We start from the raw sequence: 288,358 nt of genomic DNA, 5'->3' as shown, positions 1-288,358 counted from the left end.
ACTTACGTCACAGCTGTGCCATCGAGCCTGTCACATAGCGCTCAGATATCAGTGGGCCTCACACAATCCAAAAGTGTCCAGTGTCCAAAAGTGTGTGCAGAGATTCAAAATCTCACTTATCCTCTAGTCACTTACGTCACAGCTGTGCCATCGAGCCTGTCACATAGCGCTCAGATATCAGTGGGCCTCACACAATCCAAAAGTGTCCAGTGTCCAAAAGTGTGTGCAGAGATTCAAAATCTCCCTTATCCTCTAGTCACTTATGTCACAGCTGTGCCATCGAGCCTGTCACATAGCGTTCAGATATCAGTGGGCCTCACACAATCCAAAAGTTTCCAGTGTCCAAAAGTGTGTGCAGAGATTCGAAATCTCACTTATCCTCTAGTCACTTAGGTCACAGCTGTGCCATCGAGCCTGTCACATAGCGCTCAGATATTCATTGGGCCTCACACAATCCAAAAGTGTCCAGTGTCCAAAATTGTGTGCAGAGATTCAAAATCTCCCTTATCCTCTAGTCACTTTTGTCACAGCTGTGCCATCGAGCCTGTCACATAGCGCTCAGATATTCATTGGACCTCACACAATCCAAAAGTGTCCAGTGTCCAAAAATGTGTGCAGAGATTCAAAATCTCCCTTATCCTCTAGTCACTTAGGTGACAGCTGTGCCATCGAGCCTGTCACATAGCGCTCAGATATCAGTGGGCCTCACACAATCCAAAAGTGTCCAGTGTCCAAAAGTGTGTGCTGAGATTCAAAATCTCCCTTATCCTCTAGTCACTTAGGTCACAGCTGTGCCATCGAGCCTGTCACATAGCGCTCAGATATCAGTGGGCCTCACACAATCCAAAAGTGTCCAGTGTCCAAAAGTGTGTGCAAAGATTCAAAATCTCCCTTATCCTCTAGTCACTTAGGTCACAGCTGTGCCATCGAGCCTGTCACATAGCACTCAGATATCAATGGGCCTCACACAATCCAAAAGTGTCCAGTGTCCAAAAGTGTGTGCAGAGATTCAAAATCTCACTTATTCTCTAGTCACTTAGGTCACAGCTGTGCCATCTAGCCTGTCACATAGCGCTCAGATATTCATTGGGCCTCACACAATCCAAAAGTGTCCAGTGTCCAAAAGTGTGTGCAGAGATTCAAAATCTCCCTTATCCTCTAGTCACTTTTGTCACAGCTGTGCCATCGAGCCTGTCACATAGCGCTCAGATATTCATTGCGCCTCACACAATCCAAAAGTGTCCAGTTTCCAAAAATGTGTGCAGAGATTCAAAATCTCCCTTATCCTCTAGTCACTTTTGTCACAGCTGTGCCATCGAGCCTGTCACATAGCGCTCAGATATTCATTGGGCCTCACACAATCCAAAAGTGTCCAGTGTCCAAAAGTGTGTGCAGAGATTCAAAATCTCCCTTATCCTCTAGTCACTTAGGTCACAGCTGTGCCATCGAGCCTGTCACATAGCGCTCAGATATCAGTGGGCCTCACACAATCCAAAAGTGTCCAGTGTCCAAAAGTGTGTGCAGAGATACAAAATCTCCCTTATCCTCTAGTCACTTAGGTCACAGCTGTGCCATCGAGCCTGTCACATAGCGCTCAGATATCAGTGGGCCTCACACAATCCAAAAGTGTCCCGTGTCCAAAAGTGTGTGCAGAGATTCAAAATCTCCCTTATCCTCTAGTCACTTAGGTCACAGCTGTGCCATCGAGCCTGTCACATAGCACTCAGATATCAGTGGGCCTCACACAATCCAAAAGTGTCCAGTGTCCAAAAGTGTGTGCAGAGATTCAAAATCTCACTTATTCTCTAGTCACTTAGGTCACACCTGTGCCATCGAGCCTGTCACATAGCGCTCAGATATTCATTGGGCCTCACACAATCCAAAAGTGTCCAGTGTCCAAAAGTGTGTGCAGAGTTTCAAAATCTCCCTTATCCTCTAGTCACTTTTGTCACAGCTGTGCCATCGAGCCTGTCACATAGCGCTCAGATATTCATTGGGCCTCACACAATCCAAAAGTGTCCAGTGTCCAAAAATGTGTGCATAGATTCAAAATCTCCCTTATCCTCTAGTCACTTTTGTCATAGCTGTGCCATCGAGCCTGTCACATAGCGCTCAGATATTCATTGGGCCTCACACAATCCAAAAGTGTCCAGTGTCCAAAAGTGTGTGCAGAGATTCAAAATCTCCCTTATCCTCTAGTCACTTAGGTCACAGCTGTGCCATCGAACCTGTCACATAGCGCTCAGATATCAGTGGGCCTCACACAATCCAAAAGTGTCCAGTGTCCAAAAGTGTGTGCAGAGATTCAAAATCTCACTTATCCTCTAGTCACTTAGGTCACAGCTGTGCCATCGAGCCTGTCACATAGCGCTCAGATATCAGTGGGCCTCACACAATCCAAAAGTGTTCAGTGTCCAAAAGTGTGTGCAGAGATTCAAAATCTCCCTTATCCTCTAGTCACTTTTGTCACAGCTGTGCCATCGAGCCTGTCACATAGCGCTCAGATATTCATTGGGCCTCACACAATCCAAAAGTGTCCAGTGTCCAAAAGTGTGTGCTGAGATTCAAAATCTCCCTTATCCTCTAGTCACTTAGGTCACAGCTGTGCCATCGAGCCTGTCACATAGCGCTCAGATATCAGTGGGCCTCACACAATCCAAAAGTGTCCAGTGTCCAAAAGTGTGTGCAAAGATTCAAAATCTCCCTTATCCTCTAGTCACTTAGGTCACAGCTGTGCCATCGAGCCTGTCACATAGCACTCAGATATCAATGGGCCTCACACAATCCAAAAGTGTCCAGTGTCCAAAAGTGTGTGCAGAGATTCAAAATCTCACTTATTCTCTAGTCACTTAGGTCACAGCTGTGCCATCTAGCCTGTCACATAGCGCTCAGATATTCATTGGGCCTCACACAATCCAAAAGTGTCCAGTGTCCAAAAGTGTGTGCAGAGATTCAAAATCTCCCTTATCCTCTAGTCACTTTTGTCACAGCTGTGCCATCGAGCCTGTCACATAGCGCTCAGATTTTCATTGCGCCTCACACAATCCAAAAGTGTCCAGTTTCCAAAAATGTGTGCAGAGATTCAAAATCTCCCTTATCCTCTAGTCACTTTTGTCACAGCTGTGCCATCGAGCCTGTCACATAGCGCTCAGATATTCATTGGGCCTCACACAATCCAAAAGTGTCCAGTGTCCAAAAGTGTGTGCAGAGATTCAAAATCTCCCTTATCCTCTAGTCACTTAGGTCACAGCTGTGCCATCGAGCCTGTCACATAGCGCTCAGATATCAGTGGGCCTCACACAATCCAAAAGTGTCCAGTGTCCAAAAGTGTGTGCAGAGATACAAAATCTCCCTTATCCTCTAGTCACTTAGGTCACAGCTGTGCCATCGAGCCTGTCACATAGCGCTCAGATATCAGTGGGCCTCACACAATCCAAAAGTGTCCCGTGTCCAAAAGTGTGTGCAGAGATTCAAAATCTCCCTTATCCTCTAGTCACTTAGGTCACAGCTGTGCCATCGAGCCTGTCACATAGCACTCAGATATCAGTGGGCCTCACACAATCCAAAAGTGTCCAGTGTCCAAAAGTGTGTGCAGAGATTCAAAATCTCACTTATTCTCTAGTCACTTAGGTCACACCTGTGCCATCGAGCCTGTCACATAGCGCTCAGATATTCATTGGGCCTCACACAATCCAAAAGTGTCCAGTGTCCAAAAGTGTGTGCAGAGTTTCAAAATCTCCCTTATCCTCTAGTCACTTTTGTCACAGCTGTGCCATCGAGCCTGTCACATAGCGCTCAGATATTCATTGGGCCTCACACAATCCAAAAGTGTCCAGTGTCCAAAAATGTGTGCATAGATTCAAAATCTCCCTTATCCTCTAGTCACTTTTGTCATAGCTGTGCCATCGAGCCTGTCACATAGCGCTCAGATATTCATTGGGCCTCACACAATCCAAAAGTGTCCAGTGTCCAAAAGTGTGTGCAGAGATTCAAAATCTCCCTTATCCTCTATTCACTTAGGTCACAGCTGTGCCATCGAACCTGTCACATAGCGCTCAGATATCAGTGGGCCTCACACAATCCAAAAGTGTCCAGTGTCCAAAAGTGTGTGCAGAGATTCAAAATCTCACTTATCCTCTAGTCACTTAGGTCACAGCTGTGCCATCGAGCCTGTCACATAGCGCTCAGATATCAGTGGGCCTCACACAATTCAAAAGTGTTCAGTGTCCAAAAGTGTGTGCAGAGATTCAAAATCTCCCTTATCCTCTAGTCACTTTTGTCACAGCTGTGCCATCGAGCCTGTCACATAGCGCTCAGATATTCATTGGGCCTCACACAATCCAAAAGTGTCCAGTGTCCAAAAGTGTGTGCAGAGATTCAAAATCTCACTTATCCTCTAGTCACTTAGGTCACAGCTGTGCCATCGAGCCTGTCACATAGCGCTCAGATATCAGTGGGCCTCACACAATCCAAAAGTGTCCAGTGTCCAAAAGTGTGTGCAGAGATTCAAAATCTCCCTTATCCTCTAGTCACTTAGGTCACAGCTGTGCCATCGAGACTGTCACATAGCGCTCAGATATCAGTGGGCCTCACACAATCCAAAAGTGTCCAGTGTCCAAAAGTGTGTGCAGAGATTCAAAATCTCACTTATCCTCTAGTCACTTAGGTCACAGCTGTGCCATCGAGCCTGTCACATAACGCTCAGATATTCATTGGGCCTCACACAATCCAAAAGTGTCCAGTGTCCAAAAGTGTGTGCAGAGATTCAAAATCTCCCTTATCCTCTAGTCACTTTTGTCACAGCTGTGCCATCGAGCCTGTCACATAGCGCTCAGATATTCATTGGGCCTCACACAATCCAAAAGTGTCCAGTGTCCAAAAATGTGTGCAGAGATTCAAAATCTCCCTTATCCTCTAGTCACTTTTGTCACAGCTGTGCCATCGAGCCTGTCACATAGCGCTCAGATATTCATTGGGCCTCACACAATCCAAAAGTGTCCAATGTCCTAAAGTGTGTGCAGAGATTCAAAATCTCCCTTATCCTCTAGTCACTTAGGTCACAGCTGTGCCATCGAGCCTGTCACATAGCGCTCAGATATCAGTGGGCCTCACACAATCCAAAAGTGTCCAGTGTCCAAAAGTGTGTGCAGAGATTCAAAATCTCACTTATCCTCTAGTCACTTAGGTCACAGCTGTGCCATCGAGCCTGTCACATAGCGCTCAGATATCAGTGGGCCTCACACAATCCAAAAGTGTCCAGTGTCCAAAAGTGTGTGCAGAGATTCAAAATCTCCCTTATCCTCTAGTCACTTTTGTCACAGCTGTGCCATCGAGCCTGTCACATGGCGCTCAGATATTCATTGGGCCTCACACAATCCAAAAGTGTCCAGTGTCCAAAAGTGTGTGCAGAGATTCAAAATCTTCCTTATCCTCTAGTCACTTAGGTCACAGCTGTGCCATCGAGCCTGTCACATAGCGCTCAGATATCAGTGGGCCTCACACAATCCAAAAGTGTCCAGTGTCCAAAAGTGTGTGCAGAGATTCAAAATCTCACTTATCCTCTAGTCACTTAGGTCACAACTGTGCCATCGAGCCTGTCACATAGCGCTCAGATATCAGTGGGCCTCACACAATCCAAAAGTGTCCAGTGTCCAAAAGTGTGTGCAGAGATTAAAAATCTCACTTATCCTCTAGTCACTTAGGTCACAGCTGTGCCATCGAGCCTGTCACATAGCGCTCAGATATCAGTGGGCCTCACACAATCCAAAAGTGTCCAGTGTCCAAAAGTGTGTGCAGAGATTCAAAATCTCCCTTATCCTCTAGTCACTTAGGTCACAGCTGTGCCATCGAGCCTGTCACATAGCGCTCAGATATCAGTGGGCCTCACACAATCCAAAAGTGTCCAGTGTCTAAAAGTGTGTGCAGAGATTCAAAATCTCCCTTATCCTCTAGTCACTTTTGTCACAGCTGTGCCATCGAGCCTGTCACATAGCGCTCAGATATTCATTGGGCCTCACACAATCCAAAAGTGTCCAGTGTCCAAAATTGTATGTAGAGATTAAAATCTCCCTTATCCTCTAGTCACTTAGGTCATAGCTGTGCCATCGAGCCTGTCACATAGCGCTCAGATATCAGTGGGCCTCACACAATCCAAAAGTGTCCATTGTCCAAAAGTGTGTGCAGAGATTCAAAATCTCACTTATCCTCTAGTCACTTAGGTCACAGCTGTGCCATCGAGCCTGTCACATAGCGCTCAGATATCAGTGGGCCTCACACAATCCAAAAGTGTCCAGTGTCCAAAAGTGTGTGCAGAGATTCAAAATCTCCCTTATCCTCTAGTCACTTTTGTCACAGCTGTGACATCGAGCCTGTCACATAGCGCTCAGATATTCATTGGGCCTCACACAATCCAAAAGTGTCCAGTGTCCAAAAGTGTGTGCAGAGATTCAAAATCTCCCTTATCATCTAGTCACTTAGGTCACAGCTGTGCCAACGAGCCTGTCACATAGCGCTCAGATATCAGTGGGCCTCACACAATCCAAAAGTGTCCAGTGTCCAAAAGTGTGTGCAGAGATTCAAAATCTCACTTATCCTCTAGTCACTTAGGTCACAGCTGTGCCATCGAGCCTGTCACATAGCGCTCAGATATCAGTGGGCCTCACACAATCCAAAAGTGTCCAGTGTCCAAAAGTGTGTGCAGAGATTCAAAATCTCACTTATCCTCTAGTCACTTAGGTCACAGCTGTGCCATCGAGCCTGTCACATAGCGCTCAGATATCAGTGGGCCTCACACTATCCAAAAGTGTCCAGTGTCCAAAAGTGTGTGCAGAGATTCAAAATCTCCCTTATCCTCTAGTCACTTAGGTCACAGCTGTGCCATCGAGCCTGTCACATAGCGCTCAGATATCAGTGGGCCTCACACAATCCAAAAGTGTCCAGTGTCCAAAAGTGTGTGCAGAGATTCAAAATCTCACTTATCCTCTAGTCACTTAGGTCACAGCTGTGCCATCGAGCCTGTCACATAGCGCTCAGATATCAGTGGGCCTCACACAATCCAAAAGTGTCCAGTGTCCAAAAGTGTGTGCAGAGATTCAAAATCTCCCTTATCCTCTAGTCACTTAGGACACAGCTGTGCCATCGAGCCTGTCACATAGCGCTCAGATATCAGTGGGCCTCACACAATCCAAAAGTGTCCAGTGTCCAAAAGTGTGTGCAGAGATTCAAAATCTCCCTTATCCTCTAGTCACTTTTGTCACAGCTGTGCCATCGAGCCTGTCACATAGCGCTCAGAAATTCATTGGGCCTCACACAATCCAAAAGTGTCCAGTGTCCAAAAGTGTGTGCAGAGATTCGAAATCTCACTTATCCTCTAGTCACTTAGGTCACAGCTGTGCCATCGAGCCTGTCACATAGCGCTCAGATATTCATTGGGCCTCACACAATCCAAAAGTGTCCAGTGTCCAAAAGTGTGTGCAGAGATTCAAAATCTCCCTTATCCTCTAGTCACTTAGGTCACAGCTGTGCCATCGAGCCTGTCACATAGCGCTCAGATATCAGTGGGCCTCACACAATCCAAAAGTGTCCAGTTTCCAAAAGTGTGTGCAGAGATTCAAAATCTCACTTATCCTCTAGTAACTTAGGTCACAGCTGTGCCATCGATCCTGTCACATAGCGCTCAGATATCAGTGGGCCTCACACAATCCAAAAGTGTCCAGTGTCCAAAAGTGTGTGCAGAAATTCAAAATCTCACTTATCCTCTAGTCACTTAGGTCACAGCTGTGCCATCGAGCCTGTCACATAGCGCTCAGATATCAGTGGGCCTCACACAATCCAAAAGTGTCCAGTGTCCAAAATTGTGTGCTGAGATTCAAAATCTCCATTATCCTCTAGTCACTTAGGTCACAGCTGTGCCATCGAGCCTGTCACATAGCGTTCAGATATCAGTGGGCCTCACACAATCCAAAAGTGTCCAGTGTCCAAAAGTGTGTGCAGAGATTCAAAATCTCACTTATCCTCTAGTCAGTTAGGTCACAGCTGTGCCATCGAGCCTGTCACATAGCGCTCAGATATCAGTGGGCCTCACACAATCCAAAAGTATCCAGTGTCCAAAAGTGTGTGCAGAGATTCAAAATCTCACTTATCCTCTAGTCACTTAGGTCACAGCTGTGCCATCGAGCCTGTCACATAGCGCTCAGATATCAGTGGGCCTCACACAATCCAAAAGTGTCCAGTGTCCAAAAGTGTGTGCAGAGATTCAAAATCTCCCTTATCCTCTAGTCATTTAGGTCACAGCTGTGCCATCGAGCCTGTCACATAGCGCTCAGATATCAGTGGGCCTCACACAATACAAAAGTGTCTAGTGTCCAAAAGTGTGTGCAGAGATTCAAAATCTCACTTATCCTCTAGTCACTTAGGTCACAGCTGTGCCATCGAGCCTGTCACATAGCGCTCAGATATCAGTGGGCCTCACACAATCCAAAAGTGTCCAGTGTCCAAAAGTGTGTGCAGACATTCAAAATCTCACTTATCCTCTAGTCACTTACGTCACAGCTGTGCCATCGAGCCTGTCACATAGCGCTCAGATATCAGTGGGCCTCACACAATCCAAAAGTGTCCAGTGTCCAAAAGTGTGTGCAGAGATTCAAAATCTCCCTTATCCTCTAGTCACTTATGTCACAGCTGTGCCATCGAGCCTGTCACATAGCGCTCAGATATCAGTGGGCCTCACACAATCCAAAAGTGTCCAGTGTCCAAAAGTGTGTGCAGAGATTCGAAATCTCACTTATCCTCTAGTCACTTAGGTCACAGCTGTGCCATCGAGCCTGTCACATAGCGCCCAGATATTCATTGGGCCTCACACAATCCAAAAGTGTCCAGTGTCCAAAAGTGTGTGCAGAGATTCAAAATCTCACTTATCCTCTAGTCACTTTTGTCACAGCTGTGCCATCGAGCCTGTCACATAGCGCTCAGATATTCATTGGGCCTCACACAATCCAAAAGTGTCCAGTGTCCAAAAATGTGTGCAGAGATTCAAAATCTCCCTTATCCTCTAGTCACTTAGGTGACAGCTGTGCCATCGAGCCTGTCACATAACGCTCAGATATCAGTGGGCCTCACACAATCCAAAAGTGTCCAGTGTCCAAAAGTGTGTGCAGAGATTCAAAATCTCCCTTATCCTCTAGTCACTTTTGTCACAGCTGTGCCATCGAGCCTGTCACATAGCGCTCAGATATCAGTGGGCCTCACACAATCCAAAAGTGTCCAGTGTCCAAAAGTGTGTGCAGAAATTCAAAATCTCGCTTATCCTCTAGTCACTTAGGTCACAGCTGTGCCATCGAGCCTGTCACATAGCGCTCAGATATCAGTGGGCCTCACACAATCCAAAAGTGTCCAGTGTCCAAAAGTGTGTGCTGAGATTCAAAATCTCCCTTATCCTCTAGTCACTTAGGTCACAGCTGTGCCATCGAGCCTGTCACATAGCGTTCAGATATCAGTGGGCCTCACACAATCCAAAAGTGTCCAGTGTCCAAAAGTGTGTGCAGAGATTCAAAATCTCACTTATCCTCTAGTCACTTTTGTCAAAGCTGTGCCATCGAGCCTGTCACATAGAGCTCAGATATCAGTGGGCCTCACACAATCCAAAAGTGTCCAGTGTCCAAAAGTGTGTGCAGAGATTCAAAATCTCACTTATCCTCTAGTCACTTAGGTCACAGCTGTGCCATCGAGCCTGTCACATAGCGCTCAGATATCAGTGGGCCTCACACAATCCAAAAGTGTCCAGTGTCCAAAAGTGTGTGCAGAGATTCAAAATCTCCCTTATCCTCTAGTCACTTAGGTCACAGCTGTGCCATCGAGCCTGTCACATAGCGCTCAGATATCAGTGGGCCTCACACAATCCAAAAGTGTCCAGTGTCCAAAAGTGTGTGCAGAGATTCAAAATCTCACTTATCCTCTAATCACTTAGGTCACAGCTGTGCCATCGAGCCTGTCACATAGCGCTCAGATATCAGTGGGCCTCACACAATCCAAAAGTGTCCAGTGTCCAAAAGTGTGTGCAGAGATTCAAAATCTCACTTATCCTCTAGTCACTTACGTCACAGCTGTGCCATCGAGCCTGTCACATAGCGCTCAGATATCAGTGGGCCTCACACAATCCAAAAGTGTCCAGTGTCCAAAAGTGTGTGCAGAGATTCAAAATCTCCCTTATCCTCTAGTCACTTATGTCACAGCTGTGCCATCGAGCCTGTCACATAGCGCTCAGATATCAGTGGGCCTCACACAATCCAAAAGTGTCCAGTGTCCAAAAGTGTGTGCAGAGATTCAAAATCTCCCTTATCCTCCAGTCACTTTTGTCACAGCTGTGCCATCGAGCCTGTCACATAGCGCTCAGATATTCATTGGGCCTCACACAATCCAAAAGTGTCCAGTGTCCAAAAGTGTGTGCAGAGATTCAAAATCTCACTTATCCTCTAGTCACTTGGGTCACAGCTGTGCCATCGAGCCTGCCACATAGCGCTCAGATATCAGTGGGCCTCACACAATCCAAAAGTGTCCAGTGTCCAAAAGTGTGTGCAGAGATTCAAAATCTCACTTATCCTCTAGTCACTTAGGTCACAGCTGTGCCATCGAGCCTGTCACATAGCGCTCAGATATTCATTGGGCCTCACACAATCCAAAAGTGTCCAGTGTCCAAAAGTGTGTGCAGAGATTCAAAATCTCCCTTATCCTCTAGTCACTTAGGTCACAGCTGTGCCATCGAGCCTGTCACATAACGCTCAGATATTCATTGGGCCTCACACAATCCAAAAGTGTCCAGTGTCCAAAAGTGTGTGCAGAGATTCAAAATCTCCCTTATCCTCTAGTCACTTTTGTCACAGCTGTGCCATCGAGCCTGTCACATAGCGCTCAGATATTCATTGGGCCTCACACAATCCAAAAGTGTCCAGTGTCCAAAAATGTGTGCAGAGATTCAAAATCTCCCTTATCCTCTAGTCACTTTTGTCACAGCTGTGCCATCGAGCCTGTCACATAGCGCTCAGATATTCATTGGGCCTCACACAATCCAAAAGTGTCCAATGTCCTAAAGTGTGTGCAGAGATTCAAAATCTCCCTTATCCTCTAGTCACTTAGGTCACAGCTGTGCCATCGAGCCTGTCACATAGCGCTCAGATATCAGTGGGCCTCACACAATCCAAAAGTGTCCAGTGTCCAAAAGTGTGTGCAGAGATTCAAAATCTCACTTATCCTCTAGTCACTTAGGTCACAGCTGTGCCATCGAGCCTGTCACATAGCGCTCAGATATCAGTGGGCCTCACACAATCCAAAAGTGTCCAGTGTCCAAAAGTGTGTGCAGAGATTCAAAATCTCCCTTATCCTCTAGTCACTTTTGTCACAGCTGTGCCATCGAGCCTGTCACATGGCGCTCAGATATTCATTGGGCCTCACACAATCCAAAAGTGTCCAGTGTCCAAAAGTGTGTGCAGAGATTCAAAATCTTCCTTATCCTCTAGTCACTTAGGTCACAGCTGTGCCATCGAGCCTGTCACATAGCGCTCAGATATCAGTGGGCCTCACACAATCCAAAAGTGTCCAGTGTCCAAAAGTGTGTGCAGAGATTCAAAATCTCACTTATCCTCTAGTCACTTAGGTCACAACTGTGCCATCGAGCCTGTCACATAGCGCTCAGATATCAGTGGGCCTCACACAATCCAAAAGTGTCCAGTGTCCAAAAGTGTGTGCAGAGATTAAAAATCTCACTTATCCTCTAGTCACTTAGGTCACAGCTGTGCCATCGAGCCTGTCACATAGCGCTCAGATATCAGTGGGCCTCACACAATCCAAAAGTGTCCAGTGTCCAAAAGTGTGTGCAGAGATTCAAAATCTCCCTTATCCTCTAGTCACTTAGGTCACAGCTGTGCCATCGAGCCTGTCACATAGCGCTCAGATATCAGTGGGCCTCACACAATCCAAAAGTGTCCAGTGTCTAAAAGTGTGTGCAGAGATTCAAAATCTCCCTTATCCTCTAGTCACTTTTGTCACAGCTGTGCCATCGAGCCTGTCACATAGCGCTCAGATATTCATTGGGCCTCACACAATCCAAAAGTGTCCAGTGTCCAAAATTGTATGTAGAGATTAAAATCTCCCTTATCCTCTAGTCACTTAGGTCATAGCTGTGCCATCGAGCCTGTCACATAGCGCTCAGATATCAGTGGGCCTCACACAATCCAAAAGTGTCCATTGTCCAAAAGTGTGTGCAGAGATTCAAAATCTCACTTATCCTCTAGTCACTTAGGTCACAGCTGTGCCATCGAGCCTGTCACATAGCGCTCAGATATCAGTGGGCCTCACACAATCCAAAAGTGTCCAGTGTCCAAAAGTGTGTGCAGAGATTCAAAATCTCCCTTATCCTCTAGTCACTTTTGTCACAGCTGTGACATCGAGCCTGTCACATAGCGCTCAGATATTCATTGGGCCTCACACAATCCAAAAGTGTCCAGTGTCCAAAAGTGTGTGCAGAGATTCAAAATCTCCCTTATCATCTAGTCACTTAGGTCACAGCTGTGCCAACGAGCCTGTCACATAGCGCTCAGATATCAGTGGGCCTCACACAATCCAAAAGTGTCCAGTGTCCAAAAGTGTGTGCAGAGATTCAAAATCTCACTTATCCTCTAGTCACTTAGGTCACAGCTGTGCCATCGAGCCTGTCACATAGCGCTCAGATATCAGTGGGCCTCACACAATCCAAAAGTGTCCAGTGTCCAAAAGTGTGTGCAGAGATTCAAAATCTCACTTATCCTCTAGTCACTTAGGTCACAGCTGTGCCATCGAGCCTGTCACATAGCGCTCAGATATCAGTGGGCCTCACACTATCCAAAAGTGTCCAGTGTCCAAAAGTGTGTGCAGAGATTCAAAATCTCCCTTATCCTCTAGTCACTTAGGTCACAGCTGTGCCATCGAGCCTGTCACATAGCGCTCAGATATCAGTGGGCCTCACACAATCCAAAAGTGTCCAGTGTCCAAAAGTGTGTGCAGAGATTCAAAATCTCACTTATCCTCTAGTCACTTAGGTCACAGCTGTGCCATCGAGCCTGTCACATAGCGCTCAGATATCAGTGGGCCTCACACAATCCAAAAGTGTCCAGTGTCCAAAAGTGTGTGCAGAGATTCAAAATCTCCCTTATCCTCTAGTCACTTAGGACACAGCTGTGCCATCGAGCCTGTCACATAGCGCTCAGATATCAGTGGGCCTCACACAATCCAAAAGTGTCCAGTGTCCAAAAGTGTGTGCAGAGATTCAAAATCTCCCTTATCCTCTAGTCACTTTTGTCACAGCTGTGCCATCGAGCCTGTCACATAGCGCTCAGAAATTCATTGGGCCTCACACAATCCAAAAGTGTCCAGTGTCCAAAAGTGTGTGCAGAGATTCGAAATCTCACTTATCCTCTAGTCACTTAGGTCACAGCTGTGCCATCGAGCCTGTCACATAGCGCTCAGATATTCATTGGGCCTCACACAATCCAAAAGTGTCCAGTGTCCAAAAGTGTGTGCAGAGATTCAAAATCTCCCTTATCCTCTAGTCACTTAGGTCACAGCTGTGCCATCGAGCCTGTCACATAGCGCTCAGATATCAGTGGGCCTCACACAATCCAAAAGTGTCCAGTTTCCAAAAGTGTGTGCAGAGATTCAAAATCTCACTTATCCTCTAGTAACTTAGGTCACAGCTGTGCCATCGATCCTGTCACATAGCGCTCAGATATCAGTGGGCCTCACACAATCCAAAAGTGTCCAGTGTCCAAAAGTGTGTGCAGAAATTCAAAATCTCACTTATCCTCTAGTCACTTAGGTCACAGCTGTGCCATCGAGCCTGTCACATAGCGTTCAGATATCAGTGGGCCTCACACAATCCAAAAGTGTCCAGTGTCCAAAAGTGTGTGCAGAGATTCAAAATCTCACTTATCCTCTAGTCAGTTAGGTCACAGCTGTGCCATCGAGCCTGTCACATAGCGCTCAGATATCAGTGGGCCTCACACAATCCAAAAGTATCCAGTGTCCAAAAGTGTGTGCAGAGATTCAAAATCTCACTTATCCTCTAGTCACTTAGGTCACAGCTGTGCCATCGAGCCTGTCACATAGCGCTCAGATATCAGTGGGCCTCACACAATCCAAAAGTGTCCAGTGTCCAAAAGTGTGTGCAGAGATTCAAAATCTCCCTTATCCTCTAGTCATTTAGGTCACAGCTGTGCCATCGAGCCTGTCACATAGCGCTCAGATATCAGTGGGCCTCACACAATACAAAAGTGTCTAGTGTCCAAAAGTGTGTGCAGAGATTCAAAATCTCACTTATCCTCTAGTCACTTAGGTCACAGCTGTGCCATCGAGCCTGTCACATAGCGCTCAGATATCAGTGGGCCTCACACAATCCAAAAGTGTCCAGTGTCCAAAAGTGTGTGCAGACATTCAAAATCTCACTTATCCTCTAGTCACTTACGTCACAGCTGTGCCATCGAGCCTGTCACATAGCGCTCAGATATCAGTGGGCCTCACACAATCCAAAAGTGTCCAGTGTCCAAAAGTGTGTGCAGAGATTCAAAATCTCCCTTATCCTCTAGTCACTTATGTCACAGCTGTGCCATCGAGCCTGTCACATAGCGCTCAGATATCAGTGGGCCTCACACAATCCAAAAGTGTCCAGTGTCCAAAAGTGTGTGCAGAGATTCGAAATCTCACTTATCCTCTAGTCACTTAGGTCACAGCTGTGCCATCGAGCCTGTCACATAGCGCCCAGATATTCATTGGGCCTCACACAATCCAAAAGTGTCCAGTGTCCAAAAGTGTGTGCAGAGATTCAAAATCTCACTTATCCTCTAGTCACTTTTGTCACAGCTGTGCCATCGAGCCTGTCACATAGCGCTCAGATATTCATTGGGCCTCACACAATCCAAAAGTGTCCAGTGTCCAAAAATGTGTGCAGAGATTCAAAATCTCCCTTATCCTCTAGTCACTTAGGTGACAGCTGTGCCATCGAGCCTGTCACATAACGCTCAGATATCAGTGGGCCTCACACAATCCAAAAGTGTCCAGTGTCCAAAAGTGTGTGCAGAGATTCAAAATCTCCCTTATCCTCTAGTCACTTTTGTCACAGCTGTGCCATCGAGCCTGTCACATAGCGCTCAGATATCAGTGGGCCTCACACAATCCAAAAGTGTCCAGTGTCCAAAAGTGTGTGCAGAAATTCAAAATCTCACTTATCCTCTAGTCACTTAGGTCACAGCTGTGCCATCGAGCCTGTCACATAGCGCTCAGATATCAGTGGGCCTCACACAATCCAAAAGTGTCCAGTGTCCAAAAGTGTGTGCTGAGATTCAAAATCTCCCTTATCCTCTAGTCACTTAGGTCACAGCTGTGCCATCGAGCCTGTCACATAGCGTTCAGATATCAGTGGGCCTCACACAATCCAAAAGTGTCCAGTGTCCAAAAGTGTGTGCAGAGATTCAAAATCTCACTTATCCTCTAGTCACTTTTGTCAAAGCTGTGCCATCGAGCCTGTCACATAGAGCTCAGATATCAGTGGGCCTCACACAATCCAAAAGTGTCCAGTGTCCAAAAGTGTGTGCAGAGATTCAAAATCTCACTTATCCTCTAGTCACTTAGGTCACAGCTGTGCCATCGAGCCTGTCACATAGCGCTCAGATATCAGTGGGCCTCACACAATCCAAAAGTGTCCAGTGTCCAAAAGTGTGTGCAGAGATTCAAAATCTCCCTTATCCTCTAGTCACTTAGGTCACAGCTGTGCCATCGAGCCTGTCACATAGCGCTCAGATATCAGTGGGCCTCACACAATCCAAAAGTGTCCAGTGTCCAAAAGTGTGTGCAGAGATTCAAAATCTCACTTATCCTCTAATCACTTAGGTCACAGCTGTGCCATCGAGCCTGTCACATAGCGCTCAGATATCAGTGGGCCTCACACAATCCAAAAGTGTCCAGTGTCCAAAAGTGTGTGCAGAGATTCAAAATCTCACTTATCCTCTAGTCACTTACGTCACAGCTGTGCCATCGAGCCTGTCACATAGCGCTCAGATATCAGTGGGCCTCACACAATCCAAAAGTGTCCAGTGTCCAAAAGTGTGTGCAGAGATTCAAAATCTCCCTTATCCTCTAGTCACTTATGTCACAGCTGTGCCATCGAGCCTGTCACATAGCGCTCAGATATCAGTGGGCCTCACACAATCCAAAAGTGTCCAGTGTCCAAAAGTGTGTGCAGAGATTCAAAATCTCCCTTATCCTCCAGTCACTTTTGTCACAGCTGTGCCATCGAGCCTGTCACATAGCGCTCAGATATTCATTGGGCCTCACACAATCCAAAAGTGTCCAGTGTCCAAAAGTGTGTGCAGAGATTCAAAATCTCACTTATCCTCTAGTCACTTGGGTCACAGCTGTGCCATCGAGCCTGCCACATAGCGCTCAGATATCAGTGGGCCTCACACAATCCAAAAGTGTCCAGTGTCCAAAAGTGTGTGCAGAGATTCAAAATCTCACTTATCCTCTAGTCACTTAGGTCACAGCTGTGCCATCGAGCCTGTCACATAGCGCTCAGATATTCATTGGGCCTCACACAATCCAAAAGTGTCCAGTGTCCAAAAGTGTGTGCAGAGATTCAAAATCTCCCTTATCCTCTAGTCACTTTTGTCACAGCTGTGCCATCGAGCCTGTCACATAGCGCTCAGATATTCATTGGGCCTCACACAATCCAAAAGTGTCCAGTGTCCAAAAGTGTGTGCAGAGATTCAAAATCTCCCTTATCCTCTAGTCACTTAGGTCACAGCTGTGCCATCGAGCCTGTCACATAGCGCTCAGATATCAGTGGGCCTCACACAATCCAAAAGTGTCCAGTGTCCAAAAGTGTGTGCAGAGATTCAAAATCTCACTTATCCTCTAGTCACTTAGGTCACAGCTGTGCCATCGAGCCTGTCACATAGCGCTCAGATATCAGTGGGCCTCTCACAATCCAAAAGTGTCCAGTGTCCAAAAGTGTGTGCAGAAATTCAAAATCTCACTTATCCTCTAGTCACTTAGGTCACAGCTGTGCCATCGAGCCTGTCACATAGCGCTCAGATATCAGTGGGCCTCACACAATCCAAAAGTGTCCAGTGTCCAAAAGTGTGTGCAGAGATTCAAAATCTCCCTTATCCTCTAGTCACTTAGGTCACAGCTGTGCCATTGAGCCTGTCACATAGCGCTCAGATATCAGTGGGCCTCACACAATCGAAAAGTGTCCAGTGTCCAAAAGTGTGTGCAGAGATTCAAAATCTCACTTATCCTCTAGTCACTTAGGTCACAGCTGTGCCATCGAGCCTGTCACATAGCGCTCAGATATCAGTGGGCCTCACACAATCCAAAAGTGTCCAGTGTCCAAAAGTGTGTGCAGAAATTCAAAATCTCACTTATCCTCTAGTCACTTAGGTCACAGCTGTGCCATCGAGCCTGTCACATAGCACTCAGATATCAGTGGGCCTCACACAATCCAAAAGTGTCCAGTGTCCAAAAGTGTGTGCAGAGATTCAAAATCTCCCTTATCCTCTATTCACTTTTGTCACAGCTGTGCCATCGAGCCTGTCACATAGCGCTCAGATATTCATTGAGCCTCACACAATCCAAAAGTGTCCAATGTCCAAAAGTGTGTGCAGAGATTCAAAATCTCACTTATCCTCTAGTCACTTAGGTCACAGCTGTGCCATCGAGCCTGTCACATAGCGCTCAGATATCAGTGGGCCTCACACAATCCAAAAGTGTCCAGTGTCCAAAAGTGTGTGCAGAAATTCAAAATCTCACTTATCCTCTAGTCACTTAGGTCACAGCTGTGCCATCGAGCCTGTCACATAGCACTCAGATATCAGTGGGCCTCACACAATCCAAAAGTGTCCAGTGTCCAAAAGTGTGTGCAGAGATTCAAAATCTCCCTTATCCTCTATTCACTTTTGTCACAGCTGTGCCATCGAGCCTGTCACATAGCGCTCAGATATTCATTGAGCCTCACACAATCCAAAAGTGTCCAATGTCCAAAAGTGTGTGCAGAGATTCAAAATCTCACTTATCCTCTAGTCACTTAGGTCACAGCTGTGCCATCGAGCCTGTCACATAGCGCCCAGATATTCATTGGGCCTCACACAATCCAAAAGTGTCCAGTGTCCAAAAGTGTGTGCAGAGATTCAAAATCTCACTTATCCTCTAGTCACTTTTGTCACAGCTGTGCCATCGAGCCTGTCACATAGCGCTCAGATATTCATTGGGCCTCACACAATCCAAAAGTGTCCAGTGTCCAAAAATGTGTGCAGAGATTCAAAATCTCCCTTATCCTCTAGTCACTTAGGTGACAGCTGTGCCATCGAGCCTGTCACATAACGCTCAGATATCAGTGGGCCTCACACAATCCAAAAGTGTCCAGTGTCCAAAAGTGTGTGCAGAGATTCAAAATCTCCCTTATCCTCTAGTCACTTTTGTCACAGCTGTGCCATCGAGCCTTTCACATAGCGCTCAGATATCAGTGGGCCTCACACAATCCAAAAGTGTCCAGTGTCCAAAAGTGTGTGCAGAAATTCAAAATCTCACTTATCCTCTAGTCACTTAGGTCACAGCTGTGCCATCGAGCCTGTCACATAGCGCTCAGATATCAGTGGGCCTCACACAATCCAAAAGTGTCCAGTGTCCAAAAGTGTGTGCTGAGATTCAAAATCTCCCTTATCCTCTAGTCACTTAGGTCACAGCTGTGCCATCGAGCCTGTCACATAGCGTTCAGATATCAGTGGGCCTCACACAATCCAAAAGTGTCCAGTGTCCAAAAGTGTGTGCAGAGATTCAAAATCTCACTTATCCTCTAGTCACTTTTGTCAAAGCTGTGCCATCGAGCCTGTCACATAGAGCTCAGATATCAGTGGGCCTCACACAATCCAAAAGTGTCCAGTGTCCAAAAGTGTGTGCAGAGATTCAAAATCTCACTTATCCTCTAGTCACTTAGGTCACAGCTGTGCCATCGAGCCTGTCACATAGCGCTCAGATATCAGTGGGCCTCACACAATCCAAAAGTGTCCAGTGTCCAAAAGTGTGTGCAGAGATTCAAAATCTCCCTTATCCTCTAGTCACTTAGGTCACAGCTGTGCCATCGAGCCTGTCACATAGCGCTCAGATATCAGTGGGCCTCACACAATCCAAAAGTGTCCAGTGTCCAAAAGTGTGTGCAGAGATTCAAAATCTCACTTATCCTCTAATCACTTAGGTCACAGCTGTGCCATCGAGCCTGTCACATAGCGCTCAGATATCAGTGGGCCTCACACAATCCAAAAGTGTCCAGTGTCCAAAAGTGTGTGCAGAGATTCAAAATCTCACTTATCCTCTAGTCACTTACGTCACAGCTGTGCCATCGAGCCTGTCACATAGCGCTCAGATATCAGTGGGCCTCACACAATCCAAAAGTGTCCAGTGTCCAAAAGTGTGTGCAGAGATTCAAAATCTCCCTTATCCTCTAGTCACTTATGTCACAGCTGTGCCATCGAGCCTGTCACATAGCGCTCAGATATCAGTGGGCCTCACACAATCCAAAAGTGTCCAGTGTCCAAAAGTGTGTGCAGAGATTCAAAATCTCCCTTATCCTCCAGTCACTTTTGTCACAGCTGTGCCATCGAGCCTGTCACATAGCGCTCAGATATTCATTGGGCCTCACACAATCCAAAAGTGTCCAGTGTCCAAAAGTGTGTGCAGAGATTCAAAATCTCACTTATCCTCTAGTCACTTGGGTCACAGCTGTGCCATCGAGCCTGCCACATAGCGCTCAGATATCAGTGGGCCTCACACAATCCAAAAGTGTCCAGTGTCCAAAAGTGTGTGCAGAGATTCAAAATCTCACTTATCCTCTAGTCACTTAGGTCACAGCTGTGCCATCGAGCCTGTCACATAGCGCTCAGATATTCATTGGGCCTCACACAATCCAAAAGTGTCCAGTGTCCAAAAGTGTGTGCAGAGATTCAAAATCTCCCTTATCCTCTAGTCACTTTTGTCACAGCTGTGCCATCGAGCCTGTCACATAGCGCTCAGATATTCATTGGGCCTCACACAATCCAAAAGTGTCCAGTGTCCAAAAGTGTGTGCAGAGATTCAAAATCTCCCTTATCCTCTAGTCACTTAGGTCACAGCTGTGCCATCGAGCCTGTCACATAGCGCTCAGATATCAGTGGGCCTCACACAATCCAAAAGTGTCCAGTGTCCAAAAGTGTGTGCAGAGATTCAAAATCTCACTTATCCTCTAGTCACTTAGGTCACAGCTGTGCCATCGAGCCTGTCACATAGCGCTCAGATATCAGTGGGCCTCTCACAATCCAAAAGTGTCCAGTGTCCAAAAGTGTGTGCAGAAATTCAAAATCTCACTTATCCTCTAGTCACTTAGGTCACAGCTGTGCCATCGAGCCTGTCACATAGCGCTCAGATATCAGTGGGCCTCACACAATCCAAAAGTGTCCAGTGTCCAAAAGTGTGTGCAGAGATTCAAAATCTCCCTTATCCTCTAGTCACTTAGGTCACAGCTGTGCCATTGAGCCTGTCACATAGCGCTCAGATATCAGTGGGCCTCACACAATCGAAAAGTGTCCAGTGTCCAAAAGTGTGTGCAGAGATTCAAAATCTCACTTATCCTCTAGTCACTTAGGTCACAGCTGTGCCATCGAGCCTGTCACATAGCGCTCAGATATCAGTGGGCCTCACACAATCCAAAAGTGTCCAGTGTCCAAAAGTGTGTGCAGAAATTCAAAATCTCACTTATCCTCTAGTCACTTAGGTCACAGCTGTGCCATCGAGCCTGTCACATAGCACTCAGATATCAGTGGGCCTCACACAATCCAAAAGTGTCCAGTGTCCAAAAGTGTGTGCAGAGATTCAAAATCTCCCTTATCCTCTATTCACTTTTGTCACAGCTGTGCCATCGAGCCTGTCACATAGCGCTCAGATATTCATTGAGCCTCACACAATCCAAAAGTGTCCAATGTCCAAAAGTGTGTGCAGAGATTCAAAATCTCACTTATCCTCTAGTCACTTAGGTCACAGCTGTGCCATCGAGCCTGTCACATAGCGCTCAGATATCAGTGGGCCTCACACAATCCAAAAGTGTCCAGTGTCCAAAAGTGTGTGCAGAAATTCAAAATCTCACTTATCCTCTAGTCACTTAGGTCACAGCTGTGCCATCGAGCCTGTCACATAGCACTCAGATATCAGTGGGCCTCACACAATCCAAAAGTGTCCAGTGTCCAAAAGTGTGTGCAGAGATTCAAAATCTCCCTTATCCTCTATTCACTTTTGTCACAGCTGTGCCATCGAGCCTGTCACATAGCGCTCAGATATTCATTGAGCCTCACACAATCCAAAAGTGTCCAATGTCCAAAAGTGTGTGCAGAGATTCAAAATCTCACTTATCCTCTAGTCACTTAGGTCACAGCTGTGCCATCGAGCCTGTCACATAGCGCTCAGATATCAGTGGGCCTCAAACAATCCAAAAGTGTCCAGTGTCCAAAAGTGTGTGCAGAGATTCAAAATCTCCCTTATCCTCTAGTCACTTAGGTCACAGCTGTGCCATCGAGCCTGTCACATAGCGCTCAGATATCAGTGGGCCTCACACAATCCAAAAGTGTCCAGTGTCCAAAAGTGTGTGCAGAGATTCAAAATCTCACTTATCCTCTAGTCACTTAGGTCACAGCTGTGCCATCGAGCCTGTCACATAGCGCTCAGATATCAGTGGGCCTCACACAATCCAAAAGTGTCCAGTGTCCAAAAGTGTGTGCAGAGATTCAAAATCTCACTTATCCTCTAGTCACTTAGGTCACAGCTGTGCCATCGAGCCTGTCACATAGCGCTCAGATATCAGTGGGCCTCACACAATCCAAAAGTGTCCAGTGTCCAAAAGTGTGTGCAGAGATTCAAAATCTCACTTATCCTCTAGTCAGTTAGGTCACAGCTGTGCCATCGAGCCTGTCACATAGCGCTCAGATATCAGTGGGCCTCACACAATCCAAAAGTGTCCAGTGTCCAAAAGTGTGTGCAGAGATTCAAAACCTCCCTTATCCTCTAGTCACTTAGGTCACAGCTGTGCCATCGAGCCTGTCACATAGCGCTCAGATATCAGTGGGCCTCACACAATCCAAAAGTGTCCAGTGTCCAAAAGTGTGTGCAGAGATTCAAAATCTCACTTATCCTCTAGTCACTTAGGTCACAGCTGTGCCATCGAGCCTGTCACATAGCGCTCAGATATCAGTGGGCCTCACACAATCCAAAAGTGTCCAGTGTCCAAAAGTGTGTGCAGAGATTCAAAATCTCCCTTATCCTCTAGTCACTTAGGTCACAGCTGTGCCATCGAGCCTGTCACATAGTGCTCAGATATCAGTGGGCCTCACACAATCCAAAAGTGTCCAGTGTCCAAAAGTGTGTGCAGAGATTCAAAATCTCACTTTTCCTCTAGTCACTTGGGTCACAGCTGCGCCATCGAGCCTGTCACATAGCGCTCAGATATCAGTGGGCCTCACACAATGCAAAAGTGTCCAGTGTCCAAAAGTGTGTGCAGAGATTCAAAATCTCACTTATCCTCTAGTCACTTAGGTCACAGCTGTGCCATCGAGCCTGTCACATAGCGCTCAGATATCAGTGGGCCTCACACAATCCAAAAGTGTCCAGTGTCCAAAAGTGTGTGCAGAGATTCAAAATCTCCCTTATCCTCTAGTCACTTAGGTCACAGCTGTGCCATCGAGCCTGTCACATAGCGCTCAGATATTCATTGGGCCTCACACAATCCAAAAGTGTCCAGTGTCCAAAAGTGTGTGCAGAGATTCAAAATCTCCCTTATCCTCTAGTCACTTACGTCACAGCTGTGCCATCGAGCCTGTCACATAGCGCTCAGATATCAGTGGGCCTCACACAATCCAAAAGTGTCCAGTGTCCAAAAGTGTGTGCAGAGATTCAAAATCTCACTTATCCTCTAGTCACTTAGGTCACAGCTGTGCCATCGATCCTGACACATAGCGCTCAGATATCAGTGGGCCTCACACAATCCAAAAGTGTCCAGTGTCCAAAAGTGTGTGCAGAGATTCAAAATCTCCCTTATCCTCTAGTCACTTAGGTCACAGCTGTGCCATCGAGCCTGTCACATAGCGCTCAGATATCAGTGGGCCTCACACAATCCAAAAGTGTCCAGTGTCCAAAAGTGTGTGCAGAGATTCAAAATCTCCCTTATCCTCTAGTCACTTTTGTCACAGCTGTGCCATCGAGCCTATCACATAGCGCTCAGATATTCATTGGGCCTCGCACAATCCAAAAGTGTCCAGTGTCCAAAAGTGTGTGCAGAGATTCAAAATCTCCCTTATCCTCTAGTCACTTAGGTCACAGCTGTGCCATCGAGCCTGTCACATAGCGCTCAGATATCAGTGGGCCTCACACAATCCAAAAGTGTCCAGTGTCCAAAAGTGTGTGCAGAGATTCAAAATCTCACTTATCCTCTAGTCACTTAGGTCACAGCTGTGCCATCGAGCCTGTCACATAGCGCTCAGATATTAATTGGGCCTCACACAATCCAAAAGTGTCCAGTGTCCAAAAGTGTGTGCAGAGATTCAAAATCTCCCTTATCCTCTAGTCACTTTTGTCACAGCTGTGCCATCGAGCCTGTCACATAGCGCTCAGATATTCATTGGGCCTCACACAATCCAAAAGTGTCCAGTGTCCAAAAGTGTGTGCAGAGATTCAAAATCTCCCTTATCCTCTAGTCACTTAGGTCACAGCTGTGCCATCGAGCCTGTCACATAGCGCTCAGATATCAGTGGGCCTCACACAATCCAAAAGTGTCCAGTGTCCAAAAGTGTGTGCAGAGATTCAAAATCTCACTTATCCTCTAGTCACTTAGGTCATAGCTGTGCCATTGAGCCTGTCACATAGCGCTCAGATATCAGTGGGCCTCACACAATCCAAAAGTGTCCAGTGTCCAAAAGTGTGTGCAGAGATTCAAAATCTCCCTTATCCTCTAGTCACTTTTGTCACAGCTGTGCCATCGAGCCTGTCACATAGCGCTCAGATATTCATCGGGCCTCACACAATCCAAAAGTGTCCAGTGTCCAAAAGTGTGTGCAGAGATTCAAAATCTCCCTTATCCTCTAGTCACTTAGGTCACAGCTGTGCCATCGAGCCTGTCACATAGCGCTCAGATATCAGTGGGCCTCACACAATCCAAAAGTGTCCAGTGTCCAAAAGTGTGTGCAGAGATTCAAAATCTCACTTATCCTCTAGTCACTTAGGTCACAGCTGTGCCATTGAGCCTGTCACATAGCGCTCAGATATCAGTGGGCCTCACACAAGCCAAAAGTGTCCAGTGTCCAAAAGTGTGTGCAGAAATTCAAAATCTCACTTATCCTCTAGTCACTTAGGTCACAGCTGTGCCATCGAGCCTGTCACATAGCGCTCAGATATCAGTGGGCCTCACACAATCCAAAAGTGTCCAGTGTCCAAAAGTGTGTGCAGAGATTCAAAATCTCCCTTATCCTCTAGTCACTTAGGTCACAGCTGTGCCATCGAGCCTGTCACATAGCGCTCAGATATCAGTGGGCCTCACACAATCCAAAAGTGTCCAGTGTCCAAAAGTGTGTGCAGAGATTCAAAATCTCACTTATCCTCTAGTCACTTAGGTCACAGCTGTGCCATCGAGCCTGTCACATAGCGCTCAGATATCAGTGGGCCTCACACAATCCAAAAGTGTCCAGTGTCCAAAAGTGTGTGCAGAGATTCAAAATCTCCCTTATCCTCTAGTCACTTAGGTCACAGCTGTGCCATCGAGCCTGTCACATAGCGCTCAGATATCAGTGGGCCTCACACAATCCAAAAGTGCCCAGTGTCTAAAAGTGTGTGCAGAGATTCAAAATCTCACTTATCCTCTAGTCACTTAGGTCACAGCTGTGCCATCGAGCCTGTCACATAGCGCTCAGATATCAGTGGGCCTCACACAATCCAAAAGTGTCCAGTGTCCAAAAGTGTGTGCAGAGATTCAAAATCTCCCTTATCCTCTAGTCACTTAGGTCACAGCTGTGCCATCGAGCCTATCACATAGCGCTCAGATATCAGTGGGCCTCACACAATCCAAAAGTGTCCAGTGTCCAAAAGTGTGTGCAGAAATTCAAAATCTCCCCTGTCCTATAGACACCTTGTACCTTGTTTTACATACTATATAGTTTGTTGGATTTTGTCTACATTTCTACCAAAAATGAAGAAGGCTGTTGGAAGAGGCCGTGTAATTGGGCGGGGGTTGGCAGCTGGTAATGATGGTGTTGGTGGTGGATCTGATGGTAGTGGCAAGAGCAAAATAGGACCGAATGCAGGAGGTGTTGAGCCTGCGTCATCGTCTGGCTACATAAGGCCTCGAACGCTTAGTTTTCTAGGAGTTGGCAAACCGCTTTTAAAGCCAGAGCATCGGAAAAAAGTTTTGTGTTACATTGCTGACTCCAGCTCTATCGCCTCCTCTTCTTCAGTTGTAAAAAGTAAAAGCACTGAGTCGTCATTGGAGGCTCATGTTCATGAACCACACCTTTCCTTGTGTCCTTCACCCCAACCAAGATTGAAGGATGACGCAGGCCATACTACTGATTACTCCATGGAGCTGTTTTCACATACCATGCCTGGATTATCAAGTGAAATGGTGAATTACTCAGGCCAAGATGAATCTGACATGGAGTGCACTGATGCACAGCCGCTGATGGATGATTCTGCTGGTACATTCACTCAGAGCACTACATTGTCCTCGCAGTGTACAGAGCCAGATTCTGACCCTGATGAGACTCAGGTGCCCCTTCCCGCACACTATACCACCATACACGGTGACACAGAGGAAGGTGCACATGACATAGAAGAGGAGGTGATGGATGACCCAGTTGTTGACCCAGATTGGCATCCATTGGGGGAAGAGGGTGCTGCTTCCAATAGCTCAGATGAGGAGCATCCACAGCAGACATCGACATCGCAACAGCTGTTATCTGGCAGGCCCGGAGCACTCCAAAGACAGGTTCCAAACATCAAAAGAGTTGCTGGACAGCTTGTCCAGAGGGTCAAAATATCACAGCGTGCTAGGCTGCAAAATGTCTGCCAAAGTAGGAAGAGTGCAGTGTGGCACTTTTTTGAACAAAATCCTCATGATCAGGCCAAGGTTATATGTAAGAAGTGCGCAAAGACCTTTAGCCGAGGGAAAAATCTGAAAAATTTGAATACCAGTTGCATGCTTAGACATTTAACCAGCATGCACTTGCAAGCGTGGACACAACACCAAACCTCAAGTGCCACATGTGCAACTGATCACAACGAAGGTAGTCAGCAACGCTACATTGTTTCCACCACTGTAAGCCCACCGGTTAGCACAGCAGCAAATGTTGAGGTGTCGTTGCAAGGCCACAGCAGTCAGGGAATCCCACTGTTATATCAACGAAATACTGATTCTAGGCCATCAGAAAGAACACCAACTCCATCACCATCATCAACCCTCTCTCAGTCCGCCCTGTCCACCGCTACTTCCACCATATGCAGCTCTCAAGTCCAGCTCACCCTCCCAGACACTATGAGTAGGTCAAGAAAGTACTCAGTCTCTCATACGCGTACACTGGGTTTGAACGCCCACATTGCCAAACTAATCTCGTTTGAGATGATGCCCTTTCGGTTGGTGGAAAGCACAGCTTTCCGCGAACTCATGGCCTATGCAGTACCACGCTATGACCTACCCAGTCGCCACTTCTTCTCTCGCAAAGCCATCCCAGCCCTCCACCATCATGTGAAAGACCGCATTGTCCATGCACTCAAGCAGTCAGTGAGCGGAAAGGTGCACCTCACAACTGATGCATGGTCCAGTCGGCATGGCCAGGGCCGTTACGTGTCCATCACTGCGCACTGGGTTAATGTGGTGGATGCAGGGTCCACAGGGGACAGCGGTGGTGGGACAGTGCTGCCTAGCCCACGGTATAGGAAACAGTTGGCTGTAGGCGTTCCACCCTCCTCCTCCTCCTCCTCCTCCAGAAGCGAAAGCTCGTCCACAGAGCGCAGTCGTACGAGCACTCCATCTGCAGCTGCCACTGTTGCACACGATGTGTCCCCCTATCGAGCAGCTAGTGGAAAGCGTCAGCAGGCTGTGTTGCAGATGATGTGTTTGGGCGACAGACACACCGCCGAGGTACTGGCCGAGTACTTGAAGCGACAAACTGAGTCATGGCTGGGCAGTGTACATCTTGAGGCAGGCAAGGTAGTTAGTGATAACGGCCGTAATTTTGTGGCAGCCATAGCCCTTTCAAAACTCAGCCACATACCTTGCTTGGCTCACACCTTGAACCTGGTGGTGCAGTGCTTCCTCAAAAATTATGCGGAGTTAACAGCCCTGCTCCATAAGGTGCGAAGACTGTGCACGCACATCCGCCGGTCGCCTGTACACTCCGTTCGTATGCAGAAGCTGCAGCGATTTCTCCACCTTCCCAACCACCGCCTCATTATCGACATTGCAACAAGGTGGAACTCCACCCTGCACATGGTGGAGCGGCTGTGCGAGCAGAGGCAGGCCATAATGCATTTGTGGGAGGATACACGGCCAGGCACTTTGAGAGCAGACATGGAGTTGACAGGTGTGCAGTGGTCGAAGCTGAAAGACCTCTGTAAAGTCCTTCAGTGTTTTGAGGAATGCACACGGCTGGTAAGCGCAGACGACGCCATCCTAAGCATGAGCATCCCACTTATGCGTCTGCTCATGCAAACTTTGACGCACCTTAAGGAGCAGGCGTCTGCAGCCAATGTTGATGAGGAGGAAGAGGAGGAGGGAATCCTTGATGACATTCAGCCATTGTCTGCTCAGGGACCTCTCCTGGACGAGGTGGAGGAAGAAGAGGAGGAGGAGGATGATGATGGGGATGATTACTTAGGGGAGGAGGATGCATCTCGTGGGGCAAGTGAAAATGTTGGAGTGACAAGGTCTGGTACAGGGTTTGTGCGTGACTGGAGGGATGTGGATTTGCCAGAAAGTGCTCCTCCAACCAGCACTCGCAGTGCATCATTGACACCGGGAACATTGGCCCACATGTCAGATTATGCCTTGCGGATCCTAAAAAGGGACCCCCGCATTGCCAAAATGATGAACGATGACGACTACTGGTTGGCCAGCATCCTGGATCCACGCTATAAAGGCAAATTACAAAACATCATGCCACAGGAGAACCTTGACCTAATATTGGCTAATAAACAAGCAACTCTGGTAAATCGGTTGCTTGAGGCATTCCCAGCACACAGCAGCGGTGATGGTTCTCACACGAGCCGTACGGGCCGGGGGCAGCTTGGCAGAGGTGTTGGTGGTGCACACAGCAGAAGTGGCGTTGGAGACAGGGGTTTCATGACAATGTTGTGGACTGATTTTTCAAATACCGCTCACACAACTGGTAATACTGCATCGATGGAAAGTGACAGGAGACAGCAGTTGTCAACTATGGTTACAAACTACTTTTCCTCCCATATCGATGTTCTCCCACACAGGTCATTCCCCTTTGACTATTGGGCCGCTAAACTGGACACCTGGCCTGAATTGGCCCAATATGCCTTATAGGAGCTCGCTTGCCCAGCTGCAAGTGTGCTATCGGAAAGAGTCTTCAGTGCAGCTGGATCAATCCTGACAGAAAAAAGGACCCGTCTGTCAATCCAAAATGTGGATGATCTAACCTTCATTAAAATGAACCATGCATGGGTTTCCAAGGATTTTGTCCCACCTTCCCCTGATGACACATAGGGTGACAGAAAAATGGCTTGCTTTGGTCCACCTCTTCCTGGGACTTCACCTATTTCACCTTTTTCATCAGCTGAATGTCCAACATCAACATGCCACTTTCTAAAACTCCCTAACTGTGCTGCCTCGCCCCCCATGGCCGGGGTCACCACCTAGCGCACGACATCGTGCGAGTGCCGTTGCCCTGGACAGGTGGGTAGGCCGACTCTTGGGCGCGGGCACTGGCACAGGGTCCCTCATAGTGCAATCAAGTGTCTCTGACGGTGGTGGTGTACACCCGCCGTCAGACACACCGCTGTACTATGAGGGGCCCAGTGCCAGTACCGACGCCCATGAGTGGGCCCCCCTTGCTTGGGCAGGGCCCCAGCATTTGCAATCTTTACCTCTCCCTGCTCCTCCGCTGTGTAATCTGGGCCGTCAAATCCATACTGTGCCTGACACCGTCTGAGCCTGCCTCCTGAGACATATATTTTGAATGTGTACGCTATCCATACATGTTATCTGGGGATACGGTACCCTTTCTAACCTTTGTGCAATCACGTGCAATCCATACTGTGCCTAACACCGTCTGAGCCTGCCTCCTGATGTATAGACATATATTTTGAATGTGTACGCTATCCATACATGTTATCTGGGGATACGGTACCCTTTCTAACCTTTGTGCAATCACATGCAATCCATACTGGGCCTAACACCGTCTGAGCCTGCCTCCTGATGTATAGACATATATTTTGAATGTGTACACTATCCATACATGTTATCCGGGGATACGGTACCCTTTCTAACCTTTGTGCAATCACGTGCAATCCATACTGGGCCTAACACCGTCTGAGCCTGCCTCCTGATGTATAGACATATATTTTGAATGTGTACGCTATCCATACATGTTATCCGGGGATACGGTACCCTTTCTAACCTTTGTGCAATCACGTGCAATCCATACTGGGCCTAACACCGTCTGAGCCTGCCTCCTGATGTATAGACATATATTTTGAATGTGTACGCTATCCATACATGTTATCTGGGGATACGGTACCCTTTCTAACCTTTGTGCAATCACGTGCAATCCATACTGGGGCTAACACCGTCTGAGCCTGCCTCCTGAGACATATATTTTGAATGTGTACGCTATCCATACATGTTATCTGGGGATACGGTACCCTTTCTAACCTTTGTGCAATCACATGCAATCCATACTGGGCCTAACACCGTCTGAGCCTGCCTCCTGATGTATAGACATATATTTTGAATGTGTATGCTATCCATACATGTTATCCGGGGATACGGTACCCTTTCTAACCTTTGTGCAATCACGTGCAATCCATACTGGGCCTAACACCGTCTGAGCCTGCCTCCTGAGACATATATTTTGAATGTGTACGCTATCCATACATGTTATCTGGGGATACGGTACCCTTTCTCACCTTTGTGCAATCACGTGTAATCCATACTGGGCGTGAGAACGGCTGGCGAGCTGTTAAGCAAGCTACAGCACCTGTGGTTTGCACACGTAAGTTTTTCATTTTTTCTGGAATGACGGTTAGGCCTAATTTCGGAACTGCAGTTGACCTGCACTTACTGGGAAATCATTGTTCGCGGGTAATAATTGTAATCAGTGATCCCCATCACTAACGTTGTTCAGCGGTTTATCTGCACCTGTAAGCGGCAAACGCTGGCCTTTTCAGTGTAGCGCACATGCAGCCACGGACATGTAAGGGCATGACACACCAGTTATTGTCCAATCTCATGTGCCAGAGCCTCACGTGTCCCTCTAGTAAGCCGGACTCGGACCGCGGGGCATGACGGAGTCTCGTTCGTTAACGGAATTAAGCTTGCAATGTGTGCATCTGTTCTGTAGCTGGCATGGTTGAGGTTTCCCAGGTGGAGTCGAATTTAACCGTAGGCTCCACTCCTGGTGGTGCCCTTCTGGACATTCCTTTAAGGTTCAGCTTTGCAACCATACTGCTCACGTAAAACAAACACTTTGCCTTCATGAACGCTGTTTGGAGGGTCATGACTCGTGGGAATAACGCCGCCCAATCAGTTAACCTGCTAGAGAGATCGTTCGTTGCTCCCAAGCATGACATCACACTCCCTAGGAAGAAGGTAATGCCACTGTGGCGACCGTACTCCTGGGGGCGACACAAGTGCACTGATGCCCAGCCACTGCTCGATGAATCTGCTGGTACATTGACCAAGACCACTACATTCCCCTCGCACACTACACGGCCTGAATCTGACCCTGATGAAACTCAGGTTACCCTTCCCATATACAGTTCCATCTTATACGGTGACAAAGAGGAAGCTGCAGATGAAAGTGCAGGTTCGGCCCACCCGCCATCAGACACACCACCGCACTCTCAGAGGCCCTGTGCCAGTGCCGTCGCCAACGAGTGGGCCCCCTGCTTGCTCAGGATCACAGCACTTGCAAGGTTGAAATACTGTGCAGTGAGATGGAAGATGGGGACGACGAGGAATCCAGACTAGTACAGGGATTCCCTAGCGAGGAGACTTATTTGATTGTTTTCAATGTTGGGACAGCAATTTTTGGGGAGCACTATACTCTGGAGAATGATAGATGGGGCCCACCATACACTGGAACATTCCAAAGGTGGACATCAGACACTGGAGCAGCATTTACAGGGCCCATTATACACTAGAGCATTAGAAATGGGGCCCATTATGTTTGGAGCATTATTTGGGCCCATAAGACAGTGGATCTTCATCCATGGGGACCAACATATACTGTAGCATTATGTGGAGCTCATCATATACTGTTTCAAACATTATATGGGACCAATGATTCTGTATGGAGAAATAGATGGGCCTCGTCATGAGATGTAAAAAGTGAAGTATTTTTCATTGTACTATACCGCTATTTCTCTGCCGTATCGGAGCATGATGAGTTGTGGTATGTGTTAAAGGGGCGCTCTTTCGCCCAGGGCACATGAAAACCTGTAGCCAGCCCTCCCCCCCACAACTGTAGCCAAATAACCCCCATTTTTCAGTGCGTAACTTGTATTATGAAGTTAATTAAGGTTGACAAGCTTAAGTAAGAAGAATTGATGCTTTTGGCATTCAAATGGGCACTGTAGGTGTGTTTCCTGTCCTCCTCTCACTGCCGACTTTTATTCCCCATTGACTTACATTAGGTTTCGTGTTTCGGGACGACCCCGACTTTTCCCTATAATCGGACGATCTTGCTCGACCCGGCTTTTGGAAAAGTCGGGTTTCACGAAACGAAACGCGACCCTAAAAAACCAAAAGTCGCTCAACTCTAGTCTACACAGCAGGGGAACAGCTGGAATTACTGAACCCCACAGACACAGTAGCGAGTGTGTTTTTCTCTGTGAAGACGGCACTTCTGAACACCAACTGGCATTGTTGGAGCCCAGGATGAGGCATGGAGCAGGCTGAGGCCTGATGGTGTTGGCACGTGGAGGCAGCACTAGACTTTGCCGTCTACACAGCAGGGGAACAGCTGGCATTACTGAACCCCACTAACACAGGAGCTAGTGTGTTTTTCTCTGCGAAGACGGCACTTCTGAACACCAACTGGCATTGTTGGAGCCCAGGATCAAGCATGGAGCAGGCTGAGGGCTGATGGTGTTGGCATGTGGAGGCAGCAGGAGACTTTGCCGCCTACACAGCAGGGGAACAGCTGGCATTACTGAACCCCACTGACACTGTAGCTAGTGTGTGTTTCTCTGCGAAAACGGCACTTTTGAACACCAACTGACGTTGTTGGAGCCCAGGATGAGGCATGGAGCTGGCTGAGGCCAACTTGCAGCACGTTTTATAGAGGTAGTAGACTACAACTGATTGTAACCGTGCTCCACTATGGCCTCCGGCTCCACTGTCTCTAGTATTTCCCCTGGCCTCCAACCCCACCAGTGACAGCTCTGAAGTGGCGTCAGCACAATTCACACTTGTTCCTGTGTTACTTGGGCTCAGTCCCGTCAGTTGATCCCCTGATGTGTGTCCGGCAAGGTCCCCTGCTCTGTCCTCATTCACACTACTAGTAATGGGAATGTGGACAGAGCAGGAGACCTTGCCGGACACACATCAGGGGATCAACTGACGTCACTGAGGCCAAGTAACACTGGAACAAGTGTTTATTATGCAGACGCGACTTAAGAGCTGTCACTGGCGGGGTTGGAGGCCAGGGGAAATACTAGAGAGTGGAGCCAGAGGCCTAAGTGGAGCAAGGTTAAAAATCAGTATTAGTTTGAATGTGGATGGAGCAGGAGACTTTGCTGTCCACACAGCAGGGGAGCAGCTGGCATTACTGAACCCCACTAACACAGGAGCTAGTTTTTTTCTCTGTGCAGATGACACATCTGAGCGACAACTGGCTGTGTTGAAGCCCAGGGATTATAGTTCAGGTGGTAGAAACATGAACACAACAGGAGACCTGGATACAGTTGCCAACCAATTATTTAGTCGGGAAGAGGAATGGCAAATTCTGGGGAGATCCAGGCCTTGTTCATTTTCAGAAAAGTAAGCCAGTCGACGTTATCGGAAGAAAGTCGCGTGCGACGGTCTGTTAGTACACCACCTGCGGCACTAAAGACGCGTTCCGATAATACACTGGCAGCAGGGCAAGCCAGCACCTCCAATGCATACTGGCTAAGCTCTGGCCATGTATCCAGCTTAGAGACCCAAAACTTGAAGGGGGAAGAGCCATCTGGGAGTACACTCACAGGGCAAGACATGTAGTCTGTCACCATCTGACGGAAACGTTGCCTCCTGCTGACTGGAGCCGTCAGTGATGGTGTAGACAATTGTGGCGGACACACAAAACTTTGCCACATTTGGGCCATAGTGATCTTGCCTTGTGCTGAGGCGCTGCCTCTGCTCCCTCTTTGTGCCGAGTTTCCTCCACTGGCTCGATGCACAGAGGTGCTTTGTAAAGCACTAGCACCACTGCTGTCAGGTGGAATGGAAAACATGATGGACTGCACCAGTGTGTCTTGGTACTCCCGCAGTTTACTCTCCCGGTTCAACGTTGGTATGAGGGTTTGCAAGTTGTCCCGGTAGCGAGGATCTAGGAGGGTGTACACCCAATAATCTGCCGTGTAGAGAATGTGGGCGATGCGGCGGTCGTTTCTCAGGCACTGCAGCATGAAGTCAACCATGTGCTGCAGACTCCCAACTGCCAAAGAACCGCTGTCCCCTGCTTGAGGCGTGATCTCTGCCTGCTCTGCATCACCCCACCCTCGCTGTACATACTGACTACAGCTTTGTGTACCTCCCTCCTGTGGAGAGATGTCTTCCTCCTCCATTGACTCCTCCTCATCCTCCTCACAAAGTGTCCCCTGCCTAGGCCTTTGTGAGGAAGCACGAAGCGCAGACTGTCCAGAAGCAGATGGCATTTGGGACTCCTCATCCTCCACCTCTTCCAAAACCTCATCCCTTAGTGCTTGCAGTGTTTTTTGAAGCATGCAGATAATGGGGACAGTCATGCTGACTAGTGCATCATCTGCACTCGCCATCCGCGTGGAATCATCGAAGGCACGCAAAACGAAGCAGATGTCCTTCATAGAGGCCCAACTCAGTGGTGCTGAAGTGTGACCGGCGCACATTGCGACTTGTTTGCGCCTGATGCAGCTGGTACTCCATGACTGCTGCCTGCTGCTCACACAACCGCTCCAACATATGTAACGTTGAATTCCACGTGGTGGGTAGGTCACATATGATGCGATGTTCCGGAAGGCGTAATCGGCGCTGCAGAGCAGCAAGGCGCGATCTTGCCGTGTTGGAACGACGCAAGTGAGCGCACTCTATGAGGACCTTGTGCAGCAGTGCATCAAGATCCAGATAGTCCCTCAGAAAGCTCTGCACGACCAAGTTGAGCACATGTGCCAGACATGGGATGTGAGTGAGGTTGCCTAGGCCAAGAGCTGCCACCAGATTTCGGCCATTGTCACACACTACCAAGCCCGGCTGGAGATTCGCTGGCACAAACCACACGTCACTCTCCTGCTTGATGGCATTCCAGAGCTCCTGCGCTGTGTGGCTTCGATTCCCCAATGAAATTAATTTCAGTACGGCCTGTTGACGTTTGGCCACGGCTGTGCTCATATCGGTCGTAACAGGCTCCTGCTGCGTTGTTTCAGAGGAACTGGAGTAGGAGGAGGAGTCAATATGTACAGACTGGATTCCTGCAATCCGTGGAGTTGGCAGAACACGTAGAGCGCCACTCTCCAGATCTGTACCCGGCTCCACAACATTGACCCAATGGGCAGTGAGGGAAAGGTATCGTCCCTGTCCATGGTTACTGGTCCATGCATCAGTGGTCAGGTGGACCTTGCTACTGACGGCGTTTAGTAGCGCATTTTTTATGTTTGCCTCCACATGTTTCTGCAGGGCAGGGACGGCTCGCCTGCTGAAATAAAAGCGGCTGGGCACGGTGTATTGTGGGACTGCCAATGCCATGAAGTCCCGGAAGGTGTCAGTCTCCACCAGCCTGAATGACAGCATTTCAAGGGCCAGTAGTTTGGCAATGCCAGAATTCAGTGCCTGTGCTTGGGGATGGTTTGCCGAGTATGGCCGCCTTTTCTCCCATGCCTGTGCTACCGATGGCTGCCGAGTGGCCTGGGAGTGTGAGGAAGACTTGGAACGTGGTGCTGTGGGTGGAATGTCACAGGGTCTCCGGACAACAGTGCCAGAGGTTCTTCCTTGGCGATCCTATGAGGAAGCCGAACCAGCTGTGTGTGAGCTGGAGGAAGAGGCCCCAACATGAGCTGAAGAGGTGGTAGGTGGTGCTGTACGTTGGCCTACGTCTTCAGTGTGTCTGTGTAACTCCAGCTCGTGCTTGGTCCGTACATGTTTCCACATATTAGTGGTATTGAGGTTGCTGACATTTTTCCCTCTTTTGACTCTCTGATGACACAGCTTGCTTTTGACAAAGCAAATGTCATTTGCAACTGTGTCAAAAAAGGACCACACACTGCAAGTCTTGAGAGCGCCCGTTTTGCCTTTTGAAAGTGGAATGCTCCTAATGGGTGCCGAAGTGGAGGCTACAGGCAACCATAGGCACTGGCCCACCCGCCTCTTCAGATTCAGAGGGAGAAAGAAGTTGCGCATCACTGCATACTCCCTCTTCTTCACATTCTGGAATGCTGCTTGGCTGTCCCCCTCTTTCCAAACCAACAGATTCCGAGAACAGAAGTAGAGACTGTGATGGCTCCTGTCCAGGGCTCTCTCACTGCCTGGGCACTTTGGCAGGTGGTGAAGAGACAGATGGTTGCTCTTCGGTGCTCTGGCCCTGAGAGGATGTGGAAGTAATTGAAGTCGATGCGTTAGCTGCCATCCATCCGACAACGGCTTCAATTTGTTTCTCCCGCAGCAGTGGGGTACGGTGAGGTCCTACAAAGCTGCGCATAAAGGACTGTTGCCTGCTAAAACTGGGGGATGCTGACTCACTGGTGCCAACAGCAGGCACAGAATCCCCACGTCCTCTCCCTGCAGAATCCCCACGTCCTCTCCCTGCAGAATCCCCATGTCCTCTCCCTGCTGAAACTCCACGCCCACGGCCACGTGCCTTACTCCCAGCCATCTTCATCTTGCTAGACTGAGAAAGATAGGCAGAAAAGTACAAAGGGGGCCTTAGTTTGCTTATACCTGAACAGCTGGTTACAGGTATAAGAAACACTAATTTTATGAAGTGTGTGTGTCGACCACACTTTAATGGGAGCTAATGTGGCCTACACAACTTTCAAATGTAGTGTTTGGTGAACTTTGTTGTTTTTTTTGGGGGAAAAAAAACTAAAAGGATGTGACCAAAGATTTGAAAGTCAGAGTATCACCAACTTTCTGGAGCAATTACAATGCAGGCAGGTAACCTACAATGCAAAAGATGAGGCTCCAAAAAAATTGGGTAGTACTAATCTGGCTGCAGCTGAAGGGCACAAGCCAGAAAAAAGGCTCCTCTATCTACTCCTATATAGTGTTTGCAACCAACCAATGTAGATGGATAGGGATGGATGCACACTAAAAGGAGAAGAAAAATGAGCTGCAATTAAAGAAAAATGTGTGAGGCAGTGACGCACGCTGAGCGGCCTACAACCAGACGTAGCTGCAGGACACACTACTCAGCATGAGCTGCACTCACACACAGTCAGAGACCTCTCAGACAGCCGTGAACAGTGCAGCTAAGTGGGCACTAGCACTGACAGGCTGCAGAAAGGCTCCGCTGTGTACTCCTAGAGTGTTTGCAACCACCGTATATGGATATGGATGGATGCACACTAATAGGAGAAAAAATGAGCTGCAATAAAAGAAAAATGTGTGAGGCAGTGACACGCTGAGCGGCCTACAACCAGACGTAGCTGCAGGACACACTACTCAGCGTGAGCTGCACTCACACAGTCAGAGACCTCAGACAGCCGTAAACAGTGCAGATAAGTGGGCACTAGCACTGAAAGGCTGCAGAAAGGCTCCGCTGTCTACTACTAGTGTTTGCAACCAACGTATATGGATACGGATGGAAGCACACTAGATATAATTTTTGAAAAATAAGCAGCTCAAAAAGAAAAATATGTATGAGGCAACAGTGAGGCACTCTGGGAGGCCTACAACCAGACGTGGCTGCAGGACCCACTCCACAGTGTGAGCTGCACTTACACAGCCCTTGCAGACAGCTGTGAACACTGCTGCTAGGGAAGAGCAAGCTACAGTGGTGGTTTATGTAGCCTGGGTAAAGCACAATATTGTTTTTAGAATCGCTATTTCTAACTGTCCCTCACAGTCTTCAACAGCAGCCTGTCCCTAACTGAATTCACAGCAGAGTGACCAGAAATGGCGGCGGCGGTGGCTTTTATAGTGCATCATGACATTTCAGCAGCCAATCACAGCCATGCCAATAGTTAACATGCCTACATGCCTAACAGGATGTGCCCACACTTCTGAGGATTCCCATTGGCTGAATCAAAGCGAGCAGGCTGATAGCATTATGGGAACTTCCGATTCCGGTATCCGATATGAAAAAAGTATCGGAAGTCAGTATCGGAATTCCGATACAGCTAATTTCGGCTGATACCCGATACTTGCGGTATCGGAAAGCTCAACACTAGTAAATGTACATCTGGTATAAGTGGAAAACAAATGAATAATACTTGGTGTGCCCATAAACCTATGTCAGGACTTTTGAGTTTATACCAATGTATACAGACCCCTGGTCACGTTTGTGTTCTCCCCGAAGGAGTATTCTTGGTTTGCGGACATCGTGCCTACAGGTGGGTGAGCCCAGACATAAGAGGAGTTTGCATTCTTGCCAAACTGACACCAGCCACTTTCATAGTTCCTCATAGTAGACACAGCAGCAGTTCCAATTCATACTTTGTATAGAAGGGCTGCAGACAATAAGCCCTGGCCAAATGGTAGGCCGCATCTAGTAGAAATGGGAATAACTAATAAAATATTCAGTAGTATGCTAGTATACCCCTTCATAACACAAATGTGGGATAAATTAGTGGAAGCTACCGACTACCTGGATGATCAGATTTTCCAGATTCTTGAAGTTCTTAATGAAACTAACACAATACAGAGACAATTAGTCATAGTTACTAACCAACATACTATAGTACTAGATAACCTGACAGCAAAAGAAGGAGGAATGTGTCAGATAATTGGTCCCACCTGTTGTAATTATATCGACCCTGCTGGCAATCTCAAGATCAGGGCCAGTAGGGACAAAATAGGTGAACTTAGAGACCAATGGTTAAAACAACACAGTGCAAACAGAGACTCCTGGTGGGGTAACACATTCTCTTTTCTAAATCCAGCAAATTGGTTTAATGGCCTTGCAGGATGGATTTTTTTTTGCACTGTACAGACTTGTATGCAAATTTTGTTGTTTTGCTTATTGCTTTATGTAGCCGTAAAAGTGCTAATATATGTATTCCTTAAGCTACTGGATAATGTATACATAAAAAAGAATCTAAGGCTGAACCTTCTGTAGTGTATCATAGACCCCAGGTAGCCATTGCTGATGGGGAAAGTGAGTGTCCACACTGAGTGTGGATGGGCGAAGCAGGTAGGAAGCCCCCTTATGGGTACTAGACCCATGAGACAGTAGCTCCTTTGTGGACATCAGCTGACCCTGTGGCAAAGGTTATACCATTTACAAAAGGGGGAAATTGATATAGAATAGTTAATGGTTTGCTTTATATCCCTTTAATTACCTTTAATACTTCAAATGCCTTTTGCCTATTATTGCTATGTGTTATTCTTATGTAGACTATTAGTCTCTGTCTTCAAGGAAACTATACTTGTTATCATATTTGTTCTCAACAACATGTTCTGGGTACATTGTAAGCAAGGTACGACCCTGAGGTGATGGTGGGGGCCAAATGAGCTCCATAGAGTCACATATTGTTGTAAATGGTATAAAAGTTTCCTTGTATTTCATTACGTCAGATAAAGTGATTTGACCACGGCTTGTGTGTTGAGTCTCTTTGTCTCCAAGCGCTTGCAACAGAAGGGTGGAAAACCTCACAATCTGCACTCACTGGTGATCTGGCATACCTGACACTGGGTCAGAACAAAAAGCAGCCACGACACTATGAATAAGGATATTAGAGATTTTGTGTTTGCTTGTGAAACTTGTACACGCACCAAGGTACAGCATTGCCAGCCGGCCGGGGAATTGGCTCCTTTGCCCTTTCCCGAAAGACTATGGACTCATTTGTCCATAGATATAATTTCAAATTTACCATGGTCTGGGGGGGATGACTGCTAATGGGATGGTAGTCGATCGCTTCAGCAAACAAGCTCACTTCGTCCCATTATCTGGATTACTCAATACAAAAAACACAGAAAAATGTTTTCAGCTCACCAGACGTTCATCCAATTGAGGTCACTCTGGAGTAAGTTAAGTGCGGTGCAGGGACATCGAGATTAATAAACCATAAAGGTTTTTAATATCATAGCCTAATTTTCCTCTATCTAATACTCCATTTTGTTGGTGACTGGACTTCCCTCTGCTTGTGTATCTGGATTAACCAATGCTGAAACTCTCTCCAAACTGTTTATTATTCATGTGGCACAATTGCATGGGATTCCTCTAAATATTGTATCTGATAGGGCTGTACAATTGATCTCTAGATTTTGGAGGGCTTTTTGCAGTAAACTGGGGATTGATTTGTCATTTTCTTCTGCTTATCCAGAGACTAATGGTCAGACAGAGAGGACAAATCAGTCTTTGGAGCAAATTTTAAGATGTTTTGTCACCGATCAACAGGAGAGTTTGTTCTTCGTTTCTTCTACTGGCTGAGTTTGCCTTTAACAGTCGGGTTTATCAGTCCACGGGGACTTCGCCGAATTTCTGTAATTACGGGTTTCATCCTCATTTTGGTGAGTTCTCCAGGATAAGTTCTGGGTGTCCTGAGGTGGATGTCACCATTCAAGAGTTTGGGGATGTTTGGAGGAGGGTTAAAAAGGACATTGGGGTGGCTTAGTTTTGGCAGAAACGGAAGGCCGATAGAAGGTGCTCGTTAGGGGTCACCTTCAAAGTCGAAGATAAGGCATGGATTTCCTCTAAGAATATTAAGTTGAAGGTGCCCTCGCTAAATTTGGATCCTAGATTCAATGGTCCATATAAAATTCTGGAGGTGGTCAATCCAGTTGCCTTCCGGTTAAAGCTCCCTCGGTCTTTTCGTATTTCTATTGTGTTCCACAAGTCATTGTTGAAGGAATTTATTCCCCATTGTTCTGTCGTCTTTGCCCCTGCCTCCTCTGGTTTCTATTGAGGGAGGCTTGGAGTATGATGTACAGAGGATCATTGATTCCTAAATGGTCCAGAATTCCCTTCAGTATCTGGTACATTGGAAGGGGTATAGACCTGAGGAACGATCCTGGGTTCCAGCTCATTTTGTAAGGGCTGATCGGTTGGTCCAGGCCTTTCATTTGAGATTTTCTGGGAAATATGGGGGTCTGGTGGCCCCCCTTGAAGAGGAGGTACTGTTATGATTTCCACTCTGTTTCTGTCTTTTTGTTACTATGTGCCGCGGCTGTCAGTCTGTGCTGGGTATGTGCTGCAATCACCTGTGTTCATTTTCCTTAATCAGGATTCTATTTAAGCATGCTAGTTCCTCCCCCCAGTGTCAATCGTACACTTGCTGTTGCCTGTGGAATATTGATCTCTCTGCGGTTTGTGCCTGACCCTGCTCGGCTTGATTTGCTTCCCGGACTCTGACCCTTTGCTTGTGCCTGCTCCCGGTAACTGTTTTGGTGTCTCTGGCTTTTCTGACCTCGGCTCGTGTTTTGGACTTCATCTCTGACTTCCCTTTGTCATACTGTGCCATTTCCTTGACTTGACCTCGGATTGTTTGACCTCCCATTACTTATAGTAAGTAGTATACATATTTACTGCCGTGACTCATGTCACAACTTGTAAGTCAAAACCAGGAATGGGTCAAAAATGCAGAAGTAGTGACTTGTTTCTATTTTCCATTTTTCTGATTGTTCCTCACCTGTAGAGATGAGCGACTTTGCCTTTTTTCGGGTCGAGTCGGGTTTTATGAAACCCGACTTTCGCAAAAGTCTGGTCGAACGAAATCGGCCGACTATAGGGAAAAGTTGGAGGCCGACTGAAACACGAAACCCAATGCAAGTCAATGGGGAACTAAAGTCGGCAGGGAGTGGAAGACAGTAAGCACACCTACAGTGCCCATTTCAATGCCAAAAACATCAATTCTTATAACTGAAGCTTGTCATCCTTAACCTTCCTCTAGTGTTAGCTTTCTGTTACTCTTTCTTATGTTAACGGGTTGGTTTTGACCCGTGTCTTAAATCACCCCTAGGATACCCTAAAAACAGTTATTTATGATCCAATTTGTTTCTTACCTCTTAGTTACCTTGTTAGGGTTTCTCATCCATGGAAGGATTGATTTTTATATTTTTGTTGTTGTCCCCTGGGCCTTTCATTTGAGAGCATACCCTTCATTTTCAATATAAAAATATTGTCAAATGAACCTCAAGAGAATAATATAAACTTAAAAAAGTTTGTTATATTACCTGACTATTACTGAAGGGTTTTAGAACACATTTCTTAAATGTAAAGAAAATATACATATATATATTTTATATTATTAACTCTAGTAACTTCTATGGTGTTACGGGTCAATTTTGACCCATATCTAACTACTTTATGAAAAAGGCAAAAAACAGATTTTTTTTTTATAGAACTTTAATACAAATAAAAGATGAAAATTATATTAACATTAATAGCAATAATAATAAAAAGTAGCTTTTCTAGGTCAAACAAATAAACAACAATCAATCAAGCAAATCAAATCAACAGAAATCAAGTACTAGTTTTTAGATGCATTAGTATTTAGATGCATGTGTGGCAAAAAGTGACACTTTTTGTGTGTTCTTTGCAGAGGTATTTTTTGCAGGCGAAGCACGATGTGTTTGTCTTTCTGTCCTTATTGCTAGGGCAGACCTGACACCTCTTTCTTTTAGAATCAGGTGGTCTCACTGGGGTTGTGGCTGTTGTGGTTGATGTTGAGGCAAGCCTGGTTGAGGAGGATGCTGGTGATGATGCTCTTTGTGTTGCTGTGGGTGTGGACGAAGCACTTGTTGAGCTCTGGAGTTGTCGGACCAAGGCTGCAGCGGCTGGGTCTCGGGGCACTCGTTCCCTTTGGTCAATGTGCGCCTTGACAAGGGATCTTCCTATTTCCTCAAGAAACATCCTCCGCTTTTTTTTTTTCTTTGAATTCCATCCTTGGTGAATGTGGGTCCACAACAAAAATGAATTGCATGCTGACACATCAAGGATGTTGTAAAATACAACCATTGGCCATCTCCTAGTCATTCGCTGGCAAGTGTAGGTGGCAGTTAGCTTGTCCAGGTTGTCCACTCCTCCTTTGTTTTTGTTATAGTCCAGGATGATTCTGGGCTTTTTGTCACTTCCTGATGACACAGCTGCATCTTTGTGAAGCGTGGACATCAGTACCACATTCCGTCGTTTTTTGGGGCAGTATGAAACAGCAGTGCTGGTGTCTGTAAAAACAAACTTTGAGGAAAGTGGAGCCCTGTCCTTCATCTGCAACAATTCAGCGGGCAGCTCAGGTTTGTTTTTTTTCACTGTGCCCACCATGGTGATTTTCCTCCTGAGAAGTTCTTGTCCAAGGTCACAGCTGGTAAACAAATTGTCACAAGTAATGTTGTGACCCTGCAGTCCAGTAGTCATATCGAGGACTACACGTTTTCCTTGATTTTTTTCAGGGATGCCGCTTGCAGACTTGCCAGTGTAAATCTGTAGATTCCATGCATAGCTAGTTTTTGCATCACAGGCTGCCCAGATTTTTATGCAATATTTGCCTGGCTTACTTGGCATGTATTGCCGGAAGGGGCATTTTCCACGGAAAGGGAGAAAATGTTCGTCTACTGTCACCTCTGGCCCTGCGTTGAACATCAGTGGAAGGAGCTGCACCCATTTCTCCCAAACATCCCTGTTGGGAGCAAGTTTGTCAGATTTTGTTCTGGTATCTCTGTTGTCAAATCTGAGGACTCTTGATATCATTTGAAACTTTTGAAGTGACATTGTTACCCGTAAAATATCCCTGCCTGTCGATGCGTCCCAGAGACTATCAGTGGCCTCATTGCAGGATTTGTACACTCCAGCAAGGAGAAGAACACCAATGTAGGCATCCAGGACATCATTATGAAGGTCATTCCACATGTTGCCGTGGACTTTTTTTCCTTCAAGGTTTGTCATAGCAATAATGACTTTTTTTATTGACAATGGCATAAACAGATCAAAACATGTCTTGATGTCGCTTACTCTTGTCACAGCAAACCTTGTGATCCCAGGGGTCATTTTTATGACATTTGCAGCATCTGCCCTGCCATGTACATCTGGAGGTACTGAGCTCCAACTGATCTTGCCACTTTTGGATTTGAATCTTTCAGCGGGAGCAGCTTCAGCACCAGTGACCTCCTCATCAGACTGATCAGAACTGTCTGTGTCTTCCGGTTGATACTCCACATCATCTTCCTCCTCATAAACCTGTTCATCTGTATCAGTTTGCTGCTGTGTGTCCTCTGATTCATTATCATCTAAGATATAATCCAGAATTTGGCTTACATCAAATCTTCTCCTCATTGTTGCATGTGTAAACTGGAGATGTATACTCTGCAAAGTACCAACTCTAAGCTGATTTGGCCATACATGCCTGGACATGTCCCTAACTCAAGTTGTTGGAGGTAGAGCTGGCTGTGGACTGTTGGTTTATATTGTGTTTATGAGTTCAGTTTTGGGACTTATTATTGTTTTTTTTTACTCTTATATTAGACCTGGGTCGAAATTGACCCCAACAACACAAATGTTATAATTTTAATAAGAGCATTTTACAATTTAGTAAAATAGTTTTATTTTATTGTATTTTGTTTAAAAATAAGTTCCTGAAAAAGTCAAAAAGTCTTGATGCAATAAACAAATGTATGTAGAATTTGTATGCATTTAAAACCTAAAACGGGTCGGTCACGACCCTAAGGCTACTTTCACACATCAGGTTTTCGGCGTCAGGCGCGATCCGGCGTCGTGCCGGAATGCCGGATCCGGCAAATGTTTTGTAAAACCTGATGTGCCGGATCCGGTTTTCTGCCGGATCCGTCTTTTTCTTAACAGACAAAACCGGATCCGTCTCATCCGGTTCATCCGTTTTTCTATCCGTTTTTCGACGGATTACGCCGGATCCGGTTTTTAAAATTGACACTTGTGGCCTTCCGAACGGGATTGGCTACTGGAAAACCCTTGTGCCCTTAACCAAACTTGTGTACCTTCTGTACCAACAGTATATACCTTTGCCAACCAAAGTTGGCTATCTTGTCATGGTCTCTATTTTTAGCTTTAGGCCATAGGTGTGTACCTGGTTGTGTTTTATGCAAAGTATTTCACCTTTTAACAAAAGTTGTGTACATTGTTAGGAAATCACCAACAATAAACACAACTTTTCAGGTGAAATACTTTGCTTCAAACACAACCAGGAACACAACTGTGGCAAAAAGCTAAAATTTACCCACAGTTATATACCTGGTTTTGAATACCTTTTTACCTTTTAAATACCCTGTATTTAACCTTTTTTTTAAGCATATTTCGCCGCAGAAAGAAATGACAGACAACCAGTGTAAACAATAATTTAACTTTTATTTAAAATATTTTTTTTGTGTAAACTGTTTTTAAAGTTAAAAAAACTTTTTTAATAAAGGTTTGAAACCAACCAAATGGGCATTTTTATTACAAAAAAAACATTATAACTCGGTGTAGTGTGGGGTGGAAATACTGCTGGAGGGGCTGCGGGACACTTCGACAATGGGAGTGTGGAGAGAGGACTGGGATCGTGGTGGGGAAGGAACAGTTAGAGGTGATGGTGTGGAAAAAGCTACAGAATGGGTGGACATGTGGGAGGCAGAAGAGGTGGTGGGCGGTGGAGTGGAGGGTTGGGCAGGGACTGTAGGAGCAGATGATGTTGATGGAAAGTTGTATGAGGAAGGAGTTTGGTATGGGGAAGGAGTTTGGTACGGGGAAGGAGTTTGGTATGGGGAAGGAGTTTGGTACGGGGAAGGAGTTTGGTACGGGGCAGGTTGCTGGAAGTGGGGAGATGTCTGGTACTGGGGCGGTTGCTGGTACTGGGGAGGTTGCTGGTACTGGTGAGGTTGCTGGTATGTAATAGGAGGGGGAGGATGGAAAGTGGCTGGAGGGGGTGCAGATGTAATAGGAGGGGGAGGATGGAAAGTGGCTGGAGGGGGTGCAGATGTAGGAGGGGGAGGATGGAAAGTGGCTGGAGGGGGTGCAGGTGGAGGAACTACAGTGGTGGAAGGTGGAGGTTGGGAGGTAACCTGCTGTAGAGCACCGTGGCACGAATGCATTACATGCATCTGCTGGGTAGGAGATAGTGTTGCCATGCGCTCCACAACAGACCTGAAAAAGGTGTGGTTTGGCGAAGATCTTGCTTCTGAATGCATGGTTTGCAGAAGTGTCTTCACCACCAGAATGCTGGAGTTGATCTGCTGAAAGCCTGCGGAGATTTGCTCTGACAAGACTTTTAGACAGTTCTGGAAAGATGCATTCAGATGCAAGAACTCTGGCGCATAACTCTTTTCCTGACCCCTCTGCTGCTGCCGCCCAGTACCCGCAGGTGTACTAGAGGTGGCAGGGGCAGAAGGGTGGGGTAAAGGGAAAGCGATCTCCTCACCAGCAGCTTCATGTAATGTAGGCGGCCACGATGCTCCTGTGCTGGTGGATGGGACAGATGGGTCGAATGTGTGGGAAGGCTGTGTCGGGATCCCTCAGATATCTCTTTCATCTGAAGGACCGATGTTCTTGGGTGTAAGGCACCATATGTCTCTAATTGATTGCTCCGTCGAGAAGAATAACACAGACACAAGCTGTATAATACAACTCGGGATGCCTGCTGCGCGCCTCTCCCCCAGCCAGGCTTTTCCCTTCTTTTATAGTAAAAGAATTTAGATATCTACAGACATGCGCAATAAAGAAAAGAAAAATAGTTAAACAACTTGTCCTCCCACCACACAAATCACATAAGCAGGAAATATTTAACCTTGGTTAACAAGGGAGATGTCTGAGACATCTCCGCAAGAGAAAAGATAAAGTTCAGCATAAATTCATTTAACTCATTCAGTTCTTATCATTCCCCCCTTTGACATCTTCATTTTCCACAATCTGGAACACTGGATCCTGCAACAACAGCGGATAGTGGCTCGTTCACCAGGTACTATCCCAGGCCGACGGGTTGCCCGAGGGAGACAGGTCTTCTACCTTCTCCATCCCCCAGATACTGAAGCCACGTCCATCATTGCAAGAGTACGCTCCTTCATGCCAGAAATGAGATGTCAACCTAGGATTTAAAGGAATAATAGTTCAATTCTTGTTGTTTACAGTCAAACTTCCTTATCTATTTCTGCATCTTTTCTTGCATATAGAGATACACCAAAAAACAAGTTTCAGTAGCACATACACTCACTGGCCACTTTATTAGGTACACCATGCTAGTAACGGGTTGGACCCCCTTTTGCCTTCAGAACTGCCTCAATTCTTCGTGGCAGAGATTCAACAAGCTGCTGGAAGCATTCCTCAGAGATTTTGGACCATATTGACATGATGGCATCACACAGTTGGCGCAGATTTGTCGGCTGCACATCCCTGATGCGAATCTCCCGTTCCACCACATCCCAAAGATGCTCTATTGGATTGAGATCTGGTGACTGAGGAGGCCATTTGAGTACAGTGAACTCATTGTCATGTTCAAGAAACCAATCTGAGATGATTCGAGCTTTATGACATGGCGCATTATCCTGCTGAAAGTAGCCATCAGATGTTGGGTACATTGTGGTCATAAAGGGATGGACATGGTCAGCAACAATACTCAGGTAGGCTGTGGCGTTGCAACGATGCTCAATTGGTACCAAGGGGCCCAAAGAGTGCCAAGAAAAAATTCCCCACACCATGACACCACCACCACCAGCCTGAACCGTTGATACAAGGCAGGATGGATCCATGCTTTCATGTTGTTTACGCCAAATTCTGACCCGAATGTCGCAGCAGAAATCGAGACTCATCAGACCAGGCAATGTTTTTCCAATCTTCTACTGTCCAATTTCGATGAGCTTGTGCAAATTGTAGCCTCAGTTTCCTGTTCTTAGCTGAGAGGAGTGGTACCCAGTGTGGTCTTCTGCTGCTGTAGCCCATCTGCCTCAAAGTTCGACGCACTGTGCGTTCAGAGATGCTCTTCTGCCTACCTTGGTTGTAACGGGTGGCAATTTGAGTCACTGTTGCCTTTCTATCAGCTCGAACCAGTCTGCCCATTCTCCTCTGACCTCTGGCATCAACATGGCATTTCCGGCCACAGAACTGCCGCTCACTGGATTTTTTTTCTTTTTCGGACCATTCTCTGTAAACCCTAGAGATGGTTGTGCGTGAAAATCCCAGTAGATCAGCAGTTTCTGAAATACTCAGACCAGCCCTTCTGGCACCAACAATCATGCCACGTTCAAAGGCACTCAAATCACCTTTCTTCCCCATACTGATGCTCGGTTTGAACTGCAGGAGATTGTCTTGACCATGTCTACATGCCTAAATGCACTGAGTTGCCGCCATGTGATTGGCAGATTAGAAATTAAGTCTTAACACACAGTTGGACAGGTGTACCTAATAAAGTGGCCAGTGAGTGTATATTACAAGGAGACAAACAGCAATACGTAATAAACTTAGTATAATCCCAGCTATCCAGCCTCCAATACCCTTAAACCAATTAGCTGGATTAAGAAAAGAGAAGGTGTCTGACCACCAACTGTCCTTAGTACGATTATTGTCTTTATCGTACTGATCTCTAAGTCTTTGAACATCCTCTATTTTTTATCTTAACTTTAAACTACTGTTGGGATCTATATAATGACAGCAAGCGGGTCCGATGACTTGACACATACCTCCTTGCGCTGCAGTTAAATAATCTAGTACTATGGTATGCTGATTAGTGACTATGATAAGCTGATTTTGGACAGCAACAGTGGTGTTCAATATATCCAATATATCCCATATTTGGTCATCTAAGTGATCTGTAGCCCTGACTAATTTATCCCACATTTGAGTAATCATAGGATAAATAAAAATAGAGCTGACAATTTTATTAGCCACACTCATCTGCACTATATGTGGTCTCCCAGAGAGGCGAGGTGTATTGTCAGCAGCTCTTTTGTACAACGTGTGTTTAGGTATGCTCTGAGTATTCACCTGGTCTTTCGGAATAACAAAGGTAGCTGGAGTCAAACGACCCAGAGTACAAGCACCTTTTACCCCTACTGGCAACCATTTATATGCATTGTATCCACATACCCAGTACATGTCACTAGGTAGGTCCCATAGGGCTGAATGTTGTAGTACCAGTCTATGAACTAAATCTATGAACGCAGATGCATTCTGGAGCATGCACCAAGGTGAAAATTGTCCTAAAGGACTACAATAACCTGCATCAGGGTTTCCACAAGGGGAGGTTCCCTTCTTATATTCCGAGGACTCGTTACAAGGCATATTACCAGGAATATTAATACAAGTTTCGTTAGTGCCCTGGGGAAATAAATTGGAGTACTCCCATGACATATTATGCAACTTTCTTTCTAGCAACATTGGTTTGAAGGCATCAGTAGAATGAGAAGTTACATCAAAGCTAACTTGTAAACCATACGTTGGAACTTGCCCCAAGTAGGTTAGCCGAGTCCTTTTCCTGGGTACCCAAGCCCCCCCTTTATATGCCAGATATTGAAGGTGTGTATTACTTCCTGAAAGGTTACCCTGCCACCAAGGGTATCCTACCCATCCCACAATAGGTATTCCAACAGTTGTGTTCCATAACTTCACATTATTTGTGGCATTATTAGCAAGTGTATCAGAACAACTGGTCCAGGCAAATAATTCCTCGGGTGGCACAGGAATAACAAGGAATGGAATACTAGTGGCTGATACTGGTGAATGTGTGCAGATCCAGCAGTCTGCTGGAGACTGAGTGTCATTTGACCAATCATTCAGTAATTTTTCATGATGTTGTATAAACTTATTATTCAAGGACATTGGAGAATTTAGACTGTCCCACGCAGCTACCATTATTACAGATAATGCAACAAAACCAAACCAAAACATTATGCACTCTTATGCTTTGTTAATTCCTGTGGCTAGTTTGCAATGCGATGCGTGGATCCAGGTTGGTCGTCCTTCCAACTTAACAGAAGTAGGCGTCGTTAGGAGTACTTGGTAAGGTCCTTGGTATCGGGGTCCAAGGGTCTTTCTGGAGTGTTTCTTGACATATACGTAATCACCAGGTTGTAGGCAGTGAGTTCCTTCCACACTGTCTGGATCTGGAATGGAAGAGAAAACTAGAGAATGCATTTGAGTTAAATGCTTTTGCAACTGGATTACATAACTTGTCAAATTATCCACATTAAGTGTTAAGACCTGTGGGTAGTACAACCCTGTGTTTGGTGGTCTTCCAAACAGTATCTCGAAGGGTGACAGTTTAGTTTTCCCCGTGGGTGTGTACCTTACTGAGAATAATGCTAATGGGAGACACTCTGGCCATGGTCTATGGGTCTGCTCCATGGTTTTCTGTATTTTTAATTTTAGTGTCCCGTTCATTCTTTCTACCTTCCCTGAACTCTGTGGGTGGTAGGGTGTATGAAATGCTTGTTCTACACCTATCATTTGCATTACATTTTGCATTACCTCAGCAGTAAAGTGTGTACCTCTGTCTGATTCAATTGTTTCAGGGACACCGAATCGTGGTACTAGTTCCATCACTAGTTTCTTTGCAGTGGCTCGAGCTGTAGCCGTTTTCACCGGGTAGGCTTCTGGCCATCCAGAGAACATGTCAACACACACCAGAACATATTCATATGGTCCACTTCTGGGGAGTTGAATGTAGTCGATCTGTAGTCTCTGGAAGGGATATAACGGCCTAGGACTGTGTTTCCGTGGAGTTTTCACTACCTGTCCGGGATTGTGTGCTAGGCATATGGGACAGGAGGTACAGTGTAGCTGCGCCACCTTCCCAAACCCAGGAGCAATCCAAACCTTCGTGACTAGGCGTGTCATTCCATTGGCGGACATGTGAGTTGGAAGATGAACTACTTCTGCCATCCTTGCGTACAAAACCCTAGGCAAGCAGTACTTCTGATCTTTCTTCCACATTCCGTTCGTCTTCTCAGCTCCCATCTTTTCCCAAGTTTCCTTGTCCGTCTGAGCGGAGTCTTCTTGGAACTTTTGTAAGTCTGTAAACAATTCTGATGCATCCTTGTGCACTATGTTTACTTTTTCTGGAGTCCCCAAGGCAGCTTGCTTCGCCGCCTGGTCTGCTTTTTCGTTGCCTTTTGCTTCCATGTTGTCTTTTCTGGTGTGTGCTGGCACCCTCATAACGGCCAACCCCTGTGTCTGGGCCACATTCTCGAGGATTTCTCTGATCAGTGTGGCATGTTTTATGGGTGTTCCTGCTGCTGTCATGAAACCCCTTGTGCGCCACAAGACCCCAAAATCATGTACTATCCCAAAGGCATATCTCGAGTCAGTGTAGATATTTGCTGTTTTTCCTTTGGAAAGTTTTAATGCCTCATTCAGAGCTGTCAGCTCAGCCTCTTGTGCGGACTTGTGGGGTGGAAGTGCCTTTGCCACAATAGTCTCATGTGGTGATACCACAGCATATCCTGTGTGGAATTTTCCACTTTCATCGGCATATCTGCTGCCATCCACAAAAAATACAAAGTCTGGATTTGACAATGGTGTGTCTGTGACATTGGGCAAGCCAACAACTTCTTGCTGCATCAGTTCTATGCAATCATGTTCAACCTCGTGTGGGGGCTCAAAAGAAAGCGATAATGTGTTCTCATCTATATCCCCCCCTTCAGAATCTGCAATTGGCAACAATGTAGCCAGATTCAGATTCTGAGTTTTGGTAAACGTAACATTAGGAGGCATGAGCAAGGCACATTGCAATCTGAGTTGTCTGGCCATAGAAATATGTTTAGAAGAAACCTGATTCAGGATACCGTATATATCATGTGTGGTACAGACAGTTAGTGGGTTATCCAGTACAATATCAGAAACTTTGTCAAGTAGCAATGCGATTGCAGAGACTGCTCTAACACAGGATGGTGTTCCCTGTGCTACAGAGTCTAATTTGGCAGAATAGTATGCAAGGGGTCTATTCTTTTTGTCATGTTTCTGTGTCAAAATGCCAGTAGCATGCCCTCTAATTTCAGCGGCCATCAGTTGAAAGGGTATATCATAGTTAGGTATACCTAATGCTGGGGCTGACACTATGGCCTTCTTCAGATACTGAAATGAGTCTCGTGCAATGTCAGTCAGTTGGAAAGGTATTGTGTTGATGCAATCATACAGTGGCTGCATGTGTTCACTAGCATGTATGACCCATTGGCGGCAAGACGAAACTAAACCCAAAAATGCTCTCAACTGCTTATGGGTTGTCGGTTCCTTCATTTGTTGTACAATTGTGATTCTGTCATTGGTTAAGTGTCGGGTACCATGTGATAGACAATGTCCTAAGAATATGACTTTTGGTTGGCAAAACTGTAATTTTTCTCTGTTGACCTTACATCCATTATCTGATAAAATCATTAATAGTGACAATGTATGGATTTTACAGTTAGTCTCATCAGGTGCACAAAGCAACAGGTCATCCACATATTGTAAGAGCACAATATCAGGTGGGTGTGGCCAGCCGGCCAACACAGACTGTAATGCTTGCGTGTACAATGTAGGTGAATGCTGCATGCCCTGTGGCAGTCTGGTCCAAGCATATTGTTTGCCCTTAAATGTAAAAGCGAACAGATGCCAACAGCTTTTGTGGAGGGGCACTGAGAAAAATGCGTTCGACAAATCAATCACTGAAAAACATTTCGATTGACTAGGGATTTTTGCCAATAGCGTGTGTGGGTTAGGTACTACTGGTGTCAAAGGAACAAGGACCTTATTTATCTCTCTCAGATCATGTACCATGCGATATTTCGGGGCATCACCTGGTCCTCCTTTCTTTTTGACAGGAAACAATGGCGTATTAGCTTGTGATTTAATTGACACCAATGCTCCATTGTTTACAAGATCAGTGACTTGTGCCTCAATAGCAGCCTCTTGTTGGGCACTGATAGGGTACTGCCGCAGCTGTGGCAACCTTGTGTCTGCGGGCACCTCCACCACAACTGGGGATACGGGAAGTAAGCCAATATCCGTATTCCCTTTTGCCCATAAGGTATCAGGTAATTTGTCTAGGGCTGGGTCCCATGGTTGTGATGTGGTGTCATCAGGATTTTGTGACTCGAGAGATTGAATTATCATGCAAGCCTCAAGAGCATCCTCATCCTCATCTGGGATAGTAAGATGTACTGTACCATCTTCAGCAAATTTGATATCTGCCTGCAGTTTCTTTAGTACATCTACTCCCAATAGGCAAATTGGTGCTCTTTTGACAAACAAAAATTTATTCAGAAACATTTTAGGTCCTATCTTAACTGGTAAAGGTTTGCTAAAAGGAATTAGGCTAGATTGTCCACTGAATCCTGAGACAAAAGTCGAATACTCTGAAAGGAGGTCTGGAGTTATTACTTTGTCATTGACCACCGAAGAGGTTGCTCCGGTATCTAATAGAAAGGGTACCTTTTTACCATTCACCTGAATTTTAATTACTGGCTCCCTAGAATCGAGTGTCATTCTAGTGGCATTTAGTCAGTCGGTTGTGTCCTCCTTTCTAGATTGATGTTCCCTATCTGCTTTTCTCTTTCGGCAATCTCTTTGAAAGTGACCAGGTTTCTTATAGTAATGGCAAGTAAAAGTCTTTCTCCTTGGTCTCCCTACCAGGTCTTCCAAATCTAGTGTAAGAAACACTTTCCCTTTTTCTCTTTTGTTTTCCCTTAAGTCCATCTCAATTCCCATGGCTCTCTGCTTTAGACCATGGGCATTGTCTGCTGACCTCCAATCGGGAGTACAATTTTTCAACTTCAATTTCATTTCTGGCGTTAACCCATCTATGAAGGACTTAGCAAGCAGTCTCTGTACCCCCGGGTTGGTAAGGTCTAGTCCCTCATTGCTAAATCCCATCTCTAATGTCTGGTAAAAATCAGCTACTGTGTGTCCAGGTTGTTGTGAAACAGCTGTCTGTGAACCTCGCTGTCTCTGTTTGTCTCCCATGAACGTGTCAAGGACTTCTAGGAATATTCCCGCTGATGCCTGTGTGCAAGGGTTGTCTGCTGCATCCTCCGCTGGCTTTCTAATTGTCAAAGCCTGCCAGAGCTCGTGTTGGAGTGGCAGAGGTAGTTTTAATCTGAGCATATCTTCCCCGTCATTCCAGGTACCTCTGTGTACCATCAACACCTGTCTTAAGTAAGCAGCAAATCGGGCTGGATTGATAATTGGGTCAGGGGCGTTAGACAACAAAGCCATACATTCAGTTGCAGTCCAAGGCTGGTAATGATTAGTAATTATATGTCTAGTGACGTAATCCCCCTGTGCTGTAATCTCCCTGAAGGGTCTGCTTTGTGATCTGACAGGGGCTAATAGGTTGGGCGCATGGTATCGGGGTGCACCACAGGCAAGACAATTCTCCCTCCAATTGGGGTTTTGTTGACCACAATTACTGCAGACCCATCCAGGTTCATCACTGCCACTAGGTGGCTTAACAGCTATTTGCGTCTCTGGGTACAGCTTAGCCGGTGGTGGAGGTGAACTGGGAGTTGTGGCAGGAGCCATAGGTACTGGTGGTGGCACTGACAAAGGGGTTGGATAGGGTGGAGGCTCATGCATTTTCTCCACTGGGTCATCTGTCATTCTGACCTTCTTTGGACGTATCCATTTCCCTGTCTTCTCGTTATATGCCCACTTTTCCCTCTGAGCAACTTGTGAACATTTTAAACATGCTTCAACCTGTTCTCCCCATCCCGCATCTGCAATTTTTCCTGACTTCGTGTCTTTTATCTCCTTCCATTTGTCCTCATTTATAGCCTCTTTCCCTTCTACCTTGAATTTTTTTAATACCTTTTCTAGGTCTCTTGCTGCACTTTTTCCATATCTATCTTCAATTATATCACATAACCAATTTCCCTCCTCAGGTGTCTTTCCCTGACTGTTCCCCATTTCTTTATCCTGTTTCTCTTGTTCCTTCCTGTTAATCCTCCCTTCCTTAGGTGGTGTATTGGGTAAGCTCAAGACTAGGCTCTACTATACCTCGTTACCTTCTTCCTAAGATGCTAACAGGCTAAATGGGGTGTCTGTTCCTCGTTGTACTACGTGTTTCGTGTACTTATATGCTATGTAACATCCGAACAGAAACACTCCCACAACACACAGGATTGTAAACAAAGTATCCATCTATCGGGGTTCTTCAGTCATATCTTGTCACAGGCTCATTTCACGGTCCTGTGCTCATTCGATCACACTCTTATCTGTCACAAGGTTTATTCATAAAGGGTGTTGATTTAAGCTTAGGCGGTGACCTCCCCGAAAGGACGCTGTCACATAACCCATTTAGGCAATATCACCACTCTTTGAACGAATACCTACTGTGCAGCTTATTTTTCTACTTTCCACAACCTTTCAAATCAAAGTAGCCATTCAACAACCTCCCTGATTCCTAACACGGAATCTTCTATTGTGGAGAACTTGTCCGTCGGGGCTTTGCAGCATGAACTGTTCACCCAGCCTTATATTCCGTAATGTCAGACCTCTCCCATTTCGATTTGCATCAGCTCTTTTTCTAAAAATAGCTGTGCACAGACAGAACCTACAGTAACCTCTCATTCGAGCAGAAATTACATATGCGTGTCACACCCGATTTCCTCAGAGTTCTTATATGGACCTGATCTTACGGCCCCCTCCTCTACTAGATTCCCCTTTATACGGACCTTAGTTATAATGATACATTATGAAGAGCAGAGAAGAGAAAAATTGATCTCTTACCTGGCCAGGTGTTTAGGTCTGCTGTTCACAATTTCATCAGTAACTGGAGTGGTCTGTAGATCGGGTAGTCTTGGAGAGGTGCCTATATCAGGTCCCTGTTTCGGGCGCCAGGAAACTGTCGGGATCCCTCAGATATCTCTTTCATCTGAAGGACCGATGTTCTTGGGTGTAAGGCACCATATGTCTCTAATTGATTGCTCCGTCGAGAAGAATAACACAGACACAAGCTGTATAATACAACTCGGGATGCCTGCTGCGTGCCTCTCCCCCAGCCAGGCTTTTCCCTTCTTTTATAGTAAAAGAATTTAGATATCTACAGACATGCGCAATAAAGAAAAGAAAAATAGTTAAACAACTTGTCCTCCCACCACACAAATCACATAAGCAGGAAATATTTAACCTTGGTTAACAAGGGAGATGTCTGAGACATCTCCGCAAGAGAAAAGATAAAGTTCAGCATTAATTCATTTAACTCATTCAGTTCTTATCAGCTGGGAAGGTGCAGATGTACCGGGGCGGTCGAAGTGTCCCTCGGTGCCGGTCTCCTCAGGGATCGCCTCAGAAGGGTCCAATCGTGCAGGCTCCCGAGTGCTGCTCACCGTGCTGTGGAATAAAGAGAAAAAAAAAACAATTAAAATACTGACATGGTATGGCCCTGGCTGAAAAAAAAAAGTTACATCTAACATTTTTTTTCACATGTGGTGTGTAATATTTACCTTCTAGTGACCATTGTTTCCCGGAGGAACGACAGGGCTTGTGCGTACTTGTACTTGCTCCTGCGTCCTCCAGATCCACTCGGGGCCCGCATCTCTTTATTGAACTCCTTCTTGAAACGATCCCTCACAGACCGCCACCGATTCACAATTCTGTTCCCTGAAACGAGAAAGGAGTGGTTAGTATACAACATCAGTGTTTCCCAAACTCCAGTCCTCATGGTCCCCAGGGGTCATGTTTTCAGGATTTCCATAGTAAATAGAAATCCTGAACACATGATCCGTGGGGACCACGAGGACTGGAGTTCGGGAAACACTGGTTTACATCAAGCAACCGGTACTGTATATACTTATGCTCTTTAATCTGGGCCCGAGCATCGAGGTCCTCCCAGCGGCCCACAAGGAGCGAACAGATTTCCTCCCAGAGTCGTCGGGTAACGATAAGGTCAGCATGGCGGCGGTCAGCCATATTCCAGAGCGGCTCCCTTTCTCTGACGAGATCGATGAGGTGGTCCACATCGAGTCCTCCATCCTCACCGTCAGAGTCGGGAGCACGCTGTGAAGGCTGTTAAAGAAAAAGACAAAAATAACATAATTAGCCTCCACAAAAGAAATGAAATAAAAAGTGCAAAAAAACAAAGCAAAAATATTTATACTTACACGCTGGTGACCGCCGTGTTGCTGTCGCCGATGACCCTGGGAGGCACTGCGAGGACCTCTTGGCCGAGCACCAGATTGGGAAGACTAGAGAAGAAAACAAAAAATGTTATGTCTTTGGATGTAGGCATTTGTTTGCTGTGTGTGGTCTGCAGAACATTGTTTTCTATGTGTTGTGTGTAGTGTGATGTTGTGTTTCTGCGTTTGATGCAAAAAACTTACCAATTGTGAGCCCACTCCAAGTGTCTGTCCACCCCTTCCTTCTTCTTCTGGGAGCTCCTCTTCATCTTGTGAATCCTGTTTTGAAATAAAAGGCAATGAATAGACATATATTTACAGAGATGATGGATTTTGGAAATAAAAACTTACCGTCAAACGCTGACGATGCGAGGGAGGGCTCCCAGAAGATGATGTGCTGTCTTCCTGGTGGCCACACTCCATGCCTGTGGGTGGTGTTCCAGCTGCTGGCATTGCTGCTGCTGCTGCATCTATTGGGCGGCTGTTGAATAAAGAGAAACAAAGGGCCAATGAATATCTTGATATTCAATAGCCCTAGTTTGGAGGAATGGGGGATTTGATAATTACCGTCTCTCATCTGCTGCTGGCCTCCCCTCCTCAGCATGTTCCATTTGCTGCTCCATTTGGGGTGGTGGTGGTGCTGATGGTGCTGCAGTGGTCTCCTGCCTTATCCTGCGCTTGGTTGCTTTCTTGGGTGGCATGTTGGGTGTGGCTGTGGGTCCCACTGTCTTGCTTTTATATATGTCTTGTGGGCAGAGCTACTGAGCATGCTCAGACCAAAAAAAACGGATCCGGCCACCGGATCCGGCTTTCGCCGGATCAGGCGCATTGCGGCGCTCATAGGCTTTCATTGTGTGAAAAAGCCGGACGCGCCGGATCCGGTGTGTCCGGCTTTTTCGCCGGAGACAAAAAACGTTACAGTAGCCGTTTTTTCCAGATGCCGGATCGCGACACATTGCCGGATCCGGCGAAAACCGGATGAAACGCATGGCCATCCGGCGCGATCCGGCGCAAATGCAAGTCAATGGGGGGGAAACCGGATCCGGCATTGCATTTCGCCGGATCCGGTTTTTGTCAAAAGCGCCGGATCGCGCCTGACGGCGAAAACCTGATGTGTGAAAGAGGCCTAACACTTAACTTCCTAATAATAGTTACACATTGAAAACTGGGGGTTATTTGGCTAAAGTTGTGGGGGGTTGGGCTGGCTCCAGGTTTTCATGTGCCCTGGGCCAAAAAGTGTCAGTGCGCCCCTTTAACACATACCACAACCCATGATGCTCCGATACGCCACAGAAATATAGGTATAGTACAATGACACATACTTCACTGCTTACATGACTGATCTATTTTAAATTGTACAATAGCTCAAAAACAGGACAGTATATTACTCCATACAGTGTTATGGCCACCACATTGTGTGCCATACAGAATAATGAGCCCCATATATTTCTCCATACCAAATAATTAGTCACATATAATGTCCCATACAGTATATGATGAGCTCCACATAATGCTCCATATATATTGGGCCCCATTTGTAATGCTCCAGTGTATAATGTGCCCCTTAGATGCTGCTCCAATGTCTGATCTGCCCCATTTACATTGCTCCAGTACATGATGAGCCTCATGGATGATGCTCCAGTGTATGATGGGCTCCAATAATGCTCCATATATAATGGGCCCCATTTGTAATGCTCCAGTGTATAATGTGTCCCTTAGATGCTGCTCCAGTGTCTGATCTGCCCCATTTACAATGCTCCTGTACATGATGGGCCTCATGGATGATGCTCCAGTGCACTACCAGCAGGTGCACCACCACCACCATCAGTACCAGGTGGCCCTCCACGCCCACATCCACGTCCTCTTCCACCATACTTCCTCATGTTTTGGAAAATGGACCCAAAATATCAGCAGATATTTGTTACTGTATCAAAAGCGTACAGCTCTATACAGTCTATGGATAACAATAAATCTCCGTATATATTTCATGAGGCATACACAGATGCTAACAGGCTCAGTATGGAATACCCAATAAAATAACAAGTTGAAAAAGGGTACAGTATCACCAGATACAAGGTACTGTATATATAGTATAGTGTAAACTGTTAGGGACGGTGGAACGCACTAAATAAATAAAAAATAATAACTGCGTTCGCCGCCCGGAGTCCACCGTGCAGTAGGTGTTACACCGCTGCTAACTAATGGCAGACGCGCTATATGGCGGTATAACGCACGCGGGTTGAACATCACCCGTTGTGCACGGAGCGTACCCTGTTGACTCACAGAGACGCTATAAACATAGCCATGAATACCGAGCCTGTTGACCTCACAGGACTCGACAGCGTGCACACACGGTAATCGGTCACAGGACTAGGCCCTAGACTCTGGGTCAAAGTCCGTCTTGACCTACCGTGTGTGCGGCGTCGCTACCGCGAACGCCCCAACTGCTGCTGACTGCAGGGCGGTGACTAAACTAGCCGCAATACGACAATGCCCGGACAGGCGCACCGTCGGACGCTAGCACTGTGAAGATGGAGACCGTGGCCTGTAACGTGCCACTGACTGGCGCTGACTCTGACACTAGTTCCCTGTCCACATACGTAATATCAGAGGGAGGGGAATCATAATGAGTCATTTGCAAGTCCATATATCCATCATCATACACACACTTAGCATCTAGTGTCTATACTAGCGCATGGCCGAGCGGCCATGCAGACTTTTTATAGCCGTGCGCTTCCAGGACCTTCCAGATCTCTTGGATGGACCAATCAAATCAGGAGAAGGAACTGAGCACGTGACTCCCGATCTCCACTGGGAGATCGTCTTGTGAGCATGCCCAGTAGCGCGGCGAGAGGACTTAGCCTCTGGAGTGGCTTGCTGCAGAGGTGGCAGCAACAACCAGACCCAGAGAACTGGTCTGAGCAGGGCGTCTGGATCACCGAGATTGCTGTGCAGGTCCCTGAGAGGTCGGAGGAGAATGGGAGACCGCTGGCTGCATGGCTCTGGATTCCTGCTGTGCAGCCGCAGGAACCCGACGCCTAACAGTAAACATTCTGATTCTCCGTATACACTTCAGGAGGCAGACACAAATGCTCTCAGGCCCAGTATGGATTACACAAGAATATGAAAAGCTGTAAATGGGTTATGTAACACGAGCATACAGCTGTATACGGTGTTGGGGTAATCTTAAAGTTCCAAATATATTGCCGGAGTTACAGACAGACGTTTACAGGCTCATTATGGATTACACCAGAATCTACATAGCTAAAAAGGTTACTGTATCAGAAGCGTTCTGCTGCATACAGTGTTGGCCAAATTGAAAATATCGGTATATATTTCCGTAGTCACCCTCAGACGGTCACTCAGTTTGGTTTTGACCATAATAAAAAATGTTGTAGAAAAGGTCCTAGATAGCAAGTATATATTTTTTAGGGTACAATTGAAATCTCCGTATAAATAGTCCCGTAGTCACTCTCAGACGCTTACACAGTATGGATTTGACCGTAATGCTAAATGTCGAACAAAGGTACTGTATAACAAGATGCAAGCTGTATAGTGTAAAAATTTGTTTCTCTGATTCACCGTATAAATAGAAGGTGTAACCCACATACGCTCACTCACTATGGATGATGTAGGGAAGGTGGACTGACAGACAAACCAGCCTGTAGGCAGAAGCAGAGGTGTAGCGCAGTGTAGGTGTGAAACCGCTAAGATAAAGAGAAAGGGTGCAGTGTTTTAGCTTGCCCATTGGAGGGCAGTGGAGAGTGTAGGAGTGGGACTGAATAACTGCCATTGGTCAGAGAAACTGTTAGGTGATGGTGGGCGGAGTTACCAGAACTGGAAGTATAAAAGGCTGAGGGAAGGTTCTGGAAGAGTCAGTCAGTGAAGGGAGCACAGTAAAGAGGAAGTTCTGCTGAGGAAATAGAGACAGTGGAAAGGCTCCAGAGAGGACTGACAGTTGAGGCGGTCACGGGGGGGTGGCCCAGAGGACGGTAGCCACAGACGAAGATGGCCTGGGGCTATCATACGGACGGTGTGCTCAGACTGGTGCAGCGCTGTGGTGGTTGGGCCTAAGCCAGCCACAGTGGAAGAGCCACAGAGGACGCCACGATTATAGTTACGAAGGAAGTAAAGGTACCGGGGCCTGTGTACAGAGAAATGTGAAATGGCTGTGGTGAATTGCTGTTGTCGACAGAAGGATGGGCACTAAAAACGGACCTGTTCAATACAAACTCTGTCTCAGTCTCGTGTTTGTCTGCGGCAAGAAGAGAGTCCCCCCCCCACAGTTCGTTATCCTACAGATGATACCTTAATACAAATTTTTGAAACAAGGTACTGTATCAGCACATACCAGGTGTGTCCAGTCTAGGGTTAAATTTCCATCTATACTTCTGGAGTCAGACACAGACACTCACAGGCTCACTATGTATTACACCAGAATTAAAAAAGTAGAAAAAGGGAAAGGTATTCATAGCGTACACCAGTATACAGTGTTGTGGTACTTTTAAATCTTTGTATATATTTCAATCTCAGTAAGCCAGTCCAGAATCTCCGCTACTGGAAACTACATGGATACAAGTAGAGATGCAAAGTCGAGTGTTAGCAGAAATTTTGGAATTACTCATCGCGGGAAAACCTCCCGGTAGATGTTGCAGAGGCAATGCAGACCCTCAATTACTGTGTCTGTGGAGAAAGCGAAAAAGGTTCTTTGTGAAGAAAGGATTGCTTTATCGCAGTAGCATGGATCACATCACCGTTACTCGTCTCCATCAAATTGTGATCACAGGGAGAGATGTACCCATGGTCTTCACTGCCTATCATGATGTGTCTGGTCATTTTGGAGTGCAAAAGACAGAAGCCACAGGCCAGAGGCGATTCTATTTGATTGGCATGAGAGGAGACATTGAAAAATGGTGGCAGGAATGTCACACGTCTGTGACTATCACAACTGTGAAAGGTGATCATAAACAACCACTGCAATCGCTTGTAAGTTGACATCCATTTCAAATGGTAGCCATTGATCATCTGAAGGTAGAGGCCAGCAGGACAGGCCATAGCTACATCTTAACCATCAATGATCAATACACCAAATTTCTAGTGGCCGTCCTTGTGAAGGATTTGCAAAACAGAAGCCGCGGAGACACCATCACATGTTTCTCAACGCAAGCAATGACTAGCCAGGTCTTTCACCGGGAAGGAACAACCACGGGAAGGGCAGTCTCCAATGAAGGAAACCACCTATGCCAAAACATGGTATCCATCCACAGACAGCTGTTTCGGGGTATTTGCCCCTCATCAGTGTGAAGTAGGAAACTGGCTAGTAGGAGCAATGCCTAGTAGAAGACTGTGAAAAATGAGGATGATTGACCTCATGGAGATCAACATCCAACACTGCGGAGACACCATCACGTGTTTCTCAACGCAGTGATTCTAGAGCACTGCCCCCATCCCTTATGGGAAATATGCAAAACATGCAAAACAGAAGCCGCGGAGACACCATCACATGTTTCTCAACGCAAGAAATGACTAGCCAGGTCTTTCATGTTTCGCCCTGGGCGAAAGAGCGCCCCTTTAACACATACCACAACTCATGCTGCTCCGATACGGCAGAGAAATAGTGGTATACTACAAAGAAAAATACTTCACTTTTTACATCTCATGACGAGGCCCATCTATTTCTCCATACAGAATCATTGGTCCCATATAATGTTTGAAACAGTATATGATGAGCTCCACATAATGCTACATTATATGTTGGTCCCCATGGATGAAGCTCCACTGTCTTATGGGCCCAAATAATGCTCCATACATAATGGGCCCCATTTCTAATGCTCTAGTGTATAATGGGCCCTGTAAATGCTGCTCCAGTGTCTGATGTCCACCTTTGAAATGTTCCAGTGTATGGTGGGCCCCATCTTATCATTCTCCAGAGTATAGTGCTCCCCAAAAATTGCTGTCCCAACATTGAAAACAATGAAATAAGTCTCCTCGCTAGGGAATCCCTGTACTAGTCTGGACTCCTCGTCGTCCCCATATTCCTTCTCACTGCACAGTATTTCAACCTTGCAAGTGCTGTGATCCTGAGCAAGCAGGGGGGGCCCACTCGTTGGCGACGGCACTGGCACAGGGCCCCTGATAGTACGGTGGTGTGTCTGACGGCGGGTGTGCCGAACCTGCACTTTCATCTGCAGCTTCCTCTTTGTCACCGTGTAAGATGGAACAGTATATGGGAAGGGTAACCTGAGTTTCATCAGGGTTAGATTCAGGCCGTGTAGAGTGCGAGAGGAATGTAGTGGTCTGGGTCAATGTACCAGCAGATTCATCGAGCAGTGGCTGGGCATCAGTGCACTTGTGTCGCCCCCAGGAGTACGGTCACCACAGTGGCATTACCTTCCTCCTAGGGAGTGTGATGTCATGCTTGGGAGCAACGAACGATCTCTCTAGCAGGTTAACTGATTGGGCGGCGTTATTCCCACGAGTCACGACCCTCCAAACAGTGTTCATGAAGGCAAAGTGTTTGTTTTACGTGGGCAGTATGGTTGCAAAGCTGAACCTTAAAGGAATGTCCAGAAGGGCACCACCAGGAGTGGAGCCTGCGGCGTAATTTGACTCAACACGGGCAACCTCAACCATCCAGCAACAAAAAAGATGCACACATTGCAAGCTTAGTTCCGTTAACGAACGAGACTCCGTCATTCCCCGCGGTCCGAGTCCGGCTTACTAGAGGGACACGCGAGGCTCTGGCACCTGAGATTTGCCAATAACTGGTGTGTCATGCCCTTACATGTCCTTGGCTACATGTGCGCTACACTGAAAGAGCCAGCGTTTGTCGTTTACAGGTGCAGATAACCCGCTGAACACCGTTAATGATGGGGATCTGGGATTACAATTATTACCCGCGAACGATGATTTCCCAGTAAGTGCAGGTCAACCGCAGTTCCGGAATTAGGCCTAACCGTCATTCCTGAAAAAATGAAAAACTTACGTGTGCAAACCACAGGTGCTGTAGCTTGCTTAACAGCTCGCCAGCCGTTCTCAGGCCCAGTATGGATTACACGTGATTGCACAAAGGTGAGAAAGGGTACCGTATCACCGGATAACATGTATGGATAGCATAGTGTACACATTCAAAATATATGTCTATAGATCAGGAGGCAGGCTCAGACGGTGTGAGGCCCAGTATGGATTACACGTGATTGCACAAAGGTGAGAAAGGGTACCGTATCACCGGATAACATGTATGGATAGCATAGCGTACACATTCAAAATATATGTCTATAGATCAGGAGGCAGGCTCAGACGGTGTCAGGCCCAGTATGGATTACACATGATTGCACAAAGGTGAGAAAGGGTACCGTATCACCGGATAACATGTATGGATAGCATAGTGTACACATTCAAAATATATGTCTATAGATCAGGAGGAAGGCTCAGACGGTGTAAGGCCCAGTATGGATTTGACGGCCCAGACTACACAGCGGAGGAGCAGGGAGAGGTAAAGATTGCAAATGCTGGGGCCCTGCCCAAGCAAGGGGGGCCCACTCGTAGGTGTCGGTACTGGCACTGGGCCCCTCATAGTACGGCAGTGTGTCTGACGGAGGGTGTGCACCACCACCATCAGAGACACTTGATTGCACTATGAGGGACCCTGTGCCAGTGCCCGCGCCCAAGAGTCGGCCTACCCACCTGTCCAGGGCAACGGCACTCGCACGGTTTCATGCGCTAGGTGGTGACCCCGGCCATGGGGGGGGGAGGCAGCACAGTTAGGGAGTTTTAGAAAGTGGCATATGTTGATGTTGGACATTCAGCTGATGCAAAAGGCGAAATTGTTCAAGTCCCAGGAAGAGGAGGACTAAAGCAAGCCATTTTTCTGTCAACCTATGTGTCATCAGGGGAAGGTGGGACAAAATCCTTGGAAACCCATGCATGGTTCATTTTAATGAAGGTTAGATCATCCACATTTTGGGTCGACAGACGGGTCCTTTTTTCTGTCAGGATTGATCCAGCAGCACTGAAGACTCTTTCCGATAGCACACTTGCAGTTGGGCAAGCGAGCTCCTGTAGCGCATATTGTGCCAATTCAGGCCAGGTGTCCAGTTTAGCCGCCCAATAGTCAAAGGGGAATGACCTGTGAGGGAGAACATCGACATGGGAGGAAAAGTAGTTTGTAACCATAGTTGACAAGTGCTGTCTCCTGTCACTTTCCATCGATGCAGTATTACCAGTCGTGTGAGCGGGACTTGAAAAATCAGTCCACAACATGGTCATGAAACCCCTGTCTCCAACGCCACTTCTGATGTGTGCACCACGAACACCTCTTCCAAGCTGCCCCTGGCCCCTATGGCTCGTGTGAGAACCATCACCGCTGCTGTGTGCTGGGAATGCCTCAACCAACCGGTTTACCAGAGTAGCTTGTTTGTTAGCCAATATTAGGTCAAGGTTCTCCTGTGGCATGATGTTTTGGAATTTGCCTTTATAGCGTGGATCCAGGATGCTGGCCAACCAGTAGTCGTCATCGTTCATCATTTTGGCAATGCGGGGGTCCCTTTTTAGGATCTGCAAGGCATAATCTGACATGTGGGCCAATGTTCCCGGTGTCAATGATGCAGTGCGACTGCTTGGTGGAGGAGCACTTTCTGGCAAATCCAGATCCCTCCAGTCACGCACAAACCCTGTACCAGACCTTGCAACGTCAACATTTTCTCTGGACACACGAGAAGCATCCTCCTCCCCTAAATAATCATCCCCATCATCACCCTCCTCCTCCTCTTCCTCTCCTTCCTCCACCTCGTCCAGGAGAGGTCCCGGAGCAGACAATGGCTGACTGTCATCAAGGATTTCCTCCTCCTCTTCCTCTTCGTCAACCTCGGCTGCAGACGCCTGCTCCTTAATGTGCGTCAAAGGTTGCATGAGCAGACGCATAAGTGGGATGCTCATGCTTATGATGGCATCATCTGCGCTTACCAGCAGTGTGCATTCCTCAAAACACTGAAGGACTTTACAGAGGTCTTTCAGCTTTGACCACTGCACACCTGTCAACTCCATGTCTGCCCTCAAAGTGCCTGTCGGGGTATCCTCCCACAAATGCATTACGGCCTGCCTCTGTTCACACAGCCGCTCAACCATGTGCAGGGTGGAGTTCCACCTGTCATGATCCAGTGTTGGATCTGGCGGTATTAAAAGCACAAAGTGAACTTTTTTTACTTTGGTTGAGTTCAAAGGTGTTTTGACTGTCCCCGGTGGTGGTTAGCGGTATCGCACCTTAGGTTTAGGTTAATGTTCACTTAATTAGGGATCAGGTGTGACTCCCTATAAAGGTGTGCTTAGGGGGTTCACTCACCGCTGGTGATATTTCTTTCTGAGTTGTTGGAGAGCCTGGTGGAAGGATGGAGCGGGATAGGAGTCCTTCGCAGTCAGCCAGAGAGGATGAGTGCCAGCTAATGGTGTCTGCAGGAAGGACTGGCATGGCTTGGTGGAGTCGCAGTTTATAGTGTCGGTGGGAAGTGCGGGCATGGCTTAGAGGAGTAGCGACTAGGAAGAGAGTTGCACTCAGCATGTTCGACTTGGTTGCTGAGAACTGGACTCGAGCATGCTTGGATTCTTGGCAGAGGCTGGACTCATCTTGGGACTCTGTGTACTGGACTGCTGCAAGTGGTGATGGACTCTGCTCCCAGGCTGCACGATGGTGACGGATCCAGTTATGTGATGGATCAGGGTGGAGGAGAAGATGCACACAGGTGGTGGGCTCTGTTGCTAGGAGCGCACGCAACAGAGCAAAGATAAGTGGTGTTTCCCCTGTATTGTCTCTTTCCTCATGTGTGTTGTTAGTGCAGTGGTGGGATTAGTCTCCGCACCGACCCATTCCCTAGTGAGGGTTTAGGGTCAGGGCGAGCAAGGGCGTTAAGGTACGCGTGCGGCGACAGGTGCGGAGCCTGTTTAGGGAATGTGAGGAGTGTAGGGACACTGGCTCAGGGGAGTGCAGGAGGTCTCCATTTCCCCATTCCCTATCGCAGGGCCCACCATTGTTAAAGTTACCCAGGTTCCCCCCTTATTATTTAAATGCGCCTTACTGGAGGCGGTGTTTCCAGATATATGTATGCATGGCGTGTAATACCTAAATCCGCCAGGTGGAGGCGGCGTATCCACCTGCACGCTTTATTATTTAAATTCGCCCCACTGGAGGCGGTGTATCCAGGGTCACGTGTGTTATGGGTTCTCCTTGCGACATCATCTGCGTCCTGACACACGTGACCATGACATTATCACCAGCCTTACAGTTTTTTTTTTTCTGGTGAGCTTTGGCCATGTGGAGACCGCTGAGTAATTGCTGCCGGGCCTCACTGAGGAGAGTGGGGAGCGGCATGGTGTGTTAGAGCCGCTGCAGCAGCAGTTATCACGGTCTGGGGCCTCTGCTCAGATAACCAGAGAAAAAAAAAAAGGCGGCTGCGGTCTGGCAAAAGCCCCTAGAGTCGCTGCTGGGGAGCGGGACTTGCTCTCGCACTGGGAGGTACCCAGGCAGGTGGGAGGAATGGTGCCCCACGGTGCTGCCTGGTATTCCCCGAGGTGAAGGGGTACATCCCTGTGGTGAGCAGACTAGGTGTGTAGTCGCTGCTGGGGAGCGGGACTTGCTCTCGCACGGGGAGGTACCCAGGCAGGTGGGAGGAATGGTGCCCCACGGAGATGCCTGGTATTCCCCGAGGTGAAGGGGTACATCCCTGTGGTGAGCAGACTAGGTGTAGAGTCGCTGCTGGGGAGCGGGACTTGCTCTTACAGGGGACGCACCCAGACAGGTGGGAGGAATGGTGCCCCACGGAGCTGCCTGGTATTCCCCGAGGTGAAGGGGTACGTCCCTGTAGTGAGCAGATTGGTGAATAGTCCGCGGGGCTCATGCCAAATCTTCGATGCCGCCCCTCCTGGTCGTGTGGAGGCGACCAGCGAGTATATATATATTTTCCTCCATATTCCTGCGGCTATGGTACTAAAACCCCCTAGAGTCGCTGCTGGGGAGCAGGACTGGTTCATGCAGGCGGGCGCACCCAGGCAGGTGGGAGGAATGGTGCCCCACGGAGCTGCATGGTATTCCCCGAGGTGAAGGGGTACGCCCCTGTGGTGAGCTGACTGGTGTGAGTCCGCGGGGTTTTACGCCAAATCTTCATACCATCGAAGAAGCCGCCCTCCTGGTCGTGTGGAGGCGACCAGCGAGAGTATATTTCCTCCATTTCCCGGTCCCCTTCTCCTCCTGGTGTGTGCAGCAGGTGTGCTGCGGGGGAGTAGGGACAAATCTCTACCCTCGCCATTAACCAACCCTAAGAGGCGCAGTCCTCATGGTGAAAGGGTTGGAGGGTGGTGTCCCTTGGTGAATAGTGGGGGTGTGAGGGTGGTGACACAGGGGGACGCCTCGGTCAAGTCCAGAGTGAGTTCACCAAAAAATGACAAATGTATGTGTGCAATAAACGTTCAGGTCCGGACCTGTGTGTGAACGAGCATGTATGTGTGCCACCAAAAAACATCTTGTGGAAATGTGTTGTGGAGTCTGATCAGCTCTGAGCAAACCTACACATACATTAACTCGTTCCCCAGGTCGGCGCTGTGGAGATGAGTGGTGCCTCCAAAAGGAACATATATTGCCAATATCAGCGGTGTTTGTCATAAACCTGAAGTGTCAGGGAATGGTGGGGTGAACTCAGGGTCTGGGCATCCCCGCTGTAGGTGTTTCCCTAATGAGGGGTGGTCTTGAGGGTCCAGAGGCCCCTCATTAAGGAGGGGGTACTGTCATGATCCAGTGTTGGATCTGGCGGTATTAAAAGCACAAAGTGAACTTTTTTTACTTTGGTTGAGTTCAAAGGTGTTTTGACTGTCCCCGGTGGTGGTTAGCGGTATCGCACCTTAGGTTTAGGTTAATGTTCACTTAATTAGGGATCAGGTGTGACTCCCTATAAAGGTGTGCTTAGGGGGTTCACTCACCGCTGGTGATATTTCTTTCTGAGTTGTTGGAGAGCCTGGTGGAAGGATGGAGCGGGATAGGAGTCCTTCGCAGTCAGCCAGAGAGGATGAGTGCCAGCTAATGGTGTCTGCAGGAAGGACTGGCATGGCTTGGTGGAGTCGCAGTTTATGGTGTCGGCGGGAAGTGCGGGCATGGCTTAGAGGAGTAGCGACTAGGAAGAGAGTTGCACTCAGCATGTTCGACTTGGTTGCTGAGAACTGGACTCGAGCATGCTTGGATTCTTGGCAGAGGCTGGACTCATCTTGGGACTCTGTGTACTGGACTGCTGCAAGTGGTGATGGACTCTGCTCCCAGGCTGCACGATGGTGACGGATCCAGTTATGTGATGGATCAGGGTGGAGGAGAAGATGCACACAGGTGGTGGGCTCTGTTGCTAGGAGCGCACGCAACAGAGCAAAGATAAGTGGTGTTTCCCCTGTATTGTCTCTTTCCTCATGTGTGTTGTTAGTGCAGTGGTGGGATTAGTCTCCGCACCGACCCATTCCCTAGTGAGGGTTTAGGGTCAGGGCGAGCAAGGGCGTTAAGGTACGTGTGCGGCGACAGGTGCGGAGCCTGTTTAGGGAATGTGAGGAGTGTAGGGACACTGGCTCAGGGGAGTGCAGGAGGTCTCCATTTCCCCATTCCCTATCGCAGGGCCCACCATTGTTAAAGTTACCCAGGTTCCCCCCTTATTATTTAAATGCGCCTTACTGGAGGCGGTGTTTCCAGATATATGTATGCATGGCGTGTAATACCTAAATCCGCCAGGTGGAGGCGGCGTATCCACCTGCACGCTTTATTATTTAAATTCGCCCCACTGGAGGCGGTGTATCCAGGGTCACGTGTGTTATGGATTCGCCTTGCGACATCATCTGCGTCCTGACACACGTGACCATGACACCACCTTGTTGCAATGTCGATAATGAGCCGGTGCATGGGAAGGTGTAGCAATCGCTGCATCTTCTGCATACGACTGGAGTGTATGGGCGACCGGCAGATGTGCGAGCACAGTTTTCGAACCTTCTGGAGCAGGCCTGTTAACTCTGGATAATTATTGAGGAAGCACTGCACCACCAGGTTCAAGGTGTGAGCCAAGCAAGGTATGTGTCTGAGTTTTGAAAGGGCTATGGCAGCCACAAAATTACGGCCGTTATCGTTGACTACCTTGCCTGCCTCAAGATGTAGACTGCCCAGCCATGACTCAGTTTGTTGCTGAAAGTAGTCGGCCAGTACCTCCGTGGTGTCTGTCGCCCAAACACATCATCTTCAACACAGCCTGCTGACGCTTTCCACTAGCTGATCGATAGGGGGACACCTCGTGTGCAACACTGGCAGATGTGGATGGAGTGCTGCTGCGACTGCGCTCTGGGGACGAGCTTTCGCTTCTAGAGGAGTAGGAGGAGGAAAGTCGAACGCATACAGCCAACTGTTTCCTATACCGTGGGCTAGGCAGCACAGTCCCACCACCGCTGTCCCCTGTGGATCCTGCATCCACCACATTAACCCAGTGCGCAGTGATGGACACGTAACGGCCCTGGCCATGCCTACTGGACCATGCATCAGTTGTGAGGTGCACCTTTCCACTCACTGATTGCTTGAGTGCATGGACAATGCGGTCCTTCACATGAAGGTGGAGGGCTGGGATGGCATTGCGAGAAAAGAAGTGGCGAATGGGTAGTTCATAGCGTGGTACTGCATAGGCCATGAGTTCGAGGAAAGCTGCGTTTTCCACCAACCGATAGGGCATCATATCTAGCGAGATTAGTTTGGCAATGTGGGCGTTCAAACCCAGTGTACGCAGATGAGAGGATGAGTACTTTCTTGTCCTACTCATAGTCTCTGGCAGGGTGAGCTGGACTTGAGAGATGCCTATGGTGGAACTAGCGGTGGACAGGGCGGACTGAGAGAGGGTTGATGATGGTGATGGAGTTGGTGTTCTTTCTGATGGCCTAGATTCAGTCTTTCATTGATATAACATTGTGATTCCCTGACAGCTTTGGCCTTGCAACGACACCTCAACATTTGCTGCTGTGCTAACCGGTGGGCTTACAGTGGGGGAAACAATGTAGCGTTGCTGACTACCTTCTTTGGGAGCATTTGCACATGTGGTACTTGAGGTTTGGTGTTCCGTCCACGCTTGCAAGTGCATGGTGGTTAAATGTCTAAGCATGCAACTGGTATTCAAATTTTTCAGATTTTTCCCTCAGCTAAAGGTCTTTGCGCACTTTTTACAGATAACCTTGGCCTGATCATTAGGATTTTGTTCAAAAAAGTGCCACACTGCACTCTTCCTACTATGGAAGACATTTTGCGTCTTTGCACGCTGTGCTATTTTGACCGTCTGGCCAAGCAGTCCAGCAACTTTTTGGCTTTTTGTAACCCGTTTTTGGACTGCTCCGTGCCTGCCAGATAACAGCTGTTGCGACGTCGATGCCTGCTGCGGATGCTCCTCCTCCTCTTCGGAGCTATTGGCAGCGGCACCCTCTTCCCCCAATGGATGCCAATCTGGGTCAACAACTGGGTCATCCATCACCTCCTCTTCAATGTCATGAGCACCTTCCTCTGTGTCACCGTGTACTGTGGTATAGTATGCGGGAAGGGGCACCTGAGTTTCATCAGGGTCAGAATCTGGCTCAGTACACTGTGAGGACAATGTCGTGCTCTGAGTGAATGTACCAGCAGAATCATCTATCAGTGGCTGTGCATCAGTGCACTCTATGTCAGATTCATCTTGGCCTGGGTAATTCACGATTTGACTTGATAACCCAGGCATGGTATGTGAAAACAGCTCCATGGAGTAATCTGTTGTGTGGCCTGCCGCATCCTTCAATTTTGGTTGGGGTGAAGGACACAAAGAAAGGAGTGGTTCATGACCATGAGCCTCCAAAGATGACTCAGTGCTTTTATTTTTTACAAGTTCAGAAGAGGAGGCGATAGAGCTGGAGGCCGAATCAGCAATGTAGGCCAAAACTTGTTCCTGAAGCTCCGGCTTTAAAAGTGGTTTACCTACTCCCAGAAAAGGGAGCCTTCGAGGCCTTGTGTAGCCAGATGATGATGCAGGCTTAACACCTCCTGCATTAGGTGTTATTTTGCTTTTGCCACTACCAGCAAATCTAACACCAACACCATCATTAACAGCTGTCAACCCCCGCCCACTAACACGGCCTCTTACACCACACTCCTCATTTTTTGAAAAATGTACCCACAATTCCACCAACGATATGGAACTGTAAAACAAGGTGCAAGGTGTATATAGGACAGGGGAGAATTTAATTCTCCTACCACTTCTGGACACTGATGTATTGTGTCAGGCCAGTGTATATCACACCGCTGTATGACAGGCTGAATTTGGCTGGTGTGTAAAATGTGATATATGACGGGAGAAATGGAATGTCCTTACTCACTTCTGGACACTGATGTATTGTGTGAGGCCCAATGTATATCACACCGCTGTATGACAGACTGAAATAGGCTGGTGTGAAAAATGTGACATAGGACGGCAGAAATGGATTGTCCTTACACACTTCTGGACACTGATGTATTGTGTGAGGCCCAATGTATATCACACCGCTGTATGACAGACTGAAATAGGCTGGTGTGAAAAATGTGACATAGGACGGCAGAAATGGATTGTCCTTACACACTTCTGGACACTGATGTATTGTGTGAGGCCCAATGTATATCACACCGCTGTATGACAGACTGAATTAGGCTGATGTGAAAAATGTGACATAGGACGGCAGAAATGGATTGTCCTTACACACTTCTGGACACTGATGTGTCATGATTGAGTCACCGTAGGAGGCCAAAATAGAAATGCTAGCCAAGTCCAGAAAACCAGAGAAGTTGGCAACTATCAGATTGCAGACCCCTGAACATATCAACACAACTAGCAGTAGCCGTGGGGGGTTCCTACGATGACCTAGACCCCTCGATCACAGCCGGAGAGATACATAGGCCTAAAGAAGGAAAGGGGAAATCTAACTGCCCCAGAGCAGACCCCAAAGCAATAGGCAGCCCCCCACATATAATGACGGTGAAGCAAGATGAAAACACTTACACAGACAGAAAGACAGGCTGAGCAAAGACGGGGCCAAAAACTACCTAGATAGGAACGGATAGGAAGGCTGCTGTCTGCAATCTGCCAAAACCCTATCAGAGACAAAAGCCATCAAGCTGATATAAAAATGGCCCTGAAGCAACTAAGCTTCAAAAACTAAATCAGCACTCAGGAACTTTCAAAAGACAGAGCTAACGGAACACTGCACACTCCAGCAGGGAGTGGCAGAATCCAAAAGCAAGAAAAACAAAAACAAATCTTAAATGCAAAAAGGCAAAACAGAAAACTTAGCTTTAGGAGAGCAGGAATCAGACTGGTGTCCAAGAGTCCACAGAGAAATCACCCGCAGGGCAGAAAGGGCGTAGGCTGCCTTAAATCCAGTCAGTGATTCCACTCAGCCAATCGTCTTCATTAGTCCCAGGTGCCTGATAATCAGGCTCACTACCTTCCTTCACTAGAATAGGGAGTTCACCAGGCCTCAGTGACGGAGGGGAAAATGAACTCACAACACTGATGTATTGTGTGAGGCCCAATGTGTATCACACCGCTGTATGACAGGCTGAATTTGGCTGGTGTGTAAAATGTGATATATGACGGGGGAAATGGAATGTCCTTACACACTTCTGGACACTGATGTATTGTGTCAGGCCAGTGTATATCACACCGCTGTATGACAGGCTGAATTTGGCTGGTGTGTAAAATGTGATATATGACGGGAGAAATGGAATGTCCTTACACACTTCTGGACACTGATGTATTGTGTGAGGCCCAATGTATATCACACCGCTGTATGACAGACTGAATTAGGCTGGTGTGAAAAATGTGACATAGGAAGGCAGAAATGGATTGTCCTTACACACTTCTGGACACTGATGTATTGTGTGAGGCCCAATGTATATCACACCGCTGTATGACAGACTGAATTAGGCTGATGTGAAAAATGTGACATAGGACGGCAGAAATGGATTGTCCTTACACACTTCTGGACACTGATGTATTGTGTGAGGCCCAATGTATATCACACCGCTGTATGACAGGCTGAATTTGGCTGGTGTGTAAAATGTGATATATGATGGGAGAAATGGAATGTCCTTACACACTTCTGGACACTGATGTATTGTGTCAGGCCAGTGTATATCACACCGCTGTATGACAGGATGAATTTGGCTGGTGTGTAAAATGTGATATATGACGGGAGAAATGGAATGTCCTTACACACTTCTGGACACTGATGTATTGTGTCACGCCAGTGTATATCACACCACTGTATGACAGGCTGAATTTGGCTGGTGTGTAAAATGTGATATATGACGGAAGAAATGGAATGTCCTTACACACTTCTGGACACTGATGTATTGTGTCAGGCCAGTGTATATCACACCGGTGTATGACAGGATGAATTTGGCTGGTGTGTAAAATGTGATATATGACGGGAGAAATGGAATGTCCTTACACACTTCTGGACACTGATGTATTGTGTCACGCCAGTGTATATCACACCGCTGTATGACAGGCTGAATTTGGCTGGTGTGTAAAATGTGATATATGACGGGAGAAATGGAATGTCCTTACACACTTCTGGACACTGATGTATTGTGTGAGGCCCAATGTATATCACACCGCTGTATGACAGGCTGAATTTGGCTGGTGTGAAAAATGTGACATAGGACGGCAGAAATGGATTGTCTTTACACACTTCTGGACACTGATGTATTGTGTGCGGTCCAATGTATATCACACCGCTGTATGACAGGCTGAATTTTGCTGGTGTGAAAAATGTGACATAGGACGGCAGAAATGAATTGTCCTTACACACTTCTGGACACTGATGTATTGTGTGAGGCCCAATGTATATCACACCACTGTATGATAGACTGAATTAGGCTGGTGTGAAAAATGTGACATAGGACAGCAGAAATGGATTGTCCTTACACACTTCTGGACACTGATGTATTGTGTGAGGCCCAATGTATATCACACCGCTGTATGACAGACTGAATTAGGCTGATGTGAAAAATGTGACATAGGACGGCAGAAATGGATTGTCCTTACACACTTCTGGACACTGATGTATTGTGTGAGGCCCAATGTAGATGTATTGTGTGAGGCCCAATGTATATCACACCGCTGAATGACAGGCTGAATTTGGCTGGTGTGTAAAATGTGATATATGACGGGAGAAATGGAATGTCCTTACACACTTCTGGACACTGATGTATTGTGTCAGGCCAGTGTATATCACACCGCTGTATGACAGGATGAATTTGGCTGGTGTGTAAAATGTGATATATGACGGGAGAAATGGAATGTCCTTACACACTTCTGGACACTGATGTATTGTGTCACGCCAGTGTATATCACACCACTGTATGACAGGCTGAATTTGGCTGGTGTGTAAAATGTGATATATGACGGAAGAAATGGAATGTCCTTACACACTTCTGGACACTGATGTATTGTGTCAGGCCAGTGTATATCACACCGGTGTATGACAGGATGAATTTGGCTGGTGTGTAAAATGTGATATATGACGGGAGAAATGGAATGTCCTTACACACTTCTGGACACTGATGTATTGTGTCACGCCAGTGTATATCACACCGCTGTATGACAGGCTGAATTTGGCTGGTGTGTAAAATGTGATATATGACGGGAGAAATGGAATGTCCTTACACACTTCTGGACACTGATGTATTGTGTGAGGCCCAATGTATATCACACCGCTGTATGACAGGCTGAATTTGGCTGGTGTGAAAAATGTGACATAGGACGGCAGAAATGGATTGTCTTTACACACTTCTGGACACTGATGTATTGTGTGCGGTCCAATGTATATCACACCGCTGTATGACAGGCTGAATTTTGCTGGTGTGAAAAATGTGACATAGGACGGCAGAAATGAATTGTCCTTACACACTTCTGGACACTGATGTATTGTGTGAGGCCCAATGTATATCACACCACTGTATGATAGACTGAATTAGGCTGGTGTGAAAAATGTGACATAGGACAGCAGAAATGGATTGTCCTTACACACTTCTGGACACTGATGTATTGTGTGAGGCCCAATGTATATCACACCGCTGTATGACAGACTGAATTAGGCTGATGTGAAAAATGTGACATAGGACGGCAGAAATGGATTGTCCTTACACACTTCTGGACACTGATGTATTGTGTGAGGCCCAATGTAGATGTATTGTGTGAGGCCCAATGTATATCACACCGCTGAATGACAGGCTGAATTTGGCTGGTGTGTAAAATGTGATATATGACGGGAGAAATGGAATGTCCTTACACACTTCTGGACACTGATGTATTGTGTCAGGCCAGTGTATATCACACCGCTGTATGACAGGCTGAATTTGGCTGGTGTGTAAAATGTGATATATGATGGGAGAAATGGAATGTCCTTACACACTTCTGGACACTGATGTATTGTGTGAGGCCCAATGTATATCACAGCGCTGTATGACAGGCTGAATTTGGCTGGTGTGAAAAATGTGACATAGGACGGCAGAAATGGATTGTCTTTACACACTTCTGGACACTGATGTATTGTGTGAGGTCCAATGTATATCACACCGGTGTATGACAGGCTGAATTTTGCTGGTGTGAAAAATGTGACATAGGACGGCAGAAATGGATTGTCCTTACACACTTCTGGACACTGATGTATTGTGTCAGGCCAGTGTATATCACACCGCTGTATGACAGGCTGAATTTGGCTGGTGTGAAAAATGTTATATAGGACAGGGCAGGATTGGAATCTCCCTAGAGTGTAGGTCTGTAAGAACGGAGCAACTCCTCAACTTATCCTTACAGAGTCACACCCTTATCTTCACTGTGGCCGTGATAACAGCCGTTACACGGTACTGAGAGAGCAGCGTGCACGTACACCGCTGTCCGGTGTATGTTAAATTGTCAATCTCCGCGTTTTTTTAGTATACGGACTGACACACGCTGTCTCTCTATAGTTTTGAATGTAATCAAACAGCAAATAGACTAGACTGTTTGAAAAACAGACAAAACTATAAGGTGGAGGTCTGTAAGAACGGAACAACTCCTCGACTTATCCTTACAGAGTCACACCCTTAGCTTCACTGTGGCCGTGATAACAGCCGTTACACGGTACTGAGAGAGCAGCGTGCACGCACACCGCTGTCCGGTGTATGTTAAATTGTCAAGCTCCGTGTTTTTTTAGCATACGGACTGACACACGCTGTCTCTCTATAGTTTTGAATGTAATCAAACAGCAAATAGACTAGACTGTTTGAAAAGCAGACAAAACTATAAGGTGGAGGTCTGTAAGAACGGAACAACTCCTCGACTTATCCATACAGAGTCACACCCTTAGATTCACTGTGGCCGTGATAACAGCCGTTACACTGTACTGAGAGAGCAGCGTACACCGCTGTACGGTGTGAAAAAATGCACGCTCAGTATCTCACAGGCCAAAAAAGTATTGCTTTTAAAAATGCAGTTTGCAAAGCAGTGTGAAACCAGCAATGCAGCTATCAGGTAGCCTTATAAGGCAGCCTAACAGCCAACAGAGCTGATCCACCAAAATATAGCCTCCACTTGTACTGCACAGTGACTGGTGTGTTGTACAGGCAAAATCGCTAGCAGCAGCAGCTGATTTTTTTTCTTCTTCCCTGCCTAACGCTCTCCCTACAGAATCTGCAGCAGCAGCATCTCTCCCTATACTGAGATCAGCAGAAGTAAGATGGTGGTCGGCGTGCACGCCCTTTTATACCCCCTGTGACGCCCCCCAAAGCAAGCCAATCACTTGCATGCCCTTCTCAAAGATGGTGGGGACCGCTGCCTATGTCCACAGTGTCCGTTCTTCCTCATTGGCTGAAAAAGGGCGCTGAAGCATGTTTTGAAATGCGACTTTGGCGCTAAAGTCGCCGACCTCGTGGCCGACCTCACGCTGAGGTTTAGGTTTCGTTTCATGAAACCCGACTTTGGCGACTTTTGAATTTTTTCGACCCGTTTCGCTCAACTCTATTGACAACTGCTGCCTCCTGTCACTTTTAATCGATGCAGTATTAGCAGTGGTGTGAGCGGTACTTGAGAAATCATTCCACACCATGGTCATTAAACCCCTGTCTCCAACGCCACATCTGCTGTGTGCACTATGAACACCTCTTCCATTGTGCCCACCACGGCTCGTGGGAGAACCAGCACCGCTGCTGTGTGCTGGGAAAGCCTCAAACGGTTTACCAGAATTGCTTGTTTGCTTGCCAATATTATCTCTAGGTTCTCCTGTGGCATGATGTTGTGTAATTTGCCTTTGTAGCGTGGATCGAGGATGCTGGCCAGCCAGTAGTTGTCATCCCTCATCATTTTGGCAATGCAGGGGTCCCTTTTTAGGATCCGCAAGGCATAATCGCACATATGGGCCAATGTTCCAGGTGTCAATGATGCACTGCCCATGGTGGGTGGAGGGGCAGTTTCTGGCAAATCCACAACCCTACAGTCACGCACAAACACTGTACCTGACCTTGGAACGTCAATATTTTCTCTTGCCCCCTGAGAAACATCCTCCTGCCCAAAATAATCATCCCCCTCATCCTCATCCTACTCCTCTTCCTCTTCTTCCTCCACCTTGTCCAGGACAGTTCCCTGACTAGACAATGGCTGACTGTCATCAAGGCTTCCCTCCTCCTCCTCCGCTGCAGGCGCCTGATCCTTAATGTGCATCAAATTTTGCATGAGCAGACGCATAAGTGGGATGCTCATGCTTATGATGGCACCGTCTGCGCTTACCAGCCATGTGCATTCCTCAAAACACTGAAGGACCTTACAGAGGTCTTTCAGCTTTGACCACTGCACACCCGACAATTCCATGTCTTCCCTCAAACTGCCAGCCCATGTATCCTCCCACAAATGCATTACAGCCTGCCTTTGTTCGCACAGCCTCTCAACCATGTGTAGGGTGGAGTTCCACCTTGTTGCAACGTCTATGATTAAGCGGTGCTTGGGGAGGTGGAGCAATCGCTGCAGCTTCTGCATACGACTGGAGTGTATGGCCGAGCGGCGGATGTGCGAGCACAGTCTTCGCACCTTATGGAGCAGGGATGTTAACTCTGGATAATTATTAAGGAAGCACTGCACCAGCAGGTTCAAAGTGTGAGCCAGGCAAGGTATGTGTGTGAGTTTTGCACGGGCTATGGCTGCCACAAAATTACGGCCGTTATCACTGACTACCTTGCCTGCCTCAAGATGTAGACTGCCCAGCCATGACTCTGTTTGTCTCTGCAAGTAGTCGGCCAGTACCTCCACGGTGTGTCTGTTGTCGCCCAAAGACATCATCTTTATCACAGCCTGCTGACGCTTACCATTAGCTGTTTGATAGTGGGACACCTTGTGTGCAACACTGCCAGCTGCGGATGTAGTGATCGTGCGACTGCGCTTTGTGGATGAGCTTTTGCTGATAGACGAGGAGGAGGAGGAGCGAAAGCTTACAGCCAACTGTTTCCTATACCGTGGGCTAGGCAGCACTGTTCCACCGCCGCTGTCACCAGTGGAGCGTGCATTCACCACATTAACCCAGTGCGCAGTGATGGACACGTAACGGCCCTGGCCCTGCCTACTGGTCCATGCATCTGTTGTGATGTGCACCTTTCCACTCACTGACTGTTTTAGTGCATGGACAATGCGGTCTTTCACATGCAGGGCAGGGATGGCTTTTCAAGAAAAGAAGTGGCGACTGGGTAGGTCATAGCATGGGACAGCGTAGGCCATGAGGTCGCAGAAAGCTTCGATTTCAACCCAACTGTAAGGCATCATCTCTAATGAGATTAGTTTGGCAATGTAGGCGTTCAAACACAGTGTACGCGGATGAGAGGATGAGTAATTTCTTGTCCTACTCAGAGTGTCTGGTACGGTGAGCTGGACTGGAGAGCTGCATATGGGGGAAATAGGGGTGGACCGGATGGAGTGAGGGGGGGTTGGTGATGGTATTGGTGGTGATGGCCTAGATTCAGTGTTGTGTTGCAAAACTATTGTGATTCCCTGAGTGCTTTGGCCTTGCGACGACACCTCCACATTTAGTGCTGGTGGTGTGCTTAATGGTGGCTGTGGTCTTACAGTGGGGGTAGCGATGGAGCGTTGTTGGCTGGCTACCTTCAGTCGGAGCAGGTGCACATGTGCTACCTGAGGTTTTGTAGTCCGTCCACGCTTGCAAGTGCATGTTGATTAAATGTCTAAGCATGCAACGGGTATTCAAATTTCTGAGTTGTTTACCTCGGCTAAAGGTCCTTCCGCACTTCTTACAGGTAACCTTTGCCTCATCAGTAGGATTTTGGACAAAGAAGTGCCACACTGCACTCTTCCTACTATGGTAAACATTTTCTGGCCTTGCACGCTGTGCTAAGTTGACCGTCTAGTCAAGCTGTCCTGCAACTCTTTTAGTTTTTGTTCCACGTTTTAGGACAGCTACGGGCCTGCTAGATAACCGCTGCTGCGATGTCAATGCCTGCTGCGGATCCTTCTCCTTATCTGAACTATTGCCGGCACCACCCTCCTCCCCCAATGGATGTCAATCTGGGTCCAGAACTGGATCATCCATCACCTCCTCTTCAAAGTCATCTGCACCTTCCTCTTTTCCTTTATATGTGTCACTGTGTAAGGTGGTATAGCATGCGGGAAGGGGCACCTGGGTTTCATCAGGGTCAGATTCTGGCTCAATAGACTGCGAGGGCAATGTAGTGCTGTGGTTCAATGTACCAGCAGAATCATCTAGCATCAGTGCACTCCATGTAAGATTCATCTTGGACTGGGGAATTCAGGATTTGACTGGATAACCCAGGCATGGTATGTGAAAAGAGCTCCATAGAGTAATCTGAAGTGTGGGCTGCCGCATTCTTAACTTTTGGTGGGGGTGAAGGACACAAGGAAAGGGGTTTTTTATGACCAGAACCCTGTACTGACGACTCCGTGCTTGCAGGTTTCGACCGTTCAGAAGAGGAGGCAATAGAGCCAGTGGCTGTTTCGGCAATGTACGCCAAAACCTGTTCCTGAAGCTCCGGCTTTAACCCCTTTCTGACATCCGACGTACTATCCCATCCACGGTACCCGGGCCCGTATGACCGTGGACGGGATAATACGTCGGGCCCTTTAATGCGATACCGTGACTTAAGTCGCGGTGATCGTATTAAAATTCTGACGCCATCTCACCTTACAGAAGATGGCGTCGGCCTCCCGGGCTGCGATCCCGCCCCCCCGGCATCCAGAGCGCTGTGATTGGCTGTTCAATTCTGAACAGCCAATCCCAGCGTTTCACATTGTTTCAGCCAATCAGCTTGGCTGAAACAATGATGTCCTAGGCTAGGATCGGAGTACCGATGTACTCGATCCTAGAGCCAGTGCCTGGCAATGTCAGGCACCGGCAAAAAGCACCCGGATTGGAGCGATCGCCGATCTAATCGATCGCGCCAATCGCAGTGCACAGCGGCGCTATATCGCCGCTGTGCCCTGCCAGTACCGGCCCGGATCGGTGCTTTATTAGCACCGATCCTAGGGCCTGCAGGAGCTGGCTGGTGCGATCGATTAGATCGGCGATCGCGCCAACCACAGGGCACAGCTGCAGTCACCATGTGACCGCTCTGTGCCCTGCTGGTGACCTGGACATGACCTACCTAGTAATCGGAGCTGTGAGCTCCGATTCTAGGCAGTTGCCATGGTCACCAGGCAGATCAGGGATTGGTGGATCGATGTAATCATTCAATCCCACCAATGACAGATCACAGCAGCGATGTGACCGCTCTGTGACCTGCCTCTGACCTGTCTGACCTGTCTGCATGGGTCCTCACTCTAGCTGAGGATTCCTGCAGAGAGGCCAGACGCAGCAAGAGCTCCTGTGCTGGGTATTGTGGTGCCACAACTTGTAGCATCACAATCCCTGCAGAAAAGAAAGAAGAAAAAAACGCCAACCGTAATTTTTCCTGATCCCTGATCCCCTGCCCAATCTATCTTCACCCCATCTATCTTCATCCCCCCATCCCTCCACCCTAATCCCCCATCCCCCTTCCCCCTATTTTTACCCCCCTCCACCCCACTTTTGCGTCACCTCTGTGCGCAGCCGCCGAGCGTTGATTGGTGACGCACTTCACCGATCAACACTCGTGCTCGCTTTTTTTTCCATAGCCCCCTTTGTGCCACCTCCGTACACAAATCCCGCAGCCGCAAAACTTGGATAAGTGACACACGTCACTTTTCCAAGCTTGTGCCTGCCGTTTTTCATTTTTTTCACCCCCTTGTGCCACCTAACTACGACCCTAACTGATCCCTGCCCAACCTCTCTTCATCCACCCCAATCCCCCATCCCCCTTCCCCTATTTTTACCCCCCTCCACCCCACTTTTGCGTCACCTCCGTACGCAGCCGCCGAGCGTTGATCGGTGACGCAGTTCACCGATCAACACTCGTGCTCGCTTTTTTCCTTAGCCCCCTTTGCGACACCTCCATACACACATCCCGAAGCCGCAAAACTTGGATAAGTGACACACGTCACTCATCCAAGCTTGTGCCTGCCGTTTTCATTTTTTTCACCCCCCTTTGTGCCACCTAACTACAACCCTAACTGATCCCTGCCCAATCTCTCTTCTTCCACCCCAATCCCCACATCCCCCTTCCCCCTCTTTTTACCCCCCTCCACCCCACTTTTGCGCCACCTCCATGCGCAGCCGCCGAGCGTTGATCGATGACGCAGTTCACCGATCAACACTCGTGCTCGCTTTTTTTTCCTTAGCCCCCTTTGCGACGCCTCCATACACACATTCCGCAGCCGCAAAACTGGGATAAGTGACACAGTTTACTTATCAGAGTTTGTGCCTGCCGTGTTCCTTTTTTTTTCCACCCCCCCCTGCGCCACCCCGTGCGCACATCCAGCAGCCTAATTTTGATAAGTGACACTTATCATCTAGGGCCTGCTGTTTTAGACTTTTTTCCACAGCTTTTTCTTTACAGAAAGTTTACACCAATCACTCCCCCCCTCACGTACACATACAGTTTTCAATAAAGTGTACACCCAAGCACCATATTTACACAAAAATGTCATCAAATTCATCCCAACAGCGCTATTCAATGGAGGAGGCATATGCTATACTTGCCTCCGACACTGATAGCGATTTGGATGAGGATCCGACTTTTCTTTATTTTTCGGATTCTTCATCCTCTTCTTCTTCCTCTTCCCCCTCCTTATCTTCCTCCTCGGGTCCTGCGGAACCACCACGCAGACGCTCCAGGACAGAAGATGAGGCAGCGCCCACCATGCCCGCAGCTGACCCAATGCTCCCCGTATGGTCCTCGCCCCCCGAAAATTACGAGCCACTGATTCCTGATTTTGTGGCAGAATCAGGAATCAAGTTTGACACCACAGGCCTCACAGAAATTGACTTTTTCAAAGTCTTTTTCGCTGAGGATTTTGTTAACCTCATGGTGGAGCAAACTAATTTGTACGCTCGTCAATTTTTGGAGCAAAACCCGCGTTCAACATTTTCAAACTGGTCTCCTGTAGACGCAGTTGAAATGACGCAGTTTTGGGGCCTGGTCCTCCATATGGGGATACTGAAGAAGCCAGAAATTCGGCAATATTGAAGTGTTGATATTTTATACAACACTCCAGTGTTCCGAATGGTCATGGCCCGGACGCGTTTTGAGGCCATCCACAAGTTTCTCCATTATTCTGATAATGCACAGTGTCCCGCACGAGATGACCCCAACTTTGACCATCTTTTCAAAATTCGGCCGGTCATCAAACACTTCAACAAAAAGTTTTCTGAAGTGTACGTGCCCCAAAGGGACATCTGCGTAGATAAGTCCTTGGTTCACTTCAAGGGAAGGCTGCGATTCCGTCAATACCTGCCCAGTAAGAGGGCCAGGTACGGAATCAAACTCTATAAGCTGTGTGAGAGTACCTCAGGGTACATCCACAGGTTTAGAGTTTACGAAGGGAAGGACACCCGGATTGAATCCCCTGAGTGTCCTCCTTTCCTGGGAGTGAGTGGGAAAATTGTGTGGGATTTGGTGCACCCACTGCTGGATAAAGGTTATCACCTCTACACTGATAACTTTTATACCAGCATCCCACTCTACAAATCCCTCTCTGAGCGACGTACCACAGCCTGCGGTACTGTCCGCAAAAATCAGAGAGGCCTCCCGAAGACGCTACTTGGGCAGATGCTCCGAAAAGGTGAGAGCAGAGCCCAATGTAGCGACCACCTGCTGGTGGTCAAGTACAAGGACAAGAGAGATGTCCATCTCTTGACCACCATACACAGCGATGGCAGTACCTTCTGCACTGTACGGGGTACCTCTACACAGGTCCGCAGACCGACATGTGTAGTGGGGTACAACAAAAACATGGGGGGCGTTGATCTCTCCGATCAACTCCTCCAACCGTACAATGCATTGAGGAAGGCCAAGGTGTGGTATAAAAAGCTGACTGTGCACATCGTCCAAATGGCAATGCTCAACGCATTCCTGCTGTCACAATGTGCATGCCCCAGCGATACGTCGTACCTTCAGTTCCAGGAGGTAGTGGTTAAGGCCCTGATGTTTGGCGCTCAGGAAGGAGCGGGCCCCAGTACTTCTGGAACTGAAGGTGCTCGTATTGTACCAGGTCAGCATTTTCCGGGGGTGGTCCCGCCAACCCCAAGAAAAGGTAAGCCACAAAAAGGTGTCGAGTGTGTTACAAAAAAGGAATACGCAGGGACACCACTTATCAATGCGACACCTGCCCCGAAAAACCTGGCCTGTGTATGAAGGATTTCTTTAAATTGTACCACACCTCTATGCACTACTAATTTACATTAGATTAGTTGGGGGCACATCTAGATTTGTTCTTTGGGGGTCTAGTATCCAAAATGATGTCACATGTGGGTTTTTTTCCTGTTTAGGCACATCAGGGGCTCTGCAAACGGAACATGACGCCAGCAGACCATCAAAGTCTGCATTCCAAAACAACACTACTTCCCTTTCGAGCCCCGACGTGTGCCTAAACAGTTTTTTTCCCACATGTGGGGTACCAGAGTACTCAGGACAAATTGGACAACGACTTTGGGGGTCCAATTTCTCCAGTTACTCTTGGGAAAATTAAAAATTGGGGACTAAATGATCATTTATGTGGGAACAAAACAGGATTTTATATTTTCACGCCCGTGCATTATAATCTTTAGTGAAACACTTGGGGGTTCAAAGTGCTCACCACACATCTAGATAAGTTCCTTAGGGGGTCTAGTTTCCCTAAATGGGGTCACTTATGGGGGGTTTCTACTGTTTAGGAACATCAAGGGCTCTGCAAATAGAACATGACGCCCGCAGATCATTCCATCAAAGTCTGCTTTCCAAAACGTCATTACTTCCCTTTCGAGCCCTGACGTGTGCCCAAACATTAGTTTTCTACCACATGTGGGGTATCAGGGTACTCAGGACAAATTGGACAATGACTTTTGGGGTCCAATTTCTCCAGTTACTCTTGGGAAAATTTAAAAATTGGGGACTAAATGATCATTTTTGTGGGAACAAAACAGGATTTTATATTTTCACGCCCGGGCATTATAATCTTTAGTGAAACACTTGGGGGTTCAAAGTGGTCACCACACATCTAGATAAGTTCCTTAGGGGGTCTAGTTTCCAAAATGGGGTCACTTGTGGGGGGTTTCCACTGTTTAGGCACATCAGACGCTCGTCAAACACAACATGGCGTCTGATCTCTATTCCAGCCAATTTTAGGTTGAAAAAGTCAAACGGGGCTCCTTCCGTTCTGAGCCCTGCCATGTGCACAAACAGTGGTTCCCCCCACATATTGGGTGTCAGCGTACTCAGGACAAATTTGACAACAACCTTTGGGGTCCAATTTCTCCTGTTACCTTTGGGAAAATAAAATATTGGGGACTAAATTATTATGTTTGTGGAAAAAATATGATTTTTTATTTTCATGCCCAGGCGTTATAAACTTCTGTGAAGCCCTTGGGGGTTCAAAGTGGTCACCACACATCTAGGTAAGTTCCTTAGGGGGTCTAGTTTCCAAAATGGGGTCACTTGTGGGGGGTTTCCACTGTTTAGGCACATCAGACGCTCGTCAAACGCGACATGGCGTCCGATCTCAATTCCAGCCAATTTTAGGTTGAAAAAGTCAAACGGGGCTCCTTCCCTTCTGAGCCCTACCATGTGCCCAAACAGTGGTTCACCCCCACATATTGGGTATTAGCGTACTCAGGACAAATTGGACAACAACTTTTGGGGTCTAATGTCTCCTGTTACCCTTGGGGAAATAAAAAAATTGTTGCTAAAATATTATTTTTGTGACTAAAAAGTTAAATGTTCATTTTTTCCTTCCACGTTGCTTCTGCTCCTGTGAAGCACCTGAAGGGTTAATAATCTTCTTGAATGTAGTTTTGAGTAGCTTCAGGGGTGCAGTTTTTAGAATGGTGTCACTTTTGGGTATTTTCTGCCATTTAGACCCCTGAAAGTGACTTCAAATGTGAGGTGGTCCCTAAAAAAAATGGATAGTAAGTTTTGTTGTAAAAATTAGAAATCGCTGGTCAACTTTTAACCCTAATAACTTTCTAACAAAAAAAATGTTGTTTCCCAAATTGTGCCGATGTAAAGTAGACATGTGGGAAATGTTATTTAGTAACTATTTTGTGTCACATATTTCTCTGTTTTAAGGGCATAAAAATTCAAAGTTTGAAAATTGCAAAATTTTCAAAATTTTCGCCATATTTATGTTTTTTCATAAATAAACGCAAGTTATAGTGAAAAAATTTTACCACTAAAGTGAAGCACAATATGTCATGAGAAAACATTCTCAGAATCGCCTAGATCAACTGAAGCGTTCCAGAGTTATAACCTCATAAAGGGACAGTGGTCAGAATTGTAAAAATTGGCTCGGTCATGAATGTGCAAACCACCCTTGGGGGTGAAGGGGTTAAAAGCGGTTTTCCTACTCCAAGAAAAGGCAACCTTACAGGCCTTCTTGGGCCAGAGGGTGACGCAGGCTCAACACCTCCTGCCTAAGGCCGGTTTCACACTAGCGCATTTTCAACGCGCGCACGGCCGGGGGTAGCTCCGCCCCCGATCCGGCTCTCTGCCCGGCGTGCCCGCCCCTTCCTTGTAGCGCCGCCTCCTAGCGGACAGCGGCGCCTGCGATCGGCGCACCCTATCTTTAGCATAGGGTGCGCCGATCGTGCGCAGGCCGTGCGCTAGTTGCGCTTTGACCTGCGCTGCGCACTTATGACGGTGCGCCGTGCGCGCCAAAATCGAACTTTTCGGATTTTGGCGCGCACGGCGCACCGTCATAAGTGCGCAGCGCAGCTCAAAGCGCAACTAGCGCACGACCTGCGCACGATCGGCGCACCCTATGCTAAAGATAGGGTGCGCCGATCGCAGGCGCCGCTGTCCGCTAGGAGGCGGCGCTACAAGGAAGGGGCGGGCACGCCGGGCAGAGAGCCGGATCGGGGGCGGAGCTACCCCCGGCCGTGCGCGCGTTGAAAATGCGCTAGTGTGAAACCGGCCTTAGCTGCTATTGTGCTTTTGCCAGAACCAGCCGATGCACCACCACCATCAGTACCAGCTGCGCCCCCCTGCCCACATCCGCGGCCACTTCCACCATACTTCCTCATGTTTGAGAAAATGTACCAAAAATACCAGCAGAGAGATGGTACTGTATGAGGAGCGACCAGCTGTGTAAGGTGTATTAAACAAATTAATCAGCGTATATATTATGTTAGTCACAGACGCTCTCACAGCATGTATTGGACCATAATCCAACAAGCAGATATACAGAACTGTATCAGAAGTGTACAGCTGTATACAATTTTTGTGCAACTAACAATCTCCGTATATGTATTTACAGAGTGTCACACACACGCTGACTAGGTATGAAAGTGACTGTAATGCGAACGGAAGATATACAATACTGTTGGAGAATCGGTCAGCTCTATATGATGTGTGTATGTAAAATTGTCAAGCTCCGTGTATTTGTATACAGACTGACACATGCTGTTTCTGTCTAGTTTTGACCGTCATCAAACAGCAGATATACGAAACTGTTTGAAAAACGGACACGACTCTAAGGTGTAGGTATGGAAAAACGGAAAAACTCCTCAGCTTTTTTTTCCTGAGTCACACACAGGTAGCTTCTATTTGTCCGTGCTAGAAGGCAGTACACGGTAGTGTGTGTGTCAAGCTCCATGTATTTGTATACGGACTGACACACGCTGTCTCTGTCTACTTTTGACCATAATCAAACAACAGATGTACGAAACTGTTTGAAAAACGGACAGGGCTCTAAGGTGTAGGTCTGGAAAAATAGAAGAACTCCTCGGCTTTTTTTCCAGAGTCACATACAGGTAGCGTCTATTTGTCCGTGCTAGAAGGCAGTACACGGTAGTGTGTGAGGAGCATACACCGCTGTACGGTGTGTGTATGGAAAATTGTCAAGCTCCGTGTATTTTTATACGGACTAACACACGCTGTCTCTGTCTAGTTTTGACCGTCATCAAACAGCAGATATACGAAACTGTTTGAAAAATGGACAGGACTCTAAGGTGTAGGTCTGGAAAAACGGAAAAACTTCTCGGTTTTTTTTTCCAGAGTCACACACAGGTAGCTTCTATTTGTCAGTGCAAGAAGGCGGTACATGGTAGTGTGTGAGGAGCGTACAACGCTGTACTGTGTGTGTATGGAAAATTGTCAAGCTCCGTGTATTTGTATACGAACTGACACACACTGTCTCTGTCTAGTTTTGACCGTCATCAAACAGCAGATATACGAAACTGTTTGAAAAACGGACACGACTCTAAGGTGTGTGTCTGGAAAAACAGAAAAACTCCTCGGCTTTTTTTTCCAGAGTCACACACAGGTAGCTTCTATTTGCCCATGCTAGAAAGCGGTACATGTTAGTGTGTGAGGAGCGTACACCGCTGTACGGTGTGTGTATGGAAAATTGTCAAGCTCCGTGTATTTGTATATGGACTGACACATGCTGTCTCTGTCTAGTTTTAACCATTATCAAACAGCAGATATACGAAACTGTTTGAAAAACGGACACGACTCTAAGGCTGGAGTCACACTAACCTGCGTAAAATACGGTCAGTATTTTACATGTGTAATACGGATGACAGACCCCTAAACAGTGCTCCGTATGTCATCCGTAATCAAGGTGTGGTCGCGTATTTTGCGCATGTCAGCATCCGTATGTAATCCGTATGGCATCCGTATGGTGAGATTTTCTCGCAGGCTTGCAAAATGGACATATAATGGAGCCCTATGACAGTTTTAATAAAGAAATGAAAGAATAGATATAGACACATAGAATGCATATATATATATATTTATGTATTCTATGTGTCTATATCTATTCTTTCATTTCTTTATTAAAACAGTCAGTGTGAGTTTACTGTATCGTGCACTGAATTGCCGGCTTTGCTAAAAGACACCGGGTGCGTATTTCTCGCAAGTCACATGTGTGCTCCGTGTGTAATCCGTATTTTTTGCGCACCCATAGACTTGCATTGGCGTACTACGGCCGTAGTACGCTGACAATCGCAGCATGCTGCGAGTGGCACGGAGCGTAGGATACTGAGGAGAAATATACGCCTGGTGCGAGTGACCCCATAGAGAATCATTGGTCCGTGTCTAATGCGTGCTTTTTGCGCCTCTCACACACCCGTATTCCTCGCCAGTGTGACTCCGGCCTAAGGTGTAGGTCTGGAAAAATGGACAAACTCCTCGGCTTTTTCTTCCAGAGTCACACCCAGATAGCTTCTATTTGTCCGTGATACCAGCCGGTACACGGTAGTGTGTGAGGAGCGTACACCACTAGACGGTGTGTGAAAAAAATGAACGCTCAGTAACTCACCAGGACAAAATAATAAAATTTGGAGTGCTTTGAAAAAAGCAGTTTGAACAGCAGTGTGCACACAGCAATGCAGCTAGCAGGTAGCCTTAAGAGGCAGCCTAATCACCACCAGCACTGCTGCACACAGCAAATATCCTCCCCTTTCACTGCACATTAACTGTACAGTGAAAAGCGCTATCTCCTGTTCAGAATCAGCAGCAGCACCTCTCCCTATTGTAAGATCAGCAGAAGTAAGATGGCGGTCGGCGTTCACAGCCTTTTATACCCACTGTGACGCCACACAAAGCCAGCCAATCACTTCAATGCCCTTCTCTAAGATGGTGCTGGCCGCTGCGCATGTCATCGCGTTGCCCACAGTGTGCATCCTCCATCATTGGGTGAGAAAAGGCGCTGAAAGCATAATTTGAAATGCGACTTTGGCGCTCGGATCGGCGACCTCATGGCCGACCTCACGCTAGGGTCGGGTTTCGATCGGCGAAACCCGACTTTGGCGAAAGTTGGCGATTTTTGAATCTGACCGACCTGTTTCGCTCAACTCTACTCACCTGGTTTTGGCTTGCAAATACTGATGAGAAATACTGAAGAAATACTGAAAGTGTGACCGTAGCCTAAAACTTTACAGTTAGTTGCAGACTCAACATGGTCCTACCTCTATGGACACCATCTTCACATACCTGCAGAGTCACAACAGTCATACGTCTACATTTGATGATGATTCCTGCTGATTAAATTATTGGTTGGAGTTTGGATTGGTGAAAAATCATCATGGTATATTTTGGTCACATCCACAACAACCCAACCATCTGAAACCAAGGGCAACAGACTCTTAGGAGACAATAGAAATTCCCCAAACCTCGACAAGACCAGGAACATACCATACCATAAATGATGTTCAAGAATAAAAGGAGAATCCCCAAAATTATACTCAACCTGCTAAAAAAATCAATGCAGGGGTTGAGTGAAAAACCCTTTAAAGGATTATTACCATGTGGGACATCTATGGCATATCCACACCTTTTGAATCCACCTCTGTTTTGCCTCTGATAATGCAAGAAAAATCCTGACAAAAATGGCAGCATTTTTCCAAAAAGCACTATTGGTGTCACGCTGCAGGTCACTGCAACCTCCACTAGAGGGCAATAGAGTGGAAAGATAGTAACAAGTCTACCAGAGCAGAACTGAAGTGCTGCAGCAAAGTCACAACCAGGTGGCACAAGAATAGTCAAAACCTAGACCGTCACGCAGTACCAAGGGAAAAGCAAGCAAAGAGTCAGTGGAGAGCCAAAGGGTCAATACCAGACAAAAGGGAGAAGTACAAGGGACAAGAGGCAAAGGCAAGTCAGAGGCAAAACTGAGTTAAACACCGGAAAATCTAAAAGCAATCAGGAAACACTAAGATGGGACGGGCAGAGGGAGGAACAGACACGGGCAAGGTCAGAAAGCGCAGCAGGACAAAATAGGATACTATCAGAGTCAGATACTCATGCCATAGGCAGAAAATATAAATGACATGGCCTACATGACGCAGCAGGAAGAAATAGCTGACCTGAACCCAAAACGAGGCCAGACAAATTTAACCCTTGACATGATCAGTCCGGGAAAGGGGCAGACAGGACTCAAAACCTGGACTGGATCATGAAAATTGGTACACACAGTCCTAAATATGGCTTAACCTCTGTGTCGTTATCCATCATGAAACACCACCAAGGAGGTGACTTATTGGCTCCAAATATATTCTTCAGCCAGATAACAACCCCAAACATCCAGCCAACGTCATTAAAAACGATCTTCAGAGTAAAGAAGAACAAGAAGTCCTGGAAGTGATGATCCGGCCCCCACGGAGCCCTCAACTCACATCATCCAGTCTGTTTGAGATTACATGAATAGACAGAAGGATCTGCACAAATGACATTCACAGAAGATCTGGAGTCAGTTCTCAAAGATGTTTGGATAATCCTCCCTGCCAAGTTTCTTCAAAAACTGTGTGCATAAGTTCCTAGAAATATTGATGATGGTAAGGCTAGGGTCAGAATATTGTCTCTTCTATCATTTGAGGAAATTTGTGCAATCATGATAATCACATTGTGATCAGAGTTTGGTCATAGCGTGATAAGATTTTTCGACTGTGGAGAAGATGGAAAAAAATTCTCCATCTTCTCCAATCTGTAAGTCCTTGAAAATCAGACAGCCCTCAGATATCATCCGAGCATGGTAAATTTTTTGGATCAACCCATTGACTTGCATGGACAAGTGCGATCCGATTTCCAGATGTAAATAGTACAAGCTGCAATTTTCTCGTCAGGCAGACTGTGCCCTAGGAAAAAAATCGAACGGCCTCATAGAATAACATTGATCCAAGTGTAATTTTGTCGAATCGCGCAGGTATCCAAAAATGCAGTTGTCTGCACGAATCCTAAGAGGCGGTCACCAAATATTGATAAGATTTACTTTTCTCTTTTTTTCATTCACTTTGCATTTTATTAATTGATAAAAAAGAACTATTAACACTCCAAAAGAGTGACTTAAAAAAGTGGCCGAGAAAGTTTTACATATCTATCACTAATTTGTTGTACATTACTGCAGTTTGCAAATGTATTAATACATTTTACACCAAAAACAGAAGCAAACTAGCAAAATGGAACAGTAAATTCTTACAAAAATTGTGAAATATTAACATCCTTCATGAAGGTTTACGCATTGGTTATAGTGAATATTGCTGCATTTTAACTGTTGCATTAATCAGCTGCCAAGTCTGTCCTGAAGATGGTTAAGATCCTGGGACTCCGTATCTTCATTGTCATCACTCCTTAGAGGTCAGCATTAAGAATGAGCAAATCTGCCGAAACGTGAATTCATGTCGAGAGTTCCTATATGGAGTACAAGAAAGAATTATTGTGGGGTGTAGATTACTGTATAGGGACATATACTGGGGAGGTGAATATAGAAGCAGAGAGCTAGGGAAGACTTAGGATAGGTCATCAATGTCCAGTCAGTCAGGGTCTGACACCGGGCACTCCCGCTGATCAGCTGTTCTCAGTGTTATCGTCAGCGTTCGCCAGAACAACTCAATAGCGGAGCTGCTCTGTCTTCCCATATTGGCTGCGGCCGGGTACTGCACATCCGGCTCCTATTCAAATCAATTGAAGGCGGATGTGCAGTACCTGGCCTCGGCCACTATCAAAAGACTGAGCAGCTCCGCTATTTAGTTATTTCGGCGGGCTGCCGCCACAACACCAAGGACAGCTGATCAGTGGGAGTGCCGGGTGTCAGACCCCGACCGATCAGACATTAATTAAAAAAGAAAAAAAAAATCCAGCTCTTGGGTCCTTGGAAATTCATCATTTATTAGAAAAACTTTTAAAACTCCAACTTCATAACATAGGCATATAACTGACAAAGGAAATTTTTCATGTTAAGCAATGAATTAGAGCTTATGAGCTTGAAACGCGTCTGCTTATCTTCCCTGGGGGTTTTCTGTCTGTAAATAGAAAATGGCACAAATAATATCTACTTGGATTGGCATGTGCCTGTTGCAAAAAATGAGTAGGCAAAATAATTGTAAAAAAATAGGAAACATAATAGTGGGTCAAAAAGTTTGGCCTTTTGGTTGTGCACGAAAAGTTTTTCGAGGAGTTTTTGGAGTAGAAATTAAATGGAAACTCCAAATCTCAAAACTTTTCAAAAGCTTTGGAGTTTCCACTTAGGTTTTTCCTCAGCAAAAAGACTTCTTCAAAATCTCCTTTAAAATTTTCATGAGCACACAGGCTAATGGTAGTAGGTTTTGTTTGAAGAGGTTTTGGAGCAGAAACTGAGATAAACTCTCCATAATCTTTTTAAAAACTCCAAACTCCTGAGCAAATTCCAGGTTCTATTCAGTTTTTTGAGCCAAAAACTCTGCAAAAAGAACCCATTCAATATTTATGAACCCACTCAATATTTATGATTTTTTTAAGTCAATTTTCTTTTTTTGATTCATGATATTTGCTGACAACTATTGCCCCAAATTCATCAGACTGACTCACACGATACATAAATTTGATACAAAGATTTTTTTTTCCTGCCATTATCTAGTTTTCTCAAAAAGTCAAATTTTTTTCAAAATGTTGTAACATATGTGACTTGTGAAAAACATGCAGAAGACTATACCAGGGGAGAACCGGAGTGGGTTTTGTGCCAAATTTTTCAACTTTTGAAAAAAAAAAAAAAAACCTGCAGAATTTGGCTGAAGCCACTGAGCCAAGGATAAACCAAAGATACTGGATGTTGTCAGATATGTAATTGTTAAACCTATAAAGAAAGTCAGTGGAGCACCCGCCAGGGCCATAGGGTTACTCGGTACTGGGCCGGTTCTTAAGGGGATGTGTCACGGCAGCAGTGACCTGGTCCGTGGTCCTTGGCGTCCAATGAAAAATGATGATTAAAGGGGAAATAAAGTTTGTAAGAGATGATTCGTGACGCCACCTGTAGTCCTTGGCCAAGGATGGCCGACGCTGCTTAAAGAGACTGCTGGGGTTGATGGTGATGCAGCAGAGTTGATACAGCTTGCCACAGGTAGAGCTTAGTCCCAGGGCAATTATATTGTTAAAGATGGTGATAATGGATGTAGTGCTGAGTGGAAGGTGCAGTAAATAACTCTGAGGACACAGCAGGGTGCAGTTTCCACACTTTTACTCAAGGTTTGAAGTGCAGACCGGGGCACTAGTTACAGATGACAATGAAGGTCCGTGGAGCCTGAAAGCAACTTAGGATCCACTAAGCCAGATGGGTTTTGAGGCCTCCTTACTGCGCTGTCCTCTGAGGTCTTTGCTGCCTAAAGCTATGCTCAGTCCTCTGTTCCTTATTGATCTGAAGTACTTTCCTTTATGGCAGGCAGCTTGAGCCTATTGCAGGTGTCACTCCTTTGTGGGGGCTCTGGTCTGCTGCTGTGCCTTCCGGTGTTTGCTAGGCCAGGAGACCTGCAATCCCCTGCCCTCCGGATTTAGCTGCTGGGACTGTTGTACCAGTCAGCCACGGACTCCGGTGTCTGGCTTCTAGTGCTGTACTCTGGGGTGAGCTTGGTCACAGCTCCACTCCCCAGGTTCCCTTTCACTTCTCTCTCCTCTCTTCACACACACTCTGTCTCTCTCAGTTCCAGACACTGACTGACTGACCCCGCCTCCAGGCCAGAACTCATAGATAAGCTCCCCTGAAACCGAGTTTAGCGCTCCTCCTTCTGGTCTGGAGTCCGGAAAAGTTTTGGATATGTGTTCCAGGCATGTCATCAGCCCCCTGTGAGGGAGGCAATGCCACTGTGGCAACCGGACTCCTGGGGTGCCACATTCCCCCCTAGTGAAATTCAGTACTCTCGGACTGAGGAAACAAAACATTACAACAAGTGAACAATAATAATCATTTACAAAATTTCAAAAATAAAAATTACAAAAACCAAAGCTCAAAAATAGTCCTGATGACGATTAGTCCAAGCGTCATTTTCCATTGTCCATTCCTGAGCCATGTTGTTAACTATATACAAGTAAGTTCCTGGTGACACTTAGTCCTGTGGCCCAACTGTCCTTCAATGGATTATTACGAAAATTTTTAAAAGTTCATACAGTAAGTCTCTGTAGGGTCATATGCTTAATGATTACGTATTACATTACTGATTTACATATCTTCCTTACGCACTTTACTTACATGTGGAACCTTATGGGGTTTTGATCTTAAGTACAACGGGTAGACTTTCGTAGCACTGGTATTGCTGGTGACCTAACTGGATTCACTGTGCTTGCAACCATTGGTGTAGTGCGCTCTTTTTCAGCTACTCTATGAGTGACTCTATGTAGCATAGGTATACCTGATTTTCTACGACTACTGATGCTCACCGTGGGCATGACAGATTCGCCGCTGGCAGGGGATAAATTTTCTTGCTCCTCTACTGGTGTGGCATCTGCTGCTTGAGGTCGCTGGTCTTCAGGCTGGTCTTAAGTGGTACCCCCTTCTGGCACTACTGGCTGGGGAAAGATCAAGATGGGCACAACTATGGCCTGGTACAGTCTTGTCCAATCTGGAGAGAACGTCTGGGTCTTCAATCCCTTCCTTTAGTTGGTCAGGGCATGGTTTGAGATGATCTCTTGACACTGCCGCTGAGGTTTCTCCTCCATCCTTACTGATGGTGTTATCAAAGTCTGAAGGTAAAACGGTGTATGGCTCAGTTTCCCAGAGGTCATCAAGTTTGTGCACTCGTCTCTTCCTTTTGAGTACCTGTTCTCAGGTATCAAGGGAACTGCAGAGGTGTGCTGATTGTAATTTCTTTCCTGCTACTCTCTTGCCTAGGACAAACTTCGTTCCACGCACTCTTGCACTTTGCAGTATTGCTGCTCTGTATCACAGTCTGCATCTGGTGATGTCACCTCAGGTGTTAAAACTCCCATGTCCTAGTCAATGGGTAACTTGCCAGGTCTTGCCCTTATCAGGTAGGCAGGAGTGCAGTTGGTGGAGCTTACTAGGATATGGTTGTATAGATCTCAGATCTGGCAACTTCTCTGGACATAGGGTTGGCTGTTCCAGTGGCAAGGTCTTCAATAGGTCAATTAATACCTGGTTCATCTTCTTGCACATGCCATTGGTCTGTGGATGGTATGGTGTCGTCCTGATTTTCTTGCAGCTGTACAGGTTACAGAACTCCTGGAACACTTCTGCCTCAAAGGCTGGGCCTTGGTCGGTGAGCACTTGTTCAGGGTAAGAGTGCAGTCGACAAACGTATTCTTGAAACGCTTTGGCTGCCGTCTTCGCTGTTTGGTCTTTGACAGGCACGACTACCAAGAACCTCGAGTAATGGTCAACGATGGTCAGAGTGTAGGTGTAGTCATTCGTACTCTGAGTCATGTGATCCAAAGCTACCAGTTCACATGGCTGTTTCATGATGATTGGCTGTAATGGGGCTCGCTGGCTGTTGCGGTCTTTCCTGCGCATGTTGCATGGGCCACATTCTGGGCACCACTTCTCAATGGCTTTCCTCATGTCAACCCAGTAGAATCTCTCACAAAGTAGGACCTCCAACTTCTTCTACCCGAAATGTCCTGCTCCATCGTGGTACGCTTCCAAGACCATAGCGCATCCTGCTTTGGGGGCTACCACATGCCAGACCAGTTCGTGTGTTCACTCGAGTTGATATTCCTCCGACACCGTTTACCCTCATAGTTGAACAGCTTGCCCTTCTCCTTCCACAACTGTGGAGCATCTGGACCAGGGTGTGAGTCAGCTTGTGTCAGCAACTCCTTTACTTGGCGAACTGCCGGATCGGCTTCCTGTGTCTCTGCCCACTCATGGTGGGGCTAATGGGTTTAATTTGGCCTCTTGCATGATGTAGCGCTTGTTCCTCACCCATTGGGAGCACTGGGTCGCAAGGGGAAGGTGGAAGGCTGGTAAGTCAATTTCTTCGAGTTCTTCTGGATCTTCTCCCCGTCTGGTGAATTGGGCATCCTGGACAGCACATCAGCATTAGCGCACTAGCATTCTTATGCCCCGCTTGGTACTTGATGGTAAACTCATAGTTGGATAGCCAGGCTATCCATTGCTGCTCCAGTGCACCCAGCTTTGCCGTTTCAAGGTGGGTTAGCAGATTATTGTCCGTGTAGATGATAAACTTTGCTAAGGATAGGTAGTGCTTGAAGCGCTCCATTACCACCCAGACTATGGCGAGGAACTCCAGTTTAAAGGAACTGTAGTTGTAGGGGTTCCTTTCAATGGGACAAAGTTTCCTGCTGGCATAGGCAATCACTCTCTCTCTGCCTTTCTTCATTTTTGACAGCATAGCTCCTAATCCCACATTGCTGGCGTCCGTGTAAAGTATAAATGGTTGGTCATAGTCAGGATAGGCCAGGTCTTCATCTCCCGTGAGAACCAATTTCAACCGAGTGAAGGATTCTTCTATCCTGTGGTTCCCCTCGAATGGAGGACTCTTGTTCTTGGCCTTCTTGAGTTGGCCCACTAGCAGGTCTTGCAGAGGTGCGGCTATCTTGGTGAAGCCCTTGATGAATCTCCAGTAGTAGCCCACCAACCCAAGGAACTGCCATATTTCAGGAATGTTGCTGGGTCTTTGCCAGTCTCAGATAACGGTGACTCTGTCAAGGTCTGGAGCCATGCCTTCTGCACTTACCATAAGGCCTAGGTACTGCACCTTGGGTTTCAAAAGGTGGCATTTGGACGGCTTTACTTTCAAGCCAAAGTTGGACAGAGCTTTGAACACCTTGGCCAGGTGCTTCACGTGGTCTTCATAGATTTTGGAAAAGATGATGTCAGCTAGGTACAGCAGAACAGTTTAAAAGGTTTTATGTCCTAGGCAGCATTCCATTAACCGCTGAAATGTCCCCGGTGCACTGCTGAGCCCGAATGACATATAGTTAAACTCGCAGAGGCCCATTGGTGTTGTAAGCGCTGTCTTCTCTCTGTCTGCTTCTGCCACGGGAACCTGTCAATACCCACTGGTGAGATCTAAAGTCGAGAAATAGTTAGCGGTTCTCAATGCAGCCAATGATTTCTCAATTCTAGGTAGCGGGTAGGCGTCTTTATGTGTAATTTTGTTAATCTGCCTATAGTCAACACACATTCTCATGGTAACACCTTCCTTTTTAACGAGGACTAATGAAGCTGCTCAGGGGCTACAACTATCTCTGATTACCCCAGCCTCCTTCATCTACCGTAACATATTTTTGGCATGTTGATAGTGTTCTGGGGGTACAGGTCGGTACCTCTCTTTAATGGGCGGATGATTTCTGGTGGGGATATGGTGTTGGACCCCTTTTGCCTGCCCAAAGTTTAGAGGATATTTGCTGAAGACCCTCTCATACTCTCGAGCCACCCGGTAAGCCCCATGCTTTTGGTGTGAAGGGGTGAAGTCAGTGCCTACGTGTAGCTGCCGACACCAATCCTCCAGCTGCCCCTCAGAGCCATTGTCCTCCACCTGGTCGGACGGAAGCAAGGGCTCTGCTGCCTCTTTTGCATTGTTACTGACAGTGAACAGCTTAGCAAGGGTGTCGTACCGGGGTAATTGGACCTCTGTCCCCCCACAATTCAAGATGCGTATTGGTACCCTCCCCTTGCAAACATCGACTACCCCCATGGCTGTCAGGACAGTGGGCCTACTATCAGAGTACACTGGTTCTACCAGGGCCTGGTAATCTTGAACCCTGAGGCTTATTGCTGCCCGACACCAAATTAACATTTCACTCCTTGGGGGTACTGCAGTGGGGAATGGATCACTCACTCTGACACTGCCGACATCTTCTCCAGACAGCTCTTCCTGTTGGCTCTGCATCAGTGCTCTGGTACCCATTTGCAGGACTCGCTGCTGACTGGAACTGGACACCTGGAATACCTGTTGCAACAAAACAATAATTAATCCAAGACAATTTTCTATTACATTGGTGCCTAAAGTAATCATAGGATGGCATTCTCGTTTGTCAAAATCAACTATAATCAAACTTACAACTGCATTTCTACTCGGCCAATCTTAATGGTCACCTCTTTATACCCCACCTGAGGCAAAGGCTGACCATTGCTAGCAAAGATGGCAAGCTGTTCATCTGGGCTGCGAGTAATGTCTGAATCAGCCCAGTACCGCTTAAAGAGGACATATGGCATTGCTGTCACCTGGGAGCCGGTGTCCAGTAAGGCGTTCATCAGAAACCATCAATCACAATGGGCAGAACCGGCCGTCCTCCCACGTACTTTTCTCGCCAGTTTTGTGGGCATGGACGTCTTACTCCTGGGGGTTGGCCCTCTGCCCCAGGGGTTCCTCGTTTAAAATGCAGAATCTTGCGATGTGCCCCACCTGGTTGCAGCGGCGACAGATGGGCTGTCCATCCTCGTCGTAATGATTGCTGTCTCTCCCTCTGGTTGGTGGGATCCTCCTCTGCCATCGCCATGGGACGTCATCTGGACTGGAGGCCAGCTGAATCTTCTTATTTGGGGCCTCTTGCATGGACTGCACAGTTTTAGTTAGTGCAGCCACACTTTTGGTCAGCTCCTGGACCTGGAAACGTAGGTCTGCAGAAGAGTAATTATCTTGGGTTGGCGCGTCGGCCTCAACAGTGATCCAGGGAAAAGATGCTGCCCCCTGTCGGTATATAATGGCTGCACGCCTAGGGGGCACTGTGCCGCTAAGATTTGGTTCACACAGCACCCGGATGGCCCTATCCTTAAAGTGTGCAAAGTCCACTTCAGGATTTTATAGGGCCATTATGCGCAGCTGAGTCTTTTGATTGCTAGACAGGAGTCCTTCTATAAATCGCTCCGTTAGCAACCTATCTTCCTCTGACACGCTGTCAGGGTCAACCTGCTTTACAGACCGTAGCGCTTACTGAAGGTTAAGAGCATAGTCCCGTATACTGTCCTGTACCTGTTAAGGCTTGCGGAACGCACCAAATAATACAGATGGTAATAAGGTGCGTTCGCAGCCCGGGGTCCACCATGCAGGGGTGGTAACCTGCTGCTCAGTAATGGCGGATGCTATATAGCAGTATACTATAAGAACACACGCGGGTTATCGTCACCCGGTGTGTACAGGGGCGGACTCTGTTGCTTCACAGAGCCACACTACCGCTGAACATTAACGCCGTAGCTTGTTTGTGATCACAGAGCTCGGCTAAAAGAGCGCACAGTGTACGGCCACAGAACGCTACCCCAAGGACACGGGGTTAGAGTCCCTCTAGGCCCACTGAGTGCGCGGCGTCGCTGCCACGAGCACCGCTAAAGACTCTGGCATTGGAGTTTGGAGCACGTGCACTGAGGCATGCTGGATCACTGAAGAGGACCAATGTCTGACTCAAACCCTGAGCTACCTACACCTAAGCCTGGGCGCTAGCAGGCTAGGCTGCACAACACATGCGTACCAAGGGTAGGGGTTTCTTAATGAGTCAGTCACCAGATACATTCATACGTGCATACGTCTCTCACACCTCATAGTCTGTAAATACAGTCTATCCTAGCGCATGGGCGAGCGGCCATGCGAACCTTTTATAGCCACGGGCGTCCGGGACCTTCCTGGCTTCTCGGATGGGCCAATCCGAACACGAGCAGGACCTGAGCATGTGACCCTTGATCTCCAATGGGAGATCACACCACGGGCATGCTCATTGGCCCAACATGAGGACTTAGTCCCTGGAGAATCTCTCTGCTGAGCAGCATGCATTGTCATAGCTGTGCCAGAGGTGGCAGCTTCAAGCAAACCCATGGAGTTGGCCTGGGCAGAACTCTGGGACTGACGAATCTGCTGAGCAGGCTCCACTGCGGCCAAAGAAGAATGGGAGACCGCTGGGTGCAAGGCTCTGGATTCCTGCTGTGCAGTGGCAGGAACCTGACGCCTAAGATTACCCCCCCTCCCAGGGCCCCCTCCGCAATGAGGAGCGGAGCGTGGATGTTCTCCACTGGCTCCCAGGTCCAAGCCTCTGGACCATGACACTTCCAATCCACCAAATAAAACTTTTTGCCCCACATCACCTTGCATCCCACGATGGCATTGATCTCAAACTCGTCCGAAGACAAGTCTGATGTCCCGGCAGATGACTCGGAGGACCGGGACAAGTGAACAGGCTTAAGGAGGGACACGTGGAATGTATCAGAGATAGCAAAGTGTGGTGGGAGGGCCAGACAGTAGACCACAGAGCTGATCTTCTTGAGGACCTTGAAGGGGCCAATGTAGCATGTTGCGAACTTAGCGGACTCTACCCGCAGCCTGATGTTTTGGGTGGAGAGCCACACCAAGTCACTAGGGGCAAAAGTCAGAGCAGGGCACCGGTGTGCATCAGCGGAGGTCCTCATTCTCTCCTTGGAAGCCCGGATAGCATCCTGGGTGCGATCCCAAATGTTGCGTGCCTCCACCGCCCAGTCTACAACCCTGGAGTCGGTGGATGACACGGGCATGGTCACAGGGAAGCGTGGATGCTGACCGTAATTTAGGAGGAATGGGGTCTGACCGGTGGAGTCGGCCACAGCATTGTTCAAAGCGAACTCTGCCCACGGCAGCAAGGATACCCAGTCATCCTGCCTGGCTGAGACAAAATGTCGAAGATATGTGATCAGGGTCTGGTTGGCTCTCTCTACCATCCCGTTCATCTCAGGATGATAGGCCGAGGAGAGATTCAGCTCAATGCTGAGCAGGGAACAAAGCTCTCTCCAAAACCGGGACGCAAACTGAGGACCCCGGTCACTGACAATTTTGTCCGGCATGCCATGCAGGTAGAAAATGTGCTTAATGAACAACACTGCCAGGCCCCGCGCAGAAGGTAACCGGGAGAGAGGTACCAGGTGCACCATCTTAGAGAAATAGTAGAAAAAAGGGAAGAAAGTTCCAGCGCTAGGAATGGAAAATTAAAAATCCATTTTATTGTGCCAATGCATATTAAAATTCCAGCAGGTACAGCATATCAGTCGGATGACTGCAGAACAACGCGTTTCGACGCCTCAGGTCTTAATCATGTTCTGACATTAAATGCAACCAACTTCCTTATGTTGGATTCTCCCACCTCCAATAATCAGAAACAGGTGTGTGAACTGCTCCAAAGGAGCTCCTGACATGGTAATGGTAGGAGAGCCAAACAGAATGGAAGGAAAAACAGTCAGTGTAGACAACATAACATAAATAACATGCATAATATATAATATACTTTATCTTTTTTTTCTCTCTTTCTTTCCCCTTTCTCCCTTTTCCTTTTTCCTTTTAAAAGGAAATATAAGAACTCCTAATGTAAAATAAAAAAGATGAATATGAACATCAATAATTGCAACCACATATTTTAAAGTACATATCACATATTCATGTCCCATAAATAATGTACCATAAATTATACTACAAAAGGATATGTACAAAAAAAAAAAAAAAAAAAAAAACACGCAATCAAATATATAGGTAAATTCAGTATCCACCAAGACATCATCCCATCATTATTAGGGACAATTCCTAAGAGAAATTTTTATCCACATTAAATAAGTATGATGTCTACTGGATACACAAAAATCACATCATCTGAACTGTATCAAAGAGCAGTCTTTTCTCTTCCCTATTTCTCTCCTCCTACCCCTTCTTCCTTTCCTCATTCCTTTCTTTATCATATTTTTATTTATCAGATTAATATAAAGGAGAAAAAAAATAAAAAAAATTCAGGTTTATATAAAAAATTGATACTTAAGGACCTACAGGATATAGACACCTATATAGAATTAGATCAGGACCCCACTAGACATTATAATAATTTATTATTGAAAAATCTAGAGGAAGGAGTCTGTGTAGGTGCTATTAGTGAGAAAACTAAGGATTTTTTATTTAATAAAAACCCTGTGGTTCCAATTTACCATTGTCTCCCAAAAGTCCATAAAAACATTTTTCCTCTCCCACTGAGACCAATAGTTTCAGGCATTGGCTCATTGGGGGAGAATTTGGGAGGCTGGATAGATCATTTTCTACAACCTTTGATTTTTGATATACCAGGTTATATCAGGGATACAAAGGAGGTGGTTAAGGCTCTGGACAATTTTTGTTGGAAATCTCATTATTCCTGGCTCTCATGCGACGTGATATCTTTATATCCATCTATACCTCATAACGTTGCATTACGCTGTCTATCCCAACATTTAGACAGATTTAGTGACTATGACACATGTTTGAAAGATTTTTTAATCTCATCTACTGATTTTCTCCTAAAGCATAATTATTTTTCTTTTGACAAAAATTTTTATTTGCAGTGCAGAGGAGTTAGTATGGGAGCTCGCTTCTCCCCCTCCCTTGCAAATATCGTTATGGCGAGGTGGGAGGAGGATTTCCTGTATTCGGATGAGAATCCATTTTCCAAATGTCTGCTATGGTATGGCAGATATCTGGATGATCTGCTGATGATTTGGTGTGGTCCAGAAGATAGTATACAGGGGTTTGTTTCATATTTGAATACTAATGAATTTAATCTAAAATTTACCTCTTATCATCATTTGACCACAATGAATTTTTTGGACGTCACCTTATCTATTAGTGATTCGGATGTGGTCATAGTCACTCCTTACCGCAAACCTACTGCCACTAATTCCATCTTAACGGCAGATTCCTGCCATGGGGTACAGACCAAGAATAATATTCCGGTGGGGGAATTGATTCGAATAAAACGAAATTGCTCCCAATCCAGTGATTACAATAGGGAAGAAAGTCAGGTTTGCAGCAGGCTTTCCAAGAGGGGGTATCGTCCCTGGATTCTTAATAGAGCTAAATCAATTGTACGTGAAATCAACAGGGAAGACTTACTGTTTAAACATAAATCATCTTATCTGAAAAATAAAACTAATAATAATATTGTCTTTTCAACCAATTACAGTAACCAGTACAATACGGTTACTAGCATTGTGAGAAAATACCTACCAATCCTTAATGAGGATCCCATTCTAAAACAGGTGATTCAGAATAATATTAGGTATGTTGCCAAACGGGCACCTACACTTAGCACTATTCTTTCCCCCAGTCTTTTTACAAGTGAGAGTGGCCAGACAGAAGGATCCTCATGGATGACACTAAAGGGTTTTTATAAATGTGGTGCAGCTAGATGTAAAACCTGTAATTTTGCACAAAAAGGAAAAACATTTTTTTCTATGGTAAATAAAAAAACATTTACCATTAAAAACTTAATAAATTGTAATTCCTCCTACATTGTATATTTAATATCATGCAGAATTTGTAACATCCAATACACTGGTTGCACCACGGGACCCCTGAAGGTCAGAATCAGGAGGCATCTCTCAGATGTGTCTAATCATAATGCTGTTGCGGTTTCGGCAGTTTCAAAGCACTTTGCCACAGTTCACAAGGGGGATGTCAGTGGCTTTTACTTCATGGGAATAGAACAGGTGCACAGACCGATTCGGGGTGGAGATCACAGAAGGAAACTCTTGAACAGGGAGTCCTTCTGGATCTTCACCCTGGGCACAAGATATCCAGATGGAATGAATAGCCGACAGGATCTTATATTGCATTATTAAATACGTTTATCCCAGACTTTCATTCATGGGTTGCAATATATTGTATGGATCGTTTGTTGTGTATTGGTTGGGGTTTTCTCATTTGGAGATTTATCAAATATTTTTATATAAAATAAAAAGAAAGAAAGAGAAAAGAGAAGGGAAAGGAGAAAGGAAGGAAAGGGAGAGAGGGAAAGGAAGAAAGGGAGAAAAAGGAAAAGAAAAAAATTTTTTTTAAAAAAAGTTTTTTTGGAGATATTTTCATTTCGGGTTTTTTTTTTTTTTTTTTTTTCTCCTTTATATTAATCTGATAAATAAAAATATGATAAAGAAAGGAATGAGGAAAGGAAGAAGGGGTAGGAGGAGAGAAATAGGGAAGAGAAAAGACTGCTCTTTGATACAGTTCAGATGATGTGATTTTTGTGTATCCAGTAGACATCATACTTATTTAATGTGGATAAAAATTTCTCTTAGGAATTGTCCCTAATAATGATGGGATGATGTCTTGGTGGATACTGAATTTACCTATATATTTGATTGCGTGTTTTTTTTTTTTTTGTACATATCCTTTTGTAGTATAATTTATGGTACATTATTTATGGGACATGAATATGTGATATGTACTTTAAAATATGTGGTTGCAATTATTGATGTTCATATTCATCTTTTTTATTTTACATTAGGAGTTCTTATATTTCCTTTTAGAAGGAAAAAGGAAAAGGGAGAAAGAGGGGAAAGAAAGAGAGAAAAAAAAAAAAAAAAAAAGATAAAGTATATTATATATTATGCATGTTATTTATGTTATGTTGTCTACACTGACTGTTTTTCCTTCCATTCTGTTTCGCTCGCCTACCATTACCATATCAGGAGCTCCTTTGGAGCAGTTCACACACCTGTTTCTGATTATTGGAGGTGGGAGAATCCAACATAAGGAAGTTGGTTGCATTTAATGTCAGAACATGATTAAGACCTGAGGCGTCGAAACGCGTTGTTCTGCAGTCATCCGACTGATATGCTGTACCTGCTGGAATTTTAATATGCATTGGCACAATAAAATGGATTTTTAATTTTCCATTCCTAGCGCTGGAACTTTCTTCCCTTTTTTCTACTATTGATTGACTGCCTAGTCAAATCCGTGCGCAGGATTTGGATCCTACCAGCAAGGCAGTGCGGTGAGCTGGATTAATCTGTTCTTTTACTCCATCTTAGAGAAATAGTTGGTGACAACCCAAATGACTGTGCTGCCACTGGACTTGGGTAGCCCCACCACAAAGTCCTGGACGCAAGAGACGCACGCCTGAATATAGTCCCTGACGTAACGGGCCATATGCGGCCACCAGTACGTCCTCGCCAGAAGCTTAGAGGTCCGTTTTGTCCCGAAATGTCCATCCACCCTGGACGAATGAGCCCAAGAGAGGACCTCCGGTTGCAGATGGGCAGGGACAAATGTCTTGCCCGGAGGTACTGACTCAAGAGCAACCGGAGCCACAGTACTCAGGCTTTCGGATGGGACCATCAGCCGAGGCTCCTCCTCCTCTTCCTCTGATGACACCACGGAGCAGGAGAGAGCATCGACCCGGACGTTCTTCTCCCCGGAGAGAAAATGGAGGGTGAAGTGAAACCGGGAGAAGAACAAAGACCATCTGGCCTGGCGAGGGTTTAGCAGCTGGGCTGTTTGCAAATACACCAAGTTTTTGTGGTCGGTGAACACCTGGAAAGGGTGGCGAGCCCCCTCCAGGAGGTGTCTCCACTCCGAGAAGGCCAACTTCATCGCTAGCAATTCTCTGTCTCCGATGGCATAATTCCTCTCCGCCGGTGTGAAGGTCTTGGAGAAAAAGAAGCATGGGTGCTTCCGACCTTGCGTGTCCTTCTGAAACAGGACCGCTCCAGCACAGACGGAAGAGGCATCCACTTCCAGAATGAAGGGCGTATCTACATCGGGGCGATGTAGAATGGGAGCGCTAGCGAAATGGGACTTAATGGAGGAGAAGGCCTTGGAGACCGGTTCCAACCACAACTTGGGATTTGCACCCTTCTTGGTGAGGGCTACCAAGGGTGCCACCAAAAGTCGAGAAGTGGGGGATGAATTGGCGATAATAATTTATGAACCCCATAAAGCGCTGCACCACTTTGAGAGAATGAGGTTCCTGCCAATCCATCACCGCCTGTAACTTGGCAGGATCCATGGCCAATCCCCGGGCGGAGATGATATAGCCCAGGAAAGGCAAGGACTCCTGCTCAAACACACACTTCTCCAACTTGGCATAGAGGGAGTTTGCCCGCAGGCGATCGAAAACTTTGCAAACATCTCTCCAGTGGGAGTCAATATCTGGAGAGCAGATGAGAATATCATCCAGATTGACTACAACCGAGGTGGTAAGCATATCCCGGAAGATATCGTTCACAAAGTCTTGGAAAACGGCCGGGGCATTACAGAGGCCAAAGGCCATCACCAGGTATTCATAGTGTACATCCCTGGTGTTAAATGTCGTCTTCCATTCGTCCCCATCACGGATGCGAATCAGGTTGTAAGGCCCCCGCAGATCAAGTTTGGAAAACACCCTCGCTTCCCGTAGCCTATCAAACAGCTCTGATATCAGGGGCAGAGGATACTTATTCTTAAATTGTAAACGAAGAAAAGAGATGCGGCACTCACCCAATTTGCAGTGCAGTGTTTCTTTATTCAAAAATTAAAGGTCACACAATAAAGGACGGGCAGATAACATGAGGCATGCGGGGGAAAAAAGACGGACGACAGCCGTTTCGCGTACACAGATGCTTCAACAGGTCCAGGTGTGTAATTACTTGATGTAATTTCCTTAAATAGGTCTATGACAGACAGCAGGTGAACATTTAAAAAAACATGAATGGACATTTTCAATTAAAAACAAGTAACATAATTACATCTTTATGCTGACTGGAGAAAAAATCATAACAAGTAATTTTCTTTTTATCTTGTCTAAGAATCTCTTTACAATGGAAATATATAAAAGTATCAAAAATTCCTTACAAAAATTTTTTTACAAAAAAAAAATTCTTTTCAGAAAATTTTTTTTCTCATTACAAAAAAATTCAACCTATCATTCAGTCCTAATGGACCCTGCACTTTTGATTTAATTATCCATCTGGCTTCATGTCTCATCAAAAGTTTATTATGATTACCACCTCGTGATGGAAATTTTACAATTTCTAAACCAGCAAAGCGTAATAATTCAGGGTTGGAATTGTGTTTTTCTTGCATATGTTTTATTAAGCATATGTTTTTATTAAGACGCAAAGACCCTTTTCCTGTACTAATAGAATGATACTGTTCACGAAATCTTGTTGCAAGTGGTCTAATAGTTTTTTGTAAAAAAATAAACAAGGACAAAACAAAATATATACCACAAATTTACTTTTACAAGAAATAAAACTTTTACCCAATGCTGAACAGGTCCGATTTTTAGAGGATTAGAAGTCATATGTAAATGACAATAATTACAGTTACCGCATATAAAATTCCCTTTTGGTGAATTTTTTTGTAACCAGTTTTTATCAAGGGGTAACAACCGATTATATACCAAAAGATCAGCTATATTATTAGTGCGTTTGTATGCAAATTGCGGAGCCATAGCACACATTTCCTGCAAATCTTTGTCAGAAAACCCACAGAAAAAAACGAGTTCAACAAAGCCCAGCCAATATAAATCTAATATTAAGCACGAAGACAAGAGTTTTTTTTGTGCAAACTGTATTTTTATTTTTATATTTCAATACATACATGTGTATGTATAGACTAATGCAACCTCCAAAAGAAAGGGAACATGAGAATATAATTACTCATATATAGTTATTGGGCTTCATGGCCACCTATTCCCTCCTGGTTCCCTCACTCAAAGTTATGGACAACATCAACATGACCCCATGAAAATTCTCTGCACAGGCAGGACCATCCGATCACCCACATGGGTAAGAGAATTTTCATGGGGTCATGTTGATGTTGTCCATAACTTTGAGTGAGGGAACCTGGAGGGAATAGGTGGCCATGAAGCCCAATAACTATATATGAGTAATTATATTCTCATGTTCCTTTGCTTTTGGAGGTTGCATTAGTGATTTTGACATATAACTTTATTCACTCTTGACATATTTGGATTTAGGTTGCATTGTTTGTATGCACCTGTTTCTATGCTAATCACCTCCTAATGGAGATCCTCTCAATGTGACTAAACAGTGTTGGATGGTCTTTACCTTGGTTCTACCACCTTACATACAGTCATATGTTAAAGTTTGGGCACCCCTATTAATGTTAACCTTTTTCCTTTATAACAATTTTGGTTTTTGCAACAGCTATTTCAGTTTCATATATCTAATAACTAATGGACTCAGTTATATTTCTGGATTCAAATGAGGTTTATTGTACTAACAGAAAATGTGCAATCTACATTTTAACAAAATTTGACCGGTGCAAAAGTATGGGCACCTCAACATAAAAGTGACATTAATATTTCATAGATCCTCCTTTTGCAAAAATAACAGCCTCTAGTCGCATCCTGTAGCTATTAATGAGTTCCTGGATCCTGGATGAAGGTATTTGTGACCATTCCTGTTTACAAAACAATTCCAGTTCAGTTAAGTTTGATGATCGCCGAGCATGGACAGCCCGCTTCAAATCATCCCACAGATGTTCAATGCTATTCAGGTCTGGGGACTGGGATGGCCATTCCAGAACATTGTAATTGTTCCTCTGCATGAATGCCTGAGTAGATTTGGAGCGGTGTTTTCGATCATTGTCTTGCTGGAATATCCATCCCCTGCGTAACTTCAACTTCGTCACTGATTCTTGCACATTATTGTCAAGAATCTGCTGATACTGAGTTGAATCCATGCGACCCTCAACTTTAACAAGATTCCCGGTGCCGGCATTGGCCACACAGCCCCAAAGCATGATGGAACCTCCACCAAATTTTACTGTGGGTAGCAAGTGTTTTTCTTGGAATGCTGTGTTTTTTAGCCTCCATGCATAACGCCTTTTTGTATGACCAAACAACTCAATCTTTGTTTCATCAGTCCACAGGACCTTCTTCCAAAATGTAACTGGCTTGTCCAAATGTGCTTTTGCATACCTCAGGCGACTCTGTTTGTGGCGTGCTTGCAGAAACGGCTTCTTTCGCATCACTCTCCCATACAGCTTCTCCTTGTGCAAAGTGCGCTGTATTGTTGACCGATGCACAGTGGCAAGATGATGCTGCAGGTCTTTGGAGGTGGTCTGTGGATTGTCCTTGACTGTTCTCACCATTCTTCTTCTCTGCCTTTCTGATATTTTTCTTGGCCTGCCACTTCTGGGCTTAACAAGAACTGTACCTGTGTTCTTCCATTTCCTTACTATGTTCCTCACAGTGGAAACTGACAGGTTAAATCTCTGAGACAACTTTTTGTATCCTTCCCTGAAAAGCTATGTTGAATAATCTTTGTTTTCAGATCATTTGAGAGTTGTTTTGAGGAGCCCATGATGCCACTCTTCATAGGAGAATCAAATAGGAGAGCTACTTGCAAGTGGCCACCTTAAATACCTTTTCTCATGATTTGATACACCTGGCTATGAAGTTCAAAGCTCAATGAGGTTACAAAACCAATTTAGTGCTTCAGGAAGTCAGTAAAAAGTAGTTAGGAGTGTTCAAATCAAGAAAATGATAAGGGTGCCCATACTTTTGCACCGGTCAAATTTTGTTTAAATGCAGATTGCACATTTTCTATTAGTACAATAAACCTCATTTGAATCCAGATATATAACTGAGTCCATCAGTTATTAGATATATGAAACTGAAATAGCTGTTGCAAAAACCAAAATTGTTATAAAGAAAAAAGGTTAACATTAATAGGGGTGCCCAAACTTTAACATATGACTGTATACTCTCATTTGTATGTCTATCCTTTTAGTACACATGTATGTATTGAAATATAAAAATAAAAATACAGTTTGCACGAAAAAAACTCTTGTCTTCGTGCTTAATATTAGATTTATATTGGCTGGGCTTTGTTGAACTCGTTTTTCTGTAGGTTTTCAATAATGTTTTGAGTTGCCCAATTTATGCATTTTGACATATTAAATGATCAATCTTAGGTATGATAACTCTAGCTCTAGTTAAAATCTTTGTCAGAGCGCAAAACATGCCAATTTTTTCTGATGGCTGTATGTATAATCCTATCAATGGAACTGTTTAAAGGTAAAGAAAAATCTCTTTTGTGGATTTATCTCACTATGCATTTGTTTTTTGTGACGTTTAGTAACTCTTTTCAATAAATCGCTTTGAGATATGGCTTTAACCCGTTCATTAGCTTCATTCAGAGCACCAATAGGATAACCTCTTCTCAGCAAATGTGAGATAAATCCACAAAAGAGATTTTTCTTTAGCTTTAAACATAGTTCCATTGATAGGATTATACATACAGCCATCAGAAAAAATTGGCATGTTTTGCGCTCTGACAAAGATTTGCAGGAAATTTGTGCTATGGCTCCGCAATTTGCATACAATCGCAGTAATAATATAGCTGATCTTTTGGTACATAATCGGTTGTTACCCCTTGATAAAAACTGGTTACAAAAAAATTCACCAAAAGGGAATTTTAAATGTGGTAATTGTAATTACTGTCATTTACATATGACTTCTAATCCTCTAAAAATCGGACCTGTTCAGCATTGGGTAAAAGATTTTATTTCTTGTAAAAGTAAATTTGTGGTATATATTTTGTTTTGTCCTTGTTTATTTTTTTACATAGGAAAAACTATTAGACCACTTGCAACAAGATTTTGTGAACATTATCATTCTATTAGTACAGGAAAAGGGTCTTTGCGCTTAATAAAACATATGTAAGAAAAACACAATTCCAACCCTGAATTATTACGCTTTGCTGGTTTAGAAATTGTAAATTTCCACCACAAGCTGGTAGTCATAATAAACTTTTGATGAGACATGAAGCCAGATGGATAATTCAATCTAAAGTGCAGGGTCCATTAGGACTGAATGATAGGTTGGATTTGTCTATTGTTTTGTAATGAGGAAAAAAAATTTTCTGAAAAATTTTTTTTTTTATTTTGTAAAAAATTTTTTGTAAGGAATTTTTGATACTTTTATATATTTCCATTGTAAAGAGATTCTTAGATAAGATAAAAAGAAAATTACTTGTGATTTTTTCTCCAGTCAGCATAAAGATGTAATTATGTTACTTGTTTTTAATTGAAAATGTCCATTCATGTTTTTTTAAATGTTCACCTGCTGTCAGTCATAGACCTATTTAAGGAAATTACATCAAGTAATTACACACCTGGACCTGTTGAAGCATCTGTGTACGCGAAACGGCTGTCGTCCATCTTTTTTCCCCGCATGCCTCATGTTATCTGCCCGTCCTTTATTGTGTGACCTTTAATTTTTGAATAAAGAAACACTGCACTGCAAATTGGGTGAGTGCCGCATCTCTTTTCTTCGTTTACAATTCTAGCATGTTTTTTCTGATGCTGAGCACCATTGTTCCCAGCAGCATTTTGTATACTGTGCGCCTCTGATTGATCCTGGACTTGTTGCTGGTGGATTAGTGCCTTGGTGCCGTTCATCTGTGTTCTTTGAATTGAATACTTATTCTTAACGGTGATGGCGTTAAGACCCCTGTAATCAATGCAAGGACGTAGTTCCCCACTCTTCTTCTGGACGAAGAAGAATCCCGCCCCCGCTGGTGACACTGACTTCCTAATGAATCCTCTTGCCAGATTCTCCCTGATGTATTGAGACATAGCCTCTGTCTCCGGGAGAGATAGGGGATAGACTCAACCCCGGGGAGGCTCAGCACCAGGCAAGAGGTCAATAGGACAGTCATAGGGGCGATGCGGTGGAAGGGTCTCCGCCGCCTTTTTGGATAACACGTCCGCATACTGTCGATAGTGTTTGGGGAGCGAGGAGAGATCTGCGGGAACCTCGGTGGAGGCAATCTGAACACACTCCCTCAGACATCTACCCTCACATGATTTACTCCACCCAATAATCCTCCCTGAGGACCACTCTATATGGGGGGAGTGGTACCGCAACCAGGGGACCCCTAGAAGTTCCTGGTCAATACCCTCGGGCATGACGAGGAGGGATATCGTCTCCTGATGAGATGGAGCCACTGAGAGTAACAAGGGGGTGGTCTGGTGAGTTATCTGTGAGGGTAGAGTGGCGCAGTTCACCACTCTGACAGTGGCTGGTGTAGACCACTCTGACAGTGACTGGTGTAGACAGCATAACCAGGGGTATAGCGTGCCATTGCGCGAAGGCTGACGACATAAAATTGCCCTCTGCCCCAGAATCCACACAAACCTCCACCGCCAGAGTGGAAGAATCAACCTCAAGTGTCCCCTTAAAGGACAGCTTGGAGGAAAACGTCGCTGATTCTAGTGCGCCGCCTCCTACGTCCACTAGGCGTGAGCGTTCTCCCAGCTGCTGTGGGCACCGGTTGGCAAGGTGACCGGACTGCCGGCACACATGACAGCTCACAGGAACTCGAGCGGACCGGGGCCTGGATCCCTCATGGGAAAAACTAGGTGCCAACCTAAACCTCTGCCTACACTGGTCCCGCTCCAACCTTCGCTCGGCAAAGTGAAGATCTATACAGGTGGAGACAGTGATAAGCTCCTCCAATGTAGCGGGAATCTCCCTGGTGGCCAGAGTGTCCTTCACATGGCCAGCCAAACCTCTCCAGAATGCCGGAATGAGGACCTTATCTGGCCACTCTAACTCTGAAGCCAGCGTCCAGAACTGGATGGCAAAGTGGCTGACCATGGACGAGCCCTGTGACAATGCCAACAGCCAGAGCACGGTGTCATGGATGACTCGTGGTCCCAGAAAGACCTGCTTCAGAGTGTCTAAGAACCGCGAGACACTCTGCACCACATGATCACCACGCTCCCACAGCGGTGTGGCCCACTCCAAAGCCCTGCCCGACAAGAGGGAAATAATAAATCCCACTTTAGCCCGCTCAGAGGGGAATTGTGCGGCCAGCAGCTCTAGCTGTATAGAGAACTGGCTTACGAAACCCCTACAAGAAGCACTATCACCCGAGAACTTCTCGGGCAGCGGGAGGCAGGACAAAGTCTGGGCAGGGATGGCTGTGGTCACACGGGAGACAGCCTCTGTGGCTGCCTGAACAGCGACCACAGTAACATCCGCAGCTGAGGCTGAAAGCTCGAGAGCCGCCAACCTGCCCTGCAGCTGACGGATGTACTGCAGCAGTTGCTGTTCATCCGCCATTACTAGCCAGACCCTGGCGCTAGGATAATGTTAAGGCTGGCGGAAGGCACCAAATAATAAAGATGGTATTAAGGTGCGTTCGCAGACCGGGGTCCACCGTGCAGGGGTGGTAACCTGCTGCTCAGTAATAAGCAGTAATAAGAACACACGCGGGTTATCGTCACCCGGTGTGTACAGGGGCGGACTCTGTTGCTTCACAGAGCCACACTACCGCTGAACATAAACGCCGGAGCCTGTTTGTGCTCACAGAGCTCAGCTAAAAGAGCGCACAGTGTACGGCCACAGAACGCTACCCCAAGGACATGGAGTTAGAGTCCCTCTAGGCCCACTGAGCGCGCGGCGTTGCGGCCACGAGTGCCGCTAAAGACGCTGGCAGTGGAGTGTGGAGCACGTACACTGAGGCGTGCTGGATCACTGGAGAGGACCAATGTCTGACTCAAACCCTGAGCTACCTACACCTAAGCCTGGGCGCTAGCAGCCTGGGCGCTAGCAGGCTAGGCTGCACAACACATACGTACCAAGGGTAGGGGTTTCTTAATGAGTAAGTCACCAGATACATTCATACGTGCATACGTCTCTCACACCTCATAGTCTGTAAATACAGTCTATCCTAGCGCATGGGCGAGCGGCCATGCAAACCTTTTATAGACACGGGCGTCCGGGACATTCCTGGCTTCTCGGATGGGCCAATCTGAACACAAGCAGGACCTGAGCATGGGACCCTCGATCTCCAATGGGAGATCACACCACGAGCATGCTCAGTGGCCAGACATGAGGACTTAGTCCCTGGAGAATCTCTCTGCTGAGCAGCATGCATTGTCATAGCTGTGCCAGAGGTGGCAGCAGCAAACAAACCCACGGAGTTGACCTGGGCAGTGTGCCGGGACCGACGAATATGCTGAGCAGGCTCCACTGTGGCTAAAGAAGAATGGGAGACCGCTGGGTGCAAGGCTCTGGATTCCTGCTGTGCAGTGGCAGGAACCTGACACCTAACAGTACCCCTTGTTTGCACCCAAAGAATCTCATTTTAATTTCTGCTGCAGGTGGGTGTCAAAGGTGTCCTTCAGCCTGGCCAAGATTTGCTTGACAGTTCTTTTATCAGTGTCCGGCCAGGACTTTACTTGCCTCTGGGCCACACCAGTTAACTGGCCAGTGAGGATGCTGACTTTTTGACTCTCAGACAGGGGGTACACTTTAAACAAACTACATAATCTCTCCTTGAAATCACTCAGGGTGTGTGATTCCCCTGATTACTGCAGTAACCAGGCCGCTCCTGATATGTATGGCATCGATAGCGGCATTACGAGGCTGTAGCTGCAGCAAGATCCATTCGGAGTTTGGGGGCTGCAGTCGCCTCTAATTCTGGCTGCACCATGGGGACTGCGGCCGCCGCTGGATCTGGCTGCATCATGGGGGCTGCGGTTGCGGCTGCCGCTAAGTCTCCACTGGGATTAGACATTTTCCCCCTCCTCAGTGAACCACTGCCAGGCCCTGCATGTTGTTACCGTTGCAAACGGCTGCTCCGTAGACAGGATCGATGGTGCTCTTCCAGATTTTTCCCGTCGGGGCCTCTTGCTTCCGCTCACCACAGAGCACAGCCCGTGCTTCACTTCGCACCCTTCTTCCAGGATCTGCCCTTGACGACATGCCCCTCTCTTCCCAAGCACCGTGCAACAAAACAATGGCGGCTATTTCACAATTCAATAAAGTCTCTGGCGCACAGTACCCGGCAATGCTGGGCTCTAAAATCCTGTTTGTGATGCCAAAAAGGAGCGCCTGCAAGGGCCGTGGGGATACCCGGTACCGGGTCGGTTCTTAAGGGGATGTGTCACTGCAGCAGTGACCTGGTCCGTGGCCCTGGGCGTCCAATGAAAAATGATGACTAAGGGGGAAAAAGTTTATGAGATAATTTGTGACGCCACCTGTGGAACTCCGCCAAGGATGACAGACGCTGCTTAAAGAGACCGCTGGGGCTGATGGTGATGCAGCAGAGTTGATACGGCTCACCACAGGTAGAGCTTAGTCCCAGGGCAATTATATTGTTAAAGATGGAAAAATATTCAGGATTGAGGGTCCTCAGTAGTTGATACCTTTTAATGGCTAACTGAAAAGATGGTAACACATTGCAAGCTTTCGAGACTACTCAGGTCTCTTCATCAGGCTAGACTAATACAAAATCTGAAGTAACATATTTATGCACAATACAGCCTAGAAAAAATGCAATAGATAAGACAAGTGACGTGAAGCAGAACTATCAATATGGGAGAGGGAGAAACATAAATATAAACATTGGACCAGTTCATAGATAAGGAGTCCGGATGTTTTATGGTCCTCTGATTGGGGTCTAGTTCTGTGTTGTGATGCCCCCACAAGGTTTTAAAAGGAAATTCCTTAATTGATGTAAAAAGACATAAATCCATGCGACACATTCATTCCAGCACTGAAAGTGTCAAAGGTCGTCATAAATTTGTACTCCCAAACTCGTCTCTCTCTCTGAGAATTGAAGTTACCTTTCAATACCAGTAATTTCATATCCACGTTGCTGTGATCAGGGATACAGAAATGTTTTGCCACAGGTACATCCATTCTTTTTTCTCTTATTGTGTGATGATGAGCATTCATCCTTGTTCTAAGCTTTTGCCCTTTTTCCCCCATATACAGACCCTCAGTTGGACATTTAGTACAAATAATTAAGTACACCACATTAGATGTAATGCAGGTGAAAGTACCTGGGATCTTGTAGTCCTGATGTGAGTTGGGGATCTTTATCTTGTCCGTGGTCATTATAAATGGACATTGTTAAAGATGGTGATAATGGATGTTGTGTAGGGTGGATGGCACAATAAGTAACTCCATGGACACAGCAGGGTGCAGTTTCCACACTTTTACTCACGGTTTGCAGACTGGGGCACTAGTTACAGGTGACAATGGAGGTTCGGGGAGCCTGGAAGCAACTTAGGATCCACTAAACTAGATGGGTTTTGAGGCCTCCTTACTGCGCTGTCCTCTGAGGTCCTTGCTGCTTAAATCTATGCTCAGTCCTTTTTTCCTTATTGTTCTGAAGTACTTGCCTGTATAGCAGGCAGCTTTGAGTCTATAGCTGGTGTCAGTCCTTTGTGGTGGCTCCGGACTCTGGTCTGCTGCTATGTCTTCGAGTGTTTGCTGTGCCAGGAGACCTGCAATTCCCTGCCCTCTGGATTTAGCTGCTGGGACTGTTGTACCAGTCAGCCACGGACTCCGGCGTCTGGTTTCTAGCGCTGTACTCTGGGGTGTGCTTGGTCACAGCTCCACTCCCCAGGTTCTCTTTCACTTCTCCTCTCTCCTCTATTCACACAGACTGTCTCTTGCAGTTCCAGACACTGACTTACTGACCCCGCCTCCAGGCCTGAACTCATAGAGAAGCTCCCTTGAAACCGGGTTTAGAACTCCCCCTATCTGGTCAGGGAACCCCTCCTTGCTTCCAGGCATGTCATCACCCCCCTGTGAGGGAGGCAATGCCACTGTGGCAACCGGACTCCTGGGATGCCACAACAGCACATACCATAAAATTTTCAAAGTCATAACTGTATTATTAACTTATAAAACCATTTCAATTACGTTCATGCTATATCAGTGTCACCACTGACAGATGTAGATATGTAGGGAAATAAGTGCTTGGATCATAAAATAGTAATTTATTAAAAATGATTTTGATTGATAATGAAAAACATAACACTATATACAAACATCCAATAAAGTGCAATAATATGTATGCAAAAAGTGACTGCAAAGTGCAAAAGGAATGTTACATATAATATGTGCATACTATGACATACATGGCTGTCTCCCTCATAAGCTTATAATAGATGAACAATTTCTGATGCATCCACATAATAGACCACACAAGCGCAAAAGATACAGAACAGTAAACATAATAAGACTGGATCAAAAACCACATCACCTCAGATGATTGAGCTTGACATATGTTTCGCCACAGTGTCATCAGAGGGCAGATAATCACTTTTTTTCCTTTTATATCTATCTCTGTTACTGGTGACACTGTGTTATTGCAGAATAGAATTTATATATTAGGAACATTTACCATATTTATGGAAGTCATCTTTCCCCTATTCTGCTATCAATTATCTATTTTAATTTGGCATGTAACACTATATCAATTGCTACATTTTGGAGCTAATTTTTAGATGTATCTGGAATGATTGGAGTAAGGCAAACATAACCACTCATTTCGTTATTGAGATTTATAAGACCATCTCCAAGTACATGTTTTAAATGCTTTTATAGGTTAATATTAATATTATGTTCTGAATCAGGCAAAAAATGTCTGAAATTGCTAAACTCCACCCACCGAGCAGAAAATAAAACAAACCGGTGAGCACATATGAAACAGACTTCAAAAAAAGGAAAAATTGATTGGTGAATTTGGTGAAAACAAAAAAAGTCACAAACTAGACAAAATATAATGATGTATGAGGTCCTCTGTGTGCACATAGCCTCTGGGTGTGTGCACATAGCCTCTGGGTGTGTGCACATAGTCTCTGGGTGTCATATAAACACCGGTGCAGCCGTCAAGTTTTCCCAGGTTAAAGGGAATCTGTCACCTACTTTTGGCGGTCTATTAAAACATGGTTGGTCCGGTACAATGGGCGGTGTTCCCGATCTTTGCCTCCTCCCCATTCTTGGCCACCGTCCGCAGTTTTTTTTAGGAATAGGAGTAGGTGTCCGCCATTTTTTGCTCGTGCGCTAAGCATTCTAGGCTCGCGCAGTATGCTTTACCCAACTGCGGGCAAAGCCAAAAAGCCTGACTGCGCATGCGCCGGTTAACTAAGCCCCGGAACACAGCAAAATACTTCCGGGGCTTAGTTAACCGGCGCATGCGCAGTCAGGCTTTACGGCTTTGCCCGCAGTTGGGCAAAGCATACTGCACGAGCGCAAGCCTAGAATGCTTAGGGCACGTGCGAAAAATGGCGGACACCTACTCCTATTCCTCAAAAAACTGCGGACGGCGGCCAATAATGGTGAGGAGGCAAAGATCGGGAACACCGCCCATCGGACCGGACCAACCTCGTTTTAATAGCTCGCCAAAAGTAGGTGACAGATTCCCTTTAAGCTGCTTCTGGAAAAAGCCATCTGTCATTTTTATGTGGTGGCTTTGCCGTCGTTCTTGTGATGGCTCTACCGTCAACGATTTCACTATATACTGTTAAATATAGAGAGTTGTCAGTATTCCAGCTATATATTATAATGTATTTTATAAGGAGTTACTGGTGCCAGGTACCAAAAAATAATAGAACTGGATAGGATAGATTTTCAGTAAATATTTCCATGTAACTGTGTTTCTATGCACTTGTTAGGACATAGTCACCTACCGTCATATTATTTACGTAAAAATTGTTGTAATTATGTCTATTCTCTGATGTCTTTGTCTCTGAGGATAAAAGAAAAGCTATAATATGAAGAGACCATAATAATATTGAACTATGCTTTATCTCAAGTAGGCAAAAAAACACGGCACTCCAGAGAAAAAGGGAGGTTGATAGGTGCTCAAGTAAAGTATCCAACCCATAAACATGTACAAAAATACTTGGCACTCAAAAATGAAGAAACAATATTTTCTTTATTGTGCATCCAGACAAAAATAGACTCATATCATATGAACGTTTTCGGTCCAACAACGGACCTTCATCAGAAAGGTCTTTTTAGTTTCTTTAGAGAATACTGCACGGCGGCACCCTGAATTTCTCCTGCGGGCACTCAGATTCTGCACCATTTACTCACTCCTAAGCCCTGCTTTATCCAGCTACATTTAATCCAGCCCCAGCCAGATAGACTCGTGCTCCAGCTGTTATAAAATCACCAGCAGCATAGATTTCACTCCTGCCTCAGGATATCTATTACCCTAACTGTATCTCTTACAGTATTCTCTAAAGAAACTAAAAAGACCCTTCTGATGAAGGTCTGTAGTTGGACCGAAAGCGTTCATATGATATGAGTCTATCTTTGCCTGGATGCACAATAAAGAAAATATTGCGTCTTCATTTTTGAGTGCCAAGTATTTTTGTACATATACAATATCTCAATTACTTTTTATCACTATGAATCATTTTAACCCCTCCATGACCTATGGATACATCATAGGTCTTGCATTCCCCTTTGATGTTGGTTCAGGCACATGACAGCTGATTTGATCTGCTGTCATGTGTCCCTAACAGCCGCGGGTGGAATTGCATTCCACCCGCGGCTGTTAACATGTTAAATGCCGCTGTCAATCTTTGACAATGGCATTTAATATGATAGTGCAGGAAGTGCAACACAAACCCCGCCCATTGGCGCCCTTGCCATATGATTAACAGGGCACCGATATGTTGGCATGACTACCGGGAGCAGGGACAGACTGGGACTGAAATTCAGCCCTGGCATTTGAAATTACACAGGCCTATGGTGTCCCCGAGCCCCAGATGGGTATATATTAATAATATTACCCTGCTTGGAGGAAATCAAGATTTCTTACAATACCATAATATTGCTATACAAGATTAAATAATTATATCAAAATAATATTTTATTATTACAGACAAATAACAAACCATAACCAAATTTTAACAGCATATACAGTGTTAACACTACCACAATACTGATTGTTAAAGGGGTTGATAATAAAGTTTACTGTAACTTCAGACTTTTGATCCTCATAGCGCACACTGTTAGGATTCTCCGGTGCCGGCATTGGAAGCAGCATGTGACCACAAGAATGCGATTTTCACACCTCCGGACACATTCAGACTAAATGTACTTGGCTTTGCTACTTTCGCTGGTATTCAGCGAGGCCGTGAACATCTAGTCAGCACATGACCACATGTATACAAATCTCATACTTGCGGTCCCATGATCAGGGGTGTAACTACAGTAGGTGCGAGGGTTGCAATTGCACCCGGGACCTGGAGCCTGGGGGCCTCAAAAGTCCATTTGGCCTATATAAAAAGATTTGCAATAATTTTGGGTTCTAGTTGAGCTTTTACTTTGGGGGACCATGTTGTTCAAGTTACGCCACTGAACTTGATCATCAACTCCCAGTGCCAGCACCGGAGGATCTCACAGGGGGCAAAATGTATAAGGATTCATAGTCTGCAGTCTGATAGGGTCACACAGTCACATAGAGTCACATAGAGTCACTGCAGACTTTATCCTCAAGCTTGGGCAACTACTTTAACCAAACAATGTACTAAGACTAATATTACTGCCATACAGTGACCATATAATGGTGATATCAGTTTTACACCAGTGCTCTGCAGACCATATGTGTATATTGTGCAGAATCTCACTAGTGACATCTCACTGATGCTGTCATTCATTTTCCCTTTTCTTTTGCGTTCGGTCTAGACCTCTTCGTCCATCCATAACTCGTCCATGCAAAATGTAACACACAGACATCTTCACTTTACTGATTTTCCAGGACTCTCCTCACATTCTACCCCCTCTACACAAACCACAATTGTGATACCTTGTAATAATTCCCCTGTGCCTCCTTTAATAATGCTCCCCTTTACCACTCCTAATAATGATCCTGCAGCTTCTCATAATAATAAAAATATCCTGTGCTTTCTTATATTAATAATAATGACTCCTTGCTTTACTAAATGCTAACAATCCCCCATTCTGCCTACTTATAATAATGACCTTCAGTGCCTCTTAATTGTAATAATGCTCCTGAGCAGGGGCATACATAGAAATAACAAGTCCCACAGAAAAAAATCGTATCGCGTCACAGTCAAAGTAGAGCGCATTTTCCAACTTTTTAAGAAACGGAAAAATAAATGTATTTCAGCACTTAGTTATTTTGCCTCAACTGAAACCTTAAGTTGTCTCACTCACTATGATATCCCTTTCAGGACTCCCTTAGAGTATTATGCCCTCACACAGAATGATGACCCCACAAACCTTACACAAAGTATGATGCCCCATAGCACCCCACACAATAAGATTGACATCACAGCCTCCCATCCAGTATGATATCCACAACAGCCCCCAATATATAGTATGAGAGGCACCACAGACCCCCACACATTATGATCTCCACCACAGGACCCTATATAAATTGTGATGTCCACCAAAGCCCCCGCATACAGTATGATGACATCACAACCCTCTTACAGTATAATGTCACCCTTAACCATTCCATACAGTATGATGGTCACCACAGCTCACAAACTAGTATGATGTACCCCATAGGCCTCCAGACAGTATAATGTCCACCACATCCACCCCACACAGCATGATGTCCACCACAACCACCATGCACAGTAAGATGGTCCCCCCTCAGCCACCCTACACAGTACGATAGATCCTTTATACACTATAAAAATCCCTCATAGCCCTAATTATGTATGACGGTCCCCCCACAGCCACCTATATAATATGAGGGTCCACATCACACCCCCTAAATAGTATGATGGTCAATCTCACACCCCCCATATAGTTTGATGGTCCTCCCAATAGCCCCCTATATAGTATGATGGTCCCCCCAACACCACCCCTATAGTATGATGGTACACCCAACAGCTCCTATGAAGGTACCTCCAACAGCCCCCCATATAGTATGATGGTTCACCTCATAGCCCCCTATATGGTATTACGGTCCACCTCACAGTCCCCCATATAGTATGATGGTCTTCCCAACAGTCCCCTTTGTAATATAATGGTCCCCCAACAGTACACTATAAAGTATGGTGATCCACCCCACAGCCCCTTATATACTACTAGATGGAGGTCCGATGCTATAACATTGGGAGGGCGGTAATGTCATGATGGGGGCAGGCTTTGCAGCGTTGAGAATCTCTCGCCCCCATGTGCTCACCCACCTATCCACTCTCTTTCCCCATGTGCTGACTTCTCCCGTCTGTGCTCTCTTCTTTGACCTGTCTATCCCATGTGCTATCCCCCTTGTCTGCTGTCTCTCTCCTTCCTGTGCTGTGTTCTCCCCTCATGTGCTGTCCCGTTTGAGCTGTCTCCCCCTGTGCTCTGGCTCTCTCACCCCTTTGTCTGACCATGTACAGAACATGCCACAGCTCCTGGGCAGGGGAGGAAGCAAAAGACAATACTGACATTACAGCAGGAGATCGTAGAGGACACATTTTGCGAGGTAAAATATTGCTTAAAAACAGTTAGTGAAATCCTCTGTGATCCCCTGCTGTAATGTCAGCATTGTCTTTTGCTTCCTCCCCTCTCCAGGAGATCTGGTATGTTCCGTACACAGTCAGACACAGACAAATTTTAAAATGAACTTTCGTTCGTGGGAAAACTCCTGTAATGTGACCGGCAGAATTGAGCGAAACGGGTCGAAAAAATTGAAAAGTCGCCGACTTTCGCCAAAGTCGCGATTCAAAAGATGCTTGAGCGCCCTTTTTGCAGCCAATCAGGAAGAACGGACACTGTGGGCAACGTGATTACATAGGCAGCGGTCACCACCATCTTGGAGAAGGGCATGCAAGTGATTGGCTTGCTTTGTGGGGCGTCACAGGGGGTATAAAAGGGAGGGGACGCCGACCGCCATGTTACTCATGCTGATCTCAGAATAGGGAGAGCTGCTGCTGATTCTGTAGGGAGAGTGTTAGGCAGGGAAGAAGATACCAAAAATTGATTCTGCTGCTAGCGATTTTGCCTGTACAACACACCAGTCACTGTGCAGTGCAAGGGGAGGCTATATTTTGGTGCATCAGCTCTGTTGGTTATTAGGCTGCCTTTTAAGGCTACCTGGTAGCAGCATTGCTGTGTGCCCACTGCTGAGCAAACTGCTTTTTTCAAAGCAATCCAGATTTTATTGCTTTGTCCTTGTGAGTTACTGAGCGTTCATTTTTCACACACCGTACAGCGGTGTAAGCTCCTCTCTCAGTACCGTGTAACGGCTGTTATCACGGCCACAGTGAAGCTGTGTGTGACTCTGTAAGGATAAGTGGAGGAGTTGTTCCGTTCTTACAGACCTCCACCTTATAGTTTTGTCTGGTTTTCAAACAGTTTAGTATATTTGCTGCTTGATTACATTCAAAACTATAGTGAGACAGCATGTGTCAGTACGTATACTAAAACACGAAGCTTGACAATTATACATACACTGGACAGCGGTGTACGTGCACGCTCCTCTCTCAGTACTGTGTAACGGCTGTTATCACGGCCACAGTGAAGCTATCTGTGTGTGACTCTGTAAGGATAAGTTGCTCAGCTCTTAGAGACATCCACCCTATAATTTTATCTGGTTTTCAAACAGTTTAGTATATTTGCTGTTTGATTACATTCAAAACTATAGAGAGACAGCGTGTGTCAGTCCGTATACTAAAACACGGAGCTTGACAATTGTACATACACTGGACAGCAGTGTACGTGCACGCTCCTTTCTCAGTACCGTGTAACGGCTGTTATCACGGCCACAGTGAAGCTATCTGTGTGTGACTCTGTAAGGATAAGTCGAGGAGTTGTTCCATTCTTACAGACCTCCACCTTATAGTTTTGTCTGGTTTTCAAACAGTTTAGTATATTTGCTGTTTGATTACATTCAAAGCTATAGAGAGACAGCGTGTGTCAGTCCGTATACTAAAACACGAAGCTTGACAATTTTACATACACTGGACAGCGGTGTACGTGCATGCTCCTCTCTCAGTGCCATGTAACGGCTGTTATCACGGCCACAGTGAAGCTATCTGTGTGTAACTCTGTAAGGATAAGTCGAGGAGTTGTTCCGTTCTTACAGACCTCCACCTTATAGTTTTGTCTGGTTTTCAAACAGTTTAGTATATTTGCTGTTTGATTACATTCAAAACTAGAGAGACAGCGTGTGTCAGTCCGTATACTAAAACATGGAGCCTTGACAATTTTACATACACTGGACAGCGGTGTACGTGCACGCTCCTCTCTCAGTACCGTGTAACGGCTGTTATCATGGCCACAGTGAAGCTATCTGTGTGTGACTCTGTAAGGATAAGTCGAGGAGTTGTTCCGTTCTTACAGACCTCCACCTTATTGTTTTGTCTGGTTTTCAAACAGTTTAGTATATTTGCTGTTTGATTACATTCAAAACTATAGAGAGACAGCGTGTGTCAGTCCGTATACTAAAACACGGAGCTTGACAATTTTTTTATACACTGGACAGCGGTGTAAGTGCACGCTCCTCTCTCAGTACCGTGTAACGGCTGTTATCACGACTACAGTGAAGCTATCTGTGTGTGACTGTAAGGATAAGTCGAGGAGTTGTTCCGTTCTTACGGACCTCCACCTTATAGTTTTGTCTGGTTTTCAAACAGTTTAGTATATTTGCTGTTTGATTACATTCAAAACTATAGAGAGACAGCGTGTGTCAGTCCGTATACTAAAACACGGAGCTTGACAATTTTACATACACTGGACAGCGGTGTATGTGCAAGCTCCTCTCTCAGTGCCATGTAACGGCTGTTATCTCGGCCACAGTGAAGCTATCTGTGTGTGACTCTGTAAGGATAAGTCGAGGAGTTGTTCCTTTCTAACAGACCTACACTGTAGGGAGATTCCAGTTCTGCCCAATTCTATATACACCTTGTAGTTTGTCATACACTAGGCAATTTCTGCTGTTCACATTGCAGTGTTAAATAAACAGGGCCTGACTGAATCCCACAGTGTCCTGAAGTGAAGAGACATTCCAATTCTACACAGTCCTCTATACACCCTTCTAACAGCATAGAGAATCTGCCTGTCATATTGTGGTGTTAAATAAACAGGGCCTGACTGAATCCCACATTCTCCTGAAGTGTAGAGACATTCCAATTCTCCACAGTCCTCTATACACCCTTCTAACAGCATAGAGAATCTGCCTGTCATATTGCGGTGTTAAATAAACAGGGCCTGACTGAATCCCACAGTGTCCTGAAGTGTAGAGACATTGCAATTCTACACAGTCCTCTATACACCCTTCTAACAGCATAGAGAATCTGCCTGTCATATTGCGGTGTTAAATAAACAAGGCCTGACTGAATCCCACAGTGTCCTGAAGTGTAGAGACATTCCAATTCTCCCCAGTGCTATATACACCCTGTACCTTGTTTTACAGTACCAGAGAGTTGGTGTAAATTTGGGTAAATTTTTCCAAAAAATGAGAAAGTGTGGTGGAAGAGTCCGTGGAAGTGGGCGGGGGTTGGCAGCTGGTAATGATGGTGTTGGTGGTGGATCTGCTGGTAGTGGCAAAAGCAAAATAGCACCTAATACTGGAGGTGTTGAGGCTGCGTCATCGTCTGGCTCCACAAGGCCTCGAAGGCTCCCTTTTCTGGGAGTAGGTAAACCGCTTCTAAAGCCGGAGCTTCAAGAACAAGTTTTGGCTTACATTGCTGACTCAGCCTCCATCTCTATCGCCTCCACTTCTGAAGTTTTAAAAAATAAAAGCACTGAGTCATCATTGGAGGCTCATGGTCATGAACCACACCTTTCCTTGTGTCCTTCACCCCTACCAAAATTGAAGGATGCGGTAGGCCACACTGCAGATTACTCCATGGATCTGTTTTCACATACCATGCCTGGGTTATCAAGTCAAATCGTGAATTACCCAGGCCAAGATGAATCTGACATGAAGTGCACTGATGCACAGCCACTGCTAGATTTATCTGTTGGTACATTTACTCAGAGCACTACATTGTCCTCGCAGTGTACTGAGCCAGAATCTGACCCTGATGAAACTCAGTTGCCCCCTCCCGCATACTGTACCACCATACACGGTGACACAGAGGAAGGTGCACATGACATTGAAGAGGAGGTGATGGGTGACCCAGTTGTTGACCCAGATTGGCATCGATTGGGGGTAGAGTGTGCCGCTGCCAATAGCTCAGAAGAGGAGGAGGCGCATCCGCAGCGGGCATCAACATCGCAACAGTTGTTATCTGGCAGGCCCGGAGCAGTCCAAAAACAGGTTACAAAAACACAAAAAATTAAAGGACAGCTTGGTCAGACGGTCAAAAAAGCACAGCGTGCAAGGCCTCAAACTGTCTTCCCTAGTAGGAAGAGTGCAGTGTGGCACTTTTTTGAACAAAATCCTAATGATCAGGCAAAGGTAATCTGTAAGAAGTGCGCAAAGACCTTTAGCCGAGGGAAAAATCTGAGAAATTTGAATACCAGTTGCATGCTAAGACATTTAACCACCATGCACTTGCAAGCGTGGATGGACTACCAAAACTCACGTACCACATGTGCTACTGCTCCCAAAGAAGGTAGTCAGCAACGCAATATTGTTTCCCCCACTGTAAGTCCACCAGTTAGCACACCACCAGCAGCAAATGTTGAGTTGTCGTCGCAAGGGCAAAACATTCAGGCAATCACACTGTTATTGCAATGAAAGACTGAATCTAAGCCATCAGAAAGAACACCAACTCCATCACCATCATCAACCCTCTTTCAGTCCGCCATGTCCACCGCTACTTCCACCATATCCAGCTCTCAAGTCCAGCTCACCCTACCAGAGACTATGAGTAGGACAAAAAAGTACTCATCCTCTCATCCGCGTACACTGGCTTTGAACACCCACATTGCCAAACTAATCTCGTTTGAGATGATGCCCTTTCGGTTGGTTGAAAGCGCAGCTTTCCGCGAACTAATGGCCTACGCAGTTCCACGCTATGAACTACCCAGTCGCCACTTCTTTTCTCGCAAAGCCATCCCAGCCCTCCACCTTCAGGTGAAAGACCGCATTGTCCATGCACTCAAGCCATCAGTGAGTGGAAAGGTGCACCTCACAACTGATGCATGGTCCAGTAGGCATGGCCAGGGCCGTTACGTGTCCATCACTGTGCACTGAGTTAATGTGGTGGATGCAGGGTCCACAGGGGACAGCGGTGGTGGCACAGTGCTGCCTAGCCCAAGGTATAGGAAACAGTTGGCTGTAGGCGTTCAACCCTCCTCCTCCTCCTCCAGAAGAGAAAGCTGGTCCACAGAGCGCAGTCGCACGAGCACTGCATCCGCAGTTGACAGTGTTGCAAACGAGGTGTCCCCCTATCGATCAGCTAGTGGAAAGCGTCAGCAGGCTGTGTTGCAGATGATGTGTTTGGGCGACAGACACACCGCAGAGGTACTGGCCGACTACTTTCAGCGACAAACTGAGTCATGGCTGGGCAGTGTACATCTTGAGGCAGGCAAGGTAGTTAGTGATAACGGCTGGAATTTTGTGGCAGCCATAGCCCTTTCAAAACTCAGACACATACCTTGCTTGTCTCACATCTTGAACCTGGTGATGCAGTGCTTCCTCACTAATTATCCGGATTTAACAGGCCTGCTCCTTAAGGTTCGAAGACTGTGCTCGCATATCTGCCGGTCGCCGGTACACTCCAGTCGTATGCAGAAGTTGCAGCGATTGCTCCACCTTCCCAAGCACCGCCTAATTATCGACGTTGCACTTGCAACAAGGTGGAACTCCACCCTGCACATGGTTGAGCGGCTGTGCGAACAAAGGCAGGCCGTAATGCATATGCGGGAGGATACACGGGCAGGCACTTTGAGGGCAGACATGGAGTTGACGGGTGTGCAGTGGTCGAAGCTGAAAGACCTCTGTAAAGTCCTTCAGTGTTTTGAGGAATGCACACGGCTGGTAAGCGCTGACGACGCCATCATAAGCATGAGCATCCCACTTATGCGTCTGCTCATGCATACTTTGACGCACATTAAGGAGCAGGCGTCTGCAGCCGAGGTTGAAGAGGAGGAAGAGGAGGAGGGAAGCCTTGATGACAGTCAGCCATTGTCTGGTCAGGGAACTGTCGTGGACGATGTGGAGGAAGAAGAGGAAGAGGAGGAGGATGATGATGGGGATGATTATTTAGGGGAGGAGGATGCTTCTCATGGGGCAAGAGAAAATGTTGGCTTTGGAAGGTCTGGTACAGGGTTTGTGCATGACTGGAGGGATGTGGATTTGCCAGAAAGTGCTCCTCCAACCAGCACTCGCAGTGCATCATTGACACCGGGAACATTGGCCCACATGTCAGATTATGCCTTGCAGATCCTAAAAAGGGACCCCCGCATTGCCAAAATGATGAACGATGATGACTACTGGTTGGCCAGCTTCCTGGATCCACGCTATAAAGGCAAATTCCAAAACATCATGCCACAGGAGAACATTGACCTAATATTATCTAACAAACAAGCTACTCTGGTAAACCGGTTGGTAGAGGCATTCCCAGCACACAGCAGCGGTGATGGTTCTCACACAAGCCGTAGGGGCCAGGGGCAACTTGGAAGCAGTGTTGGTGGTGGACACATCAGAAGTGGCGTTGGAGACAGGGGTTTCATGACCATGTTGTGGACTGATTTGTCAAGTCCCGCTCACACGACTGGTAATACTGCATCGATGGAAAGTGACAGGAGACAGCACTTGTCAAGTATGGTTACAAACTACTTTTCCTCCCATATCGATGTTCTCCCTCACAGGTCATTCCCATTTGACTATTGGGCAGCTAAACTGGACACCTGGCCTGAATTGGCACAATATGCCTTACAGGAGCTCGCATGCCCAGCTGCAAGTGTGCTATCGGAAAGAGTCTTCAGTGCTGCTGGATCAATCCTGACAGAAAAAAGGACCCATCTGTCGACCCAAAATGTGGATGATCTAACCTTCATTAAAATGAACCATGCATGGGTTTCGAAGGATTTTGTCCCACCTTACCCAGATGACACACAGGTTGCCAGAAAAATTGTTTTCTTTGGTCTGCCTGTTCCTGGGACTTGACCAATTTCGCCTTTAGCAGCAGGTGAATGTCCCACATCAACATATGCCATTTTGTAAACCTCCCTAACTGGGCAGCCTCCTCCCCCCAATGGCCGGGGTCACCACCGAGCGCACGCAACCGTGTGAGTGCCGTTGCCCTGGACAGGTGGGTAGGCCGACTCTTGGGCGCGGGCACTGGCACAGGGTCCCTCATAGTGCAATCAAGTGTCTCTGACGGTGGTGGTGCACACCTGCCGTCAGACACACCGCCGTACTATAAGTGGCCCAGTGCCAGTGCCGACGCCCACGAGTGGGCCCCCCTTGCTTGGGCAGGGCCCCAGCATTTGCAATGTTTACCTCTCCCTGCTCCTCCGTTGTGTAGTCTGGGCTGTCAAATCCATCACTGGGACTGGCACTTCAAATTTGGTGAACTGATAGAAGATGATGGTTAAGACGTAGCTATGCCCTGTCCCGATGGCCGGGATCCAGCTTCAGATGATCAATGGCTTCCATTTCCTATGGACGTCGACTCACAATGAGATGCAGTGGTGGTTTCTCATCAGCTTTAACAGTTGTCCTACCCACAGACGTGTGACATTCCAGCGCTCATTTTTAAATGTGCCCTCCCTCTCATGCCAATCTAATTAAATTGCCTACGGCCTGTGACGTCTGTGTTTTGCACTCCAAAGTTACGTGACAGATCACGATAGGCAGTGAGCACCATGTTTACATCTCTCACTGTGATCAAAATTGGATGGATATGAGTAGCGGCGATGGGATCAACGGTACTGCAATACAGAAACACTTTCTTCACAAAGAAAGGTTTTTGCTGTGTCCACACACTAATTAATTGAGGGTCAGCATCGCCTCTGAGAATTGTGACGGAAGTTGTTCCCGTGAATAGTAATTCGCAGATTTCTGCAATCACTAGACTTTAGGTAAATAATTGTATGCATCTAATTTCCTATTGCAGAGAGTCTGGGTTGTCTTACTGAGACAGAAATATAAATGAAGATTTAAAAATACCACCAAAAGTGTATCATGGTGTACGCTTGAAATACATTTCCTTTTTTCTAGTTTTTAGATTGTTGTGTAATCCATGCAGAGAATACGGAGATTTTAAATGTTTAAACTATGCTCTATATACCTGCTATCCAGTGATAATGTACCCTATCTCAACTTTGTACAATCTGGTCTAATCCATTTTGGCCTGAGACCGTCTGAGCCTGCCTCTTGATCGATACACATAGGTTTTTAATGTGTAAACTATGCAACATATATACGTGTTATCCGGTGAAACTGTACCTTTTATCAACTTTCTCTAATCTTGTAGAATCCATACTGGTCCTGAGAACGGCTGCAGAGCTGTTAAGCAAGCTACAGCACCTGTTGTTTGGACACGTAATGTTTTGCATTTTTTCTGGAATGCCAGTTAGGCCGAAATCAGGAATTGCTGTTGACCTGCACTTACTGGGAAATCATCGTTCACGGCGAATTATTGGAATCCTAGATCCCCATCACTAACGGAGTTCAGCAGGTTATCTGCACCTGTAAGCGACAAAAGCTGGTCCTTTCAGTGTAGCGTGCATGCAGCCCTAGACATGTACGGGAATGCTAGACCTGTTATTGCTCGATCTCACGTGCCAGAGCCTCGCTTATCCCTCTAGTAAGTTTGACGCATACTGCGGGGGCATGCCGGAGTCTCGGTTGTTAACGGAATAAAGCTGAGAAATCGCTAGCACAACTACAAACACACATACCATACCACACACACAATCGACAAAGCTTTCAATGTGTGCATCTTTTTTTGAGGTGGCATGGTTGTGGTTTCCCGGGTGGAGTCCAATTAAGCCGCAGGCTCCACTCCTGGTGGTGCCCTTTAAGACATTCCTTTAAGGTTCAGCTTTGCAATCATACTGCCCCCGGAAAGCAAACACTTTGGCTTCATGGACGCTGTTTGGAGGTTCATGGGAATAACGCCGCCCCATCGCCAGTTGCCATAATTTATTGGTGGGAAGTACGACGGTATATGATCGTGTTCATTTTCAGATTTTGTTTTTTTGGGTTTGGTTTTTACATTTTTTAGTCCAGACTTTCTTGACTTCATAAGGGCATGACAAGCCTTGATCTGTGTCTCCTCCACCTCCTCCTTTTACTCCTCCACCTCTTTTGTAAATGTAGTTGCCCTTTTCCATATGTTATTTTTGGCTTCTGAGCATTTTGTCGGCTTTGGGACACCTTTTAAGGTGTTTTGTAATTGTTTTGTATGTGTTAGTATGTGTTTGTGTTTGCCTGCCATTGTTTTCAGTGTGGTTCGACGAACATTCGATGAACTTGCCTCCTGTGCGACGAACCAAAACACTAGCGGGGTGGCTCAACACTACTCATGATATATAGACGTACATTGTTAATGTTTAAACTATGCTATATATACCTGCTATCTGATGATACTGTACACTTTGTCTACTTTTTATATTCTTGTCTAATCCATACTGAGCCTGGGACTGTCTCTGTGTGACTGATGGAATATATATGGAGATTGACAATTATCCTTGGACTGAATAGAGCTGTACACTTCTGATACAGTACCATATATGTGATGTTATTTTGTGTCTATTTTGTGCTAAATTTGGAAGTTTGGTGGAAGAGGCCGCGGACGTGGGCGTGGGGGGGACAGCTGGTGCTGATGGTGCATCTGCTTTTAGTGGCAAAAGCACAATAGCAGCTAAGGCATGAGGTGTTGAGCCTGCGTCATGGTCTGTCTACGGAACGCCTGGAAGGCTACCTTTTCTGGGAGTAGGTTAACCGTTTTTAAAGCCAGAGCATGAGGAACTGGTTTGGGCTTACATTGCCGAAACAGACTCCAGCAAATATGCCCTCCTCTTCTGAAGTTTCAAAAAATGCAAGGACTGAGTCGTCAAGTGCTGGCTTCTGGTCAGGAAGAACCCCTTTCTTTGTCTCCTGCACCCCCACCCAAAGTGAATGATGCAGCAGGCCACACTTCACTTTAGTCCATGTAGCTCTTTCTATCATACCATGCATGGGTTATCAAGTCAAATCGTGAATTCCCCAGTCCAAGATGAATCTGACATGGAGTGTGGGTGGCCAGGCAGGGCAGTGGGGTTAATCGGTACTAGGACGGTGTCTCCCTGGGATGTGTCACAGTGGTGGTGACCCGTTCCGTGGCCCTGGGCGAACATTCAAAGGGGTGAATTACGTTTATAGGTGAATGACACGTGACGCCACCTGTGGTTTCTGAGTAGATTGACCAGCGCTGCAGTGGCGCTTCTCTGGGACAGAAGTTGTGGTGCAGCTAAGATGTAGAAGCCCTGCACAGGTGTGGCCATTGTCGCAGGGCACATGAAAGAGTTGGTAGATGGTGTGCAGTGCAGGATGTAGCAGAGCCGTGCGCCAGGTGCAGGAGAAAGAGGACAGACACAGTCGTGCAGTTCCTTTACCTGTACTTGGTAAGTGCTATCTAGGACCCAGAGTACAGATGGAGAAGGAGTTGGTCAGCCTGGAAGCCAATTTGGAATTCTCTCTCTGCAGATAGGTAGTGTGGCCTCTGTTCTAACGCTTATCTGAGGTACTCGCAGTGCTGAATTCAATGAAGTTCTCCCTGTTGACTCTCTCTTCGAACTTTCTCGTATTTCAGGCAGCCGTAGCCTTTTCCTTCTGGCTCACACAAATCGCTGCTGGGGCCTCCGAGCCTTAGTTGGGTACAGAGCATTTACAGCTGCTATTTCCTCCGGTTTCTGCTGCAGGAACGTCAGTGTCCCTACAAACTCGGAGACCGGAATCCGGACCATGTGCTCAAGCTAGGAGTGAGCCTTAACTCTGCTCATCCTCCAGCTCCACTTCTCACGTCCACACACTTCCCCTTCCCTTCACAGACTGCCCTAACTTACCTCCTCCCGACCACAGACAGCAGCTCCTCAGCAGTCTGGTTCAGAGGTCTCCCTGCTGGCCTTCAGTGGGAAATGTGTTGTGTGTTAGTTTAACTGCTAGAGAGATCCTTCGTTGCTCCCAAGCATGACATCACACTGCCTCGGAGGAAGGTAATGCCACTGTGGCGACCGTACTCCTGGGGACGCCACAAGTGCACTGAGGCCCAGCCACTGCTAGATGATTCTGCTGGTACATTGACCCAGACAACTACATTCCCCTCGCACTCTACACAGCCTGAATGTGACCCAGATGAAACTCAGGTTACCCTTCCCATACACTGTACCACCTTACACGGTGACAAAAAGGAAGGTGCAGCTGAAAGTGCAGGTTCGGCCCACCCGCCGTCAGACACATCGCCGTACTATGAGGGGCCCTGTGCCAGTGCCGTCGCCAACGAGTGCCCCCCCCTGCTTGCTCTGGATCACAGCACTTGCAAAGTTGAAATACTTACCTCTCCCTGCTCCACCGCCATGACGTCTTCCGCGTTTCCTGACAGTGATAGTCTGATCAGAGAGCGCAATGACATCACGTCTGTACGCCCAGACTAGCACAGGGATTCCCTAGCGAGGAGACTTATTTGAGGAGACTTATTTAATTGTTTTCAATGTTGGGACAGCAATTTTTGGGAGCACTATACTCTGGAGAATGATATATGGGGCCCACCATACACTGGAGCATTCCAAAGGTGGACATCAGACACTGGAGCAGCATTAACAGGGCCCATTATACACTAGAGCATTAGAAATGGGGCCCATTATATAGAGAGCATTATTTGGGCCCATAAGACAGTGCAGCTTCATCCATGGGGACCAACATATACTTTAGCATTATGTGGAGCTCATCATATACTGTTTTAAACATTATATGGGACCAATGATTCTGTATGGTGAAATATATGGACCTCATTACTCTGTATAGCACACTATGCGGTGGCCATAATACTGTATGGAGTAAGATACTGTCTGTTTTTGGAGCTATTGGAGAATTTAAAATGGATATCAGTCATGAGATGTAAAAAGTGAAGTATTTTTCATTGCACTATACCGCTATTTCTCTGCCGTATCGGAGCATCATGAGTTGTGGTATGTGTTAAAGGGGCGCTCTTTGGCCCAGGGCACATGAAAACCTGGAGCCAGTCCTACCCCCCCCCCACAAATTTAGCCAAATAACCCCCATTTTTCAGTGCGTAACTAGTATTATGAAGTAAATTAAGGTTGAAAAGCTTCAGTAATAAGATTTGATGTTTTTGGCATTCAAAAGGGCACTGTAGGTGTGTTTCCTGGCCTCCACTCCCTGCCGACTTTGCTTCCCCATTGACTTGCATTGGGTTTCGTGTTTCAGTCGGCCTTCGACTTTTCACAAAAATTGTCCGATTTCGTTCGACCCGACTTTTGCGAAAGTCGGGTTTCATGAAACCCGACTCGACCCAAAAAAAGGCAAAGTCGCTCAACTCTAGTGACCGGCTTCCTCTGCCTGTAGACACATTGCGCATCTACTGCCGGGATCAGCCAAACGATTCACTGCGCCTGCGTGGAATTCGCACAGGCGCAGTGCCATGGTGTTTCCGCTGGTGGTACCGCACAAGAGGTTGTGTGAGAATGTGAGTGTGAGAATCTGAGTGTGTGTGTGGTGCGACAGTATTCCGCTGGTGGTACCGCACAATAGGTTGGTACCAGCAACAGTTTTCATATTGAGACACCCATCACTTGAGGTGTCCCAATATGGCGGTCACTGAACTTCCTCCACTTTGAATTCTGGGATACAGTCAGGGCCGCCATCAGGGCATTACTGCTCTTACTGCTGTATGGGGCCTGGTGAACAGCAGTACAGAAGGGGGCCCTCAGGTCAGGGGCCCCGCTCCTGTGCTTCTAGTCATCGGGCCCCAAGTGTGGTGTGCTGCGGCTGAAGCGGTGAAGGACCTGTGGTGCTGGCATCGTCATGTGATCAGGGGCGGAGCTGACCACAGGCCTTCACCATTGATCAGCTCAGCCCCCTGATCACATGACGATGATGTCACCATAGGTTCTTCAGCAGATCACACAGAAGCAGTTGCATCTTTGCCGCAGGAGCGCAGCCAGGCAAGAAGAAAGTTTTTTTTTTTTTAAATTTAATTATTGAAAGCGGCCAATATGTTTCCCCTGCAGGATGGAGACACATGAACCTTGTGTCTCCATCCTGCCTGGGCAGATTGGATTCACGGGGAGCAGGATGGAGACGGGCAGGATTGGAGACAAACTGGGGGCAGGAGATGGAGATGGGGCAGGATTGGAGATACACGGGGCAGGATTAGAGATACAGGGGGCTGGATTGGAGATACTGGGGGCAGGATTGGAGATAGTGGGGGCAGGATTGGAGATACTGGGGGCAGGATTGGAGATACTGGGGGCATGATTGGAGATACTGGGGGCAGGATTGGAGATACAGGGGACAGGATTGGGGATACTGGGGGCAGGATTGGGGATACTGGGGGCATGATTGGGGATACTGGGGGCATGATTGGGGATACTGGGGGCAGGATTGGAAATACTGGGGGCAGGATTGGAGATACAGGGGTCATGATTGGAGATACAGGGGTCATGATTGGAGATACAGGGGGCAGGATTGGAGATACAGGGGGCAGGATTGGAGATACTGGGGGCATTATTGGATATATGGGGGGGCAGGATTGGAGATACGAGGGGCAGGATTGGAGATACGGGGGTGAGATTGGAGATAGGGGGATGGGATTGGAGATACTGGGGGCAGGATTGGAGATAGTGGGGGCAGGATTGGAGATACAGGGGGTAGGATTGAAGATACAGGTGGCAGGATTGGAGATACAGGGGGCATGATTGGAGATACTGGGGGCATGATTGGAGATACTGGGGGCATGATTGGAGATACTGGGGGCAGGATTGGAGATACTGGGGCAGGATTGGAGATATTGGGGCAGGATTGGAGACACTGGAAGCAGGATTGGAGATACAGGGGGCATGAAAGGAGACACTGGGGGCATGCTGGGAGATACAGGGGGCATTATTGGAGACACTGGGGGCATGATTTGAAATACAGGGGGCATGATTGGAGATACAGGGGGCAGGATTGGAGATACAGGGGGCATGATTGGCGATACAGGGGGCAGGCTTTCAGGCACTGGGGCATGATTGGAGATACGGGGCATGATTGGAGATACAGGGGCATGATTGGAGACACAGGGGGCAGAATGGAGACACGGGGCATGATTGGAGACACAGGGGGCAGAATGGAGATACGGAGCATGATTGGGGACACAGGGAAGAATGGATCTATGGGGCATGATTGGAGACACTGGGAGCAAAATGGAGATATAGGGCATTATTGGAGACACTGAACTAAGTACAGATTTCCTGTGTATAATGGCACCTATGGTGATAGTATTGTGTTTTTTTTTATTACTGATCAGTATTGTAGTATTCATTCGCTATGTGGTGGTAATATGTGGTCTGGACATGGTGTTGCGGTATTTGTCCCTTGCATGTGCTATTATTTGGTCACTTTGTGGTGGTAATATGTGGTCTGGACATTTTGTGATGGTTAGGGATGAGCGAGTACTGTAGTATTCGGACTCGCTGTACTCGTTACGAGTACCTCCTAATACTCTGGTACTCGTAATGAGTACCGAGTCCAATGAAAGTCTATGGGAAATGCGCGGGGACTGTGATGGACTGGGCGGGGACTGTGCGGGGACTGTGCCAGGCTATGCGGGACTGTGCTGGCCTGTGCGGGGACTGTGCCAGGCTATGCGGGACTGTGCTGGCCTGTGCGGGGACTGTGCCGGACTGTGTGGGACTGTGCCGGGTTGTGCGGGACTGTGCTGGCCTGTGCGAAGACTGTGCCATGCTGTGCAGGACTGTGCAGGGCTTTGCAGGTACTGTGCAGGACTGTGCTGAGCTGTGGGGGACTGTGGTGGGCCGTGCTGGGCTGTTCGGGGACTGTGCCGTGCTGGGCGGGACTGTGCGGGGACTGTGTGGGCTGTTGCGAATATTGCGAGGTGAGTAGAGAAATACTCGCGAGGATTCGAGTACCGCGAGTACCGCATTACTCACCGAGTACCGAATCCTCACGAGTATGCTCGCTCATCCCTAGTGATGGTATTTGTTCCTTTGTATGTGGAATTATAGGTTATTATGTGGTGGTATTATATGGTTTGGTCATGGTACGGTGGAATTTGTCCCCTGTATGTGATATTATTGTTCATCTTAAAAATTGAAAAATAAATAAAAAAATACCTAAATTGTATTGCACATTTTAACAAATGTTTAATAGGTTACAGTAGAGTAGAGCTCGGCCAAAAGTGTCTACCGTGTTGTGGTGGCGGCTTAAAAAAATCTTTTTGGCCAAAACAAAAGCTGCCGGCTATATGTGTGATCTGGTGATGGGAACTGTTAATGTGTGACGGATGAGAAGTGGAGTTTTTCCAAGAGAGAGCAGTGGGACTGTGGACAGTTCAAGGGGTGGAGGCGGGGCTGGGGTGCAGCCTGGGCGGAATCTCTAGAGGGCCCCAAAAAATTTGCCAGTATGGGGCCCCGACATTCCTAGTGGCAGCCCTGGATACGGTGACATCTGGACAGAGCAGGAAATGAAAACATTACAAGGCAATTATATAAATAGATGATTGTCCAACTAACAGCATCCTATATGTGATAGTCCCTCACACCCCCCCAAAAATGAAAAAAAGCTCTATACTCACCTAATCCAGACACCTCATCCTCTGTAGCATCTGACTCTTCTTCTAGTCATTCTCGCAGTGGATGCTGGTGGTGCGATGCAATGATGTCATTGCACCACCGACATCCCCTGTTTGTGCTGGCCACTGGCATGTCACAGACAGAAGGGACACCCGCGACCTGTCGGAGCCAGCAACTTTGTGCTCAGTCCTAACTGTTAACAGTATGGGTGTCTTGGGGATGCAGATTTTGATAACAATGTAGCAGACAAAGCGGCCCACTACCAGACAGGCCCTTCTGGCATTTGCCAGAATTGCCAGATGGTCAGTTTGGCCCTGACTGATAGTCTGCAGAAGGTCCATGTGCTTGTCATCACTGATCAGCATAATCCTTTGATGACAAGTAATTATTGGTAATTACTTCCTCTCTTTATATAAATATATGCCAGTATTTTTTCTTACCATTTCTCCTATTTGTCAATTTCCTTTGCAAGTAGAAACATGAAATGATATGTAGTACAACGCTTAAGATTAGACCAAAGACAAGTCCAAGTATAAGTCCAGTGGGCTCTTCACATATCAGCACTATAATTGAAAAAGCAAAAGAAGAAATAAATAAGAATACATTATATGAAAAAAAAAAACAAAAAGAGAAAAAAAAACACCAAGTATGGTAAGAAAGTCAATGGAGGGAACAAGCAAAATTGTTAAAAATAAAACAAATTAAGAAAAATAATATTAAAAAGCCTTTATTAAAAAGTGTGGCACATAGAGAAAAAACTCAAAAATGTCTATAGATAAAATTAATGACATATCATCAGAAATATATATAAAAAAATTATAATAATAAAACCACAAAGGGCCATCAGCACAGAATAAATAAATGAATATATATTATAAATTAATAAGATGTAAAATGTAATATAGCACCACCTAGGGGATAAAGCGTGCAATAATATAATACAAAATAAGAATAAATCCCCTGACGCGTTTCAGATAGATATCCTTCATCAGGTATCCTGACGAAGGATATCTATCCCAAACGCGTGTCGGGGGCACGTTCTGTTCCACAATTGACCGCCATAAGTTGATTCCAGGTAATCATGTTCTATTAGGTTTTTTCCTTTTTGACTTTATTTACTTGCCCAGTTTGGACTCATATACCTGCTTTATTGATTATTTTCTATTTTGGCTGTGTCCATTTTACTTACCTGGTTCATTCATTAGTATTTATTATTTTTTTTGCTACCTTGGATTTATTCTTATTTTGTATTATTATATTATTGCATGCTTTATCCCCTAGGTGGTGCTATATTACATTTTACATCTTATTAATTTATAATATATATTCATTTATTTATTCTGTGCTGGCGGCCCTTTGTGGTTTTATTATTATTATTATTATTTTATATATATTTCTGATGATATGTTATTAATTTTATTTATGGACATTTTTGAGTTTTATCTCTATGTGCCACACTTTTTAATAAAGGCTTTTTTAATATTATTTTTCTTCTTAATTTGTTTTATTTAAAACAATTTTGCTTGTTCCCTCCATTGACCTTTCCATACTTGGTGTTTTTTTTCTCTCGGTTTAGTCCCGAATGGACTGCCATTCATTTTTGGATGTCAGTTTACTACCTAATATTTTACCATATTTTATAACTTTTTTATTATATATTCTATTTATTTGGTAATATACGTCCTTATGTATTTAAATGAAAAAAAAAAACAATTAAGACACACATCATAATCATTGAATTTAAATTTTTCTTTCAGTCCATTACCACATGGCGTAGGATAAGAAGCCAAACCAAGCACTACACTTGCATTCACGTTTTTCAGGGTGTTTGCCCCTGATCAGTTTAAATGGCAGGGCTCGTTGAAAGGTCAATATTGAGTTTTAGGATAGGGCTGATGATTGATACATTGCTTTATCATGTAAAGGTGGAGAAGTTGTTGAACATCTTCTCTGAAAGCTTCTTATTTATTATCTTGTGTGACCTGTATATTATTGTGTATGTTATCCTCATGTAGGCTGCAGATTTCCTGTATTCAGGGTTGACAGGGTTAACTGTAAGGCCAGTCCATGGTTTGGAGAGGAGTAAGTGGGCACCACTGTTAGTACCATGCCAGGGATCTGCTCTGACAGGCAGGGTCTCCGGCGTGTCACTTCACTCACCCGTGTTGCGGTCAGTTCTTCCCTTCCCATGCTCTGCATACTTACAGTCGGTCCTTTAGCCATGTCCTTAGGGGATGCGCGCGTGCACTCCCACCCTCTTAAAGGGTCAGCGCATGCACTTGCAATTTCCTGCCCAGCCAATAGCCAATGTATATATTGCTTCCTCCCTTGAGCAACCTTGCAGTCTATGTTGTGTAAGGTCTTGTGCAAATCCTGCCCACTGCATTTTTGCGCAAATCCTGCCCGATGCACTCTGAAGCAGATCCTGCCTGGTGCACTCTGATACAAAACCCACCTGCCACACTCCGGTGCGAACTCTGTCTGCTGCTCCATCCAGTCTGTCCTCTGGGTCCCTATCAGTATGTCTTTGGAAGTTGGGAGGAAACCGGAGTAACCATGCAAACACAGGGGGGGGGGGGCACATACAAACTCCTTGCAGATATTGTCCTTGGTGCTAACTACTGAGCCACCGTGCCGCACCATTAGTAATATCCTTCAGTCTCAAGTGACTATGGAGGCTTTTCTCCTCTAGCAGGCAAATTGGGGCACCTAGTGGAAGAGTAATAGTGTTTGCCAAACCTGGAGGTTTTAGTGAAGGAATACGGAATCAGCCAGGCTGGGACACGTCTAAAAAGTATAGAACCTAGAAGAGCTCCCTTAAATATTCCACAGAGTAGTGCACTTGGTGAAGAGATCACAGTGAGACACATCAACCCGTGTGGACCTGTATTAGGAAGATGGAGGTCCTCAACGTAACTTATTATACTTCAGCAATCTTCTTTCCAAGTTATGTGCCGCCATCCATTACCAAAATCTTTGGGCCTCTGTCATGCAATGCAGATGAAGAATTCAAGTGTTTTATCTTCTTCATGTCATACATAGTTTCAATATCAAATGAACAAGGGTTATTCTTATTAATATTGTCTGGCTCATTTTTAATGATAACAAAGGGTTCACATTTGCTGCAAGATAGGGCAGCTGGCAGTCTGAGAGTGATAGCAATTAAAGCAAACGAATACACACACACCCAGGGACCCCTGTATACAGTGTTTAACATGCACAAGGTACACATTGGCCAGTGAGTAACCTTAAAATAATATGTCCAGTGGGGAAAATAAGTAATTAATACATTGTTGATTTTGCACGTTTTCCCTCCTACAAAGAATGGAGAGGTCTGTAATTTTTATTGTAGGAACATTTGAAATGTGAGAGACAGAATCTAAAAATAAAAACCACATTTTATGATTTTTAAATAATTATATTGCACTTTATTGTATGAAATAAGTACTTGATCACTGACCAACCAACAAGAATCCTGTCTCTTACAGACCTGTTAGTATTTCTTAAGAAGCCCTTCTACTCTGCACTCATTGCCTGTATTAATTGCACCAGTTTTAACTCCTTACCTATATAAAGGACTTGTCCACAAACTCTATCTATTAAATTCCAACCTCCCCACTATGGCCAAAATCAAAGAGCTGTCTAAGGACACCAGGTACAAAATTGTAGATGTGCACTTGGCTGGGATGGGTTACAGGACAATAGGCAAGCATGTCAGGAATCTGCCCAGAACTATATGAGAGGATATTGTTGTGAACTCATTTTCTGGTCTGCCTCTGGTTTCTGGTGAGGGAGCTGGCTGTGTTGACAGAGGAGTCGTGAGTTTTCTTTCTGGGCTCCCTTTGGTGGTGGCAGGAGGTAATGAAGCTGATCTAATTAACAGAGCCCTGCCACCTGATAATGAGGACGAGGATTGGACATCTGGAGTCTATGACTGGATTTAAGACAGCCGACTCCCTTTTCCCATGCTGGTGATTTTTTCCTGCCTCCTGAGGTTCTAGTTTCCAGTTCAGTTCCTTCCTTCTCAAGCTAAGTGTTCTCTGCTATTGTTCATACTTGATTTGTTTTGGTCTGTTCAGTTTTTGTGTGGTTAGCCAGCCCCGGCTGGGGCTGTGCTGAATTTCCATTCTTATGTCACTGTATGTGCCAGTTTGCTTTTTGTCCCTTATTAAATTGGCCTCTTTTTGCTCTGCTCTCAGAATATACCAGAGTGCTGATATAGTGGGTGAAGTCTAGTGACTTCAGGGTTTTTTGCTATCAGAAGTGTTGGACATTTTTGCAGGGTTTTTTGGCGTGATTGCAGACAATATCTTTCCTTTCCTGCCCTTTCTAGTTAGTGTGGGCCCCATCATTTGCTCAGCCTATTTTCCTACCTGTATTTGTGTTTTCATCTTGTCTCACTGTCAATACATGTGTGGGGGCTCTCTATTCCTTTGGGGTCTGCTCTGGGGCAGTTTAGATTTCCCCTTTTCTTGCTTTAGGCTTATTTAGTCATCTGGCTGTGACAAGTCATCTAGAATCATTGTAGGTACGCTCCACGGCTACTGCTAGTTGTGTGGTTAGGATCAGCGGTCTGCAATCCGCTTAGTTGCCAACCTCTCTGGTGTTCTGTGACTTGGCTTGGTCTTGTTTTCCTCCTCGGTGACCCAATCATAACAGGATATTGTCACGTCTCCATCAGATTTGGGGCCTGCTGTTCCGGTCGCAGCCACTAGGAGGCGCCGGGTCGCCACCTCGCCGTCAGACTCTGGGACGGCTGTTCCTGCCTCGGCCACTGGGAGGCGCCGTGGTTCTATTACGTCGCCGTCAGACTCAGGGCCTATGGTCCCAGCTTTAGCCACTAGGAGGCGCCGGTCTGTCACGTCACCGTTGGATTCGAGGCCTGCTGTTCCGGTCACGGCCACTAGGAGGCGCCAGACCGCCACTTCACTGTCAGACTCGGGGACGGCTGTTCCTGCCTCGGCCACTGGGAGGCGCCGTGGTCCGCCCGTGAGTTATGGTGGTGACAGAGAAGTGGCTCCTGCGCAGGCATCTGGTGGGCGCAGGCTCCGCCCCTCTGTCAGTCATCAGGGGGTTACTGCAACTCCATCTGGCCTGGTCCTGGGGGCGGCCCTGATGACATCACCAGTCCAGGAACCTGTGAGGGATGACCTGATCCCTCAAATACCTTGGGACTGGTCTTGCAAGCCGCCGGATATATTCTTGGTTCCCCTGTGTGTTACTTAGTGATTGATTTCTGTTTGACTCTGACCTCAGCCTGGATTTCTGACCCCTCTTTTGCCTGACGATTCTGTACTTCTGCTACTCTCCTGGTTTGTGACCTTGGCCTGGATATTCTGACTCTGCTACTTCCTAACGATTCTGTACCTCTGCTGCCCTCCTGGTTTTTGACTCTGACCTTGGCCTGAAATTGACTCTGCTATTGCCTGCCGTTTTTGAACTTCACTCTGACGACCGTCCTGCTCTGGCCGCTGCTCCTATTCAGACAGTACCTCCTGGGCTCTGTTGTAAATCCAGATCCCTGTATAGGGGTAAAGGGTATCAGTGTTTCTCGGGGTGTTGCCTGGCTGCAGCCCAGAACCGCAGACGGACGTTACATTATATCTGGCCATAAAATTAACTGCTTCTTGTGTATATACCCAACATATACAAAAGCAGTCTCCCTGAACTTTTTTTTTTTTTTTCTTCTGACTGAGCTGATTGTTGGCCTGAACACCTGTTGCAGTGCACAGCCTGGAAGAGCTCTCTCATTTTCTTGGACAACTATGCGGCAGTCTGGAGTCTTCAGGGAGAGAGCTGCACCTCAGAGATCCATGCTCCTGGCACGTCGGCCTCTGGGCAACTACTCTGGCTATGGTTGCCCAGGGGCTCAGGTATTGCCCGCAGATGCGGCTAAAGTTTTATTACCCATTTCAGTTTCATGTGGTCAGAAATCGCTGTGTTTAAACGTGTATGTGGATAGTGGCTCTGAAGGAAATTTTATGGATTCCTTGACTGCTAGGAATCTGGGTGTAACTCTACTAAAACTTAATGCCCCTATTAAAACCACGGCTATTAATGGCACGTCCATTATTCAGGAGGGGGTTAAGTTTGTTACTGCCAAGGTTGCTATGTCTGTGGGAGCCTTACACACTGAGCTGGTGTCATTTTTTGTGATGGACAATTTAACCTCTGCAGTTATTCTGGGTATGCCATGGCTACGCCAGCACAATCCTGTCATCGACTGGCACTTGGGTGACGTTGTACGCTGGAGCCCACAGTGTCAGAAAAATTGCATATCCTTGGCAGTAAACCAAGTTAAGGTTAAAACCCCCCACATACCGTTTGCTTTCAGAGATTTTGAGGATGTCTTTTCTATTGTAGAATCTGAAAAGCTACCCCCTCACAGAGAGTATGATTTCCCTATTGATCTGATTCCGGATGCCCGTCTCCCTAAGGGAAGAATATTTAATCTCTCTGGCCCAGAGCATCAGGCCATGAATGACTATATTGCAGATAGCCTAAGAAAAGGGTTTATCAGACCGTCCATTTCTCCAGTTGGGGCCGGGTTCTTCTTTGTGGAGAAGAAAGATGGTGGTCTCAGACCCTGCATTGATTATCGGGAGTTGAATGCAATCACTATAAAAAACCAGTATCCGCTTCCACTCATCCCTGATCTTTTTAATCAGCTAACAGGAGCCCGTTGGTTTACTAAACTTGACCTCCGGGGGGCATATAATCTGGTCCGCATAAGAAAGGGAGATGAGTGGAAAACGGCCTTCAATACACCCCTTGGCCATTTTGAGTACCTGGTTATGCCGTTCGGACTCAGCAACGCACCTGCCGTATTTCAGCACTTTGTTAATGATATTTTTAGAGACATTTGTGGGGTGTATGTCGTGGTGTATTTAGATGACATTCTGATTTACTCTGCTGACCCTGTGACACACTCTCAACACGTCTGTTCTGTGCTACAAAGACTACGTGAACACTCCTTGTTTGCTAAACTGGAGAAATGTGTCTTTTTTGCTGAGGAGGTACAGTTTTTAGGATACATGGTTTCAGGTAAAGGCTTCCGCATGGATCCTGCCAAGGTCCAGCCTATTAAGGCTTGGGTGCAACCAAAATCGCTGAAAGCGCTGCAGCGATTTTTGGGGTTCGCTAATTATTACCGCAAGTTTATTAGAGGTTTCTCAGAGATTGCCAAGCCACTCACGGATCTGACCCGGAAAGGGGCAGACGTGGCCAACTGGAATCCTGAGGCAATTCAGGCGTTTTCTACGTTAAAAGAGAGTTTTGTGGCCAACCCAGTTTTGGTTCAGCCGGATCTGGACCGTCCATTTATTGTGGAGGTGGATGCCTCTGAAGTCGGAGTGGGAGCAGTGCTATCACAAGGCACTACATCCCTCACTCAGCTTTGTCCATGTGCATTTTTTTCCCGCAAATTCTCTCCCACGGAGAAAAACTATGATATTGGGAATCGGGAACTATTGGCAATTAAATGGGCCTTCGAGGAATGGCATCACTTCCTCGAGGGCGCCAAACACAAGATCACGGTAATTACCGATCATAAGAACCTGACATACCTAGAATCAGCAAAAAGGTTAAATCCTAGACAAGCAAGGTGGGCATTGTTTTTCTCTAGGTTTAATTTTATAATCACCTTCCGCCCTGGTACAAAAAATGTGAGGGCCGATGCCCTCTCTCGCAGTTTCTGCCCCTCACAAGCCGAGGACTGTGAACCAGTTCCGATATTGGCCACTGGGATCATTGTGTCCGCAGTGTCATTGGACCTTCTGGAGGAGATCCGTAAATCCCCAGAACAAGCCCCTGACACTACGCCACCCAACAAATTGTTCGTTCCGCCTGCATTTCACCTACAAGTGCTTAGAGAATCACATGACTCTGTTTTGGCAGGCCATCCTGGTCTCAATAATACCGCCAGATTGATAACTAGGAATTTTTGGTGGCCGACGGTGGTTAAGGACTGCAAAGAATATGTCTTAGCATGTGAGGTCTGTGCCCGCGCCAAGTCCTCCCATACTCGCCCTGCCGGCTGGCTCCAGTCCTTGCCCACCCCCGAGAGTCCATGGACCCACATCTCCATGGACTTCATTACGGACCTACCGTCCTCAGATGGAAAGACGTGTATCTGGGTGGTGGTGGACAGGTTCAGTAAACAATGTCATTTTGTCCCCCTGTCGGGGTTACCTAACTTGGAAACGTTGAGTAAACTGTTTATTGTACATGTGGTACGTTTACACGGTGCCCCTTCAATATTGTGTCTGACAGGGGTACCCAATTCGTGTCAAAGTTCTGGAGGGCGTTCTGTAAACGCGTTGGTATTGAGCTATCTTTTTCCTCGGCTTACCACCCTGAAACCAATGGGCAAACCGAACGTGTCAACCAGGCTCTGGAGCAATAATACCTTCGTTGCTACATCTCAGAACACCAGTCCGATTGGGCAGAACATCTGCCACTAGCCGAGTTTGCCCTAAACAATCAGTATCTGGACTCCATTAAGTCTACCTCCTTTTTCTGCAACCACGAGCTGCATCCGCGCTTTGGCTCATTCTCGGCCAGAATGTCGGAGCTTCCTGGGGTAGAGAAAAATATACATCGTTTAAAAACCATTTGGTCTGAGGTAAACTCTAACTTGAAAGGGGCCCGAGTTAGACAGACCTCGGCAGCGAACAAACGGCGATCCAAAGGACCGCACCTGGGAGTTGGAGACAAGGTTTGGCTCTCCACCAAAAACATCAAGCTTAAAGTACCGTCTGCCAAACTGGGTCCCAGATTTATTGGTCCATACGAGATTATAGAGGTGATTAACCCGGTGGCCTTCCGTTTAAAACTCCCTCAGTCTTTCAAATTACCCAATGTCTTCCACAAGTCTCTCCTCAAGTTGTATCGCTCCCCAATTCACCCTGTCCCGTCCCCTCCTCCTCCCGTTTCGGTCGGAGGGTCCTTGGAGTATGAAGTCCAGGGTGTCCTTGACTCCCGCCTTGTAAGAGGGTCCGTACAGTATCTGGTACACTGGAGGGGCTATGGCCCGGAGGAGAGGTCCTGGGTCCCTTCGCGGGACATCCATGCAAAAGCACTAATTAGAAGGTTTCACCTCCTTCACCCTGACAAACCAGGTTTTGAGGGTCCGGAGGCCCCTCTTGGAAGGGGGGGTACTGTCACGTCTCCATCAGATTTGGGGCCTGCTGTTCCGGTCGCAGCCACTAGGAGGCGCCGGGCCGCCACTTCGCCATCAGACTCGGGGACGGCTGTTCCTGCCTCGGCCACTGGGAGGCGCCGTGGTTCTATTACGTCGCCGTCAGACTCAGGGCCTATGGTCCCAGCTTTAGCCACTAGGAGGCGCCGGTCTGTCACGTCACCGTTGGATTCGAGGCCTGCTGTTCCAGTCACGGCCACTAGGAGGCGCCAGACCGCCACTTCACTGTCAGACTCGGGGACGGCTGTTCCTGCCTCGGCCACTGGGAGGCGCCGTGGTCCGCCCGTGAGTTATGGTGGTGACAGAGAAGTGGCTCCTGCGCAGGCATCTGGTGGGCGCAGGCTCCGCCCCTCTGTCAGTCATCAGGGGGTTACTGCAACTCCATCTGGCCTGGTCCTGGGGGCGGCCCTGATGACATCACCAGTCCAGGAACCTGTGAGGGATGACCTGATCCCTCAAATACCTTGGGACTGGTCTTGCAAGCCGCCGGATATATTCTTGGTTCCCCTGTGTGTTACTTAGTGATTGATTTCTGTTTGACTCTGACCTCAGCCTGGATTTCTGACCCCTCTTTTGCCTGACGATTCTGTACTTCTGCTACTCTCCTGGTTTGTGACCTTGGCCTGGATATTCTGACTCTGCTACTTCCTAACGATTCTGTACCTCTGCCGCCCTCCTGGTTTTTGACTCTGACCTTGGCCTGAAATTGACTCTGCTATTGCCTGCCGTTTTTGTACTTCACTCTGACGACCGTCCTGCTCTGGCCGCTGCCCCTATTCAGACAGTACCTCCTGGGCTCTGTTGTAAATCCAGATCCCTGTATAGGGGTAAAGGGTATCAGTGTTTCTCGGGGTGTTGCCTGGCTGCAGCCCAGAACCACAGACGGACGTTACAGATATGGTCAATGACCTGAAGAGAGCTGGGACTACGCCATCATGGATTAAAATCCTGCACAGCACGCAAGGTCCCCCTGCTCACGCCAGTTCACCAATGACGATCTGGATGATCTGAAGGAGTCATGCAAGGTCTTGAGGTCAGATGAGACCAAAATAGAACTTTTTGACATCAATTCCACTCACCGTGTTGGGAGGAAGAAGGATGAGTACAACCCCAAGAACACCATCCCAACCGTGAAGCATGGAGGAGGAAATATACTTTGGGAGTGCTTTTCTATAAAGGGGACAGGATGACTGCACCATATTAAAAATAAGATGGATGGGGTCATGCATCTCGAGATTTTGGCCAACAACCTTCTTCTCTCAGTAAGAGCATTGAAGATGTGTTGTGGCTAAGTCTTCCAGCATGACAATGACCTGAAACACACAGCCAGGACAACTAAGGAGTGTTTCAATGAGAAGCATTTCAAGCTCCTGGAGTGGTCTAGCCAATCTCCAGCCCTGAACCCAAGAGAAAATCTTTGTAGGGAGATGAAACTTAATGATGCCCAGTGACAGCCCCAAAACCTTAAAGATCTGGAGAAGATCTGTATCGAAGAGTGGGCCAAAATCCCTGCTGCAGTGTGTGAAAACTTGGTCAAGAACTACATAAAACTCAAAACATCTGATCTCTATACTTGCAAACAAAAGAATTTGTATCAAATATTTTCTGTTTTTCTATTGTATCAAATACTTATTTCATGCAATAAAATGCAAATTAATTATATAAAAATTATACAATGTGGTTTTCTGGATATTTTTTTAAGATTCCGTCTCTCACAGTTGTAGTGTACGTACGATAAAAATTACAGATCTCTCCATTCTTTGTAGATGGGAAAACTTGCAAAATCGGCAGTGTACCACATACTTAATTTCCCTACGGTATGTTACGATAATCTAATTATTCACTCAAGGTAAAATATAACACTAAAAACTGCAAATGGACTCTGCCAGTTCAGTACAGACTAAAGATCCTGACACTGCAGTCCTTAGTGGTAACTGTGTGAGTTGATATAGCCCTAACCACAGACTTGACTATGGTAACTCAGACCAATGCTGCCTGAAAGGCTGTCGAGAGCTTTACATTCCTCCTAAAGAACCAGAGGGCAGAGCAGACTGCAAATTACCTACAAAAAGGGAAAGTGTGCTGAAAGAAAAGATCCCAGAGTGAGTAAAACAAATTACAAAATACAAAATATAGGATTAAATACGTACTGTTAGAAAATAAACTTCTTAACAACTAATAAACTACTTCTTAACAAGAAACAGAAGAAAGGTGCAGGATTAAAGAACAGCAAAAAGATAAACCATTGATGGTCTTTCACTGACAGGATTAAACTACAGTAGTATGACTGGATTTACAAATTAGACTATCACTAGCAGGAAATACCAGCAGAGGGAAATTATATAAAGCCGCACCCAAAAGGTGATAGGGCAGACAAATGACTAAAGGAAAACCCTTTTTATCCTAAATTGATTGTAGCAAGGATAATAGAACACCTGGAGAAAAAGTGTATCTGCTGTGGCTTGGCTGACAGAGAAGCTGACCACAAAGCACAGGCTCAGGGGTTTGTACCCAAATGCATGACAATATATATTTTTTTTCAATCATGGTTGGGGAAAGGAAATAAAATGTAACAAACCTTTAGTTGCTGCTCAAAAATAATATTTTATTAAAGGGCCATGGCTGAAACAATAAGCCATTGTATTTGATGGGTCATTTTATCTGGACTGCTATTTTCGAGCAAGTTGGAATGCTAGAGGGTGCTTGACCCGAGCAAAGAGCCCAATGTATGTCTATGGGAAACACAAGCATTTTTGCTGTGCCCCCCCGGCGGTTTGCAGATGGACTAAAAATTGCGGAAATCGATGGGAGCAGTGCTCATATGACACGGGAACAGCATGGGGAAGACCCCTGGAAGCATTTCAGACTCCCAGGTCACTGCTGTGAACAATGTTGTCAGAGTCTTACACCGCTTTTACAGACTCGCAATAAAACATACAGAAACGAAACCAAAATGGATTTCTTGGGAAATATGTTAAGGAACATCCTTTCCAGGGTAATGACTTGTATATAAGGCAAAATAAATAACCAAAAACAAAAATGCTCCTCCACACCTTGGGCTATGTTCACACGTAATGTTTGTGTTTTTGAACTTTAGCATTGCTTTCAACCAAGACAAATACATTCACTGGGAAATGTCATTTTAGCATTTTACAACCTTATTTGGCCATGTGGTGTGTGACACATCATCAGATACATCCTGTTTCATTCATAAAGGAGGGACTCTGAAAGTCACATAGCTTATTTTTATAGGACCATCAGGCGGCCTTTACTATTCTTAAAGGGCCAGCAGTCGGCCCTCATTATTTTTACAGATCCATAAGCCGGCTAAGCTTTGTTATTCCCATTATTAAACAGTGGGTCTCTAGTTGCGTATGCAGTGAGCGGCAGGGCTGCCAAAATTTTGGACGCATTCCAATACCCATTTGAAGAGACGTACACTACCATTCAAAAGTTTAGGATTACTTAGAAATTTCCTTATTTTTGAAAGAAAAGCACAGTTTTTTCCAATGAAGCCAACAATAAATGATTCAGAAATACCGTATATACTTGAGTATAAGCTGACCCGAGTATAAGCCAACCCCCCTACTTTTGCCACAAAAAACTGGGAAAACTTATTGACTCGAGTATAAGTCTAGGGTGGAAAATGCTCCATAGATTATTCCCCCATATGCTGCCCCCATAAGAAGCTCCATAGATTATTCCCCCATATGCTGCCCCCAAAAGATGCTCCATAGATTATGCCCCCATATGCTGCCCCCAAAAGATGCTCCATAGATTATGCCCCCATATGCTGCCCCCATAAGATGCTCCATAGATTGTTTCCCCATATGCTGCCCCCATAAGATGCTCCATAGATTATTCCCCCATATGCTGCCCCCATAAGATGCTCCATAGATTGTTCCCCCATATGCTGCCCCATAAGATGCTCCATAGATTATTCCCCCATATGCTTCCCCCATAAGATTCTCCATAGATTATGCCCCCATATGCTGCCCCCATAAGATGCTCAATAGATTATGGACCCATGTGCTGCCGCTGCTGCTGCATGTAAGAATAAAAAAAGACATACTCACCTCTCCGGCGCTATGTGTCAGGTGCCGGTGTCACTGCTGGCACCTGAGATACTCACCTGTCCTGTGTCCATGACTGCTTGCTGCTGTCTGGCACGTCATCGGTCAGTGTCGTTCAGACTGCAGGGGGCGCGGTGCATGCTAACCACGTCACCGCATCCTCTGCTGTCTGAAGTTACTGACAAATGACGTGCCAGACAGCAGCAAGCAGCGATGGACCGGGGGACAGGTGAGTATCGCTATACTTACCCGTACTGATGCTGTCTCTTGAGCCCCCAGCTTCTCCGCACTCTCCCTTCCTGCCTTCAGCGGTCACGTGGTACCTCTCATTAAAACTCATGAATATGCGCATATTCATGAGTTTTAATGAGCGGTACCACGTGACCGCTGAAGGCAGGAAGGGAGAGCGCGGAGAAGCTGGGGGCTCAAGAGACAGCGTCAGGACGGGTAAGTATGACCTGACACCCCCTCCCTTCTGACCCCCTGGTGTATATGACTCAAATATAAGCCAAGAGGGGGACTTTCAGCCCAAAAGAATGGGCTGAAAATCTCAGCTTATACTCAAGTATATATGGTACTCTATACATTGTTGATGTGGCAAATGACTATTCAAGCTGCAAATGTCTGGTTTGTAGTGCAATATCTTCATAGGTGTATAGAGGCCCACTTCCAACAACCATCACTCCAGTGTTCTTATGGTATTTTGTGTTTGTTAACTGTGTAAGAAGGCTAATGAATGGTTAGAATACCCTTGAAAACCCTTGTGCAAGTATGTTAGCACAGTTGAAAACAGTTTGGCTGATTAGAGAAGCTATAACCCTGACCTTCCTTTGCGGTAGTTGAGAATCTGGAGCATTACATTTGTTGGTTCCATTAAACTCTCAAAATGGCCAGAAAAAAAGAACTTTCATGTGAAACTCGACAGTCTATTCCTGTACTTAGAAATGAAGGCTATTCCATGCGAGAAACTGCCAAGAGACTACAACGGTGTGTACTACTCCCTTCAGAGGAGAGCACAAACAGGCTCTAACCAGAGTAGAAAGAGAAGTTGGAGGCCCTGCTGCACAACTGAGCAACAAGACAAGTACATTAGAGTCTGTAGTTTGAGAAATCGATGCCTCACAGGTCCTCAACTGGCAGCTTCATTAAATAGTACACGCAAAACGCCAATGTCAACGTCTACACTGAAGAGGCGACTCCGGGATGCTGGCCTTCAGGGCAGAGTGGCAAAGAAAAAGCCATATCTGAGACTGGCTAATAAAAGGAAAAGATTAATATGGGCAAAAGAACACAGACATTGGTCAGAGAAAGATTGGTAAAAAGTGTTATGGACAGACAAATCCAAGTTTGAGATGTTTGGATAACACAGAAGAACATTTGTGAGATGCAGAACAACTGAAAAGATGCTGGAAGAGTGCCTGACGCCATCTGTCAAGCATGGTGGAGGTAATGTGATGGTCTGGGGTTGCTTTAGTGCTGGTAAAGTGGGAGATTTGTACAAGGTAAAAGGGATTTTGAATAAGGAAGGCTATCACTCCAGTTTGCAATGCCATGCCATACCCTGTGGACAGCGCTTGATTGGAGCCAATTTTATCCTACAGCAGGACAATGACCCAAAGCACACCTCCAAATTATGCAAGAACTATTTAGGGAAGAAGCAGGCAGCTGGTATTCTATCTGTAATGGAGTGGCCAGTCACCAGATCTCATCCCCATTGAGCTGTTGTGGCAGCAGCTTGACCGTATGATACGCAAAAAGTGCCCATCAAGCCAAACCAACTTGGTAATCTCCATATTACCTCAGCAAATTAACTGCTAGAATGACAAAGGTCTGCAATGCTGTAATTGCTGCAAAGGGAGCATTGTTTAACGAAAGCAAAGTTTGAAGGAGAAAATTATTATTTCAAATAAAAATCTTTGTTTCGAACGTTGTCAATATCTGGACTAGATTTTAAATTCATTTTGCAACTCATTAGATTAATAAAAGTATGAGTTTTCATGGAAAACACAAAATTGTCTGAGTGACCCCAAACTTTTGAATGGTAGTGTACAGGAGGGCCTCCTGAAAGCAGTGTTCCCATTATTACGAAGTTGGTACTCACATACTGTTTGCCTGTACAGCGAATGCAAGGCCTGGCCAAAATCAATGCCCCTTGGAAGAGACGTGGAGGAATGCCTCATAAAAAAATTGTCCCATTAAAAAGCAGCGGGTCTCCTATACTTTTAATGCCCATGCACTAAGTGTATGGGCTGACAAACATTTACCCCTGGGAGGTATACATGAAGATTCTGCATACATTTTTTTTTATAGGGGCATAAAACACTCTGTTGCATCACGGACCACGGTCACCCTGGTGATATGGTGGTGGAGGATGAGGATGAGGAGAAGGAGGAGGGCAACAGCAAATAGCCAAAATCAGGAAGCATATATCCATGTGTGGGTGTGAAGAGGTGCATGGGAATAGGCCTCCCAAAAGAATACACTAGATCTCAGTTTATATTATGCTGTTATCATTCGGTGGTGTCGAGAAGTCTGGCCCAATCCAGCCCTTGTTCATTTTTATAAGAGTCAGCCTGTAAGGGGATGAGATAGAATTACCTCCTTGCTTCCCTTTCTCTAATTGTCTTTGATCTGTTAATGTTTTCATATTGCTAATGTTGTTAATGTCTATGATAAATGCTTGCGGTACTGCTACATAGGAACATGTATTACCACTCATATTTTTGGAACTGACACATTTATGTGTCAACATGCTTTGGAGACTGTGTTTCTAAGTGTTGTACTGTATATAATGTAATGTGATGAATACTGATATTCATGTACAGTCTAGGGTAAGTGCATCCTTTTGGGACATTAGAGGAGGGCTCTTTAGTATATAGTTCTTATACATAGGGTAAGTGTAGTTCTGTTGTGGGCCACTAGATGGGGGCATACTAGTGGACATTACAGGTATAGCTTATAGGATGTTTATAGAGGTCCAAGTGTAGGATGGGCTGGCGGGTAGTAAGACAGAAGTTTATAGGAGTTTCTAGCTTATAGGATGTTTATAGAGGGCCAAGAGTAGGAGGGGCTGGCGGGTAGTAAGACAGAAGTTTCTAGGAAGTTAGGTCAGACAGGGTCAGGGTGCCCAAGTGTCCACATTGGCTATAGGCCCGGACAACTTGGCAGCCACGTAACGTTAAAGAGCTGCAGCCCACGTTACCCATGGCCACTGTGTGTCATAGCAGTGGGCCAGTGCAGGAAAGTAAAGATGTGGTGACTCAACGCCTGGGAAGATGCTTTAAGGGCAGGAGCCAGTTGGGCTGAGGAGATGAAGGAAGTCGGAGCTTCGACAACTTCGGTAAAAACGGGCCAGATGCTTTACCAGAGGCAACCAAACCTGGTGACTGATAATTTGAGTCTGGGGCAAAACAGGCAGAAAGAATTGTCATCATTTTGAGGTCAGGCCAGGAAGGAACTTGGAAGCAGTCTAGGACAGTCCGGTCCGGGCTTGTACTGCACAGAAGTGACAGGGAAAGATGAGGAACCAAGTGAATATCATGATGTGCCAACTGTGGATGTAACATGTGAAGTATTAAGTAAGGAGAGTGTTCAGGTTAACCTGGACTGTCTCCGACGCTGGGGGTCGCCTGGAGGAGGGACCGTCATCGACTGGGAAGTGCCCAGGGAAGTCTGGATGTGGAGATGCAGGTATGCTGAAGGGAAGAATCTCAGGTCACGACTACAGTCTTGTCCCTCCCTTACAAGCACGTCAGCATTTTCAGTTGACAGGCGGATGCGCTTATCAATTATAAATCCACCAGCGGCACTAAAAACCTGCTCTCACAAAATGCTAGCGGCAGGGCAGACCAGGACCTCCAAGGCGTAGCGAGCCAGTTCAAGTCAGGTGTCCAGCTTGGATACCCAATACTTATACAGATAAATCATGAAAGACGTTGGTACGGTCAGCAAGGTACTCTCTCAGCATCTTCCAAAGTTTTGCACTCCTTGTGAGAGTAGCCCACACCTCAGGGCCTGTTCAATGTGAGTGACTGAAAAAACTCTCCCAGAACTTTGAGAGTGTTCCCCTGCCTCTGCTGGTTTGGAGTTGTGTCTCTTTAGCCTGTACTCCTTGGTTGTCCAAGGAACTATGACCTCTGCCGCCAGCGTTTTTCAGATGAGAGTTTTTTTTAATAATTCCGCAAAAAGGGCCTTCTGGTACTGCCCCATTTTAGTAGACCTGTCCACCTTAGGAATAAGAGATAGAAAGTTCTCCTTGTAGTGTGGGTCTAGAAGTGTCACCAACCAGTAATGTCTGTCTCCCAAAATATTGCGAACACGAGGTTCACGGGAAAGGCAGTGTAACAAACAGCCATGCGTGCCAGACTGCTAACAGGCAAGACTTCCATGTCCTCACCAAGAGAACGACTGACCATGCTCTGCTCCTCCTCTTCCCTGTCCTCAGGCCATCCACGCTGAACAGACGGTATGACAGTTGTGGAGGTAGTACCGTCTATAGCGCATTAAATTAGCTTCTGTTTTTCCTCCTCCTCTTCCTCATTGTCAACCAAACCATGTTGGGATGACATGAGGCTGGGTGGTGTGTTTATGGTTCCTTGCTTCATCTCATTGTGCTCTGCCTGCAATGCATCCTCTTTGATTGTGAGCAGAGAGTGTTTCAGAAGACAGAGAAACAGGATGGTGATGCTAATTATGGCGCCATCACCGCTCACCATCTTGGTGGAGACCTCAAAGTTTTGGAGGATGGTACATATGTCTGACATCCATGTTCACTCCTGAGGTCTTATGTGTGGAGTCTGAACTGAATACTGAAGGCCTTGTTGATACTGGTAGTCAACAACTGCTCTCTTCTGCTCACAAATCCTTCCCAAATCTGCAGTGTAGAGTTCCAACGCGTGTGGACATCACACACCAGTCGGTGAACTGAAAGGTGCAAACACTGCTGAAGCACGGCAAAGGAGGCGGAAGCTGTAGTTGACTTTCTAAAATGGGCACACAGGCAGCGTACTTTAACAAGCAACTCCAGCAGCCTTCGGGTAGGTTTTGAGAAACCGCTGAACCACAAGGTTAAGCATATGGGCCAGCCATGGTACGTGTGTGAGCTCGCCTCAGAGCCGCCACCAGGTTCCGGCCATTGTCTCACATGACCATGCATGGCTGTAGGTTCAGCGGTGTCAGCCACAGATCTGCCTGTTCTTTCAGAGCTGTCCACAACTCTTCAATATTGTGCGGTTTGTTACTTAAGTATATTAGCTTCAGCACAGCCTGCTGCCGCTTGGCTGAGGCAGTGCTGCAGTGCTACCAGCCTGTGACTGATGTGGTCATTTCTGAGATGGAGGCTGAAGAGGATGAAGATGAGGTGCAGTAGCTGTAGACTGTGGGGGCAACCCTGATTTACCTAGGGTCTGCGATCCTTGGTGTTGGGATGACATGTTCCATCCCAAGGTCTGACTGGGTTCCGGCTTCCAATATGTTAACCCAGTGAAATGTACCATTCCTCCCCACAAGCACTTGTCCACGTGTCTGTGGTTAGGTGGACTTTCGAAGTAACTGCATTGTTGAGGGCAAGCTAATGTTGTGGGACACGTGCTTGGGTAATGCGGGGACAGCACACCTTGAGAAATAATGGGGGCTGGGAACTGAGTACCGAGAAATGGCCGCTGCCATCAGGTTGCGAAAAGCTTCCTTCTCTATGAACCTAAAAGGCAACATTTTGAGCTCAAGCAGTCGAGAAATGTGTGAATTTGGTAGTGTGGCCTGTGGAGCTTTGTGTTATGATTAGGTAACCGAGGAGGATAGCAGGGAAATAGGCTAGGCAACCAGATAACCAGAGAGGTTGGTAGCTTGGCGGATTGCAGACCCCTAAACTGGCGACACAACTAGAAGTAGTCATAGGATGTACCTATGATGCCCTAGATGCCTAGGCACAGCCAAAGACTTAACTAAACCTAAAGAGAGAAATGGGAAAGCTAAACTGCCCCAGAGTAGAACCCCAAAGGAAAAGATAGCCCCCGAACATATATTGCCGGTGAGACAAGATGAGGCACAAAAACAGGCAGAAAATAGAGTAAGCAAATGATGGGGCCCAAACTGTCTAGATAGAACAGGACAGGAAAGGATACTGTCTGCAATTGTAGGGTTCAGAAGGTTCGCAGGATGCAGTGACGAGACACGAGACTGAGTGTGGTTTGTGGAATAAACTTTTATAAACTGTAGCCACTGGGGCTATTTTGAGCAAACAAAAAGTATTAACAACAACCAGTCCACGCAGGGACTCAACAAACCTAACAACACTTTCTTATTGTAAATGCGACTAACCTGGTTTGCCCGGGTGCTATAGGCCACGTATGACCAAACTTCGGGTCCTTATCGACAGGCCCTGAAGAGACGAGGCCGGTGGGGCGCAACAGGCCCTGACGAAACGATACCGATGGGGCGCAACAGGCCCTGAAGAAACAATGCTGGTGGGGCGCAACAGGCCCTGAAGGAATGATGCCGGTGGGGCGCAACAAGCCCTGAAGAAATGCTGCCGGTGGGGTGCAACAGGCCCTGAAGAAACGATGCCGGTGGGGTGCAACAGGCCCTGAAGAAACGATGCCGGTGGGGCGCAACAGGCCCTGAAGAAACGGGGCCGATGGGGGCAACAGGCGTCTCCTTGCGGCTCTAGTCTCACCGCGGAGTTATGACGCAGTCTCTAAATATAACCGTTCACCAACCTCTGCTCAGGGTCCCTTAGCACACCGGACAGGGGCCTCTACTGCTGCCTGTTGCGAGGTGGCGCCCCCTGGGGCCGGTGATGACAGGGCCGCAGCTGTGGGAGAAGGCAGGGGGGCAGTGTCCTGACCGATGTAAAGAATGGTCTGACATCGCAGCGGTCAGTGGAGGTCGTGGGCTTGTCACAACAGGGCAGGAAACAGCGGGGCGGCTGTATGCGACCGTATGAGGGAAGCGGCCGCCGGTGAAAGGCTCTCACGTGTCACTTGTCGGTAAGTCCGCAGCTTTCCTTTCACAGGCCCCTGCCAGTCTCTCCACAACACACCATCCGCTCCCTCAGTCCTCTCTCTCTCACATGGCTTCCTGTCTGTTGTCCGGCTCTCTGTCAACTGCCACTTCAGCGCGCCCCCTGCTCCTTTTAAGCTTGCCCCGCCCCCTGTTTCCTTGACAACTTCAGTCAAGTCTTTCCTTTTACTGTCCCCCCAGTATCGTTCCCTCAGGAACCCTGATGGCAGTCCCCTGGGTACCTGCCCATTCAATGTCTGGGAGTCCTCCTCCCCACACAATCACGCAAAACCCCCTAAGAAAAATCCAACACGTCTGATATGCAAAAATACTGAGGCCACACGACCTCTCCCCCACTAAATCAGAATCCTGGTGTAGGCTGGATGCAAAGCAAAGATACTGTTATAACAGGGGACTATAGATACTGAAAAAACTGACAAGCTGTGGCATATGAAACAGAGTCCAGCACAGGTCCCAACAGGAAACCAGGCTGGACTCACACCAGCAAAGCAGCAATCAGAGAAAAGCAAAATGGAACAAAATGTAAACAGATTCAAGAAGACAAATAACTTATCTGAAAGATGCAGGACAGAGCAGGTGGCAAGCAGACTTCCAAAGTGCTCAGGAAGCAAACCATATCACCGGCAACAACTGAGGGAAGGTTGCTCACTTAAATCTCTCCAGTCTGTAACACCTGACCTCCAATCATCATCCTCAGGTGATTAACTTCGGTCAGCCAGACCAGCTCCATTACCAGCAGCAACCACCAGAGGGAGCACAAACTCAGAAGCCAGGTCAAAAGTGTTCACAACAGCTTTGGCTGCGTATTTGCGCTTGCGTTCCAAGAACTGGGGTATGGATAACTGAACTCTGCGCTGGGACAAGGACGTGGACGTGCTTGATGATGGTGCTAGTTGAGTGTGTGCAATGACAGGTGTAGGGCAGGAGGCATCTTTGCATACACCATGGATAGGGGATTGGCTTGCACACACAACAGCAGAAGAAGCAGTGGTGTCACCTTAAGACACTGTTCCTGGACCGTGGGGGTTCGACCCACAAAGTCAGGTGCTTCGCTTCCATGTGTCTGATCATGTTGTTGGTGGTCAGGCTGGTAGTTTTGCTACCACTGCTGACGCTGGCCTGGCAGGTGGTGCAAATGGCCTATTTGGGGTTATCGGCAGAGTCATTAAAAAACAACCAGACTCGGAAAGACCTAACAGTTGCACTGGCAACTTCTGTCATGTTGGTGTTACGGGGAACGGTTGCCCTCCTTCTGTCTGCGGCCACCACATTGCCTCTTCCTGCTTGTTGGGGTGCTAGGCCTCCCTCCCCCTGTGTGCTGTTGTCCTTGCTCTGAATGTCCTCCTGGCAGGTTGGGTCAGTTCCTATATCATCCACATGATAATGAAAAATAGTCAGCACTCCAGTCGATATCGTGGTGTACGTGGAGAGAATGATTCATCCAAGAAAAGAGGAAATCCCAGCACTCACATGTGTTGATTTAATTTGCTTTATTCCACACGGCAAATAAAATTAAATGGAGGCCTGAAATGACACAATTTTTAGTGCACTGACATGTGTTCCCTGAGACAGACAAACTCCTGTTTAAAATAGCTGGATTTTTACGATGTAATATGGAAAGGATCTGGCTGTATTCTGCAGTGCCTACAAGCAAATGGAGCAGAAAAACAATGTGCTCTTGATTGCTTTTTCAGCAAAGAATCAGGATTCAGATCCCAAAAAAATTATTCCTGGCCCCTGATACCTGGGGCTATGTCTACAAATATCTGTTATAGCAGCAGCAGACAGAACTGCAATGGACCCTCTTGCAATATACACTGCAGTCTGCCACATTCAGTGCCTGCCTGCCTAGCACTGATATCTCTGCAGCTTTATTAGTTCTCAGAAGGAATGTTAGTGGAGATGGATATGTGTCAAATATTGTGGTATACCTACACTAACTAACACACAAGCAAATCTTTCCCTATCTCAGCAGCAACTCTCCCTAAACTGGCTGATTCCGGAGCAGACTGTGACGAGCATGGCAGCGCCAGGTCTGATATAGACCTGATGACGTTGTGCGGCCAGCCAATTACTGTAATGCCACAACCAACATGGATGCGGCATTACAGTGTATGGCAGACAATCCCTGCATGTTCGATGGCTCTCTAAAGAGTGCCAAACATGCAGGGCGGGGACCTGAGCTCCCGCCAAGCAACCCAGGAAATATTCGGCGAGCTCTGAGCATCTCGAGCAGTGAGATGCTCGGGCGAGCACCAATTAGTGGCTAGCATGCTCGCTCATCACTAGATAATACGGTTTTGATGGCTAACAAAAAACAAACTATTGCAATTCTAGTTTACAAATACTCAACATGTTGCTATTCCACAAAAAAGGGATAATTTTTGGACCAAAGCTTGTTAAAAAGCCATGTCTTGCTCCAACTACACAGCATGTCGATAAATAGTAAGATAGTAAGCATTTTCCATCAAAAAAGCATGTTGAGAACACAATTAGGGATGGGCGAGTCTACTCGCTAGGACTCGTTACTCTGCGAATAGTAAGGGACTCGCTGGACTCGTTACTCGGCGAGTCTCCCAGTGATTACTCGCACAGTAACGAGTCCAATGCAAGTCAATGGCAATCCTAGTTTTGTCAGAGTTTTTTTTTTCTCACTCGCTAGACTCGCTATATCACATCGCTGTCAACAGCGAGTCTGAGCGAGTCTACGATTCCGAGTTCTGTATACTGGATTCGGGACTCGCTTATACAGAATCTGTTATGTTCCTACAAGTTTCCAAGACAGCCTATGTCAACACACAGCGATTGTGAGAGCGAGTCTGAGCGAGTCTACGAATCCCGAGTCCTGTATACTGGATTCGGGACTCGCAAATATAGAATCTGTTATGTTCCTTTGTAATTTGTAAATCGCACATTACTCGCTAAGACTCGCTTCCCCATTCATTAACATTGGACTCGCTAGACTCGCAATGAGTAGCGAGTCCCGGGCTCGGACTCGCTAGAGTCAAGCGATTCCGAGTAATTTAGGACTCGCCCATCACTAAACACAATGGCATTGCTAAGGCTGTGTTTTCATTAATGAGCTTGAAAGGGATTGGAAAGAATCCTACAGACATCTTTTAAGGCTAAATTTAAAGCTTTGAGATGCTTTTGATTTGCGGTGAATTGATTAGCCGCCAATCACGCTTACTAGCAGAATTCATCCAAGGTGAAAAATTTGAATTTCAAAACCTTTTCTCATCTTTACTGATCTACATCAGTTTTAGTAGATCCAAAAGGAAGGGACTGAATGGTTCTCTAGGATTTGCAACCATAAATACATATACTAAATCTGGCAATATTTCAACTATCTTAAACTGTAAAACAGATGTATTAGCAATGAAACCATTTCTTTATGCCTTTACCTGCAGTCACACTCACATATGCAGAGCCATTAGCAGACAGAAGAGTCACGGGGTTCCTCGCCACACATGTGTACAGTCCGCGATCCTTAGGTGCAGCTTTACTAATCTTATATTTGCTTGTCTTTCCCTCTAAGTCTGTGCCATTGATTTTCCATTGGTATTCAGGAGGTGGGAAAGAATTAGCAGAACACGTTAAAGTGACTGGAGAACCAGGGTTCACAAGTACTGCTCCATCTATTTGTATCTTATCTGGGCCATCTGCAAAACAAAAGTACAGTAGTAACATTGGGTAAAGTTGCCTATGAGATATTTAATTGTAATAATTCCAAAATGAATGGGTCCTCACTAGTGATGAGCTTTCCGATACCGCAAGTATCGGGTATCGGCCGATATTATCTGTATCGGAATTCAGATACTGACTTCCGATACTTTTTTCATATCGGATACCGGAATCGGAAGTTCCCATAATGCTATCAGCCTGCTCGCTTTGATTCAGCCAATGGGATTCCTCATAAGTGTGGGCACATCCTGTTAGGCATGTAGGCATGTTAACTATTGGCATGGCTGTGATTGGCTGCTGAAATGATGTCATGATGCACTATAAAAGCCACTGCCACCGCCATTTCTGGTCACTCTGCTGTGAATTCAGTTAGGGACAGGCTGCTGTTGAAGACTGTGAGGGACAGTTAGAAATAGCGATTCTCAAAACAATTTTGTGCTTTACCCAGGCTACATAAACCACCAATGTAGCTTGCTTTTCCCTAGCAGCAGTGTTCACAGCTGTCTGCAAGGGCTGTGTGAGTGCAGCTCACGCTGTGGAGTGGGTCCTGCAGCCACGTCTGGTTGTAGGCTGCCCAGCGTGCCTCACCGCCCAGCGTGCCTTTCTTTTTGAGCTGCTTATTTTAAAAAAATTCTATCTAGTGTGCTTCCATCCGTATCCATATACGTTGGTTGCAAACACTAGTAGTAGACAGCGGAGCCTTTCTGCAGCCTGTCAGTGCTAGTGCCCACTTAGCTGCACTGTTCACGGCTGTCTGAGAGGTCTCTGACTGTGTGTGAGTGCAGCTCATGCTGAGTAGTGTGTCCTGCAGCTACGTCTGGTTGTAGGCCGCTCAGCGTGTCACTGCCTCACACATTTTTCTTTTATTGCAGCTCATTTTTTCTCCTATTAGTGTGCATCCATCCGTATCCATATACGGTGGTTGCAAACACTCTAGTAGTACACAGTGGAGCCTTTCTGCAGCCTGTCAGTGCTAGTGCCCACTTAGCTGCACTGTTCACGGCTGTCTGAGAGGTCTCTGACTGTGTGTGAGTGCAGCTCACGCTGAGTAGTGTGTCCTGCAGCTACGTCTGGTTGTAGGCCGCTCAGCGTGTCAATGCCTCACACATTTTTCTTTAATTGCAGCTCATTTTTTCTTCTCCTATTAGTGTGCATCCATCCATATCCATCTACATTGGTTGGTTGCAAACACTATATAGGAGTAGATAGAGGAGCCTTTTTTCTGGCTTGTGCCCTTCAGCTGCAGCCAGATTAGTATTACCCAATTTTTTTGGAGCCTCATCTTTTGCATTGTAGGTTAACTGCCTGCATTGTAATAGCTCCAGAAAGTTGGTGATACTCTGACTTTCAAATCTTTGGTCACATCCTTTTAGTTTCCCCCCCCCCCCAAAAAAAACAGCAAAGTTCACCAAACACTACATTTGAAAGTTGTGTAGGCCACATTATCTCCTATTAAAGTGTAGTCGACACACACACACTTCATAAAATTAGTGTTTCTTATACCTGTAACCAGCTGTTCAGGAATAAGCACACTAAGGCTGGTTTCACACTTGCGTTTTTTTTCGCGGTATTTTAGCGCTAAATAGCGCATGCGTTTTTTTCCTATACTTTGCATGGGATGCGCTTATGTACGCATACACATGCGTTTGTACGCGTTTTTCCGCGCATGCGTTTTTTTGCGGTATGCGCTCGGGCGCACAAAATGCATCCTGTTGCATTTTTTGGGCGTCCGACTTGCCTCAAAAAAACGCATGCGCGCGCAATGCGTTTTTTTACAGCAAGACACCAATTATAAGTCTATGGGTGCGCATATGTGCGCATTGGCATGCTTATGTATGCGTTTTTTTGCACATGCGTTTTTTTTTGTTAACCATGGAATTTAGGGGTTTGGGTTAGAGTTAGGGTTAGTTAAGGGGGGTTAGGGTCAGGGTTAGGGTCAGGGTCAGGGTTAGTTAGGGTTTAGGGTTTGAGTTAGGGTTAAGTATGGTTTGGTTAAGGGTTAGGGTCAGGGTTAGGGTTAGGGTTAGGTTTAGGGTCAGGGTTAGGGTTAGTTAGGGTTTAGGGTTTGGGTTAGGGTTAAGTATGGTTTGGTTAAGGGTTAGGGTCAGGGTAAGGGTTAGGGTCAGGGTAAGGGTTAGGTTTAGGGTCAGGGTTAGGGTTAGTTAGGGTTTAGGGTTTGGGTTAGGGTTAAGTATGGTTTGGTTAGGGTTAGGGTTAGGGTCAGGGTTAGGGTTAGTTAGGGTTTAGGGTTTGGGTTAGGGTTAAGTATGGTTTGGTTAAGGGTTAGGGTCAGGGTTAGGGTTAGGGTCAGGGTTAGGGTTAGTAAAGTCATGGTTTGGGTTAGTGTGAGGGGCCACCTAATGTTTGGAAAAAACGCAAACGCGGTAAAAACGCACTAAAAACGCATACAAACGCATAAAAACGCTGCGTTTTTTTCATGCATGCTCATAAAAATGCTTGAAAAAAATGCAGCAGTTGTATGCTTTTGTATGCGTTTTTTCAATGCGTTTTTTTGCGGGAAAAACGCACTGCAAAAAAAAGCAAGTGTGAAATTAGCCTGAGGCCCCCCTTTGTACCTTTCTGCCTAACTTTCTCAGTCTAGCAAGATGAAGAAGGCAGGGAGTAAGGCACGTGGCCGTGGGCATGGAGTTTCAGCAGGGAGAGGACGTGGGGATTCTGCAGGGAGAGGACGTGGGGATTCTGCAGGGAGAGGACGTGGGGATTCTGTGCCTGCTGTTGGCACCAGTGAGTCAGCATCCCCCAGTTTTAGCAGGCAACAGTCCTTTATGCGCAGCTTTGTAGGACCTCACTGTACCCCACTGCTGCGGGAGGAACAAATTGAAGCCGTTGTCGGATGGATGGCAGCTAACGCATCGACTTCAATTACTTCCACATCCTCTCAGGGCCAGAGCACCGAAGAGCAACCATCTGTCTCTTCACCACCTGCCAAAGTGCCCAGGCAGTCAGAGACCCCTGGACAGGAGCCATCACAGTCTCTACTTCTGTTCTCGGAATCTATTGGTTTGGAAAGAGGGGGCCAGCCAAGCAGCATTCCAGAATGTGAAGAAGAGGGAGTATGCAGTGATGCGCAACTTCTTTGTCCCTCTGAATCTGAAGAGGCGGGTGGGCCAGTGCCTATGGTCAGCACACCTCAGTACGCATCAGATGATGACGAGACTCAGTTACCACTTTCTGGTGCGTACGGTGCTGGTGAGACAACCCAGGAGAGGCAGGTGTTTGAAGAGGGGAGTGTAGATGATGAGGTCCTTGACCCATCATGGCGTGAGGAACAGGAAGGTGGTGGGGGCAGCTCTGAGGAAGAGATTCCCCGAACGACCAAAACTGGAGGGAGAGGGAGGGGGCAGACTTGGTTGCCTGTAGCCTCCACTTCGGCACCCGTTAGGAGCATTCCACTTTCAAAAGGCAAAAAGGGCGCTCCCAAGACTTGCAGTGCATGGTCCTTTTTTGACACAGTTGCAGATGACATTTGCTTTGTCAAATGCAAGCTGTGTCATCAGAGAGTCAAAAGAGGGAAAAATGTCAGCAACCTCAATACCACTAATATGTGGAAACATGTGCGGACCAAGCATGAGCTGGAGTTACACAGACACACTGAAGACATAGGCCAACGTACAGCACCACATACCACCTCTTCAGCTCGTGTTGGGGCCTTTTCCTCCAGCTCACACACAGCTGGTTCGGCTTCCTTACAAGATCGCCAAGGAAGAACCTCTGGCACTGTTGTCCGGAGACCCTGTGACATTCCACCCACAGCACCACGTTCCAAATCATCCTCACACTCCCAGGCCACTCGGCAGCCATCGGTAGCACAGGCATGGGAGAAAAGGCGGCCATACTCGGCAAACCATCCCCGAGCACAGGCTCTGAATGCTGGCATTGCCAAACTACTGGCCCTTGAAATGCTGTCATTCAGGCTGGTGGAGACTGAGACCTTCCGGGACTTCATGGCATTGGCAGTCCCACAATACACTGTGCCCAGCCGCTTTTATTTCAGCAGGCGAGCTGTCCCTGCCCTGCAGAAATATGTGGAGGCAAACATAAAACATGCGCTACTAAACGACATCAGTAGCAAGGTCCACCTGACCACCGATGCGTGGACCAGTAACCATGGACAGGGACGATCCCTCACTGCCCATTGGGTCAATGTTGTGGAGCCGGGTACAGATCTGGAGAGTGGCGCTCTACGTGTTCTGCCAACTCCACGGATTGCAGGAATCCAGTCTGTACACACTGACTCCTCCTCCTACTCCAGTTCCTCTAAAACAGCGCAACAGGAGCCTGTTACGACCGATATGAGCACAGCCGTGGCCAAACGTCAACAGGCCGTACTGAAATTAATTTCATTGGGGAATCGAAGCTACACAGTGCAGGAGCTCTGAAATGCCATCAAGCAGGAGAGCGACGTGTGGTTTCTCCCAGCGAATCTCCAGCCGGGCTTGGTAGTGTGTGACAATGGCCGAAATCTGGTGGCAGCTCTTGGCCTTGGCAACCTCACTCACATCCCATGTCTGGCACATGTGCTCAACTTGGTCGTGCAGAGCTTTCTGAGGGACTATCCGGATCTTGATGCACTGCTGCACAAGGTCTGCATAGAGTGCGCTCACTTGCGGCGTTCCAGCATGGCAAGATCGCGCCTTGCTGCTCTGCAGCGCCGATTACGCCTTCCGGAACATCGCATCATATGTGACCTACCCACCAGGTGGAATTCAACATTACATATGTTGGAGCGGTTGTGTGAGCAGCAGGCAGCAGTCATGGAGTACCAGCTGCATCAGGCGCAAACAAGTCGCAATGTGCGCCAGTCACACTTCAGCACCACTGAGCGGGCCTCTATGATGGACAACTGCTTCGTTTTGTGTGCCTTCGATGATTCCACGTGGATGGCGAGTGCAGATGATGCACTAGTCAGCATGACTGTCCCCCTTATCTGCATGCTTCAAAAAACACTGCAAGCATTAAGGGATGAGGTTTTGGAAGAGGTGGAGGATGAGGAGTCCCAAATGCCATCTGCTTCTGGACAGTCTGCGCTACGTGCTTCCTCACAAAGGCCTAGGCAGGGGACACTTTGTGAGGAGGATGAGGAGGAGTCGATGGAGGAGGAAGACATCTCTCCACAGGAGGGAGGTACACAAAGCTCTAGTCTGTATGTATAGCGAGGCTGGGGTGATGCAGAGCAGGCAGAGATCACGCCTCAAGCAGGGGACAGTGGTTCTTTGGCAGTTGGGAGTCTGCAGCACATGGTTGACTTCATGCTGCAGTGCCTGAGAAACAACCGCCGCATCGCCCACATTCTCAACACGGCTGATTATTGGGTGTACACCCTCCTAGATCCTCGCTACTGGGACAACTTGCAAACCCTCATACCAACGTTGAACTGGGAGCGTAAACTGCGGGAGTACCAAGACACACTGGTGCAGGCCATCATGTTTTCCATTCCACCCGACAGCAGTGGTGCTAGTGCTTTACAAAGCACCTCTGTGCGTCTACCAGTGGAGGAAACTCAGCACAAAGAGGGAGCAGAGGCAGCACCTCAGCACAAGGCAAGACCACTATGGCCCAAATGTGGCAAAGTTTTGTGTGTCCGCCACAATTGTCTACACCATCACTGACGGCTCCAGTCAGCAGGAGGCAACGTTTCCGTCAGATGGTGACAGACTACATGTCTTGCCCTGTGAGTGTACTCCCAGATGGCTCTTCCCCCTTAAAGTTTTGGGTCTCTAAGCTGGATACATGGCCAGAGCTTAGCCAGTATGAATTGGAGGTGCGCTCTTGCCCTGCTGCCAGTGTATTATCGGAACGCGTCTTTAGTGCCACAGGTGGTGTACTAACAGACCGTCGCACGCGACTTTCTTCCGATAACGTCGACCGGCTTACTTTTCTGAAAATGAGCAAGGCCTGAATCTCCCCAGAATTTGCCAGTCCTCTTCCCGACTAAATAATTGGTTGGCAACTGTATCCGGGTCTCCTGTTGCGTTCATGTTTCTACCACCTGAACTATAATTCCTGGGCTTCAACACAGCCAGTTGTTGCTCAGATGTGTCGTCTGCACAGAGAAAAACACTAGCTCCTGTGTTACTGGGGTTCAGTAGCGCCAGCTGCTCCCCTGCTGTGTGGATGGCAAAGTCTCCTGCTCCATCCACATTCAAACTACTACTGATTTTTAACCCTGCTCCACTTAGGCCTCTGGCTCCACTGTCTCTAGTATTTCCCCTGGCCTCCAACCCCGCCAGTGACAGCTCTTAAGTGGCGTCTGCATAATCCACACTTGTTCCAATGTTACTTGGCCTCAGTCACGTCAGTTGATCCCCTGATGTGTGTCCGGCAAGCTCTCCTGCTCTGTCCACATTCCCATTACTAGTAGTGTGAATGAGGACAGAGCAGGGGACCTTGCAGGACACACATCAGGGGATCAACTGACGGGACTGAGCCAAAGTAACACAGGAACAAGTGTGGATTGTGTTGACACCACTTCAGAGCTGTCACTGGTGGGGTTGGAGGCCAGGGGAAATACTAGAGACAGTGGAGCCAGAGGCCATAGTGGAGCACGGTTACAATCAGTTGTAGTCTACTACCTCTATAAAACGTGCTGCAAGTTGGCCTCAGTCAGCTCCATGCCTCATCCTGGGCTCCAACAACGTCAGTTGGTGTTCAGAAGTGCCGTCTTCATAGAGAAAAACATTCTAGCTCCTGTGTTAGTGGGGCTCAGTAACGTCAGCTGTTCCCCTGCTGTGTGGACGGCAATGTCTCCTGCTGCCTCCACATTCAAAAAACAGCAGGACTCAGCCTGCTCCATGCCTCATCCTGGGCTCCAACAACGCCAGTTGGTGTTCAGAAGTGCCGTCTTCACAGAGAAAAACACACTAGCTCCTTTGTTAGTGGGGTTCAGTAATACCAGCTGTTCCCCTGCTGTGTAGATGGCAAAGTCTCCTGCTGCCTCCACATGCCAACACCATCAGGCCTCAGCCTGCTCCATGCCTCATCCTGGGCTCCAACAACGTCAGTTGGTGTTCAGAAGTGCCGTCTTCACAGAGAAAAACACACTAGCTCCTGTGTTAGTGGGGTTCAGTAACGTCAGCTGTTCCCCTGCTGTGTGGACGGCAAAGTCTCCTGCTGCCTCCACATGCAAACTACTACAGATTTGTAACTTTGGTCAACTTAGGCCTCTGGCTCCACTGTCTCTAGTATTTCCCCTGGCCAACAACCATGCCAGTTACAGCTGTGAAGTGGCGTCTGCACAATCCACACTTGTTCCTGAGTTACTGTGGCTCAGTCCCGTCAGTTGATCCCCTGATGTGTGTCCGGCAAGGTCTCCTGCTCTGTCCACATTCACATTACTAGTAGTGTGAATGAGGACTGAGCAGGAGAGCTTGGAAGACACACATCAGGGGATCAACAGACAGGACAGAGCCACAGTTACACAGGAACAAGTGTGGATTGCGCAGACGCCACTTCCCAGTTGTAACTGGCGGGGTTGTTGGCCTGGGGAAATACTAGAGACAGTGGAGCCAGAGGCCATAGTGGAGCACGGTGACAATCAGTAGTAGTCTACAACCTCTATAAAACCAGCTGCAAGTTGTCCTCCGCCTGCTGCATGCTTCATCCTGGGCTACAACACAGCCAGTTGTAGCCTGGAAGTGCCGTCCGCACAGATAGAAACACTCGCTCCTGTGTTAGTGGGGTTCAGTAACGCCAGCTGTTCCCCTGCTGTGTAGACGGCAAAGTCTCCTGCTGCCTCCACATGCCAACATCATCAGGCCTCATCCTGCTCCATGCCTCATCCTGGGCTCCAACAACCTCAGTTGGTGTTCAGAAGTGCCGTCTCCGCAGAGAAAAACACTCTAGCTCCTGTGTCAGTGGGGTTCAGTAATGCCAGCTGTTCCCCTGCTGTGTGGACGGCAAAGTCTCCAGCTGCCTCCAAACTCACACTACAACGCTTTTTCTCCTCGCTCCAAGTAGGCCTCAGCCTGTTCGGAGCATTGATCCTGGGATACAACACAGCCAGTTGTAGCTTGGAAGTGCCGTCCGCACAGATAGAAACGCTCACTCCTGTGTTAGTGGGGTTCAGTAACGCCAGCTGTTCCCCTGCTGTGCGGATGGCAAAGTCTCCTGCTGCCTCCAACATCACACTACATGTTATTTTCCACTTGCTCCAAGTAGGCCTCAGCCTGCTCGGAGCATTGATCCACTTAGGCCTCTGGCTGTACTGTCTCTAGTATTTCCCCTGGCCTCCAGCCCCGCCAGTCGCTGCTTTGATGTGCTGTCTGCACAATCCACACTTGTTAATGTGTTACTGGGGCTCAGTCACGTCAGTTGATCCCCTGTGGTGTGTCCGGCAATGTCTCCTGCTCTGTCCCCATTCCCATTAATAGTTGTGGGAATGTGGACAGAGCAGCACATCTTGCCGGACACACATCAGTGGATCAACTGATGTGACTGAGCCCCAGTAACTCAGGAACAAATGTGGATTGTGCAGACAACTCTGCAGAGCAGCAACTGCCGTGGTTGGAGGCCAGTGGAAATACTAGAGACAGTAGAGCCAGAGGCCAAAGTGGATCACGGTTACAATCAGTAGTTGTGTACAATCAATATAAAACTCGCTCCAAGTTGGCCTCAGCCTGCTGCCTGATTGACCGCTGGGTTTCAACATCGCATGTTGCTGCTCAGAAGTGTGTTTGCCATGGGTACTCCCTCCTACCCAGCCAGGTTCCAGCAACGTCAGCTGTTTCTCGGCAGAGCCTTTGGTCTAGGTGCCTCCTTCATGGTATCCGAGTTCCAGCAATGTCTGCTGGTCCTTGGTAGTGCTTTTTAGCACAGGTACCTCCTGCTTAGTAACCGTGTTCCAGCACCGTCAGCTGGTCCACGGTTGTGCCATTAGCTGTTGTTCCTTCTGCTGCCCCTCCGGGTTCCAGCACCGTCAGCTGGTTCTCGGTAGTTCCATTGACTCTTGTAGCTAATGCTACCCATCCGGGTTCCAGCACCGTCAGCTGGTTCTCGGAAGTGTCTTTGGCACGGGCACTCCGTCCTGCCCAGCCTGGTTCCAGCACGCCTGCTGTTTCTGGATAGTGTCAACGTCACTTTGCCACCGATACGTTGTCCTGTCGTGTTGCGGTTGGGTTAACCGAGTCTATGGTGCCTGCATTTTCGGTGCTTCCTATGTGGGCTGCGGGTTCTGGTGATAAAGGCTGGTTCCGTAGTGCCAATAGGACAAGCACTCCCTGTAGGACTGTGGGTTTCGGTAACTGCGGCCGGCTCACGGCCTTGCAACTTTGTTTTTTTCCTGGGTACCTTCTGCTAACCATCCGGGTTCCAGCACCATCAGCTGGTTCTCGGCAGAGCCTTTGGCCTAGGTGCCTCCTTCATGGTATCCGAGTTCCAGCAACATCTGCTGGTCCTTGGTAGTGCATTTTAGCACAGGTACCTCCTGCTTAGAAACCGTGTTCTAGCACTGTCAGCTGGTCCACGGTTGTCCCATTGGCTCTTGTTCCTTCTGCTGCCCCTCTGGGTTCCAGCACCATCAGCTGGTCCTCGCTAGTGTCATATGCTCTTGCAGCTTCTGCTACCCATCCGGGTTCCAGCACCGTCAGCTGGCTCTCAGCAGAGCCTTTGGCCTAGGTGCCTCCTTCTCGGTATCCGAGGTCCAGCAACGTCTGCTGGTCCTTGGTAGTGCTTTGGAGCACAGGTACCTCCTGCTTAGTAACCGTGTTCCAGCACCGTCAGCTAGTCCACGGTTGTGCCATTGGCCGTTGTTCCTTCTGCTGCCCCTCCGGGTTCCAGCACCATCAGCTGGTTCTCGGTAGTTCCATTGACTCTTGTAGCTAATGCTACCCATCCGGGTTCCAGCACCGTCAGCTGGTTCTCGGAAGTGTCTTTGGCACGGGCACTCCCTCCTGCCCAGCCTGGTTCCAGCACGCCTGCTGTTTCCGAGTAGTGTCAACGTCACTTTGCCACCGATACGTTGTCCTGTCGTGTTGCGGTTGGGTTAGCCGAGTCTATGGTGCCTGCAGTTTCGGTGCTTCCTATGTGGGCTGCGGGTTCTGGTAATAAAGGCTGGTTCCGTAGTGCCAATAGGACAAGCACCCCCTGTAGGACTGTGGGTTTCGGTAACTGCGGCCGGCTCAAGGCCTTGCAACTTTGTTTTTTTCCTGGGTACCTTCTGCTACCCATCCGGGTTCCAGCACCGTCAGCTGGTTCTCGGCAGAGCCTTTGGCCTAGGTGCCTCCTTCATGGTATCCGAGTTCCAGCAACATCAGCTGGTCCTTGGTAGTGCTTTGTAGCTCAGGTACCTCCTGCTTAGAAACCGTGTTACAGCACCGTCAGCTGCTCCACGGTTCTCCCATTGTCTCTTGTTCCTTCTGCTGCCCCTCTGGATTCCAGCACCGTCAGCTGGTCCTCGCTAGTGTCATTTGCTCTTGCAGCTTCTGCTACCCATCCGGATTCCAGCACCGTCAGCTGGTTCTCGGCAGTGCCTTTGGCCTAGGTGCCTCCTTCTTGGTATCCGAGTTCCAGCAACGTCTGCTGGTCCTTGGTAGTGCTTTGGAGCACAGGTACCTCCTGCTTAGTAACCATGTTCCAGCAACGTCAGCTGGTCCACGGTTGTGCCATTGGCTCTTGTTACTTTTACTGACTCTCCAGGTTCCAGTACCGTCAGCTGGTTCTCAGCAGTTCCTCAGCCTTCTTGTACCTTCTGCTACTTTTCCAGTTCAAGCTTGTGGAAATGGTTTTTGATTCTCACTCTGGATCTCCCTGACAATGACCCTGAAGACGACGACCCTGAAGACCACACAGAAGAATACCTAAAAGATGACCCTGAAGAAGATGACCAAGAGGACAAAGAACAGGAAGACAACCATCAAGATGCAGAACAACAAGAGACAGAAGACCAAGAAGCATAAAAACCAAAAGCAGAAGAACATGAAGCATAAGACTAACAATCAGAGCAAGTGATATTATCTAATTTATAAGCAGAAGAAGACAAAGCAGTGTATGGGGGTGAGTCCGTTCCTCCTCGTGGTGCCCCTGGAAAAGGCCTGCTGCTGCAGGCCAAACTGAACGCGGACAAATCCTGTTGTAAATCTTTTGTGACAGGCTGAACGGAAGGTGTCATCTTCAAACTTTTATAGATAACAACTACAGGAATGCCTGACACAAATAAGAATATGATGAAGAAGAATAGGAAGAAGATGAAGAAGTAGAATATGAAGAAGAATAAAAGAAGAAGAATAAAAGAAGAAGAAGAAGAAGATACTGCTGCTGCTGAAGATGATGAAGGAGAAAGTGTGGGAGAAGTAAAAAAGAAGGTGAAGAGCATTGAAGTAGTGAAACATACATACAGTGGGGAAAAAAAGTATTTCGTTAGTCAGCAATAGTGCAAATTCCACCACTTAAAAAGATGAGAGGCGTCTGTAATTTACATCATAGGTAGACCTCAACTATGGGAGACAAACTGAGAAAAAAAAATCCAGAAAATCACATTGTCTGTTTTGTTTTCATTTTATTTGCATATTATGGTGGAAAATAAGTATTTGGTCAGAAACAAGCAATCAAGATTTCTGGCTCTCACAGACCTGTAACTTCTTTAAGAGTCTCCTCTTTCCTCCACTCATTACCTGTAGTAATGGCACCTGTTTAAACTTGTTATCAGTATAAAAAGACACCTGTGCACACCCTCAAACAGTCTGACTCCAAACTCCACTATGGTGAAGACCAAAGAGCTGTCAAAGGACACCAGAAACAAAATTGTAGCCCTGCACCAGGCTGGGAAGACTGAATCTGCAATAGCCAACCAGCTTGGAGTGAAGAAATCAACTGTGGGAGCAATAATTAGAAAATGGAAGACATACAAGACCACTGATAATCTCCCTCGATCATGTGCTCCACGCAAAATCCCACCCCGTGGGGTCAGAATGATCACAAGAATGGTGAGCAAAAATCCCAGAACCACGCGGGGGGACCTAGTGAATGAACTGCAGAGAGCTGGGACCAATGTAACAAGGCCTACCATAAGTAACACACTACGCCACCATGGACTCAGATCCTGCAGTGCCAGACGTGTCCCACTGCTTAAGCCTGTACATGTCCGGGCCCGTCTGAAGTTTGCTAGAGAGCATTTGGATGATCCAGAGGAGTTTTGGGAGAATGTCCTATGGTCTGATGAAACCAAACTGGAACTGTTTGGTAGAAACACAACTTGTCGTGTTTGCAGGAAAAAGAATACTGAGTTGCATCCATCAAACACCATACCTACTGTAAAGCATGGTGTTGGAAACATCATGCTTTGGGGCTGTTTCTCTGCAAAGGGGCCAGGACTACTGATCCATGTACATGAAAGAATGAATGGGGCCATGTATCGTGAGATTTTGAGTGCAAACCTCCTTCCATCAGCAAGGGCATTGAAGATGAAACGTGGCTGGGTCTTTCAACATGGCAATGATCCAAAGCACACCGCCAGGGCAATGAAGGAGTGGCTTCGTAAGAAGCATTTCAAGGTCCTCGAGTGGCCTAGCCAGTCTCCAGATCTCAACCCTATAGAAAACCTTTGGAGGGAGTTGAAAGTCCGTGTTGCCAAGCGAAAAGCCAAAAACATCACTGCTCTAGAGGAGATCTGCATGGAGGAATGGGCCAACATACCAACAACAGTGTGTGGCAACCTTGTGAAGACTTACAGAAAATGTTTGACCTCTGTCATTGCCAACAAAGGATATATCACAAAGTATTGAGATGAAATTTTGTTTCTGACCAAATACTTATTTTCCACCATAATATGCAAATAAAATGAAAAAAAAACAGACAATGTGATTTTCTGGATTTTTTTTTTTTCTCAGTTTGTCTCCCATAGTTGAGGTCTACCTATGATGTAAATTACAGACGCCTCTCATCTTTTTAAGTGGTGGAACTTGCACTATTGCTGACTGACTAAATACTTTTTTTCCCCACTGTATCTGACAAAAAAATTAAAGACTTTAACATAGTCAATATCTTTGTAACTACGAACGTCTTTAAAAAAAAAAAAAAATACTGCGATTCCATTTGATTGGGCTAAAGCTCTATGGCTTTAATGTCTCCTACACCTCCCACAATACTTTCTACATTATTATTAGTTGTTTTTCTCCATGTAGAATTAACCAACAGGGAAAGAAAGGGTTTTTTTTAATTCTGATATTTCTGTTCCATTGACTTGAATGGGACTTCCGGGATCGGAATCAGCGATACCCGATACTTTTTTCAGATCGGCCGATCCATTCCGATACGATATTTTTCAGTATTGGGTGGTATCGCTCAACACTAGTCCTCACTAGTGATGGGCGAACCTGAGCAGTAAAGTTTGAGGTCCATACTGAACACTTAGTGTCCATGCATAGACCTTGAACATAGACTTCTCCAGGAAGTCCGTGTTACTCTTCGGGTCCTGCATCCCGAATATCAGGTGTTTCCCAAGCTGTCTTATGTGATTAACCGGTGACTCTGATTGGCGGTAAGTTCGTTACCGTATGTCAGAGCGCTGTGGTTCCCATGCTATCAGATGACAGCATGTGAGCCAGCAGCTTGGACCGGCAGTAAAAAGGTTACCACCGGTCACAGGCATCGGGTTATGAGAGTCTGATGAAAGTAGTGATCAGACAGAGCCTGTGAAATAAATAAATTAAAAAAAGAGGTGGGGTCTCTTCTATTCTTGGTAACCAGAGCAGGTAAAAACAACAGCTGAGGACTGCAGCCCCCACCTATCAGCTTTATATTGACTGGTTATAAAAAATAGGAGTCCCCATGCCATATTTTTTAATTATTTAATTAAAAATGGGGGGACCTCACCATTTTTGACAACCAGCCAAGCTAAAGCAGACAGCTTGGGGGCTAGTATTCTCAGACTGGGAAAAGACCGTGGATATTGGCCCTCCCCAGTCTTAAAAAAGCAGCCCACAGTCTTCCCAGAAAAGGTTCATCTATTTGGTGCAACAATTTTGGTGCTTAGCCTTGCTCTTTCCACTTTCCTTGGTGTGGTGGCAAGTGGGGTAATTGTTATGATTGAGTCACCGTAGGAGGCAAAAACAGGAATGCTAGCTAAGTCCAGAAAACCAGAGAAGTTGGCAACTATCAGATTGCAGACCCCTGAACCTATCAACACAACTAGCAGTAGCCGTGGGGGGTTCCTACGATGACCTAGACCCCTCGATCACAGCCGGAGAGATACATAGGCCTAAAGAAGGAAAGGGGAAAATCTAACTGCCCCAGAGCAGACCCCAAAGCAATAGGCAGCCCCCCACATATAATGACGGTGAAGCAAGATGAAAACACTTACACAGACAGAAAGACAGGCTAAGCAAAGACGGGGCCCAAAAACTACCTAGATAGGAACGGATAGGAAGGCTGCTGTCTGCAATCTGCCAAAACCCTATCAGAGACAAAAGCCAACAAGCTGATATAAAAATGGCCCTGAAGCAACTAAGCTTCAAAAACTGAATCAGCACTCAGGTACTTTCAGAAGACAGAGCTAACGGAACACTGCACACTCCAGCAGGGAGTGGCAGAATCCAAAAAGCAAGAAAAACAAAAACAAATCTTAAATGCAAAAAGGCAAAACAGTAAACTTAGCTTTAGGAGAGCAGGAATCAGACTGGAGTCCAAGAGTCCACAGAGAAATCACCCGCAGGGCAGAAAGGGCGTAGGCTGCCTTAAATCCAGTCAGTGACTCCACTCAGCCAATCGTCTTCATTAGTCCCAGGTGCCTGATAATCAGGCTCACTACCTTCCTTCACTAGAATAGGGAGTTCACCAGGCCTCAGTGACGGAGGGGAGAATGAACTCACAACAGTACCCCCCCTTGAGGAGGGGTCACCGAACCCTCAACAACGCTACCAGGGCGATCAGGGTGAGCCCGATGAAAGGCACGCACCAATCTTTTGGCATGAATATCAGAGGCAGAGACCCAGGAATTATCCCCCTGACCATAACCCTTCCACTTAACCAAATACTGGAGTCTCCGTCTAGCCAGACGGGAATCCAGAATTTTCTCTACCTCATATTCCAAGTTACCTTCAACCAATACAGGGTCCGGAGGTGCCACCTCAGGCACAACTGGCTCAACAAACCTCTTCAACAAGGACTTATGGAACACATTATGGATCTTAAATGTGACAGGAAGCGCCAAACGAAAAGAGACCGGATTAATAATCTACAAAATCTTGTAAGGTCCAATAAATCTAGGCTTAAACTTAGGAGAAGCCACCTTCATAGCAATATTTTTTGATGATAACCACACCATATCACCAATCTTAAACTTGGGACCAATGGTCCTATGTCGATTGGAAAACCGCTGGGCGTTTTCCTGGGAGAGAGATAACTTATCCACCACTTGGTCCCAGATCTGGTGCATTCTCTCCACCACAGTGTCAACACCTGGACAGGCAGAGGGCTCCACCTGCCCTGAAGAAAATCGAGGATGAAACCCAAAGTTACAAAAAAAAGGTGACATCAAAGTGGCAGAACTAGCTCTATTATTTAAAGCAAATTCGGCCAAGGGCAAAAATGAAACCCAATCATCCTGATCAGCGGAAATAAAACATCTCAAATACGACTCCAAGGTCTGGTTTGTTCTCTCCGTCTGCCCATTGGTCAGAGGGTGAAAAGCAGAGGAGAAGGACAACTGAATTCCCAACTTGGAACAGAACGTCCTCCAAAATTTAGACACAAATTGAACTCCTCTGTCAGATACAATGTTCTCAGGAATCCCGTGCAAGCGAACCACCTGTTGCAAAAACAGGGGCACCAACTCAGAGGAACATGGCAACTTAGGGAGTGGTACAAGATGAACCATCTTAGAGAACCTATCACAAATCACCAAAATAACAGTCATTCTTTGAGAGACCGGCATATCAGAGATGAAATCCATTGAAATATGGGTCCATGGCCGCCTGGGGACCGGCAAAGGCATCAACAACCCACTAGAGCGAGAACAAGATTTAGACCGGGAGCACGTCCCACAGGACTGCACAAAATTCCTGACATCATGAGACAAGGTGGGCCACCAAAAAGAGCGACTCACCAGATCTCTAGTACCAAAAATACCCGGATGACCAGCCAATGCAGAGCAATGAACTTCAGACATCACTCTCTTCTTCCACTGGTCAGGAACATACAACTTTCCACTGGGGCAACGCTCAGGTTTGTCCTCCTGGAACTCTTGCAGAGCAAGTCTCTAATCGGGCGAGATGGCAGAAAGAACTACCCCTTCGCCTAAGATGGTAGCAGGCTTGGTCACCACAGGAGAATCAGCAAAGAAACTCCTAGAGAGGGCGTCTGCCTTGACATTCTTAGTTCCAGGAAGGAAAGAGACCACAAAATCAAAACGTGTAAAAAACAAGGCCCACCTAGCCTGTCTAGGGTTCAAGCGTTTAGCCGACTCTAGGTAAATCAAATTTTTGTGGTCAGTGAGGACCACAACTTGATGTTTGGCTCCCTCCAACCAATGTCTCCACTCCTCAAATGCCCATTTCATGGCCAACAGTTCCCGATTCCCCACATCATAGTCACGTTCAGATGGAGAGAACTTTCGGGAAAAGAAAGCACAGGGATTCATTTTAGATGTTACCGGATCCTTTTGGGACAACACTGCTCCTGCACCAATCTCAGAAGCATCCACCTCTACCTGAAACGGGAGTGAGACATCAGGTTGCCGCAGAACCGGGGCGGAGGTAAATCTACGCTTCAGCTCCTGAAAGGAAGCAACCGCCTCCGGAGACCAATTCAACACATCCGCACCCTTCCTGGTCAGGTCAGTCAATGGTTTGGCAATACTAGAAAATTTTGCTATAAATTTCCGATAAAAATTAGCAAAACCCAAAAACTTCTGGAGGGCCTTCAAAGAAGTGGGCTGAACCCAATCATAAATGGCCTGTACCTTGGCCGGGTCCATTTCAATAGTTGACGGAGACAAAATAAATCCCAAAAAAGAAATCTTCTGTACTCCAAAAAGGCATTTTGATCCTTTGACATACAGAGAATTCTCTCTCAAGATCCTGAACACAGTCCGAATATGTTCCACATGAGCATCCCAATCCTTGGAGAAGATCAAAATATCGTCCAGATAGATAATCAAAAATTTATCGACAAAGTCTCGGAAAATATCGTTCATGAAGCACTGGAAGACAGAAGGGGCATTAGTGAGCCCAAAAGGCATCACCAGGTACTCAAAATGTCCCTCCGGAGTATTAAACGCCATCTTCCATTCATCCTCCTGCTTAATGCGGATAAGATTATACGCCCCCCTGAGGTCAAGCTTGGTAAACCACCAAGCACCTCTGACTCTAGAGAATAGATCCGAAATCAGGGGTAATGGATACTGATATTTAATAGTCATTTTATTGAGGGCACGATAATCAATACAAGGCCTTAAAGAACCATCCTTCTTGGCCACAAAAAAAAAAACGGCACCTAAGGGTGAAGAGGATGGTCTAATATGACCCTTCTCCAACGCCTCCTTAATATAGGACCGCATAGCCTCGTGCTCGGGTACAGATAAATTGAAGAGCCGACCCTTAGGAAATTTACACCCCGGGCTTAGTTCAATTGCACAGTCATAACTCCTATGAGGAGGCAAGGACGCAGACTCATTCTCACTAAATACATCATAGAAGTCCGCCAAATAGTCAGGAACCTCATGCGACTGAGGAGAGGTGGAAAAAACCGGAGCCTCACTAAAGGTACACCGGCAACCCCAACTCACCACAGACACAGACTTCCAATCCAAAACTGGATTATGAATCTGCAACCAGGGAAACCCCAGAACAACGGCATCATGCAGACCATGCAACACCAAAAATCTGCAATTTTCCTGATGGTCTGGGGCGACCCGCATGACCAACTGGGTCCAAAACTGAGGTTTATTTTTAGCCAGAGGGGTAGCATCAATCCCCCTCAAAGGGATAGGCGTCTGCAGAGGTGTCAACGGAAATCCACAACGTTTAGCAAAATCCAAGTCCATTAGGTTTAGCGCTGCTCCCGAATCCACAAAAGCCTTGGCGGAAAATGTGGACAGGGAACAGATCAGAGTAATCGCCAAAAGAAACTTAGGCTGAACCCCACCAACAGAAAACGTGTGTGCAAAGCGTTTCTCACGTTTAGGACAAACAGAAATAATATGTGAGGCATCTCCACAGAAAAAACACAGCTTATTGCGCCTTCTGAATTCCTGACGTTGCGCCTTAGACAAAACTCTATCACATTGCATAGGTTCAGACGTCTGTTCAACCGGTGGCAACACCTCCCGTGTAATCCTGCATTCACGTAAACGCCGATCAACCTGAATGGCTAAAGACATAGAATCGTCCAGACCAGAGGGAACAGGAAATCCCACCATAGTATCTTTTACGGCTTCTGACAAACCCTTCCGAAAGAGAGCAGCCAAGGCACTATCATTCCAGGTAGTAAGGACCGCCCACTTTCGGAACTTTTGACAGGACAACTGCAGATTCTCGACCCTGGTTCAACGCTAACAGGGTCTTTTCAGCCTGATCAATAGCATTAGGTTCGTCGTACAGCAACCCCAAGGCTTGAAAAAATGCGTTCACATTAGTCAGAATAGGGTCATCTGGTTTCAAAGAAAACGCCCAATCCTGGGGATCGCCGCGCAGCAAAGAGATGACAATTTTAACCTGCTGCGCGGGGCTCCCTGACGAGTTAGGCTTCAAAGCAAAAAATAATTTACAATTATTTTTGAAACTCAAAAATTTAGATCGATCCCCAAAAAATACATCAGGTGTGGGGATCTTTGGTTCAACAGCATGTGAACGAGCAAGATAGGCGGAAATTCCTCGCACTTCAGCAGCGAGCTGCTCCACACGATCAGACACTTGCTTTATCTCCATTGAGAGAAAAAAAAAATTCCCCCTACGGCCTCAGAGATATAGAGGAAAGAATATACAAACTCCTCTTTTTTTTTTTTTTTAAACACAATTCTTTCCTGCTATTGAGTACCCCATGATCTGCGGTTTGGCGGGTGATTCTGTTATGATTGAGTCACCGTAGGAGGCAAAAACAGGAATGCTAGCTAAGTCCAGAAAACCAGAGAAGTTGGCAACTATCAGATTGCAGACCCCTGAACCTATCAACACAACTAGCAGTAGCCGTGGGGGATTCCTACGATGACCTAGACCCCTCGATCACAGCCGGAGAGATACATAGGCCTAAAGAAGGAAAGGGGAAAATCTAACTGCCCCAGAGCAGACCCCAAAGCAATAGGCAGCCCCCCACATATAATGACGGTGAAGCAAGATGAAAACACTTACACAGACAGAAAGACAGGCTGAGCAAAGACGGGGCCCAAAAACTACCTAGATAGGAACGGATAGGAAGGCTGCTGTCTGCAATCTGCCAAAACCCTATCAGAGACAAAAGCCAACAAGCTGATATAAAAATGGCCCTGAAGCAACTAAGCTTCAAAAACTAAATCAGCACTCAGGTACTTTCAGAAGACAGAGCTAACGGAACACTGCACACTCCAGCAGGGAGTGGCAGAATCCAAAAAGCAAGAAAAACAAAAACAAATCTTAAATGCAAAAAGGCAAAACAGAAAACTTAGCTTTAGGAGAGCAGGAATCAGACTGGAGTCCAAGAGTCCACAGAGAAATCACCCGCAGGGCAGAAAGGGCGTAGGCTGCCTTAAATCCAGTCAGTGACTCCACTCAGCCAATCGTCTTCATTAGTCCCAGGTGCCTGATAATCAGGCTCACTACCTTCCTTCACTAGAATAGGGAGTTCACCAGGCCTCAGTGACGGAGGGGAGAATGAACTCACAACAGGTAATAGTTGTGGGATTGATGTCAGCTTTCTAATGTCAGGTGACATCAAGCCCACAGGATAGTAATGAAGAGGCATCTATAAGAAGCCCCTATTACTAATCCAATAATGAAAATTAAATAGACATATGCAAAAAAGTCTTTTAATTGAAAAAAACACAGACTCCTTTATTTGAAATAAAAACTCCCCACCTCTTTTACATATTTATTCACAAAAAATAAAATTAAAAAAGCAAAGTTATACTCTCCTTTCCGCCGATAATCAATTGATGCCCAAGTCCCACTGTAAAAGTTAAAAAAATAAAACAATACATACATACAGGTGCTTCTCAGATTATTGGCTAAAAGCAATAATCATCAACATTAACAGAAATAAACACTAGAAATAGATCACTGTTTATAATGACTATATAATATGAGTTTCACTTTTTGCAATGAAGAACTGAAATAAATTAACAGTTTGATGATATTCTAATTTCGTGAGAAGCACTTGTACCATACACATACACGGTACATACACGCAAATATCTTACACAGGCTCGGACTGGCCCATAGGGTAACAGGGGAATCCCCTGGTGGGCCTCTGTGCAGATCTGGGCCACTAACCCCATTTTATGGGCAGTACTTTGTATAATTAATATGATTCTCTTCTGTACAAAAAAAGCAGCATATCATCATTCACTAACCAAACTACCCAGTTTATTATTATATAGAGATATAGGTAAATTTGTGAACGAGGGTAGTGAAATATTTGTATGCAGGTGAAAAGTGGGTCCCCCAAAGTCAATGTTACTGGTGGGCCCTTGCATCCCAGTCTGACACTGATCATACATACATACATATATGCATATACATAAACCATACATACTGTACATACATATTGTGATAAAACACTCCAGGATCGCCTTTGCTGGGGTCAAAGGTCACGTGCGTTCAGCATGAAACTCAGGCGCAGAGACGGGATCTGGGAATAACTGACACTGGGTCAGGTTTATTAACGGTGAAAGCAATGCATAAAGGAAATAAAACATAAAACAAATCCTTGCCTGTCCGGCACTAACTAAAAAGGTACAACCTAACTACCAACTGGCGGGCTTCTCCCATCCAGCCAAACCACAGTTGCAGTGGGCACTGCTTTCACTCACGTGTTTCTCTCACACAGACAGGCTCTCTGTGTTCCCAGGCTGAGACACTCACACAACCACCTGGCATCCTTTTATATCCGCCTCCCATTATTCATTAGTCACCAGGTGAGATACTGACCAGACTAGGCCACATAGGAAAGGTATCTGGGCGAGATATACCTGTCCTCATCCACTATTCCCACATGATTCTCACATATCCCCCCCTCTGCTCAGACCACTCTGGTCGAGCAATGACATCCGCCAAACAGTGCACTCGGGACAGGGCATCTGTATTCCCCATCTGTACCCCTGGGCGGTGCTCCACCGTAAAAGTGTAGGCCTGCATTGCAAGGAAACACCGGGTCACCCGGCTATTGCGTTCCTTGTGCAAGTGCATCCACTTGAGAGGGGCATGGTCAGTGATCAGTCTGAACTTTCTGCCCACCAGGTAATATTTGAGGGCCTCTAGAGCCCACTTAATGGCTAGGCACTCTTTTTCTACTACCGCATACTTTTGCTCATGTTTATTCAGCTTCCTGCTGAGATAGAGGACTGGGTGTTCTACTCCGTCCCTCACTTGTGACAGTACGGCCCCGATACCGGTATCGGAGGCATCCGTTTGTACCACAAACTCGCTGTGGAAGTCCGGAGTCACCAGTACGGGTTGACAGCAAAGTGCCCGTTTTAGGCTATGGAAGGCTTCTTCAGCCGCTAAATTCCATTTAATCATGACGGAGTCTTTCCCTTTGGTAAGATCCGTCATGGGGGTAGCGATGGCTGCAAAATTGGGTATGAACCGGCGATAATAGTCGGCGATCCCCAGGAAGGCTTGCACCTGCTTCTTGTTGACAGGTTGCGGCCAGTCCTGAATCACTTGAATCTTATCAACCTGGGGTTAACAACACCCCTCCCAATTACATACCCCAAATACTGGACTTCTTCTAGCCCGATGTGACATTTCTTGGGGTTCGCGGTTAGACCTGCCTCCCACAGGTCGTCAATCACAGCTTGTACTTTCTGGAGATGAGTCTCCCAGTCCAAGCTGTAAATGACAATGTCAACCAAATAGGCCGAAGCGTACTGCCTATGCGGCCTCAGGACTCGATCCATCAGTCTCTGGAAGGTCGCCGGTGCTCCATGCAGTCCAAACGGCATATACACATACTGAAATAGACCTTCCGGCGTAGCAAATGCCGTCTTTTCTCTAGCAGCCTCCGCCAGAGGGATCTGCCAATATCCTTTTGTTAGGTCTAGGGTCGTAATATACCGGGCTTTTCCTAACCGATCTATTAACTCATCGACCCGGGGCATAGGATAGGCATCAAATTTTGAGACCGCATTCAGTTTCCTGAAGTCATTGCAGAACCGGATTGTGCCGTCCGGTTTAGGAATTAACACAATCGGGCTGGACCAAGCACTGTGCGACTCCTCAATGACTCCTAACTCTAACATTGCCTTTACTTCTCGGGAAACGGCTTCACGGCGCGCTTCCGGAATTCTGTAGGGTTTCACATGAACTGTGACACCAGGTTCCGTTATGATGTCATGTTTCATTAGTGTAGTCTGCCCGGGTTTTTCTGAGAAAAACTTTTGGTTGTGAAGTAGAAACTGCCTGACCTCAGTCTTTTGCCGCTCCGAGAGAGTCTCTGCAACCCGTACCTCCGGTACGGTATGCGAGCAGACGGGACGGGCCAGCTCCGCTGACAAGGCAGACCGATCTTTCTAGGGTTTTATCAGATTTACATGATAAATCTGTTCAGGTTTCCGTTTACCTGCCTGGTATACTTTGTAGTTTACTTCACCAAATTTTCCTTAATCTCAAAGGGGCCCTGCCACTTTGCTAGGAACTTACTGTCCACCATGGGGAAAAGGATCAATACCCTATCTCCGGGTGCAAACGTACGGATCTTGGCGCCCCTATCATAGATTCTTTTTTGGTCTCCCTGAGCCTGCATCATGTGTTCTTTGACGATAGGCATAACAGCCGCAATACGGTCCTACATTTGGGATACGTGATCTATCACCATTTTAAACGGAGTGACCTGACCCTCCCAGGATTCTTTGGTGACGTTTAACAGTCCGCGAGGACGTCGGGCGTACAATAACTCGAAAGGTGAGAACCCCGTGGAAGACTGGGGCACTTCCCTGATGGCAAAAAGCAAATATGGAAGTAAATAGTCCCAGTTCTTCCCATCCTTGTCTATCGCCTTTCTCAGCATCTACTTCAGAGTTTTATTGAACCGTTTGACCAACCCGTCTGTTTGAGGGTGATACACGAATGTGCGTAACGATTCGATTTGTAACAACTGGCAGAGCTCCTTCATTACCCTGGACATAAAGGGAGACCCCTGGTCGGTGAGTATCTCTTTTGGTATACTGACCCGACTAAACACATGCACCAGTTCCTTGGCAATCGTCTTGGTGGCCGTGTTACGCAAAGGGATGGCCTCCGGGTAACGAGTGGCATAATCCAAGATGACCAGGATATGTTGGTGTCCACGTGCAGACCGTGGAAGGGGCCCAACTAAATCCATCCAAATCCTCTCAAACGGGACCTCAATAATAGTTAGGGATACCAAAGGGCTACAGAACCGGGGCTTAGGCACCGAGGCTTGGCAGTCAGGACAAGACTCACAATATACACGAATATCGTGATGCATGCCTGGCCAAACAAAACAGTGTAATATCCTTTCGGTGGTTTTATGGACACCCAGGTGACCTCCCATCACATGTCCGTGGGCCAGGTCCAGCACCTGCCGCCGGTAAGGTTTGAGCACGACTAATAGTTGCACCGGGTCGTCCCCCTTTTTCTCTATCTGATATAGTAAATCATTCTCCAGAACCATGTAAGGATATGCCAGCCTAGAGCCAGGTTCTACGGGTACCCCATTTATCACTTTTACATTTGTCCTAGCCTGAGAAAGGGTAGGATCCTTTATTTGCTCGCTTTGGAAGTCATCTTTCTGAACTTCCAAATCCGGCAAACGGGGAGGAGGACGGCTGTCGGCCTCCTCCTCTTCCCTGGTCTCCTCCGTATCACCCGCCATGACTGAAAACGGGAACTGCAGGTCATTTCCAGCAGACTCTTCCCCCGAGTCTTCCGGGGAGACCTCTTCCAGGGGTTCGGGAACCACACGCGCCCTGGGAGAAGAATCATGTACACTATTACCCGAGGGCATCAACTGATTCTCCCACAATTGCCAGAAGTGGGGAAAATCCCGGCCCAAGATAACATTATGCAATAACGCAGGGACGAGTCCCACTTTATGTTGCACAGACCCATAGGAAGTAGTAACGCCTATGACCGTGGTGAGGTACGAACAGGTGTCTCCATGCACACACGTTACAGAAAATTTGTCAGATGGTCCAGTCGGGGCTGACACCAGACTGGCCTTCACCAGAGTCACCACACTTCCCGAGTCTAACAATGCCACCACATTTTTGCCATCAACAGTTAAATCACACAAGTATTTTTCCACATCCTTTTGACCGGCATTCACACTCACTACCCGTGCAACCATAGACATGCGGTTTTTAGAGTCTGTGACGTCGCACTGCATGGGGTCAGTAGTAACCGGACAGTTCGCAGCAATGTGGCCCATCTCTTGGCAGCTGAAACACCTAACGGGCCCCTTGCTTAGACCATAGTTCGTTACACTAGCAGGTAGCGCAGCGCCTGGCAAGCTTACCTGAGGTTAACCTGGAAGCAGAGTCGAGAGTGATTCACGTGAGTCGGTACTGGCAGAAGATGACGACCAAAGATGACGTCGAGGCATACCTGACCACGTTTGAACGGACAGCGGTGCGAGAAAAATGGACGAAGGCACGATGGGCCGGCCTGATTGCCCCGTTTCTTTCCGGTGAGGCCCAAAAGGCTTATTATGACTTAAAGCCTGAAGCTGCGCAGGACTTTGACAAACTGAAAGCCGAGATCTTGGCCCGGCTGGGAGTGACGACCGCTGTCCGTGCACAGAGAGTGCATCAATGGACTTATCAGCCGGATAAACCACCGCGGTCACAGATGTTCGACCTGATCCACGTGACGAAGAAGTGGCTACAACCCGAGGTGCTGACAGCGCCAGAGATAATCCAGAGAGTCATCATGGACAAGTACCTGAGAGCTCTACCGCCAGCCCTGAGGAAGTGGGTAAGCCATGGAAATCCTACGACGGCAGATCAACTGGTGGATCTGGTAGAACGTTACTCCGTGGCAGAAGGACTCCGAGACGACGCTACCCTTCCTCGTTCTTCATCATCTCCACGTGGAACCGGTAAGATTGTTCCAGGGAGAAGGGGAGAAGGAAAAATCCCTAAGACAGTGGGGGAGGAAACCGGGACTGCCCGCATTCTCCACCACAATGTGATAAAACACTCCAGGATCGCCTTTGCTGGGGTCAAAGGTCACGTGCGTTCAGCATGAAACTCAGGCGCAGAGACGGGATCTGGGTATAACTGACACTGGGTCAGGTTTATTAACGGTGAAAGCAATGCATAAAGGAAATAAAACATAAAACAAATCCTTGCCTGTCCGGCACTAACTAAACAAGGTACAACCTAACTACCAACTGGCGGGCTTCTCCCGTCCAGCCAAACCACAGTTGCAGTGGGCACTGCTTTCACTCACGTGTTTCTCTCACACAGACAGGCTCTCTGTGTTCCCAGGCTGAGACACTCACACAACCACCTGGCATCCTTTTATATCCGCCTCCCATTATTCATTAGTCACCAGGTGAGATACTGACCAGACTAGGCCACATAGGAAAGGTATCTGGGCGAGATATACCTGTCCTCATCCACTATTCCCACATGATTCTCACAATATACACACACATACATCGTAAATATGTAAGAAGGTGACAAGAACCCTCATTTACTTCTCCCCCTCAAGGGGCCTATGCGGTCCTTTCTACATAAAGGTTTGCATTGTATTCCTATTGCCTTATGCCAGATTTGTTATGCAGTGTATAACATAATGTGTTTTATGCTGTGATGTGTTTGCAATGTGGATACCGCCATAAGTTTCACATGTTTGCTATGTATTGTGGATGTTCTCCTTTAAATGGCTGTATATAGTTAGGGACAGTGAATAGTTAACCCTGGGGGCTGGGCCAGCAGAGGCAGAAAGGCGGGAGGAAGCTGCGATCCCCAGTTAGAAGCTCGGGTACGTTAGCCTAGAGCAATTATGCTGAATAGATGTGGCACTGCCAGACTCCCAGAGGGAAAAGATCTGTTGCCCCGGACTGAGGGCTAAAAAGGGTCGCAAAGACCAAAAAAGCTCTATGGACTAACGGAGCACTAAAGACTGCAACATGGGCCCCAGGACTCTGGATGGGCCTTCGCTGAAGGCGCCCAGATTCCAGCGTGTGGACTGCTGCAGCTGCTGTGTGTGCAGCTATAGAGAGTGTAGGGAGAGATCAGGAAATCCAGTGTTGTTCTCTTCATTCTATTCCATCCTTGTTCATTAAACATTATTCCCTGTTGGAAAACAGTTGCCTAATTGGACTCTTTCTCCTTGACTACTGTAGCCAGAGGGGGAATAAGGTAAACTGTGGAAAAAGCTGTGTCAGTCTCGTCTATTTATGTACAAGGGACTGGGGGTACTCGCTGACCGATTGCTCAGTGGACTCTGTCTGTGAAATGTGCCTTTAAATAACTACCACAACTACCCCCCCCGGTTGCCCTTGTTACACATACATATCCGTACATACATACACACATATAGCATACATACATACTGTACACAGACATACACACATTTATATATACACATTTATAGACACATACTGTTTACAAATAAACCATACAAATATAACATACATACACACATATACCATAAATACATACACCTATACTGCACATATACACACAATGTACATACATCGTACATACATACACACATATAGCATATATACATACACAGATACACACACCTTTATATATACTGTGAGTCAGTGACTGGCATTGTTGTGAGTGGCCAGTGTGTGCCTCAGAGGAGGAGGTCCTCTGCACTGCAAGCCTGAAATGTTGCTCTGGGACCTGTAGCTCCGTGAGCCTTGTTTAGCTTATAAGGGGCAGGGCTTAGAGGGTTAACCGAAGAGCTGGACAGGTCTGGCTAACCACACACCTCCCATCAAGGGGTGTGTCTCATACAATATAATGAGACTGTGTTGGAAGGTCCTGCAAGAGGACTGGATTCCTGAAAAGCACATGGTGAGACTATGTACCTGCAGAGCCTGTGACTGATAACTGCGTTGGGGAAACTACTGTCCTTCTAAGGGTCTGGAACTGTCGTGTGGGACCTTGCTAAGCAAGTCATCGTACAGGACAGTGATCCTAGCAAGGCAGCTTCCCTGGAAGCCAGGACTGACAAGAAGTCAGCATGTGGAGCAGAGCTCCTGGAAGGTAACCTCTGACAAGGGGGTTGTAAAACAGGCAGAGAGGTGTATCTGCTACATGAACAGACTATTGTCTTATTATGTTTGTGGATGTAACGAAACAGACTGTACTCCATCCGGTTTATGCGGTTTTTAAATAAACCAGATGGTCTGTTTAAGTGAGAAACCAGTCCTGTGTGCCATAATCCCGTTGCCAAGTGAGTGTCTCCAACTCCCCAACACATACATTGAGCACTATCTTACATATGGTGCTAGACTGAGGGCAATGGTCCATGAACTCTGAGCAGCTTGCTGCAGATCGGCGGGTCCATGAAAAATTTTCCAAGACAACTTACTTTGGTTCGGCGGGGTCACAAAGATTACAAGCTTCTGGTGGTAATTCGGTGGGGTTACAAAGTTTGCTATGGCTTGGAGGAGAGTGCCAGAGCCGTCCAGAGGTCCACAGAGTCATCTGGAGGTCTGCAGAGCAGTCCGGTGGTTTGCAGAACCATCTAAAGGTCCGCAGAGCAGTTTGGAGCCATGCAGAGCTTGAAAGAGCCTTATGGAGCCGCGCAGAACCTGGCAGAGGCGGTACAGAGCCTCGCTGTACAGAGCCGTGCAGAGCCTTTCAGAGCCAGACAGAGCCTTGCAGAGTGATGCAGAGCCTTGTGGAGCAGTTGCAGGAGCAGCAGCAGCAGCAGTTTGTGATCAGCAGCCGGAGGTGCCAGGAGAGCCAATGGTTGTAGCAGGAGCTGTGACAGCACCAGCAGGAGCTGGTGAGGTGTCATAAGAAGACAGTGGTGGTTCAGGTTGTACAAACTCTTAAAGGGCGAGTGCAAGCACAAAGAGAGATATCAGTGTACTGTGCGAACTGGGGCATGAGAGGGCTGTGGGGGAGTCCACGGGGTGTACCCCAGAGAGGGGTGGAGTCCCAAATTGGGGCTGTGACCCAAACAGGGATGGTGGCCCAAAAGGGGGTGGAGTCCCAAAAGGGGCAGCGTTCAAAAAAGGGGTATTTGCCCAAAAGGGGCAGAGCATCCCAAAGTTAAAAAGGTGGTGCAGACAGACTGTTGCCAGGGGTAAATGTACTATGTTTGTCCAGTCTGCCTTATGAACTACCCAACAGGCAAGAGGCTACAGGGTTGTGCCCTGCAGATGAATGAAAAGGATATGGTCAGACTGGTCGATTCTGGAAGCTCAATGACTCTAGTGAGGGTTGCACCCAAGTGGTATGTAATACCCAAAAAGAAGATTGTGTCATCTGTATCCTTGGGGGCACTAAGGATTGTCCAGTAGCTAGGGTAATTCTTGAGATAGATAAGGACATTGCTGGACAGGATGTCGCTATAGTCCCGAACTTAATTTGTCCGGTTGGTAATAGGCCGGGACTCTAAGCTGTTTTAAAACTTGTGTTAGAGGGGAGCTCCTCTACAGCAGGAGGATGGAGGTCTCTCTCCTGACGGGGTCGCGTACATGAAGGCAGTAACACCTCCCAACATTGACGGTTCAGACGTTGAGGTGACCAGAGGGACGGGTGCGTCTGCCCAACTTAAGGACCCGATGTCACCTGATGTGTACCGTAGGATGACTCATAGTGATGTGGTAGATAAAACGTGTGAAGCTGACACCCAGTTAGAGGGCAACTGGAGGGTTCACCATGTTGTGGGGTGTGAGAAAGACTCCAGGGATTACTGTGACTCTAAGAGAGAGAGGGAATACAGTAAGGTAGGACCCCACAAGGATGGCAAATCCTCCCATCGCCGGAGGAACAAGGGCTGCAAATAAGTTATTCAAGTGACTCTTGCTGATAATAGAAGGCTGTGTGCGTCTACTTCCCATGTGAGTACTCTTCCAGACACTGAAGAGATCGGGAAGGAAGGTGATGTGACATGGCCAGTAGCAACCGCTAGGGCTGAGTACGATTTTGTGCTGTCAGAAGCACTGACACAGTGGAATGACAATGCTCCACAAGGTGAAGTCAGGACAACAGAGCCAGCCAAGAAGATGCTGTGGCTGTCCTCTTCGGTGTCGGAACAAGCAGCTGATGGTCGGAGAGTTGGTGGCGCTGAAGGAGAAGGAATCCTGGAGAGCACTGGTGGAGTGAGAATCTATGAAGGTCACAGAGAACAGACCTGTAATAGAACCTGCAGAGCCTGTGACAGCTAACTGCGTTGGGGAAACTACCATCCTTCTAAGGGTCTGGAACTGTCGGGTAGAACCTTGCTGAGCAAGTCATCATACGGGACAATGATCCAAGTAAGGCAGCTTCCCTGGAAGCCAGGACTGACAAGAAGTCAGCGTGTGGAGTGGAGCTCCTGGAAGGTAACCTCAGACAAGAGGGTTGTAAGAAAGGCAGAGTGGTGTATCTGCTACATAAACACACTGGTGTCTTATGTAAGTGGATGTAACAAAACGGACTGTACGCTATCTGGTTTAAGCGGTGTTTAAATAAACCAGATGGTCAGTTTAAGTGAAAAACTGGTCCTGCGTGTCTTAATCCCATTGCCAAGCGAGTGTCCCCCAACACATACAGTGAGTGCTATCGTACAACTCAAAGGTTACACATATACCATACATACACACACATATACCATACATACATACACAGACATACACATATACACACATAACGTACATACATATACCATACATACATACACAGATATAGCATACATACACAGAAAGACATTTATATACACATACTATTTACACATATTCCATACATACACACACACACATATATAGCATACATACACATATACTGCACATACACACACAACGTACATACACACAGATGCACACAACATATACTGTACATACATACACATATACAATATATACATATATATACACACACAAACTGTATATACAGATGCTTCTCACAAAATTAGAGTATCATCAGAATGTTAATTTTACAGTTCCTCAATACAAAAAGTGAAACTCATTTATTATATAGAGTCATTGTAAAGAGAGTAATCTATTTCAAGTATTTATTTATGTTAATGTTGATGATCATGGCTTACAGTCAATGAAAACCAAAAAGTCATTATCTCAGTAAATTAGAATAATTAGCGAAAAACACCTGCAAAGGCTTCCTGAGCATTTAATAAGGTCCATTAGTCTGTTAGTCTGTTTCAGTAGGCTCCACAATCATGGAGAAGACTACTGACTTGACAGATGCCCAGAAGGCAGTCATTGACACACTCCAGAAGGAGGGTAAGCCACAAAAGGTCATTGCTAAAGAAGCTGCCTGATCACATAGTGCTGTATCCAAGCATAATAATGGAAATTTGAGTGAAAGGATAAATTGTGTTAAAAAAAGGTGCACAAACAACCAGGATAACCACAGCCTTGAAAGGATTGTTAAGAAAAGGCCATTCAAAAATTTGAGCGAGATTCACAAGGAGTGGACTGCTGCTGGAGTCATTGCTTCAAGAGCCACCACACACAGATGTATCCAGGACATGGGCTACAAGTGTTGCATTCCATGTGTCAAGCCACTCATGACCAATAGACAATGCCAGAAGCGTCTTACCTGGGCCAAGGAGAAAAAGAACTGGACTGTAGTCCAAGGTGTTGTTTTCAGATGGAAGTAAATTTTGCATTATATTTGGAAATCAAGGTCCCAGAGTCTGGAGGAAGAGTGGAGAGGCCATAATCCAAGCTGCTTGAGGTCTAGTGTGAAGTTTCCACAATCAGTGATGGTTTGGGGAGCCATGTCATCTGCTGGTGTACTGTAGGACCACTGTGTTTTATCAAGACCAAAGTCAGTGCAGCTGACTGCCAGGAAATTTTAGAGCACTTCATGCTTCCCTTTGCCTACAAGCTTTTTGTAGATGGAAATTTCATTCTCCAGCAGGACTTGGCCCCTGTCCACACTGCCAAAGTGCCAGTACCTGGTTTACAAACAGTATCACTGTGCTTGATTGGCCAGCAAACTCGCCTGACCTTAACAACATAGAGAATCTATGGGGTATTGTCAAGAGGAAGATGAGAGACACCAGACCCAACAATGCAGACGAGCTGAAGGCTGCTATTAAAGCAACCTGGGCTTCCATAACACCTCAGCAGTGCCACAGGCTGATCACCTCCATGCCACACTGCAGTGATGCAGTAATTGATGCCAAAAGAGCCCCGACTAAGTATTGAGTGCATTTATTGAGCTTACATTTCATTAAGCCACCATTTTGGATCTTAAAATCATTTTTTAAGCTGGTGTTATAAAGTATTCTAATTTACTGAGCTAATGACTTTTGTTTTTTTATTGGCAGGTAAGCCATAATCTTCAACATTAACAGAAATAAACAATTGAAATAGATCAGTCTGTTTGTAATGACTCTATATAATATGAGTTTCACGTTTTGTGCTGAAGACGTGAAATAAATTAACTTTTTGATCATATACCGTACAGCACAGCAGAGGTCAATCCTGGGGCAGGACGATGTCTGCAGCCCTGTGTGTGTCACCTCCTCCTCATCCTGGCTGCTCCTACATCACTGTCCTGAGATCTGCACAAGTGACATCAGGTCCTGGTAAGTATACATACAGTATATATGTATATCTGTGTGTGTACATGGGTAATATATAGTGTGTGTGTCTGTATATGTGTATATGGTATGTGTGTGCAGATATAGAGTATATAGTATGATTCTGTATATCTGTGGTGCATTTGTGTGTGTGTGTATATATATATATATATATATATATATATATATATATATATATATATATATATATATATATAGATTAATATATACTAGATTAAGGCCCGATGCTATCGCATCGGGAGGATAGTGACACACCTCTTGCCATGTTAACCCTCAACACACACACCTCCTCAACACACACTCCTCTCACCTTTCACCATCTCCACTCACGTCCCCCCCCTTTCACTCCACATACGACCCTTTCTCTCACTCCGTCTCTCATACTCACGCAGCCATCGCCGCTGCTTCACGATCCCCGACATCATCTTCCGCCGGCGCCATCCTGGATCCAGACTTTGTCCATGCCGGCGACATGTTCTTGCAGCGACGCCATCTTGAGTATCGCGGGATTTCGCCGACGCCATTTTGGATCCCGATGTCGTCCACGCCAGCGACATGTTCTTGCGGCGACGCCATCGTGAGTATCGCGGGATATCACGATACTCAAGATGGCGTCGCCGCAAGAACATGTCGCCGGCGTGGACAACGTCTGGATCCAGGATGACGCCGGCGGAAGAAGATGTAGGGGATCGTGGAGCAGCGGCGATGGCGGCGTGAGTATGAGAAACGGAGTGAGAGAAAGGGTCGTATGTGGAGTGAAAGAGTGAGTGGACGTGAGTGGAGATGGTGAAAGGTGAGAGGAGTGTGTGTTGAGGAGGTGTGTGTTGAGGAGGAGTTGTGTGTTGAGGGTTAACATGACAAGAGGTGTGCTGTGACGTCACCAGCAGTGTTGAGCGACTTTTGGTTTTTTTAGGGTCGAGTTTCGTTTCATGAAACCCGACTTTTCCAAAAGTCGGGTCGAGCAAAATCGGCCGACTATAGGGAAAAGTCGGGGTCGTCCCGAAACACGAAACCCAATGTAAGTCAATGGAGAATTAAAGTCGGCAGTGAGAGGAGGACAGGAAACACACCAACAGTGCCCATTTGAATGCCAAAAGCATAAATTCTTGTTACTGAAGCTTGTCAACCTTAATTAACTTCATAATACTAGTTACGCACTGAAAAATGGGGGTTATTTGGCTACAGTTGTGGGGGGGGGCTGGCTCCAGGTTTTCGTGGGCCCAGGGCCAAAGAGCGCCCTTTAACACATACCACAACTCATGATGCTCCAATACGGCAGAGAAATAGCAGTATAGTACAATGAAAAATACTTCACTTCTTACATCTCATGACTGATATCCATTCTAAATTCTCCAATACCTCCAAAAACGGACAGTATATAACTCCATACAGTATTATGGCCAGCGCTTAGTGCGCTATACAGAGTAATGAGGCCCATATATTTCTCCATACGGAATCATTATTCCCATATAATGTTTCAAACCGTATATGATGAGCTCCACATAATGCTACAGAACATGTTGGTCCCAATGGATGAAGCTCCACTGTCTTATGGGCCCAAATAATGCTCCATTTATAATGGGCCCCATTTCTACTGCTCTAGTGTATAATGGGCCCTGTAAATGCTGCTCCAGTGTCTGATGTCCACCTTTGGATTGCTCCAGTGTATGGTGGGCCCCATATATCATTCACCAGAGTATAATGCTCCCCAAAAATTGCTGTCCCAACATTGAAAACAATTACATAAGTCTCCTTGCTAGGGAATCCCTGCACTACTCTGAACTCCTTGTCGTCCCCATCTTCCATCTCACTGCACTTGGCTGTTTAGGCCCTCCCACCGGCAGAGACACTTTTGCGTACTATGCGGTGCCCTGTGCCAGTGCCATCGCCCATGAGTATGCCCCCCCACCTGCTCAAGGAACCTGCACTTTCATCTGCACCTTCCTCCTTGTCACAGTGTAAGGTGGTATAGTATGCGGGAAGGGGAACTTGAGTTTCCTCTGGGTCAGATTCTGGCTGTGTAGAGTGCGAGGGGAATGTAGTGGTCTGGGTCAATGTACCAGCAGCATCATCCAGCAGTGGCTGGGCCTCAGTGCACTTGTGGCATCCCCAAGAGTACGGTCGCCACTGTGGCATTGCCTTCCTCCTAGGGAGTGTGTTGTCAAGCTTGGGAGCAACGAAGGATCTTTCTAGCAGTGAAACCAACACACAACACATTTCCCACTCCAGGCCAGCAGGGAGACCTCTGAACCTGACTGCTGAGGAGCTGCTCTCTGTGGTCGGGAGGAGGTAAGTTAGGGCACTCTGTGCAGGGAAGGGGAAGTGTGTGGACGTGAGAAGGGGAGCTGGAGGATGAGCAGAGTTAAGGCTCACTCCTAGCTGGAGCGCATGGTCCGGATTCCGGTCTCCGAGTTTGTAGGGTAACTGACGTTCCTGCAGCACAAACCGTGGGAAGTAGCAGCTATAAATGCTTTGTACCCAACTAAGGCTCGGAGGCCCAAGCATCGACGTGTGCGAGGCAGAAGGAAAAGGCTACAGCTGTCTGCCATACAAGTAAAGTCTGAGGAACATCTGTTAGACAGGAGGCTTTTCAGTGAACCACGGTCCTGTGAGTGCTTCCTCCACAAGCGCTAGAAAGGAGACGTTCAGGAAGGTACATGTTGACGGAGTGTTGGAAGGGAGCTTTCCATTCTGGTCCCGGAGGTTGGCAGAGGTCCTGACCCGGAGGACACAGCACGGAGGCAGGCATCTGTGTAACATGCAGACTGTGAGTAAAGCTTTGGAACTGCACGCTCTGGTGTCCTACAGTTATTCCAGCACCGCTACATCTGGGTACCAGCACCTACACCGCCTGTGCCTTTCCCCCATCACTACATCTACACTTCCCTGAGACTCCAGCTCCACCTGTGGGGAGCTTCACCATCTTTGCTGCACAACACCATCAGTCCCAGAGGATCTGGCCGTAGGCGATTCTATTTCATAGGCATGAGAGGGCACATTTTGAAATGTGCGCCGGAATGTCACACGTTTGTGAGTAGGAAAACTGTGAAAGCTGATGATAAACCACTAGAGTTGAGCGAAACGGGTCGAAAAATTTCAAAAGTCGCCGACTTTTGACCTAGGATGAGGTCGGCCACGAGGTCGGCGACTTACGCGCCAAAGTCGCTTTTCAAAAGTTTGTTTTGCGCTCTTTTTCAGCCAATCAGGATCCACGGACACTGTGGGCAACGTGATGACATAGGCAGGGGTCACCACCATCTTTCAGAAGGGCATGCAAGTGATTGGCTTGCTTTGGCGGGCGTCACAGGGGTTATAAAAGGGCGTGCACGCCGACCGCCATCTTACTTCTGCCGATCTTAGCATAGGGAGAGGTTGCTGATTCTGTAGGGAGAGCATTAGGCAGGGAAGAAGAAAAAAAAACTGCTTCTGCTGCTAACGATTTTGCCTGTGCAACACACCAGTCACTGTGTGTGCAGTGCAAGGGGAGGCTATATTGTGGTGGATCAGCGGTGTTGGTTGTTAGGCTGCCTTCTAAGGCTTCCTGACAGCAGCATTGCTGTTTCCCCACTGCTCTGCAAACTGCTTTTCTAAAAGCAATCCCAATTTTTTTTTTTGTCCTACTGAGGTACTGAGCGTGCATTTTTTCACACCATACAGCGGTGTATGCTCCTCACACAGTACCGTGTAACGGCTGTTATCATAGCCACAGTGAAGCTATCTGTGTGTCACTGTGGAAGGATAAGTGGAGGACTTGTTCCGTTCTTACAGACCTACACTCTAGGGAGATTCCTATTCTGCCCAATTCTACATACATCTTGTAGTTTGTGATACACTAGCCAATTTCTGCCTGTGACATAGCGCTCTGATATTCAGTGGGCCTCACACAATCCAAAAGTGTCCAGTGTCCACAAGTGTCTGCAGAAATTCAAAATCTCCCTTATCCTGTAGTCACTTTTTTCACACCTGTGCCATCGAGCCTGTGACATAGCGCTCTGATATTCAGTGGGCCTCACACAATCCAAAAGTGTCCAGTGTCCACAAGTGTCTGTAGAAATTCAAAATCTCCCTTATCCTGTAGTCACTTTTTTCACACCTGTTGCATCGAGCCTGTGACATAGCGCTCTGATATTCAGTGGGCCTCACACAATCCAAAAGTGTCCAGTGTCCACAAGTGTCTGTAGAAATTCAAAATCTCCCTTATCCTGTAGTCACTTTTTTCACACCTGTTGCATCGAGCCTGTGACATAGCGCTCTGATATTCAGTGGGCCTCACACAATCCAAGTGTCCAGTGTCCACAAGTGTCTGCAGAAATTCAAAATCTCCCTTATCCTGTAGTCACTTTTTTCACACCTGTGCCATCGAGCCTGTGACATAGCACTCTGATATTCAGTGGGCCTCACACAATCCAAAAGTGTCCAGTGTCCACTAGTGTGTGCAGAAAATCTAAATCTCCCCTGTCCTATAGACACCTTGTACCTTGTTTTACATTACTATATAGTTTGTTGGATTTTGTCTACATTTCTACCAAAAATGAGGAAGGCTGGTGGAAGAGGCCGTGGAATTGGGCGGGGGTTGGCAGCTGGTAATGATGGTGTTGGTGGTGGATCTGATGGTAGTGGCAAAAGCAAAATAGGACCGAATGCAGGAGGTGTTGAGCCTGCGTCATCGTCTGGCTCCATAAGGCTTCGAAGGCTTAGTTTTCTAGGAGTTGGCAAACCGCTTTTAAAGCCAGAGCATCAGGAAAAAGTTTTGTCTTACATTGCTGACTCAGCCTCCAGCTCTATCGCCTCCTCTTCTGAAGTTGTAAAAAGTGTCGTCATTGGTGGCTCATGTTCATGAACCACACCTTTCCTTGTGTCCTTCACCCCAACCAAGATTGAAGGATGACGCAGGCCATACTACTGATTACTCCATGGAGCTGTTTTCACATACCATGCCAGGATTATCAAGTGAAATGGTGAATTACCCAGGCCAAGATGAATCTGACATGGAGTGCACTGATGCACAGCCGCTGATAGATGATTCTGCTGGTACATTCACTCAGAGCACTACATTGTCCTCGCAGTGTACAGAGCCAGATTCTGACCCTGATGAGACTCAGGTGCCCCTTCCCGCACACTATACCACCATACACGGTGACACAGAGGAAGGTGCACATGACATTGAAGAGGAGGTGATGGATGACCCAGTTGTTGACCCAGATTGGCATCCATTGGGGGAAGAGGGTGCTGCTTCCAATAGCTCAGATGAGGAGCATCCACAGCAGACATCGACATCGCAACAGCTGTTATCTGGCAGGCCCGGAGCACTCCAAAGACAGGTTCCAAAAATCAAAAGAGTTGCTGGACAGCTTGTCCAGAGGGTCAAAAGATCACAGCGTGCTAGGCCGCAAAATGTCTGCCAAAGTAGGAAGAGTGCAGTGTGGCACTTTTTTGAACAAAATCCTCATGATCAGGCCAAGGTTATCTATAAGAAGTGCGAAAAGACCTTTAGCCGAGGGAAAAATCTGAAAAATTTGAATACCAGTTGCATGCTTAGACATTTAACCAGCATGCACTTGCAAGCGTGGACACAACACCAAACCTCAAGTGCCACATGTGCAACTGATCACAAAGAAGGTAGTCAGCAACGCTACATTGTTTCCCCCACTGTAAGCCCACCGGTTAGCACAGCAGCAAATGTTGAGGTGTCGTTGCAAGGCCACAGCAGTCAGGGAATCCCACTGTTATATCAACGAAATACTGAATCTAGGCCATCAGAAAGAACACCAACTCCATCACCATCATCAACCCTCTTTCAGTCCGCCCTGTCCACCGCTACTTCCACCATATGCAGCTCTCAAGTCCAGCTCACCCTCCCAGACACTATGAGTAGGTCAAGAAAGTACTCAGTCTCTCATCCGCGTACACTGGGTTTGAACGCCCACATTGCCAAACTAATCTCGTTTGAGATGATGCCCTATCGGTTGGTGGAAAGTGCAGCTTTCCGCGAACTCATGGCCTATGCAGTACCACGCTATGACCTACCCAGTCACCACTTCTTCTCTTGCAAAGCCATCCCAGCCCTCCACCATCATGTAAAAGACCGCATTGTCCATGCACTCAAGCAGTCAGTGACTGGAAAGGTGCACCTCACAACTGATGCATGGTCCAGTCGGCATGGCCAGGGCCGTTACGTGTCCATCACTTCGCACTGGGTTAATGTGGTGGATGCAGGGTCCACAGGGGACAGCGGTGGTGGGACAGTGCTGCCTAGCCCACGGTATAGGAAACAGTTGGCTGTAAGCGTTCGACCCTCCTCCTCCTCCTCCTCCAGAAGCGAAAGCTCGTCCACAGAGCGCAGTCGTACGAGCACTCCATCTGCAGCTGCCACTGTTGCACACGAGGTGTCCTCCTATCGAGCAGCTAGTGGAAAGCGTCAGCAGGCTGTGTTGCAGATGATGTGTTTGGGCGACAGACACACCGCCGAGGTGCTGGCCGAGTACTTGAAGCGACAAACTGAGTCATGGCTGGGCAGTGTACATCTTGAGGCAGGCAAGGTAGTTAGTGATAACGGACGTAATTTTGTGGCAGCCATAGCCCTTTCAAAACTCAGCCACATACCTTGCTTGGCTCACACCTTGAACCTGGTGGTGCAGTGCTTCCTCAAAAATTATCTGGAGTTAACAGCCCTGCTCCATAAGGTGCGAAGACTGTGCGCGCACATCCGCCGGTCGCCTGTACACTCCGTTCATATGCAGAAGCTGCAGCGATTGCTCCACCTTCCCAACAACCGCCTCATTATCGACATTGCAACAAGTTGGAACTCCACCCTGCACATGGTGGAGCGGCTGTGCGAGCAGAGGCAGGCCATAATGCATTTGTGGGAGGATACACGGCCAGGCACTTTGAGAGCAGACATGGAGTTGACAGGTGTGCAGTGGTCGAAGCTGAAAGACCTCTGTAAAGTCCTTCAGTGTTTTGAGGAATGCACACGGCTGGTAAGCGCAGACGACGCCATCCTAAGCATGAGCATCCCACTTATGCGTCTGCTCATGCAAACTTTGACGCACCTTAAGGAGCAGGCGTCTGCAGCCAATGTTGACGAGGAGGAAGAGGTGGAGGGAATCCTTGATGACATTCAGCCATTGTCTGCTCAGGGACCTCTCCTGGACGAGTTGGAGGAAGAAGAGGAGGAGGAGGATGATGGGGATGATTACTTAGGGGAGGAGGATGCATCTCGTGGGGCAAGTGAAAATGTTGGCGTGGCAAGGTCTGGTACAGGGTTTGTGCGTGACTGGAGGTATGTGGATTTGCCAGAAAGTGCTCCTCCAACCAGCACTCGCAGTGCATCATTGACACCAGGAACATGGGCCCACATGTAAGATTATGCCTTGAGGATCCTAAAAAGGGACCCCCGCATTGCCAAAATGATGAACGATGACGACTACTGGTTGGCCAGCATCCTGGATCCACGCTATAAAGGCAAATTACAAAACATCATGCCACAGGAGAACCTTGACCTAATATTGGCTAATAAACAAGCAACTCTGGTAAATCGGTTGCTTGAGGCATTTCCAGCACATAGCAGCGGTGATGGTTCTCACACGAGCCGTACGGGCCGGAGGCAGCTTGGCAGAGGTGTTCATGGTGCACACAGCAGAAGTGGCGTTGGAGACAGGGGTTTCATGACAATGTTGTGGACTGATTTTTCAAGTACCGCTCACACAATTGGTAATACAGCATCGATGGAAAGTGACAGGAGACAGCAGTTGTGAACTATGGTTACAAACTACTTTTCCTCCCATATCGATGTTCTCCCACACAGGTCATTCCCCTTTGACTATTGGGCCGCTAAACTGGACACCTGGCCTGAATTGGCACAATATGCCTTACAGGAGCTCACTTGCCCAGCTGCAAGTGTGCTATCGGAAAGAGTCTTCAGTGCAGCTGGATCAATCCTGACAGAAAAAAGGACCCGTCTGTCAACCCAAAATGTGGATGATCTAACCTTCATTAAAATGAACCATGCATGGGTTTCCAAGGATTTTGTCCCACCTTCCCCTGATGACACATAGGGTGACAGAAAAATGGCTTGCTTTGGTCCACCTCTTCCTGGGACTTGACCTATTTCGCCTTTTGCATCAGCTGAATGTCCAACATCAACATATGCCACTTTCTAAAACTCCCTAACTGTGCTGCCTCCCCCCCCATGGCCGGGGTCACCACCTAGCGCACGACACCGTGCGAGTGCCGTTGCCCTGGACAGGTGGGTAGGCCGACTCTTGGGTGCGGGCACTGGCACAGGGTCCCTCATAGTGCAATCAAGTGTCTCTGACGGTGGTGGTGCACACCCGCCGTCAGACACACCGCCGTACTATGAGGGGCCCAGTGCCAGTACCGACGCCCACGAGTGGGCCCCCCTTGCTTGGGCAGGACCCCAGCATTTGCAATCTTTACCTCTCCCTGCTCCTCCGATGTGTAGTCTGGGCCGTCAAATCCATACTGTGCCTGACACCGTCTGAGCCTGCCTCCTGATGTATAGACATATATTTTGAATGTGTACGCTATCCATACATGTTATCCGGGGATAGGGTACCCTTTCTCACCTTTGTGCAAACACGTGCAATCCATACTGGGCCTGACACCGTCTGAGCCTGCCTCCTGATGTATAGACATATATTTTGAATGTGTACGCTATCCGTACATGTTATCCGGGGATAAGGTACCCTTTCTCACCTTTGTGCAATCACGTGCAAGCCATACTGGGCCTAACACCGTCTGAGCCTGCCTCCTGATGTATAGACATATCTTTTGAATGTGTACGCTATCCATACATGTTATCCGGGGATACGGTACCCTTTCTCACCTTTGTGCAATCACGTGCAAGCCATACTGGGCCTAACACCGTCTGAGCCTGCCTCCTGATGTATAGACATATCTTTTGAATGTGTACGCTATCCATGCATGTTATCCGGGGATACGGTACCCTTTCTCACCTTTGTGCAATCACGTGTAATCCATACTGGGCGTGAGAACGGCTGGCGAGCTGTTAAGCAAGCTACAGCACCTGTGGTTTGCACACTTAAGTTTTTCATTTTTTCAGGAATGATGGTTAGGCCTAATGCCGGAACTGCGGTTGACCTGCACTTACTGGGAAATCATCGTTCGCGGGTAATAATTGTAATCAGTGATCCCCATCACTAATGTTGTTCAGCGGGTTATCTGCACCTGTAAGCGACAAACGCTGGCCTTTTCAGTGTAGCGCACATGCAGCCACGGACATGTAAGGGCATGACACACCAGTTATTGGCCAATCTCATGTGCCAGAGCCTCACGTGTCCCTCTAGTAAGCCGGACTCGGACCGCGGGGCATGACGGAGTCTCGTTCGTTAACGGAATTAAGCTTGCAATGTGTGGATCTGTTCTGTAGCTGGCATGGTTGAGGTTTCCCAGGTGGAGTCGAATTTAACCGTAGGCTCCACTCCTGGTGGTGCCCTTCTGGACATTCCTTTAAGGTTCAGCTTTGCAACCATACTGCCCACGTAAAACAAACACTTTGCCTTCATGAACGCTGTTTGGAGGGTCATGACTCGTGGGAATAACGCCGCCCAATCAGTTAACCTGCTAGAGAGATCCTTCGTTGCTCCCAAGCATGACATCACACTCCCTAGGAGGAAGGTAATGCCACTGTGGCGACCGTACTCCTGGGGGCGACACAAGTGCACTGATGCCCAGCCACTGCTCGATGAATCTGCTGGTACATTGACCCAGACCACTACATTCCCCTCGCACGCTACACGGCCTGAATCTGACCCTGATGAAACTCAGGTTACCCTTCCCATATACAGTTCCATCTTACACGGTGACAAAGAGGAAGCTGCAGATGAAAGTGCAGGTTCGGCCCACCCGCCATCAGACACACCACCGTACTATCAGGGGCCTGTGATGTTGTCACATCTCCTGTTGTTTGTGGGCTGTTGCCCTTGTTTGCATTCTTTGCCCAGTAACAGTGATGTAGGGGAGAGGAGGAGTCGGGGGAGGGACGTAGAGAGGAAGGAGGAAGTAAGCAATAAAGAAAAAAGCACGGCCTGACAGCCAAGCACCAGCACATCAGCGTACGTCTCTGAATTCTTTATTGCCGACATCACGACACAACAACTGGCGACGAGGAAGCGTTCATTCATCAGCCACAGGTATTTCAGTCCCACGAACAGTCTACAAGGCTATCAGCACTCACTATGGCTTGTCTACCCGCATTTCCTGCTTTTGATGTGCATCAGTCCCAAGCAAACCTGGCAGTGTCTTGGGATAAATGGCTAAAGCGATTCGAGATATTTCTGCAAGCCATGAATGTCTCTGATGATACCCGGAAAAAAGCCATGCTGTTACACTACGCAGGGGAGCAGGTTTACGATATATTCACTACTCTGCCGAATACAGGGGAGGACAAGGACTATGAGCTCAGCAAAGCTGCGTTAAGCAAGCACTTCTCCCCTCACAGAAATCCGGCATTTGAAATTTTTAAGTTCAGGCAGTCAAAGCAGTCGCCAACAGAAAGCATGGCTGAGTATCATGTCCGGCTACGACACCTTGCAGCGCACTGTGAATTTGCGGAAGTAGACAAAGAAATCCAAATGCAGATCGTACAAGGATGTATTTCCTCCAAGTTAAGGAGACAAGCACTCAGAGACCCCTCCATGACGTTAGCGAAGTTGCTAGATACAGCGCGTATAAATGATGCTGCAGACAAACAAGCTAAACTGATAGAGAACATCGAGCATGAGCCAGACGCGACATCTTCTATAGCAAAGCTTACACAGAAACCAAATGTGCCTCGCACGCAGGCAGCCACATGTTACAACTGCGGTGGATCGTATCCTCACCAGAATGTCTGCCCAGCAAAGGGAGGAACTTGTCATAATTGCAGAAAGCAAAATCATTTTGCAAAGGTGTGTAGATCCAAGCCACAATCTCCTCATACCACCACACAACCTAGGCCACCAAAGATCCAAACACTGCAGATTAATGACGAGTCCCACAGCACCTATTTATTCTCCGTGACGGAAGAGGGATCTAATACTGTGCACGCAGTTACTAATCCAAAACGAGTAATCCTAATGAATGGCAATCCAATAGAAGCCCTGGTAGACACGGGGGCATCAGTCAACGTCATCAGTCATACTGTCTACAACCAGCTCCTAAACAAACCTACTCTACAAAGTACTAATATAAAGATTTTTCCTTATGGCTCAGCAGCTGCACTGCCCCTGTGCGGAAAATTTCAGTCAGAAGTTGCAGCTGAAGGAAAGTCCATCATTGACACCTTTTATGTGGTAGAATGCTCTGCGAACACACTTCTCAGCTGTACCAGTGCAATATCTCTGGGCCTTGTGAACCTTGTCAACAGCATTACAGGTCCTTCGGCCCACCACATTATGCAGAAGTACCCAAATCTCTTTAAAGGCCTAGGTAAGCTAAAGGATGTTCAAATAAAATTGCATATAGATCCGTCAGTACAGTCCTCTATTCAGCCCCACAGGCGCAATCCATTCCATGTCCGCAAGCTTGTGGAGCAAGAACTGCAAGACCTGGAGGCGTCCGATGTCGTCGAACGCGTTGAAGGCCCGACCCCCTGGGTTTCACCAATCGTTGTTGCACCTAAACTGAAGCAGCCAGGTAAAATCCGACTATGTGTGGATATGCGCCACGCCAATCGGGCGATCCAAAGAGAAAGGCACATCACGCCCACTATTGATGACATTCTCACAGACCTGAATGGTGCGAAGGTATTTTCAAAAATTGACCTAAACTCGGGCTATCATCAACTTGAATTGCATCCAGACTCCAGGTACATTACAACTTTTAGCACGCATGTGGGCCTGCGCAGATTTAAGAGATTGAACTTTGGCATCTCATCGGCCGCAGAAATTTTTCAGAATATCGTCAGCCAGGTTCTGTCTGGCATTGCAGGAGTCCTCAACGTCAGTGATGATATTCTCATTTATGGCACAACCCAAGAGGAACATGACAATCGCCTAGAACAAGTGTTTCAAAGACTCCAAGCCTGCAATCTCACTGTCAATCCGTCAAAATGTGAATTTAACCAAAAAACCTTAACTTTTTTGGGATACATCTTTTCTGAACAAGGAGTTTCAGCTGACCCACAGAAAGTGGCTGCCATAAAATCGGCTAGCCCACCGCAAAATGTGTCAGATGTTCGCAGCTTCCTAGGACTGGTCACATACTGTGGGCGCTTTATACCTGACCTAGCCACTGTTTCTGAACCTCTGCGAAAGCTCACAAAGAAAGACTCTCCGTGGACATGGGGTACTGAGCAGCAAGCAGCTTTTGACGCATTGAAAACCAACCTAACCAGCGACACTGTCATGGCCTATTTTGACCCGTCAAAACCCACACAGCTACTGGTGGATGCTAGTGCAGTAGGCCTAGGGGCAATTCTCACACAAGTGTCTAGCGCAGGCGACATATCCACAATCTCATATGCCAGCAAGACACTAACGGATACAGAGCAGCGATATTCACAAACTGAGAGAGAAGCCCTGGCAGTTGTGTGGGGGTGCCTTCATTTCCATTTATACCTTTTTGGACATCAATTCACAGTGATAACTGACCACAAGCCACTCGTTCCAATTTTCAATAAGCCCTCGTCAAAGCCTCCCCGCGTCTTGAACGCTGGTTGCTCCGCTTACAGAACTATCATCTCCAGTTGAGATACGAGGCGGGAGCTGGAAATCCCGCAGACTATTTCTCGAGACACCCAGCACCACAACCCACCACAGACAACATCCCCGCGACGATTCTGGCGGAGGAGCATGTCAACTTTGTCGTCGCCCATTCCGTACCGAAAGCTATGACCATACAGGAAATTAAGCAAGCGCTGGATGCCGATCACCAACTTCAATTTGTGATAGAGACGGTTAGGTCCAAGAACTGGAGCAGTTTTCTCGCTGAGGCCCGCCTTCACCCTCCTGATCAGGCTGGGTACCTGGAGGTTTTCTTTAACGCGAGACATTCACTATCAGTATCAGACTCAAATATGCTCTTAAGAGATAATCGCCTGGTGATACCGCAGAAACTTCAGAGCAGGGTACTGGATCTGGCGCATGAAGCTCATCAAGGGGTCGTGAAAACGAAGCAGCTACTTCGGGAGAAAGTGTGGTTTCCCGGACTTGACAAAAAGGTAGAGGCACTCGTTGAAACATGCATACCGTGCCAAGCCACTACAGTTGCCCATAGACGTGCACCATTACAAATGACACCCCTGCCAGCCGGCCCATGGATAGCTGTTAGCATCGATTTCTGCAGTCTACCAGATAGCTCCTATCTGCTGGTGATCATGGATGACTTTTCAAGGTTTCCAGTCACCGAACATGTTCCTACAACCTCGGCCAAGGCTGTTTTACCAAAATTAGACAAGATCTTCTCGGCATATGGCATACCTGAGATCGTGAAATCTGACAATAGACCGCCTTTTAATAGCACAGACTTTCAGTCCTTCGCAACCTACCTGGGTTTCACACACCGGAAAATAACTCCTTGCTGGCCTCAGGCCAACGGAGAAGTCGAACGATTCATGCAATCGCTCAACAAGACCCTAAGGATTGCTACCATGGAGCACAAGGACTTACAGCAAGAGTTGAACGCATTCCTCAGACAGTACAGGGCTACACCCCACTCTACAACGGGAATACCACCTGCAACGGCACTGTTCAACAGGCCCTTACGGGTCAAACTTCCAAGCATTCCAGCAATCTCCGTCCAGACCCCGATTTCTATTAATGACTCCATATCAAAGGAAAAGATGAAACGGTACGCAGATAAGCGCAACCATCGAGGCAGACAGCCGGCAATACAGGTGGGCGATTGGGTCCTAGCACAAAGGTTAAAAGCGACTAGCAAGTTTGCGTCACCGTACTATCCGGAACCCTTTCAAGTTATAGATGTTAAGGGCACCATCGTTACTGCCCGGAATCAAAGTCGTCAGGTCACACGAAATGTGTCCCACTTTAAAAAACTCCGGGGCCACGTCCCAAAAACCACGCCTATTGAGGAAGCGGAGAGCGACGACTTCCTGCCAGAGACTGGAGATGCCGTAAGTCTAACAGGGGATGTCTCCGGGGATACTCAGGGCTCATCTGGTGATGGGCTGTCTCACCGCTATCCGACTAGGACCTATCGAAGACCACCTGCCCACCTTACAGTCTATGTTCTGCAGTGAGACTTAATGTTTGAACGACAATATTCTTCAAATGTTTCAGTTTTTTTTGTTGGGAGAAAAGAAGAGGTGTGATGTTGTCACATCTCCTGCTGTTTGTGGGCTGTTGCCCTTGTTTGCATTCTTTGCCTAGTAACAGTGATGTAGGGGAGAGGAGGAGTCGGGGGAGGGACGTAGAGAGGAAGGAGGAAGTAAGCAATAAAGAAAAAAAGCACGGCCTGGCAGCCAAGCACCAGCACATCAGTGTACGTCTCTGAATTCTTTATCGCCGACATCACGACACTACAGGGCCCTGTGCCAGTGCCGTGGCCAACGAGTGGGCCCCCCCTGCTTGCTCAGGATCACAGCACTTGCAAGGTTGAAATACTATGCAGTGAGATGGAAGATGGGGACGACGAGGAGTCCAGTCTAGTACAGGGATTCCCTAGCGAGGAGACTTATTTCATTGTTTTCAATGTTGGGACAGCAATTTTTGGGGAGCACTATACTCTGGAGAATGATAGATGGGGCCCACCATACACTGGAACATTCCAAAGGTGGACATCAGACACTGGAGCAGCATTTACAGGGCCCATTATACACTAGAGCATTAGAAATGGGGCCCATTATGTTTGGAGCATTATTTGGGCCCATAATACAGTGGAGCTTCATCCATGGGGACCAACATATACTGTAGCATTATGTGGAGCTCATCATATACTGTTTCCAACATTATATGGGACCAATGATTCTGTATGGAGAAATAGATGGGCCTCGTCATGAGATGTAAAAAGTGAAGTATTTTTCATTGTACTATACCGCTATTTCTCTGCCGTATCGGAGCATGATGAGTTGTGGTATGTGTTAAAGGGGCGCTCTTTCGCGCAGGGCACATGAAAACCTGGAGCCAGCCCTACCCCCCCACAAATTTAGCCAAATAACCCCCATTTTTCAGTGCGTAACTTGTATTATGAAGTTAATTAAGGTTGACAAGCTTAAGTAAGAAGAATTGATGCTTTTGGCATTCAAATGAGCACTGTAGGTGTGTTTCCTGTCCTCCTCTCACTGCCGACTTTTATTCCCCATTGACTTACATTGGGTTTCGTGTTTCGGGACGACCCCGACTTTTCCCTATAATCGGCCGATCTTGCTCGACCCGACTTTTGGAAAAGTCGGGTTTCACGAAACGAAACTCGACCCTAAAAAACCAAAAGTCGCTCAACTCTATAAACCACCACTGCATGTAATTGTGAGTCGACGTCCATAAGAAATGGAAGCCACTGATCATCTGGAGCTAGAGCCCAGCCAGCAGGACAGGGCATAGCTACATCTTAACCATCATCTTTCAGTTCAATCAATTTGTAGTGGCAGTCCCAGTGAAGGATTTGACAGCCCAGACTACACAGCGGAGGAGCAGGGAGAGGTAAACATTGCAAATGCTGGGGCCCTGCCCAAGCAAGGCGGGCACACTCGTAGGCGTCGGTACTGGCACTGAGCCCCTCATAGTACGGCGGTGTGTCTGACGGCGGGTGTGCACCACCACTGTCAGAGACACTTGATTGCACTATGAGGAACCCTATGCCAGTGCCCGCGCCCAAGAGTCGGCTTACCCACCTGTCCAGGGCAACGGCACTCGCACGGTTTTGTGCGCTAGGTGGTGACCCTGGCCATGGGGGGGCCGCCCACTTAGGGAGGTTTACAAAGTGGCATATGTAGATGTGGGTCATTCAGCTGCTGCAAAAGGCGAAATAGGTCAAGTTCGCGGAATAGGAGGAGGACCAAAGCAAGCCATTTTTCTGGCAACCTATGTGTCATCAAGTGAAGGTGGGACAAAATTCTTAGAAACCCATGCATGGTTCATTTTAATGACGGTTAGATCATCCACATTTTGGGTTGACAGACGGGTCCTTTTTTCTGTCAGGATTGATCCATCTGCACTGAAGACTCTTTACGATAGCACACTAGCAGCTGGGCAAGCGAGCTCCTGTAAGGCATATTGTGCCAATTCAGGCCAGGTGTCCAGTTTAGCGGCCCAATAGTCAAAGGGGAATGACCTGTGCAGGAGAACATCGATATGGGAGGAAAAGTATTTGTTAACCATAGTTGACAACTGCTGTCTCCTGTCACTTTCCATCGATGCAGTATTACCAGTTGTGTGAGCGGTCCGTGAAAAATCAGTCCACATCATTGTCATGAAACCCCTGTCTCCAACGCCACTTCTGCTGTGTGCACCACGAACACCTCTGCCAAGCTGCCCCTGGCCCGTACGGCTCGTGTGAGAACCATCACCGCTGCTGTGTGCTGGGAATGCCTCAACCAACCGGTTAACCGGAGTTGCTTGTTTAGTAGCCAATATTAGGTCAAGGTTCTCCTGTGGCATGATGTTTTGTAATTTGCCTTTATAGCGTGGATCCAGGATGCTGGCCAACCAGTAGTCGTCATCGTTCATCATTTTGGCAATGCGTGAGTCCCTTTTTAGGATCTGCAAGGCATTATCTGACATGTGGGCCAATGTTCCCGGTGACAATGATGCACTGCGAGTGCTGGGTGGAGGAGCACTTTCTGGCAAATCCACATCCCTCCAGTCACACACAAACCCTGTACCAGACCTTGCACGCCAACATTTTCACTTGCCCCACAAGATGCATCCTCCTCCCCTAAGTAATCATCCCCATCATCATCCTCCTCCTCTTCTTCCTCCACCTCACCCAAGAGAGGTCCCTGAGCAGACAATGGCTGAATGTCACCAAGGATTCCCTCCACCTCTTCCTCCTCATCAACATTGGCTGCAGACGCCTGCTCCTTAAGGTGCGTCAAAGTTTGCATGAGCAGACGCATAAGTGGGATGCTCATGCTTAGGATGGCGTCGTCTGCGCTTACCAGCCGTGTGCATTCCTCAAAACACTGAAGGACTTTACAGAGGTCTTTCAGCTTCGACCACTGCACACCTGTCAACTCCATGTCTGCTCTCAAAGTGCCTGGCCGTGTATCCTCCCACAAATGCATTATGGCCTGCCTCTGCTCACACAGCCGCTCAACCATGTGTAGGGTGGAGTTCCACCTTGTTGCAATGTCGATAATGAGATGGTGGTTGGGAAGGTGGAGCAATCGCTGCAGCTTCTGCATACGAATGGAGTGTACAGGCGACCGGCGGATGTGCGCGCACAGTCTTCGCACCTTCTGGAGCAGGGCTGTTAACTCCGGATAATTATTGAGGAAGCACTGCACCACCAGGTTCAAGGTGTGAGCCAAGCAAGGTATTGGCTGAGTTTTAAAAGGGCTATGTCTGCCACAAAATTACGGCCGTTATCACTAACTACCTTGCCTGCCTCAAGATGTACACTGCCCAGCCATGACTCAGTTTGTCGCTGAAAGTACTCGGCCAGCACCTCGGCAGTGTGTCTGTCGCCCAAACACATCATCTGCAACACAGCCTGCTGACGCTTTCCACTAGCTGCTCGATAGGGGGACACCTCGTGTGCAACAGTGGCAGCTGCAGATGGAGTGCTCGTACGACTGCGCTCTGTGGACGAGCTTTCGCTTCTGGAGGAGGAGGGTCGAACGCCTACAGCCAACTGTTTCCTATACCGTGGGCTAGGCAGCACTGTCCCACCACCGCTGTCCCCTGTGGACCCTGCATCCACCACATTAACCCAGCGCGCAGTGATGGACACGTAACGGCCCTGGCCATGCCGACTGGACTATGCATCAGTTGTGAGGTGCACCTTTCCACTCACTGACTGCTTGAGTGCATGGACAATGCGGTCTTTCACATGATGGTGGGGGGCTGGGATGGCTTTGCGAGAGAAGAAGTGGCGACTGGGTAGGTCATAGCGTGATACTGCATAGGCCATGAGTTCGCGGAAAGCTGCGCTTTCCACCAACCGATAGGGCATCATCTCTAACGAGATTAGTTTGGCAATGTGGGCGTTCAAACCCAGTGTACGCGGATGAGAGACTGAGTACTTTCTTGACCTACTCATAGTGTCTGGGAGGGTGATCTGGACTTGAGAGCTGCATATGGTGGAAGTAGCGGTAGACAGGGCGGACTGAGAGAGGGTTGATGATGGTGATGGAGTTGGTGTTCTTTCTGATGGCCTAGATTCAGTCTTTCGTTGATATAACAGTGGGATTCCCTGACTGCTGTGGCCTTGCAACGACAACTCAACATTTGCTGCTGTGCTAACCGGTGGGCTTACAGTGGGGGAAACAATGTAGCGTTGCTGACTACCTTCTTTGTGATCAGTTGCACATGTGGCACTTGAGGTTTGGTGTTGTGTCCACGCTTGCAAGTGCATGCTGGTTAAATGTCTAAGCATGCAACTGGTATTCAAATTTTTCAGATTTTTCCCTCGGCTAAAGGTCTTTGCGCACTTCTTATAGATAACCTTGGCCTGATCATGAGGATTTTGTTCAAAAAAGTGCCACACTGCACTCTTCCTACTTTGGCAGACATTTTGCGGCCTAGCACGCTGTGATCTTTTGACCCTCTGGACAAGCTGTCCAGCAACTCTTTTGATTTTTGGAACCTGTCTTTGGAGTGCTCCGGGCCTGCCAGATAACAGCTGTTGCGATGTCGATGTCTGCTGTGGATGCTCCTCATCTGAGCTATTGGAAGCAGCACCCTCTTCCCCCAATGGATGCCAATCTGGGTCAACAACTGGGTCATCCATCACCTCCTCTTCAATGTCATGTGCACCTTCCTCTGTGTCACCGTGTATGGTGGTATAGTGTGCGGGAAGGGGCACCTGAGTCTCATCAGGGTCAGAATCTGGCTCTGTACACGAACGGAACATGTCCTCGACTTATCCTTACAGAGTGACACACAGATAGCTTCACTGTGGCTGTGATAACAGCCGTTACGCGGTACTGTGTGAGGAGTGTGCACCGCTGTATGGTGTGAAAAAATGCACGCTCAGTACCTCACCAGGACAAAAAAAAAAATTGGGATTGCTTTTAAAAAAGCAGTTTGCAGAGCAGTGGGTAAACAGCAATGCAGCCATCAGGAAGCCTTAGAAGGCAGCCTAACAACCAACACCGCTGATCCAGCAAAATATAGCCTCCACTTGCACTGCACACACAGTGACTGGTGTGTTGTACTGGCAAAATCGCTAGCAGCAGAAGCAGCTTTTGGTGTCTTCTTCCCTGCCTAACGCTCTCCCTACAAAATCATCAGCTGCAGCAGCTCTCCCTATTCTGAGATCAGCATGAGTAACATGGCGGTCGGCGGCACGCCCTTTTATAGCCCCTGTGACGCCCACCAAAGCAAGCCAATCACTTGCATGCCCTTCTGAAAGATGGTGATGACCCCTGCCTATGTCATCACGTTGCCCACAGTGTCCGTGGATCCTGATTGGCTGAAAAAGAGCGCAAAACAAACTTTTGAAACGCAACTTTGGCGCTTAAGTCGCCGACCTCGTGGCCGACCTCATCCTAGGGTCGGGTTTCGTTTCATGAAACCCGACTTTTGAAATTTTTCGACCCGTTTCGCTCAACTCTAGTCACCAGTTACAACTGGACGGAAGTTGTTACAACCCGGAAGCTGCTTAGCGCATTTATTATTATAGATACACACACACACACACACATACAGTATATAGTATGTGTGCAGTATATTGTGAATTATATGTATAAACTCTATATGTATGTGAGCATACTTTATATACTGTATATAACCTGAATGTTTTTGTGTGTATATACCTTAAATTTGTCCTTGTAAACACAGTATGTGTCTGTATATGGTTAAAACAATATGTGGCGTATGTTTCTATATTTATAAAGATAATATGTGTACATGTTTAGTGTATATCTGTGTGTATGTGCTGCATATATAGTTTTGTAACTTTAGTGTCGCCATAATGGGGATCAGCAGTTTATGTCTAAATTAATGCCTGTGTTTTACATTAGGGCATGTTCACACTGTCTTTCTTTACTGCGCCCGGTGGGATCTGTCTGAATCCTGTATAGAGCCATAGATTGCAATGACAGGAATGAAGGTCACATGAATCCCACATGTGATGCTTTTTTTTCTGAACATGCTTATGTGTTCCAACAGCCACAGAAAAGTGGACACTTTTAGACGAAAAAACACAAACAGACTCTGAGGGTATGAGCGGTCAGTAATCACTGCAGGTCAGAAGCTGCGTACTTGTGCAGTGTCCAGATGTTACAGCATAGTGGATGGGATATCAAGAAATGTGTCCACAGACACCCACGACTCACCCGCAGAGAAGGACATGCGGCGCGTCTTTCCAGACCACAGCATGTCTATTTTACTTGCGGAGATGCGATAAATCTCACACGTACAATGTATTGGACGCAGTGAATCCTCACCGTTCAGTGACCACAGAGCAATCACCTGCGTTCAGTATCCGGCAGCGGACATGTGCTGCATCCAAAGTGCTGCCAATTCCTGATCGTGTGCACCCGGCCTAAGAAAATAAATCAGTCAATTTCAGAAAAAAAAAACCATTCATTTGACCTCTGCGGGTGTCAGTGCCGCCTGTGGCGCTGTCAGGGATTTATGTGAATCCTATTTTAGGGGGATTCAGGCAGAGCCCCCGGACGCACTGCAGAAGCGCAGTGTGAACAGGGATTAATATACTATTGTGTGGAATGGTGCCGTCTACTATACTATTCCGCGCTGTCCCAGTGCAGCGGCCAGACACAGACAGCTTCCAGACACAGACAGCCGCCAGACACGGACACCAGGTACAAGACACTTTTTTTTATATAAATCTGTTGCTGTCGTCTTTCAGTGTTTCTGCTGCATTTTTTTCCCTATTCTAATGAACGGGACCCAAAAATGCAAGTGAAAAGGCTGCAAAAACACAGAATATTTCCTGCCAACACTGTAGATCAATCCACAGGAAAGATGGTGCATGTGAACAGTGTCTACAGGGGTTTTCTGACAATGTAAAAATAATTAATGAAAATAACTTGGCACTCAACTGAATGATCCTTTCCACATGAAGTTTTTATTTTTTTATATATTTTTATGCAGTCCTAGAAAGACGTTTCGGCCCACAATCGGCCTTCGTCAGTCTGCCGACTGCTATCAAGATGTAATAACCCGGTATCAAATCAAGAATTCATATAGATATCTGCTTTAAGAAATAAATCTATATTGTGCCTCCTATTAGTTGAAGAAATGTACTGGTAATTGAGTATATGTACAAAAAGGGTGTATATAAATCCCATTTGAGGATATTGTTGATAATGGCCTGTTTGGGCTGTTGCTATGGGGCACAATTGAGGACAGAGTCCATGTGAGTCAAGTAGGAAGAGGTGTCGGCGTGCCGGGCTAGACGCGGTTTACCCCGCTCGTCTGAATGCCCAAACAGGCCATTATCAACAATATCCTCAAATGGGATTTATATACACCCTTTTTGTACATATACTCACTTACCAGTACATTTCTTCAACTATCATAGGAGGCACAATATAGATTTATTTCTTAAAGCAGATATCTATATGAATTCTTGATTTGATACCGGGTTATTACATCTTGATAGCAGTTGGCAGACTGACGAAGGCCGATTGTGGGCCGAAACGTCTTTCTAGGACTGCATAAAAATATATAAAAAAATAAAAACTTCATGTGCAAAGGATCATTCAGTTGAGTGCCAAGTTATTTTCATTATTCACTTCGGTCTGGGTAACCTACTTGTGCACCTTGTGGTAGTGCCACGCTATACTTGACACAATGTAAAAATAATTAGCGTGAAATAAATAACCCGCGGCTCCAGCACTGATGCTCTGGGGGGTCTCAGCCAGTTTCAATACTGGGCTGCAGGGGTCTTGTGGCTTCACCTTATATTATAGCAGCAAAGTGAATAATAACCTTCAGGTACCCTGAACCATCGGCCACGGAGCCAGAGGGGACTAAGCAGAGTAGTTTGGGGGGACATGTAGGACTTTTTTTATCACTTTTTATTCTGCTGTTTGTGTGATAGGATGTAGAAAAAGATGGCAATTCTGGTAATGTTTTCTGTTATGTGACTGTACAGCCCTGTTCACACAACCGGGTATCATGTTTTTCACGGATGCCACATGTCCCCTATTTGACCTACGGTGCTGGTCTCTTGTCCGTGTTTTCCCAGCAGCACAGATGACAAGGGCCAATACAATTCTATGGGTCCGTATAAACATGCTGCCCGTGTGCCGTACATGTGCCGTCCGTGTTTACCATGGAAAGTTTATGAGAAGCTTTGTAATTTCATTTCCAGTATCCATACTGGAAAAACTGATGGCACAGACGACACACTGATTGAAAACGCTGGTGACACCGATATCGGTGTAACATGTACGTGTTTTATATGGACATGTGAAGGGGGCCTAACAGTGTTGTTGATCGAGTATTTTAGGATTGGGGGCCCCACTTTGAATTTTGCCCAGGGCCCCATTTTGTCTAAGATCGGCCCTGATGCACATAGATACACACACTCAGACACACACACATATACCGTACAAACATATACCTTACATGCTGTGGCAGGTCATCTCACTCAGCTGCTCCCTGAGATAGACACAGGAACACTTGATATTAAAGTCTCTGGGTGGTATATTGCTTTATAAACCGCAAAGTGATAACACATAAAAGCCTTTCTGGCACAAAAGGAAATAAAAAATCCATACAAAAATTGTTCCCCAGCGTAGCTGCAGCCCTCTGGGACACAGCACACTTCAGATCCCACTGTCGCTTGAGTCTGGAGACTTCCTTCCTCCAAACATACAGCAGACAGAAAAAAACACAGTAGCTGAACATTTAACTCTACCAACCACACCCTTGAGATGGCAGTATGGTGAGTAGGCGTCCCACCCTTTCTCACATACTCACCAAAAACCCAGGCCTTGTAATGGCTGGTTAACCCCTTTAGCAAAAAGCATGCTGGAGATAAACTTATGGGTTTCAGATCACGGAAGATAGAAATCTTCGTGATACATATCTCCCCTCACATACAGTGCCAGTGACCCTGTCAAACACATACACAGATACACATCCATATACAGCTCTGGTAAAAATTAAGATGGGCAGTCCATTCTCTAGACCTGAACCCCATTGAAAACCTCTGGAATGTAATCAAGAGGAAGAAGGATAGTCACAAGCCGTCAAACAAAGAAGAACTGCTTACATTTTTGCGACAGAAGCAGTGTGAAAGACTGATGGCAAACATGCCAAGACGCATGAAAGCTGTGATTAAAAATCATGGTTATTCCACAAAATATTGATTTCTGAACTCTTCCTGAGTTAAAACATTAGTATTGTTGTTTATAAATCATTATGAACTTGTTTTCTTTGCATTATTTGAAGTCTGAAAGCACAGTGGCTTTTTTTTTAATTTTGACCATTTCTCCTTTTCTAAAAGAAAAACTAAATTTATGGCTTGAAAATTTGGAGACATGTAGTCAGAAGTTTGTAGACTATAAGAACAATTTACATTTTACTCAAAAATATACATACAGTACAGACCAAAAGTTTGGACACACCTTCTCATTCAAAGAGATTTCTTTATTTTCATGACTATGAAAATTGTAGATTCACTTTGAAGGCATCAAAACTATGAAATAACACATGTGGAATTATATAATTAACAAAAAGTGTGAAACAACTGAAAATATGTCTTATATTCTAGGTTCTTCAAAGTAGCCACCTTTTGCTTTAATTACTGCTTTGCACACTCTTGGCATTCTCTTGATGAGCTTCAAGAGGTAGTCACCGGAAATGGTCTTCCAACAGTCTTGAAGGAATTCCCAGAGATGCTTAACACTTGTTGGCCCTTTTGCCTTCACTCTGTGGTCCAGCTCACCCCAAACCATCTCGATTGGGTTCAGGTCTGGTGACTGTGGAGGCCAGGTCATCTGGCGTAGCACCCCATCACTCTCCTTCTTGGTCAAATAGCCCTTACACAGCCTGGAGGTGTGTTTGGGATCATTGGCCTCTGAAAAATAAATGATGGTCCAACTAAACGCAAACCGGATGGAATAGCATGCCGCTGCAAGATGCTGTGGTAGCCATGCTGGTTCAGTATTCCTTCAATTTTGAATAAATCCCCAACAGTGTCACCAGCAAAGCACCCCCACACCAGAGACCATACTCACCCCCTCCTGGCACATCTCTGCAGCCCCTGCTTCTCCCTCTGTCCTTTGCTTCCTGCGTTCAGTGGTCGCGTGGTACCGCTCATTAAACTTCATGAATATGAGCATATTTATGAGCTTAATGAGAGGTACCACGTGACCAGCTGAATGCTGGAAGCAGAAGATGGATGGAGAAGCAGGGGCTGCCGCTGCAGAGAAGACCGTGCGCCTGGAAGAGGTGAGTATGACGGGGGCAGAGCAATATTCACCTGTCCCCTTTCCATCACCCTGCACCTCTGTGTCTCCGGGTCCTCCTGCTGTGATGGCAGAAGGCGCGATGACGTAGTCAGTGCGCGCCCTCTGCTGAAAGTCACTGCAGAGACCCGGGAGCCACAGCGGTGCACGGCGATGGAACAGGGACTGGTAAATATTGCCGGTGTCGGGGGCTCAGGACACCGGCATCTGGCCCCCAGCGACGGAGAAGTGACTATGTCATTTTTTTTATTGCAGCAGCAGCAAATAAGGGGTATTTATGGAGCATCTTATGGGGAAGCATTAACCCTTGTGCAGCAGCATATGGGGGTATTTATGTAGCATCTTATGGGGCAGCATTAACCCTTGTGCAGCAGCATATAGGGGGTATTTATGGAGCATCTTACGGTGCAGCATTAACCCTTGTGCAGCAGCATATGGGGGTATTTATGGAGCGTCTTACGGGGCAGCATTATCCCTTGTGCAGCATATGGGGGTATTTTTGGAGCATCTTATGGGGCAGCATGCATTAACCCTTGTGTAGCAGCATATGGGGGCATTTATGGAGCATCTTACTAGTCAGCATTAGACCTTGTACAGCAGCATATGCGGGTGTTTTTGGAGCATCTTATGGGGTAGCAATAACCCTTATGCAGCAGCATATGGGGGTATTTATGTAGCATCTTACGGGGCAGCATTAACCCTTGTCCAGCAGCAAATAAGGGGTATTTATGGAGTATCTTATGGGGCAGCATTAACTCTTGTGCAGCAGCATATGGGGGTATATATGGAGCATCTTACGGGGCAGCAATAACCCTTGTGCAGCAGCATATGGGGTATTTATGGAGCATCTTATGGGGCAGCATTAACCCTTGTGTAGCAGCATATGGGGGGTATTTATGGTGCATCTTATGGGGCAGTATTAACCCTTGTGCAGCAGCATATGGGGGTATTTATGGAGCATCTTATGGGGAAGCATTTACGCTTGTGCAGCAGCATATGAGGGGTATCTATGTAGCATCTTATGGGGCAGCATTAACCCTTGTGCAGCAGCAAATGGGGGGTATATATGGAGCATTTTATGGGCCAGCATTAACCCTTGTGCAGCAGCATATGGGGGTATTTATGGAGCATCTTCTTGGGCCAGCATTAACCCTTGTGCAGCAACGCATTGGTGGTTTTATCGATGGGGCATCTTCTTGGATCACCATTAACCATAGGCTTATACATGAGTCAATAAGTTTTCCCAGTTTTTTGTGGCAAAATTAGGGGGGTCGGCTTATAGACGGGTCAGCTTATACATTAGTATATACAGTAATTATATAATTCCACATGTGTTAATTCATAGTTTTGATGCCTTCAGAGTGAATCTACAATTTTCAAAGTCATGAAAATAAGGGAAACTCTTTGAATGAGAAGGTGTGTCCAAATTTTTGGTCTATACTGTATAAAGAGAAATATCAAACACTGAACATTTGGAAATGGTGTCTTAATTTTTGCCAGAGCTGTATATATAATCACAGATAGATGCACACACATATACTGTACATATGTAAGAGGATGACATTTGAAGTCTTTCTTCCTTCCCTTCCTCTGATTGTATTCCGGTCGTTAATGTTTACAAATATGTCTATGATAAATGCCTGGGGTACTGCTACATAGAAAATATGTATTATTGCTCATCTTTCATGGTATTGCCACATGTATGTATTACCATTTTGTAGAAAGCTGTAATATATTGCCTTGCGCTCTTGTGTTATATTATTGCATAATATAATGTGTCTGTTGTGCATGTACAGTTAGGGTACGTTAGTATATCCTTTTTAGGGACATTAGAGGAGGGCACTTTCAGTATATAGTTCCTATAGACACGGGTAAGCGTAGTTCTGTTGAGGGCCACTAGATGGGAGCATACTAGTGGGCCTGATAGGTTTAGCTAATATAATGGTTATAGATTGTTAATTGTAGGAGGGGCTGCAGGGTAGTATGAAGAAAGGTGGTTAGGAAGTTAGGTCAGACAGAGCAAGGGTGCCCTAGTGTCCACATGGGCTATAGGCCCAGACAGCTTGGCAGTCCCATAACATTTAAGCACTGCAACCCACGTTACCCATGGCCACTGTGAGTCATAGCAGTGGGCCAGTGCAGGAAAGGAAGAATGTGGTGACTTATCACCTGGACAGATGCTTTTAGGCAGGAATCGGTTGGACAGCTGAGGTGAAGGAAATTGGAGCTTCGGCGAGATTGGTACAGATGGGCCGGATGCTTTACCAGAAGCAACCAAACTTGATGGCAGATGATTTCGAGTCTGGGGCGAAACAGGCAGAAGGAATTGTCATCATGACGAGGTCAGACCAGGAAGGAACTGGAGAGCAGTCTAGGACAGTATGGTCTGGATGTGTACTGCACAGAAGTGACAGCCAGAAAGGGAAAGATGAGGAAACAAGTAAATATCTAGATGCACCAACTGTGGATGTAACTGTGAAGTACTCAGTAAAGAAAGCATTAAAGTTAATTTGGACTGTGCCTCCATTGCTAGGGGTCGCCTGGAAGCGGGACTGTTATCGCCTCGGAAGTGACCAAAGGAAGCTGAAACTGGAAATGCAGGTATGCAGAAGAGTACATTTTTCTATAGGGGAAGAACTGGACATGGATATAGCAGTTATTCAGTTCATGACTACAGTCATGTCCCTCCCTTACACATACATACACACACATTTACATATACACACATAGATACATATACAAGCACACACATATACACATATGTACATATACAAACACACATGTACTAATCCATGATATCAGGTGTTCAGATGAGCCCTGGAGGAGGTCAGCCACATAGTTCAGAGATCAGCTGGAGAGGGCTCCATAACCCACTGTGATCATGCTGTCCCATGATGTATGCCTGAGAAGTTTTAAAGGGAATCTGTCACCGGAAGTTGGCGGCCTATGTAAATGGCCTGTTTCCGGTCCAATGCGCTGTGTTTCTCTTTTTTCTCCACCCCATCCGTGGCCCCTGTCCGCGATCTTTTCCGGAATTCTAGTAGTTCTACTCCATAGTTCACGCGTGCGCAAAGCAATCTTGCTTCACGCACGCACAGTATGCTTTGCCCAATTGCAGGCAAAGCCGAAAATCATTACTGCGCATGCGCTGGTACACTATGTCCCGGAAGTATTTCGCTGATTCCTCCGTTTCTGCTCTGGCACCTGAGTAGCGGCATGCTTTTATTGCGACGCATCACTTTTGGTGCTGCTTTATAAGAGAGCTATTGTATCGGGATAATTTTGGAATAGGTTTTAATCACTCCTTCCTGAGAGCATTGTTTGGGACAGTCAGCTATTTAACCTTCTGAAACTCTGACTCTCAGTGCCAGTCAATAGTGTTACTGTCTTGGTAGTTACTGCTGTGCTCCTTGTTTATTCTCATTATTAGCATTTTTTTCCCCTCAGCTTGACTTTTGACTACCCACCTGCTTTACAATTTTGTCCCTGACATGACCTCTTGACATTGACCTGGCTTGGCGACACTTATTGCCTCTGGTTCACACCTCCAGATGGCATCCCTTTATTGGCAGCAATCTATTGGATCCCATTATGAGACCAGATGACTGTACAGGGGCTAAAGGGTAACGAGAATGTGGAAACCACAAAAATGCGACCATAGATCCATATTGATAAAATTACAAATTTTCTTTATTAAATTATGGACAAGACAAGACAAAAATGCCCCCTGAGGAAGGAGCTTACCGCTCCGAAACGCGCGTCGGGGAGACGAGCGTACCACCTGGTCATCCTGAGGCTTCATTGAGGTAATGTGTCTGGGGTTTTTTAACCTCTTGAGGGCGGGTTATTTGCCTGTTGGTGCAGTATAGATATTATCTGCTGTACCATCTTCTCCCTCTCTCCTCTTTTTTTTTTTACACTTGTAAGCCGTGTTTTACATGGCCCGAGGGTAGCAGCATTAATTTCTTGTTAACCCTCTTTTCTACCTCTTTGGGATAAGCTGCTCTTTGTATGGAGTAGTCAAATAATATATATTAACCCGTTCACATGCTAGCTCAGATTGACTGTGGCAGTTTTTGCTCGTGTCAGCATTTACACTATTGCACTTTGTGATTGTTCTTCGCATATGTTCCCTATTTTTGTCTTGTCTTGTCCATAATTTAATAAAGAAAATTTGTAATTTTATCAATATGGATCTATGGTCGCATTTTTGTGGTTTCCACATTCTCGTTGTACATACCAGCGATTGATCCTAGTTTGTCCACTCAGAGCGACACCTATATGGAGAGATATGTAATACATTCAGGATGCAGCTCTGTATCATTGCTGTTATAAAGGGGCTAAAGGGTGAAGATTGAGGCTCCTCCGGAATGACTTGTGCCAAATATATCCAATAGCCTTTTTGAAATTTTTCCTCTGGCTTTTGAGACACCTTGCTTTCTAAAGAGACTTTTACATGTGGTTTAGTCTGCATCCTAATGGCCAGAAGATACATGTGCTGAAGTAATGGGTGCCTGGGTGAAGGATGTGAAAACAGCTGTCACTCCTAGGTGGTGCCAATGCGTGGAGTCTTCACATTGACGCAGAAAATGTTAGCCTCTTTAGATAAAAAGGGCACGGGTTGGTACACCACCTGCTCAGGGGGTTTGTCTGTAGTAATAGAGTTTCTCTCTTTCATTAATAATGTTTTATTGTAATTCATTGAATATGGTGTAATCTTTCGAACCCTAAAAGTATTGGTGCGGGACAGGAATTTCTGCTCTGCCAAATAAAGTAGATAAAGGGTACAGCAAATTCCCTTTTTGTAATTGGTGGGTGGTGCTTAATTTATAAAGGTCAGGATTTCATATTGGACGGTTAAAGGGAATATGTTAGCAGGATCAACCCTCTTAATCCATCTATATGGGCACGCAGGTCATAGGAAGCTGAATAAAATGATACCTTGATAATTGTGATCCAATGTTTCATTCCAGAGATATCCATGTTTTTCTTTATATGTAAATGAGCAGTTAAGATCTATGGGCCGAACATAGATCTCCATAAGAATCTACCTCCAGAGCTTGTTTTAAATAAAAAGGAGCATTACCCATGTGAGACATGTAACTAACGCAGGACAGTAGAAATTACCTTTGTCTCCTTACAAACACATTTGCTGCAGCTCTCACAGCTCTGCTGTATTGCAACACTGGCTGCCCGTGAGATTGAAACTGAAGCACTGAGAGAACACCCTGCAGATGTGTCAGTTATAATCATACACAGCTCAGCAATGAGATCAGAGCAGACTGTCAGTCATTACATGTCTCACACTACTAATACCTCCTTTCATTTAAAATAAGTTCTGGAGGAAGATTCTCAGGTAGATCTACATTCGGCTCATAGATCTTAACAGCTCGTTTACATATTAAGAAGAATGTGGATTTCTATGGAATAAGACATCAGATCGCAGATAGCAGATAGCAAGGTGTTTTTTTATTCAGCTTCCTATGACCTACATGCCCATATAGACATCTCAGGGGAAGAGTCCGGAGGAGAGAATTTGCATATTCCCAGTGCCTTCTGGGATAAGTGAAGAGTCTCCGCGAGCTCAACGATCACTGGATTTTGGCCGTTGCAGCTGAAAAGAGGAAATCGGTAAACCGCGCGCCAATATTTAGGCTCATTTTGGCTCATTTTTCATTGCTTTGAAATAACAATATGGAAGAGGCCAGGAGCCATTTGGTGAGCTGCATTTCTTGCTATATGTTCACAGACTTACCAGTGGAAAAGCCAAACTTCACATGCCACAAATGCAAGCTTGTGTCCCTGTTGGAGGAAAAGTTGCAAAATCTCAACAAGAGGTTAGCTACATTAAAAATCATTAGGGAAGGTGAAGAGTTCTTAGACAGAGCAGAATTATCTCTTCATGTTACAAAAAGAGAAGAAATTCGAAGTGCACCTGAAGAAACAGAGGAATGGAAACATGTGACCCAGAGAAGCAGGAGGATCAGGATGCAGTCAGCGCCCATACTGCTAAGGAACCAGTACCAGGCTCTTATGCAGGAGAACGATGAAGAACTACATCAGGATAAGACTTTGCCCACAAACAGCAACCTTGTACGCCCTCAGAGTCCTCCTGGATGGAGAAAGAAAAATGTTGTGAAGAAGAAACGAAGAGTGGTGGTCATGGGGGATTCCCTGTTGAGAGGAACAGAGGCCGCTATCTGCAGACTGGATATAACTTCAAGAGAAATGTGCTGTCTTCCAGGTGAAAAATTAAAGATGTGTCTGACAGGATATCAGGACTCTTCAGACCTACAGATGACTACCCATTCCTGCTAATACATGTGGGGACAAATGACAAAGCAAGAAACAACCTGGAAACCATCTGCAGTGACTTTGAAAACTTAGGAAAGAAAGTGAAAGAACTGGGAGCTCAGATGGTCTTCTCTTCCATCCTCCCAGTGGATGGCCATGGAACAAGGAGGTGGAATAAGATTCTGCAGGTGAACAACTGGCTACGTCGATGGTGCCGTCAGCAAGGATTTGGATTTCTGGATCATGGAGTGAATTACCTATACGATGGACTACTTGCTAGAGATGGGGTGCACCTTACGAAGACTGGAAAACATGTATTTGGAAGTCGCCTTGCTACACTCATCAGGAGAGCTTTAAACTAGAACAATGTGGGAAGGAAAGCAAAAGACCAGAAAAAGCCATACACCTGACAAATGCTATTGAGAACTCTGCTATTAGAAGTGGAAAGGAAGAACAAAGACAAAAGAATCTAAATAATAAAAATATTGGATAAAGAGAAACCAATCACAAACTAAAATGTTTCTATACTAATGCACAAAGCATGGGCAACAAACAAGGTGAATTGGAACTACTAACACAGGAAAAGAAATATGATGTCATTGGAATCACAGAAACTTGGTGGGACAATACACATGATTGAAATACAAGGATAGAAGGATACAACTTATTTGCTAGAAACAGACTTGATAAACGAGGAGGAGGTGTCGCATTGTATGTTAGAAACGCGTATATCTGCACAGAGATTGAAGCTTCAGAGACTGGGAGTTCTGTGGAAACTGTTTGGGTAAGAATACAAGGACAGAACAATGGAAAGGACACCATTGTAGGCATTTACTACAGGCCGCCTGTGCAAGCTGAAGATATGGATGAATTCTTTATGCATCAAATGGCCAAGTTCTCCAAAAAATATGACATAGTTGTCATGGGAGATTTCAACTATCCTGATAGTTGTTGGGAGTCTCTCTCAGGCAAAACTAAAAGGTCAAGGAAATTCTTACCCTTTCTTGCTGACAACTTTATCTTCCAAAAGGTAGGGGAGAAAATAAGGGGATCTGCTACCTAGGATCTAATCCTTTTAAACAGGGAGGAAATGGCTGAAGAGGTAAAAGTGGCTGGGACCCTAGGAGGTAGCGACCATGCTATTTTAGAATTCTGGATAACTAGAGGAGGAAAACCTGTGAAGACTGAGACATCAAGGTTAGATTTCAGAAAGGCAGATTTTAAGGGATTCAGAAAGAGAATTGGAGGGATCCAATGGCTGGATATCCTTAAGGACAAAAATGTCCAGGAAGGATGGGAAATCATGAAAAATGAAATTCTCAAAGCACAATTGTTAACAATTCCGAAAAGAGGGAAGAATAGGAAGCATTTAAGGAAACCAGGATGGATGAATACAGAACTTAAGCACATGCTAAAAAGAAAGAAATGTTTATAAAATGGAAAGAGGGAGGCATATCTAAAGAAGAATATAATGCTGTCTGCAGAACTTGCAGGGCACAAATCAGATTACTAAAGCTGACAATGAATTGCTTGCAAGAGACGTCAAAAGCAATAATAAAGGATTTTGGGGATATGTCAAAAGTAAAGGAAAAGTCAAAGATTCTATAGGATTTTTACAGGATGAAAATGATGAAATGGTAAGACAGGATGTTGAGAAGGCCGAACTTTTAAACTCCTATTTTGCATCTGTTTTCTCTCAGAAAGGAAATGTAACATCAACTGTTATTCACTGTTCTATTAAGGGAATAGAAGAATCCAAGATATCTATAAACAGAAAGATAGTGAGGAAACACTTAGCTAACCTAAATGAATTCAATTCTCCAGGTCCAGATGAATTACACCCCAGAGTACTGAAGGAGATAGCAGAAGAAATTTTTGAACCCCTCTCCATAATCTTTGAAAATTCTTGGAGAACAGAAGTCCCAGAAGACTGGAGAAGAGCAAATGTTGTTCCTATCTTCAAAAAGGGGAAGAAGGTGGACCCAGGCAACTATAGGCCGGTGAGTCTGACTTATATACCTGGAAAGATCTTTGAACAAATTATTAAACAACATGCATGTCAGTACCTGGATAAGAATGAAGTGATTAAACAGAGTCAGTATGGGTTTGTAGCTAATAAGTCATGTCAGACTAACTTAATTTCCTTCTATGACAGAATCACTGATTGGGTGGATCAGGGAAATGCTGTAGATATAGTATATCTTGACTTCAGCAAAGCATTTGACAAAGTATCTCATACAATCCTTATTGAAAAAATGGCTAAGTATGGAATGTACAAGGCAATTGTTAGATGGATTAATAACTGGCTTAGTGATCGGACCCAAAGAGTGGCCGTAAATAGCTGCACATCCAGTTGGAAGAATGTCTTAAGTGGGGTACCACAGGGCTCTGTCCTGGGCCCTGTATTGTTCAACATCTTTATCAACAATTTAGATGAAGGCATTGAGGGTAAACTGATTAAATTTGCTGATGACACAAAGCTAGGAGGGATAGCTAATACTGAAGAAGAAAAAGAGGATTCAAAAAGATATAAATAAACTGGAGAAGTGGGCAGCAACTAACAGAATGGTTTTTAACAGGGAAAAATGCAAAGTACTACATCTGGGCAATAAAAATGAAAACAGCATACACAGAATGGGAGGAATAGGGCTAAGCAACAGCACATGTGAAAAAGACTTGGGTATACTAATACATCACAGACTGAATATGAGTCAACAGTGTGATGCAGCAGCAAAAAAGGCAAATGCAATTCTAGGATGTATTAACAGAAGCATACAGTCTAGATCACGTGAAGTCATTATTGTCCTCTACTCCTCTTTGGTCAGACTTCATCTGGAATACTGTGTCCAGTTTTGGGTGCCACATTTTAAAAAAGACATCAAACAAACTGGAGCAAGGTCAGAAAAGAGCGACCAGAATGGTGACCGGTCTGCAAACCCTGTCTTATGAGGAAAGGTTGCAGGATTTGGGAATGTTTAGCTTGCAGAAGAGAAGACTGAGAGGAGACTTAATAGCTGTCTACAAATATCTCAAGGGCTGTCTCATTGTAGAAAGATCATCTTTATTCTCATATGCACAAGGAAAGACTAGAAGCAATGGGATGAAACTGAATGGGAGGAGACACAGATTAGATGTTAGAAAAAACTGTTTGACAGTTAGAGTGATCAATGAGTGGAACTGGCTGCCACGAGAGGTTGTGAGTTCTCCTTCAATAGAAGTCTTCAAACAGAGGCTGGACAGACATCTGTCTGGGATGATTTAGCGAATCCTGCTTTGAGCAGGGGGTTGGACCAGATGGCCCAGGAGGCCCCTTCCAACTCTACAATTCTATGATTCTATGAAATAACAGATTCCATTTTGAAACCATATTGGCATAATGCTGGACATATTATCTTTTGAGAAATTGATGAAATATAAGTCTATTATTATAGGTGCAAAAATTAACTGACATCTGTCTGGACAGTTAAAATAGCAGAATCATAAAATTAAAATTATTTTCTTTGCAGCTATCACATCACATGGTATAACTCAGCCAATCAGGAGAAACTAAAGCAGCCTGTATGAAAGCAGAGGCAAGGAATTCAGCAGCCACTTTGTGGTGAAACTGTAGTGAAAAGATATTGCAGCTCCAAGCTTAGCCATAGAGATGGGGAGTAAAAGCCATAAATGTGTGACAGCAAAGCCGTGGAGATTAGTGTATGTGGAAAAGGCTGATGGGTACCACTGGTTATACCATTCGTTTACCCATAGTTAGATACATTGAAGTCACTTAGGCATTACTGATTTTATATTCAAGAGCTGAAAAGTGGTTGGAAACAGTCTTAATAGTCCTTATACAAGTCTTTTCAGTTTAATTTGAGATTTCTGAGAACTTTTTGTTATGATTGGGGCTGGTGATTTTGAATTTTAAAAGATTTGTTCATCTCTAGTTAGGAGTTGTATGCAGCTATCACTTGCATCTCTGTAGCTCTTCAAGCAAGAATTTGATAGAGACCCTGCTCCATAGTAAAGTGGGACCTACAATACACCCTTGTTTGTCTTAAAGGGATGCTACAAAGTCTATAATGATCAAACTTGTACAAATATTCTGGTTACTCACAGACCACAGTAACTGTATACGGATCACTGACATCATTACTGGCAATATTCTGAGCTTCACACCGATATTCTCCTGAGTCTTCTCTTTTTATACTGGAGAACATGAGGGTCCTGTTGTCTTCAGATAACTTTGTTTCCGAGGAGATGTTGGCAGCTTTTTTGGTCCAGCTTATAGTCGTATCATTTGAGGTGTTACATGTTAAGGTGAATGGATCACTTTCCTTAGGTTGTTTGATGGATGCTATGATTTTAGGTTTAGTGACCGGATCTGTATATTAAGAAATATAGAAGACAGTTATAGAATTTCCTATTTAGATCAAGATTGGAATGTAAATAAAAAAAAGGAAAAGCAATAATAGAATTCTGAGTTAAACATGACCTTTTCAAGCAAAATTTTCGTGTTGAACAGGACACACTGAAATGGGCGCTACAGAGCAGAATAAAACATTTTTTTTTTATTTTGCCACTCTGTTGCGGAGATATCAGCAATCAACTTATTTGCCACTTAAACAGTTAACTTTCTTTTAAGTCAATGGAGCATTTAAAGAACGATTTCACTGGGGGACTTGCGCTCTCTCTGATGTGGACCAATCATAAACAGATATTAACACATTGGAGAAATAAGAACATAGCCCCACAAACAGTCTGCTCTCCTCAATGCAGAGTGATGACGTGCTGGAGCACAACAGATCGGAGTGTGATTAACTGACAGCTTTTAACTTTTATGTCTAGCCATCAGTTGAATCCCATTGCAAGCACTTTTAGTAGCTCTACTCTCATAGTGCTGGCAGCTCTGCCAATCATTAATAGAGAGTCACATAAAAGGGGGAAAAGAACACACTATAGATTAGAACAGCCTCAGTGTGAGACATAATGATAGTCTTCTCTCCTCAGTGCAGAGCGATTACATGTGCATAGCTAAGATGAGTGTGATTAACAGCTTTCAAATTTTATCTCCAGCAGTCATTGTGGACAGTACATTGTGGCGCCCCTGAGGGTTCAGTCGCCACAGAGGTACTGCACCTCCTCCAGAGGTGTGGTATCCCACTCTCAGGTAAGGAGGGGGCACTACCCAGGCAACACCTCACCACTCCAGTCAGGGGGCACCTGGGCGCACCCTATGGGAGGATGGCCTCATCCCAGTCTGTAGGGGGTTACTAGGTAGAGGGTGTGGGTGGAGAGAGTAGAAATGTCAGGGAAACTAGAGGGGAGCAGCTAATTAGGAGGGAAAGTGTGTAGTCTGGTTTAATTAAGATTATTAACCCCCTCCTGACATCTGATGTACTATCCCATCCACGGTACCCGGGCCCCTATGACCGGGATGGGATAGTACGTTATCGCGATCAGCGGCGCTCACGGGGGGGGGGCGCCGCTGATCGCAGCCGGGTGTCAGCTGATACCCGGCACTATGTGTCTGGGGCGGTCACGGACCACCCCAGCATGTTAACCCCGGCACACTGCGATCAAACATGATCGCAGTGTACCGGAGGATCAGGGAAGCATCGACAGGGAGGGGGCTCCCTCCGTGCGTCCCTGAGACCACCAGCGCAGCGCGATGTGCTGTGCTGCTCTGGGGGCCTCCTTCCCTGCAGGTCCCCGGATCCAATATAGCCACAGGGGCCTTCGGGGGCCTGCAGGGAGGCAACTTCCTCAGTGCCTACAGAGTGCAGACATGAGGAAGCCTTGTACAGCGCCTGTCAGATCGCTGATCTGACACAGCGCTGTGTGACGTGTCAGATCAGCGATCAGACACATGACAGTGATGTCCCCCCTGGGACAATGTAAAAAAAAAAAAAAGTCTAAAAATAATCTATAAAAAAAAAAAAATCGCTAAATAAATAAAAAAAAATTCCCCAATAAATTCATTTTTTGGAAATAAAAAAAAAACAATATAAGAACACATATTTAGTATCACCGCGTCCGTAACAATCCGCCCTATAAAACTGTCCCATTAGTTGACCCCTGTAGCAAACCCCTTAAAAAATAAAAAAACAAACAAAGCAAAAACAATGCTTTATTATCATACCACCAAACAAAAAGTGCAATAACGCGCGATCAAAAAGGTACTGCTGAAAATTTCATCTTGTCCCTCAAAAAACGAGCCGCCATACAGCGTCATAAGTGAAAAAATAAAAAAGTTATAGGTCGCAGAATAAAGCGATTCAAAAATAATTATTTTTTATATAAAATAGTTTTCATTACATAAAAAGCGCCAAAACATAAAAAAAGACATAAATGAGGTATCGCTGTAATTGTACTGACCCGAAGAATAAAACCGCTTTATCAATTTTATCGCACGCGGAACGGTGTAAACGCACCCCCCCAAAAGAAATTCTTGAAATGCTGATTTTTGTTCATTCTGCGTCCCAAAAATGGGAATAAAAAGCGATAAAAAAGTCACATGCCCGAAAATGGTACCAATAAAAACATCAACTCATCCCGCAAAAAATAAGACCTCACATGATTCGGTGGGTCAAAATATGGAAAAATTATAGCTCTCAATATGTGGTGATGCATAAACTATTTTTACAATAAAAAGCGTCTTTTAGCGTGTGACAGCTGCCAAACATAAAAACCGCCAAAAATAGTAAATCAAACCCCCCATTATCACCCCCTTAGTTAGGGAAAAATAATAAAATTAAAAAAAATGTATTTATTTCCATTTTCCCTTTAGGGTTAGGGCAAGGGTTAGGGCTATGGTTACGACTAGGGTTAAGGCTGAGATTAGGGTTAGGGGTGTGTTGGGGTTAGGGTTGGAGTTAGAATTGGGGGGTTTCCAATGTTTAGGCACATAAGGTGCTCTCCAAACGCAACATGGAGTCTGATCTCAATTCCAGCCAATTCTGCGTTGAAAAGGTCAAATGGTGCTCCTTCCCTTCCAAGCTCTGCCATGCACCCAAACAGTGTTTTACCCCCACATATGGGGTACCAACCTACTCAGGACAAATTGGAAAACAACTTTTGGGATCCAATTTCTCCTGTTACCCTTAGGAAAATAAAAAAAATGGGGGCAAAAATATAATTTTTGTGGAAAAAAATATGACTTTTTATTTTCACGCCCGGGCGTTATAAACTTCTTCGAAGTACTTGGGGGTTCAAAGTGCTCACCACTAGAGTTGAGCGATACCGTCCGATACTTCAAAGTATCGTATCGGATGGTATCGGCCGATCTTTAAAAAAAGTATCGGTATCGCCGATTCCGATACCGGAAGTCCCATTCAAGTCTATGGGACTTCCGGTATCGGAATAAGAAAAACCCTTTCCTGCCCTTGTACAGCCTCTCTGGGGTCTGTACGGGCCTTTCGGGGGGCTGTGCCGGCCTGCCAGGGGGTCTGTGCAGGCTCCGGTGGTCTGTGCCGGCCTGCCGGTGGTCTGTGCAGGCTCCGGGGGGCTGTGCCGGCCTGCCGGGGGGCTGTGCCGGCCTGCCGGGGGGCTGTGCAGGCTCCGGGGGGCTGTGCCGGCCTGCCGGGGGGCTGTGCCGGCCTGCCGGGGGGCTGTGCAGGCTCCGGGGGTCTGTGCAGGCATCGTCCGATGGGACTACAAGTCCCATCGGGCGATGCCTGCTACCATGACAGTGATTGACACATTAGCCAATGATGGGACAGTAGTAGTCCCATCATCCGGCTAATGTGTTAAATGTAAAAAAAAAAAAAAAAAAAAAAAAATTACATGCTACATACATACAACATGCATACTACATACATGCTACATTCATACTACATACTACATACATGCAACATACATACTACATATATACTACATGCATGCTACATACATACTGCATGCTACATACATACCACATATATACTACATACATACTACATGCATGCTACATGCTACATACATAACACATATATACTACATGCATGCTACATACATACTACATGCTACATACTACATATATACTACATGCATGCTACATACTACATGCTACATACATACTACATGCATGCTACATACATACTACATACATACTACATATATACTACATGCATGCTACATACATACTACATGCTACATACTACATGCATGCTACATACATACTACATGCTACATACTACATATATACTACATGCATGCTACATACATACTACATATATACTACATGCATGCTACATACTACATGCTACATACATACTACATATATACTACATTCATACTACATACTACATATATACTACATACATACTACATACATACTACATGCATGCTACATACATACTACATGCATGCTACATACATACCACATACATACTACATGCTACATACATACCACATATATACTACATACATACAATACATTCATACAATACATACATAGACATACAGTACATATAACATAGAGTAACATACTTACCAATACTTGTCACATTGTTCCCCGAAGCCATTGTCTATTCCGGGATAAATATTAACATAACAAACCACAAAAATACTCACCCACGATCCGAAGCAGTCCACGAGTGTGTCCCACGACGATCTTGGGTAGAGAACTGCAGCATCAGATGATGCTGCCGTTCTCTACGGGCTGCAGGAATCCAATGACGGAAGGTAGGTATCCTTCCGCACTGTATTCCTCCGCCACTTAAAAAAAAAAAAGTCCCTAGTCTCACTTTATGCCATTGCTGTGTGGGAAATTCCCACACAGCAATGGCATAAAGTGAGACTAGGGACTTTTTTTTTTTAAGTGGCGGAGGAATACAGTGCGGAAGGATACCTACCTTCCGTCATTGGATTCCTACAGCCCGTAGAGAACGGCAGCATCATCTGATGCTGCAGTTCTCTACCCAAGATCGTCGTGGGACACACTCGTGGACTGCTTCGGATCGTGGGTGAGTATTTTTGTGGTTTGTTATGTTAATATTTATCCCGGAATAGACAATGGCTTCGGGGAACAATGTGACAAGTATTGGTAAGTATGTTACTCTATGTTATATGTACTGTATGTCTATGTATGTATTGTATGAATGTATTGTATGTATGTAGTATATATGTGGTATGTATGTAGCATGTAGTATGTATGTGGTATGTATGTAGCATGCATGTAGTATGTATGTAGCATGCATGTAGCATGCATGTAGCATGCATGTAGTATGTATGTAGTATGTATGTAGTATGTATGTAGCATGTATGTAGCATGCAGTATGTATGTAGTATATATGTAGTATGTATGTAGTATATATGTAGTATGTATGTAGCATGCATGTAGTATATATGTAGTATGTATGTAGCATGCATGTAGTATGTATGTAGCATGTAGTATATATGTAGCATGCAGCATGTATGTAGTATGTATGTAGTATATATGTAGTATGCATGTAGTATGTATGTAGTATGTATGTAGCATGTATGTAGTATGTATGTAGTATATATGTAGTATGTATGTAGCATGCATGTAGTATGTATGTAGTATGTATGTAGCATGCAGTATGTAGCATGTATGTAGTATGTATGTAGTATGTATGTATGTATGTAGTATGTATGTAGCATGCAGTATGTATGTAGCATGTATGTAGCATGTATGTAGCATGTATGTAGTATGTATGTAGTATGTATGTAGTATGTATGTAGCATGCAGTATGTATGTAGCATGTATGTAGTATGTATGTAGTATATATGTAGCATGCATGTAGTATGTATGTAGCATGCATGTAGTATTTTTTTTTTTTTTTTTTTTTTTTAACATTTAACACATTAGCCGGATGATGGGACTACTACTGTCCCATCATTGGCTAATGTGTCAATCACTGTCATGGTAGCAGGCATCGCCCGATGGGACTTGTAGTCCCATCGGACGATGCTTGCACAGACCCCCGGACATCAGCACAGCCCCCCGGCAGGCCGGCACAGCCCCCCGGCAGGCCGGTACAGACCCTCACAGGGTGCACAGACCACCGGCAGGCCGGCACAGCCCCCCGGCAGGCCGGTACAGACCCCGGGCAGTCCACACAGCCCCCCGGCAGGCCGGCACAGCCCCCCGGCAGGCCGGCAGAGACCCCCGGAAGGCCCGAAATGACGGCGCATCATGATGCGCACACACCGCGCATCATGATGACGTCAGGCCGTCAATCAACTGAACTTCCGATTCCGATGCCGAATTCCGATATTGAAAAAATATCGGAAGTCGGTATCGGAATTCCGATACAGCAAGTATCGGCCGATACCCGATACTTGCGGTATCGGAATGCTCAACACTACTCACCACACATCTATATAAGTTCCTTGGGGGGCTAGTTTCCAAAATGGGGTCAATTGTGGGGAGTTTCAACGGTTTAGGCACATCAGAGGCTCTCCAAATGCGACATGACACCCGCAGACCATTCCATCAAAGTCTGCATTCCAAAACGTCACTACTTCCCTTCCAAGCCCTGACGTGTGCCCATACAGTAGTTTTCTCCCACATATGAGGTATCAGCGTACTCAGGACAAATTGGACAACAACTTTTAGGGTCCAATTTCTCCTGTTAGCCTTGGGGATATAAAAAAATTGGGGACTAAAAGATCATGTTTGTGGGAAAAAAATATGATTTTGTTCTTTTCACGCCAGGGCGTTATAAACTTCTGTGAAGCCCTTCGGGGTTCAAAGTGCTCACCACACACCAAGATAAGTTCATGGGGGGGTCTAGTTTCCAAAATGGTGTCATTTGTGGGGGTTTCTACTGTTTAGGCACATCAGGGGCTTTCCAAACGTGGCATGGCGTCCAATCTCAGTCAAAAAAGTCAAATGGCGCTGCTTCCCTTCTGAGCTCTGCCATGCACCCAAATAGTGGTTTACCCCCACATTTGGAGTATCAGCGTACTCAGGACAAATTGCACAATAGCTTTTGGGGTCCTGTTTCCCTTGGAAAAATAAAAATTGAGGGTGAAAAGATAATTTTTGGGATGGCACAGGGGGATGGAGAACACACATGGGGAGAGAGACCAGGCACAGGGGGATGGAAAGCACACATAGGGAGAGAGACCAGGCACAGGGGGATGAGCACATGAAGGATAAAGAGCAAACATGGGAAGAGAGACCAGGCACAGGGGCATCTAGAACACACATGGTGAGAGAGACCAGGCATAGGGGGATGGAGAGCACACATGGGGAGAGAGACCAGGCATAGCGGGACTAGCACATGGGGGATGGGTGCACACATGTGGAGAGAGACCAGGCACAGGGGGATGGAGAGCACACATGGGGAGAGAGACCATGCACAGGGAGATAGAGACCAGACACAGGGGAATGAGCACATGGAGATAGAAAGCACACATGGGGAGAGAGACCAGGCAAAGGGGGATGAGCACACGAAGGATAGAGAGCACACATGAGGAGAGAGAACAGGCACAGGGGGATAGAGAGCACACATGGTGAGACAGACCAGTCACAGGGGGATAAGAGAGCACACATGGGGAGAGAGACCAGGCATAGGGGGAAGAGCACATGGGGGATAGAGGGCACACATGGGGAGAGAGACCAGGCACAGGGGAGAGAGCACACATGGGGAGAGAGACCAGGCACAGGGGGATAAGAGAGCACACATGGGGAGAGAGACCAGGCACAGGGAGATGAGCACACGGGGGATAGAGAGCACACATGGGGAGAGCGACCATGCACAGGGAATAGAGCACACATGGGGAGAGAGCCCAGGCAAAGGGGGTGGCGAACACACATGGGGAGAGAAACCAGTCACAAGGGGGGTGGCAATGACATTACTACTTGTGGAGCAGATATTATGTTGTCACACTCTGCTATCCACCCCTTTCCTCGCCAGGCTCTCGGCGATCAGAACCATTAGGGTATGTGCACATGGCTCAGCAGACAGTATCACACAGGATAGGATTAGATACACGGCTCAGCAATCTGTATCACAGGATAGGATAAGATACACGGCGCAGTATCACACAGGATAGGATTAGATACACGGCTCAGCAGTCAGCATCAAACGGGATAGGATTAGATACACGGCTCAGCAGTTAGTGACACAAAGGATAGTATTAGATACAGGGTTCAGCAGACAATTTCACACAGCATAAGATTAGATACATGGCTCAGCAGACAGTATCCCACAGGATAGGCTTAGATACACAGCTCAGTAGACAGTATCACACAGGAGAGGATTAGATACATGACTCAGCAGTCAGTATAAAACAGGGTAGGATAAGATACACGTCTCAGCAGTCTGTATCACACAGGATAGGATTAGATACATGGCCCAGTATCACAAAGTATAGGATTAGATACACGACTCAGCAGTGAGTATCACACAGGATAGGATTAGATACACAGCTTAGTATCACTCAGGATAGGATTAGATACACAGCTCAGCAGACAGTATCACACAGGATAGGATTACATACACAGATCAGCAGACAGTATCACACAGGAGAGCATTAAATACATGGCTCAGCAGTCAGTATCACACAGGATAGGATTAGATACACGGCTCAGCAGTCAGTATCACACAGGAGAGCATTAGATACACGGCTCAGCAGTCAGTATCACACAGGAGAGGATTAGATACACGGCTCAGCAGTCAGTATCACACAGGAGCGGATTAGATACACAGCTGAGCAGTCAGTATCACTCAGGAGAGGATTAGATACACGGCTCAGCAGACAGTATCACACAGGATAGGATTAGATACACGGCTCAGCAGTCAGTATCACTCAGGAGAAGATTAGATACACAGCTCAGCAGTCAGTATCACACAGGAGAGGATTAGGCCATTCTCATACTTCAGCTTTTTGTCTTCAGTTGAAATCCGCTAAAGATCCAAAAAACGGATCCGTTTCCGTTTTCTGCCTCAAACGGATGTCACCGGACCGTTTTTTGAACAGATCCGCTGAAGTTGCAAAGGTCACAAAATTTAAAGGAACCGTGGTCTGGAAAAGAGAGAGAGAGGGAGGGAGAGAGAGAGATATTTTTTTTCATTGCTTCCAGGACGTCAGACGGGTTAAAATGCATGAGATGTAAAAGCTGCCAGGCATAAGCAGTTAAAAATAGCGGTCCGCCAGTGGAAAAAAAACTTTACATTGTCCGTCTACTCCACCCGGCGGACGCTAAAATACAAACGGATCCATCAGAAAACGGATGCAACCGACGACCATCAGTCAAAATCTTCCGCCAGTGCAAGTCTATGGGGAAAAATAATGGATCCGCTAAAAAAAATAGCGGATCCATTTTTTTCTAAAATCAAAAAACTGAAGTGTGAAACAGGCCTTAGATACACGGCTCAGCAGTCAGTATCACACAGGATAGGATTAGATACACGACTCAGCAGTCAGTATCATACAGGAGAGGATTAGATACACAGCTCAGCAGTCAGTATCACACAGGATAGGATTAGATACACGACTCAGCAGTCAGTATCATACAGGAGAGGATTAGATACACAGCTCAGCAGTCAGTATCACACAGGATAGGATTAGATACACGACTCAGCAGTCAGTATCATACAGGAGAGGATTAGATACACAGCTCAGCAGTCAGTATCACACAGGAGTGAATTAGATACATGTAATGTGAGATCCTGGCTGTGCTGAGAGCTGCTGATACATTGTAACCTAACAACTTCCCAGTTCCTCTCCCACCCTCCTGCCCCCAGTCTCCTGACTCCAGTCTCCTATAACAGAGCGGCTCACATTGAGCCCAGAAGTTATACGGGGAAAATGGAGCTCACAGTATAGAGTAAGATGGTGCTGATCTCCTCCCTTTGCTGTGATGTGGACAGCCCTGGGGTGCGTGCCCAGATCACAGCAAGGAGCTGCTCAATGCAAGTTATAGAGTCGGCAGGCGACTGCTGCCTGCTATGCCCAGGGCAGCCATATTTGCAGAGTATCACAAAATCGGTAATGCATCAGCAATCTCGCTAGCGGTCTCACTATGTGAGACAGGGCCTTAGGTGTCTCTCACACTCCTGCAAAGCAAAATGGCAGCGCCCAGTGGCTGCAAAAATAATAATAAAAAAAAATTAAAGCTCATTTTTTTTTATTTTGTATTAAAAATAATTATTTATATAAACAATCATTTTTAATACAAAAGACAAATTGTGGCACCTTCCCTACATGGCTGGGTATCAGGTGCACTACAATGAAATTAATTATAATACAACAATAGTTGGGGTGCTATAGGATGCATGGAAGGAGAATCCACAAAAAGCAAGAAAAAGACCAATGCATGAAAACTTGTGCACACCCATAAATATCTAATCCAGTAGCGTAGCTACCGGGGGGCAGAGGGGGCCATGGCTCTGGGCCCCGCGCTCTGAGGGGGCCCACCCGGTGCTACGCTACTGGAACTTTATCGGCGTGCACAGCTCGCCGATACAGTTACATTCTGTGGCACGCTATGTGGCCCCTGAGCAGGCGGGGAGGCCCGGTGCCAGCAGTGGGTCCCCCGGCTGTCATCGCAGGGTCAGCAGTATCGGCATCCAGCCGGTACAGCTGACCGCATTGATGAGAGAAGGAGCATTACACTTCTTCTCCCATCATCCCACTCTCACTGACAGCCGGCGCAATGACGTCACTGCCCTGCATTATATTACAGTCTGCCTATAGGTGGGGGGTGGGCTGCCTTTCATTACTGTCTGCCTATAGGTGGGGGGTGTGCTGCCTTACATTACTGTCTGCCTATTGGTGTGGGGGGTTGTGCTGCCTTACATTACAGTCTGCCTATAGGTGGGGGTGTTCTGCCTTACATTACAGTCTGCCTATGGGGGGTGCTGCCTTACATTATAGTCTTCCTATAGGTGGGGGGGTGCTGCCTTACATTACTGTGCCTATAGGAGGGGGGGTGCTGCCTTACATTACTGTCTGCCTATAGATGGGGGTAACATAGTAACAAAGTTATTAAGGTTGAAGGGAGACTTTAAGTCCATCTAGTTCAACCCATATCCTGTCCTAACTTGCCCTAACATGTTGATCCAGAGGAAGGCAAAAAAAACCCCATGTGGCAAACAGTAAGCTTCACATTGGGGAAAAAAATTCCTTCCCGACTCCACATACGGCAATCAGACTAGCTCCCTGGATCAACACAATATTAAGGAAACTAGTGTATATACCCTGTAATATTATACTTTTCAAGAAAGGCATCCAGTCCCTTCTTAAATTTTAGTAGGGAATCACTCATTACAACATCATATGGCAGAGAGTTCCATAGTCTCACTGCTCTTACAGTAAAGAACCTGCGTCTGTGAGTATGCTTAAACCTTCTTTCCTCCAGATGTAGAGGATGCCCCCTTGTTCCCGTCACAGGTCTAAGAGTAAAAAGATCATTAGAAAGGTCTTTGTACTGTCCCCGCATATATTTATACATTGTAATAAGATCACCCCTAAGCCTTCGATTTTCCAAACTAAATAACCCCAAGTGTAATAACCTGTCTTGGTATTGCAGACCCCCTAGTTCCCTAATAACCTTGGTCGCTCTTCTCTGCACCCGCTCCAGTTCAGCTATGTCTTTCTTATACACCGGAGACCAGAACTGTACACAGTATTCTAAGTGTGGTCGCACTAGCGACATATATAGAGGTAAAATTATGTTCTCCTCATGAGCATCTATGCCTCTTTTAATGCATCCCATTATTTTATTTGCCTTTGCCGCAGCTGCCTGACACTGGCCACTAAATGTGAGTTTGTTGTCCACCCATACATCCAGGTCTTTTTCAGTGACAGTTTTGCCTAGTGTTTTACAATTAAGCACATAATTATACATCTTATTCATTCTACCCAAGTGCATGACCTTACATTTATGCCCATTAAAGCTCATTTGCCATTTATCAGCCCAAGCTTCTGGTTTACATAAATCCTCCTGTAATATAAAATTGTCCTCCTCTGTATTGATTACCCTGCAGAGGTTAGTGTCATCTGCAAATATTGAAATTCTACTCTCTATGCCCCCTACAAGGTCATTAATAAATATGTTAAAAAGAAGCGGGCCCAAAACTGACCCCTGTGGTACCTCACTGCTAACCGTTACCCAGTCCGAGTGTGCTCCATTAATAACCACCCTTTGTTTCCTATCCCTGAGCCAGCTCTTAACCCACCTACACATATTTTCCCCTATCCCCATTGTTCTCATTTTATGTATCAACCTTTTGTCTGGCACCGTATCAAAAGCTTTTGAAAAGTCCATGTACACCACGTCCACTGCATTCCCTTGGTCCAGTCCGGAACTTACCTCTTCATAAAAGCTTATCAGATTAGTCTGACAGGAACGGTCCCTTGTAAACCCATGTTGATATTGGGTCATGAGGTTATTCTTCTCCAGATACTCCAGTATAGTATCTCTTAGAAAACCCTCCAGGATTTTACCCACAGTTGAGGTTAAACTTACTGGCCTATAATTTCCAAGTTCAGGTTTTGTCCCCTTTTTGAATATTGGCACCACATTTGTTATACGCTAGTCCTGTGGTACAGACACTGTTATTATGGAATCTTTAAAGATTAAAAATAATGGTCTATCTATGACTGTGCTTAATTCCTGCAGTACTCGGGGGTGTATCCCATCCAGGCCCGGGTATTTGTCAATTTTAGTGATTTGTAGACGCCGCCGTACTTCCTGCTGGGTAAAGCAGGTGACATTTAATGGAGAATTTTTATCCCTGATCATGTTATCTGTCATGGGATTTTTTTGTGTAATTACTGTTGAAAAAAAGTCATTTAGCATATTGGCTTTTTCCTCATCCTCATCCACCATTTCACCCAGACTATTTTTAAGGGGACCAACACTATCATTTTTTATTTTCTTACTATTTATGTAGTTAAAGAATATTTTAGGATTATTTTTACTTTCTCTGGCAATGAGTCTCTCTGTCTCAATCTTTGCTGTCTTGATTTGCTTTCTACAGAATTTATTTAATCTTCTGTATTTAGTTAATGCCTCATCACTACCTATTTGCTTTAATTCTCTAAATGCTTTCTTTTTGTCACTTATTGCGCCCCTTACAGCTATATTTAGCCATAGTGGTTTCCTCCTATTTCTCGCATGTTTATTCCCATACGGTATATATTGTGCACATGTCCTATTCAGGAGGATAATAAACGTCTCCCATTTTCTTTGTGTATTTTTATGTCTCAGGATATCGTCCCAGTTAATTGCACAAAGATCATCTCTCATCCGTTGGAAATTTGCTTTCCTGAAGTTTAGTGTCCTTGTAACCCCTCTACTACACATCTTATTAAAGGATACATGAAAACTTATTAATTTGTGATCACTATTACCCATGTGACCCCCAACCCTTACATTTGATATGGGGTCTGGCCTGTTGGTAAATATTAGGTCTAGCAGTGCCCCCCTCTTGTTGGGTCCTGAACCAGTTGTGAAAGGTAATTGCCTCTCATAGTTGTCAAAAACCTATTACCTTTGCTGGAACTGCAGGTTTCGGTTCCCCAATTTATTTCAGGGTAGTTGAAGTCCCCCATAATAATGACTTTTCCTTGCCTTGAGTCGCTGCTTCATCTATTTGCTTTATGAGGATATTCTCTGTTGCTTCCATTATTTTTGGAGACTTATAACAAACCCCTATCACTAATTTATTATTTTTTCCCCCTCCCCTTATCTCCACCCTAAAGGACTCTACATTTTCATTAGATTCATATATATTATCACAAAGGATGGGTTTTAAGGATGATTTTACATATAAACACATGCCTCCCCCTCGTTTATTTGTTCGGTCATTTCTGAACAGACTATAGCTCTGTAAATTAACCACCCAGTCGTGGCTCTCATCCAGCCATGTCTCAGATATCCCCACCATGTCATAATTATGTTCCAACAACATTAACTCCAATTCCTCCATTTTGTTGGCGAGGCTTCTGGCATTTGTATACATGCACTTTATGTATCTCTCTGTACCTCTATTCTTTCTTAAATTATTAACTGTTCAAAGGCTGGTTTCACATTTGCGTTTTTTTTCGCGGTAATTTAGCGCTAAATAGCGCATGCGTTTTTTTTTCCTATACTTTGCATGGGATGCGCTTATGTGCGCATACACATGCGTTTGTACGCGTTTTACCGCGCATGCGTTTTTTTGCGGTATGCGCTCGGGCGCACAAAATGCAACTTGTTGCATTTTTTGTGCGTCCGATTTGCCTCAAAAAAACGCATGCGTGCGCAATGCGTTTTTTTACAGCAAGACACCCAATATAAGTCTATGGGTGCGCATATGTGCACATTGGCATGCTTATGTATGCGTTTTTTTGCACATGCGTTTTTTTTTGTTAACCATGGAATTTAGGGGTTTGGGTTAGAGTTAGGGTTAGTTAAGGGGGTTTAGGGTTAGGGTTAGGGTCAGGGTTAGGGTTAGGGTTAGGGTCAGGGTTAGGGTTAAGTATGGTTTGGTTAAGGGTTAGGGTCAGGGTTAGGGTTAGGGTTAGGGTCAGGGTTAGGGTTAGGGTTAAGTATGGTTTGGTTAAGGGTTAGGGTTAGGGTCAGGGTTAGGGTTAGGGTTAGGGTCAGGGTTAGGGTTAAGTATGGTTTGGTTAAGGGTTAGGGTCAGGGTTAGGGTTAGGGTTTGGTTAGGGTTAGGGTTAAGTATGGTTTGGTTAAGGGTTAGGGTTAGGGTTAGGGTTAGGGTTAGGGTCAGGGTTAGGGTTAGGGTTAAGGTTAGTTAGGGTTTGGGTTAGGGTTAAGTATGGTTTGGTTAAGGGTTAGGGTCAGGGTTAGGGTTAAGTATGGTTTGGTTAAGGGTTAGGGTTAGGGTTAGGGTCAGGGTTAGGGTTAGGGTTAGGGTCAGGGTTAGGGTTAAAGTCATGGTTTGGGTTAGTGTGAGGGGCCACCTAATGTTGGAAAAAAACGCAAACGCGGTAAAAACGCACTAAAAACGCATACAAACGCATAAAAACGCTGCGTTTTTTTCATGCATGCTCATAAAAATGCTTGAAAAAAACGCAGCAGTTGTATGCTTTTGTATGCGTTTTTCAATGCGTTTTTTTGCGGGAAAAACGCGCTGCAAAAAAAAGCAAGTGTGAAACAGGCCTAACCCCACCCCCATGCCACCCCCACCCCCAATTTCATTATTTGCGCCCAGGTCTCTATCTGCACTGTCTTCCCCTCCTATAAAAGGAATACCCTCCCCCCGTCCCTAGTTTAAACACTCCTCCAACCTTCTAGCCATTTTCTCCCCCAGCACAGCTGCATCCTCCCCATTGAGGTACAGCCCATCCCTAGCGTAGAGAAGTCGGCCCAGTTCTGCAGGAACCCAAACCCCATCTTCCTACACCAATTCCCGAGCCACTTATTAACCTCCCTAATCTTCCGTTGCCTCTCTGGCGTGGCATGTGGTACAGGAAGTATTTCCGAAAATACCACCTTGGAGGTCCTTGCTTTAAGCTTGCAGCCTAATTCCCTGAAATCATCTTTAAGGACCTTCCACCTTCCTCTAACTTTGTCATTTGTGCCAATGTGTACCATGACAGCTGGATCCTCACCAGCCCCTCCCAGTAATCTGTCAACCCGATCAGCGATGTGTCGGACTCGAGCGCCAGGTAGGCAGCACACCGTTCGACGATCCCTGTCTTTGTGACAGATTGCCCTATCTGTTCCCCTAATAATTGAATCCCCCACTACCAGAACCTGTCTATCCTGCCCTGCTCTCCTATTTCCCCCCTTACTGGAGCAGACTCTCCTCCGGCTTTCAGAGGACATGCCTTGCTGAAGCAGTGCTACTCCTGCACTAACACTCCCCTCATCTGCCAACTTAGCAAACTTATTGGGGTGTGCCAGATCAGGACTAGCCTCCATGGTGCTCTTCCCTCTACCCCGCCTTCTAACTGTCACCCAGCTAGCTGCTTCATTGTCCTGCAGCTCTAACCTAGCATCCCCCCCTCATCTATCCCATTGAGCGTCTGCTCAGTGAGCAGAAGACTCCTTTCCATATTGTCTATGGATCTCAGTGTTGCCAGCTGCACATTTAGGTCCAGTATCTGGGCTTCCAAATGCACAACGTGCTAACATCTCGCACAGCAGTATGCACCCTCGACCGGCTGTTCAAGGATTTCATACATGCGGCAAGACATGCACTGGATGGCATTACCAATAGTGGAGCACATCCTAATGGGGATTGCACCAGACAAAAAGATAAGTAAAAATAAATAAAAAGTATTAATAAAATATAACAGCAATTCAATAATACCTCCCTTGGAAACTTCCTTAATCCAAAGTCACTGAATCTCAAGTCACACACTTACCACTTTTCGCACTTACGCTCAGGTCACACTCAGCTCATTCACACTCGCCCAGGAAGATTTAAAAGATTTTTTTTTTCCCTGGTGTGCTGCCTTACATTACAGTCTGCCTATAGGTGGGGGGTGTGCTGCCTTACATTACTGTCTGCCTATAGGTGTGGGGAGAGCTGCCTTACATTACTGTCTGCCTATAGGTGGGGGGTGCTGCCTTACATTACAGTCTGCCTATAGGTGGGGGGTGTTGCCTTACATTACAATTTGCCTATAGGTGGGGGGGGGTGCTGCCTTACATTACTGTCTGCCTATAGGTGGGGGGTGTGCTGCCTTATATTACAGTCTGCCTATAGGTGGGGGGTGCTGCATTACATTACAGTCTGCCTATAGGAAGGGGGTGCTGCCTTACATTACTGTCTGTCTATAGGGGGGGTGTTGCCTTACATTACAATCTGCCTATAGGTGGGGGGTGCTGCCCTACATTACTGTCTGCTATAGGTGGGGGGTGTGCTGCGTTATATTACAGTCTGCCTATAGGTGGGGGGTGCTGCCTTACTTTACAGTCTGCCTATAGGTGGGGGGTGCTACCTTACATTACAGTCTGCCTATAGGTGGGGGGGTGCTGCCTTACATTACTGTCTGCTATAGGTGGGGGGTGTGCTGCCTTATATTACAATCTGCCTATAGGTGGGGGGGTGCTGCCTTACATTACTGTCTTCTATAGGTGGGGGTGTGCTGCCTTATATTACAGTCTGCCTATAGGTGGGGGGTGCTGCCATACCTTACAGTCTGCCTATAGGTTGGGGGGTGTTGCCTTACATTACAATTTGCCTATAGGTGAGGGGTGTGCTGCCTTACATTACTGTCTGCCTATAGGTGGGGGGTATGCTGCCTTATATTACAGTCTGCCTATAGTTGGGGGTGCTGCATTACATTACAGTCTGCCTATAGGAAGGAGGGTGCTGCCTTACATTACTGTCTGCCTATAGGGGGGGTGTTGCCTTACATTACAATCTGCCTATAGGTGGGGGGGGTGCTGCCTTACCTTACTGTCTGCTATAGGTGGGGGGTGTGCTGCCTTATATTACAGTCTGCCTATAGGTGGGGGGTGCTGCCTTACCTTACAGTCTGCCTATAGGTGGGGGGTGCTGCCTTACATTACAGTCTGCCAATAGGTGGGGGGGTGCTGCCTTACATTACTGTCTGCTATAGGTGGGGGGTGTGCTGCATTATATTACAATCTGCCTATAGGTGGGGGGGTGCTGCCTTACATTACTGTCTTCTATAGGTGGGGGGTGTGCTGCCTTATATTACAGTCTGCCTATAGGTGGGGGGGTGCTGCCTTGCCTTACAGTCTGCCTATAGGTGGGGGGTGTTGCCTTACATTACAATCTGCCTATAGGTGGGGGGGTGCTGCCTTACATTACTGTCTGCTATAGGTGGGTGTGTGTGCTGCCTTATATTACAGTCTGCCTATAGGTGGGGGGTACTGCCTTACATTACAGTCTGCCTATAGGTGGGCTCCTTATGGGGGGCTGCCTTATACTATAGAGTCTGCTTATGGGGGCCTGCCTTACATTACAGTCTTCTTATTGGGGGCTGCATTATACTATATAGTCTGCTTATGGGGGGCTGCATTATACTCTATAGAGCCTGCCTGTGGGCGCTGCATTATACTATATTGAGGACTATCTAGTGTATTATACTATATGGAGGCTATATAGGGGACTATCATACAGTGTTGGAGCCATCAAACAGTTTGGGGGATACTAAGGGTTCAGTATGTATGCAGTGAGGGGGCATCATACTGTGTATAGGGGAGCTGTACAGGGGGGGAGACTCTGGACATTATTAAATGTAAAGTGGGCACTTATTGATATAGGGGATCTCAGGTTACTGTGACTGTCAAAGGAGCACACAGGGCACTATTACTTTCTAGGGGCAAAATATGGGCACTGTTTTTAGGGGGTTGCTTTAGAATTTAAAGGGCTCACAGAAGCATACTGCATGTGCAGTAATAGGGACACATACGGCAGCAGCGGCTCAGCATTGGGGTATCAGGTGCTGTAATAGGGACACATATGGCAGCAGCAGCTCAGCATTGGGGTATCAGCAGGATGAGGGGTTTGTGCAGGTTGGGGATACATGGTGATGGGTCCGGAATATGAGAAGTGAAACGTGTCGTTGTTGTATTTTCTGTAGCCAAGTCCTGGCTGGAGAATTGTCATGTCGGTCAGGGCCAGATGGAAAAGACGGGAAAAATAATGATTCCATCGGAAAGAACATTAGCAGTAAGACACCAACTATATCTGTGCAGTAATCACATATATGTTCCGTAGGGCTGGTATTTACCACTGACCATATGACGGTAATATCCATATTGGTCTTTATATAGAGATTATTTTCAGGAACAGCGCAGTTGTCTCCTACATCCACTTTTACAGGGCTCATACTCACTGGTGCGAAAATCGTATGAGTGCAATCCGATTAAAAATTGGATTGCATTCTGCCCAATGTTTTTCAATGGATGACTTCTCATTTGCGATTTTTTTTCTCAGCCGAAATCGGACTGAGAAAAAAATCGCAGCATGCTGCGGTTTGCTGCAACTTTCAGGTGAAAATCGCCAATGCAAGTCAATGGGTGCGATAAAAAATCTGACAGCACTCAGACCATGCGAGTGCTGTCCGATTTATGCGCACCAGTGTCCTTTGAAAAAAGCCGACATTTCATATGCGGCTATACAGTATAATCACACTGACAGCTCAGAAAAGAATAGAACAGATAGAATAGATATATACACATAGACTACATACTGTAGATATATACATGTCAGTAACACACACATATACAGTGGGGAAAAAAAGTATTTAGTCAGTCAGCAATAGTGCAAGTTCCACCACTTAAAAAGATGAGAGGCGTCTGTAATTTACATCATAGGTAGACCTCAACTATGGGAGACAAACTGAGAAAAAAAAATCCAGAAAATCACATTGTCTGGTTTTTTTTCATTTTATTTGCATATTATGGTGGAAAATAAGTATTTGGTCAGAAACAAGCAATCAAGATTTCTGGCTCTCACAGACCCGTAACTTCTTCTTTAAGAGTCTCCTCTTTCCTCCACTCATTACCTGTAGTAATGGCACCTGTTTAAACTTGTTATCAGTATAAAAAGACACCTGTGCACACCCTCAAACAGTCTGACTCCAAACTCAACTATGGTGAAGACCAAAGAGCTGTCAAAGGACACCAGAAACAAAATTGTAGCCCTGCACCAGGCTGGGAAGACTGAATCTGCAATAGCCAACCAGCTTGGAGTGAAGAAATCAACTGTGGGAGCAATAATTAGAAAATGGAAGACATACAAGACCACTGATAATCTCCCTCAATCTGGTGCTCCACGCAAAATCCCACCCCGTGGAGTCAGAATGATCACAAGAACGGTGAACAAAAATCCCAGAACCACGCGGGGGGACCTAGTGAATGAACTGCAGAGAGCTGGGACCAATGTAACAAGGCCTACCATAAGTAACACACTACGCCACCAGATCCTGCAGTGCCAGACGTGTCCCACTGCTTAAGCCTGTACATGTCCGGGCCCGTCTGAAGTTTGCTAGAGCGCATTTGGATGATCCAGAGGAGTTTTGGGAGAATGTCCTATGGTCTGATGAAACCAAACTGGAACTGTTTGGTAGAAACACAACTTGTCGTGTTTGGAGGAAAAAGAATACTGAATTGCATCCATCAAACACCATACCTACTGTAAAGCATAGTGGTGGAAACATCATGCTTTGGGGCTGTTTCACTGCAAAGGGGCCAGGACAACTGATCCGGGTACATGAAAGAATGAATGGGGCCATGTATCGTGAGATTTTGAGTGCAAACCTCCTTCCATCAGCAAGGGCATTGAAGATGAAACGTGGCTGGGTCTTTCAACATGACAATGATCCAAGGCACACCGCCAGGGCAACGAAGGAGTGGCTTCGTAAGAAGCATTTCAAGGTCCTGGAGTGGCCTAGCCAGTCTCCAGATCTCAACCCTATAGAAAACCTTTGGAGGGAGTTGAAAGTCCGTGTTGCCAAGCGAAAAGCCAAAAACATCACTGCTCTAGAGGAGATCTGCATGGAGGAATGGGCCAACATACCAACAACAGTGTGTGGCAACCTTGTGAAGACTTACAGAAAACGTTTGACCTCTGTCATTGCCAACAAAGGATATATCACAAAGTATTGAGATGAAATTTTGTTTCTGACCAAATACTTATTTTCCACCATAATATGCAAATAAAATGAAAAAAAAACAGACAATGTGATTTTCTGGATTTTTTTTCTCAGTTTGTCTCCCATAGTTGAGGTCTACCTATGATGTAAATTACAGACGCCTCTCATCTTTTTAAGTGGTGGAACTTGCACTATTGCTGACTGACTAAATACTTTTTTTCCCCACTGTATATGTATTTAGATAGATAGATAGATAGATAGATAGATAGATAGATAGATAGATAGATAGGAGAAAAGCCAGTAATTCATATGTGGCTATACAGTAAAATCACACTGACATGTTCTAATACAAAAGATATAATACATGAATACACATAGAATAGGTGTATGTATGTATATATATATATATCAGTGAGACACATCTAATATATAAAGCTCAAAGTGTGTATGTATGTGTGTATGTATGTGTGTATGTCCGGGATAGGCATCCGCACCGTCGCAGCTACAACCACAAAATTTGGCACAGTCACACGTCTGGACCCCGAGAGCATCCTAAGCTATGTTGTGAGGTGAAATTTTAACCCAGCGTGTTCCAATTCACCAAACAATTTTGCCCCTATCTATATACGGGGGAAAAAGTGTGTGCGCGTCAAGGCCCACTCCTCATTATGATGTCATAATGCCCCTATTTGCATAATGGGGAAACAGTGTGTGCGTATCAAGCCCCGCCCCTCATTATGATGTCACAATGGTTGCCATGGCGATGCTGATGTCATCATAGGTTGCAAGCCCCGCCGCTCATTATAATGTCATAATGGTTGACTATGGGATGGAGGATGTGTGATGGGTATATGGGCACTGGACTGTGGGATGGAGGATATGTATCACTGGTATATGGGCACGGGACTATGGGATGGCGGATATGTATATGGGCACGGGACTATGGGATGGAGGATGTGTGATGGGTATATGGGCACTGGACTATGGGATGGAGGATATGTTTGACGGATATATGGGCACGGGACTATGGAATGGTGGATATGTATATGGCCACGGGACTATGGGATGGAGGATGTGTGATGGGTATATGGGCACTGGACTATGGGATGGCGGATATGTATGATGGGTATATGGGCACGGGACTATGGGATGGAGGATATGTATGATGGGTATATGGGCATGGGACTATGTGATGAAGGATGTGTGATGGGTATATGGGCACAGGACTATGGGATGGCGGATATGTATGATGGGTATATGGGCACGGGACTATGGGATGGAGGATATGTATGTTGGGTATATGGGCATGGGACTATGAGATGGAGGATATGTATGATGGGTATATGGGCATGGGACTATGGGATGGAGGATATGTATGATGGGTATATGGGCACGGGACTATGGGATGGAGGATATGTATGATGGGTATATGGGCATGGGACTATGGGATGGAGGGTATGTATGATGGGTATATGGGCACGGGACTATGGGATGGAGGATATGTATGATGGGTATATGGGCATGGGACTATGGGATGGAGGATATGTATGATGGGTATATGGGCACGGGCCTATGGGATGGAGGATGTGTGATGGGTATATGTCATATCATATATATCCTCCATCCCATAGTCCCGTGCCCATATACCCATCATACATATCCGCCATCCCATAGTCCCGTGCCCATATACCCATCACACATCCTCCATCCCATAGTCTAGTGCCCATATAACCATCACACATCCTCCATCCGATAGTCCCGTGCCCATATACATATCCGCCATCCCACAGTCCCGTGCCCATATACCCATCACACATCCTCCATCCCATAGGCCCATGCCCATATACCCATCTGTTATGAATGAGTCACCATAGGAGGCAAAAACAGAAAAGCTAGCTAAGTCCAGAAAACCTGAGAAGTTGGCAGCTATCGGATTGCAGACCCCTGAACCTATCAACAACAACTAGCAGTAGCCGTGGGGGCTTCCTACGATGCCCTAGACCCCTCGATCACAGCCGGAGAACTGCCTAGCCTAAAGACAGAAAGGGAAATCTAAATTGCCCCAGAGCAGACCCCAAAGCAATAGGCAGCCCCCAACATATAATGACGGTGAAGCAAGAAGAAAAAACACTAACACAGATAGAAAGATAGACTGAGCAAATGATGGGGCCCAAGCTAACTAGGTAGGACAGGATAGGAAAGCTGCTGTCTGCAATCCGCGAAAAACCCTATCAACATAAGAGCCAACAGACTGACAGGGAAAAAGGCCCTGAAGATGCTAGGCTTCAAAAAGACTATGTCAGTACTCAGGTATTTTCTGAAGACAGAGCAAACCGACAAAAAAGGAATTCAGCTCACCCCTGCAGGGAATGGCAGAATCCAGAAAAGAAAGGCAAACTAAAACCAAAACACAAATGCAAAAAGACAAAGCAGAAAACTTAGCTTTTGAGGAGCAGGAATCAGACTGGTCTCCTAGAATTCCACAGAGAAATCACCAGCGAGGCAGAAGGGCGTCGGCTGCCTTATATCCAGTCAGAGATCCCCGTCGCCCAGTCATCCTCTCCCAGCTCAGGTGCTTGGTAATCAGCCTCACTACCTTCCTTCACCAGAAGAGGGAGTTCATCAGACCTCAATGGTGAAGGGGAAAATTAACTCATAACACCCATCATACATATCGTCCATCCCATATTCCAGTGCCCATATACCCATCACACATCCTCCATCCCATAGTCCTGTGCCCATATACATATCTGCCATCCCATAGTCCGGTGACCATATACCCATCACATATCCTCCATCCCATAGGCCTGTGCCCATATACCCATCTTACATATCCTCCATCCCATAGTCCCATGCCCATATACCCATCATACATATCCTCCATCCCATAGTCCCGTGCCCATATACCCATCATACATATCCTCCATCCCATAGTCCCATGCCCATATACCCAACATACATATCCTCCATCCCATACTCCCATGCTCATATACATATCCGCCATCCCATAGTCCCGTGCCCATATACCCATCACACATCCTCCATCCCATAGTCCCGTGCCCATATACCCATCACACATCCTCCATCCCATAGGCCCGTGCCCATATACCCATCATACATATCCTTCATCCCATAGTCCCATGCCCATATACCCATCAAACATATCCTCCATCCCATAGTCCCGTGCCCATATACCCATCATACATATCCTCCATCCCATAGTCCCATGACCATATACCCATCATACATATCCGCCATCCCATAGTCCGGTGCCCATATACCCATCACACATCCTCCATCCCATAAACCTGTGCCCATATACCCATCATACATATCCTCCATCCCATAGTCCCATGCCCATATACCCATCAAACATATCCTCCATCCCATAGTCCCGTGTCCATATACCCATCATACATATCCTCCATCCCATACTCCCATGCTCATATACATATCCGCCATCCCATAGTCCCATGCCCATATACCCATCACACACCCTCCATCCCATAGTCCCGTGCCCATATACCCATCACACATCCTCCATCCCATAGGCCCGTGCCCATATACCCATCATACATATCCTCCATCCCATAGTCCCATGCCCATATACCCATCAAACATATCCTCCATCCCATAGTCCCGTGCCCATATACCCATCATACATATCCTCCATCCCATAGTCCCATGACCATATACCCATCATACATATCCGCCATCCCATAGTCCGGTGCCCATATACCCATCACACATCCTCCATCCCATAGGCCTGTGCCCATATACCCATCATACATATCCTCCATCCCATAGTCCCATGCCCATATACCCATCAAACATATCCTCCATCCCATAGTCCCGTGCCCATATACCCATCATACATATCCTCCATCCCATAGTCCCACGACCATATACCCATCATACATAGCCTCCATCCCATAGTCCCATGCCCATATACCCATCATACATATCCTCCATCCCATAGTCCCATGCCCATACACCCATCACTAGAGTTGAGCGATACCAGCCGATACTTGAAAATATCGGATCGGAATGGATCGGCCGATCTTAAAAAAAAGTATCGGTATCGCCGATTCCGATACCGGGAACCAATGCAAGTCAATGGGGCCAAAATATCGGAATTAAAAAAAACCCTTTCTTTCCTTGTAGGTTAATTCTACATGAAGAAAAACAACTAAGAATAATGTAGAATGTATTGTGGGAGGTGGAGGAGACATTAAAGCCATAGAGGTTTAGCCCAATCAAATGGAATAGCAGGAATTAAACTTTTTTTTTTAAAGATGTTAGGAGTTACAAAGATATTGACTATGTTAGCCTCATTTATATTTTGCCAGACATGTATGTCTTCTTCTTCTACTTCCTTTTTTTACATTCTTCTTCTTCTTCTTCTACTTCCTTTTTTTACATTCTTCTTCTTCTTCTACTACTTCCTTTTTTTACATTCTTCTTCTTATTCCTTTTTTTACATTCTTCTTCTTCTTCTTCTACTTCCTTTTTTTACATTCTTCTTCTTCTTCTTCTTCTTCTTCTTCTTCTTCTTCTTCCTTTTCTTACATTCTTCATATTCTTCTTATTCAACAATTATTATTCTACATATTCAGCTTCTTCATCTTCTTCCTATTCTTCTTCATCATATTCTTGTTTGTGTCAGGCATTCCTGTAGTTGTTATCTAGAAAAGTTAGAAGTTTACACCTTCCGTTCTGCCTGTCACAAAAGATTTACAACAGGATTTGTCCGCGTTCAGTTTGGCCTGCAGAAGCAGGCCTTTTCCAGGGGCACCACGAGGAGGAACGGACTCACCCCCATACACTGCTTAGTCTTCTTCTGCTTATAAATAAGATAATATCATTTGCTCAGAGTATTAGTCTTATGCTTAATGTTCTTCTGCTTTGTTTTTTTTATGCTTCTTTGTCTTCTCTCTCTTGTTGTTCTGCATCTTGGTGGTTGTCTTCCTGTTCTTTGTCCTCTTGAACCAGCTGACGGTACTGGCACCCGGAGGGGCAGCAGAAGGAACAAGAGCCAATGGCACTACCGAGGACCAGCTGACGGTGCTGGAACCCGGTTACTAAGCAGGAGGTACCTGTGCTACAAAGCACTACCAAGGACCAGCAGACGTTGCCGGAACTCGGATACCGAGATGGAGGCACCTAGGCCAAAGGCTCTGACGAGAACCAGCTGACGGTGCTGGAACCCGGAGGGGTAGCATAAGCTGCAAGAGCAAATGGAAATAGCGAGGACCAGCTGACAGTGCTGGCACCCGGAGGGGCAGCAGAAGGAATAAGAGCCAATGGCACAACCGAGGACCAGCTGACGGTGCTGGAACCCGGTTACTAAGCAGGAGGTACCTGTGCTACAAAGCACTACCAAGGACCAGCAGACGTTGCCGGAACTCGGATACCGAGATGGAGGCACCTAGGCCAAAGGCTCTGACGAGAACCAGCTGACGGTGCTGGAACCCGGAGGGGTAGCATAAGCTGCAAGAGCAAATGGAAATAGCGAGGACCAGCTGACAGTGCTGGCACCCGGAGGGGCAGCAGAAGGAATAAGAGCCAATGGCACAACCGAGGACCAGCTGACGGTGCTGGAACCCGGTTACTAAGCAGGAGGTACCTGTGCTACAAAGCACTACCAAGGACCAGCAGACGTTGCTGGAACTCGGATACCGAGATGGAGGCACCTAGGCCAAAGGCTCTGATGAGAACCAGCTGACGGTGCTGGAACCCGGAGGGGTATCAGAAGTTACCCCTGAAAAGCAAAGTTGGCATGCCGCAAGCTGGCCGCAGTTACCGAATCACACAGTCCTACAGGGGGTGCTTGTCCTACTGGCACTATGGAACAAACCTTTCTTACCAGAACCCGCAGTCCACATAGGAAGCACCTAAACTGCTGGCACCCTAGCCTCGGCTAACCCAACCGCAACACGACATGGCAACTTGGGGTGGCAAACTGACATTGACACTTCCCGGAAACAGCAGGCAGGGCTGGAACCAAGCTGGGCAGGAGGGAGTACCCGTGCCAAAGTCAGTTATGAGCAGCAACTGGCGATGTTGGAGCCCAGGACAAGCACTTAGCAGGCTGAGGCCTGATGTGCTGTCAATTGGGAGGCAGCAGGACAGATTGCCATCAAAACAGCAGGGGAACAGCTGACGTTACTGAACCCCACAAACACAGGAGCTAGTGTTTTACTCTGTGAAGACGGCACTTCCGAGCAACAACTGGCTGTGTTGAAGCCCAGGGACAAGCACGGAGCAGGCTTAGGCTGCATTGAAGAAATTTTAAGATCGGTTGTAGACTACTAATTTGAACCAAGCTCCACTTAGGCCTGTGGATTCACTGATTTTCGTATTTCCCCTGTCCTCCAACCCCGCCAGTTACAGCTCCGAAGTGGCGTCTGCACAATCCACACTTGTTCCTGTGTTACAGGTGTTCAGTCCGGTCAGTTAATCCCCTGATGTGTGTCCGGCAATGTCGCCTGCTCTGTCCACATTCCGATAATGGGAATGTGGACAGAGCAGGCGACATTGCCGGACACACATCAGGGGATTAACTGATCGGACTGAACACCTGTAACACAGGAACAAGTGTGGATTGTGCAGACGCCACTTCGGAGCTGTAACTGGCAGGGTTGGAGGACAGGGGAAATACGAGAGACAGTGGAGCCACAGGCCTAATTGGAGCACGGTTAAAAATCAGTAGTGGTACGACTGTGTAGGCAGCAGGAGACTTTGCCATCCACACAGCAGGGGATCAGCTGACATTACTGAACCCCACTGAGACACGGGAGCAAGTATCTCTTTCCGTGTGGACGGCACTTCCGAACTACAACTGGCTGTGTTGAAGCCCAGGAAATAGGAGGGTGTAGGCAGAGGCCTACTGAATTTTGAATGAGGTGACAGCAGGAGAGACTGCCATCCACACAGCAGGGGATCAGCTGACGTTACTGAACCCCACTGAGACACGGGAGCAAGTATCTCTTTCCGTGTGGACGGCACTTCCGAACTACAACTGGCTGTGTTGAAGCCCAGGAAATAGGAGGGTGTAGGCAGAGGCCTACTGTATTTTGAATGAGTTTACAGCAGGAGAGACTGCCATCCACACAGCAGGGGATCAGCTGACGTTACTGAACCCCACTGAGACACGGGAGCAAGTGTCTCTTTCCGTGTGGACGGCACTTCCGAACTACAACTGGCTGTGTTGAAGCCCAGGAAATAGGAGGGTGTAGGCAGAGGCCTACTGTATTTTGAATGAGTTTACAGCAGGAGAGACTGCCATCCACACAGCAGGGGATCAGCTGACGTTACTGAACCCCACTGAGACACGGGAGCAAGTGTCTCTTTCCGTGTGGACGGCACTTCCGAACTACAACTGGCTGTGTTGAAGCCCAGGAAATAGGAGGGTGTAGGCAGAGGCCTACTGTATTTTGAATGAGTTTACAGCAGGAGAGACTGCCATCCACACAGCAGGGGATCAGCTGACGTTACTGAACCCCACTGAGACACGGGAGCAAGTATCTCTTTCCGTGTGGACGGCACTTCCGAACTACAACTGGCTGTGTTGAAGCCCAGGAAATAGGAGGGTGTAGGCAGAGGCCTACTGAATTTTGAATGAGGTGACAGCAGGAGAGACTGCCATCCACACAGCAGGGGATCAGCTGACGTTACTGAACCCCACTGAGACACGGGAGCAAGTATCTCTTTCCGTGTGGACGGCACTTCCGAACTACAACTGGCTGTGTTGAAGCCCAGGAAATAGGAGGGTGTAGGCAGAGGCCTACTGTATTTTGAATGAGTTTACAGCAGGAGAGACTGCCATCCACACAGCAGGGGATCAGCTGACGTTACTGAACCCCACTGAGACACGGGAGCAAGTATCTCTTTCCGTGTGGACGGCACTTCCGAACTACAACTGGCTGTGTTGAAGCCCAGGAAATAGAAGGGTGTAGGCAGAGGCCTACTGTATTTTGAATGAGTTTACAGCAGGAGAGACTGCCATCCACACAGCAGGGGATCAGCTGACGTTACTGAACCCCACTGAGACACGGGAGCAAGTGTCTCTTTCCGTGTGGACGGCACTTCCGAACTACAACTGGCTGTGTTGAAGCCCAGGAAATAGGAGGGTGTAGGCAGAGGCCTACTGTATTTTGAATGAGTTTACAGCAGGAGAGACTGCCATCCACACAGCAGGGGATCAGCTGACGTTACTGAACCCCACTGAGACACGGGAGCAAGTGTCTCTTTCCGTGTGGACGGCACTTCTGAACTACAACTGGCTGTGTTGAAGCCCAGGAAATAGGAGGGTGTAGGCAGAGGCCTACTGTATTTTGAATGAGTTTACAGCAGGAGAGACTGCCATCCACACAGCAGGGGATCAGCTGACGTTACTGAACCCCACTGAGACACGGGAGCAAGTATCTCTTTCCGTGTGGACGGCACTTCCGAACTACAACTGGCTGTGTTGAAGCCCAGGAAATAGGAGGGTGTAGGCAGAGGCCTACTGTCTTTGTAATGCGGAGACAGCAGGAGAGACTGCCATCTCCACAGCAGGGGAACAGCTGGCAGTGCTGAACCCCACTAACACTTGAACGAATGTGTTTGGCTCTGTGGAGACGACACTTCTGAACACCAACTGACGCTGTTGGAGCCCAGGATTAGGCGAGGAGCAGGCTGGGGCCTACTGGATTTTGGCAGGTGAATGCAGCAGGAGACTTGCCATCTCCACAGCAGGGGAACAGCTGGCAGTGCTGAACCCCACTAACACTTGAACGAATGTGTTTGGTTCTGTGGAGACGACACTTCTGAACACCAACTGACGCTGTTGGAGCCCAGGATTAGGCGAGGAGCAGGCTGGGGCCTACTGGATTTTGGCAGGTGAATGCAGCAGGAGACTTGCCATCTCCACAGCAGGGGAACAGCTGGCAATGCTGAACCCCACTAACACTTGAACGAATGTGTTTGGCTCTGTGGAGACGACACTTCTGAACACCAACTGACGCTGTTGGAGCCCAGGATTAGGCGAGGAGCAGGCTGGGGCCTACTGGATTTTGGCAGGTGAAGGCAGCAGGAGACTTGCCATCTCCACAGCAGGGGAACAGCTGGCAGTGCTGAACCCCACTAACACTTGAACGAATGTGTTTGGCTCTGTGGAGACGACACTTCTGAACACCAACTGACGCTGTTGGAGCCCAGGATTAGGCGAGGAGCAGGCTGGGGCCTACTGGATTTTGGCAGGTGAAGGCAGCAGGAGACTTGCCATCTCCACAGCAGGGGAACAGCTGGCAGTGCTGAACCCCACTAACACTTGAACGAATGTGTTTGGTTCTGTGGAGACGACACTTCTGAACACCAACTGACGCTGTTGGAGCCCAGGATTAGGCGAGGAGCAGGCTGGGGCCTACTGGATTTTGGCAGGTGAAGGCAGCAGGAGACTTGCCATCTCCACAGCAGGGGAACAGCTGGCAGTGCTGAACCCCACTAACACTTGAACGAATGTGTTTGGCTCTGTGGAGACGACACTTCTGAACACCAACTGACGCTGTTGGAGCCCAGGATTAGGCGAGGAGCAGGCTGGGGCCTACTGGATTTTGGCAGGTGAAGGCAGCAGGAGACTTGCCATCTCCACAGCAGGGGAACAGCTGGCAGTGCTGAACCCCACTAACACTTGAACGAATGTGTTTGGTTCTGTGGAGACGACACTTCTGAACACCAACTGACGCTGTTGGAGCCCAGGATTAGGCGAGGAGCAGGCTGGGGCCTACTGGATTTTGGCAGGTGAATGCAGCAGGAGACTTGCCATCTCCACAGCAGGGGAACAGCTGGCAGTGCTGAACCCCACTAACACTTGAACGAATGTGTTTGGCTCTGTGGAGACGACACTTCTGAACACCAACTGACGCTGTTGGAGCCCAGGATTAGGCGAGGAGCAGGCTGGGGCCTACTGGATTTTGGCAGGTGAATGCAGCAGGAGACTTGCCATCTCCACAGCAGGGGAACAGCTGGCAGTGCTGAACCCCACTAACACTTGAACGAATGTGTTTGGTTCTGTGGAGACGACACTTCTGAACACCAACTGACGCTGTTGGAGCCCAGGATTAGGCGAGGAGCAGGCTGGGGCCTACTGGATTTTGGCAGGTGAAGGCAGCAGGAGACTTGCCATCTCCACAGCAGGGGAACAGCTGGCAGTGCTGAACCCCACTAACACTTGAACGAATGTGTTTGGCTCTGTGGAGACGACACTTCTGAACACCAACTGACGCTGTTGGAGCCCAGGATTAGGCGAGGAGCAGGCTGGGGCCTACTGGATTTTGGCAGGTGAAGGCAGCAGGAGACTTGCCATCTCCACAGCAGGGGAACAGCTGGCAGTGCTGAACCCCACTAACACTTGAACGAATGTGTTTGGCTCTGTGGAGACGACACTTCTGAACACCAACTGACGCTGTTGGAGCCCAGGATTAGGCGAGGAGCAGGCTGGGGCCTACTGGATTTTGGCAGGTGAATGCAGCAGGAGACTTGCCATCTCCACAGCAGGGGAACAGCTGGCAGTGCTGAACCCCACTAACACTTGAACGAATGTGTTTGGCTCTGTGGAGACGACACTTCTGAACACCAACTGACGCTGTTGGAGCCCAGGATTAGGCGAGGAGCAGGCTGGGGCCTACTGGATTTTGGCAGGTGAAGGCAGCAGGAGACTTGCCATCTCCACAGCAGGGGAACAGCTGGCAGTGCTGAACCCCACTAACACTTGAACGAATGTGTTTGGCTCTGTGGAGACGACACTTCTGAACACCAACTGACGCTGTTGGAGCCCAGGATTAGGCGAGGAGCAGGCTGGGGCCTACTGGATTTTGGCAGGTGAAGGCAGCAGGAGACTTGCCATCTCCACAGCAGGGGAACAGCTGGCAGTGCTGAACCCCACTAACACTTGAACGAATGTGTTTGGCTCTGTGGAGACGACACTTCTGAACACCAACTGACGCTGTTGGTGCCCAGGATTACGCATGCCGCATGCAGAGGCCAATGGGCAGCGGTTTTTATGGAGGTTGTGGACTACTACTGATTCTAACCATGCTCCACTTAGGCCTCTGGCTCCACTGTCTCTACTATTTACCCTGGCCTCCAACCCCGCCAGCTACATCTCTGAAGTGGCGTCAGCACAATCTACACTTGTTCCTGTGTTACTGGTGCTCAGTCCCATCAGTTGATCCCCTGATGTTTGTCCGGCAAGTTCGCCAGCTCTGTCCTCATTCCCACTACTGGTTATGGGAATGTGGACAGAGCAGGAGACCTTGCCGGACACACATCAGGGGATAAACTGATGGGACTGAGCCACAGGAACACAGGAACAAGTGTAGATTGTGCTGACGCCACTTCAGAGATGTAGATGGCGGGGTTGGAGGTCAGGGGAAATAGTAGAGACAGTGGAGCCAGAGACCTAAGTTGGGCACGGTTAAAAATCAGTAGTGGTTTGAATGTTGATGGAGCTGGTGACTCTGCCGTCCACACAGCAGGGGATCAGCTGGCATTACTGAACCCCAGTAACACAGGAGCTAGTGTGTTTCTCTGTGCAGACGACACATCTGAGCGACAACTGGCTGTGTTGAAGCACAGGGATTATAGTTCAGGTGGTAGAAAAATGAACACACCAGCAGACCTGGATACAGTTGCCAACCACTAATTTAGTCTGTAAGAGGAATGGCAAAGTCTTTGGAGATCCAGGCCTTGTTCATTTTCAGAAAAGTCAGCCGGTCAACATTATCGGAAGATAGTCGCGTGCGACGGTCTGTTAGTACACCACCTGCGGCACTAAAGACACGTTCCGATAATACACTGGCAGCAGGGCAAGCCAGCACCTCCAATGCATACTGGCTAAGCTCTGGCCATGTATCCAGCTTAGAGACCCAAAACTTGAAGGGGGAAGAGCCATCTGGGAGTACAGCGACAGGGCAAGACATGTAGTCTGACACCATCTGACGGAAGCGTTGCCTCCTGCTGACTCGAGGCGTCGCTGATGGTGTAGACAATTGTGGTGGACACACAAAACTTTGCCACATTTGGGCCATAGTGGTCTTGCCTTGTGCTGCGGCACTGCCTCTGCTCCCTCTTTGTGCAGAGTTTCCTCCACTGCCTCGACGCACAGAGCTGCTTTGTAAAGCACTTGCAACAATGCTGTCGGGTGGAATGGAAAACATTATGGACTGCACCAGTGACTCTTCGTACTCCCGCATTTTACGCTCCCGGTTCAACGTTGGTATGAGCCTTTGTACGCTGTCCCGGTAGCGAGGATCTAGGAGGGTGTACACCCAATAATCAGCCGAGACGAGAATGTGGGCGATGCGGCGGTCGTTTCTCAGGCACTGCAGCATGAAATCAACCATGTGCTGCAGACTCCCAACTGCCAAAGAACCGCTGTCCCCTGTTTGAGGCGTGACCTCGACCTGCTCTGCATCACCCCACCCTCGCTGTACATACTGAGTAGAGGTTTGTGTACCTCCCTCCTCTGGAGAGATGTCTTCCTCCTCCATCGACTCCTCCTCATCCTCCTCACAAAGTGTCCCCTGCCTAGGCCTTTGTGAGGAAACACGTAGCGCAGACTGTCCAGAAGCAGATGGCATTTGGGACTCCTCATCCTCCACCTCTTCTGAAACCTCATCCCTTAGTGCTTGCAGTGTTTGTTGAAGCAGGCAGATAAGGGGGACAGTCATGCTGACTAGTGCATCATCTGTACTCGCCATCCGCGTGGATTCATCGAAGGCACGCAAAACGAGGCAGATGTCCTTCATAGAGGCCCACTCAATGGTGCTGAAGTGTGAACGGCGCACAGTGCGACTTGTTTGCGCCTGATGCAGCTGGTACTCCATGACTGCTGCCTGCTGCTCACACAACCGCTCCAACATATGTAACGTTGAATTCCACCGGGTGGGTAGGTCACATATGATGCGATGTTCTGGAAGGCCAAATCGTCGCTGCAGAGCAGCGAGGCGCGATCTTGCCGTGCTGGAACGTCGCAAGTGAGCGCACTCTATGCGGACCTTGTGCAACAGTGCATCAAGATCCGGATAGTCCCTCAGAAAGCTCTGCACGACCAAGTTAAGAACATGTGCCAGACATGGGATGTGTGTGAGGTTGCCTAGGCCAAGAGCTGCCACCAGATTTCGGCCATTGTCACACACTACCAAGCCCGGCTGGAGATTCGCTGGCCCAAACCACACATCGCTCTCCAGCTTGATAGCATTCCAGAGCTCCTGCGCTGTGTGGCTTCGATTCCCCAAAGAAATTAATTTGAGTACAGCCTGTTGACGTTTGGCCACGGCTGTGCTCATATCGGTCGTAACAGGCTCCTGCTCTGCTGTTTCTGAGGAACTTGAGTAGGAGGAGGAGTCTATGTGTACAGACTGGAGTCCTGCAATCCGTGGCGTTGGAAGAACACGTACAGCGCCACTCTCCAGATCCGTACCCGGCTCCACAACATTGACCCAGTGGGCAGTGAGGGAAAGGTATCGTCCCTGTCCATGGTTACTGGTCCACGCATCGGTGGTCAGGTGGACCTTGCTACTAACGGCGTTTAGTAGCGCATGTTTTATTTTGCCCTCAACATGTTTCTGCAGGGCAGGGACGGCTCGCCTGCTGAAATAAAAGCGGCTGGGCACGTTGTATTGGGGGACTGCCAATGCCATTAAGTCCCGGAAGGTGTCAGTGTCCACCAGCCTGAATGACAGCATTTCAACTGCCAGAAGTTTGGCAATGCCAGCATTCAGAGACTGTGCTCGGGGATGGTTTGCCGAGTAAGGGCGCCTTTTATCCCATGCCTGTGCTACCGATGGCTGTGATGGATGGGAACGTGCTGTTATGGGTGGAATCTGACAGGGTCTCCGGACAACAGTGGCAGAGGTTCTTCCTTGGCGATCCTGTGAGGAAGCCGAACCAGCAGTGTGTGAGCTGGAGGAAGAGGGCCCAACACGAACTGAAGAGGTGGTAGGTGGTGCTGTACGTTGGCCTACGTCTTGAGGGTGTCTCTGCAACTCCAACTCGTGCTTGGTGCGCACATGTTTCCACATATTTGTGGTATTGAGGTTGCTGACATTTCTCCCTCTTTTGACTCTCTGATGACACAGCTTGCATTTGACAAAGCAAATGTCATCTGCAACTGTGTCAAAAAAGGACCACGCACTGCAACTCTTGTGAGCGCCCGGTTTGCCTTTGGAAGGAGGAATGCTCCTAACGGGTGCCGAAGTGGAGGGTACAGGCAACCAAGTCTTCCCCCTCCCTCTGCCTCCTGTTTTGGCCGGTAGGGGAATCTCTTCCTCCGAGCTGCTCCCACCACCTTCCTGTTGCTCACGCCATGATGGGTCAAGGACCTCATCATCTTCCCTCCCCTCTTCAAACAGCTGCTTCTCCGGGGTTGTCTCGCCAGCACCGTACGCACCAGAAAGTGGCAACTGAGTCTCGTCATCATCTGATGCGTACTGAGGTGTGCTGACCATAGGCACTGGCCCACTCGCCTCTTCAGATTCAGAGGGACAAAGAAGTTGCGCATCACTGCATACTCCCTCTTCTTCACATTCAGGAATGCTGCTTGGCTGGCCCCCTCTTTCCAAGCCAACAGATTCCGAGAACAGAAGTAGAGATTGTGATGGCTCCTGTCCATGTCTCTCTGACTGCCTGGGCACTTTGGCAGGTGGTGAAGAGACAGATGGTTGCTCTTCGGTGCTCTGACCCTGAGAGGATGCGGAAGTAATTGAAGTCGATGCGTTAGCTGCCATCCATCCGACAACGGCTTCAATTTGTTCCTCCCGCAGCAGTGGGGTACGTTGAGGTCCTACAAAGCTGCGCATAAAGGACTGTTGCCTGCTAAAACTGGGGGATGCTGATCCACTGGTGCCCGCAGCAGGCCCAGAATCCCCACGTCCTCTACCTGTAGAATCCCCACGTCCTCTCCCTGCAGAATCCCCACGTCCTCTCCCTGCTGAAACTCCACGCCCACGCCCACGCCCCCGCGCCTTACTCCCTGCCTTCTTCATCTTGCAAGACTGCTTAAGATAGGCAAAAAAGGACAAAGGGGGGCCTTAGTGTGCTTATTCCTGAACAGCTGGTTACAGGTACAAGAAACACTAATTTTATGAAGTGTGTGTGTGTGGACTAGACTTTAATAGGAGCTGATGTGGCCTACACAAGTTCAAAATGTAGTGTTTGGTGAACTTTTTATGTGGTTTCTTTGTTTGAAACAAACTCAAAGTATGAGAACAAAGAATTGAAACTGATAGTATCACCAACTTTTTGGAGCTATTACAATGCAGGCAGGTAACCTACAATGCAAAAGATGAGGCTCCAAAAAAATTGGGTAATACTAATCTGGCTGCGCCGGCAGGGCACAAGCCAGAAAAAAAGGCTCCTCTATCTACTCCTATATAGTGTTTGCAACCAACCAATGTTGATGGATACGGATGGATGCACACTAATAGGAGAAGAAAAAATGAGCTGCACTCAGAGACAAATATGTGTGAGGCAGTGACGCACGTTGAGCGTCCTACAACCAGACGTAGCTGCAGGACACTCTACTCAGCGTGAGCTGCACTCACACACAGTCAGAGACCTCTCAGACAGCCGTCAACAGTGCAGCTAAGTGGGCACTGGCACTGACAGGCTGCAGAAAGGCTCCGCTGTGTACTCCTATATAGTGTTTGCAACCACCGTAGATGGAGACGGATGGATGCACACTAATAGAAGAAAAAATGAGCTGCACTCAAATAAAAATATGTGTGAGGCAGTGACGCACGCTGAGCGTCCTACAGCCAGACGTAGCTGCAGGACACACTACTCAGCGTGAGCTGCACTCACACACAGTCAGAGACCTCTCAGACAGCCGTGAACAGTGCAGCAAAGTGGACACTAGCACTGAAAGGCTGCAGAAAGGCTCCGCTGTCTACTACTAGTGTTTGCAACCAACGTATATGGATACGGATGGAAGCACACTAGATTGAAATTATTTAAAAAATGCAGCTCAAAAAATAAAAGATGTATGAGGCAGCAGTGATCACACTGGGTGGCCTACAGCCTGACGTGGCTGCAGGACCCACTCCACAGCGTGAGCTGCACTCACACAGCCCTTGCAGACAGCTGTGAAAACAGCGCTGCTAGGGAAAAGCAAGCTACAGTGGTGGTTTATGTAGCCTGGATAAAGCACAATATTGTTTTTAGAATCGCTATTTCTAACTGTCCCTCACAGTCTTCTACAGCAGCCTGTCCCTAACTGAATTCACAGCAGAGTGACCAGAAATGGCGGCTGCGGTGGCTTTTATAGTGCATCATGACATCATTTCGGCAGCCAATCACAGCCATGCCAATAGTTAACATGCCTACATGCCTAACAGGATGTGCCCACACTTCGGAGGATTCCCATTGGCTTAATCAAAGCAAGCAGGCTCATAGCATGATGGGAACTTCCTATTCCGATTCCGATCCCGGAATCCGATATGAAAAAAGTATCGGAATTAAGTATCGGAATTCCGATACCGCTAATATCGGCCGATACCCGATACTTGCGGTATCGGAATGCTCAACACTACCCATCACACACATCCGCCATCCCATAGTCCCGTGCCCATATACCCATCACACATCCTTCATCCCATAGTCCCATGCCCATATACCCATCATACATATCCTCCATCCCATAGTCCCGTGCCCATATACCCATCATACACCATCCACCATCACATAGTCCAGTGCCCATATACCCATCACACATCCTCCATCCCATAGTCCCGTGCCCATATACATATCCGCCATCCCATAGTCCCGTGCCCATATATCCATCAAACATATCCTCCATCCCATAGTCCAGTGCCCATGTACCCATCACACATCCTCCATCCCATAGTCAACCATTATGACATCATAATGAGCGGCGGGGCTTGCAACCTATGATGATATCAGCCTCGCCATGGCAACCATTGTGACATCATAATGAGGGGCGGGGCTTGATACGCACACACTGTTTCCCCATTATGCAAATAGGGGCATTATGACATCATAATGAGGGGCGGGGCTTGACGCGCACACACTTTTCCCCCCGTATGTAGATAGGGGCAAAATTGTTTTGTGAATTGGAACGCGCGGGGTAAAAATTTTGCCTCACAACATAGCTTAGGACACTCTCGGGGTCCAGACGTGTGACTGTGCCAAATTTTGTGGCTGTAGCTGCAACGGTGCGGATGCCTATCCCGGACATACACACATAGACACATACACACATACATACATACTTTGAGCTTTATATATTAGATATATGTTATATATCTTATATACATAATAATAATTATCTTTATTTATATAAAGATTATTATTATGTATATAAGATATATAATATACTAGCTGAAGAACCCAGCGCTGCCCGGGCATAGTAACTAACTATGGTTAGTTATAGCAAATTATAATTATCCTCCATCCCATAGTCCCGTGCCCATATACCCATCATACATATCCATGATCCCATAGGCCCGTGCCCATATACCCATCATACATATCCTCCATCCCATAGTCCCATGCCCATATACCCATCAAACATATTCGCCATCCCATAGTCGAGTGCCCATATACCCATCACACATCCTTCATCTCATAGTCCCATGCCCATATACCCATCATACATAGCCTCCATCCCATAGTCGAGTGCCCATATACCCATCATACATATCCACCATCCCATAGTCCCGTGCCCATTTACCCATCATACATATCCTCCATCCCATAGTCCAGTGCCCATATACCCATCACACATCCTCCATCCCATAGTCCCGTGCCCATATACATATCCGCCATCCCATAGTCCCGTGCCCATATATCCATCACACATCCTCCATCCCATAGTCCCATGCCCATATACCCATCATACATATCCTCCATCCCATAGTCGAGTGCCCATATACCATCACACGTCCTTCATCTCATAATCCCATGCCCATACACCCATCATCCATATCCTCCATCCCATAGTCCCGTGCCCATATACCCATCATACATATCCGCCATCCCATAGTCCTGTGCCCATATACGCATCATACATATCCTCCATCCCATAGTCCAGTGCCCATATACCCATCACACATCCTCTATCCCATAATCCCGTGCCCATATACATATCCGCCATCCCATAGTCCCGTGCCCATATACCCATCACACATCCTCCATCCCATAGGCCCGTGCCCATATACCCATCATACATATCCTCCATCTCATAGTCCTGTTCCCATATACCCATCATACATATCCTCCATCCCATAGTACCGTGCCCATATACCCATCATACATATCCTCCATCCCATAGTCCCATGCCCATATACCCATCATATATATCCTCCATCCCATAGTCCCATGCCCATATACCAATCATACATATCCTCCATCCCATAATCCCATGCCCATATACCCATCATACATATCCGCCATCCCATAGTCCAGTGCCCATATTCCCATCACACATCCTCCATCCCATAGTCCCATGCCCATATACATATCCGCCATCCCATAGTCCCGTGCCCATATATCCATCACACATCCTCCATCCCATAGTCCCATGCCCATATACCCAACATACATATCCTCCATCCCATAGTCCCGTGCCCATATACCCATCATACATATCCTCCATCCCATAGTCCCATGACCATATACCCATCATACATATCCGCCATCCCATAGTCCGGTGCCCATATACCCATCACACATCCTCCATCCCATAGGCCTGTGCCCATATACCCATCATACATATCCTCCATCCCATAGTCCCATGCCCATATACCCATCAAACATATCCTCCATCCCATAGTCCCGTGCCCATATACCCATCATACATATCCTCCATCCCATAGTCCCACGACCATATACCCATCATACATAGCCTCCATCCCATAGTCCCATGCCCATATACCCATCATACATATCCTCCATCCCATAGTCCCATGCCCATACACCCATCACACACATCCGCCATCCCATAGTCCCGTGCCCATATACCCATCACACATCCTTCATCCCATAGTCCCATGCCCATATACCCATCATACATATCCTCCATCCCATAGTCCCGGCCCATATACCCATCATACACATCCACCATCACATAGTCCAGTGCCCATATACCCATCACACATCCTCCATCCCATAGTCCCGTGCCCATATACATATCCGCCATCCCATAGTCCCGTGCCCATATATCCATCAAACATATCCTCCATCCCATAGTCCAGTGCCCATGTACCCATCACACATCCTCCATCCCATAGTCAACCATTATGACATCATAATGAGCGGCGGGGCTTGCAACCTATGATGATATCAGCCTCGCCATGGCAACCATTGTGACATCATAATGAGGGGCGGGGCTTGATACGCACACACTGTTTCCCCATTATGCAAATAGGGGCATTATGACATCATAATGAGGGGCGGGGCTTGACGCGCACACACTTTTCCCCCCGTATGTAGATAGGGGCAAAATTGTTTTGTGAATTGGAACGCGCGGGGTAAAAATTTTGCCTCACAACATAGCTTAGGACACTCTCGGGGGCCAGACGTGTGACTGTGCCAAATTTTGTGGCTGTAGCTGCAACGGTGCGGATGCCTATCCCGGACATACACACATAGACACATACACACATACATACATACTTTGAGCTTTATATATTAGATATATGTTATATATCTTATATACATAATAATAATTATCTTTATTTATATAAAGATTATTATTATGTATATAAGATATATAATATACTAGCTGAAGAACCCAGCGCTGCCCGGGCATAGTAACTAACTATGGTTAGTTATAGCAAATTATAATTATCCTCCATCCCATAGTCCCGTGCCCATATACCCATCATACATATCCATGATCCCATAGGCCCGTGCCCATATACCCATCATACATATCCTCCATCCCATAGTCCCATGCCCATATACCCATCATACATATTCTCCATCCCATAGTCCCATGCCCATATACCCATCATACATATTCTCCATCCCATAGTCCCATGCCCATATACCCATCAAACATATTCGCCATCCCATAGTCGAGTGCCCATATACCCATCACACATCCTTCATCTCATAGTCCCATGCCCATATACCCATCATACATAGCCTCCATCCCATAGTCCCGTGCCCATATACCCATCATACATATCCACCATCCCATAGTCCCGTGCCCATTTACCCATCATACATATCCTCCATCCCATAGTCCAGTGCCCATATACCCATCACACATCCTCCATCCCATAGTCCCGTGCCCATATACATATCCGCCATCCCATAGTCCCGTGCCCATATATCCATCACACATCCTCCATCCCATAGTCCCATGCCCATATACCCATCATACATATCCTCCATCCCATAGTCGAGTGCCCATATACCATCACACGTCCTTCATCTCATAATCCCATGCCCATACACCCATCATCCATATCCTCCATCCCATAGTCCCGTGCCCATATACCCATCATACATATCCGCCATCCCATAGTCCCGTGCCCATATACCCATCATACATATCCGCCATCCCATAGTCCTGTGCCCATATACCCATCATACATATCCTCCATCCCATAGTCCAGTGCCCATATACCCATCACACATCCTCTATCCCATAATCCCGTGCCCATATACATATCCGCCATCCCATAGTCCCGTGCCCATATATCCATCAAACATATCCTCCATCCCATAGTCCAGTGCCCATGTACCCATCACACATCCTCCATCCCATAGTCAACCATTATGACATCATAATGAGCGGCGGGGCTTGCAACCTATGATGATATCAGCCTCGCCATGGCAACCATTGTGACATCATAATGAGGGGCGGGGCTTGATACGCACACACTGTTTCCCCATTATGCAAATAGGGGCATTATGACATCATAATGAGGGGCGGGGCTTGACGCGCACACACTTTTCCCCCCGTATGTAGATAGGGGCAAAATTGTTTTGTGAATTGGAACGCGCGGGGTAAAAATTTTGCCTCACAACATAGCTTAGGACACTCTCGGGGGCCAGACGTGTGACTGTGCCAAATTTTGTGGCTGTAGCTGCAACGGTGCGGATGCCTATCCCGGACATACACACATAGACACATACACACATACATACATACTTTGAGCTTTATATATTAGATATATGTTATATATCTTATATACATAATAATAATTATCTTTATTTATATAAAGATTATTATTATGTATATAAGATATATAATATACTAGCTGAAGAACCCAGCGCTGCCCGGGCATAGTAACTAACTATGGTTAGTTATAGCAAATTATAATTATCCTCCATCCCATAGTCCCGTGCCCATATACCCATCATACATATCCATGATCCCATAGGCCCGTGCCCATATACCCATCATACATATCCTCCATCCCATAGTCCCATGCCCATATACCCATCATACATATTCTCCATCCCATAGTCCCATGCCCATATACCCATCATACATATTCTCCATCCCATAGTCCCATGCCCATATACCCATCAAACATATTCGCCATCCCATAGTCGAGTGCCCATATACCCATCACACATCCTTCATCTCATAGTCCCATGCCCATATACCCATCATACATAGCCTCCATCCCATAGTCCCGTGCCCATATACCCATCATACATATCCACCATCCCATAGTCCCGTGCCCATTTACCCATCATACATATCCTCCATCCCATAGTCCAGTGCCCATATACCCATCACACATCCTCCATCCCATAGTCCCGTGCCCATATACATATCCGCCATCCCATAGTCCCGTGCCCATATATCCATCACACATCCTCCATCCCATAGTCCCATGCCCATATACCCATCATACATATCCTCCATCCCATAGTCGAGTGCCCATATACCATCACACGTCCTTCATCTCATAATCCCATGCCCATACACCCATCATCCATATCCTCCATCCCATAGTCCCGTGCCCATATACCCATCATACATATCCGCCATCCCATAGTCCTGTGCCCATATACCCATCATACATATCCTCCATCCCATAGTCCAGTGCCCATATACCCATCACACATCCTCTATCCCATAATCCCGTGCCCATATACATATCCGCCATCCCATAGTCCCGTGCCCATATACCCATCACACATCCTCCATCCCATAGGCCCGTGCCCATATACCCATCATACATATCCTCCATCTCATAGTCCTGTTCCCATATACCCATCATACATATCCTCCATCCCATAGTACCGTGCCCATATACCCATCATACATATCCTCCATCCCATAGTCCCATGCCCATATACCCATCATATATATCCTCCATCCCATAGTCCCATGCCCATATACCAATCATACATATCCTCCATCCCATAATCCCATGCCCATATACCCATCATACATATCCGCCATCCCATAGTCCAGTGCCCATATTCCCATCACACATCCTCCATCCCATAGTCCCGTGCCCATATACATATCCGCCATCCCATAGTCCCGTGCCCATATATCCATCACACATCCTCCATCCCATAGTCCCATGCCCATATACCCATCATACATATCCTCCATCCCATAGTCGAGTGCCCATATACCATCACACGTCCTTCATCTCATAATCCTATGCCCATACACCCATCATCCATATCCTCCATCCCATAGTCCCGTGCCCATATACCCATCATACATATCCGCCATCCCATAGACCTGTGCCCATATACCCATCATACATATCCTCCATCCCATAGTCTAGTGCCCATATACCCATCACACATCCTCTATCCCATAATCCCGTGCCCATATACATATCCGCCATCCCATAGTCCCGTGCCCATATACCCATCACACATCCTCCATCCCATAGGCCCGTGCCCATATACCCATCATACATATCCTCCATCTCATAGTCCTGTTCCCATATACCCATCATACATATCCTCCATCCCATAGTACCGTGCCCATATACCCATCATACATATCCTCCATCCCATCGTCCCATGCCCATATACCCATCATATATATCCTCCATCCCATAGTCCCATGCCCATATACCAATCATTCATATCCTCCATCCCATAATCCCATGCCCATATACCCATCATACATATCCGCCATCCCATAGTCCAGTGCCCATATTCCCATCACACATCCTCCATCCCATAGTCAACCATTATGACATCATAATGAGCGGCGGCGGGGCTTGCAACCTATGATGACATCAGCGTCGCCATGGCAACCATTGTGACATCATAATGAGGGGCGGGGCTTGATACACACACACTTTTCCCCCAGTATGTAGATAGGGGCAAAATTGTTTGGTGAATTGGAAAGCGCGGGGTTAAAATTTCGCCTCACAACATAGCTTAGGATGCTCTCGGGGTCCAGATGTGCGACTGTGCCAAATTTTGTGGCTGTAGCTGCGACGGTGCGGATGCCTATCCCGGACATACACACATACATACATACACACATACATACATACATACACACTTTGAGCTTTATATATTAGATATACATAAAATATATATGATACATGATACATGATATGTATATATGATATATATATACATATATATAATATATATATTTATATTGCACAGTAAGGCTACTTTCACACTTGCTTTGTTTTGCAGCGCATTTTTCCCGCAAAAAAACACATGGAAAAAATGCATACAAACGCATACAAATGCTGTGTTTTTTTCAAGCATTTTTATGAGCATGCATGAAAAAAACGCAGTGTTTTTATGCGTTTGTATGCGTTTTTAGTGCGTTTTTACCGCGTTTGCGGTTTTTTCCAACATTAGTTGGCCCCTCACACTAACCCAAACCATGACTTTACTAACCCTAACCCTAACCCTTAACCAAACCATACCCTAACCCTAACCCTTAACCAAACCATACCCTAACCCTTAACCAAACCATACCCTAACCCTAACCCTTAACCAAACCATACCCTAACCCTGACCCTAACCCTAACCCTTAACCAAACCATGCTAACCCTAACCCTTAACCAAACCCTACTAACCATAACCCAAACCCTAGCTAACCCTAAACCCTAACCCTTAACCAAACCATACTAACCCTAACCCAAACCCTAACCCTAACCCCAAACCCCCTTAACTAACCCTAACTCTAACCCAAACCCCTAATTTCCATTGTCTAACCAATGGTCAACAAACAAAACGCATACATGAGCATGCCAATGCGCACATATGCGCACCCATAGACTTATAATGGGTGTCTTGCAGTAAAAAAAGCATTGCGTGCACATGCGTTTTTTTGAGGCAAGTCGGACGCCCAAAAAATGCAACAGGATGCATTTTCTGCGCCCGAGCGCACACCACAAATAAATGCATGCGCGTAAAAACACATACAAACGCATGTGTATGCGCACATAAGCGCATCCCATGCAAAATATAGGGAAAAAAAGCGCATGCGTTTTTTAGCGCTAAATTACAGGGCAAAAAAACGCAAGTGTGAAACCAGCCTGATTGAACAAAAGTCGTTAATTCATTTGCCGGCTTCTGTAAAATCAATACAAAACCTGACATGAAATGACACATGGTTTACATACAGTAAACCATTTCATTTCATGTATTTTTTTTATATGTCTTTGACTAATAATTAGATTAGGGTTTTTGTGTAAAATTTGGGACCTAGATGTCCCAAATTTCACACACAAACCCTAATCTAATTAGTAGTCAGCGATATATCATATATATTATATGCTACATATATAATATATATATATATATATATATATATATATATAATGTGTATATATATATGCAGTATGTTTGTGTCACTGACGTGTGTGTGTGTATATATATATATATATATATATATATATATATATATATATATATATATACAGTGCCTTGCGAAAGTATTCGACCCCCTGGACCTTTTCAACCTTTTCCCACATACCATGCTTCAAACATAAAGATACCAAATGTAAATTTTTGGTGAAGAACTTTTCAGTTTTTGAATTTCCACAAAAATTTAAAATAACCAATAAATTTCGTTCAACTTCACAATTGTGTTCCACTTGCTGTTGATTCTTCACCAATAATTTACATTTGGTATCTTTATGCTTGAAGCATGATATGTGGTAATGTGTGCAAACTGTAAAGCGCTGCGGAATTTGTTAGCGCTATATAAAAAAAAAATAAAGATATGTGGGAAAAGGTTGAGAAGTTCCAAGGGGCCGAATACTTTCGCAAGGCACTGTGTGTATATATATATATATATATATATATATATATATATATATATATATATATATATATATATATATATATGTGTATGTATGTACTCTATGTGTGTATATGTATATATAAAAAACTAAATGAAATAAAATGGTTTACTGTATGTAAACCATGTCTCATATCCTGTCGGCTTTTGCAATTATTTTACAAAAGCCGGCAAATGAATTAACGGCTATTCTGCTATGTATCTCTCTCAAATATATATGCTGTATATGTGTGTGTGACATATATATATGTATATATATATATACATATACATACATCTATTCTACGTGTATATATCTATTCTATCTATTCTATCCTATTCTCTTCATTACTGTTCGCGGCATCTGCCGGCTTTTACTCTATTATCTATCTATCTATCTATCTATCTATCTTTCTATGTACACACACACATACATATATTTATATATATGTTTTGAAGATTCTTTTGTTTTAAAATGATGTGTACAGTGTTAGTTTACAATGCTATTTTAACATGAGCTTTTACATAGATAGAACTGCTGTATGTAAAACCTCATGTTAAAATCGCATGTCATACGCATGTCATATGGAAAAATCGCACTGAAATCGCATGACACTCGCATGACAATCGCATAGCACTCCTCCGTTTTTTCCATCCAGAAATCGGACCTTTTTTTTATCGCAAATGGGGATGAGCCCTTTGGGCTCATCGTGTGATAAAAACGATGATGTGTGACCATTATCATATCTTGTTGACATATATGCAGTGACTTCATCTATTGTATTACATCACAGTATCATTGGTCTGTTTTGTCATTTATCTTGTGTGCCATTTCATGTTTTGGGTAAGCTGTACATACACAGGGCACCCCATTATATTGGCTGTTCCTGTATGGGAAAGGGTATTAGTATCATGTTTTTAAGCTGTTTTTAATCACGTTTGGGCTTTTTATGATAATAAAGTATGTGTTTTGATATTTATGGGTTTGCACAGGTTTTCATGCATTGATCTTTTTCTTGCTTTGTGTGCATTCTTTCAATTAAAAGACTTTTTTTGGGTGTCTGTGTTTTCTTACAATGTGACTATGGTTAGCACCTCACATGTAGACCTGATATCTCACTGCTATGTGGCCACTGTATTATGGCCATTTTTGTATCGGTGCTAGAATAATGGTAGTAAACACTTATCCCTGACTGAGAAGACAAGTTTACTCCTGCCCATAACTATATTATTGAGTGTTTCTATGCTGAATGTTTTGTCGTTACATATTCAGGCGAGTGTGACCAAGTGCAACAAAACTTGTCCCTTTGATTATTGCAGGTTTTTGCAGTCCTACATTTAAAAGGACTCGATATAGCTCCATAACACTAATGATGATGGTAACATTCGTATTAACAATAATGGGTGTACTCACTAAGGCTAAGTTCACATTTGCGTACCAGGGCTTTGCGGAGGGCTGTGTACTTCCTCCGTTAAGCCCTGCCTACTTCTGCATGCGGCCTGGGTACCTATCTTTAACATTGGGCATGTAGGACATACGGATGTATGCGGATGCATCCGCATGAGTCGTTTTGATGTGCCCACACAAAAATGCAACATGTTGAGTTCAACTGCACGTAAAAATGACGCATGAGGATGCATTTGCATACATCCGCATGTCCTGCATACCCAATGTTAATAACTACGCAGGACGCATGCAGAAGTATGTGGAAGTAGGCAGGGCTTAACGGAGGAAGTACACAGCCCTCCACAAAGCCCCGGTATGCAAATGTGAAATCAGCCTAATGAGGCACATTAACACTGACATAGACAAGTCCCGCTTGTAAGGATAGCTTAGATCATATCCAGCAATACTTAAATCATAACCACAGAGCACGCGTCTATTACTGATCTATACTATTATTATGTAGAAGGAAACCCATTCTGATGTTGGATACTTAATGGAACCTCATGTATGAGGAATTGCTCTCAGCAGCCAATCAGAGTTCATGGTTTATTTACCCCGGTGCAGGTTAGGAACTAGAAGCTGATTGGCTGTGATGTGTAATTGGGATACTTTTCCGTGAAACAGTTCTCATCTATGAGGCGCAGTGTGAATATGGAACATACGGAGCAGGGGGATAGAAAGTGATACTCACCATAGATGGTCAGGGTCACAACTATATCCTTTGCTGATGACACCATCTGTATCTGTGCTATATAATTCCCCCTATCTGTGACACGGAGATCTTTGATGTGTAATGATCCGTTTTTGAAAGCCGAGATCCGATCATTGTACAGAAGTCCAGGAACTAATATGGGAGGACTATTACCAGGAAAATATGTCAGGATCAGATACTGAGGAGTTTTATCTGGTCCTTTATACCAGGAGACATGCTCAAGTTCCTCAGTAGTGACAGTAAGGTTCAAGGTGACAGATCCACTAATAACCAGATACTGAGGGATAGCCAGAATACTGATCTGTCCACTGGTCACATCCATCTTGAGGATGAGGAGAACTGAAAGAGAAAGTCTCATGAGTTTCTTTGTAATTTTTACATTAACACAAAACTTTTCATAAAATCATAAATGATGATTGTTAGCATAGCCATTTGCTGTGTACACTGGATGCATACACATGACATAAACCCTGATGAAGCCTCTGTATGACATATGACTGTCCACTTTGTGTCATATAGTATATCATTTTAACAGAATGTCTCTGTATTCAGTTGACTATACTAAAAGAAAGGTACATTGACCAATACGCCCCTGTAGTTGAAAAAATCAACATTTTTGGCATATATCAGGTCAATCTTAGTGAACTGTTGGAATAATGCATATTGATCTGTATGTACTGCAACAACTACTACTGTACTGTTTGATATATTGTGCATATTGTGAGATTGTTAACAATGTTCAGTGACAAAAAAAAAAAACAGACAGGATGCCCCCTCCTTCTCTTCCCTTCTTGTTGTTGTAATGCTCCCATGCTGCAAGCCACAGCAGATACCAGACTGATCACATTTCATGCTGTAAGCTGTTCAACCTGGATATGAATAAATCTACATTCTGTGTTGCTGACTCTGGATGTTACACTGATTAATCCGCTGCTAACAGGTTATGGGCCCAGAGTCCTAGAGTCCCAGATCACAGAGAAAGGAAAAGACAGGAAGACAGCAAAGATGGCCACCAGCAGCAGCAACTCCATGAAGTTTACAGTACCAAGTCTCTCTAACCAGAATTATCAATCCTGGAAATTCAAAGTGAAAATGCTGCTGATAAGAGAAGGTACGTGGAAATACACACAGGAGCGTAAACCTGACCCAGTATCACAGGAGTGGATAGAGATGGATCAGAAAGCACAAAGTACCATATCACTCAGTATAGATGATGATCAGATTGTGCATGTGTGTAAAAGTGAAACTGCAAGAGAAATGTGTGAGCAGCTGCAAAAGGTGCATGAGAGGATAAATTTAAGCAATAAACTTTATCTCATGAGAAAATTGTACCAGTCTAAACAACAGAATGGCCAGGATATGCAGGACTACATAACAAGCATTCTAGAGATTGTAGAATGCCTGAGAGGCATTGGGGAAGATTTGAAGGACTTTCCTGTAGCCGCATTACTGCTTAGTGGTCTTCCAGAAAACTATGACAAGCTTGTAACTGCACTAGATGCACGCCCAGATGATGAGCTTACATTGGAGTATGTCAGAGGGAAGCTCATAGATGAATATAAGCGGAAAGCGGAAGGTGTAAACAGCAGGACATGCGATGCAGAATCTGCTTTACAGACATAACATCTAAATGATAACAGAAAGCACCTAAAAGAAACACGTGAATGTTTTGTTTGCAAGAAATCAGGACATTTGAAAGCCGACTGAAAGCCAGAGTCTGGAAAGCTAGAATGAATCAGCTGAAAAAGCAAAGCAGTCTTCAAAGGGTTAAAAGTGCTGTGTCTGCAGAAAATGATTCTGTGAATACTGAAACTGCATTTACTGTCAGTGTAAATACATCAAAGCATGCATGGTGTATAGACTGGAGCAACTAGTCACATGACTAATAACAGGGACTTCTTTTCTAAGCTTAACCAAAGTAAGTCAGAGAAAGTGATTATGGCTAATGGTCAGTACATGACTTCACAAGGTATAGGAGATGGTTATATTGATTGTCAAATCTCACCAACATAAAGCAAGAAGATCCCAGTAAAAGATGTGCTCTATGTGCCTAGTCTTGAGAGTAATTTACTATCTGTGAAGAAACTCACAAAAGAAGGAAATGAAGTTACATTTAAGCATGATAGCTGCATCATCACAAAAGAGGGCCACACACTAGCAGAAGGAAAAATCACAAATGAACTTTACCAGCTTAAATGCAAAGAGTGTGTGTACACTGCTCAGGAAGAAAGGCACAATAACTACATTCATGTATGGCATAGGCGCCTAGCACACAGAGACCCAGAAGCAATAAGGAAGTTAGTTCAAAAGCAACTAGCTGAGGACATTACAATTGATCTATGTAACCAGATAATGAAATGTACTATCTGCATCAAAGGGAAAATGTCTAGAAAAGCTTTTTCTAAGAGAAGTACTACAAGAACAGAACAAACACTAGATTTAATACATACAGATGTCTGTGGTCCAATAAGCACTCAGACTCCTGGGAAGAAGAGATATTTTCTCACATTTATTGATGATCATTCAAGATATACAGTTGTCCGCTTCACAGCAAGAAAGAAGTTCCAGAGAAACTTGAAGTATATCAAGCTGAGGTATATAATAAATTTGGGAGAATGCCAAAGATTCTACGTGCAGATAATGGGACTGAATACACAAGTAATGAGACACAGAGCATTTTAAAGAAAAATGGAATCCTATTTCAGACCACTGTACCATACAATCCTGAGCAAAATGGTGTCGCGGAAAGAAGGAACCGAACACTCTGTGAAAGTGGAAGAAGTATGTTGTTTGATGCAAATCTGCCCACAGCATATTGGGGTGAAGCAAACATGACAGCTTGCTATCTTCAGAACAGACTACCAGGTAAAGCTACAGAGAAAACTCCGTTTGAGCAATGGAACAGCAGAAAGCCAAAACTACATCATATAAGAATATTTGGAAGTAAAGCGCTTGTACATGTTCCCAAAGAAAGGTGAACTAAGTGGGAATCTCACGCTAAGGAAGGGATCCTGGTAGGCTACAGTGAAACCCACAAAGGTTATAGGATTCTACACCCAGAAACAAACAAGGTCACAATAAGTAGAGATGTAGTGATTGATGAGAACTTTGTGTCCCCCAAGTTTTGTGACATCACGCCAGTAGTCCAGCTGAAGTCACAATTACAAGACAATAACAAGGAGGATGTAGAGGTCTGGCTGGATTCTTCAACCACTGAAGGAACAACAGAAAAATCAGGTGAATCTGAAATCAGGAGATCTTCTAGATCAAACAGAGGCGTACCAACTAAACGTCTATCCTACATAGTCGACACTACCTGAATCAGAGCCGCAGTCATGGGATGAAATGCAAGAACTACCTGTCCATGAAAGAACAAAGTGGATCAATGCTGCTAATGAGGAAATCAAATCGCTTCATCAACTTCAAACTTGGAAACTCACCAAGCTGCCACAGGGCAAAAAGGCAATCAAGTGCAAGTGGGTCTTCAAAACCAAATATGACTCTGAAGGTAAAGTCCACAGATTTAAAGCAAGGTTGGTGGCAAAAGGATATTCTCAAAAGTATGGCGAAGATTACGATGCTACGTTTGCTCCAGTCGCTAAACAGACCACGTTCAGAGCTTTGTTAGCTGTAGCTGCTGTATAAAAGATGAATGTCAGACATTTGGATATAAAAACTGCCTTTTTAAATGGTGACATTGAGGAGGACTTATACATGACTCAACCTGAAGGCTATGTAAAAGGGGGTGAAGAGAATCTTGTTTGCAAACTACAAAAATCCCTTTATGGTCTTAAGCAATCAGCAAGAGCATGGAATACCAAGATGAATAAGGTCTTGTTGAAAGAAGGTTTTAAAAGAGGTCAAGCGGATCCATGCTTATACACAAAATATACAGATGGAAAGTGGATGTATATTCTCTTATATGTGGACGATGTGATTGTAGTTCATCAGGAAGACGCAGAAATGGGAAAAATGGCTGAAATTCTGAACCAGCATTTTGAAACGAAAGACCTTGGAAATGTGACATATTATCTAGGAATCCAAATCCAGAGAGAGGAAGATGGAAGTTTTCTTCTAAACCAAAGTGCAAAAATTAATTCGATTCTGAATCCGTTTGGAATGTCAGAAGCCAAAGGTATATCAACCCCAAAGGAACCATCCTACCTGAAGCTGGAAGGAGAAGATGACCTGTTGCCAAACAATGAGAAATATCGGCAGGCAGTGGGGGCACTTCTATACATATCAACTATGACTCGACCGGATATCACAACAGCAGTTGGAATCCTTTGCAGATATGTGGAAAAACCACGCCAAAGAGACTGGAATGCTGTTAAGAGACTTCTCCGATATTTAAAAGAAACGCAAGATGTAAATTTAAAGCTGTCTGCAACGGGAGATCTAGAACTCATCGGCTATGTAGATGCAGATTGGGCTGGTGATTCGCATGATCGTAAATCCACAAGCGGATACTTGTTTAAAGTTGGAGAAAGTTTAATCTCCTGGTCTAGTAGGAAACAAGTGTCTGTTGCCTTGTCATCTAGAGATGCGGAGTATGTGTCCGCAACCTATGTAAGCCAGGAGGTCAATTGGCTAAGACAATTGATGGATGATCTTGGCACACCGTCAACTTAGCCGACGGTGATTTATGAGGACAACCAAGGATGCATTAAACTTGCATGCAGTGAAAAGATCAGTGCTAGAACTAAGCACATTGACGTCAGACATCATCATTTACGTGATTTGATAGATCGTGGCATAATTCAGTTCGTCTATTGTGAAACTGATAAGATGGCAGCTGACATTATGACAAAGCCATTGCCACGAGCCAGGTTCCAAGAATTGAGAACCACACTGGGACTAAGAGGATAAGTAGTTGTTGAGTGGGGGTGTTGGAATAATGCATATTGATCTGTATGTATTGCAACAACTACTACTGTACTGTTTTATATATTGTGCATATTGTGAGATTGCTAACAAAGTTCAGTGACAAAAAAAACCCAGACAGGATGCCCCCTCCTTCTCTTCCCTTCTTGTTGTTGTAATGCTCCCATGCTGCAAGCCACAGCAGATACCAGACTGATCACATTTCATGCTGTAAGCTGTTCAACCTGGATATGAATAAATCTACATTCTGTGCTGCTGACTCTGGATGTTACGCTGATTAATCCGCTGCTAACATGAACACATTGTGGGTCCTGGGTACTCATCAGGAGGAGAAAAATTATTAATCGCAAATTTGTATATTTTCAAAAAGCAGACTTAGTAGAGATAATTCAAAGGGAAAAGGTCCCTCAAAGCTAAATTCATTGACACCTTTATATATTTTATCTTTTGCATTCCCATCATGTAATCAGCATTATAATTCATAAGTAAATGAGGCATTAAGTGCTCAGGGTGTGACAGAGCACTTCCCAAGCCTCTGTCTCTGAAGGTTGTTTCCCTGCCCATTGCCACCTTCTTTAACTTACCATAATGTCTGTGTGACATCAGGCACCAATTAACAGCAGGTAAGGTAACCTTTTGGACAATTGCAAGATCAGTGCATGAATGTGAAGATAAAGGGATCATTTGTATGGTACCTAGAGTGCTGGTAGACTACTGTTGAAGAAGAAGCGTTCACTTAAAAGAGTATATATGGCAAGTTATGGAACAGGGTAGTTACCGGACAAGTTATACTGTTTAGTGCACCAAAAACAGATTTAGGTTTTGGGAGATGAGGGCAGCAAAACCCATAGAAAAGAGTGGCCTAGAGAATAGGGTATAAAAATGTAAGAAGTAAAATCTTTCTCATCAATTCACTGTAACTAAATCTAACACTGTCTACTCTATTGCCCACACCCAAAATGACTGGCTGACAACTACACTTGAATGTTCTGTCCCACCGGCTGGACACAGAGCACCATGATTATATTATCAGCATGTACGGAGTCCTGTCGACATGAAACTTACTGTAATAATTTATAGAAAAGATATGTAGCTAGTGGCAGAACAGTCACTTTCTAATTATCATTATATCAATAATGTAATATTGGTATGTATAATACTTACCTGTTATGAGAAACCTTCTCATTGCAGATAACGGATTGTTGTTTCTCTTTTAGTTCTTCTATAGAATAAGGAAGTTGCCTGTGAGAAGTAAAAGTCAACGCCCTTTATTTTAAATTTAGCAATGCCGGAAATTCATGGTGTTTTAACCATGTGAAAGCCTGACAAATTACTATGTACAGTATACAGGAAAGAAGAATATCTTTTGTCATGATCTCAGTGCGGGTTTGACTCGCACACGTGGGGTTAATGTTTGGAACCAGTGCTGATGACTGGCATTTCTGGGGTTAAAGGTTGTGATCCCGGTGCAGGCTTACCTGCACACCTGGGGCTGTGATTGTGGCCTCTCCCTGGTTCTGGGAGAGGCTTCTTATAGCCTCAGGACGCTCCCATCCCTGTCAGTTATACTTTCGCCCTTGGCATTGTGTGGTGACCCCTGAGTGTGTTTGTGCTGTGTTCTGGTTACTTGATTCTCTGTGTATGACTCGGTCTGTTCCCTGGATATCGCTTTGGATTCTGCCTGGTACCTTATATGTCTGTTTGGTTTTGATCTCTGCTTGGCCCTGATTATCCGCTCTGTCTCATCCCTGGTACTGTACTGTGATCCTGTGTATGACCTTTGGCTTTGTCTGACCTCCCGTCTGTTTATCCCTCCTGTACCTCGCTGGTCTGTACTGTGCATAACCTCTGCTTTGCTTGGACTCTGAGTTCTCTTCCTTCTCTGTGTGCAGGACGCTAAGCCCCGCCCCCTTGCAGTCACATGACCATTCACATGACCATAGGTCCTATGCTGGCTTCCTAAACTTCAGCATCCACAGGTCCTGTGCATCGGTACTTTCTGGCTGTACCTGACCCCGGTACCCCTACACTGCGGGTGAGTCACTGCTCAGCGGAGGCTGCACGCCAGCGCTGACACTCAGGACACGCGCACTGGCTCAGTGAGCAAGTACAGTGCGGTGTTCCTGACATTATAACTGACCATTTCAGTTTTTTTTTCTTCAGAAAAAAAAAAAAAAAAGGTGTGTGTTATCCTCATGGATCCCATAGAAGCCTTGTCTGATCAGGTCAAGCACCTGACCCAAATGTTCCATAAGCTCAATGTGGAACAACGCACGATGGCCCAGACCCAGCAACAGTTGGTGGTTACTGTGCAGGAGGCTGTCGATGCAGGGGCTTCTAGTTCTGGGGGTAGGGATGTGTCATTAGCGTCCCCCGAATCTCCGGTCAAATTGCCAGACTTTTTCTCAGGGGACAAAAAGGAGTTCAGGTCTTTCAGAGAAGGATGCAAGCTTTTTTTTTCTCTAAGGCCCCGCTCCTCCGGGGATGAGTTCCATAGGGTGGGGGTCATTATTTCCCTACTTCGGGGGGCTCCGCAAGCATGGGCTTTCTCTCTGTCTTCCTCTGCTCCTGAACGTATGTCAGTGAACGCATTCTTTGAGGCCCTCGGGCACATTTATGATGAACCTGACCGATTGCGATTGGCAGAGGATATGTTGATGAGTGTCTGTCAGGGGAAACATTCAGCTGAGTGGTTTTGTTCTGAGTTCCGCCGCTGGGCGGCAGAGGTCTCTTGGAGCGACGCCGCACTCCGAGGACTCTTTCGCAGAGGCTTGTCGGAGCGGCTGCAGGATGCCTTGGCGTTACATCCCCCACCTAACTCTCTCGAGGATGCCATGACCCAGGCCGTCCGGATGGACCGCAGGCTGCGGGCCAGAGAGGTGATGCAGGTGGATACTCCATTATTCCCCAGTGGAAAAGAGACTGCCCCTGAGCCCATGGATGTAGGCGCCCTCTCCCTGAAGGATACGGAGAGGAAACGCCGGAAGGACAAGCAGTTATGCTTTTACTGCGGTAAAACGGGACATTGGAAAAGGGAGTGCCCGAATTGCCCGTCTTCAAACCCGGTCGGCGGGAAACTACTAGGTCTGGGTAGTCAACGGGGAGGCTGCTCAGACCCTCAGGTACCATTTTCCTCGTTTTCTAAAGTATTACTGCCTGTGGAACTATTTGTGGACGGTAGTTCTTTTTCCTCTACAGCCTTCGTCGACTGCGGATCATCTATTAACCTCATTGACTCCCAATTGGTCACACACTGTAAGATAGGGACAGTTAGGCTCAAGGTTCCGATCAAGGTGATGGCCATTGACTCATCTCCCCTCACTAAGGAGGGAATTCGCTTTGTCTGATGTGTTTTCGCTCAGAGTGGGCGCTATTCATGTGGAAAACATAAGTTGTTTTGTGCTGGACAATCTACCTGCAGGGTTGGTGTTGGGCATGCCCTGGTTACAACGCCATAACCCAGTTATTAACTGGAAAACAGGGGAGATTGTTCAATGGGGGTTTAATGATTTTGAGTTATCTGATAAATCCGCACTGCTGGTTGAACCAGTTAAATCTGTGTCTGTATCATCTGTCGAGCTGGAAGGTATTCCGGAATGCCTGAAGGACTTCGAAGATGTATTCTCTGAAAGTGAGGCCGAGACGTTACCGCCACATAGACCCTTTGACTGCGCTATTGAGCTGGTCCCGGCGGCTAAATTGCCCAAAGCCCGTCTGTTTAATTTGTCTGGTCCTGAGCGCTTGGCTATGAAGGAGTACATTACTGAAAGTCTGCGCAAAGGACACATACGTCCTTCAGTCTCACCTGTAGCGGCAGGTTTCTTTTTTGTAAAGAAAAAAGATGGCGGGTTACGTCCCTGTCTCGACTTCCGGGAGCTTAATCAAATTACTGTACGGAATACGTACCCCATTCCGTTGATTCGCGATTTATGTAACCAGCTATCAGGGGCAAAGTGGTTTTCTAAACTTGACCTTCGGGGGGCATATAATTTGATAAGGGTCCGGGAGGGGGATGAATGGAAAACCGCGTTCCTCACGACCGAGGGACTATTTGAAAATTTAGTTATGCCGTTTGGTCTTACCAACGCCCCTGACATATTTCAGAATTTCATCAACGTGGTATTCTCGGATCTCATTGGTCGTTTTGTCGTTATCTACTTAGATGATATTTTGATATATTCCCCCGACAAGTATTCTCATTTGGAACATGTACGAACTGTGCTCCAAAGGCTTAGAGAAAATCATTTGTATGCCAAATTGGAGAAATGTGTATTCTGTGTACAAGAGTTGTCCTTTTTGGGGTTAATTGTATCCGGTGAGGGTTTTCGCATGGACCCCAAGAAGGTGCAGGCCATTGCGGATTGGGTGCAACCCCGAGATCTTAAGGGTCTTCAGCGCTTCTTGGGGTTCGCCAATTATTACCGCAAATTTATCCAGGGGTTTTCGCAAGTGGTCAAACCTCTCACGGATCTAACATGCAAAGGTGCGGATGTGAGAAATTGGTCCTCACTCGCAAAAGAGGCCTTTGCAACGCTGAAAAAATGTTTTATGTCTGCTCCTGTGTTAGTGCAGCCAGATCCGTCCAAACCATTCGTCGTGGAAGTGGACGCCTCTGAGGTGGGGGTGGGGGCGGTGTTGTCCCAAGGGCCTGCCACTCTAACCAACCTCAGGCCATGTGCTTTCTTTTCCAAGAAGTTCTCTGCTGCAGAAAGAAATTACGACGTAGGCAATAGAGAGCTTCTTGCGGTCAAATTGGCGTTTGAAGAATGGAGGCACTTTTTGGAGGGGGCCAGTCACCCGGTTACGGTGATCACGGATCACAAAAATCTGTTGTACATTGAGTCTACTAAAAGACTAACACCCAGACAGGCCCGTTGGTCACTTTTTTTTTCCCGTTTTCAGTTTACGATTACATTTCGTCCAGGGTCTAAGAATGTCAAGGCTGACGCCTTATCACGCAGTTTTCAGCCGGAGTCGCCCCCTGAGCCACCGTCCTCCATTCTTCACCCTGGGGTTGTGATAGCAGAGGTCTCATCTGAATTGGAACGGGAGATTCTGGGGGCCCAGTCGCAGGCCTCGGCGGCCAAGCCGGAGGGGAAGTTGTTTGTCCCAGAGCAACTTCGCCTGAAACTCTTGCAGGAGTTCCATGAATCCAAGCTGAGTGCTCACCCTGGTATTTCAGCCACACGTCTGGCAGTGGCTAGGATCTTTTGGTGGCCTACCCTTGGTTCGGACATAAAAAGATTAATTGCTGGTTGTGGGGTCTGCGCTCGTTCTAAAAGCTCTCATAGCCGGCCGGCAGGGGAACTGATACCCTTGGCAGTGCCCGAAAGGCCATGGACTCATTTATCCATGGATTTTGTTACCAATCTCCCTCCATCTAAGGGTAATACAGTGGTATGGGTAGTGGTGGACAGGTTTTCTAAGCATGCTCATTTCGTACCCCTGTCCGCACTACCGTCAGCTGAGACGTTGTCCAGGTTGTTTGTGCAGCATGTGATCCGGTTGCATGGGGTACCCCTGAATGTGGTGTCTGATCGTGGTGTGCAGTTTGTGGCTAAGTTTTGGCGTGCTTTCTGCAAAAAATTAGGTATGTCTCTGTCCTTTTCGTCTGCATACCATCCTGAGAGCAATGGGCAGACGAAGCGCACTAACCAGTCCCTGGAACAGATCCTCAGGTGTCTAACCTCTGCTAGACAGAGTGACTGGTGCGATGCACTGCCGTTGGCTGAATTTGCCTTCAATAGTCGGGTGAGTCAATCCACTGGTAGGTCCCCTTTCTTGATTAACTATGGGTTCAGTCCTCATTTTGGTGAGTTTTCTCGTCTGGATTCGGGGTGTCCCGGGGCTGAGGATTCTGTTCAGCGGTTAAAAGATACATGGGCAGAAGTCCAGCGGCGTATATCTAGGTCTCAAGGCAGGTATAAGTTTTTCGCGGACAGGAAACGAACACCTGGTCCCATGTTTCGGGTGGGAGAGAAAGTTTGGCTCTCCACCCGAAACATTAAGTTAAAGATTCCGTCAGCCAAGTTGGGACCCAAATTCATTCGCCTGTACAAGATTGTGGAAAAAATCAATCCAGTGGCGTATAGGCTGTGCCTTCCACCCTCTTTCAAGATCCCTAACGTCTTCCACAAATCTCTACTGAAACCTTTTGAAGCAGTACGGGGAGACTCCGAGTCTGCTGCTCCTCCGGTTTTGGTCGAGGGGCAGGTGGAGTACGAGGTTGGTCATATCGTAGATTCCAGGTTGGTACGGCGGTCGGTACAGTACCTGGTTCATTGGAAGGGGTATGGACCGGAGGACAGGTCCTGGGTACCGGCCCGGTTGATGCATGCTGATCGCCTAGTACGGGCTTTCCATGCTAAGTACCCGGGCAAGCCTGGGGGTCCAGAGGCCCCCCGTTGAGAGGGGGGTACTGTCATGATCTCAGTGCGGGTTTGACTCGCACACGTGGGGTTAATGTTTGGAACCAGTGCTGATGACTGGCATTTCTGGGGTTAAAGGTTGTGATCCCGGTGCAGGCTTACCTGCACACCTGGGGCTATGATTGTGGCCTCTCCCTGGTTCTGGGGGAGGCTTCTTATAGCCTCAGGACGCTCCCATCCCTGTCAGTTATACTCTTGCCCTTGGCATTTGTGTGGTGACCCCTGAGTGTGTTTGTGCTGTGTTCTGGTTACTTGATTCTCTGTGTATGACTCGGTCTGTTCCCTGGATATCGCTTTGGATTCTGCCTGGTACCTCCTATGTCTGTTTGGTTTTGATCT

At 46.5% G+C, this 288,358-nt stretch overlaps 2 protein-coding genes across 4 annotated transcripts; one reads left to right on the top strand and one right to left on the bottom strand.

Moving 5' to 3' along the window:
• Window positions 1-92,047: 92,047 nt before the first annotated feature.
• On the bottom strand, window positions 92,048-283,623 carry LOC141085429 (cell adhesion molecule CEACAM8-like). 3 transcript variants are annotated; one of them, XM_073570788.1, is made up of 9 exons: window positions 283,413-283,623; window positions 282,756-282,833; window positions 276,687-277,046; window positions 228,922-229,188; window positions 161,867-162,124; window positions 138,611-138,733; window positions 119,189-119,247; window positions 98,831-98,941; window positions 92,048-92,453 (listed from the first exon to the last, which is right to left on the bottom strand). In XM_073570788.1, exons 2-9 carry the CDS (start codon window positions 282,775-282,777, stop codon window positions 92,439-92,441), a joined length of 1,215 nt encoding a protein of 404 aa, XP_073426889.1. In that variant the 5' UTR covers window positions 282,778-282,833; window positions 283,413-283,623; the 3' UTR covers window positions 92,048-92,438. The 3 variants fall into 3 exon arrangements, with proteins under 3 accessions (XP_073426889.1, XP_073426890.1, XP_073426891.1); XM_073570789.1 differs by lacking the exon at window positions 119,189-119,247; XM_073570790.1 differs by lacking the exon at window positions 161,867-162,124.
• LOC141085436 (uncharacterized) lies at window positions 280,693-281,339 on the top strand. The gene has a single exon (XM_073570800.1). The coding sequence runs from the start codon at window positions 280,827-280,829 to the stop codon at window positions 281,337-281,339; it is 513 nt and encodes a 170-aa protein (XP_073426901.1). The 5' UTR covers window positions 280,693-280,826.
• Window positions 283,624-288,358: the final 4,735 nt, after the last annotated feature.

The sequence above is a fragment of the Dendrobates tinctorius genome, unplaced genomic scaffold, assembly GCF_039654945.1.
Source record: "Dendrobates tinctorius isolate UK_male_01 unplaced genomic scaffold, ASM3965494v1 ptg000028l, whole genome shotgun sequence".
In the NCBI taxonomy this organism is placed as follows: domain Eukaryota; kingdom Metazoa; phylum Chordata; class Amphibia; order Anura; family Dendrobatidae; genus Dendrobates; species Dendrobates tinctorius.
This window is presented reverse-complemented; position numbering and strand designations above follow the sequence as displayed.

Bases quoted from the DNA above. Each gene is read 5' to 3' on its own strand.
- LOC141085436 (XM_073570800.1), top strand. From the start codon at position 280,827: ATGTCAGAAGCCAAAGGTATATCAACCCCAAAGGAACCATCCTACCTG.
- LOC141085429 (XM_073570788.1), bottom strand. From the start codon at position 282,777: ATGAGAAGGTTTCTCATAACAG. The intron at 162,125-228,921 runs GTGAGTAACCAG...TTTGTTTTGCAG, and splicing joins GTATACAGTTACTGTGGTCT to ATGGCCCAGATAAGATACAA. The intron at 119,248-138,610 runs GTAAGAAAAAAT...TTTTATCCTCAG, and splicing joins ATTGACAAATAGGAGAAATG to AGACAAAGACATCAGAGAAT.